The sequence below is a fragment of the Eulemur rufifrons genome, chromosome 2 (genome assembly GCF_041146395.1).
Source record: "Eulemur rufifrons isolate Redbay chromosome 2, OSU_ERuf_1, whole genome shotgun sequence".
In the NCBI taxonomy this organism is placed as follows: Eukaryota; Metazoa; Chordata; class Mammalia; order Primates; family Lemuridae; genus Eulemur; species Eulemur rufifrons.
The window spans coordinates 116,274,413-116,527,012 of NC_090984.1; the positions used below are offsets into that span (position 1 = coordinate 116,274,413).

The 252,600-nt window shown below is 39.5% G+C and overlaps 1 protein-coding gene across 3 annotated transcripts; it reads left to right on the forward strand.

The window, feature by feature from the left end:
* The first annotated feature begins 20,548 nt into the window (after positions 1-20,548).
* On the forward strand, positions 20,549-242,490 carry UNC79 (unc-79 homolog, NALCN channel complex subunit). 3 transcript variants are annotated; one of them, XM_069465253.1, is made up of 52 exons: positions 20,549-20,661; positions 53,663-53,783; positions 60,386-60,690; positions 63,912-64,082; positions 72,566-72,658; positions 80,288-80,343; positions 81,021-81,150; positions 105,402-105,466; positions 109,663-109,751; positions 110,331-110,371; positions 112,669-112,697; positions 118,481-118,710; positions 120,443-120,614; positions 122,222-122,452; positions 127,502-127,692; positions 128,269-128,392; positions 130,369-130,509; positions 132,617-132,838; positions 134,833-135,060; positions 136,614-136,755; positions 138,776-138,855; positions 138,940-139,088; positions 144,221-144,378; positions 147,368-147,549; positions 149,737-149,938; positions 150,568-150,747; positions 152,213-152,278; positions 160,237-160,523; positions 162,637-162,819; positions 163,404-163,566; positions 166,107-166,256; positions 166,835-168,052; positions 174,680-174,787; positions 178,084-178,200; positions 181,078-181,161; positions 184,477-184,579; positions 186,556-186,696; positions 189,553-189,591; positions 195,788-195,900; positions 195,989-196,074; positions 197,031-197,204; positions 200,001-200,069; positions 203,182-203,292; positions 212,579-212,683; positions 219,521-219,598; positions 223,777-223,866; positions 225,848-226,023; positions 226,977-227,163; positions 228,583-228,780; positions 230,841-230,918; positions 239,559-239,600; positions 241,314-242,490. In XM_069465253.1, the coding sequence occupies exons 1-52, from the start codon at positions 20,640-20,642 to the stop codon at positions 241,512-241,514; spliced, it is 8,121 nt and encodes a 2,706-aa protein (XP_069321354.1). In that variant the 5' UTR covers positions 20,549-20,639; the 3' UTR covers positions 241,515-242,490. The 3 variants fall into 3 exon arrangements, with proteins under 3 accessions (XP_069321354.1, XP_069321355.1, XP_069321356.1); XM_069465254.1 differs by lacking the exon at positions 152,213-152,278; XM_069465255.1 differs by lacking the exons at positions 20,549-20,661; positions 53,663-53,783; positions 60,386-60,690; positions 152,213-152,278; positions 166,107-166,256 and having other exon boundaries at positions 63,995-64,082; positions 241,314-241,514.
* Positions 242,491-252,600: the final 10,110 nt, after the last annotated feature.

Genomic DNA, 252,600 nt, shown 5'->3' on the forward strand with positions numbered 1-252,600 from the left:
ATGGAATTTATTCCTTCTATCTAACTGTACGTTTGTACCCTTTAATTCCTTCTCTCTGTCCTCCGCAGGCCCCCACTCACCCTTCCCAGTCTGGTTCTCTATCTTTCCACTCCCTCAGACACTTGCATTGACTTCTTCTTGAGGATTGGTATTCTCCCCCATCTTTAGGGGGCTGTAAGAATTTTCAGGTCAGGAAGAGAAGATTGTAGATTTTAATCTTTAGAGAACTTCTTCGTTGGGATTAGAGAATATAAAATGATACAGCCTTGTTAGAGGTATGGGTTTAGTATTCCTTATCTAAAATGCTTGGGATAAGACATAGTTTATGATTTTGGATTTTTTTTGGATTTTGGAATATTTGCATGTACATAATGAGATATGGGACCGAAGTCTAAACATGAAATTTATTTGTGTTTTATCTATACCTTATTCATATGGGCTGAATGTGACAATTTTTATTTTTAGTTTTTTAGAGGTAGGGTCTCGCCCTGTTGCCCAGGTCGAAGTGGAGTGACCCAGTCATAGTTCATTGTAGTCTCAAACTCTCCGGCTTAAACAATGTTCCTGCCTCTGTCTCCAGAGGAATTACAGGAATGAGCCACTGTGCAAAGCTCCCCTGAGGGCAGTTTTATACAACATTTTAAATAATTTTGTGCATAAAACAAAGTTTTGACTGCATTTTGACTGTGACTGACACATGAGGTCAGGTGTGGAATTTTTTGCTTGTGGTGTCGTATTGGCGCTCAAAAAGTTTTAGATTTTGGAGCATTTCAGATTAGTGATGCTCAAACTATAGCAGCATATGCTACTCATAAAATCAATGTGGTTACCAGAATTATGTCTCTTCTTTCAGTGTAATATATTCGAGAAGAAGAGAAAACTTAGATACATGGGCAGCATTATATAACAAACAGTGGGAGGTGAATCTCAAAGGCCAGAATGTGGAGTAGCTGGAGAGGCTGCAAGAGGCCCCATGAAAGCCAACTCTAGACAGAGCGGACACTATGAGAAAGCAGAAAATTCTGCAGCAGGAGGAGCAAAAGAGTGTGGGAGCATCATGTTAGCAGCAGAGCAAGAGTGCTAGTTCATGAACTTCCACTGCTTTAAATTTAGACTTCTTCCAGCCCACACCTGTACTTGGGCTTCTGTTTATGAACATCTACGATATTCTTCCTATTACTCGAGGTATAACCTTTATAAATATCTTTTACATGAACTAGGTGGAATGTGTTTTTGTTAGTTTCCCAAAGAGCCAAACTAAAGCTGGTAGACTTGTAAGTTTGTGAAGGTTAAGAGTTTACACAGGTTATAGATATCCGAAACAGCCATCTCTACTTAAACAGGATTTGGTAAATATTAATATAAACAGGCTAGTAAACTTTTCTGAGGTTGGTGAATTATGGAGATTTCTGTAGTTGGCCATAAATGATAAAGGTTTCATGCCTTATTTATTTATTTATTTATTTTGTTGAGACAGAGTCTCACTCTGTTTTCTGGGCTAGAGTGCTGTGGCATCAGCTTAGCTCACAGCAACCTCAGATTCCTGGGCTCAAGTGATCCTACTGCCTCAGCCTCCCGAGTAGCTGGGACTACGGCATGCGCCACCATGCCCTATATATATTTTTAGTTGGCCAGATAATTTCTTTCTATTTTTAGTAGAGACGAGGTCTTGCTCTTGCTCAGGCTGGTCTCGAACTCCGGACCTTGAGCGATCCACCCACCTCAGCCTCCCAGAGTGCTAGGATTACAGGCATGAGCCATTGCACCCTGCCTATTTATTCATTTTTGAGACAGAGTCTTGCTCTGTTGCCCAGGCTGGAGTGCAGTGGTGTGATCATAGCTCACTGTAGCCTCCAACACCTGGGCTCATGCAATCCTCCTGTCTCAGTTTTCCAAGTAGCTGGGACTACAGCTGTGTGCCACCATGCCCAGCTAATTTTTCAATTATTTTTATTTTTATTTATTTATTTATTTTTTTAGAAATGGGGTCTTTCCTCACGCCTGTAATCCTAGCACTCTGGGAGGTGAAGGCGGGAGGATCGCTTGAGCTCAGGAGTTCGAGACCAGCCTGAACAAGAGTGAGACTCTGTCTCTACTTAAAATAGAAAGAAATTAGCTAGACAACTAAAAATATATATAGAAAAAATTAGCTGGGCATGGTGGCGCATGCCTGTAGTCCCAGCTACTTGGGAGGCTGAGGCAGAAGGATTGCTTGAGCCCAGGAGTCTGAGGTTGCTGTGAGCTAAGCTGACGCCATGGCACTCTAGCCCAGGCAACAGAGTGAGACTCTGTCTCGAAAAAAAAAAAAAAGAAATGGGGTCTCTCTATGTTGCCCAGGCTGGTCTCAGATTCCTGGGCTCACGTGATCCTCCTGCCTTGGCCTCCTAAAGTGCTGGGATTGCAGGCTTGAGCCACTGTGCCTGGCTATGACTTTGAAGCCCAAATATTACCTTATATCCTGCAGACATTTATGATGTACATCATTTGGTATATTTCAGACTTTAATAAATTGAAAAATTTCTTCACTGTCATCCCTACGTACTTGAAAATAAAACTTGTATTTAAAATCACCCATTAAACCAATTGTTGTGGCTGCTTAGGATTCTAATTTGCAGAGGCAGATTTTAGAAATTTAAATGCAAGATGTCAGACTTCCTATCGGTGATTCAGGGCTTCTCAAATATTGACATTACTTCACATTTTAAATCTCATGATGCAAGAGTTTATACGGAACAGAATTTCAGTCTCAGTTCTGCCACTTCTTAGCATTGTGAGTTTGGGCAAATTACTTCACTTCTCTCTTCCTCAATTTAACTTCACAGGGTTGGTTCGAGGATTAAAGATATAACATAGGTAAGGAGCCCAGCACATTGTAGATGCATGTGTTAGGTTTGTTCTCCTTGTTGGGTGGGGTCGGCATGACAGGTTTTCTATCTCCAGGTTCAGGAAAAATTAGAACCAAGATATAATATCCAATTCCAAATCAAAGCAAACATTTAAAAATTATGAAATGGTACATGAATAGCTTTTTGTTTAAAAAATGAAGATTAGAAATGTAGTAAAAAGCATGAAGACCTCCTCCCCCCATCTCTTATCGCACTTCTGCCCCCGACCCAGACTAAGGGCCATCCCAGAGGCTTGGCTTCTGCTCTGACTCTTCTCCTCTCCCCTCCCCTGCTGCTTCTCTTCAGGGTTCAGTTTGAATGTTATTTGCTCAGAGAAGCCCTCCTTGACTACTCTATTTAAGTAGGTCTCCCTGCTTCCTTCTGTTATGTTTGATCAATACACTTTGTGCATTTTCTTCACCATATTTATGCAAAATTGAAATTTTGTAGTAAGTATTTTCGTATGCCTCCCCTGTTGGACTATAAGCTCCATGAAGGCCAGTTTTGGGCTGTTTTGTTCGTCACTATATGCCAATACCAAGCACAGCACTTGGCATATAGAAGGTACTCAATAAATATTTGTTGGATTGAACAAAAGGTGCTTGTTTAATGTTTTACTTTACATTATATTCAGTATATAGATTTTTCTAGTGAATCTCATACTCATGTTTTTGCCAACATTTTAATATAGCCGTACTGCAGAGATATTCTGGAGGAGTCTGAAAATAGCACACAAATGTGAAAAATTAATATAGTTTCTGGGGTTCTTGAGAGTTAGGAAGGTTTGTTGATTTGTTAGTATTTATTGCCTGTCATTTAAACAAAACAAATGTGGTCCCTGCCCGTATGACATTATATTCTTAATACAAGAAACAGAATAATTTTGTACAAAGAAATATATGTAATAGAATGTTAAAATTGAGTTATTTTGCCTCAGTTTTGGCCCCAACTCCAAGATAAAGGTGCTAACCGGTTTCAATTCTAAAGTGAGTTCCAAGAGCATGAAGCAAGATTTGCCAAGGGAAACTGGTTTTGCAACCTTTAGCAGACAAACTACCTCTGCACTATAAAAGAAATTAGAGAGGCCCAGAGGTATTGTTGGAAATGTGAAGGGACTATTTGGAGACAGATGTTGGGGTGGTGAGTCCTCCACTCCGCGGGGACAGGGTGTGGGCACTTGCTTAAAGGCCAGTAAAAGGAGCTTTAATGGAATCACTCAGGGAGCCTCATGTGTGTATTCTGGAGCTTGGGGTTTCTGCACCTAAATCACCTGAAGGATGACAGGCTGTGTGTGGAGCTGCCTGCCAGGGGCTTTCAGTGAGAAGAGAGGTGGGCTTAGCAAGTACCGAGCTTCTCCCAATAGTGCGGTGAGGGGCGTGTTACTGTAGACTGGATGAGTGCTTCTGGAGGGAGAGCGAGGGACACCTGGCATTGTCTTAAGAGTCTGCCTAAAAATAGTCATCTGGAGAACTGAAGAGACCTCAGTAGGAAGAAGAGGAGGTATCCTCCCAGATGCCATTAGGGAGGAATTTTGTATGAGAACATTCCCGAAGAGATACATTTACATGTGTCAAGGGAACTGCTGGTGAGTGAACGTCAAAGACAGACATAGAGAAAGTGTTAGCCTTAGGCTCTTGCCATACTCAGAGAGCATTAGAGGGAGATTTCCAAAAGACCTTTCTTTCACCTTAACTCTTTTCAGCCTGGCCTTGCCTCCCCCTTTCAATCTTGGAGGAGCCGAGTGTGACCTGGTAAGTAAGGGGTGAAAAATGGACACGCTAGGCTGCAAACTGAAAAGGCCAACATGCTGCCTTTCTGGAGGAAGGGAAAACTTTAACTTTAGATGAAGTTAATATATTTTTAAAATTCCCCTGGACTGGACATATTAATATTAATTTCTGAATTTGGAATTCAGTGTCTGTGTCTATATCTATTTATCTTCTGCCCCTTAATAATACAAGGTATGTAATAGATGTGTCTCTGACAGGGAGGTTCATTACTGGCCAAATGTCACACACATATCCCAGGAGGTTGCAAAGTGCCTGAGATGTTTCCACCCACCCTGTTCTATGCCTTAGTTTTAAAAATGAACTTCAGAGCAGCTTTGGGAAGAAAAGAACACTATCTCTCTACTCTGAATGTGTAAGGGTATGTGGTAGACAGAATAATGCCCACCCTCTCACTCCAAAAAGATGTCCGGGTCCTAATTCCCCAGACCTGTGAAATGTCACCTTACATGGCAAAAGAGACTATTTATATTCCCAAGGAAGATTTTTTACTATATTCTTTTCCTTCCTTCATATGTGTGTGTGTGTGTGTGTGTTTATGTACACACACACACATAGATACATATATAATAGGGCTTAACAGTTTGCATGTCATTTTCACATACATTTTTTATTTACTTGTGTGCTTAATTCAGTATTTCTAAGCGTCTAGCACCTGAGGAGATAAAAATGAATAAGATGTGCAGATGAAGAGACTAAAGCTCTGAGAGGTTCAGTGACTTGCCCAAGGTCCGTATTCAGTGAGTGGTAGAGCCAGTCCTGGAATCCATGTCTTCTGACTCCAAATTCCATCCACTTATTTTCCTCCTCATCAGTTAATGAAAAGAGCTACCACTGATACGTGTCTATACTGTGTTGAGTGAGCTCCTGCTGTGTGTATCACAAGGCATGACACTCCATGAGGATACAAAGATGTATGTCAGAGTGTGTTATTAACCTAAAATAAAATGGGAGACTAGATGAGGTAGAATGTCCAATCTCTCATTTTTAATTTTAGAATAAAAGGTAAAATATAAGAAATAATCCAAGATAAAATATGATAAATATTATAAAAGAACAAGGAATAAAATGGCTTATTATATAAAAGGCTGAAGAAAGACTATTTAGCTGGGAGCTGGGATAGAAAATCAAGCAGAACATCTTCCTTTATGGAGACGTGACATTTGGACTGGTCTTGAAAGAGGTCTTAGAAGAATTATCTCCTGTATGCTGGGACGGTTTTGGATCTTTCTCATGGCCATATAGTTTTTGTGAGAGAGAGATTGTAGGTTATTTATTTATTTATTTATTTTAGAGACAGGGTCTTGCTCTGTCACCCAGGCTGGAGTGCAGTGCTCTGATCATAGCTCACTGCAGCCTCCAACTCCTGGGTTCAAGCAATCCTCCTGCCTCAGCCTCCTGAATAGCTGGGACTACAGGCACATGCTACCATGGCTGGCTAATTTTTTGTAGAGACAGGGTCTTGCTCTGCTGCCCAGGCTGGTCTCTAACTCCGGAACTCCATATTTCAGTTTAGTACATACTCAGGAGAGAAATTGCTGGTCACAAGGATGCCTCATCTTCAACTCTACTGCATCGTACTACACTGTTTGCCAAATTGTTGTGGCAATTTACACTTCCACCAATCGTTCCACATCCTTGCTCATATTTGATGTGACACTCCTTTTTCTATGCTTCCGTGTCTAACTAACCGTTTCTCCAGATCATGATGTGTGGATATGACTCGTCTGCATTTTTTTCCTCCTTTTAAAAATTGTGGTAAAAAACAGATTTCTCTCCTGAGTATGTACTAAACTGAAATATATCCACAGATGTGTTGGGCGACATGAGTATTAATGCACATAGTAGCATTATATTTGATAGTTTTATATTGAAATAACTCAAACATCTATCACCAAGAATTGAGAAATAAGTTTTGGTATATTTGTATAATGGAATACTATACAGTAATGAAAAATAACAAATGACAGCTACATGCGATAACATGAAAGAATTTCAGAAACAATGTTGAAGGATAGAGCAAGACTAAAAGAATATATACTACATGCTTTTATTTATATGAGGTTAAAAAAATAAGAAAAAAACTAAAGTATAGTGTTTAGGGATACATGCTTAATGAGAATGGTACAGGGTGATTAAAAAACAAGAGAACACTTCAAAATTTATTGCATAGTAACTATATTACATATATGGATATGTAGTATGCATCAAATTATAGATTTATCCTCATATTTGTTAATATTCACACAATGAGTCTTTGGTTCATTCCCTTTTCATGGAAAACATAATGACAGGGATCACCTATTCAAACAAGCTAAGCAAGTAATTTTTTTCCTACCTATAGCCACAGGAGGTCTCAAATAACTTCATTTTCTACCTCATTTCCATCACATTTCCAGTGGTTCCTTAATAAGCACCTTACATGGAACAGGAGTGGGAATTCTATTTGAAATATTGACCGTGGATGAATGATCACTCAAATCTCTGGAGATACATTGAGAATTCTGTGTTTATAACACCTAATACATTCTTGAAGAAATGAAGGACTGCATCTGGCCACAGTTTCATCATTGGTGACAAGAAGAGGTTTGGGATAAATTAGACCTCAGGATTGATACATTTTATGGGACTAATTTGGAACATTAGTATAATTATTAAAAATCATGATAATTCCTTTAAAAATTGGTTTTAACTATGTATCCAGATATAGTCTAGTGACTAATACATTTTTGATAATTTTATGTTCTTTTAAAATCACTCCTTCAGAACATGTGGAAAAAGGCAAAAAAATAAATAAATAAATAAATAAAAATAAAAAATAAAATAAAATCACCCTTGTATAAGAAGAATCATGAAGGCAATTACCTTCAAAGTCAGGTAATTGTTACCTTTGGGGTGAGGACGAGAGTTTTAGTTAGGAAGGGCAAATTGAAGGCTTTTGTAGTGTTAGCAATGTGCCACTTCTTTATTTTTTTTTTATTTCAGCATATTATGGGGGTACAAAATTTAGGTTACGTATATTGCCCTTCCTCCCTGCCCCCCAATCAGAGCTTGAAGCGTGTAAATGCTCTATTTCTTGACTTGGGTGGTGCTTACATGGGTGTCTGCTTAAATAATAGTTCATTAAACTGCACATTTATATTTTATATATGTTCCTGTATGTGCTATATTTCACAATATAAATGGCTTTAAAGAACCTGGGAGAAAATAATTGTAATTTATGTGTTTTGTATGTATCTTTTAAAAAAAGAGAAAATGTTGGAATATTCCCCCAGACCTTTGGTAAATTTGATTTGTTAGAATCAGTTTCATTGAGGATTAAGAGGCCAAATGTTGGTTTTCTTGAAATATGAGCATTCTCTGAAGAAAAATAGATAATAAGCAGCATGCCAGCTTATGGTTAGGTTTATACGTACAGGGTAGCAGAAAGAAACTCTGATGTTCCAGAGAATGGGTTCTAGAATCTATTGTACATAGTAAGTGCCTTAGGCCATTTTCTGCTGCTATAACAGAACACCACACCACAGACTAGGTAATTTATAAACAACAGAAGTGTATTTTGTTCACTGTTCTGGAGATTGGGAATTGTGAGGTTGCGGGTCTGCATCTGGTAAGTGCCTCCTTGCTGCATTAATAACATGGCAGAAGGTATCACATGGCAAGAGAGCACTTGTGAAAGAGGGCAAAAGCGAGAGAAACAAATGGGGGCTGCACTTATCCTTTTAGCAGGAGCCCACTCCTGCGATATTAATAACTAGCCCATTCCCACGATAACAGCATTAATCCATTCCCTAATCACCTCTTGAAGGTCTGCCTCTCAACATTGTTACATTTTTTTTAATTCTTATTTATTTATTTATTTGTTTTTGAGACAGAGTCTCACTTTGTCACCTGGGCTAGATGCCGTGGTGTCAGCCTACCTCACGGCAATCTCAAATTCCTGGGCTGAAGTGATCCTCCTGCCTCAGCCTCCTGAGTACCTGGGACTACAGGCATGGGCCATCATGCTTGGCTAATTTTTTCTATTTTTAGTAGAGACAGGGTCTCCCTCTTGCTCAGGCTGGTCTTGAACTCCTGACCTCAAATGATCCTCCTGCCTTGGCTCCCTAGACTGCTAGGATTATGGGCCTGAGCTACCATGCCCAGCCAACATTGTTACATTGGCAATTAAATTTCAACATGAGTTTTGGAGGGGATGTTCAACCCATAGTAATAGGAATCAGTAAATGTTTCTTGAATTAATCTAAGACTCAGTCATTAAACAGGTCTCATTTCAGAAATTGGTCCTTGTATTTGATGACTTCCGTTAATATTTTATTGAGAATAAAGGTTACAGTTCTCCATAATTAACATAGGAAATGGGATTCCCTTCTTTATCAAACTGAACCAAATGATATAGGCTTATTTCCAAAATTTTTAGCTGTCAAGAGTAATTTAGAGATAAAGATATTAAAGCATTACTTAAGTATTCTTGCCATTTTTCTAGGTGAAATTATATCTCAGGAGCACAGTCAAGTAACGAATATATGTGGAAACTCCTGTAGGTAGACTGGGTAGCATCTTCTATTTTAGCTTTTTCCTTAGAAGTTTTTAATAGGAATAATTAAATTGAAACAATATTTTAAAAGCCACATCACTATTGGAAGTTCAACTATTCTTTTTCTTCTGGTGTGTGATTTTCTCCTTAGAAAATATTTATGCTTTTGCTTTTTGGCTTTCTCCAATTCTTGTTTCTTTAAAGTCTCAATCCTTGGTACTCTGCTATTCTCTATGAATTCTATTTTATTTAGGGAGTTACTATTATCCCTTTATTTCAGCCATCACTCTTATGATGATGATTTTGAGGTTTTTACCTCCTATTTAAGCTCCAGTCCAATTTTGTCATATTTCTTTAGGACATCTGGATATTCCACCATCCATTCAAGGTTGGGGTCTTCTAAACAGATTTCCTAGGACCCATGACTAACTTCTCTCAAACTCTCAGTTTCTGCCAACAGTCTTACCATGTTCTGGGGTGGAAATGAAAGCTATTTGGCTGTGAAATCTATTATCACATTGATTATCAGGTTTGATTTGCCTTATTTAGCCAAGCTGTTATGCCTACTGACTATAGTTAAAAATACACACACTATAGTTAAAAATAATAATGATACTTAACAATATTAAGTAATTACCATGTGACAGGTACTTTTCCAAGAGCTTTACAGTATTAACTCATTTTATCCTCATGTCAACACAGATTTACAATTTTTGCTTTATGCAGTTGTCTTTTAAATTATATAGGAAAAAAAGAGTTACAAACAAAAACCACATTTTTACTTTCTTTTATACTTATCTATGTAATTACCTTTCTGTGCTTTTTATTTCTTGTTGTGGATTGAGTTACTCTCTAGGGTTCTTTCTTTTAATTCTGAAGGACTCCTATCAATATTTACTTTAGGATGGTCTTAGGAATTCTTCAGATTTTTGTTTATCTGGAAATGTCTTAATTTTGCTTTCATTTTTGAAGATAGTTTTGCTGGATATAGAATTCATCAGGTTTTTTTTTTTTTTTTTTTTCTTTTAGTACTTTGAATATGTCATTCCAGCATTTCTGGTCTCTGTGGTTTCTGATGAAAAATCAGCTGTTGGTTTTGTTGAGCATCATATGTACGCGATGAGTTGCTTCTTTCTGTCTGCTTTCAAAATTCTTTTTGTCTTTGGCTTTTGGCAGTTTGATTATGATATGTCTAGACATGGATCTTTTTGAATTTATTCTACTTGGGGTTTGTTGACCTTGGATGTAAATATTTTGCATCCAATGTGGGAAGTTTTTGGTCAATGTTATTTCAAATATTCTTTCTGTACCTTTCTCACCTCCCTTTCTAGGACTCCCATTATGCATATGTTGGTATGCTTTAAGGTGTCCCACATGTCTCTAAGTCTCTGTTCATTTTTCTTCATTTTTTTCCCTCTTCCTCAGACTGGACACTCTCAATTGACCTGTATTCAAGTTCATTCACTGATGTTTTCTTCCGTCTGAACAAATATTCTGTTGGGATTTTCTTGTGAATTTTTCATTTCAGTTATTGTCATTTTCATCTATACAGAATTTCTCTTTGGTTCTTTAAAAAATTTTAATCTCTATACTTATATTTTCTATTTAGTGAGGTATTGTTATACTTTCGCTTAGTCCTTTAGATATGGTTTCTTTTAGTGCTTTGAACATATTTGAAATAGCTGGTTGAAGTCTTTGTCTAGTAAGTCCAATGATTTCTTAAAGCCAGTTTCTATTCATTGTTTTTTTCCATTCTATGGCTCATACTTTGTTTCTTTGAGTCTCTGCTTGCTTAGCTTAGTTATCAGCTAATTATTGGATGGAGATTTTCTTAACTGCCTAGAGCCAATAAATCTTCCTGTCTTTGCCAAGGATTTGTGTGTCTGTGTATATGTGTTGGGGCATGCCTTTAAATCTCAGCCCGGCAATTGACAACTCTGTCTTAGCCCTCACTTCCTGCTAATGCAATGCCTCAAGGTCAGCCAGAGGGGAGAACTTAGGCCTTCTCAGGTTTTCCTAGCATGTGGTCATCTCTGGGAATGGGAACAGCCCTATATAAGTAAGTGGTCTTCTAGATTCCTAGGCATATATTAGAACTTTTCAAAAACCCTAGGACATCTCATTTTTCATTTTTTCCCTTTAAGCTTTTTGGTTAGTCTATTGTTTGCCCCAACTACCCCATCAGGCAGTTGTAAAGTTAATCACTTGCCTTAATTGTTTTTGACAAATGCCTTGGGAAAAGCCTTTTTGAATTTGCACTTGGGCAAACTTGAAGTCAGGTAAAATACAGATTACCTTGAAAGTAGGATTTTCCAGGAAACATCAGACAGATTGAATAATGGCAATCCTTTGGGAACGGGGCTGTAAAGAAGCCCCAGCCTGGTTCTGCCCCCTCCAGTGGCTGCCAGCTGCCAGTTTTCACTGCAAATGCAGTCTGTTAGTTGTCAAGGCTACAGTAGACCTGAAGAGTGTGGAATGGGAGTAGGACAAATTGAAACATCACAAAATTCTGTTCTTCCCAAGATTTAGCCATTTTTCTTGACTAAATAAATGCTGCCTGGATTGCTGCAAGCCCTTAGTTAATTTCCAGAGTTCTGAAACAGTTGATTTTGACAAGTTTTTTTTTTTTTTTTTTTTTTTTTGCCATTTTTCTCTTTGCTTTAATGGAGGAGAATTTTCAGAGGTCTTTACTCCACTGTTTTCAGTGATGTCTTCTCAGTAACAATTAAGAGCCTGGCTGCTGTGTTTTGCATGATGTGGGTATATAGAAGCATAAGATTTTGTGTGTGTGTGTGTGTGTGTGTGTGTGTGTGTGTGTCACAAGAGTCTTGTGATTTGGTGCTACCTACAGGATAGGGATAAGCCAACCAGGTGGGATGTTACCCTGGGTAAAAGACTGAGTGCAACCACGGGGCGAGTAAGCCAAGCAAAGTTGAAGTCAGGCATTCAGGCTAGAGGAGTGGCAACACTGGGAGAGGCAAGGTTGGAACCTTGTTTACAATATGGTACATAAATATGGAAGGGCATGATGTGGGCAGGAATAGAAGAATATATAGAGGAATTGGAGAGCTTAATCATATGAGCAGGCCCAGGTGATTGGCTCAAGACTGAGGAGCACACTGGAGTAGAGAGCTCTATTTGCCTGATTTCCATGACATGTTCCCAGGGCAGTGTGGGGCAGGCACTGCAGCTTATCAGATTTGCTTCAGGGTAACCACTTGTAGTTTGATTGTCAAGGCATACAGCATAGTGAAGCATTGAATAATACCAAGACAGTTGAGGATTTTTCTGAATTTTGTAGTCTATAAACACTGAATGGTTAGAGGAGAGGGAAATCATTAACAGCTGCAGTAGCCAGGCATGTTTCCATGTAGGAGGGAAAAGTGCTCTTTTTGAATAATAGATAGGATTTGGATAGGCAAGAGGTTAAAGGATCATAGCATGTACCCACAGACATGAGGGCAGAAATGAATATGAAACAGAGAGGTGTGTGTTGGGCTAAATGTGGGAACTCATTTTGGGTCACATCTCATTTCTTGGTGAAATACAATTTGAGAGTAAGAAAATTTTTAAATAGGAAATTGTCCAGAACACCATGATGTAAGACCACTAGGGAATCAAAAAGAAATACGTGAAATGATTTCTGGGCACTGTTCAAGATAGACAGCATGAATTAATGGTATGTCAGTTCTGCACATTCTTTTTTTTCCCCACCCATTGTGCTTCTATTCTTATCTTACTATATTTAGGGAGAAAAGAGGCCTAATTTTATTAGACCCTTACTATGTGCCAGGCACCATGCTAAGCACTTTCTATGTGGATTTCATTTAATCTTCACATCTCACCTTTTTAGCTAGTCACCATTAAACCCATTTGATGGATACAAGAGATATGGGAGTTTTAGCTGGGCCCTTTTGTGGTCATGAAAACAAAATTCATCACTAGGAGTGGAGGGTTTATTGTGAGGGCAGTCCAGATGTTAGTTGTGGTCTCTCTTTGCATTGCAGATCTTCTGTGTGTAGATTTCCTACATATATATGTGTGTGTGTGTGTGTGTGTCTAGGATACAGGGATCTTAGTTAAGCAGCTGTCCTTAGTGGTTATCTGGGAAAGGTTTAGTTACTGGGCCTCAGGAAGAATGGGAACCATGACAGGCTGAGACAGGCCTGAAATGGGAAGGTCATTCATAGTCCTCAGAGTTTTAGGGACCTAAGAAACAGTCTATGGATCTCTATGTGGTGATCATTGACTCAACTCAGGTATCCCCATTTGCCTTCTGTGTGTCTGTACTCTTCTCTTCCTAGGACTAGCCAGCTGACTTTTCTACTTTTTTGTTTATATTTGTGAGTGAGAATATTTTTTGGGAGGAACATTTTATGATCCTTCAGCAAGGACTGTTTTGGGACAATTTACAAGAGAAGAAACTGAGGGAATATCAGGCAAGTATTTGACAGGTTTAATAGTTAGATAAATTTAATATGTTCAAAGTCAATCAATGGCAGAGCCAGGAGTTAAATGACAGTTTATCTTAAAGTTTATATTATTTTTGCTGTTCTTGTGGGCATGACTTTGTTTTAAGCTTATGTGGGTAAGTAAATAACCCCTGTCCCCAAGGAGGCTAACAGTAGGTAGATAAATATGATATAAGTTAGTAGACAAGTGTCATATGAATGGTTCAGGCAGAGCATGCTGAGAGTTCAGATGAAGGAGAAATTTCTCCTGAGTGAATTTATTAGAGAAGGATTCATGGCTGAGGTAGTAATTGAGCAGAATAAAGGTAAGCTTTAAAGGTAGAAATGTAGGGAGGGAATGGCATAAATAAAGACTTAGTGATGAGGAAGGCACAATGATAAATCTGACTACAGCACAGGGCACTAGAATCTATGGTACATATTGCTTTAGGATGCCTAATCTAAATCATACTTGGAGCAGCATGAAGAATAGATTAGAGTGGAGTAGAGTAGCATCCAGGGAACCACCAAGGAAGGGATTTCAATAATTCAGATATGAGATCAAGAAGAAATGAATTAGTGTTATGGCAAAAAATATGGAAAGAAAGAAATGAATTCAGGGGTGAATCTGAAAGAGGAAAAACAGGACTTGAAGCCTGATTAGATTATATGGATGAGGCATAGGGGAAAATAAGACAACATTGAGATTTGAAGTCTGGATAACAGTGACAGTGAGAATGATAGCTTCATTATAAGAAATAAAATCAGGAAGAAGAGTTGGTGGGGGAAGGAAAATAATGCATGGCTTATGTGTGCTGAGTTTAAGGTATTAATAGGGCATCTAGACATAAACATCTATCAGACAGTTACAAATGTGAGCTTGAACTTTGGCTGAGGGGCTGGTATAAAAAACAATTTAAAGATTTGAGAATCTTCAACATGTAAGTTGTAGCTGAAGCATAGGAGTGGATAAGATATCCAAAGGAGAGACAAACCTTAGAGAAAGATAAGAATTCCAAGGGCAAACCTTTGATAAACAACTCACATTTTTTTTGGGATAGAATGCAGAAGATTAAGGAATCATAAGATGCTACATGTCCAAGATGCATTGAGCCTTGAACTCAGCACTGATAGATAAAACATTGCTGAACTCAAAACAAGATAAATATTAATTTGTACCAGAAACTTGAACAGAAATGCAAGTTTGTGAGTAGAGCTGATGCCCAAAGTTTCTGGACTCCAGGCTGAAAGCAGACAATGGCATTTTGGATTTGGTTTCTGTGATGGGGATTAAAATGCTTCATATAAGAAAAGAGCTAGAGCAACACTTATTGCTTGAAGTCTCCTACTAGCCCCAGCCCCACTCCACTTCAAGAAAAGAGTCTGAAAAATATTATTATTGGCTACTTCTTGGGATACATACAGCTTCATAACACTGTAATCCGAGAGATTCAGGAAGATATAGCTATAGCTTTCAGATTCAGAATGAATCAAGTTGCCCAAGAACTATTTAACACCCATACCTGCTAGTATATACGATTTGAATCTGGACTGGTTGTTCAGGGAGTTAGGTGGAAACCAACAAACCACAAACTGCTAGATAGGGAAGGGTGAGCACAGAGGAACAGAAGAGAGAGAAAATAAAATAAGAACAAAAGACTGTCACACAAGATATATCCAAACCAAGATCCCAAAAATTAATCTAATGGTAAGAAACTGAAAAAAAAAAACAAAAAAAAAAACAAACTATGAGAATGTGAGTTCACTATTAATAAAATTGTTTTTATGGAGCAAGCTGTCAACCTTAAATCAAGTATGTCTGGTATTAAATGAAGGAATAAACTCCATAAAGAGGAACAAAAATTATGAACAAAAATGAAGAAGATATGAAATGAAGATGGCTAGATATAAAAAATACAATTAGATATGTGAAAATGAATATATACATCATTGAAATAAAAAATTAAATAGTTGGGATACATACCAGATTGGACACAAACAGAATCAGTGAATTGAGAGAGAGAGAGCTCTGAGGAATTCACTCAGAATGTGTCATGATAGGTAAAAAGATAAGGAACATGAACAAGCAATTAAGAGTATGGACAGAATTAGAGGTTCTGAAATATTAAAGAGGAGTTCTAGAACAGGAAAAGGGAGAGGAGGGTAAAGAAGGAAATATAAAAGAGGTAATGACAGGCAGTTTTTCAGAATTAAAAAAGGCACGAGTTCTCAAGTAGAAAGTACATTTTCAGGCCAATAAACATGAAAAAAATGTTCAACATTACTAATCATCAGGGAAATGCAAATGAAAACCACAATGAGATACCACCTTACTCCTGTCAGAATGTTCATTATTAAAAAGTCAAAAAACAATAAATGTTGGCATGGATTTGATGAAAAGGGTCACATTTTCTTGTTTCTTTATATGTCAGGTAAGTTTGGATTGTATCCTGGACATTGTGAAGACTCTGCATTCTGTTATTTTCCTCTGAAGAGTGTTGATTTATTTAAAAGCAGGTAAATAATTTAATGGGATATAAACTATTAACTAACTCTTGGGTGACAGCTCAAATCTCAGTTTAGTTCTTTTACACCTAGTTATCTGCTTGTTGTTTGCACGTAGCCCTGTGCATGTGTGGTTCAGAGATCCACTGGAGATTTGGGCAGAGATACATAGTTAATATCTTCTCCACTGTGGCTCTTTCTTTCTCATAGTTCCCGCTCACTTTCTAGCAGCTATGATTATTTTTAACTATGTACTTTGGTGGTATTTCAGGTCAAAAAGGCTGTGAATATGCTATTGGAATCTTTAGCCACTATGTGTCATCTCTCACAAATAGTGTTTAATCAATATGATTAAGCCAAAATGTGATGTTGAGCAAAAAGCATAAGTTGTTGGCCGGGCGCGGTGGCTCACGCCTGTAATCCTAGCACTCTGGGAGGCCGAGGTGGGCGGATCGTTTGAGCTCAGGAGTTCGAGACCAGCCTGAGCAAGAGCGAGACCCCATCTCTACTAAAAAAATAGAAAGAAATTATATGGACAGCTAAAATATATATATATAGAAAAAATTAGCCGGGCATGGTGGTGCATGCCTGTAGTCCCAGCTACTCGGGAGGCTGAGGCAGTAGGATCGCTTGAGCCCAGGAGTTTGAGGTTGCTGTGAGCTAGGCTGACGCCACGGCACTCACTCTAGCCGGGGCAACAGAGTGAGACTCTGTCTCAAAAAAAAAAAAAAAAAAAAAAAAAAAGCATAAGTTGTAGAAAGATATAGACAGTATGGTATTAATTATATAAAGTTAAAAAACATGTGAAACAATATATATTGCTTATGGAAATAGACATATATAATGTGTATCTAGCTACCCTATCTAATATTTTACCTCATCCAAAATTTCAAACCCTTCAATAAAAACTATTTCTTTTCCTTAGTTTAATATTTTTATTTTTAGTACTTATCAGTACTTAATGTACTGTACATTTTACTTACATAACTTTCTTTTGTCTTCCCACTTGAACATTAGCCCCCTGAAGCAGAGATTTTTGTCTTTTCTGTTCACTACATTGTCCTTGTGCCTAGAAGAGTGTTTGACTTATAATAGGTACTCAATAAGCAGTTGCTGAACAAACAAATAGTATAAAATATAAGGAAATAACCACAGATTAAGAATAATGTCCTATGTGGGCTTCAAGTGTCTCTAAAATGTTTTATTTGTGAAAAGTAAAATATCTAATGCAATATCACAAAATGTTAAGATCTGATGGGATTGGGTAGTGGTAACATCAGTGTTCATGATATTATTTTTGTATTTCTATGTTGGAAGTACTTCATTAAACCATAGAAAGAGCAAAATGTTTGGAGAAGATTTTGAAGATATAGAAGTCCAGAGAAGAGGGAGTTTCAAAAAGGAATAGGGAGAGATTTCAAATGTTGGCATTAGTCATCAAGAAATAAAGCAATTGTATTTTACTATTAGGAAATTATTATTGACTGTTGAAAAAACCTGTTTCATCCAGGATTTGATAGTAGGTAGGGTGGTGAGGATAAGGAGGCAGTAGGTAGAAAAATGGAGGCCACTTATTCAATAAGACAATAGGTACAGCTTTTCCAGAATGGCAAATATATCCATGTTTGTTAGAAAAATCCATTGAAAAGATAGAGACTTAAAATGCCAGGAAGAAAGAAGATAATTAAGAGAGCAAATTTTAAAATAAACGGGAGTGTTTATAATTAGAGGCATAATTTAAGAAGAATAAAGCATTCCATTTGGCACTGAGAAGAGGCATTATCTCTGCAATAGAAGAAAGAGCATGAAAGGTTGAGACGAATAGGTGGAGACAGAAGCAAAGGTAAGAGAGTTCATATTTGTTTCACTGAAGTAGTTAAGTCAGGCCATATATTGGAGTGGAGAAACCTGGTAACGGATATGGTGTAGGTTACTGAATTAACCCAATGGGCACATCAGAAGGTTGAAGTTGTGAGAGCCCAGGCTGATGATTAGGGTATCAATTATATGAATGCTTTCAGGCTTTGAAGGGACTAGAACAGTTAGAGAGCTAACTTTACTGGATTGGGTGCATTTGAGCAGCTTGAGCAGTAATGCTAACAGCAGCAGTCATTCAACATGTGTCAGGGATTGTTCTAGATTCTCATATGTATACTCCTGACAACAATCTTTAATGTGACTATGATATGGCTATTTTGCAGGTGAGCAAATCGAGGCATAGAGAATTTAAGTAATTTGCGTGAGGTCACACAGCTCATAAGAGGCAAAGCTGGAATTCAAACCCAGGCTGTCTAACTAGCAAGTCCATGACTTTAGCAACATTATACTCTCTCTTAATAGGGTAATGGGAGGTTTAATTGATGACAAACAGCAGGATTAGTAAGCAGATGAAGGGAGAATAGTTTTCTAACACAAATTTTGTCCTTTGTTTCTTGGTATGTTACCCAAGACACCTTTTTTTGGGGAGGGGGGGAGGGCTAATTTTCAAATACTGTTTTCTTTATCAAAGCCCCAAGCTTCCTGGAAATTTCTGAATAAATCATTGAGCTTTCTTTTAATCACACAAAATGTTTGTCATCTTCTCAGAAATGCTCATTGTATTGATATTTTCTTTAGAATGATTCTGATTTATTTTTACCCAAAATGAACTCTGCAGCACCATTCTTCACATAATCATTTATCTTTGACAAAAGAATGGAGCTTCTCTTTGGGATGTGGTTTTGGCAGTGAACAATGGCATAGGATGATGGCCTGATCAGCCAGACCTACCTGCCAATTAGCAGGTGACATAGCCCAATCATATATGCATCCCGAAGAGCCAAATCACTAGTACTTCAGGAACATTTTTGCAAACATCATGAAACTTGACCACTGTGTGTGCATCATAACGGGCAGCTTCCCTGTTATTTGTAGACTTTTTTTTTCTGCTCAGAAACATCTTTTCTTGATATTTGTTCACAATGTTTTTTCTTAATTGTCAAAGATTTATTTTGAATACTTTGTGTATGTCATACAGAATTTAATATTATTTTCCCTACACAGGGATCATTCTTTTTTAGTGAGAAGGAAAAACATTGATTTAGTCACCATGGTTATCTGCATTAAAAATCATAGGTTGACACTTACAGTTCTGTTCCTGTAGCTTTTGCTAAATCAACCTGCTATGACCATTGTCCTTCAGCGATCACAAATTAAACTATCTGAATGAAGAATGGTCATAATGGTTGGCAATTGTACAGAACTTCTATTTTAAAGGGATTTTCACATCCCTTATACCATTTGATCTGCTCAGTAACTCTTCAGGTGGCAGAGCAGGTGTTAATTGTTCCCATGTTGCAGATAAAGAACCTGAGGCTAGGAATACTAAAAGATCGGTCCTTGAGTAAGTGGTAAAACTGGGTCTTGAATCTGCTTCTTCCCGACTTCAAGTCCAAGCTCAGAATCTCTCTCCACTCTGTGTCCATTCTTTGGGCATTTTCCTGTGAATGTGCACGATGCCTTTTCTACCGCGTTCCTTTTCCACTGGCTTCGGTTTCCCAGTGAAGGGGCTCCCTAACGTGCCCATGTCCAGCCTGCACGGTTGCAAGGGAGCACACCTGGGTTCTTCCTGTCTCCAGTGTTTCATCTTCCTTTTCTGTGGCCTTTCCAGATTCACCACCCGTGGAAATCTCCTCCTTCCTCTAGCTCCAACTTCCAAAGTCTGCTCACAGCCCCCTGGCAGTGGGACCTCCCATCCCTCACCCCCCGCAGGAGAGCCCATCCAGAGGGGAGGCGCAGGGCAGGACCGCAGCACGCCGGGAAGCCATGCTGAGGTTACTTGTGCGTTTCCTTCCTCGCGGTCCTCGGGAGCATCCTCTCGCCCTCCGGCCCCGGCTCTCTCCAGCCCGCCCCGGATCCGCCTCCCTCTCCTTCCTCCCGGAGGTTGAGACGAAGCGTGGACGCACCTGTGTCCCTCTCCGGTCACCCCGCTGAGGCGCTGGGGGCTGCTCCGGGAGCAGGATTTACAGGCCCGGAGAACGCCAATGGGAGATCCAAATGGTCGGGGACTCCGGCACTTTAAGAGGCTTTTCTCTGGGAAACACCCGTCCCCTCCGTGCGCCTTATGAATGGAAATACTCCTCCCCCGGTCGAGCCCATTTTCCCATTTCACCAGGAGCCGCAGCCCGCTCTCTCCTTTCGGTCTCCCCGCCCACATCAGCGCGGGCAGCTCCAGGAGGGGACGGACAGGAAGCCTTTGGCCGCCTATTAAATCCCACCCATTTCTCCGGGGGCGATTTCCTAACCTTCCGGGACCGAATTCTGCAATTTGATGTGCGTTTTGTCCGAATGGTAGCGACACGGGCCTAAGGGAGGGGGAAAGCGAGGGGGTGGGGGGTGGGGGGTATGCGCTCTTTTCCTCGCAACATCGCTGGCGGAGCGAGGGAGCTCACACGACACAGATTTTGGGGCAAAGCCTTTCCATCTGGACAGCACCATGTCCACCAAAGCGGAGCAGTGTAAGTAGCAGCCGGCCCGGCATCCGGCCCGGCCTCGGCTGGGAGCTATTGCAGTTGCGGCGTTTGCGGCTGCTGGGAGACCTTGGCATTGTGCTGGTGCGGGGGTGGGGGCTGAGGTTGGGGCGGGTGGGGGGGTGGAGGGTGGAGGAGAAGGTGGGGGAGGGTGGACGTTAATGGCAACGCGGCGCTGTCCCCGGTGCTGAGAAATAATGCGGTCTTCCTTCGGCTGGTGGTGGGGTTTCGCAAGACTGCAAGACCCTGCGAAATGAAATGAAAATGGGGTCATTCTCGGGAAAAAGAGGCCTCGTATCTTTCAGATAAACATTTCAGTATCTCTTGTCGGAGTGGGGGAAGGGGGGCAGCGGCAAATCAGGGGCGGGGAACTGTCAGTTGCAACCAAAGCCTGCCCGGTCTTCTGCGCATGCCCAGTTCATGGTGCTGGAGCCATAGGGGAGTTCGAGTCTGCAGTTTCCACTTCGGGTTGAAGAGGCCAAAAGGGAGGCCAGGGGGAGGGAGCAGGGAGCCAGGCAGAATTCTGGAGCCAGTAGGAGGAAAATTAACTCACTGATGCCAACACTGATGCTAAAACTAACCACAGCCATGCAGAGCTTACAAGAAAGTGAAAGGGGCTGTGGGAAAATGACCTAATTGATCTAATCGTTCTTCCCAAGAGCAGACTTCCTTGTAGGGCACCTCGCACAAACTATGGCAAATAGCACGAGAGGATTTGGGTTGTCCCTGTAATGATTGCCTGTGTGCTTGGTTGGAAACAACCTGCTAACTCCTTGTGGACGGAGGAAGTTTCTAACGTGGTCCCTATAGCCTGTCTTGGTGCGGTGTGCACTAGGAGGCCTTCAGTATGTGCTTGGTAGGTTGATTAATGTGGAACCTTTTTCTGAGTGCACTTGAAGGGCTTGAGGGATCCAGCAGTTTAAACTTTTGATTGTAAATAAATGATGTTTTTGTTAAGCAATGAGTTTGAATTTGTAACAAATATACCAGCACTTATTCATCGAAATGACTTGGATCTTCCAAAGCAGTACATACTTATATTAATAATGTTGCCTTTCTAATTCTTTTTTGGAATGGCTGTTAAAGCCATTTATGAGACACACAAAGCAGTTATTTGTTGGCAGTATCCTGTATATAAAATGCAGTATGTCACTTACTCACTGGATAGATTGAATAAACTGAAGACTCACAGAATTCCCAGACTGATGGTTCATTAGAGACTGTGTATGCTCACCTACCCTCCAGTGCTTGTACTTCTTTACAATGTTTTATGGATTCTGGAAGATCTGAGTTGGAATCCAAGTTCTGCCACTGTTTGACCTTGAGCAAGATAATTGACCTCTTTGAACTTTATTTCCTCATCTGTAAACCTGGGTTAATAATGCTGATGGGGTTGTTGTGACTATAAATGAAAGAACACACATGAAAAGGTTTAGCAGTGAGCCTAGCACATAGAATTTACTCAATAAATGTGATACTGACAAGTATTTCCTACTTAAATAGTCCATCTTATCTAAATAGTTAGAAAGCTCTCTTGTGATTTTTTTGCATGTTTCCAAAATTTAAATATACCCTTAAGATTAAATTTTGCTTCTACAGAGCCTTTCAGAAAAATTGGATGCATTCTATTCTGAGTAATGGTAATAAAGTTGGAATCAGTGTAGAACTTCCCACTTGAGGATGTCACACCCTGACATTACAATAAAATCAAGTGGTTTTTGTTACAGTATGGTTGTTAAAGAAAAGACACCACCTGTCATTTGATTTTATAGTTACATATTACGTAAGTAATTTCAGGTTAAAGCCAATGAGTATTACAGTCCTCTTCCTGTGTTCTCTCTTTCTTGTTACATTTTGAGATGCACCGGATGCTTTGTCTTGTCTCTTTCCTGGGCAGTGAATGCCAGGATGAATAAAATCTAGATGTGGACTTGGTGGTGTAGTGCTATTTTAGACTTGTTTGTACAACAATTTTATTTTGTCTATAGAGGATGGAAAGGACACCATCTTTGGAGGTAGAACATGTGGACTTGAGCTTTGTATGCCCTTCTGATTAACTGTGAGACATTGGGCAATTAACTTAATAGTTTTGTGCCTCAGAGTTTCCATCCATAAAATAAGGAATAACAGTAGTAGCTGTCTTTGTTTAGTCCTAAGGGTTTTGGAGGGCAAAGGAGGTAAATAGGAGCAGGCTGTGAAAAGGATAAGGATGCTTTGAGTGTTTTCAGGTATCTTTTTTTAGACTGAAGGTAAGTTAGGAATCTCTTTTCTTTTTCTCTTAGATGCACTAACATGAGAAGACTGCCACTCTAGTGCACATTATGTACTGAAAATAGAGCAAAACATGAAAGGCTGCATAGTTGAAGTTTGTGAAGGATAAATACTTTGTAATAAAGAGATGTTGCAGATTGGTGGTATTTTATCCTTGGACTTTGTAGGAATGTGGCTAGGAGAAAGGAGCACAAGAAGGGAGGGCCAGGGGATTTTTTTTCTCTTCTACTGAATGTGAAGACTATGAAGTAAGAAGAGGACAGGAAAGTTCATTTCTCCTCTGCATTCAGGAGTGTGCACGGTACCACTTTCCAAAGGACCCAAGGGGGAGAATTAAGCTTAATATAATGTCAAAATGTTATTTTTATTACTCTTTTTCTTGGAGTTTCTTGATGTAGGTAAAGGTTTCACTGGTAAAGGAGGTGGACAAAGTTTGGTTGAACCAGCAAGAGAAAGTACTCGCATTTTAACCCAAACAGGTTATGTGACTTACCTTTGAAGTGTTATATATCATAGAGATAAGAAAAATGATTTTAATTTTTAGGTAGTGGCTTTTTCTTTCGTGACATAAGTAATAGTGATGAGAGAGAGGCTAGTTTTAGCAAAAATGCAGTTTGGAGCCCGTTTTAAAGTATTCAGTCTGGTTTTTTTTTGTGCTACCTGCAGGGCCTCATAACAGGAGGTGAAAGCTTCCTAGCAATTTCTCAGGTGATTGCATAAGAGTTAATTTTTTTTTCCTCCAAATGCTTCTTTTTCTCATAAAGTTCACTGTAGTGAAAATGTTTATGTAGCTGATATAGAAGCAAGAATGATAAAAGTAAGAATTTACAGTTTTTTAAAATTTGGAATTCTAAAGAGGCGTTCAACTCCCCCACGCCAAACTTTCTCTGTCTTCTAAGTGTTAAAATTGAACAATCGGAGTACTTTGGGTGTGTTCTTTCAAAATAAGCTCTGCTTTTGGTAACAGCAGACGTTAAGAGTTGGGGTTCTAGAATTAGACTGCTGCCTGGGTTTGAATCCTGGCTGTGCTCCCTGTGAGCTCTGTGACCTTGGATAAGTTAACTTCACTTCTCTAAGCCCTGACTGCATCATCTATAAAATGGGAATAGTAATATTTGTTGTGAAGATTAAATGAGGTGATCCATGAAAAGTGCTTAGCACAGAATCCTGGCACATAATGAGGAGTCAATAAATGTTAGCTATTATTATCATCATCATCATCAAATATGAAACCTTGTGCTTGCTGCCAAAATGAGGATAATTATATAGTTGGATCTAGTTTCCCTGAGTGTAGCCAGAAAAAAAAGGAGCCTTGATATTATTTAAATGGGGCATGGGCTATTGGACTAGTTTTTATTCTCCTTCCCTCGTCTCCAGGCCTCCTCTACTGCAATCAGCTTAACCCATTTTGGGTGGGAGGGGATTCCAGCACGGCCTCTCTTTGACTTGGTATGGCCAGCAAGGCACTGACTGATCACCTAAACAGAACATTTCTAAGGCATGAACTGCCTATCCATCACCTTTTGTATTATGATGACAGTGCAGCAGCTGATAAACATAAATCCCTGACATAAATATCTATAAAAATGGTTGTCAAATTTGGAAATTAACCTGTTGATAATTTGAATATAAGCTCAAAATAGCTAAGTGTAGCAATGTGAATGTATACTATTTTTAACGTATTTACCCTACTCAAGATCTTTATCTCAGTAACTAAAAATCTTTATGATTACATCAGAGGCAAACACTTTTAAGAGTATAGCTAGGGCGGGTGAGGTGGCTCACACTTGTAATCCTAGCACTCTGGGAGGCCGAGGCGGGAGGATAGCTCGAGGTCAGGAGTTCAAGACCACCCTGAACAAGAGCGAGGCCCCATCTCTACTAAAAATAGAAAGAAATTAGCTGGACAACTAAAAATATATATAGAAAAAATTAGCCGGGCATGGTGGCGCATACCTGTAGTCCCAGCTACCCGGGAGGCTGAGGCAGTAGGATTGCTTAAGCCCAGGAGTTTGAGGTTGCTGCGAGCTAGGCTGACGCCACGGCACTCACTTTAGCCGGGGCAAAGAGTATAGCTAGGGCGGGCGCGGTGGCTCATGCCTGTAATCCTAGCACTCTGGGAGGCCGAGGCTGGAGGATCGCTCGAGGTCAGGAGTTGAGACCAGCCTGAGCAAGAGTGAGACCCCGTCTCTACTAAAAATAGAAAGAAATTAGCTGGACAACTAAAAAAAAATATATGTACATATATAGAAAAAATTAGCCGGGCTTGGTGGTGCATGCCTACAGGAGTTAATTTGAACTCCCAGCTACTCGGGAGGCTGAGACAGAAGGATCGCTTGAGCCCAAGAATTTGAGGTTGCTGTGAGCTAGGCTAATGCCATGGCACTCTAGCCCGGGCAACAGAGTGAGACTCTCTCTCAAAAAAAAAAAATAAAAGAGTATAGCTAATTAGCACTGTGATTTGAAGTTGAATTTGCCCCCTCCCATGCATATTTAAGGGCCATGTTTGAAGAGATCAGTAGATAGTTTTCTTTATTTTTTTACATTATATGGTAACATTACTAAATTGGAAAATTACTTCTTCTTTCAATAACTCTGAAATCTGCAGTCACTTAGAAATCTTTGCAGAACAGTATTGCTAACTTCTTACAGAGAAAACTCTTATTTTACTCATATGTGCAAAAATTAGAACGTTGTTGTTAACCATATTCGTGGTTGCAAAAAGAGCAATGGTTTTTCGCCTTTGTTTTATGTGACTTCTCCATATCATCTGACACTAGTTGCAGCATTTCTAATTTAAAACTCTTATTTCCTTCTTTCTTTTCTGGCTGTTCCCGCTCAGATTTTTTCTTAGGGCTGTCTTCTTCTTCTGCTCTTTAAATATTAGGTTTACATAGGATTCTGTCATTTGTCATCTTCTTTTTTTTAATCCAACAGACTCTTGACCATATTTACTCGCATAATATTATTTATCACCTCTCTGTGGATGACTCCCACATACAGTTTGCCAGACCAGATATGTTCTGGAACTACAGGCTTCTATCTCTATCCAGGCATCTTGTTTGTACCATAAACGCAGACTCATTGTCTTCTGTCCCAAACTTGTACTTATTTTCATATTAGTCATTTCAGTGAATGGTACCACCATTTCTCCATTACCCGAAGTCAAAAAATTGGGAGTCTTCCTAAACTTCTCCTACTCTCTGTCAGAACTATTCAACATATCACCAAGCCCTGCTGATTCTAGCCCATCACCTCAACCTCTGCTCTATTTCTTTGATCTAGTTTCAATGGACTATTTTTTCAGTTCCTCCAATGCACCATGTTCTTTTCACCTGAAATGCTTTCTTTCCTTCCATGCCTCCCTTCTTTGCCTGTCTAATGCCTACTTATCTATCGCTCCATGTTTAGCCTGGAAGCCCTGCCTGATTGCCAGTTTTCCCCCTGTATGTCCTACTTGTATGCTTACATTATATTTCAATAATGTCAATAATTTCTGTTAATTGCCCTAATTTACTTTGTGTGTGGATTGTATCGTGTTCATCTCTGTGTCTCCAGCATGCAACCCATTGTCTAGTGCACACTGTTTGCACAAAAATAGTTTTTTGAATAAGTAAAAATGATTGAAGGTGGATGAAATGTCTTATAAGAAAGGATTATATAAAATGTCTTATAAGAAAGGATTACATAATCAAGTGTTTGGATATCTGTTAATTTGAAGATATTATACTTTTGTTAATGTCAAGTTCTGCATTCTATACAATGTAAACATTGCACAAAATGCATGCTTTTAAAATGGATTTACAGGTAAATAATACTACAGTTGTCAAAAGTACTTAAAATATACTTGCTAAATCAAATGTTATAATATTTATATAACAAGTTATGCATTTTCCGAACATTCTTTGTGGTTTTGGTTCTCTCTAAATTTTCCTTTTACTGTATTTGGCACAATAATTATGACTGCTAATTGGTAGGCAATTTCAGCACACAGCCAATGGTTTTTTTTTAAAAGATAAAGTGGCAATAAATCTGAAGCTAGGGACTCTTCAGGCTGTGGTTTTACTTGGATCCTGTTCAAGTTTTATGTATTGATTACTCAACCAATAAATAAGCTTTAAGTTGGGAGTCTTGTTTTGCAGTATTACTATGTTGGAAATTCATATGCATTTATTTATTATATTTTGAAAAGATATGGGTAGCTCTGCATAAATGAATACATATATTGGCTTAGAAATGAAATGTTTCCTGCATTAAAAACTACATTAAGCAAAAATGTATTCTTAATCAATAAGCTAGCTTTCTGTACCATGGAAAACTCAACCATTTCATTTAGAACTTTTAGCTACTTTCAATCCATATATTCTATTTCTGTCTTATTTTTTTGTCCTTCTGGACTTTTTAAGAACAATGTTCTAAAACAGCATATAGTTTATCATCTGAGTTTCATTTAATATTCGATGAGGGATAGAAATTGGAGAGAGTGTTCAGCATTTCAGGATATCTTTACTTTTCTTAAGTCTCAGAGCTTTGGTCTGACACTAGAATAAAATTAAAAGGATGTATATGTGTATACATAACATTGATGTATATATACATGCACATGTGTGTATATGCATGTATATTTATGTATATGTAATTTTATTTTTATTTTAAGAATAAATGAGCTTGCCTCAGAAGTGGAAATCATAAACAGTTTAGAATGTTAGTTATATATATTTGAATCTTAAGCTCTCCAGGAAGGAGAGTTTAGATATTTACTATTTGTGCCTTCTGTGTGCTAGGCACTTTGGTATATATTAGCTTAGTACGTTCTCATAATAGCTTTGAGAGACAATTGTTATATTAGTACTCTGGTTTTATCTCTTAAATGTTCCTCAAATATCTCACTTCTTGTTTCTTCTTCTTCTTTTTTTTTTTAATGCAGAATGCTTCACGAATTTTGTGTCACCCTTGCGTAGGGTTCATGCTATCTGTGTATCATTTCAATGTTTTTAGCGTATGTGCTGCTGAAGCCAGAACTGCTTATTCTTACCGTCACAATCCTAATTAGGGGCCTTACCCTCTCTCTATCATAGCAGCCTTTTAATTTACCTCCGTGTTTGCTTTTGTCTCCATCAGATCTATCCTCCTGTAGCTGCCTGAAAGATCTATCTAAAATACCAGACAGTCATGACATTCTCCTCTTTAAAACACTTCAGTAACTTCCCATTACCTTTGACCCATATTAGAGCTTTACCTCTTTGGGAGTAGAGTGAGCTCTTCTTCCTAGATGTTAAAATGTATACCATATATGTAGAGTAATTGCTCAAAAATGTTCAATGATAATATGACTAAATTTCCATCTACTTTCTATTTTACATCACCATTTTATTTTATTTTTATTTACTTATTATTTTAGAGACAGGATCTTGCTCTGTCGCCCAGGCTGGAGTGCAGTGGCACCGTCATAGTGCACTGTCGCCTTGAACTCCTGGGCTCAAGGGATCCTCCTTCCTCAGCCTCACAGGTAGCTGGGACTACAGATCACAGGTATGCACCACCATACCCAGCTGGTTTTTTTTTTTTTTTGAAACAGAGTTTCACTCTGTTGCCCAGGCTAGAGTGCTGTGGCGTCAGCCTAGCTCACAGCGACCTCAAACTCCTGGGCTCCTGCCTCAGCCTTCCGAGTAGCTGGGACTACAGGCATTCGCCACCATGCCCAGCTAATTTTTTCTGTATATTTTTAGTTGTCCAGCTAATTTCTTTCTATTTTTTTAGTAGAGACGGGGTCTTGCTATTGCTCAGGCTGGTCTCGAACTTCTGAGCTCAAACGATCCACCTGCCTCGGCCTCCCGGAGTGCTAGGATTACAGACATCAGCCACCCCAGCTAGGTTTAAAATTTTTTTGTAGAGGTGAGCTCTTGCTATGTTGCCCAGGCTGGTGTTGAACTCCTGGCCTCAAGAGATCCTCCTCCCACCTTGGCCTCCCATAGTGCTGGAATTATAGGTGTGAGCCACCAGGCCCAGCCTATCTCACCATTTAAAAATGCATTCCAGCTCTTCCTTAGGTCTTCCTTAAAATGTAGTACTCGCAAAAGGACTCAATACCTCCTATGTACCCTCTCTAATGCAGAGTACAGGAATCTGTTTCAAGATGTAAATATATAATATCTTTGTATAACATCAACCTGCTGGCCTCCTAAAATGGCCAGATCTTTTCCATAGGAATAGCTGTAAGCCTGTTTTCCTTCATCCTCTATCTGTGCAGTTGAAAGATGTAGGACTTTGTTTAACCCTGTAATAGTTTTCTAGGGCGGTTGCGGCAAACTACTGCAAACTGGGTGGCTTAAAACAATGGGAGTTTATTCTCACGATTCCAGATGCTAGAAGTCTGAAATCAAGATGTTGGCAGAGCCATGCTCTCTTTGCAGGCTCTAGGAAAGAATCCTTCCTTGCTTCTCTCCTAGCTTCTGTTAGTGGCCGGCAATCCTTGGCATGTCTTGGCTTGTAGCTGTATCACTCCCGTCTCTGCTTCTATCTATACAGAGCCTGTGTCTCTGTATCCAAACCTCCCTCTCCTCTCTCTTATAAACACCAGTCATTGAATTTAGAGCCCACCTTAATACAGTATGACCTCATAAATTTTTTGCCTCTATGAAAACCCTATTTCCAAATAAGGTCACATTTGCAACTAAGGGGTTATGACTTGAACACATCTTTTTGGGGGACAAAGTTCAACCCACTACAAACCTTATTAAATTTTATCTTTTAACCTGAATGAGTATTGAGCCATGCTCATTATCTGCATCTGTGGAGACCATATAGCTTCTTCTATTAGCTTTATTAATATGCTGAATTAGATTTTCTCATGTTTTACTTACAAATTTTTTTTAAAGGTGAAGAAGACTTTATTCAGTATTATTGCAATAGGTGTCAAAGTTTTTACATTGATATTGATAAGTTAGATTGGCCTATAGGTTTTTTGGTGGGGGTGGGTAGAGTTGGGAGTAATTCTAACCAGGATCTGGAACAAGGTTATACTCACTATGTAAAGTGAGTTTGGAAGTTTTCCTTCTTTTTCTATGCTCTGGAATAATTAATGTAGCACTGGAGTTATCTGATCTTTAAAATTTTGTTAGAGATCCCCTGTGAAACTATCTGGCCTGGTGCTGGTTTTTTTTTTTGTTTTTTTTTTTGGTAGTGGTACTGTTTGTTTGTTCTATGACACTTATTCTATTTAGACTTTCTGTTTCTACTGGGGTCAATTTGGTAAGTTTTATTTCTCTAAAAAATTATGCATTTCATCTAAGTTTTCAGATTGTTTGCATATAATTATATAAAGGAGTCTTTTAGAAATTTAAAAAATTCCTCTGTTTTGATGTTTATTTTCTGCTTGTCATTTCAGACATTATGTAAAGTCAACCCTCTGTATCTGTGGCATCTGCATTCACATATTGAACTAACCACAGATCAAAAATATTTGTAAAAAGACCTAATAAAAAACAATATAACATAAAAATAATAGAAATAAAAATAAAAATACAATATAGTATAACAACTATTTACATAGCATTTGCATTGTATTAGGTATTATAAGTAGTCTAGAGATAATTTAAAGTATATGGGAGGGTGTGTAGGTTATATGTAAATACCATATCATTTTATATAAGGGACTTGAGTGTCTGAGGATTTTAGTACCTGCAGGGATGGGGTATCTTGGGACCAATCCTCCATGGATACGAAGGATGACTATATTTAATGTTGTATATTTGTGTTTTCTCCCTCTCCCCCTTTAAAAAAATTGCGTTAGCTAGTGGTTTGTCTATTTTGTTAATTTCTTTTCCAAGGAACTAGTTTTTAGATTTATTTATTAATTCTATTTCTGGGGGGTTCTAAATTAATTTCAGTTTTCATTGTTAATTCCTGATTATATTTTTCTTTGACATTTCCTTTAGTTGTAGCCTACAGATTCTGATAGTATCAGGCTTTATTATTATTTTCAAGAACTTCTATAATTGAATTTTTTTTTGCCTTTGACCTAAGAGTTGTTTAAAAGTGTGTAAATTTCCATGTGGAAGGGCATCTTTGTTTTTTTTATTTTGTTATTGATTTCTTATTTTATTGCATTATGGTTTGAGGATGCTATTTATATTATTTCTATTCTTTAGCACTTCGAGGTTTTCTCTGTGTCCTAAGATGTAGTCAGTTTTTGTGAATTTTCTGTGTGTACTTGAAAGAAGTTATTGATAAAATAATATCGGAGTTTGATGTATAAGATCTACCTTATTTATGTTGTTTAGGTGTTCTATGTCTTTATTAATCTTTAGTATACTTGATCTTGGATTGTGAGAAGTATGTTAAAGTCTCCTATTATTAGTGTGTTTCTATTTCTCCTTATATCTTCTGTAGGTTGCTGCTTAATAGATGTTATTACTGTTACTGGATGCATAAATATTAATAACTAATACCTTCATTGTGAGTTGGAGCTTGCAGCTTTATAAATTTAACTATTTTAATGCTTTTTGGTCTGAATTCCACCTTGTCAGCTATCAAGATTATGACTCCTGTTTTCTTTTTATTTGTGTTTGCCTGATATATCTTTTTCCATCCTTTTATTTTTAATTCTTTTGAATCTCTTTGTTTTAGGTGTATCTCTTGTATTCTGCATAGTGTTGGATTTTGCTTTATTAGCCAATCTGAAAATCCTTTTCTTTCAATAGGTGAGTTAAGCCCATTTACATCTATTGATATGATTAATATGTTTGGCCTCAGTTCAATCATATTGTTTTATTTTTATGCCTTTTATATCTGAGTTCTTTCATTATGCAATGGGTTTTATTTGCTCATTTGTTCTATTGGTTAACTTTATACTAATACCTCTATATAATACCACTAGTCCACTTTTTTTTTGAACTAATTGGTTCCCTACATTGAACAATATTGGAATTAGTTTATAAGCCCTTTTTCTCCCTCCTCCCCTTCTATCCCAGTATCTAATATAAAATAATATCATTTTATTTACAATTAATACCTATTAGTCAATCATATCCATATGCACTCCTTACTTCCCATGCCCCTCGATTATTTTTTTTTAATTTTTTATTTATTTTTATTTTTAGTAGAGACGGGGTCTTGCTCTTGCTCGGGCTGGTCTCGAACTCCTGACCTTGAGCGATCCACCCGCCTCGGCCTCCCAGAGTGCTTAGGATTACAGGTGTGAGCCACTGCGCCCGGCCGCCCCTCAATTTTTGATAATTATACTACATCTACTATTAATATTTTCTGTCCCTTATAAACATGGTGCAGCTTTGTTCTACAGGTACCTTTATATTTAATACTCATCACTCATTCTTATCTTGCTGTCTCTCCATCTCTTTGGTTGTCTGAATCTCCTGTTTTAATAGATGCATTAGGAAGGACTCACAGGATCAATATTCCCTGAGTTTTGGCAAGTTTATAATAGTTTGTTTGCAGCTTTGAACTTGAAGGTCAATTTAGGTAGATGTAAAATCCTTGGCTTGTATTTCCCTTACTTGGGTATGCATCTTAAATTTGTTATATCATTTTCTTTTGGCATTAAAAATTGGTGGAAAGTCTGATGACAGTCTTGTTTTCTTTCTCTTATCAGTGGTTTAGTCTTTTTGCCTGGTTGCCCAAATGAATTTTTATTTTTCTTTAAAGTATTTTTAATTACAATATGATTCTGTTTGGCCATGCTGAAATGATTGCAGTGTGTCCTTTCAATATGTTATTTCAAGATATCTTTTATTTTAGGAAATATAGTTTCTGGAAATAGAGTTTTAATATTTGTTTTGTTCCATTATTTGGCATTTTTCCTTGAAATTCCTATCATACATATGGTGGGTCTTTTTTGCTAGTCTTCTGTATAGATCACTTTCCATTAAATGTTTTAAAAATCTCTTTCTTCATTTCTTTTGAATTTTTTTAGTGTTATCCACACAATATACCTTTGTTAGTCTACATGTGAACTAGCCTATTCATGGTGATTCTGCATGTATATAGAAATATATTTATTTGCCCTTAATTTGAAATGTCAAATATAAATAAAAAGTCAACAGCATTCAGTTAAATATTACCTTATTTTTCATGAATTTAATTTACTCGTTATAAATAAGTACAAGTACCTGACTACATCATTATGTTTGCTAATGTAGACATGCCCAAGTACCTACATATTAGAATACATGTTATTTTGTCCACTTTTTGTTTTTTATGGAAATAGTTACATATAATAAAATTCACTTATTTTTAAAGCACAGATTGATGAATTTTGCTAGGTATATATATACACACATATGTAACTACTACCACAGTAAAGATAAAGAACAGTATCTTTACATTAATTCCTTTTGCCCTTTGTGCTTGGTCTCTTCTTCTACCCCTAGCCGCAGGCAGACATTGATCTTCTTTTCATTATTATAGTGTTGGCTTTTATAGAATTTCAAATAAATGGAATCATTCGGTATATGGTCTTTTCTGTTTGGCTTCTTTTATTTAGCATAATATTTTTGAGAGTCATTCATGTTGTTTGGTTTATTAATATTTTGTTTCTTTTTATTACTCTGTAATAGTCCCCATCATGTGTATCTTACAATTTGTTTATGATAGACATTTGGATTATTTCCAGTTTTGGCCATTCTGAATAACACTGATGAATATTTGCATACATGTTTTCATGTGGACTTATGTTTTTATTTCTCGAGGTTGAATACTTAGGAGTGGAATTGCTTGATAGTATAGTAAATGAATATGTAATGTTATAAGGTATTGCCGTACTGGCTTGCAAAGCGGCTGTAAAATTTTACATTCCCACCAGCAGTGTAGGAGAGAGTTGTAATTGATTCACATCCTCACCAACACTTGGTATTGACAGTCTGTTTAACTTTAGTCACTCAATCAGGGTGGTGGTATCTTGTGGTTTTAGTCAGCATTTTTCTGAGGACTAGTGATGCTGAACATCTTTTCATGTGCTTGTTGACCATTTGTATATCTTCTTTTGGGAAATGTCTGTTCCAATCTTTTGTCTATTTTTACTGGATTTTTTTGTCTTGTTTTTATTGAGTTGTAAGAATTCTTTATGTATTCTGATATATCACTGCTTTGTCTCGAAAAATTTTACTTCCAACCTGTGGCTTATCTTTGTTTTTTTCTCAACTGCGATTTTTGAGAAGCAAAACTTTTCAATCACGAAGTCCATTTTATCAATATTTTCTTGTATCATTTGTGTTTTTGGCATCTTGTTTAAGAAATCTTTGTTTAACCCAATGTCACAAAGGTTTTCTTCAATGCTTTCTTCTAGACGTTTAATAGTTTTATCTCTATTTACATCTATGAACATTTTTGAGTTAATTTTTATGTATGGTGTGAGGTAAGATTTGAGGTTCATTATTTCCATATATAATATCAAGTTGTTCCAGCACCATTTGTTGTAAAAGCTGTCTTGTCTCTATTGAATTATCTTGGTACCCATGTTGAAAATCAGTCACCCATATATGTGTGGGTCTATTGGTGGACTCTATCGTGTTTATTCATCTGTCCTTATGTCAGTGACATACTGTCTTTATTACTGTAAGTCTTTTTACAGTTAGTAAGAAGTTAGTTCTTATTTTTTGAAATCGTTTCATCTATTTTAAGTCCTTTGCTCTCCATATAAGTTTTAAAATCTTGTCATTTTTTACCAAGATACATACCATTTCTGATGTGCTTCATTTTTTTCCTGAGGATTCAAATTTCTATTCTGTTCAGCCTAAAATGCTTCCTCTAGCCTTTTTTTTTGTAGTGTAGCCCCTGCTTGTGACCAAATTTTCTAGATTTCTTTTGTCTGAAAGTGTCTTTATTTTGCTTTTATTCTTGAATAATATTTTTGCTGAATATATGATTCTGATTTTTCTTTGACTATTTTAAAGATGTAATTCCATCTGGCCCTCATGATATCAGAGAGAATTTCAGCCATTAATTGTCATGTGTTCAGAAAATGTATATAAATTATTATTTTGCTGGTCTCAAGATATACTCTTTTCCTTTGGCTTTCAACAGTTTGAGTATTGTGTGGGCTTCTATTGGCATGGATTCTGGGTATTCTGCTCAGTGTTTGTCATTTTGGGTCTGAAAATTTACTTCTGCTTTTTGCCAAATCTGAGTGATCTTTGGCTATTATTTCTTCAAATATTTTTTTCTGCCCTATTCTTTCTGTCTTTTCCTTCTGGTATTCTTCTTACATATACATCATACTGTTTGATATAATTTAACAGACCTCTGAAGCTCTATTCATTTTTTTTTTTTTTTTTTTGAGACAGTCTTGCTCTGTCACCTGGGCTAGATAGAGTGCAGTGGCATCAGCATAGCTCACTGCAACCTCAAACTCCTGGGCTCGAGAGATCCTCCTGCCTCAGCCTCCCAAGTAGCTGAGACTACAGGCACACGCCATCATGCCTGGCTAATTTTTCTATTGTTTGAAGATACGGGGTCTCGCTCTTGCACCTGAACTGGTCTTGAACTCTTGGCCTCCCAGAGTGCTAGGTTTACAGGTGTGAGCCACTGTGCCCAGCCTGTTCATATTTTTTTCAATCTTTTTTTCTCTCTGTTCTTCACCTTGGATACTTTCTATTGATTTATTTCCAAGGTCACATACTCTTTCCTCTGTCACGTCCATTTGGCTGTTAAGCTCAACAAGTGAATTTTTTATTTCAAAATTGTATTTTTCAGTTCTAGAATTTTCATCTTATTCTCATTGTATTATTATATTTCTGCTGAGACTTCCCATTTTTCTGATGAGAATTTCGTGCATTGAAAGCATGTTTTGTTTTTATTTCATTGAGGATAGTTTTAGTGATTGTATTAAAATCCTTGTCTGTTAGTTCCAACATCTGTGTCATTTCAGGTTCAGACTACACAGACTTTTTTTCTGAGAATGTATTGCATTTCTTGGATCTTCTTATGTTGGATAAGTTTGAGATGTATCCTGGACATCATGAATGTTAAGTTATGAAGACTTTGGATTCTGTTATTTCCTACTGATGAATATATTGTTTCCTTTATTTTGGTAGGTCATTTCCTTGACTGGGCTTGAACTGCAAACTCTGTTGCTCATGCAATGTTTCCTTACTCTGTTCAGATCTTTCACCCTTGGCTGGGCTGCTCTGAGTCTATTTTGTACTTGTGTGGTTCAAAGGTCAGTCAGAGATGTGGATATTCAGAGTTTCCATTTTTTTCCCTTGTGGAATTCCTTTATTGATTTCAGGAAGATAGCCTTTGTCCTGTTAGTTTTTACAACCTGCTCCATCACTGTTGGATCATATCACCTGAAGAACCACCTCTTGCTATTTTCAGACTAGGCCACCACAGTTTCAGTGAGCACCCCTGGATGTTTTGGGAGTTCTGTCCTGAGGACTGTCAGAGACTCAACTGCCTTCCTTTGTGTCTTCCCGCATGGATGCTCACACCACATGGGTGTGTAGCTGTCAGCAGTTTATCCCTGTCCTCTCCCATTTGGTCCATGGGGTTACCTTGTCACCTAGTTTTGTTGTAAAGATTGTCAGTGGGTCTTTGGTTTTGTTCTCCTCATTGATCTATCTATTTTGGATCTATCTATCTTGGATTGACTTAGGAACTATGCTGCTGCCATTACCCTCTTCCCAGCACCCTTCTCTTTTAGCATAGGTAAGCTGGCTATTTTGGGGTGCTTAAACCCTACTCTTTAGTATTTAAGATCCCTTTCTTTCTTTCATTTCTTTTTTTTTTTTTGAGACAAGGTCTCACCCTATCTCCCCAGCTAGAGTGTGGTGGCGTCATCACGGCTCGATGCAACCTGCAACTCTTGCACTCAAGTGACCCTTCCAGCTCAGCCTCCAAAGTGCTGGGATTATAGGCATGAGCCACCATGGCTGGCCAAGATCCTTTTCTTGAATAAATGTCTGCTGCCTTTAGAACCAGACTTGTGACTATCCACCCACTCTCTGTTTCTGGGTGAAAATGAAGTCATGGCAGCCCCTTTCTTCCTTAATAAAGGAGTGATGATCAAAACTTGTAAATATGGGAACCTTCTCAATAACGGCAATATGTATTGTGTTTTCCTTACACCACTGGGTTTATACTTGCTCTTCAGTTTTTTGAAATTAAATAACATAGTGATTGGGTAATACGTATTCAGTGGATGAAACTATAAAGAAAATCAAGGGAATGATAAATGGAAAAGTTAGAAAAATATTTATGTCTGTGGTTAGTGAGGGGGATAAAGTCAGAGATAGGTACAGAAAAGATACAGCAAATGTTCTATTGTTTAATCTGAGTGGTGAGTAAACGGTTAAATCTGAGTGGTGTACATTTATTATTATTATTTTTGAAAGTATATACATAATTGTATGCCTTCTTTCATATCGTGAAGATGCACTAAACAGAGTTTCTGGGACACAGTCTGAGTTCAACTTCCTTGAGAGCCCCTCCTTGGGAGGTCACTGAGCCTGAGTCCTAGGAAAGAAGGGTTCTTCCCCAGGGAGGGGAAGTGCTTGGGGTGGAAGCCAGGGGATCTCTGGCAAAAATGTGGTTGGGGAGTGGGTTACTCTGCATTTTCTGCTACAACACAACATGACCTACCTTTCGCTCTTAGAAGCAGGTCAAAGCAGAATACTTCTGTAGGGGCACCATGAGTGTCTTTAGCTGCTCAAGGACGGTGTGGAGGAGAGTAGGCATTTTATTGGCTCAAAAACAACTGAGAATGTGGCACACACACTGGCGCAGGTATTCTGCCTTGGGTCAAAAGCACAGTAGGGGGCCCTTGGTGATGACAACTTCCAGCAGTCTGTCTCTTGCACCACACCGCTCTCATCTCCGCTGGTTGCCTTCTGTGCCTGAGGCACCACTGGGTCTTCCTTCTCCCGGGAGAAAGGACTTATCCATGAATGTCCAGACATGCCTTCACCCCTGATTTGTGGTTTGCCTGAATATAGAATTCTACTTTGGGGATACCTTATTTCAGGCGTTTGAAAGCATTGCTTCATCATTGTCTTGCTTCCAGTATTGCTTTGGTGAAATCCAAAGCCGTTTTGATTCTTAATCTTTCCTAAGTGATATGAAATTTTAAAAAATCTCCAGAAGCATATAAAATCTTTTCTTTGTCCCCAGTTTCTGACATTTCACAATGACGTGCATTGTTATGTGTCTATTTTTACTCATTGCGGTGGGTCCTTTCAATTTGCCGTTATCTAAAATTTTCTTAACTCATTTTGTTAATGATTTTAACTCCTCTGGTTTTGCCATTGCCTTTTTCTGGAACTCCTTATAGTCAGACATTGTTTCTCTTTGATTTTGTCTCTGTCTTTTTGCTGTACTTTGGGGAATTTTCCTCAACTGTATCTTCTAGCCCTTGTATTGATTATTTCTGGGATTACATTTTTAATATGCAAGAACTCTTTCTATTTTTTTTAAAGATAGTACATCAACATTACATTCATTCATGGTGTACAGTATCCTATCTTTCTTGTATTAATAATAGGTTTTTTTTTTTTTTTAAGACAGGGTCTCGTTTTGTTGCCCAGGCTGGAATGCAGTGGTACAATCATGGCTCACTAATAAACAGTTAACAAAAAAAAAAAACAACTAAGGTTTTCTTCTATATAGATTCTTTTTCCCAAGTTGATTTTCTGTTCCTTTTGCTTTGTCTTACACGGTAGAGGCTTTCTTTAGAGAGCTGACCTTCCTTTGCTGTCTACTTGTGATTAAGTTGCAAGTAAGAAACTAACCTGGGCAGGTTGGAGGGCCATTTAATGGGCAATCCCTGGTGTCACTGTCTTCAGACCTTTCCTCTTTGGTCAGATTCACAAAAGGAAGTCGAGAAAAAGAGGCTTCCAATCTCCACCCTGAAAGGCAAGGGTCTGGCTGCTGGGTGTTGAGGGGGCAGGGGTTGGCTTAGCTCGGTATTCAGCATTTACACTTCATATAGCCAGCAAATTCCCTTGGTTCAGGTATGTTACCCCTGTCTTCAACTGCATTTCGTGTCTACCGCTCCAGAGATCCTCTAACGAATAGTCTCTCTAGCCCATGAACTTTCGCTTTGATGACGTGGGGAGAGGTGCTCTCTCAGAGAGGTGAGGTAGGGGAGATAACTTAGGGTTTCAATTGCTCTTAAACAGTTTTCAGCCAATCCCTGCTTTTTAGGCCTCCCCGCTTCTGCCTGTCACCTCTAGTTCCAGAGGTATCTGGTGCTGCCAGTTCTGTGCCTTTTGAGAGTCCTACGATGCTCTTCAGTTGGTTCTTAGCTTCCCTGCCGCTGGCCTGGGATCTGACTTTCTCCGATCTGCCAAGTCAACTTGTCTATTGGCTTTCAAGATTCTAAAATTATGTTGCTTCGTGTCTTCTTGCCTATTCTTTCTTTCTTCTTGTCTTTAAAAAATTCTTTTACTGTAGTTTAGTGACATTTCAGGGGTGTATGATTTAGATGACCATCTTTAGATGACTTACTTTTTAGTCTGGATCCAGAACTTCTTTCTCCTGCTTTTTCATGTCTGGCATCTTCTCATCCTTAATTAAATATCATCTCTTCTGAGAGGCCTTCGACCATCCTATGAACAAAAGGTATTCCCTAACTGCTTCTATATTCTATACTTTAGCCCCTATATATATCTTTATGGGTCTTTAAAAAATATGTGTTGTCCTTTTTGTTTACTTTTCATCCTTTCCCGTGTGGTCCATGGGATCAGGGGCTGTGGCCATCTTGGGCACTGTTCTATGCTAAGTATTTGGCACATAGTTTACCCTTGATAAACGTTTGCTGAATGTGCGAAAGAACAAATTATACATGGACTGCATGAATTTTTTAAATTGATAACAATTTTCTCAGTGTTCTCATTTATAAAAAAAATAAGGGCAGGGGAATGAAAATAGCACCTACCTCGTCAGATTGTTTTGAGGCTTATCCGAGTTAAAGGGGTAAAGTGCTTAGAACAGTGCCTGGCACATGGTAACTACTATAAAAATACTAGTTATTGTATTTTTAAGAGTCTTGAAAACAGTCCTCAAAGACTGTTGATATTTAATTGTTCAGTTTTGATCAAGTTAAAGAAAATTTTGTTGTTTGATGGACTGAGTTGTTTTTAAGTATTGTCTAGTATGTTCTGAATCGAACTACATCTGACTTTTAACACCAGGTCAATCACGAATCTCAACTTGAATTTTAGCACTGTCATGGAAGCCAATGCACTTCCACAAGAAAGTAGGATTCCAGATATTTCCCGGAGGTTGTCCACATCACCACACATTTAAGGACAGTGCTGGCTACAATTCATCTTCTTATTTAAGCAGCTCTGGGATATCTGTGTCTTCTTAGGAAGTAGAATTTATTTCCAGCACTATCATTTTCTTTTGGAACTTAGCCACATCGATGGGCTAGATGGTTGATAATTCGGATATGTCTTCAGTATTACACTTAATTGTAGAAACTTAAAGAATGATTTGTGGTCATCAGCTTCTGTATATCTCTGAAATTATTTAATTTCTACCAAATAGCTCCTCAATTCTTAAAAAAATCGATGCTTTTTTAATAGAGTGCTCAGTGAAGTTTAGCAACGAGAGATTAAAGCGTTCTCTACTTTTCACTTTCTAAATCCGTGTATCTGGATTTAGACTTTCTTGAAAAGATCAGTAATGCTCTTGTTTCTTTCCTCCCCTTGCAGTTTCAAGTGCAGTATTCAGATATCTTGTCCCATCCGTTAGTATAAGCTTGTGAATCACTCTTTTGATGGGGCGGGAGGTGCTTAAAATTTGACCTTTTAGATTCTTTAATTTCAAAATCTTGATCTGAGGAAGCTGTTCAGGAAGCTTAAAAACAAGCTTCTATAACCTAACCTGGTTGTATCACAATAGAATACAGCTCCATATTCCATTTCAAAGTTATTACTAATATCCAGCAAATATGCAACTTGAAGAAAATTCACTGCCTTTATCATTTTCTCCATCATACCGTGAAATGAATTTGACCTTCAAAGTTCCTAGCACAAGCTCTCCTGACCGATAGTACAGTAGAAATCAGAATGGCAACTGCTTTTGACTTAAATAAATTGTTTCCCCTCTTTTCTTTATTAAAAGTGCCCCATCTCTGGAAGATGAAGTATTTCCATGTTTAGACCTTTTCAAATTGGCAAGTGGCTAGGTCTTACTAATTAATGCATGAAAGCTAACTGGATGACTTTATGTATTTTTAAAAGGTGCTAAAAATGTGCAATGGACCACAACTAGTTCAAGTGTCTCTCTTTATAGTTGACATATCAGAAACTGGCTCTATAATTTACCTCCTACGTGATCTTGGGCAAGTTACTTAACCTCTTTTAGCCTTGGTTTTCTCATCTGTAACATGGGAATAATAACAATACAGCTATTATTTTTATGTTTACTAGCACACAGTAAACACTCAGAATTTAGAATTTTTATATTGTGATTATTGTGACTTAGAGGATGAGGATTATGTCTTCTTTATTGTTGATTTATCAGCATCTCAAAGAGCCTAGTCAATCAATGGCTGATGAATGAATAAGAACACTGATATCTTTCCCTTCACCTTTACTGCTTAACTTATTGCTGAATGTCTAAAATTCCCTAGAATCCCTGACTTACTGCCTTTCACAAGTTAAATGCTCAAAAACTTGATTGAATAATGTATGCAGAAATACTTTGAAAAATGTAAAGGGCAATACAAATGTGATGTATGATGATATGATGATGATGATAATCATAGTGTTGGAGTCACTTGCCAAAGGGTGAGAGTGTTCTTTGCTGGCCTCTCCTGTCTGCTGGAAGTGCCTGGTAAAGTTTGCTACCTGGAACTAAAACTGACTGAAGACTATGTACGTAAGTATACAAATGTTTGGAAGAGCTTAATAATGCCATTTGGTATCTGACATCCTTTGGACTGTGTTGGTTCTCTACCTATGTGTATCCTTTTCCACCACTCTTCGTTTGTATCTTTTATGTGGCTTTTGCTTTCAGTTAAAGAGGATGACCTTGCTCAAAGGAGAAGTATCATTCTTTGATCAAGGATTTGCAAAGAACTTGGCTTCTGCACTAGAACTCCCCGAACAATGCGTTGTTGCTTTGTTCTCCCCACATCTGCATTTCTGAATATCTTTATTGCTAGCTGCATTTATTTATTATTCTTAAAAAGATGAGTCTCTGAAGATAGAACTGAATTTTAGTACCAGATGCAGTAGTAGAGTGCACACGTGTGTGTGTGTGTGTGTGTGCACACATGCACACACATGCAGGGGTTATTATTAATTTTACTGATGCAAGATCACTGGTGTGTCTTCCTTACTCTACAGGTTACTCCATTTTAAGGGACAATGTAGTGGCGTAGGAAAGGGGAAGGAGAGGCACTCACACGTAATGGCTAATTACAGGAGTAATTTATCATCTACTCTGTGCCAGTCATTGTGCTCTGTAGTTTATATGTAATATTTTAAAATCCTTACAGCAGCCCCATAAGATAGATATTATCACCCCCATCTTACAGGTTAAGAAATTGAGACTCAGAGAAGTTCAGTTTAAGCAAGTTCTCATAGCTAGTAAGTAGAGGAGCCAGAATTCAAATGACACCTGTGGTTTCAGTTTTGGTTGTGACTCTAATTTTCTGTGTGACTCGGACTCTTGGTTCCTCCATTTTTCCATCTCTAAAACAGATTTTGTGTGTGTGTAAAAAGCTCTAATAGTTGGAGGTGGGGTGAGAAAGAGGGTCGAGGTGATTCTTGTAGTAGCCGCAGCACATTACAGGTGTATAATGAAGGGAATGGTGAAAGGCTTGGGGAAGCTGGAACATGGGGCTAGAAAGGAAAATAAAGAAACCCTGAGGCCCGTTTCACCATGTGCTCATGGTCTTCCCTAGCACGGTGAGTGCAAGTGATAGCTGTGACTCTGGAAGGGAATGAGGTGGGGGTGCCTACGGAATTTAGAAAATACCCCTCAAATCTTGTTTGACTCCTGATATTAAGGGACTTACTTGTTAATGTTGCTGAGTGTGATAATATGATAGTACTGTGATTATGTTATAAATGTCTTTATTGGTCGGAGATTATACTAAAATATTTACAAGTGAAATAATATGATGAATAGGATTTGCTTTAAATACTCAAGCAAAGAAAGAGAGAGTGCAAGAAGACAGATGGTGACTGTTGAAGCTGGGTGATGTGTGTCCTGCACTGGGGTAGCCTGGGCACCTTCTGAACTCAGGGGCTCTTCTCTGTGGTCCTTACCCAACGGAGGATGGGAGCCTAATTCTCTGCAAATAGACTAAGGCCAATGTTAGCTGAGCTAAGCCCTGTGTTTTTTTATACTCCCAAATTATTTTTCTCAAAAGCTTCTTCCCAAGGGTTGCCTCTGTGAAGGGCACCTAGAGGTACATAACTCTGATCCTCAGTCAAGACTGATTCAGAGAAGGAAGAATGTTTGTATGCCTCTGCTCTGACTGTTCTCTGAGCTGGTCAGGGTGAGAGTGGGGTGCATATCATCCTGTAGTCACATCCTGTAGCCACACTGTAAGGCCACGCGTAGCTTCTCACACTGTTAGTTCCTTAGAGGCTGTCTGCTTTTTCCTTTGACTCTTGGAATCGGTATCTTTGCTCTTGCACTGTCCTTGCAAATGCAATTCCATCCTCATCTCTTTAGTCAGCCAGACCTGCTCCATACTCCAATATGGACAGTGGTGGAATTGGGGGATTTGGGAAGAAATTGATACAGGTAGTTCTTGCAATAAAAAGCGTTCTTTCTACAAGTGGTAGGAAGAGGAGGTAGAGGAAACTTTAGTGTCATATCCAAGATCCAGAACCTCCATGAAAGGAATTTAAATTTGAAATGACTTTATTGTACCAAGAGTCATGTGACACGTTCATTCATCCATTCATTTATTCATTCATTCATTTAAAAAAAATTTTTTTAATTTCAATATATTACAGGGGTACAAATGTTTAAGTTACATTTATTGCCCTTGCCCCACCCGAGTCAGAGCTTGAAGCATGTCCATCCCCCAGATGGTGCGCACCACACCCATTAGGTGTGTACATACGTTCATTCATTCAACAAACATTTATTTAGGACCAGACACTTATTAAATGCTGGGTGTACAAAAATGAAAGAGATCATTTCTGATCTCAAGGTTCTGATAGCCTAGACAGCCATTGAGTTCATGATTCTAGCATGCAGAATAAGTGCCATCCGTGATGGGGAGAAGCCCTGTGTGCTATGAAAGTGCTGAGGAGACGCATCTACTGCAGCTTGTGGTGGGAAAGGTTAGTCATCTACAGTCAAAGTGGGCACAGCTGAGCTTTGAAGCATTCTTAGGCATTGGCCAGGCAGAGAAGTATGGATTGCATTCCCGTAGTAGAGAATGTGTACAAAGGCATGGAGAAAGAAGAGCATCATGAGTTGAGTTTCTGCAAGTCAGTGTGGCTGACATGTGGTGCAGAAGGAAAAGAGGCAGAAGATGAAGCCTGACAGGAGAGCAGGGAGCTGATCATGCTGGGCTTGGTATGCTAACTTGACTGCTTGGATTGCAACCAGCAGAAAATGAGGAAGATTTGAATTTTAGAAACGCTACTCTGGATGTCATGTGGCCATCAGTCTGGATATCACAGCAGTTAATCTAGGAAAGAGATTGCACACGCTTGAATTGAAGTGATGCCAGTGTGGATGGAGAAGAGATTAGATCCTAGAGATGATTTCTAGACAGAACCAATAGGACCAAGACTTCTTGGGATCTATCGAACATAAGAGACACAAAAGTAGTGAATAAAGACAGATGTGCAGTGGTAATTAAGAAGGATATTTGATTCCCTCCTGATCTGCTAATCAAGAAAAGAAATTAAAAAGGTATCAGGCATGATTTTTACCTAAACCATTGTGGTGAATAGTTATATAAATATGTCCAAAGCCTCTTTATTTATATCTATTATTTCTCAATGAAAGATTAGACTGAAAAGAAGATGAATAGTTTAAAAGGGGGCAATGAGAGCAAATCCATAAAGTCTCAGACGTTATGCAGTACAAGAAGAAACCAATAAAAAATAAGATGGAATTAGGACATACACTATCAAATCTACAACACTAATCACCAACATTTGCAAAGGGTGTGGGGGAAGTATTACTTAACTTCTCATTTGGCAAAAACAGAACAGAACAAAACAAACAAACCAGAACCCCTGAGGCTCAGAGATATTAAATGATTCGCTTGAGGTCACACATAGCGGTAGGTGGGAACTCACACTCCCTCCCAGGGCCCTCTGCAGGGCGTCATGACAACTCCATGACACGTACCCAGCGTGTTTGGGGGTCCAAGTCATGAAAAGTAAAATCAGAGTGGCCGATATTTTCAGAAAAAAAAATAAGTGCTGCAGATGATAATGAAGAACCTATAAAAATTTTTTTGCAGTTTTATTGGAATAACAGATGGAAGTAAATATAACTAAATCATGAAAAAGAGTACTATAGTATTTACACGTGATACAAGGAAATTTTATCCGGAAATTACTTATTTGTTTAAATGATATTAGAATCTTAAAGAATTTCTCTGGAGAATATCAATAGGACGTAAGATGGTTGACATTCAAACTTTCAATTCATTTTGTTGCTGTGTCCCTAGCATGTGACAAGTCCTAAGGGAGGAGTTACAAATAAAATATAAGGTAGTTCTATCTTCAAGGATCTTAAAGTGTTGTTAGGGAACCTAGATTTGCAAACATGAAACTAATTTAAAACCATCCAGAATAGTTTACAATCAGTGACATTTATATAATGAAGAGACAAAATTTGGAAGCAGATAATAAGTGCTCTGGGTAGTCAGAAAGGGAGCTATTGATAATGTCTAAAGTCAATTAGCAGCCTTCGTGAATGATGTGACTCTTAAGATGGATCCTTGAAGGATGAAAGGGAGCTGATTTTTCAAGAAGAAAAGGGTGGGACTAGTAAAGTAAACATGTTTTGGTTTGTGTTTTCTGAAAAAACAAACAACAAACAAACAGATTTCGTCTAATATTTCATCTGTCCACTGCACTGTTACTTAATGAAATATTGGAAACAACCTAAATGTCAAATAATAGAACAGGGGAAGTATTAATATTTCATACTGTCTCCAAATGATTGAATATTATTAACTCAGTAAAAATAATTAAAGAGCAATGTAGCCTGGTGGAAAGCATGGCCTACAGCCAGTTAAGCTAGCTAGCTGTTCTACCACTTAATATCTTTGTGCCGTTGGGCAAGTCACTTACTGTGTTTGAGCTTTGGTTTATTCAACTTTAAATGGGACCGATAATAAACACTTTGCAAAGCTGTTGTGAGGATTAAAAATAACGTATATAGAGTACCTAATACATAGTGGAATGTTATCATTGATGTTTAATGATATATATACTGGGCTGGTATGTAAACAGGTACTTTCAGAAGGGTTATTTCTCAATTCTTACCAAAAGCCTTAAAATGAGTGTTTCCTGTTTGATTCAGCTTTTCCACAACTAAAAATTTATTCTAAGGAAATAATTAAAGATGTGTGCATATATGGTATCTAGAAGGATATTCTTTGCAGCGTTGAATAGAATAGTGGAAAATTAACCCAAAATCTCACAAATAGCTGATTGGTGAAATAAATTATGATTCTCTTACATAAAGGAAATTATAAGCCCATTAAAATAATCATATAGAAATGTATTTTTGATATGGAAAATGAGAAAAACAGATTCTAAAACTGTACACAGTTTAATCCCATTTTTGTAAATGTATGTTTATGCAGAGAAAATTTTCTAGAAGGATAATACACCAAAATGTTAACACAATTGCCCCTGAGTGGTGAGCCTTTAGGTGATTTTTATATTCTTCATTGTGCTTACCTGAAGTTTTTGCTCTTTTAAAAAATTTCTTTTGAGAAACGGTTTTGCTTTGTTGCCCAGGCTAGAGAGTAGTGATGCAATCACAGTTCACTCCAGCCTCGAACTCCTGGGCTCAAGTGATCCTCCCACCTCAGCATCCTGAGTAGTTGAGACTACAGGTGCGTGCCACCATGCCCAGCTAGTTTTTCTATATTTGTATAGAGACAGGGTCTTGCTTTTTGTTCAGACTGGTCTTAAACTCCTGAGCTCAAGTGATCCTCTTGCCTCAGCCTCCCAAAGTGCTGGGATTACAGGTGCAAGCCACCGTGCTCTGCTCAATTTTTTGCTTTTATGGTAGCATAGATAATTACATTTTTTAAAAATAGGAATGGATCACTATTAAAAATATTTAGTGACATAGGAAAATGCCTAAGATTTAAAGAAAAAGGATTTAAAACTTAACATATCATATCCCAATTTTGTTAAAGTTTTGTAACAAAACTTTAGTAGATACAATATTATTGATTTTTGCTTTGGTGGCTCTTTCTCTCAAAATGCAGCAAAGCTTCTAAGAAATGGTGGGAGTAAGACAGGTAGTAAAATAGCAGAGAACAGAGATTAGAGTTGTGTGTGCACAAGTAAAACTCATCACTTCCCTAGACCCTTTTGTTTTTCTTTCATTTTCATTACTGCTTTAACAGTTGATTTTCTTGGTTATTTTCATAAACAAACAAAGTTTAACTGCTGCATAAAGCCACTCTCTCCTGCCTGCCTCTTCTGCTTTTATCCTCACTAGGAACTCGGCAGATGCAGTACTTTCTAGGCACTGGGCGTATACATGGTGGCCAAGAGACATGGGTCTTGGAGCTCACTGTCCACTTGTAAGAGATAGTAAAGTCACCCAAATAAACACATAATTAAATTGTGCTTACTACAGTCTAGGACATTGGACAGAAAACAATGGGGGTAGGGACCAGGGAATCCATTCAGGCAGGGAAGTCGGCAAAGACCTCCACAAGGAAGTGACATTTACGGTCAGCTTTGAAGTATGAGTAGGAGTTAGTCAGAACATACGTGGAGGGCAAAGCACTCTGAAGAGGGACAAGCACATATAACGGTTTTCAGGCAAAACATTGCTTTGTGAGTTAGAGTAAGACTGGGCAAGAGCCGGCATGGCTGGCTCTTGTGGTATGACGTTAGGTTGGAAGACAGGCAGGGACCTTGAATCCTACGTAAAGGATTTGGGATTTTATTCCGAGGGCAAGGAGCAGTCACTGAAGGATTGTAAGCAGGGGGTTACATGAAGCAGTTTATAATTTAAAAAGATCTTTTCGGCTGCTCTGAGGAGGAAGAACTGGAGAGAGGCAAGAGAGAATCCGGAAGCTGAGTTAAGAGAATCAATCAGGAGACGGTGATGCTGAGTAATGACAGTGACGATAAAGAACAGGGGACCATTTGGAGATGGGTTTTGGTGGCAGCGTCGGTGGGACTCAGGGATGGGACTTAGTGATGGCTTGGATTAGGGGAGTGAGGAAGAGGAAACGGGGACTGTCAAGGATAATTTCCAGAACACTGTGCCCGAGTGACTTGGTGGAGTAGGTTTCTTTTAGACAAGAGTTCACTGTTAGATATGTTTACTTTGAGATTATAAGTTTTCTAAGTGGAGGAATTGAATAGAGGAGGTCTGTTATTCAAACAAGATACCCATCTGGGACGGAGATATACATTTAGGAGCAGATGGCCCATAGACTGTGCTGACAGCCCTATGGATGGATGGGATTGGTTTGGAGAGAATAGTGAGAGAGAGGAACTGAGAGCCTAGGACAGAGCCCTGACAAATTCCTACATTTAAACCTCAAGGAGGTGGCAAAGCACTTTGAGAAGGATTCATTCCAGAGGAGGAAGACCAGGCGGATGTGATGTCAGAGAAGTCAAAGGAAGAGAGTTTCAAGAAGTAGGGAGGGATCAATTGTATGGTAGTGCCTGAAAGGTCTAGTAAAGTGATTACCGGAAAGTGCCCATTGGCTCTGGCCATCTGGAAGCTCCAGGTGATCATGGATAAAGCAGACTCAGTGCAGTGGTGGAAGTGGGAGCCAGACCAGAGTGAGTGGAAGGAAGAATAGGAAGTGATGGGTGGTGAGAATGTGTGTGCAACTCTTAGTAATCATGGCTCTGAAGGCAGAGGCCAGTGGCTAGAGGGGAATGGAAAGTTAGGGGGAAGGTTTTTGTTTTCCTTTGACAAGGGAGACTCTAGAGTTTGTTTGAATGCTGGTGGGAATGATTTAGTAAAGAGGGAGAGATAACTGATGGATGGAGGGCCCACGTGGTAGAATTGGCGTTTGAAAGGAAAAGGAAAGGAGACGCAAGTAGGTGTTTGATATCGACTATATGTTGAGTATGTACTAGGCACTGTGCTAAGTGATTTGCACAGTAGCTGATTTATTATTCACAGTAGCCCTATGAAATTGATATAATTATCCCCATTTTACCAATGAGGAAACTGGGGTTAAGCAGAGATAGAGCTGTTAGAATACGAGACTAGGAGATAGGGCTGAGGCCACATGCAGGGGCTTGCAGATTGGGTGCAGCTGTTAAAGGAAACAACCCTCAGGGAGAAGCTAACTAGGGGGTCCACAGGCAAGAACCAGTTTTGACCAGCTTGTCGGCTATCTCCCCACCTTACCTGAACTTTGGCTAATGATATTATCATTTACATTGTGGTTTTAAAATTTCTCTGCCCTTGAAATCCCCATGACAGTTCCAAGACAACAATAAAAAGTATGAAAAAGGGAGGGAACCCAATTCTAGGAATTACTACCCAAACTCTTAGAACAGCCAACGCCTTGACCTTGAATATTCCTCCCCTCAATTAGTCAAATTACAAAAGATCTAAAACCGTTACCTCCCAGTGCAGCTGCTGTCTTTTGGCTCTCTTTCCTGAGAGTGTACTTTCACTTTCAATGAAAAGCTGTTGCTTGCTTGGCTTACATGGTATGTCCTGAAATTCTTTTCCTAACTACGATCCACCAAGAACGTGGAAAAACCTCCCCTTGGAGGCTGGTAACAGAGCCAAGGTCTTAATTCAGAACTGCTTGATTGCAGAGCTCACACTCTTAACTCTTACAGGATTTCCTCTATGATGGTGTATTAGTTTGCTCGGGCTGCCATAAAAGTACTGCAGACTGGGTGGCTTAAACAACAGAAATTTATTGTCTCACAGTTCTGGAGGCTTGAAGTCCAAGTTCAAGGTGTTGGCAGGTTTGGCTTCTCCTGAGGCCTCTCTTGTCTTGCAGATGGCTGCCTTCTCTCTGTGTCCTCGCATGGCCTCTTCTCTGTGTTCCCACATTGCTGGTGTCTCTTATGTGTCCTAATCTCTTCTTAAAAGGACACAAGTCAGATTGGATTAGGGCACACCACCGAAATGGCCTCATTTTAACTTAATCATCCTTTAAAGGGCCTTATCTCCAGGGACAGTTGGATTTTGAGGTTAAGTTTTCCACATATGAATTTTGAGGGAGATGAAATTCAGTCCGTAACAGATGGCTTCTTAAGGTATCAGGAAGGGGTGAGCGTGTGGGGCGTTTGGAAGAGCATGTAACTGTAATTGAAGAGAGTAGAAGAAGAGCTTACTAGAGAAATGTAGCCTTAGGATCAGTTGAGGTTGGAGACCATTCATTTATATCCATCCTGCTCAATTATCTGAGTCGCTGCAGCAACAGTCAGGTGTATGTGTGAAATAAAGAACGAGACCTCTGTGCTTTGATGAGGCTTCCGGGGGCTCACGTGGGCTTATTAACCAGCCAAATGACCATCTCTCCTGTACAAGTTTGAAATGTAAATGGGGTTTATTCACATCCTTGGCATAATTACAGATGACTATTTGTCAGGGAACTTTCTGGCTGTTCTCAAATAGTTGAAAACATGAAAGTTAAATCTACGACTGCTAAGATTTTGTTGTATTCAGCAACGCACAAATAGGCTCAAACATTTTTTCCAATCTGTTCTATATGTTGTCTTTCATGATTACTTACCACTTTCTTCCTCTTTCTCTCCCCGATTTTCTTCCTTTTATCCATCTTTGCTCATTAATAATTTATTGAGTCCCTCCTAGGTGTCTGGTTCTAGAGATAAAGAGTCCACAATTTATGGTACATATATAATACAGATATATTTGTGAATAGTGTACATATGTACAGATATGTATACTGTGTATACATATATGCAAAAACCCAAATGATAAGTGCTAGTTCTAAAGTTTTAATTCATTTGTTCATTTAATCCTACAAATATATCAAGTCCCTACTAAGTGCCAGGCAGTGTGTTAGGCTTGGGATAGGGACCTGAGTTAAGATATAGCTTCTGCCTTTAAGAAATTTACAACCTGGTATAAAAAATAAACAGTTAAGTAAATAAAGACAATGCAATGTGACTTTAGTAAAATATTAAAAGATCTCAAAGCAGGAAGTGACTTTGGTCTCTGCTGTCCCATGCATGTTTGGATACCTGTTGAAAGGAGCCATTGCTGCATTTCAACGAAAGGAACTATAAAAAGAACATCCATTCATTTCACAAGCATTTTTGAATGCTTGTAATTATTGTGTGGTGACAGTTTTATAGCTCTTGAGTTATGAGCAAGCCATCAAGTTGCGGGATCTGTGACTTATGTTTCCTCATTTGAACTTATTGTCCATACCCTGTAGTATCATCAACTCCCTTTTTAGGTGGTGGAGTGATTAATGATATTCCTGAAATACTCTACAGCAGCAGTCCCCAACCTTTCTGGGCACCAGGAACTGGTTTCGTGGAAGACAATTTTTCCATGGACCGGGGGAGGGGTGTTAGATTCTCATAAGGAGTGCGCAACCTGAATCCCTCACATGTGCGGTTTACAGTAGGGTTCATGGTCCTGTGAGAATCTAATGCCAGCGCTGATCTGACGGGAGGTGGAGATCAGGTGGTGATGCGAGCGGTGGGGAGCGGCTGTAAATGCAGATGCAGCTTCCCTGGCTGGCCTCCTGCTGCAGCTCTACAGCAACCTGCTGAATTTTAAAACTTGAGAAAAGTCCCAGTCACAAAGCATTACTCTGATGGTGGGTGAGCAGAAACCACATGCTGGCCTAGAGTTCAGATGTTTGGAACTCGGAACTGTGTGTTAATGTGGGGGTTCCTTGTAAAGTGATTTAGGAAATATGAACAGCAGATCAAAAACACCGAGAAGGAAATGGATTTTTATAGATTATGTCGTTGAAACATTTTCAATATCATCTATTTACACCTTATCTGAGGAAAATAGTTATTTATAACTGAATGCTTACGGAGTTAATGGAGATAATGGTTATAAACCTGCTGATTTCTTGGGAGCTGACATGCTAGACGAACTCAAGGTGGTATTATCTACAATCTAGAATTATTTCTTTGGGAAAATGCTAACCGTATTATGGAAATAGTTCAAGTGGTAGAAGAGAGAAAAGGCAAATCTGATAAATGGAATAGGTAGGATTTAGAATCAATAATTAACCTAATAACTGCTGAAACTTGCTTTGATGCCATGCAATGAACATTCACTATCTGCACGTTGGCTTCATTTCAGAACTGTATTCTAGAGAATGTCATAGTGGAAAGAGCACTGGATTGGGAGTCAGGAAATCTAAATGCTAGTCTAGCTCTGACATTGACCACCTGTGTGCCTCATTTTCCCCATCTTTAAAATGGAGTGGTTATGGGAAAAGGTCTCTAAGACCCTTCCAGTTCTGCTATTTTATTGTTCTGTGATTCTATGTCCCACACCTGTGAAGAGCATTTCGATTTTCTTTAAGTTGCTTGCACCGGCCTTTCAGTTAGAATGCATCCAGGAGCTTATGTCCTTGGGCTATTGGGAACAGTAAGGCCTTGCTTCTCCAGGACTTGATATGTCTTCTGTTAACTGCTGACAGTGAGCCATACCACCTAAAAGGCTCCCTTGGGAGCCTTAAAGATTGAAAGGACAAATGGACAGTATTGAGAACTCTGTGGAAGAGGAGACCAGAGAGACGTTGATCATCATGGCTCCTTGGGATTTGCAAAGAGGAATGACTAGAACGGGGCCCTTCACTACAGCCAGGTCAAAGGTCAGGTCAGGAATGTGGACAATGCTGGTGACTCCAGGTAGGTCCAGGAGGGTAAATAAACCTCTTTAGTCCCTCCTGAATCTTGACAAGATCTGGGCAGCCATGCTCAGAAAGCAATTAGAAGTCTCCTAATTTATGAAATTTTTTGGAAGAAAAATGTAACATTTAAAAAAAGATGTTTTTATCACCACACAATCATTGTATTCTTAATACTCACCATATTAATCTACTCTTAATATATTCTCACAGTTCAAGCATTAACTAAATGTGCTTTCGTGATCACATGTTGAATTAAAAATCTGGTTTCAGTTGATGCCATTGTGCAATGGACTCCCTATATTTTAGGATTTTTAGAGTGGTGTTGGAAGATCTTTAAGTTTTTGCCTTCAATTTTAGTTAAGCAATATTAAATATAATTCTCCGGCAGCAGAGATTTATATCTATTATTATTTTGCTAATAATAAGCTAACTTGGGGTGATTAGAAAATGATTTGGAGTACTGCTTTTCTTAGTGATTAAAAAAAAGCAATGGATAATTTGTGAATAGGCTATTAAGCCAGATAACTAATAATAATTCTGTGTGCCGAATACAATTAGGAATTAAAAGGTTTTTTGTAATTGTTTTTATCACGGAATTCCATTAAAAATTTACATATGTTCCTTAAAATGCTGATTAAGAATCATTTTTAAAAATAAGTGTATGCCTAATACATATTACAAGATGATTTTTCCTCTTTTTTTTTGTTTTTGTTTTTTTTTGCTTTTATCTAGTTGCTTCCAAGATCCGGTACTTGCAGGAATATCATAACCGGGTTCTTCACAACATTTATCCTGTACCATCAGGAACAGATATTGCAAACACCTTGAAATACTTTTCTCAGACCTTGTTAAGGTAAGCTTTAAAATATCCTCTACTTTGAGAGAATTATTAGGTAGTACTGCTGAATTTTTTGGGATTTTCTTTATTGAATTGAAAGTTTTTAAGGGCCTTATGTTTTCTAGTGCTCTGCCAGAAGAGTCTGGACTCAAGTTCTCTGGGTGTATATAGCAGATCAGATCCCAGGCCTAACTGAAAAAAATGAGTCACATGGCCTCTGCCTGCTTTCCTCAGTTGAACGCCTTTTCAAGAGATCTATAAAATGATAAAAGTTCTATGTTTGGCACTAATCTAGCATGAGATTAAAAGGAGAGCCTATATTGCTTAAAATTAAGAATAGAGAACATTTTTCATGTAAAAGAAAACCAGAATTATGTGGCATTTTAGGTTCATCATTAGTATTTCCTATTTCCCTAAGTGTAATACATGGTAATAGCAGTTATTTTTAAACTGTGTAATACTTCAAGTGTTCAACATGCTTTGCAACTGGTGTTGAAATTCTATGGAGGACAAGGAAATAAAACATTGGAATTCTTTTTCTACTGTCTAGTTTCACCATGAGGTAAAGACAGGAGATCTACTTCACACATCTCATTTGGGAAACTGAGCAAACAAAGATGATCTTTTCAAGGAAAGGCTCCATTGTTTGGAGAAATAACATTGAAGAAGTCAGAAGAACATTTTGCTTTCCATTAAATTCTAAGGCTTGGCCTCTTGCATTACCGCGATCTTCTCACTTCAAATCTGATTTTGGATACACATAAATCGCCTTGCTACTGTTTCTGTTAGCTATATAGGGGCACAAGCTTTGTAAGATAGGTTTTAGGAGAAGAATGCAAATTCGGAATGACTAGTGGCGTTCAAGTTTCCAGCCGTCTAAGGCTTTGCCATGGCCAGACTGAATGCTTTGTAGAAAGAAGCTTTATGTGATCAAGTCAGCTACTAATCTTTTGCAGTTCTCCTATCTCTTTGTCCTCCTTATTTTTTGAAAAATCTTTTCTCCTTTAGAATCCTTAGTGTCTCTGTTCTATATTGAAGGAATTCCGCTCAGCAGATTCATAGATGTTATACTTGCATCGTAAGGTTATGACCCTGTTATAGGATATTTCCCTTCTTTTCGAATTGCAGTACACTAGTCCAATTTTGAAAATAACAATCAGATAAATTTATGAGCCAAGCCATCTGATTCTATTCTCTTGGATTCTCCTTTTGTGATTGAGGTTGGGGTTCTCAATGGGAAATTCTTTCCTTTATCACAAATTCTGAAAGTTCTCAAAGTCAGAGTCACTTTTCGGTAGGAAGTTCTGAATTCTGTTTGCAAAGAAGCTGTCACATCCTGGTTGGCACTTCAGAGCTTGCTGCTTAGATCTTAGTAACTGTGCCAAAAAGTTAAGAAATTTAGGGTATTGAAGTCATGTTTGCAAGACGTGAAGATTCCATTTTCTTGAGCAGTGGATTATTAGGGTATGATCATGGGTGATAGCATTTTAATGGTAAAAATAGTGTTAAGGTACTTTGTTCAAGTGGCCTGTTGGAAAAGATTTTATATGAATGAGCCAAGTTCATTTTCAAAGGGAGGCAACATCAGCAACTACTACTAATGGTAATAGCAATGGTAGCTATCATTATCATAGCAATATTGTATTACAATAATAGTAATTATATATATCAAACACTGTTCTAAGCACTTTAAATGTCATCTCATGTAATCCTTCGTAATAGTTCTATGAGACAGTGTATTGTTGTACCCATTTTGCAGATAATGAAACTAAGTCACAGAAGATGTTAAATAAGTTGCGCAAAGTTACTTATCTAATAAATGTTGGAACCAGGATTTGACCCTAATTGTCCTAGTTCATAGTACATCCTCTCAACAATTATGCTACACTGCTTTTTCTTAGTACTACTATTTATCATATTCCAAGGATACTTCTTTTAGTAAAAGTTTGGTTTGGCCTTAGGGAATGCCAGTGCCCATTATGAGTAGTTTTGGCTCCCTTTGAGATGAAAGGAAGAAAGGGAATTCTTAGCACAAAGATTTGTCATCTCTTTGGAAGCAAAATTGAGCTGTGCTGAGGTGATGTGCACAGCATTTCAATTCCCAGATGTCTTCCACCCAGCAATTAATTGCGGACAGTGGGTCAGAGTGGAGTTGATAGATTATAGTGAACAAGACACACATACAAGAAATGAGTGAGAAAGAAAACACTGAGGAAATTCACACATCAGAGCTTGGACTTTAATATTTACAGGTTCAACTGCTGTGCTGAACCCCATTCATTTTCTTCTTTTCACCTGCCCAGCTTTTTTTAAGCCAGAAATATAGAACTGTTGATATATACATCCATAATAATTGTCTTTGTACTTCTTCATTTTATTTATGTTTTTAGAAAATTCAAGACAAATAAGACAGTCTAAGTATTTGATGTCCAAGATTATTGACAGTAAGATCTATTACAAACAAGATTTTTCTACTAAAAATTATTATATTGTTTAATATTGTTACTAAACAATATATAACTATATTAAATGCTTCACATTTAATATAATTTTTATATTCCAAAGCACTTTTTGCTTTCAGAACTCCAGTTCTTAGAAAGAAGCAAGAAGAATTAGAGATGAATTCTCACAAAGTAACCCTTTTTCTTTCTATTTGGATATTTTCAATGAAGTTAAAATGATTTTTTTTGATTAAAATTAGCAACTTGAAATTCCAGCAGCTTCATCTGAGACAGAATTGCAGTTTTAGAGCAATAGTCCTCTGGTATTCATGTCTGTACAACTCTCACTAATTTCAGTCAGGTCTTGTACCTATTTTGAAAGGCAGAAATTAGCCTAGATGTTTAACTTTAATTAATTTAATCCACAGGAGGGGAGAGATTATGTTACTATAGTTGACAATAAAATCAGTTGGAGAGTCCATATATGTCCACTTAGCTCATAATTAGACTCTCATTAGAGTTCACGGAGGTTCCTTAAACTCTAGTAGTGGAAGGTGAGTTGTGGGTGTCGTTCAGCTTGCTAGTCCTTGTGCCTAGAGTAGTATTAGGCCCACAGAGGGATCAATAAATATTCATTGAACTGAATTGACTGTAGTCTAAATTTTATCCAATGTAGGAACCCTTCTAGAGCATTAACTTAATCTCATAGTAATCTAGGGTCTTGGGTAAAATTACATATGAGTGCTGAGTTGTACTGATTTTAATGTAGCAGGTGCCTAAGTTTGGCAATGAACACATGGTTTTCACACAACTTCAGAGTTTAGCTTTTTGTTTGGTTTTAGCATTAGAAGTAACTACCAAGATTATCTAGTTTAATCCCCCCTTCACTGCTACCGGGAGGCTGTTCATCTTATATTGGTAGCCTTCTTTGGCTACATTTTAAACATCTAAGGTCTTTAAGGATCTTGCCTTTAACTTGGCAGAACATTTGAGGGTTCAGTCTTCTTCCTAGGTCCAACATTCTTTTGGAATTCCTTCCCCCAGATTTCTCTTCTGGTGCCATTCAGGCTGTTAGCATGCAAAATTAGAAAACAAACAAACATTACATTTGGGGAAAGCTGCTTACTGATAACTCTTTAGAAAATGTTTAATATGTTTTTAAAAGGGATTCTAGTCTCAGCCCAATAATCTTAATTGAATTGCAATTTCTCATTGCTTAGGAAGAAATATATGTATATACATATATCTCCAAATTATTAATTTGAAGTCCATGGAGTAGCTTTAGAGCATAGCATAATCGAGTAAATTTTGTTTAATGCATAGATTCAGTTCAAATTTCAAAATTCCTCGTTTTATAGAAAGTTTATTTGACATTACTTTTTGTGCTATAAATACCTCAGGGGGCAACTTCTCATCTTTCCCACACCTGCGGAGGTCTTCCTCCCTTGCCTCATCTTGACGATGGAAGGCAATGCTTCATAAAGATGATCTCAGGAGGGTAAAAGGAAAGGTGAAAAGCTGGCTGCTGGGTCGAACTCTTCTGAGCAGGGCATTCTTAGTATTCTTTTTTGTTGGGTTTCCAGGGCTCTGGGAAAGAATTTCAGATGGGGAAAATGGTTTTATCATTCCCAAGTTAGACAGTTTGGTTGGGGAAATAAATTTGTTTTTTTTTCTGAATAAACTTCACAAAACATCATAAAATCACAATGCATTGTACATTTATTCATGAGCCCTTCTTAAGTTTTTCCACAAATAAAAACATTTCCTTACATTGAGACATGAATGGTAATTTAAAACTGGTTTCATGGATAACTCATTTTCAGCCATTTTTCCCCTCAACTTCACCTAATTATTAAATCTAAAGGCAGTGAGAGAGAAGTTTTACTGTTTTGATGCTGACATTCTTCCCTTTCTGCATGTATGAAGCTGTTGTTGCTATCATTTGGGAACCCCATGTATACAGGAAGGGAAAAATATCAAATGTAGAGTCTCCAAAGTTGATTTGAATAGCGTTTATTAAATTATATCAAACTAATGTATATTTGAAAAGATAATGTGTTATATTTCCCCCACCAAGAAGTTTGATGAGAATATTGCACTTAAAGGATAGCATTAATTTACGATATTCAGATATTTTTATTCTCTAAGGCAAAATATTGCTCTTCTTATATCACTTCTATAAGATCTACATCTTGTAATTTTGAAACAATGCTGGTAGTAGGCTAATTCAGGGCTGAAGTTTGGGAAATAATATATCAGACTAATATCCATTGTGATTCTAAAGGAATTTTCAGTGTGATTAGAATACTATAGGATTAAAGTAGATTTTTGGTGACTGGGTTTATCAAAGATATAACATTTAAAGGTGGTACTCTAAGGAGTAATTGAGTTATATGAGAAAAATATAAAGTCTGATGGAAAATCTGATGACATTTATAATAGATGTAGACAGGCAGGGGTAACTGGAATGTTGATATTATCCCATTGTAAAGTATAAGCTTACAAAGTCAAATACATCACACACAAAAAAGGTAAATTAAATCCCTTTAAAGTAAAAAAGAATACACTAAATATTAAGTTATTTATTGCTAAGAAATATTACATAACTATTCTGAAATTATTTTTATTATTATCAATTGTTTTTCCCCGGACATTGGGTAACAGAAGACAAAGGAAATCGAGGTAAATTAGGCACATGGAAAATAAAAAGCATGTAGTCATTTTTCTTACATTGTAACATATTTTGCACTAAGAGTAAATAAAAATAAATGTAAACCTGACATAGCAAGCATGCTTGACACTAACAAATTCTTCACTTCACTGTAAAATTGTAAGTGTAATATCATTAACTAAGAACTTAGTAATGTTTGATGCACATAGAATAAGTGTAAAACAAGGTTATTTTTATGTAATGAAACATTTATAAACTGTTATCTATTTGGACTAACATATAAGTGTACTACATAAAAGCACTTTGTAAGTGCAGCAGATATTATCATTATAATGTATAGTTATTGTATTTAGTGATAAATAGTATAACCTAATTTTAAAAAACCTAAACATTTGGCTAAGCAGTAGTTTATTCTATTTTTAAATTAACAACTTTTCTGCTTTATTGCTTTTACTAAAAGGTTTTTATTTTTAAATTAAGGCTAAAAGAAAACCAATTTATTTTTAGAATTTATTTTTATTCCCTTTAAACTTTTTTAACTTTCTAAATTATCTTTCCTTTAGTTTTTAGTGAGTTTTGTTGAATAATAACGTAAGTAGCAGTAGTAATATATGAGATCTTACTGTTATGATGTGCAGCTATATGACAGATACTGCTTGCTTAGTCTTTAGAATTTTGAAGGTAACTATTTAATAAACCACTGTTTGTATTCATAAAATAAAATGTTTCCTCCCCAACATGCAAAATTAAAAAAACACACATAAATAACCATTATCATTAGTTCACAAACATATGCTATGGACCATCTACTATATATTATTTTATAGCTTTTCTAATGTAGTTTAGCTAACATTTTAGAAATATGTATTATTTCTAAATTCATATGCCTGTTTAAACTTCATTATCTCAAATGATACTGACAGAATGTCATGAAACAGTATCATAATATACATATAGACATTATTTTGATGCAATAAACATGTGATTTTTAAGACTATCTTAATAAACACACATGTTTATTCTTTGCTGAAACATGTTTCTGCAAGTGCCATACCTATATTTTGCAAGTTTCTATTTACCTGATGAAGCCAGTCTCGCCAAAACCATCTTTTCCTTTGAAAGTTCCTTGTAATTAGGAACAAGAGCCCTTACTCATTAGATAAAGCCATTGTTTTTCCTTCCAGGAAACCTCTCCTTCACCAAATTGCTAAACTGCAAAACATGGGTTTGGCACTGAAACATGCATTTTTATATTTTTGCTCCTTACTAACCAGATAACACATGAGATGCAATGAAACTCCCACAAAGTAAACCTTGTGTTATTGGTATCTCTGAGCACGAAGCTATGTGACCAGTACTAGATTGGTAGATCCTGCTGGCGTAGCAATTGCATCTTATGTGGGATGTATCTGGTGTTTTATTATTTGTTTTAGAGTGTCATTTCAATGTAATGTGCTGTTCTTTGTGTCTTTGTTGTCTCTTTTTTTTCTTTGTCCCCCCAACAGCATTTTGTCCCGCACAGGGAAGAAGGAAAACCAAGATGCCTCCAATTTGACAGTGCCCATGACCATGTGTCTTTTTCCTGTGCCATTCCCACTCACCCCATCTCTAAGACCGCAGGTCAGTTCCATCAACCCTACTGTTACTCGCTCCCTCCTTTACAGCGTCCTGCGAGATGCTCCCTCAGAACGCGGCCCGCAAAGTCGTGATGCTCAGTTGTCAGACTACCCTTCTTTGGACTACCAAGGCCTCTACGTGACTTTGGTGACTCTCCTGGATCTAGTTCCTTTACTACAGCATGGCCAACACGGTGAGCACTTCCCTGAAACCTTCGGGAATACATACGGATGTTTGTGAATATGTATGATGCTGAGCAAGGGGCTTGGGGACTGTTATTGTAATAAATTGCTTGTAAGGGCTTTGTGTGGTTAAAGCCTTTCTTACACTGAAACTTGATTATGGTGTTTCCCATACTACCATTTTCCACTGTTGTATTGCCAGCGGGATGCTAGCCAAGTGGGTCGGTACTGGGGAGAATGGACTGCAGAAAGGAGGAAGAATATAACAAGAAATTCTGTTCTCTCCGCTGATTGGCTTATCATGGGGACTATTGTTGAAATTATGATTGGGGAGCTGAGATTTAAAAATTTGCACCCAGAACATGTAAGAAGTGGAGATTGAAAAGCAGGTTCTAATTTACCGACTGATTCTGTGATTTTGAGGGACAAATCACAGAAATGCTCTGGGACTTATTTTTCCTGACTTTAAAGTCAGAAGGTTGTATGAATCTCCAAGAACTCTTCCCAATGTAACTAACCATCAGTAGTTGTAACAAAATGTTGGCACAGTATATGGTGGTGCTATGTGCCGTGTACAGTCTGTAGTATCAGTGGTGTACATGTGTATGCATTATGTATGCAGGATACAGTATTAGTGGTGCTTAGAGTAGAAGCCTAAGAGCAGGCTTCTTTTCTCAACTCTTCCCTCTTTCTACTGTGTGTTCTAAGTCAATTTCATTATCTTGCTTCCTTACCAAATTCTTCCAGTCGGTAAAAAGGATTACAGTAATACCTACTGCTTAACTATCAATATATATTTGGGAGAATCAAATGGAAAACTATGCAAGAAGAAAAGGGATTTTTGCAGAAAATTCACATTGGTTGTCTTAATTTTAAAGCACCGATAATTTGTTCCCTGGAAGTACGGTAACCAAAGTTTCACTGTACAGAAAAATTGGAATTTTAGAAAATGGGTGGGTGGTTGGGGTTATTTTGCCTTTTAGTTATGTTTAACTCCCCTAAGAGAATGCTTAATGGTTTATTTAGTAAGATGTGTTCCTAATTTAAAAATTTTAAAAAAAATCTACTTAGATAAAATTGGTGAAATAATGAGTATTGAATTTGTTTTTTTAATATATTTACAGTTCTGTATTATAGTGAATATAAAAAGTGTAGAAATTTGTAAAGTTGCTTATTGTATAATTCTGTAGCCATCTTAAGCCTAGCCACTTTTACTGTGATCCTCTGCCAGCTCAGAACTTGAACGAGAGCATTCTGAACATAAGACTGCAGAGCTTACTTTGGCAGTGAACTTGTCAGTGCCTTTCCTTTGTGACTAACAGTTCTGAGCTCACTGGAGACCTGCCTGGTCCTGGGTTGGTCCTCTGTGTTAGGGCAACTGCCCTTTATCTTCAAAGGCCGTTGATTAAGATAAAGACATTTGATCTGGTAAATTACAACCTGTGTAATTGGAATTAATGTGTAAATTGTGACAATTTCAGGGAAGAAGATTTGTATTTTTGCTGTTATACCTACAGCTGTTTTGTGACTTTATTCTTCATTGTTATTATATTTAGCTCTTGTGTTTTTGTTCTGCATAATAGAGCTTAGAAGATAAGGAAAAACTCACTAGACCATTTTAGTGAATGGTTTAGAGAAACATGCAGTATTGTTTCTCTGAGAGTGGTCTGAAGAACCTCTGAATCACTTAGGGAGTTTGGAAGATGGAATTGTGGGTCCCATCCTGGGATTTGAATAAGAATCACTGAAAGGGTGGGTCCTGAGGATCTGGAATTTTAGCAAGCTCTCTGTGGACACACTGAATTTGAGAACCACTGTACTATGGCTACAGGCTGTGTCCTCCCACTGGGCCGGGTGTTGCACGGGGAGAGCCTTAGGCAGCCTTTTTGTCTCAGCTCAACCACTAACTCTCAGGTGATCTTGAGCAATCACTACGCATCTTTGGACCTCAGTTTCCTTGTAAGAAAAATACTCAGGCCCCTTTCAGTGCTAATGTTCTGTAATTAAGCTAAAAATCTCAGTGAAAACAGCCTCACTTAATTCTTAGTAAAACACCTGTGGATTTTCCATTTCATCGATTTGAGCCCAAGGTTGACTGACTCTGGCTCCCCAGTGTGCAATGTGGCCAGACCTTCTCTGTTGTCAGTTGATGTGCATGTTAAGTTGGCATGTTAATTCTAATGATAATCAGAAATAGCATTAGGAATCAAAATAACGCTAAGAAGGTAACTCTGCGGCACGGCAAACAAGAGTCTAATCCTTTTCTATAGTAATGAATATGAAGATGGTCGAAGTTGAGTCTTAGCCGATGGCCTATATTTTGGGAGGTCCATGAAAATCACAATGTACCTTCAATGTAATGAGCTTCGGTCTATATGCATTCTAAAGCTAAAGAGTTATGGTTTTTTGAATGTCCTCTATTTTTACTCCTTGTGCAGGTAATAGTAACTATTAATATTAATAATAGCGGCTAATATTTGTGGAGCACATATTATGTGCTATGCTAAGCACTTTGCATTTATCTCATTTAAATCTCCTAACAGTCCTCCTAATGAAGTGAGGTAGGTATTGTTATTATCCCCATTTAAAAATGTTGACAGAAAGATTATCATTAGGTAGCACTTCCATGACAGCTAATGACGAAATGCCCGGGTCATGGAATACCGGCTTATGGCTTCCTTTCTTAGGCACTTGCCGAATTGCTGCATTGCTAGAGGTTGCAAATGATCTCATTGCCCAGGACTCAGATGCAGGACCGTCGCAATTTGGTTCATAGAGCAGAAATAGCCTGTTTTATTTCTAGTCCTGCCCTTCACTTTTCTAAAACTTCCATTGGGCAAATAATCTAACTTCTTTGTGCCTCAGTTGTCTTGTGTAAAATGTAATACAGGTAAAAATGCTGGAAGGATTTCAGAATTCATTTTCACATGGGAGGTGCTTTAAATTTATGAGATCAAGGAGTAATACGAATACCAAGTATTACTGAAAATTGATAAGACATGGATGAAAAGCTCGTGTAATAGATATTTATATTTCTTAATATAAATATTTATTGACCAGCTCCTGTATACATAGCACACTATTCTAAGTAGTATGTTTCAGAACACTTAATAGGAAGGAAGCAATAGTTGCTTATAATTTAAACCAGTTCATTAAAACTTAAAATATAAAATTAGCATATTTTGTTGATTGCAAAATATTCAGTGACTGATTACTCAATTTTGTTTTGTAGATCTTGGACAGTCGATATTTTATACAACTACATGTTTGCTACCCTTTCTCAATGATGATATTCTGAGTACTTTGCCCTACACGATGATATCAACATTAGCTACCTTTCCTCCATTTCTGCACAAGGATATTATTGAATATCTTAGCACATCTTTTCTACCAATGGCTATATGTAAGTTCATTCTCACCTAATACTAGACTATTTTTGTGTATTATGTGAATGGAAATTGCTTTTGCTCTTTTGGAGTTTCAAGATTATAATGGATTCATTTACTGTATATGTGTGCTATGATTTAAAGTTGTCATTTCAGCATGAATATTATGGTGAAAATCAAAGAAATGAAAGACCATTATACCTTAGAATTGTTTTATTCACATAGTTTGATCTTACAAAATAGGAAGAAAGGACATATCAAGGTGGTCTACATTTCCTATGTATAAATTACAGTATCTTTTGCCACTTTAGAAAAAAGTCGGAGTTAGTGTTGTCTCAGATGTAGAAATTCTTATCTTTTGCATCTGAAGGCAGTAAAGTGTGACAGAAAGAGCAAGACACAGTCACAATGTGTAGAGTCTCGTCCCAGCTCTGTCCCTAATTTGCTGTGAGATGCTGGGCAACTCACATAGTTGAAACCTCATCTGCAGAATGACAGTCCCATCAGCATTCCCTTGCAGGGGTGTTGTGATGATAAAATGAGTCAAAATTTATGAAAACACTTTGAAAAAACCTAAAGCCTGCAACTCATGTCAAGGGACAGTTATAAACATAGAACTGATTTGAATTCATTTTACTTTTATAGACTTAATTCTGTAGGCTTTCTCAACATGAGAGCAAAGAGAAAAAGAAAAGTAGTGGTTTTATGACCAAATCCTTCTAAAGTATTTTTTAAAGAAAGGGATTGCGGATCAATCTATGTTCCAGTGGATGTGAATCAATCTATGTTCCAGTGGATAATCTGAAAAGATTGTGGGTTTAGGAGTCAAACGGATCTAGATTCGTATCACAGCTCAGCCACCAGCTAGCTATGTGATTGTAGGCAAGTTATTTAATTTTCTGTTTCTTACCTGTTCAGTGAGAATGACAAGTAATAATAGCTACTTCACGGGGTTGCTGTGATAATTAAGATGATTAACCTGGAACACTGGTAAAGTGCTAGCGCAATGCCTAGTATGTGATGTGTTAGTTTCTTTCTCTCTTTCCCTCAACTCTTATTCCAGAAAAATACCTTTATTGGTTGCATTCAACTCCTAGAGATCATTGTTCACCATTTTAATTTTATGTACTTATTTTATTAAAGTTGTTGCTCTGAACTACATTTGCTTATTTTATGCTCAAGTTTAATTTTAGCTTTGGGATTGTAATTTTTTAAATTTTCTTGTCTTTCCAGCAAAGAGTCTGACTTCTGCCTAAATTATATAGCAATTTGAAAAAATTAGCAGACTGATCATACCATTCAAGTTATGGAATATTTGATCATTCTCTTTTAATTGTTCTGTGTAACCTTACTGACAAGTACTTATTTATGGATGTAGTCTTAGAATTACATAGTAATATTTTTAAAAGTAACTAATGTTAACTGTTAAACTTAGGCATAGAAATTTTTGTTTTTTTGAAGAATGGCAGGTGAGGCTGTATGTTTCTAATAATTAATCTAATTCACTAAATTCCTACTTCTTAGGAATAAGTTAATGATTTTGGGAGAGGCATTGAAAATATCAGGCCTCTGAAGTTTATTTAAGATCGATAAGTATTGTGACATCTGGCAATTTGTTTCTTTACACTTGATTATTAATTTCTACTTAATTAGAAACACAGACCCCAAAACACAACTGGTAATCACGTTAGAATCCTTACTTATGTAAAGGTACAAACCTTGGCAACTGAGGAGAATAATGAAATAACTTGATGTTCATTTAAAGGTATCAACAAGTCGCTTCATGTCCCTGAGACACCATTTTTTTCAACCATAAAGGAGGGGTTTGAAAAAAATATTCACTCTCCAAGATTATTTCTGGCCTAGTAAATTCTAGTTTAAATAACATCAATCTTATTTTATATAAGAGGCATATTATCTTCCTCTAATCCAATGATTGCTCTGGTTCATGTGTTTATTTTGTTGCCCTAGTTTTAGTTTCTTAGTTTTGACTTTCTTTTCTTATCCCCATTCGAGTGGTTCAATAGTAGCCAATCTTTGTCATCTTCAAATCTCTGAAAATAAATTGTAGTGCCAACCTTTACAGCAAATTCTATTGCCATTCAGGCGTTCCCTTGGCAGTTGTTATTGCACAAGGTAGATAGATACAAAGACACATCCACAGATAGAAGGGATCTGGTTCCAGAGAAATCAGATTAAAAGGGATCGATGTGACAATGTGTGTCTGTTTATTTTATCCACGTTGTTTCTTTTTTTGGTAGTTGTTTCAGTGTCTAGAAATTCTGACCAAAACAAGACAGGAGCATTTAACTTCTCCCAGAATATTTTTATTTCAGGACCGAATTGTTAGGATGATGGATGGTGCATTTTCTGAGCGCCTGATAAAGTCTTTAAGACAAAAAGGCTTTTATCTCTTTGATGTGGTATTCATGAGGTCAAACGTAAAACATGGATGGTTTTCTGGTGTTAAATGATTCGATTATTTAGGATCTTGAAGATGAAGTTCTGGGCCTAATGAGGTGTTGCAGTTCCTGCAGAGTAAGAGGCCCGCGTGTGTATCGGATACGTCCTCCTTGCCGTCTTTGTCAATAAACCAAGCACTGGGCTTTTACTTTTAAATAACTCTTTTGAGGTTCTGCAGAGCAAACTTTAATTTATTTATTATAAAATTTTCCTTTGACACAGCTTTTCTTTTTAACTCCTTCCATAAATAAAATATATTTCTCTTTATTCCAAATGTGTGCAGTATGCTTTATGCTTGTTTATAAAAAATACATTAAGGGAGTTACTAAGAATTGAAAAAGTCATTTGCATGTCACCATAGAAACCCCTCTTTTTCCAATAGAGAATCTGTGATTTATGGAACGAATTGAAAGTAGATGTTTTGCAGATGATGCTTTGGCAGAGAAGAGAAAAAGCTGATTCTAAATAGACGTTAATTGGTGTATTACTTAAAGATAATAACAAAGCTGAACAATTATATCAGTTCAAGATGTTTCTAGGGTATCCTCGTATCCTGGACTGCACAGTCGCATCTGCTTTCTTTTCCAACTTAGATTTTCTCAAAAAGTCACTTCTCCTCAGGAAAAATAAAGGTTCACTCAAATCTTTGCATTGATTTAAAAGCAATTGTATAACTTCACTGTGTATCCGGTTCCAGATCATTGGCCCTGGATCATTTTTTTGTTCTGTTGCTACTACTATAGAGTATGTGTGTTATGTTTCTATAATCTTCCAAAGACTAATACATAGAAAAAAAGACAGTAAAAAAATGAAAAATATTAGTCATGCTTAAATAATCTTTAATATGTTCAATCTATTTTATTAGCTAGTGATTGTTTTTATAAGGTAGGTCTTGCTATACTTTAAGAGATTTATACAGGAGTCCAGAAGAGCCGAGATGTAGTTCCTCGACTGTTGGCAAGTCTCTTAACCTCTTCCATCTTTAGTTTCCTTAGCTGTAAAATGGTGAATAATCCTAACTTCCCCTGTCTACATCCCATATTTGTTGTGAACACCATAAGGTAACATATGGAAATACCCTTTGAATACTGTTTGCAAGTGTATAACAGACCAAGTGCACAGTCAAATATAGACATTGTCAAATCACGTTGCAACTAATTCCAATGTTCTGTCGAAGTTCACACGTTGTCTTGAAATTTGGTCATCTTATATGTTGCTTGAGGTAAGAGGCCATGTGCTGGGGCTCAAGATTTTCTTCTTCTAGCATTTGTTGTAGAATAGCAATAATTACTATAGCACGTTTTAAACTCATAGAGACTTGACAGAAGACTTCTGTATTGTTGATGGGCATTCTGTCTCTGATTTTTCACTCATCTACCAATCTGCAAATACTTAGTGCTGCATAGACTTTGAGGTCATGTTGTCTTAGTCTTCCTTTTATGTTTAACTCATATGCCCTCTTGAAGGCACAGATATCTTATGCTCAAACCTGGTTTCATGGAACACAATTCCCTCTGCTCACATAGACAGAAGGCCTGAGTAGAGGAGAGACCACTTGTTAAGCCAGGCAATGCAGTCTGGCAAATCACAGGAAATGGTTCTGTCATATGGTAAAACTGGCACCAGAGCATGTTTCTGCTTCCCAGATGACTTCCTTTACCTACACCCTTTAGAAAAATATAAGGCCAGTGGAGTTTATTTCATTATATACCAATTCAGACCACTTCTTACCAACCAGCTGTCATCTATACCTGTGGTCCCCAACCCCTGGGCTGTGGCCTGTACCAGTCCATGGCCTGTTAGGAACTAGGCCACCTGAGCTCTGCCCCAACCCCCCTCCCCCCCCATCCTGTGGAAAAATTGTCTTCCATGAAACCAGTTCCTGGTGCCAAAGAGGTTGGGGACCACTGATCCAGACCAGTCCAGCAGCTTCTGCACTGGTCTCCCTCTTTCCCCTCTTAGGCCTCCTACTGTCTGGCCAGGTGCAGTGGTGCATGCCTGTGGTCCTAGCTACTTGGGAGGCTGAGGCAGGAGGATCTTGTGAGCCCAGGAATTGAAGATCAGCCTGATCAACATAAGGAGACCCCCATCTCTAAAAAAAAATTTAAAAAGTTAGCCAGGTGTGGTGGCATATGCCTGTAGTTCCAGTTACTTGGAAGGCTGAGGTGGGAGGATCACTTGAGCCCAGGAGTTCAAGGTTGCAGTGAGCTATGATCACTGCACTCCAGCCTGGGTGACAGAGCGAGACCTTGCTTCTGAAAAAAATAAAAAAATTAAAATAAATAAATAAAATAAAGACAATAAAGAAAACCAGAGCTATCCTTTGAACATGTTAATCAGATCGTGCCACTTTCTTCAGCAAAGCCACCTAGCTCCCCATCACTCTTACAAATCAAATTGAGCATCCTTACTTGGTTGGCCCACAGGGTCCTCTGTGATCTGGCCCCTGCCTACCTTCCTGCTTTTATCACCATCTCCTTGTGTTCACTCTGCTCTAGGAGCCTCAGCCTCAGCATTCTACATTTTCATAAAGGTACTAAGATTTTGCCCCTCACTCTTTGCTTTATCCTCTGTCTCAGATGTCCTTCTCCTCAGTGATCCCATGATTTGCTTCCTTACTTTCTTTAGGTCTCACCTCATGCACCAGCCACATCTTTCGAGATGCCCTTCCTTACTCTCGGGCTAAAATGAGACCTCCCATCACTTTCTGTCTGTCCCCTTGCTCTGCTTTCTGTTTCGCCACAGGTATCTGTTTGCCCTTTCCTGTAGAGCAGCACTGTCCACAGAACTTCCTACCATGATGCAAATGTTCTCGAAAAACATTTAAGATTCTGTGCTGCCCAATATAGGAGCCACTAGCCCTGTGTGGCTCCTGAGCACCTGAAATGCATCTAGTGAGACTGAGGAACTGAATTTTTAACTTTATCTGATTTTAATGAATTTAAATTTAAATAGTGACTGTGACCACCATACTGGATAACACAGCTCTAACATCTAAAGTCCCTAAGGACAGAGACTCATCTGTCTTTACCACTGTAGCCCCCAGGGCCTGGTACATGGGAGGTACTGAAAAACAAACACTCTGGATGAGTGACCAGAGCATTCATTACTTATGAGGTCGAGTGACTTGGACTGTAGTCCTAATAATCAGATTGGTGCTTTCGTGCAAATGATCTCTCTTTTATAAAATGGCTTTTTTTCCCATATGCTTCCTTTTTTGGGGGTGAGAATAATATAAGAGCTGTGCATGATAATACATTAGGAACTATAAAATGCAGGAACATATTAAAGTATTGTTATTATTCATGGAGGGAAGCGATGATGGTAATGATTGTTCTGGTGGTGCTGGGAGAATAGGGAATAGGCCCGAAGACTTTTAATTGTATTTCCTGAGCACAATATTAAACGTAAAGTTTTCTTATTTTGATTAATTATCTTCTCCCTTGTAGTGTGTGTAGTTTTGGCTTTTTACACCCTCATGGGGACAAGCTGTACATCTGTTGACATCATGCCTTTTTAACAAGATTCAATAAATGATGTGTGCCTGTGCATGTTTATTAAATGAGAATTGTGGTGATTTTATTCAGTCTGTTAGAAGGCTAGGAAATTACAAAGCACCGTCTGTTTATATAAGTATTGGAGCCAATTTCCCAGGGCTTGAGCTAGGGGGATGATTTTGGCTTTATGGCTGGTCATACTTGAAGGAGAGCATGGATTTGTAGGGGTCACAGGGACAGCCAAAGGTGGCTGAGCCATTCGGGCCATTCTCCAAATAGACTTCACCTAAATCATCTGAGACATTTGGGCATCTCTCCCATTTTTAAAGGCCTCCAGGTACAGTGGCTCTCAGCCTCCCTTAATAGTAGTTTTCATTGCTGAGAAATGCTTACTACTAAAAAATTTGATTCCCTAGGAAGAAAGAAAAAAATTTTGAGATGAATTTAAACAAAGGTGAAAGGACTTGTCCCAAAAAGAATGTATATGTGTGTGTGTGTGTGTGTGTGTATGTTATATATATATAATTTTTTTTCTGGAATATATCTGAGACAAGACTTTATTTTTTCTTTTCTAAACAAAAGGCACAAGGGCATGCAACTATTCCTCCCACCCCTGGACACCTTACTGGGCATTTCATTTCTTACCTCTCATCCCTCTAATAGTACTCTTCAAAAGGAGATCCAATACCACCTTGCATCAGAATCATGTAGTGTGTTTATTAATTAAACCCATAGTTTCCTGCTTCCAAAACTGACCGAAATAGCATCTCCAGATATGGGCCCTCAAGAAGCTGGCTTTGGACAAGCTCCCTGGCTGAAGTGTGAGAGCAACTGCATCCTGTTCTCTAGCATTTGGCACAAAGTTCTTTTTCCTTGAGTAATCATATTTTATGAATTAACTTAACCATCTAAGAGCAGAGAACTGATCTCCACATCTTTGTCTAATTCCCAATACTTGTTTATATTGCATAGCCAAACTAATCCATCCACCTGAATGTCACCTGCTTGGTGGAGCAGCAGCCCAGCTGCAAGTGATTAATACAAGCCACGTTGGGTAAATAGAGCTTAATTATAGATGCATTTTGTTTGTTTGTTTGTTTCTGTAAAGTTGTTATAAAGGTCACTGTCCTCTATGGTGCTCAAAGTTCTTTATGTTAAAAAAAAAATCGTGTTAAATTTTCTTTGTCTCCTCTATTATATGACAAATCTTTTAATGACTCTATTATACGTGTGTTTTATTTTAAGTTGTCTTATCCCTTTTGGATGTAGGTGAGATACTGTACTTTAACATAAAACAAAATAAAGCAGATTTTGAGGTTATCTGCTTTTTTCTTATTGCGCATGTCGGTGGTCCTCTCCATTATGGTAGGAATTGAGAGCTGATTTTCGAGGGTGTTATACTCTCTGCACACTCTTCTGTTCATGCTTGACAGTGTGTCACACAAGCCGAAGTACAAGAGTACTTCTGCAATTGTCCCTGAGAAAAGAGGAATTTACTTGATATTTGAGTGAGTCCTAATAAAGTTTCTCTTACTGTGGATCCTCTCTCAGTCATTGTCTTGGAAATAAGAAAGTCCTCTTGGGAGACGGCATATTACCCCAAATGACTTCCATCACCGCTAGTTTTGAATACTTAAAGGAGTTACCTGATACACTCTATTTAAAAAAAAGAGACAAATTTAATATAATGTTTGATGTCATACACAAGCCACTTAAAGATGTCTTAAACTCAGTTTGTAAGTGCAGACCGTGATTATACAGCTGTAAGATGGATTTTGAAGGAACCGACTTGTTTTGTGCTTGAATATTTGTTGGCATAGAGTGAAATGTTCAGCGGCAGCGCTATTCACAGATTCAAAAAGTGCTTTTGTTCAAACAACTCAGATGGATACGAAGATGGTAAGCTCTGGAAAACTAAGAAAGTGGTTCTCATGGTAGTGAGGACACTGGTGATGAAGTTACACACATGTGAAGGTTCGCATAAAACTGTTTAATGACGTGAGAGTTGAAATAACTTTTAAATTAATGTATTTTAATAATATACATAATTTAAAATTTGTGTTGTTACTAAACTAATAAGATATATATTATAAGTAGACTATTATTTCATCTGCGTCTCTAAAAGTTAATATATTCAAGTTGGGTTTAAAAACCTTCTATTTTTACTTTGTTATTGGAATACCCTGCAGCATGTCTTTATATCTGGGTACGTAGAGGATTCTGTTTTTTCTTTCTTTTCTGTCTAGATATAAACATCTTAGGAGTAGAAATCATGTTTAAGTACAACTCTGAGAAAGCCATGACATCACATTCTGGCATTGTTCCTTCGTCTTGTAGATTCTCACTAAATTTTACTGTAGATAATGACAACAATGCTAATCGTATGCTAGGACAAATTTTATGGTTTTATTTGTATAAAACTTCCATTGACTCGATTGGAACTTTTTAAAAAAGTTCCTTCTTAGCATTCATGCTCTATGCCAAGTATCAAGTATTTATAAAGATTAAATTGTGTCTAATCAAAAACCTTTTGGTTTCAGTGGGTTCCTCAAGGAGAGAAGGTGTACCTGCCCATGTTAATCTCTCTGCATCATCCATGCTAATGATTGCAATGCAGTACACATCCAACCCAGGTAAGTGGAAACTTGAGTGGCTTCACTAATTCTAAAACCAATAATTAAACAAGACATCAAACAAGCAGGCTAGATGTTCTAATGTAAGAACTTTTCTTGGTAGAATAGACAATTGGAGATGTGTTAGAAAACAGGCTTTTGAGTTGAAATAAATTTCCCTTGCTTTTGGCTATTAGCAGTGATCTTGCTGGTTAGTGATATTTTTAGAATATCTGAGGACACGATTTTAGAACACTGATTGGAAATTGGTTGATATAAGTATACAGAAATAGTTAAATTAGAAATATAAAAATCACCTACAATTCTAAGAACTAAAGATAACCATTATTAATATTTTGGTAAATTTACTACTCTGTGGCCACATAAATATCCTTTTTTTTTTTTTTTTTTTGAGACAGAGTCTCCCTCTGTTGCCCAGGCTAGAGTGAGTGCCGTGGCGTCAGCCTAGCTCACAGCAACCTCAAACTCCTGGGCTTAAGCAATCCTACTGCCTCAGACTCCCGAGTAGCTGGGACTACAGGCATGCGCCACCATGCCCGGCTAATTTTTTCTATATATATTTTAGTTGGCCAGATAATTTCTTTCTATTTTTAGTAGAGACGGGGTCTCGCTCTTGCTCAGGCTGGTCTCGAACTCCTGACCTTGAGCGATCCACCCGCCTCGGCCTCCCAGAGTGCTAGGATTACAGGCGTGAGCCACCGCGCCCGGCCTACATAAATATCCTTAAGCATAAACCTTTCACTAATTCTGATTTCCTTGGAATAAATTAACAAAAGAGGGATTAATGAGTTAAAGGGCTTGAGAAATTTTCAATATTTCCACTAGTCTATGAAAGTACTTATCTTATTGTGACCTGCCGTTGAGTACTATCATAAAATGTGTACAGAGTTGGACAGATGAAAATTAATGTTTCATAGTTTTGACTTGTAGTTCTTTGATTACTTGTGATTTTGGACAGGTTTTCGTGTGATTCACTCTGTTTGATTCCCATTCATCAGGATAATTGCAGATGAACTTTGGCAAACTGACCTAAAAGGGCTGTTAGTCACGTGTTAAGATATGAACTCAGTTTTTATTTTCATGTTCAAATTTGGAAAGTGAACAAATTTGGTGGCACCGTTTTTAATCTTCTACTTAATTGCATAATAAATAATTGAGCTTTTGACACAGAATAAAGAAAAAAATTTTTTTTTTCTTTTAAAAATCTTAATGCTTCTTAGTCTGGAGTGTCATCTTTTGTCTTGGTCTGTTTGGGATGCCTTAACAAAAATACCATAAACTGGGTGGCTTATAAACAGCAAACTTTTATTTCTCACAGTTCTGAAGGCCAGGAAGTCCAAGATCAAGGTGCCAGCAGATCTGGTTCCTGGTGCATGGATGGCATCTTTGTGCTGTGTCCTTATGTAGTGGGAGGGCAAGGAAGTTCTCTGGGGCCTTTTATATAAAGGCAGTGATTCCATTCATAAGTGCTCTGCCCTCATGACCTAATTACTTCCTAAAGGCTCTACCTCCAAATATCATCACATTGGGGATTAGGATTGAACATATGAATTTTGAGGGCACACAAACATTCAGTCTATAACATTCCACCCCTGGCCCTCAAAAAATTCATGTCTTTCTCATATTCAAAATACATTCATCCCATCCCAATAGCCCCAAAAGTCTTGCCTCACTCCAGCATCAACTCAAAAGTTCAAAGTCCAGCGGCTCATTGAAATATCATCTAAGTCAGATACAGATGAGGCTCAAGGTCTGATTCATTCTGAGGCAAGTTCCTATGAGCCTCTGGAATCAAGTTGTATGTTTTCAAAATACAATGGTGGGACTGGTGTAGCATAGACATTCCCATCCAAAGGGGAGAAATGGGAAAGAAAAAAGGGGTAACAGGTCCCAAGTAAGTCCCAAACCCAACAGCATTAAACCTTAAGCCTTGAGAATAATCTTCCTTGACTTGATACTCTGCCTTCCAAACCCACTGGGGCAGAGATCCTGTCTTCTGGACCCACTGGGGTGGTGGTCCTGCCCCCACAGCTTTTCTGGGTAGGGGCTGGGCCCCCAAGGCCCTGCTTCTATGGTTTTGGGTGGCCCTTCCTATGTGACCCCACTGGGCATTGCCCTAGTGGGGGCTGTCTCTGGTGAACCAGCCCCTATGGTGGTTCTCTGTCTGGGCCCCTCCCCAACAGACTGGGGTCCTGTGCCCGTGGCTCTCCCAGGATGAGGTACTGGCTTTCCCAGGTATCCTTTGAAATCCAGGTGGAGGCAACTACACCTCCTTAGCTTTGTTGGGTGCACTGGACCAGAGGACTTGAGCCCAGGGCAGCTGAGGAGTGAGGCAGTGGAGTGCAGAAACTGGGGCCCACAATGTGAAGTGGTGCTGGGTGGCATGCCCTGAGGTCCCAAAAGTGCCAGTGGCCTCTCCTTTGAAACTGTTTTGCCCCCAGGGCCCTTCCAATCTGGGCCCAGTGGGTGGGGCAGCACTGATGATTTCTGAATTACCATCGTGGTTGGGGACGGACAATGGCTCCTGGCTTCTGTTGAGATGGTGACTAATCTCTCCTTATTAAATGGTCACTTGGCTATTAGAACATCCTACTGTTCTCTCTCTAACAAGCTTTTTCATCCTTTCAATAAAGATAGGCTTAGAATTTTCCAAATCTTTAAGTTCTACCTCCTCTTTGATTAACAATTCTGTCTTTAAATCATTTCTCTCCTCCCACATTTTACTGCAGTATAAGCAGTCAGAAGAAACCAGGCTGCTCCTGCAACACTTTGCTAAGAAATTTCCACAGCCAAATATCCAGTTTGATCACTCACAAGTTCTATCTTCCTGAAAACACTAGGACATGAACACGATTCAGCCGAATTCTTTGCTACTTTATAACAAGGATGGCTTTTCCTCCAGCATCCAATAACATGTCCCTCATTTCTGTCTGAGACCACAGCAGAATTGTCTTCACTGTCCATGTTTCCACTGACGTTCTGTTCCGGATGGCTTAGGTGCTCTCTAGGAAGATTGAGGCTTTTTCTACAGCTTTTCTCATTTCTTTCTGAGCCCCCCTAGAATTGCTTTTGAACGTTCACTCACAGCAATGTAAGCGTTTCCCAGCATGCATCTCGAAGCTCTTCCAGCCCCCACCTGTTATCCTGTTCCAAAGCTGCTGCCACAGTTTCAGGTATTTGTCACAGCAGCACCCCACTTCTTGGTACCAATTTTCTTAGTCCATTTGAAATACCAGAACAAAAATGCCATAAACTGGGCAGCTTACAAGCAATGTACATTTATTTCTCACAGTTCTGGAGGCTGGGAAGTCTAAGATCAAGGTGCTAATAGATTCGATGGTCTATCTTGATTGATTCTACCTGCTTCCTTGTTCCTGAATGGCTGTCATTTTGCTGTGTCCTCACATGGCCGAAAGGGCAAGGGAGTTCTCAGGGGCCTCTTTGCTAAGGACATTATTCCCACTCATGAGGTCTCTGCCCTCCAATCACCTCCTAAAGGCCCTACCTCCTAATACCATCACATTGGGGGGCTTGAATTTAACATATGAATTTTAAGGTGGCATAAATATTCAGTCTATAGCATTAAGTATGAAACCTCTTATGATTATTATATGAATTATATAATAAAATGTATATTTTGGGGGAAGTTATATCTTGTTTATCTGTCTGGCTTAAAGGACCATCAAAATATCATTGTATTTATTATATATTATGTTTGGAAAAAATCCTTTATTTGGAATTCAATTAATTAAAGTCTCATCATGAGGCTTTGGTCCTTGCTTTTTTTTTGAGACAGGGTCTCACTTTGTTGCCCAGGCTAGAGTGAGTGCTGTGGTGTCAGCCTAGCTCATAGCACTCCTGGGCTCTAGCGACCCTCCTGCCTCAGCCTCCCGAGTAGCTGGGACTACAGGCGCGAGCCACCATGCCTGGCTAATTTTTTGTTTCTACTTTTAGTTGACTGGCTAATTTTTTCTATTTTTAGTAGAGTCGGGGTCTCTCTCTTGCTCAGGTTGGTTTCCAACTCCTGACCTCGAGCGATCCTCCCGCCTCAGCCTCCCAGAGTGCTAGGATTACAACCATGAGCCACTGCACCTGGCCGAGGCTTTGGTCCTAATTTCTAAATTATGTGGGCAGAAAAGCAGGGTGCTTTGAGATTAGATGGATTCACATCTGAGCTTACCTACAAATTGACAGTGTAACCTTGAGCAAGTTCTTTAATCTCCCTAAGACCAAGTTTCCTCATCTATAAAATGAGAATGATTCTTCCTGAAGAACTTTAAAATGTTGATGTGAAAGTGTAATGAGTTAAGTACATGTAAAGTGCTTACTTAGCACAGTGGCTGGCACGTTAAAAATGCTCAGTAAATAGCAATGCTAATCTTTCCAATTTGCCATTTTCTTCTTGGAGTTGAATGTTGAGTTGAATGTGTCGCTGGAAAACTACTGTGATCAGATAAAAGTTACTTCTGTTATTTCAAAATGTATATCTTCATTTATTTGGGGGGAATCTTTATAACCAGCTACTCTATACTAGGAATTACATTTGGGACCCCAAACTGGTCCTGTGATGTGGGGAACGTGAAGTGAGGCCACATCTAACAGGGGCTCTCTGGGACCAAATGGCGGGGCATCATTCTATTGTTTGAATTTTTATTGGGAGAAGCAGCAGGTGGCAGCTTGGTTCTTGAAACTGACTGTGTGTCAAGGATACAGCATAATCCTTGCTCAAATAGTAGGCATTCATTGAGTGTCTCCTACACATGCTCTGTGCCAGGCATTGTGACAACCACGCCAAAATGTAAGATATGGGCTTGCTGTGGAGTTTAGATCTAACTGGGAAGATCAGGTATATTCACATAAATCATTAGTTAACAATGTAAAGCAGTACATGGAAAGTAGCAAATGAGAACTACAGACCGTGTTAGTTCATCAGAAGGAGAGCACTCTATGGGTTGAAATGACCAGAAAAGACTTCGTGCCACTTGAGCAAAGGATAGGTCTTAAAGAATGGACAGGCTTTGATTGACAGGGTAGACAGGGCATTGTGGGCGGGGGAAGCAGTTTAAACAAAGGGACCGTCCAGGTGTGTTTAGGTGGCAGTCAGAGGACTGCTCTGAGCAAGATTCATATAGAGACCCGTGTGTAAGAGAAAGTGCCCTGGACCATCTGTACTTGAGAACTCAATGATGGCTTAAGTACAAAATTCCAATTCTAGAGTGACTATTCAATAAAGTCACTAAGTGTCTATTACTATGTGCCAGGCATGGGGGCACCATGGTTAGTGAAACAGTTCTGACCCCTGCCCTCATGTCAGGAAGCTTATTATATGGGTGAGGGATGGGAGGAGACATTAATCAACTAGTTATCAAATTAAGCGTGAAGTTTCAGTTGTGACAAGTGCTTCAAGTACATTGTGCTACAAGGACTCTTTAAAAGAGGATTTTGCTCTTATGGGGGTGCGGGGGGCTTCTCTGAGGACCTAAACTTTGGTCTGAGGACTGAAGGATGAGTAGCGTTAACAAGGCATACAAGGTGGGGGTGTTTTGGGCAGAGGAATCGTGTGTCAGGAGGGGGTCTGGCGAGCGGGTGGGATTGCAGGATCAGTGCAGGTGGAACCCAGGGTGACAGCGCCGGTGTGAGATTAGACTTAGAGTTCCACAGGCCAGAACGTGCAGGATGTTATGGGCTCTGTTGGGGGCCTGTGTTTATCCCAAGTCTGATGGGAAGCCACTGAAAGGCTTTAAGTGGGATGTGTGTGTGTCCATTTGGTTGCTGTTGAGAACAGATTGAAAAGGAGCCAGACTGGATATAGATTGACCGAGGAGGTCACTGCATTTGTCTAGGCATATCAAAGGCAAGGGCAATTGAAAATGAGAAGAGTGGATCTATCTGAGAGCTGGTCAGGAGGTAAAATTGATAGCACTCGATGACATATTGCATATGGTGGCCTTCTGGATGCACCAACTGGATGCATGATGGTTCCACTCACTGATACAGGAGCCACTGGAAGAAGGTCAGGCTTCTGAGGGAGATCATGAGACCTATTTTGGACATGTCCTCCAAAGCGTTTTTGAGACATCTACGAGGAGATGGTAATTAGGTAGAACACAACTTTGGACTAGAGGTAATGAACTTTGGGCCTACATATAAATGTGCAGTAACCTTCACTGAATTGCATAGAGATGGTTACTGCGGTTGTACATGAGTGTGAGATTGCTTAGGAGAGAGCATAGAATGGAACATGGGGTGGTTCTATGGCCAGGCCTTCAGGAACTCCAAGAGAAAATGGCCCAGTGGAAGAGGATGAGCTTGCCAAAGGGATAGAGAGGTTGTATCTGTTAGAATATCTTGGACTGACTAACAGAGGCTGTAAACTACATGCACACTTGTTGTTTACTTAATAGGAAGTCTTAAAGGTAGCTCCACAACATCAGGGGGCTGAGATGACATCTTGTGTTTCTCTTGGACTTTCCCTCATGTTTGCAGGGTGGCTACCACAGTGGAGGTTATAGCCTCATACGACCACATCCAAAACCAGGTAATAAGATCAGGCAGTGTCATTAGAGAAAGGTCTCCTGGTGCACCTTTCTTTTTATCAGAGAGGAAAATGTATGTCTCAGGAGCTCTGCAGTAGATTGTCTCGTAGGTCTTACTCTCCAGCACCAAATCACATGCCCATCCCTCGCTGCCAAGGAGTCTGGGAAAGTGTCTTTCTTTTGTAGTCTGTGTATTGGCAGATGCACAAGGAAGAAAGGGTTGTTGATAGCAGTTGAGTAGCAATAATAATGCCCACCACAGGTGATAGGAGAGGGTCATGTCATGTCATGAAGCCAAGGGAAGAGAGTGTTTTAAAAAGGAGACGGTAGTCAGCAGTACTGAATGCTGCCGAAAAGTCGAGTAAGATGCAGTCTGAAAAATGTCCATGGGATTGAACAACATGGAGGTCACTGATGAATAAATTGAGGTTGCTTCAGTGTCATGATAGGCTTGGAATATAGATGAGGGAAGGTATCAAATAGGCATCTAACTAGGATGAAAGCATCTTTCTTCCCCAAGTGAAGATAGGCAAATCAAGGAAGCTTGCTGTTGTGTAGTTTTGAAAAATTCCTTTACAAGATAGAGTTGATGATCAAATGCTGAAACTTCCATTCTAATCCATCAGTCTGCCGCTTGCTATCCGTCTAACCTTGAGCAAGATAGGAAACTAAGCCTCAGTTTCCTAAGTATAACATGGTGGTTGTGAGATAGTAAGTATAAAGCTCTTAGTACAATACCTGGCACATAATGAATGCTTAATAAATGTGAGCTTTTATTATGATCCTGTTGGGTTAGTGTTTTTTTCCTATGTAGTTCTTGATTACATTGATACAAGAAGTATGATTACTAGGGGCTATAAAAAATATTTCCTTTGTTAATATGATACATGAATACTTCTCAAGGACATTGGAATAAAGCTTGATAAAGTTAAAGGCTTATATGATTTTTGAAAAGTATGAATATATGGAGATAAGTCATTTATAATTTAATGATTAGAGTGAAAAGTCATACCAAAGTAGTTTATCATATCTCAAAGGATATTTTGTCTGGGTATTTACATTTCATGTACAAATTATATTTTCTTTCTTACAGTGTATCATTGTCAGTTACTGGAATGCCTCATGAAATATAAACAAGAAGTCTGGAAAGTAAGTTTTGGGTCAAATTTAATCTATAGTCACAAACTTAATTTATATCATATAGCAAAAATCATTTGCGTATTAAAACTGTTGTTTAAACAAATTTGTTGATGTCTTATTATTTTGATGTGGCAGAACCTATAATTCTTTACTGGTTAATTATTTATCATTTAGAGCAGAAATGCTACTTTAAGAACACAGTGTCTTGGCAAATAAAGTAATTGGATATATCTTATTCTTGGGATTAAGTGAATATTATATTGCATGACAAATAATTTTATTTGATTTGAAAGGTCGCTTGAGAATCTGTCTTCTTTCAAATAGGAGATGTGAATTGTTAAGAAATGTGATCAGGAAATTATTTTTTAAAATGTAGTGTTGGCAACCTGTATTATTCTATTCTAAAATCTTTCTTTAACATTAATCTGGTTAATGAAGAGTTTGTTAAGAGATAGTATACTTTGAACTCCATTTGGGGGGCTCATTTATGGAAGGACCAGATAAATAAATGATAATAAATAATATTTTAATTTGCTCTAATCTATGAAGAGCACCTGGATGTGACTCCAGGGAAATTACCTACCTCATCCCTTCCATTGGAATTTTCACTGCTTTGGCAATATTAAATTAGCTACGTTTATTTTTATTTGACGATGCTAAGTTCAAATGTTTCCTGTTCCCTTTAGGATCTTTTGTATGTGATCGCCTATGGGCCTTCACAAGTGAAACCTCCAGCTGTGCAAATGCTTTTCCACTACTGGCCCAATTTAAAACCTCCTGGGGCAATAAGCGAGTACAGGGGGTTGCAGTACACAGGTAAGAAGAGAAGAGCCCTGTGACACCCCACCTTTATTTCTCTTCTGCCACATTTGCCTCACCTACTTATCTATGTATATTATCTTGCTGGATTATATTTACTGTGCTTTTAGATATGGTTGTAAATCCTTTCTAAAACCTAGGTGGTTTAAAAGTGAGTTAATTAAAATCAATTTCAAAAGCATTTATGACGTCAGAGCAAATTGCCTAAGTTCCAAGCCCACGTGCTATCCAGCTGGCCTGGGGTCTTCGGTCTTGCTGACATTAATCCCTGCAAAGGCAAGAGCAGTGAGAGTGATGCTGCAGATTTGCTCAGCATTTAGCAGAAAACCCGACTGGCTAATTCTGCTCTGATAAGAAGACTTACAGCACTTTCAACATTACCAGATTATGCACTAAATACAAATTATTAATAAAGGACTCTGATAGCCTGGTTGCTCAGCCAGAGTTAACAAGGGATGAATCTTGGTGTAATTAATAATGAGAAGTAAACATTAACCTTAAATATAATGACAGAGATCTGCCAAAAGGCCCTGCAAAACAAACAAACTTAGTTTTCTAGGGAATTTAATTGAATTCAGGTGTCTGATTTATGTTCCTGATGAAAGATTTCAGGTCTAGTGAAATCGTAGCTATTCATACCTGTTGTTTGGGCTTTTAGGCCCTTGGGATTATTCTATTCTAAACCTAGAATAAGTGGTAACAATAACATTTATAAGACAATGAAGGTAGATAGTAAGAAAATTTTTTAAAATTGGAAATTGATATCATTGGTGTTTTATACCATTGATAGTAGAGAATGTTTAAGTGTTGCTAATGAATAATTTGAATGTGAAAGCAGCAAAAAATTTGGAAGCATTAATAGAATAAAAGGTGAAACAACTAAAATATATGACACTAACCCTTTCTCATTAAATCCCTGAAATGAGCACTTAAATGAGATATGAATGGGTAATCAGTGTCAAATAAAACTTATTTATTTGATAAATATTTGATGAGCAACTACTATGTGCCAGGAACTGTACTTTTTGTTAATGATACAGGAACCAACACACAACCATACTTCATGGAGCTTACTACTGTACCGTAATCTAGATATGGAAATTCACTCATTTTATTCAACAAATATTTATGGGTGTCCGCTATTAGCCAGACATTATTCTAGGCACCGGTGGTAAAGCAGTGAACAAAACAGACTAAACTCTAATAACTTTGAGCTCACATTCTAGTTGTGGGGGAAAGACAGAAGGGAAGCGTGCCCTGAGTGGATAAGATATGAGTTTGAGGCAGAAGGAACCGCCTGGGTCCAGACTTGGAGGCAAAAGATAGCATGGTAGTATTTAGGACTGGAAAAAAGTCAAATGCAGCCAGACATTGGAGTGAGAGGAGAAGAGTAGCCAGAGGTGGACAGAAAGGCTGATAGAGCCTGTTAAAGAGTTTGGATTTTATCCTAAGAGCAAAGGGAAACAGGTTTTAAATGGAAAAGCCACTTGATGAAATTTGCCTTCAGAGAATCCCAGAAGCCCAGCAAACTGACCAGCTGCTTCCACTGACCCCTGTGGCCATAGCCTCTGGGAAGGGCCAGACTAACCTGTCTTTACTGAAATAGCTCAGCCTAAGGCCAGAGCAACTCTTCGATCTTCTCCTGGGCTGTCTGACCAAGATGTCTCTGTCTAAGGGCATTCCTTCTTCAGTCCATCCTTGTATCCTATGTCCATACTTATTCTTTCAGCAGTGTGTTATGACGCCTACCGCCTGCCAGGAACTGTCTTCGGCACTAGCTCTCTTGGAACTCCCCTTCTAGTAGACCATGGCATTCTGTGTAAGAAACAAAAGATTATGGAAAAAAATCATTCTGATTCATATTTACTATTTATCCAGTGCTAAGCTGCTTGTCAGACATTGTTTAGCTGCTTATCATCTAATTTTTTAGCTTTCTCCTAGTCGAACACAATTTATAGACCAGGTGCCATATTAGGTTTTATAGATATTTTCTCAGTTAATACTTATGAAAATCTTGGGAAATAGGTTTTCTTGTTTCAGTTCTATAGATGAGGGGTGAAACACAGAGTTTAAGTAACATGCCTAAATTCACACTGATAATTAAGGGGCACATCTTGAATTTGAAGCCCACATTTTTCTACTCTAATAGTGTTCCATCACTGTTGTCAATTCAGTTCTTTAATTAAACTTTAGCTAGAGCAGTAGAATTTTTCTGCAATGCCTGTCACAGTGAAAGATGTACCAAAGGGTGTGGGCCTGATCTATGTTTCTGATGAAAGATTTTAAGTCAAGTGTTAGAGATATTAATACCTGTTTTTTGGGCTTTGATGGCTCTTAGTGGGTTTATTAAGTGGTAACAATAACATTATTAAAACAATGAAAGCATCAGTATTTAGATGGCACCACAGCCCCAAATATCTGAATGATAAAAATTATATGGAGACAGGATTTTGTGGGCTTGGAAGCTCAAAATCAAATGCTTTCTTAGGGACCAACAACTTTTGTATGTTTTCACAGTTATTTATAGTCTTTCCTCTTTAAAAAGTAAATTTTTTTATAAAAGGAAAATTCGCTTATAGAAAAATTTTTGCAATATGTAAGGAGGAAAAAAACCCCACCACTCAGAAATGACCATTTTTAACATTTTGATATATTTCTCTCCAGTTTTTTGATACACATTTTAAAATAAAATTAAGATCATATTGTATATAATTATACAAGGCTCCCCTGCAACCTTTTATTATAAAAAATGTCAAACACAGAAATGTCTAAAGAATAGTACTATGAACACCCGTAGATTTAATAGGTGTTAGTAACTCACCATAATCTTAACTATACATATATGTATATATAAATTACATATTGCTTTTTAAACATAGCTACGATAGGAATATTTACAGCTCATATAAAGAAGATCAAATAACAAGGATTTGGTGATCTACAATGTTTGCCTCTTTTTGGTTTATTAGTACATATCAGCAACAACAGCTCCTCCAAATGTTTTGGTCATTAAGTATGCATCTTAAAGATGCAAATGATTGGAGTCTCATATTTTTGTGGGACTCCCATGCAAATGTACATACTTAAAATGGTTTTTCTCCCGTTAAAAAAAGATGGGAAAAAATTATAACTTAAGTTTCTTTCTTTTTTTTTTTTTTTGAGACAGAGTCTCACTTTGTTGCCCGGGCTAGAGTGAATGCCGTGGCGTCAACCTAGCTCACAGCAACCTCAAACTCCTGGGCTCAAGCGATCCTACTGTCTCAGCCTCCCGAGTAGCTGGGACTACAGGCACGTGCCACCATGCCCGGCTAATTTTTTCTATATATATTTTAGTTGTCCATATAATTTCTTTCTATTTTTAGTAGAGACGGGGGTCTCGCTCTTGCTCAGGCTGGTCTCGAACTCCTGACCTTGAGTGATCCACCCGCCTTGGCCTCCCAGAGTGCTAGGATTACAGGCGTGAGCCACCGCGCCCGGCCTAACTTAAGTTTCTTGACAATGAAAATAGCCATTATGTTGTTCTATGCAGCTCTGATTCTCTGGGGGAGAAAGAATTATTTAGCAATTTTCTTGTTACAGTGTCCCAATTAGTAAGTGATTTAGCCTTTGTTAGCAAAGAACAGCCCCAGTTATTGTTTAGTTTCCATTTGAACTATGGCAGAAAAGATGTGGCACAAGAGATATCTTTCCAAGATACAGATTTTTGCAAAAGTAGGTACGACTATCTCAAGATGGTACTGCAAGGTTAAACTTTGGTCTAGTGTACCAAATATCTAACCCCACATTAGTGCAGTTGGATTTTTGAGTTGTATACAAGTTAAGTACAAGAAAGTCTACCAGTCTTTTTGTTATAATTTCCCCAGTATTGAGTTCTTAGATGTCTTTTTATTGTCTTGATTTTATCTCTACATAATTAGAAATGTTTTAAAACTTTTTTTGCTAGAGCATTATATACATGCAGAAAAACACTAATTGTAAGTGTAGGTGGAACACCTCCACCATGTGCTCCCTCCTAAAGATTACCTCCTTCCTCTGCCCCAAAGGTAACCTGACTTCCAACACCAGAGATTAGTTTTGTCTGTTTTTGAATTTTCTAGAAGTAGAATCATCCATTATTTGTGTGTGTGTATGTGTGTGTGTGTGTGTGAGAGAGAGAGAGAGAGAGAGAGGGAGAGAGATTTGTTCCTGGTGTTGAGGATAATTGTACTTTATTTTTTTGCTGTATATATTCTACCGAATGAATGTACTATAGTTTACCTATCCATTCTGTTACTAATGGACATTTAGGTTGTCCCCACTTTTTGGCTATTATAAATAATGTTGCTATGAGCATCCTTCTATATGTCCTTTGGTGCACACATGCATGCATGTCTGTTAGGTATATGCCTAAGGTGAAATTGCTGGATCAGACGGTGTACATATATCCAACTTTAATAGATAATGGCAAACAGCTTTCCAAAATAGTTGTACTAGTTTGTACTCCCATCAGCAGTGTGTGAGAGTTCTTTTGTTTTATATTCCACATTTTTGGCAATACTTTGTTTTCTTAATTTTTAAAATTTTAGTCATTTTCAAGGATGTATAGAAGTATCTTATTGTGGTTATAAATTGTGTTTCCCTGATTACTAATGAAGTTGAACACTTTTTCATATATTTATTGGTCATTTGGGTTTCTTCTTTATATAATCTTTGTCAATTGCATATGTTGCAAATATCTCTTATTTTATACTCTCTTAATAATGTCTTTTGTTCAGCTGAAGTTCTTATTTTTAATGTAATAAGATTAGCAATCCTTTTATTTATCCTATGTATCCTAAGAAAATCCTTTCCTAATCCCAAATTATATATATATATTTTACCTTCTATAATCTTTGTTTATTATCTTTTAGATGCATCGGAAATTAATTTTTCTATGTGATGTGAGGTAATGGTCAATTTTTTTCTCTCATGGATAGCCAGTTGACTCAACATCATTTATTGATAATAGTCTTTCCTTGCTGCTCTGTAGTACCATTTAAGACCTAAATCAAGTGTCTATTTAAGGGTGGTTCTATTTCTGGATTCTTTATTTAGTTCAATCGGTGTATTTTTCCTTTCACCAATACCATGCTGTCTGGATTACTGTGGCTTAATAATAAAATTTGATATTCAGCAGTGCAAGTCCTTCCACTTTTCTGTTGTTGCTGCTCTTTCTTTTCCTTGTCCTCACATGCTTCCTCCTCTTTCTGTTCTTTCTCCTTCTCTTGCATTTCTTCCACCTCTTTCAATAATATCTTGCCTGTTCCTAGTCCTGGGCTAAGTTAAAGAGTTTGTTAAGCATACACAAACACATACCCAAATTGCTAGGATTCTGATTGGGATTGTCTTGAATCTATGTTGGGATAATCTTGGTCAATTTGGGGAAATGACATCTTTATAATATTGATTCTTCCAATGCATCAACATGATATATTTCTTCATCTATTTAGGCTTTTTTTTTTTAGTTGCCTTCAATGCTGTTTTATAGTTTTCTGTATGTCTTACATATGTCTCATCTAGTTTATTCCTAAGTATTTATTTTTTTATTCTATTGTCAATGATATATCTCTTGAAAATTATATTTTCTAACCCTTTGTTGCTAGTATGTAGATAAGCAATTAATTTTAGTATATTGGTCTTACATTCAGCAACCTTGCTAAATCATTTTTTAATTCTAATAAATTATTGCGGTAGTTTTATTTAAAAATTATTTTAATGTGCACAAAAATATTATTGTTGAGTAATAAAAATTTAATGTCTCCTTTTCAATCTGTAATGCTTTTATATCTCCTTGCCATATCACAATGGCTAAAACCTCCTTTGCTATGCTGATTTCTAAATTCCTTCATGGTTTCTTTGACTCATGGATCATGTAGATGAATGATTTATAGCTTGATTCCTCTGTGGTTAGATAACATTTTGTATTATTTTATTACTGTTGATATTTTTTACACTTTCTTTATGGTTATCTTTGTAAATGCTTACATGTACTTAAAAAGAAATTATATTTGGCAGTTGTTTGTACAGTCTCCTCTATATGTCAATTAAACCAAATTTGTTAATTGTGTAGTTCTAATCCTCTATATCCTCATTGCAGTTTTGTCTATTTCTTCTATCCATTACCAAGAGTGGAGTGTTAAAATCTTTTACTATGATTGTGAATTTGTCTAGTCTTACTTATAATTCTATCAACACTTGTTGTGTATATTTTGATACTGCATTATTAAGTGAATACAAATTTAGAATGCACCGTCTTCCGAGTAAATGATAATTTACCATTATGAAATGCGTCTCTTTATCTTTCATAATACTTTTTGTGTTAAAATCTACTTTATCTTAAACTAATATCGCTACACCAGCTTTCACAAGCGTTTGCATGGTATAACTTTTTCTATTTTTTATTTTCAACTTTTTTATATTCTTATATTTCATGTGTGTCTTGTAAGTGGCATATTGTTCATGCTGCTTTTTTAAGCTCAATGTTCATAATTTTTGCCTTTTAATTGGATCATTTTTAGCCCGTATACCTGTAATGTAATTACTGATATATTTGGTTTTAAATCCACAATTTTTTATTGTTTTCTATCTTTTCTATGTTTGTTTCTTTTTTCCTCTCCTTTTCGTCTCTTTTACACTAAGTATATTTAAATATTTCATTACCCCATCTTTGTACTAGTGAGTCATTCAGTCCTCTACTATATTTTTTATCATTACCTTAGAGACTATACCACGCATTCTTGACTTATCAGTGTCCAGTATAAAATAGCACTTTTACATTTTCCCATAAAATGACTAAAGATTTTAACTCCTTTTACTCCTTCCTGACTTTCATGCTATGCTTTATGATATATATAAATATTATTATACATATTAACATAATTATTATTATTGTTCTATGCAGTCAGTATTCATTAGATTTTCTTTTTTCTTGCTCTTTTTCCTTTTTTGTATCTCTAAGTTCCTATCTGGGATTGAAATTTTTTTCTTTAATAATATCCATTTGTATTTCCTTTAGTGCCATTCTGCTGGGGATAAATTTTCATAGTTAGTGTTTGTCTGAAAATGTCTGTTTTATCTTTATTTCTCAAGAATTTTTCTTGGTGTGTAAAATTCTTGACTGGAAATCATTTTATTTCCATACTTTGAAGTTATTTTATAATCTTTCCATTTTCTTGGTTCCTATTGGGAATTCAGTTGTCAGTTATTCCTCTGGTGAAGGTAAACTGCCTTTTTTCTTCATTTAAAAATTTTCTCTTTATTTCTGATTTTGGAAACTTTATTATGATATAACTAGTTATGATATTATTTATATTTCTCTTTTTGGGTGTTAATAGGATTTCTCGATCTTTGGCTTGATGTCTTTTGTTCAGTTTGGAAAATTGTCAGGCATTATCTCTCTTTAGTTAGTGATAACAGTGCTTTCTTAAAGTATATTTTGTATATAGTTAGATGCACAAGTATCAAGAGTACAGCTGGGTCAGTTATGACAAATGTATAATACTCATGTAATTATTATCCAGATAAAGGAAATAGAATGTTTCTATTACCTTGGAAAGTAATAGTACGCCTCTTCCAGTCAGCACTCCCTTCTCCCACCCTGAGGCAATCACTACTCTGGTTTCTACATAATTCATATATTCATCTAATTCAGGTATTCCTATAAATGCATATCAAACAGTATGTATATTTTCATGTCTGACTTCATTTAGTCAACATAATGTTACTGAGATTAATCCATGTTGTTGAGAATATTAGTTCTTCTTATTGCTAAGTAAATATTTGATTGCATGGGTATGCCACAGTTTGTTTATTGATGCTCCTATTGATGTATATTTGGGTTGTTTCCAGTTTTTGGCCAATATACATAAAATTTCTATGAATGTCTTACATGTCTTTGTGGACATATGCATTTATTTCTCTTTAGTATATACCTGCGAGTGGAACTGCTGGGTTGTAGAGTTTATAAGAAATTTTTAGACAATTCTCTGAAGTGTTTATGCCATTTAACATTTCATCCAACAATGTTATAAGAGTTTCAGTTGCTCTGCACTCTGACTAACACTTGCAATTATATCTGTTTTTAATTTTAACCATTCTGGCCAGGCCCAGTGGCTCACATCTGTAATCCTAGCACTCTGGGAGGCTGAGGTGGGAGGATCACTTGAGGTCAGGAGTTCGAGACCAGCCTGAGCGAGACACTGCCTCTACCAAAAATAGAAAAAAATTAGTTGATGTGGTGACATGTGCCTGTAGACCCAGCTACTTGGGAGGTTGAGACAGGAGGATCACTTGAGCCCAGGAGTTCAAGGTTGCAGTGAGCTGATGATGCCACTGCACTACCTAAGGCGACAGAATGAGACTGTGTCTCAAAGAAAAAAAAAAATTTAGCCATTCTGGTGGGTATGTATCTGATGGTTTTAATTTACATTTCTCTGATTACTTATGTTTAGCACATTTTTATGTACTTATTGGTCATTCAGCTATCTTATTTTGTAACATACCAGATAACGTTTTTCCCATTATTAATTGGGTTGTCTTTTTTTTTTTGTGATATGTAGTTGTTCTTTATTTAGTCTGATATGAGTCATTTGTCAGACTTATATGTTGCAAATAGTTTATTCCAGTTGGGGGGCTGCTGTTTTACTTTCTTGACAGTGTCTTTTGATGAGTATGAGTTTTTACTTTTGATAAAATCAAATTTATCATTTTTTTCTTCCTTTATAGTCAGTGCCTTTATTTTCCTGTCTGAGAAATCTTTGCCTTCTCCAAGGTTGTAAAGATATTCTCTTTCCAGAAGCTTTGTAGTTTTATCTTGCACATTTAGGTCTATGATCCTCCTTAAATTTAATTTTTGTGTATGGTGGGTTGGTTCATTCATCTCCTTATGGATTGTTCAGCACCCTTTGTTGAAAGGATGATCCTTTCCCCTTTGAATTGTCTTAGCCCCTTGGTCATATGTATGTGAGTATATATCTGGTCTCTGTTCCATTTCATCAATCTGTATCTCTATTTGCATACCAATAAAACTATGTTAAATACTTATACTTTAAAGTTTTGAAATCAGATAGTTCAAATCTCTAACTTTGTTCTTTTTCTTTGATCATCTTGGCTATTTTAGGTCCTTTGGATTTCCATAAAAATTTAGTATCAGCTTTCAACTTCTGCCACAAATAATCCTGCTAGGATTTTGATCTGGATTATGTTAAACCTATGGTTCCATGTAGCAAGAATTGATATCTTAACAATCTTAGCATTTTCTAATCCATGAATATGGTATATCTCTCCATTAGGTCTTTTATAATAAAATATCTCTCTGTAGTGCTCTGTACTTTTCAATGTAGATTTCTTGCATTTCTTTCATTAAATTAGTTCCTAGGTGTTTGAATTTGTTGATGCTATTGTAAATGGCATCATTTTAAAATTAAAATTTCAATTGTTTATTGCTAGCATAAAGAAATCCAATTGATTTTTACATATTGATATTTTATCCCATGCGTTTGCTAGATTCAATTATTAGTTCTAGTAGTTTGTTGATTAGTTGGATTATCTATATAGACAATAGTACCATCTGTGCTACTTCCTTTCCAATCTTTATACCATTTATTGCTGGGTTTTTTCTTTGTTTCACTGTCTGTTGACAGAACTGATAAGAATGAATATCATTGCTTTGTTCCTAAATTAAGTGAATATTTTGCCATTGAATATTAAGCTGTAGGGTATTGTAGATCTCCTTTCTATCAGTTTTATGAAGCTTCACTTATTTCCAGTTACCTTACAGCTTTTATCCTGAGTAGGTGCTAGATTTTATCAAATACTTAGGTAAACTAAAACAAACAAAAAAGAGAAAAAATAATACAAGTTTATATTCTTTATATATATCATTGCTTCCTGCCTTTATCTTTACTATTTTCATCCTTTAATTTTCTTGAGTTTAATTTCTCCTTTTTTTTTAGCTCCCTGTAGTGAAAGCTTAGACTGTTGATTTTCAACATTAAAAGTTTTCCAATTACCCATTTTAAATTACCAATTTCCCTCTAAGATCTATATTACCTCCATCCCATAAATTTTGATACATTGTGTTTTTACTAGCACTTATTTTATTTATTTATTTATTTATTTATTTATTTTTGAGACAGAGTCTCGCTTTGTTGCCCGGGCTAGAGTGAGTGCCGTGGCGTCAGCCTAGCTCACAGCAACCTCAAACTCCTGGGCTTAAGCGATCCTACTGCCTCAGCCTCCCGAGTAGCTGGGACTACAGGCATGCGCCACCATGCCCGGCTAATTTTTTCTCTATATATTTTAGTTGGCCAGATAATTTCTTTCTATTTTTAGTAGAGACGGGATCTCGCTCTTGCTCAGGCTGGTCTCAAACTCCTGACCTTGAGCGATCCACCTGCCTCGGCCTCCCAGAGTGTTAGGATTACAGGCGTGAGCCACCGCGCCTGGCCTTAGCACTTATTTTAAAATATTTAAACATTTCTATCACAATATCTTTCTTTGCCTGTGTTATTAAGGACAGTGTGGTTTAATTTTCAAATATTTGTGTTCTAGTTATCTTTTTCTTTTGCTATCTACTGTAATTCCATTGTAATTAGTGGAATATTACAAGGCTTTTGTCATGTAACTCTTTAAAGACGTCAGTTCATTATTTCTGATAGGAAATTATATATAATTCTTATGACTGCACCTCTGAATGTAACATTTTTTTCTGCCTCTTTTTAAGATTTTGTTCTTATGTTTATTTTCGTTAGGATCTACATAAGTTTGGTGGTTTTTGTATTCATTCTGCTTGGGATTTGCTGAACTTCTTAAATCTGTGGTTTCATGTTCTTCATTAGTTTTGGGAAAATTTGGGACATTATCCTCTCCAGATATTTATTACACCCCTTTCTTTTTCTCTTTCTCATTCTGGGACTTTAAAAAATATTTGATACTTTCCCAGAAGTCTCAGATACTCCATTCTTTTTAATAAAAAAAGTTTATCTGTGCTTTAGTTTGGATTAATACTAATTTGTCTTCAAGTTCACTGATCCTGCTGTTGTGTCTAACTTTTTAAAAAAGATCATCCAATGAATTATTAACTTTAAGAATTCTATTTTTTAGTTCTAGAATTTTCTTTTTATTCTTTTTTAGCGTTTTCATTTCTCTCTTGGAATTTTTGTTTTAATGATTTATTTCTCTGTATTGTTTAACACATTTTAAAATCCTTATTCCTAATTTCAAATGAGTCTAGGTCATCTTCTTTTGACTCTCTTTCTCTTCATTATGGGGCACATTTTCTAGCCCTTTCACATGTCTTGTAAATTTTTTATTGTATGATGGGAATTGTAAAGAATATATTGTAGAGACTCTGGACTATTTCATTTCTTCTAAAAAGTATTGCATTTGTATTTTGTATTTGCTGGAATGAAGTTACTGGTGGATCACCTTCTTCTGTCAAGGCTTAGTTTCATTATTTATTTATTTATATTTTAACATTTCAGATTTCATGAAAAATGAAATTTTCTTGGCTTCTGGTGTTTTAAAAATTTTTTATTTGTACACATTTATGGACTACATATGATATTTTGTTACATGCATAGACTGTGTAATGATCAATTCATGGTATTTGGGGTGTCCACCTCAAGTATTTATAATTTTTATGTGTTGGGGACATTTCAAGTCCTCTCTTCTGGCTATGTTGAAATATAAAATACATTGCTTTTAACTATAGTCACCATACCCTGCTATTAAACATTATGAACTTATTCCTTCTATTTAATTGTATGTTTGTACCTATTAACCCACTTCTGTTTATTACCCCTCCCACCTACACATCCTTCTCAAGGGCTTAGTTTTACAATTTGTTAGGCCAGGTATATTTCAGTTTTGACTTTAGTCCTAGTGCATAACTATTACTCCTATAGCATTATCTCCAAAATTTGTGGTATATAGTGATAGCAGTGTTTAGAGGGATATTTATAGCATTAAAGAAATAGATTAGAAAGAAGGAATGTCTAAAATCACTAAGTTATACTTCTACCTTAGGAGACCAGAGAAGGAAGAACAATATAAGCCTAAAGCAAGCATAAGAAAAGAAATAATAAAAATTAGAAAAAAATTCAGTAAAATTTTAAACAGGAAAATAATAGAGAAAATCAACAAAACCAAAAACTGTTTTTTGAAAATATCAATACAACTGATAAACTTCTAGCCAGGCTAACCTAAAAAAAAGAGAAACAGAGAGAAGGCACAAATGTGTAGTATCAGAAAGGAAATAGAGGCCAGGTGCAGTGGCTCATGCCTGTAATCCTAACACTCTGGGAGGCCGAGGCAGGAGGATCACTTGCTTGAGGTCAGGAGTTCTAGACCAGCCTGAGCAAGAGCAAGACCCCCATCTCTATAAAAAATAGAAAAGTTAGCCCGGCATGGTGGTGCACTCCTGTAGTCCCAGCTACTCGGGAGGCTGAGGCAGGAGGATCGCTTGAGCCCAGGAGTTCAAGGTTGCAGTGAACTATGATGACGCCGCTGCACTCCAGCTTGGGTGGCAGAGCGAGATCCTGTCTCAAAAAGAAAAAAAAAAGGGAAATAGAGGTCATCATTATTGATCCCATGGACATTAAAAGGGTAATAAAGGAATACTATGAACAACTCTATGCCCACAAATTTGTTAACCTAGGCCTAGAGCACGGTCTTCATTCCTAAGGTGTGACTTATCTATTATCTCCTGAATTCCTGGTGTGTTCTCCAAAGTTCTTCACTTTGGCAGCATTGGAAATACAATGTATCCCTAGCACAGTGTGACCTCTAAAAATCTGTTCAGCTTTCAACCACTGAGCAGCTGTTTTCTGCAGTCCTTGCAGAATTTTTCTCTGAGCACATGCAGTTTAGGATTAGGCCAGGACCTGAGGGACACCCTTGCACAGATTTGTGACACCTCTTCTCTGCAGCTTCCCTCTGTTCTGCACATTTACTTACCAATTTCATCTGCTTTAGCATTACTTTATTCTGATTTCTCTGCCCACTGGAAATCTGTTTCGTTTACCCATCAAAAATGCTTATTTCTTATGGAGCTCCATTTCCCTTTGCTGCAGTTTGAAAATGTCACCAGGCAGAAAGCCAAGGTGAACGTAGAACTTAACTTGTATGCTTTACTTTTTCAAAAGTAAAAGGATTGCAGCCCTATGTTAAAATCTATGCCCAATGTCTGACACCAGTTGCTTTATACATTTTTTTCCAGTGGAAGGATAAGTCCAATACAAGGTTTTCTATCAATGGCTGTAACTGGGAGTTCCTTTATCTCTTCAAAAGTAGCTTCTGCTATATTCTCATCCCTCTTTCTGGAATTTCAATGACACATGTTAGACCTTTCCCTCATGTATCCTGTGCATATTTTTTGTATTCCCCTCCCCCATTTCATCTTTCTGTGTTTCATGATGAATCTTTTTTCTGTCTTAGCTTCTTATTCACAAATTCTTAGTTTCCCAATTATATTCTTAATTTCGGTTATTATATACCTTTTTCCCCTCAAATTTTGTATCTTTGGACCAACATCCCCCTAATCCCATCCCCCATATTATATTTTTTAGTTCTAGAATTTCCATTTGAGATATATATATATATGTATATATTCCAGTTTTTGATGGTGTTCTCTAACTTTTACTTTATTTTTTTTTTTTTTTTTTTTTTTTTTTTTTTTTTTTGAGACAGAGTCTCACTCTGTTGCCCAGGCTAGAGTGAGTGCCGTGGCGTCAGCCTAGCTCACAGCAACCTCAAACTCCTGGGCTCAAGCGATCCTCCTGTCTCAGCCTCCCGAGTAGCTGGGACTACAGGCATGCACCACCATGCCCGGCTAATTTTTTCTGTATATATTTTTAGCTGTCCATATAATTTCTTTCTATTTTTAGTAGAGATGGGGTCTCGCTCTTGCTCAGGCTGGTCTCGAACTCCTGAGCTCAAACGATCCGCCCACCTCGGCCTCCCAGAGAGCTAGGATTACAGGCGTGAGCCACCGCGCCCGGCCTCTAACTTTTACTTTATAGAACATATTAAGCATAGTTATTTTAAAATCTGTTTCTGATAACTCAATATTCTGGATCCCTAGAAATTCTGATTCTATTGTCTATTGTTTCTTTTGTTTTCTTGTCTTCTTGTATGTATGGTTATTTTTTAATGTGTGCAAGACGTTAGATATAAAAACTATAGAGCTAATCTGAGGTTCAGAGAGGATTTGCTGTTGCTTCTGGTGAGGGGCTATGGACACTAGCAATCCAGGTCACCTTAATGCAGCTCAGAGATGATTTGAGGCTGACCTTCAGCCCTGTGAGGGTCGGTGTACTTCTGGTTCACCTTTTCTCCTAGGTTATGCCCTTTTGGGACCCCCCGACCCACAGTCTCAGGTGATTTTCAGATCTCCCACTTCTTGGTGGTCCTTGAATTCCAATTTTTATTTTCCTAGTTCCTAGACTAGTTCCTAGTCTGTTGAAACTTGCTCATCTCGTAGAATTGACAGAAAGAAAAATAGGCAAAGGAGGAAGAGTCTACCTCCCAATGTTTACTCCTTTTTTTGGAGCATGGCCCCATGATTCTCCCATAAAGCTCTCTGGTTTTTGTTGTTTTGTTTTTGATCTTGTCCAATTTTCCTAGTTGTCTTGAGTAGGAGAATCAGCTTGGATGATCTTGTCTGTCATTTCTGGAAATGAAACCCAGATTTTCTTCTGTAATATTTTCAACAGTGGAATATACATTATTAGTTTATTTTTGTGAATGCAAGCATACTTTAAAAAGTCTTTCTATTGCTTTACATGTGAAAGAAAACTGCTTCACTGTGAAAAATGTGTAAATATTGCTTCCTTGCTTTCTGGCATTTAGAGTTATGAAGAGAAATTTCAGACCTGTGTGATTCTGTCTTTTATAAGAATCTCTTTGTTTTTCTTGATTCTTGGAGACATTTATTTTATTTAAAAATAATTTGTCCTAAATATTTCTAGATATGAATTTCTTCTCCTTAATTTTTGCCTGTAATGTGAAGAGCACATTGAATCTGCACATTCAGATCCTTTTTTAATCTTTTTCAGGAAATTTCTCACTAATGAAATTTTCAATTATTATTTAAATTATTATTATATATTGCTTTTCTTCTGATTGTTTTGGTATATTCCTCAGGAATATCTATAATTGTTAGGTCAGATTTTCGTTTTCTGTGCTTTGTAGCTATTATAACCACTATTTTCATATATTTCTCTTTCTCTTTATATTCTTAGCTTCTCAGGTTGGCTTGCCCATAACATACTTGGTATCTCCACCCCCCAATCAGTTGCTTTCCATGAGGGTTTCTAATTTTGCTATTTTATTTTTAGTTTGCTAACACTTATTACATATCTTATTCAAATCTGTTTTTATCTCATGACATTAGTTTCCTATTTTACACTGAATTTCTATGACTTTCTACTCCTGCTTTTGTCAAGGCTGTATGTTCTCGCATCATGTTGCAGACGCCACATGCTTTCCTAAAATCAACTGATTCATAGACTAGATCATTTTCAGACATGTGTTTCCTCTCAGTCTTCAGTATGTTTCCTTTCCTTAAAAGTATATATTTGGGTGGTCCTTCAGTTTTTTCCTTTTAAAATCAATTGTATTGAGGTATAATTTTTATGCAATAAAATGACCCATTTTAAGCACATAGTTTGATAACTTTTGACAGATGCATGCACTAACATATAACACTATAATCAAAATATAGAACATCTCCTTCATTCTACAACGATCTCTTATTTCTCTTTTCAATCAATCCACCACACTTCCCCCTGCAAGCATCTACTAATCTGGTTTTTGTGATTATAGATTAGTTTTGCCTGTTCTAGGATTTCATATGAATGGAATCATATGATGTGTACCATTTTTGTATTTGTTTCTTTGATTCAGCGTAATGTTTTTGAGATTTATCCATGTTGGCACATCAGTAGTTCATTTCTTCTTATTGTTGCATAGTATGGACATATCACAGTTTATTCATTCACCTCTTGATGAGCATTTTTGGTTATTAGGACTGAAACTACAAACATTCATGTAAAAATGTTTTTGTGATGATATGTATTTATTTCTCTTGGTAAATACCTAGCAGTGAAAATGGTGGATCACAAGGTAAGTATGTGTTTAATTTTATAAGTAGTTCTTCAAAAGTGGTTGTACTATTTTACGCTTCCTCCAGCAATGTATGGGAGCTGTTCTACATTATTGTCAACAATTGGGGTCATCAGTTTTTTAATGTTAGACATTTTGATGGCCATGAAGTAGTGTTATGTTGTTTAATTTGCATTTCTCTGATGAATAATGATAGTGAGCATCTTTTTGGGTGCTTATTGGTCACTTGGATATCTTTTTTTGTGTGTATTGTTATCAAAGAATTTTTTGCCCATTTTTAAATTGGGATGCTTATCTTATTGTCTTACTATATGTTCAAAATAGAAGACTTTTGTCAACATGTTGTGAATATGTTCTCTCAGCCAGGGGCTTTCCTTTTTAGGTATTTCACAGAGCAGGAGTTTTAAATTTTGATAAATTTATCATTTTTTTCTCTTATGGTTCTTTCTTTAGTTTCTCCTAAGATTGTAAATTCAGGTAAAGGAATCCTCCTATGTTTCTAAAAGTTTTATAGTTTGAGAATTTGCATTTAAGTTTCTAATACATTTGGAATTAATTTTTGCATATGGTGGGAAGTAAGGGTTGAATTTTTTCCCCATAAGGATATCTAGTTGTTTCTGTTCAATTTGTTGAAATGAGTACCCTTTCCACATTGAATTCATTTTACTCTTTTGTTGAAAAGTAATTGGCCACGTATGTATGGCTTTCCAAACTCTATATTTTGTCTCATTGTCTGTCCTTACAGCAGTATCTCATGATCTTGACTACTGTAGCTTTATATTTTGAAATCGTGTGGTATAAATCCTCCAGAGTTATTATTTTTAAAAATTTGGCTATTTTAGCACCTTTTCACTTTCATATAAATTTTACTATCAACTTGTCATTTCTACAAAACAATTTGCTTGGATTTTGAATGGAATTACATTGAATATATAGTTTAATTTGGGGAGAATTGACATCTTAACAATATTGAATATTCTCATCCATGATCATGGCATATCTATCCATTTATTTAGGTCTTCTTTAGTTTCTCTGAGCAATAGTTGCTAGTTTTCAGTGTACAGATCTTTCAAATATTTTGTTAAAGATATTTCTAAATATTTCATGATTTTGGATGCTATTATAAATAATGTTTAAAAATTTTTAATATTTTACTTGTTTGTTGATACTATATACAAATGCAATTGATTTTTGTATATTGACTTTGTATCCTGAAACCTTCCTAAATTCACATATTAATTTTTGTAGATTTTTGTAAGTTTCTTAAGATTTTCCATATATTAATACATGATTATGCTCTCTGCAAATAATTTTTAATTTTTCTTCTTCCTTTCTAATTTGTATGCCTCTCTCTCTTCCTTCCCTTTTTCTCTTTCTACCTGTGTCCTTCCCTCCTTCCCTCCCTCCCTTCTTCCTTCCTTTTCCTTCCCTCCTTTCTTCCTTCCTTCCTTCCTTCTTTCTCTCCTTTCCTTCTTTCTTTCCATCCTTCTTTTTTCATTGCATTTCTTCATGTCTCCAGTTTAATGTTGAATAGAAGTTCTGAGAGTAGATCCTTGTTTTTTTGCCCAGTTTGTGGGGGAAAGTATTTTGACCTTCACCATTAAACATGATGTTACCTGTAGGTTTTTAATACATGCTTTTTTGTCAGACAGAGGAAGTTACTGTCTGTTGTTAGTTTGCTGGGAGTTTTACTCATGAATGAATGTCAATTTTGGTCAAATGCATTTTCTATTTCTATTGAGATGATTGTAAGATTTTCTCCTATTATTCTGTTAATATGGTAAATTACATTGATTTGCTTTGCAATGTTAAACCAACCTTGCATTCCTGGAATAAATTCCATGTTGTCATACTGTATTATATTGCCAGAATTAATTTTCTAAGTTTTTGTTAAGTGTTCTGGCTCCTACATTTATGAGAGATATTGATCTAGTTTTCTTTAATTGTGATGTCTTCATCTGGTTCTATTTACAAAGTAATGCTGACCTCATAAAATGAGTTGGGAAGTATTTCTTTCTCTTCTAGTTTCTGGAAGAGTTTATATAGGATTTATATTATTTTTTCTTTAAATGGTTAGTAGAATTCACTGGTGAAGCCATCTGGATGTGGGGTTTTCTTTGAGGGATAGTTTTATGTTATGAATTTATGAAGGTTTTATATTATGAATATAATTTCTTTCATAGTTATGGGGCTATTATCTGTACTGTCTATTGAGTCACATTTTGTAATCTGTGTCTTTTGGCGAATGTGAACATTTCCTTCAAGTTATCAGATTTCTTCTCATGTCTGTAGGATCTGTAGTGATGTCGTACCTTCCATTCCTGACATTGGTAATTTGTGATTTTTCTTCATCAGGATGGCTAGGGGGCTTATCAGTTTCATTGAATTTTCTAAGGAACCACTTTTTGGTTTTATTGATTTTTCTCTATTGATTTCTGGTTTCAATTTCATTGATTTCTGCTTCTATGTTTATTATTTCCTTCTTTCTACTAACATTGAGTTTTGTTCTTTTTCTTTCTTTCTTTTTTTTTTTGAGACAGAGTCTCACTCTGTTGCCTGGACTAGAGTGCCGTGGCGTCAGCCTAGCTCACAGCAACCTCAAACTCCTGGGGTCAAGCGATCCTCCTGCCTCAGCCTCCCAAGTAGCTGTGACTACAGGCATTCGCCACCATGCCTGGCTAATTTTTTCTATTTTTAGTTGTTTGGCTAATTTCTTTCTATTTTTAGTAGAGATGGGGTCTCGCTCTTGCTCAGGCTGGTCTCGAACTCCTGAGCTCAAGCAATCCTCCCGCCTCAGCCTCCCAGAGTGCTAAGATTACAGGCGTGAGCCACCGCGCCCGGCCGAGTTTTGTTCTTTTTCTATCTTCTTAAGGTAGAAGCATAAATCATTTATTTTTGAGCTTTATATTTTTTAATATAAGAGCTTAAAGCTATAAATTTCCCTTTAAGCATTGCTTTGGTTTCTTCTCAGAAATTTGTCATGTATGTTATGTTTTCATTCAGTATAGGATATTTTCTAATATTCCTTTGATTTATGGATTGTTTAGAAGTATTTTTTTGATATACAAATATTTGGTGATTTTCCAAAATATTTTTGTGTTATTGATTTCTAGCTTAATTACATTGTGGCCAGAGAGCATACTGTATGATGCAGCAGCATCTAAATTTTTCATACTTATTATATGGACCAGAATATTATCTATTTTAGTGAATGTTTTATATGTACTTGAAAACAATGTGTATTCCACAGTGGTTGAGTGGAGATTTCTAGCATTATCAATTAGTTTAAGTTGTTTGACAGTGTTGTTCAAGTCTTATATTTTTACTAATTTTGTGCCTGCTTGTTTTATCAATTGCTGAGAGAGGATTATTGAAATTTACAACTCTAATTATGGAATTATTTCTCCTTTTTGTTCTGTCATCTTAATATAAGCATGCATATTTATGATTATGTTTTATGAATTAATTGACCCTTTCATCATTGTGAAAGATCCTTCTTTATTTCTGGCAATATTTTTTATTCTGGAATCTACTTTTCTGATATTTATATAGACACTCCAACTTTCTTATAATTAGTATTTGCATGGTATAACTTTTTCTGTTTATTTTTAACTTAGCTATGTCTTCATATTTCAAGAGTATTTTTCACAGGTAGCATATACTGTAGTCACGGTTTTTTAAAACTTAAATCCTATTTGACAATCTCTGCCTTTTAGACTATTTACATTAGTGTAATTATTGTTTAGACCATTTGCATTTAATGTAATTATTGATATGATTGGACTTTAGTCTATCATTTTGTACCTGTTTTCTATTTGTCCCATCTATTCTTTTTCCTTTTCTTTTTGATATCTTGCCTTCTTTTGGATTAAATATTTATAGTATTCCATTTTATTTATGTATTGGATTGTTATATGTACACCACTTTTTTTTTTAAAAAAAAAAATTGCCCTAGGGTTTACAATATATATCTCTAACATTGCAATCTACCTTCAAATAACATTATACTAGTTTACATGTACTATAAGAACCTTATGTATTTTTATTTTCCATCTTATATCCTTTTTGTTCTGGTTATCAAACATTTTACTTCTGTATATGTTATTTGCCGCTATTGATTACTATTGTTTTTTGTTTTAAATAGTCAATCATCTTTTAACAACATGTTTTTATGAGTAAAAAAAGTCTTTTATAGTTATTCACCACATGTACCATGTCCAGCACTCTTTATGCCTTTGTGTAAGTATGAGCTTCTATCTGATATAATTTACCTTCAGCCTGAAGAAATTCCCTTAACATTTCTTGTAGTGGAGCTCAGCTGGCAATTAATTCTCTTATTTCATCTAGTGTTTGTCTTCAAATAGTCTTTATTTCATATTCATTTTTGAAGGATATTTTCACTGGGTATATAGAATTCTAGGTTGACAGTTTTTTTCTTTCAGCCTTTTAAAGATGTCGTTCCATTGTCTTCTGGCTTGCATTGTTTCTGACGAGAAATCAGCGATCATTCTTATCTTTGTTCCCCTGTAAGTAATGTGTCTATTTTTTTTCTTGGCTGTTTTTAAGATTTTCTCCTTATCATTGGTTTTCATCAATTTGATTATAATGAATTTTGGTGTGATTTTCTTTGCTTTTTATCTTGCCTAGGATTCATTGAGCTTCTTAGATCTGTGGGTTGATAGTTTTCATCAAACTTGAAAAATTTTGCTCATTGTTTCTTCAAATATTTCCCCTTTCTGCTTCTTTTATGCTTTAAATCACATGTATTTTATACTGCCTGAAATTTTTCCACAGTTCACTGAAGCTCTGTTTATTTTTCTTCCAGTAGTTCAGTTTGGGTAGTTTCTGTTGCTATATCTACTAATTCACTGATCTTTTAATTTGCATTGTCTATTGTGCTATTAAGCCCACTCAGTGAGTTTTTATTCCAAATATTGTATTTTTCATTTTTGGAAGTCTCATTTCATTTTTAATTATATTTTCCATTCCTATCCTCATTATGCTTATGTTTATGTTTTCCTTTGAATATGTTTTAAAGTATTGTTTGCTAACTACCTCATCTCTGTAATTTCTCGGTTTGTTTCTGTTGATCAGTGTTTCCTCTGGTTATTAGTAACATTTTCCTCCCTTTTCAAATATCAAGTAATTTTTGACTGGATGCTGGATTTCATGAATATTACATTATTGAATGCCTGGATTCTGTTGTCTTCCGTTACAGTGTGTTGAAGTTTGTTTTGTCAGTCAAGTTAGTTGTGGATCAGCTTGACCTTTTCAAGGCTTGTTTTTAAGCTTTATTAGGATGAGATTAGGGTAGCTTTTTCTCTAATGTCAGTTTAGCCCTATTACTAAGTTATGACTCTCCTAGTATCTCTATTGATTGCTCCAAGTGTTCACTGAATATCCTCTACTCTGGCTGGTTGAAACTTGAATATCTTTCAGCTGTATATGAGCTCTAGGAATTGTATAGCTTACAGAACTCCCACAGTTTTTCTCTATCCAGCCTCATGGAGTTTTAGCTTACACATGTTTCACTTAGTATAAAGCTGAAGTCCCAAAAGGACTCCTACTTGGATTTCTGGGGCTCTTTCTTTGCATAGCCTCTTCCTCAATATTGTCTTCGCAAATTCCAATGACGATGCCTCTGCAAACTCCAGTTTATGTCTCCTCAACTCAACAAAACCACCCTACTCTGCTTATCTTTCCCCTTGTATGGCCAAGGTCTGGAAATTGCTTCCAGGAAGAAAGTCAGAGTGATTGTGGGGCTCACTGCATTATTTCTGTTCTCTCAAGGATCAATGTCCTGTACTACCTGTAGTCCAATTTCTGAAAGTAGTGTTTCATACATATTTTTCAGTTTTCTAGCTGTTTATGGTGGGAGGGCAAGTCTAATACTGATTATTCCATCATAGTTGAAAGGATAATTCTTGTATGCTGTGTTTTATGCTATGTTTTAAAAATTATTTTTGAATGGTGATGTAACTATAGTTGCCACAAAATAAGGTATGTTGATTGTCCTTATATCAAAATCAATTGTAGTACTTTTCCCAATTCCAAGTACCTGTTTTCTATCCTCAGACATTTGATTCAGAAGATCTAACATAACGTTCCAGGCATCATATTTTAAAAACCTTGACAGGTGATTTTTGATATACAGCAAAAGCTAAGAATCACTGTTCTAGTAAGCTTAAATCCAGTGTGGCTTTGATGAACTTAAATGGATTATCCTACAACTTGTCCTTAATTCAGTGACATTCAGTAAAAATAGAATGAAAAATGAAGACCTCCTGGATATCTCCACTATCCACATGAAAAACAATTTCTGACAGAACAGGAGTCTTTAGAGCTCTGATCAAGTACTGTGGCTTGTATGCATTCTGATTTGTTTTGCCTGTGCCATAGCAGTTGTTATGTATTTTGAATATTACTTCTGCGTGTAAGTGTCAACAACTTCTTTATACTTATAAAGCAATCTGCAAACGTTCTTATAATGTATTAATTCAGAGATGGTTAGCAGATTTCATCTCGTGTGTCAATTCTGTTTTGGTTAGTGGTGACTGCTTGGAGCATGATAGTAAGAAGGATTCTAAGGCCAATTCTAGACTCAACAGGAAGGAATGCTGTAATGGATTAGCGATGTCTGTCATGAGTTTGGGATTAGAAGAATGGGGCAGATGTCCCATGCATTTGCAATTCATGTACTGGTTAAAGGGAGTCTTTTTCTCTAAGTGTCTCTAATTGCACAAGAAAACTTGTTGCCGCTCTTTATATTCATCTTGACTTTACCACATATAGGAAACAGATCTAGTAGTTATAAAGTGCCTGTGCCCAAATTGTGTCTTCATTCATTCTTTCGCTTACTCATTCATTTCTTCTTTCCTCTCTCTCTAACAATATAATCAATATGATACTGTGTTATTAGTGTAGTGGTCTCTGGTGTGTACTTTTTAAAAGAAATAGACCTATTGTATATTTTTAAAGGTCAATAGCTCTGGTAATTGTATTTTCCTGAATCCCCAACCAGACACATAATGTTATACATGGTCTAACAATCGGATAGAAGATTTAAAGTTGGGACACTCCTAGATAGAAAATTTTCTAGAATGTTTGGAGCATAAATTAACTGTCAATCATTAATGATAAATATTTTTGAATTATAGTTGAATATGTAACTAAGAATATCCTCTCATCTGAAAATTCCTATGTTTTAAGAACAGGCCAATCACAGTCATATAAGTTGGGAATATGGCATGTTAGAAAATTACTTTTAAGCATATAAACCTTTTATATAATTTTTATGATGGAATATTGTTAGCTAAGTGCTTTGGGCTACAGAATCATCTGGATGATGATAATTCTCATTGTGATTCTAGATCTGACTTATTCCAGGTTGTTTGGTTCTTGTCCTCATTCTGTGTTTATACTGAATTAAAGAGTTGGATATTAGCGAACTAGCAGAGATTTAGTATGTGGGTCATGTGTGTGAGAGACATGCATTTCACGTGGACAAGAAAGTCATCTTTCCCTTCTCTACATTTGATGGGAATGGGGTAGGAGATGGGAGGATACCTGACCATTCATTTCAGGTACCAATTTGAAAGGCTTCCTGGAGCCAAAAGATGTTTAGCATTGTATACTATCATGGAAAGAGTAGAGTGTCGGGAACCAAGAGATGTGGTTCTAGTCCTAGCTTATCATTTACTAACTCTGTGATCATATGAAGCTACTTAACCTTTTTTAACTTTAATTTATCCTAATATGAAATGAGATTAATAATCTGCTGTACCTGCCCCACAGAGTTGTTGGAGGATCGAGTGAAACCATGGTTGTAAAAACCTTTGAGAACTTGTTAATGGTATACCATTGTGAGGTAATATGGTACTGTGTATGGCACCTTACACTGGCTTGTCTCTCCCCTGGGAAAATGGATGGAGCTGTGATAGCTTTGCCTGATTTTTAAAAATTTTTCATAGATTAGAAAATGATTCTGTTAGGATGCTTTCTGATGATGGTTCTATTTAGAAAAAAGAAAATAGAGAAGTATCTGTTTTTACTGGGCATGAAGAATTTCAATGAAAAGTATTCATCAGCTGTGCTTTGCTTTACAGCTTGGAATCCCATCCACTGCCAGCACATCGAATGCCACAACGCAATCAACAAACCAGCTGTGAAGGTACAGTTTTATTAGGTCTGGTGCCATACTGAATTGTCAGTGGTCAAATTACCAGGAGCAAATTGCTGAATGAAGTGGAGCAGATTGCATCCTCCTCCGTAAAGCAGAGGCCTGTGGTCCGTAGTAATCTCAAACACCTCCATGTTCAATCTGACTGTACTTTGGCAGACTGGTCAGGAGAGAGCAATGAATAGTGGTGTCTGCAGGTTCTGGCTGTAAGTTCAAAGCCGAGTGCTATGTGGCACTGAGATAAATATCAGAGGAATCCTGGTTAAACACTTACATAGTCCTTAGCTAGCTTCTGTCTCAGCTAATGAACTCAGGGAGGTGTATCTTCCTTCTGTTTTCATGGGTATGCTACCAATCAGGAGTGCTGACGCAAATTCAAGACAAAAATAGATGAAATTGTTAATTCTTTGGTCATACCACAAATATGACTTAGTTGACAAGACTGAGAGGTATTTGGACAGCATACACCTGGAAAGTTACATTAGAGGTAAGGAAACAGGGGTTCAGAGAGTCAAGTCACTTTCCTAAGTTTGCACACAGCCAGTTAGCATCAGCTCTGGAAACACAATCAGGTATTCTGACTTGCAGCCTTATTCTCTTTCTGCCACATCAAATTGGTTCTGTCCTGCAACCCTGAATCTTGGAAGTTGAATGTTAAGAATAATCACACCTTTTAACAAAATTGCTTATGGTATATATGTTGGATATAAAACACTTGGCTAGATGGACCTGTGTCTAGGTTGAGAGGGTTACTTTTTTTATATTATGAAGAGTGGGAATTAGATGAAGTTAGTAGAGTTTACAGTTACTTTTATGAACCTGGTGTCATGGAAGTTTGCTTCCCTTGTTCTAGAGAGAGACAGACTGTACAGGTTACCCAATAATAGAAAACAAACACTATCACTTTATAGAAACAAAATAAAAGAGGTAAAATGTGATCTAATAAATGTAAAAGAAACCAAAAATGTGTTTCATATGCCAAACGTGGCAGAGGAGTGCCAATAGTAACATTATCATCTAGATATATCATACTAACAAAGGGCATCCTTGTATTACTATATTCAGTCTCTGCTTCTATAAAGGCAAATCGAATGAATTTAACTTGAGAAATAGCAGGTGGCGGTCACCCACATGGAAGCACAGGCCCCTCCCATTCTGAAAGTCAGTAGACATTTGGGGTTCCATGGTACTTTTCTTTGGTGTTAGGATATTTTGAGCTATACACATGAGTTCAGATATTATTCACACAGTTCAGCTTGACTCTTTACAGAGATGAGAGTTTTCATGGTTTCTGCTTACTTTTGTTTCTACGTCCTTCCTTTGTCTTTCCTCCCTAAGTTATGGCTCCCTTTTTTGGTTGACCCAGATTTCAACAGGAAGGAGGTCCTTTCTCCCTGGTTTCTCCATTTATTATTATTATTTTTGAATTTTATTTTCGGCTGCATTCTCAGGAGTCCTCTGCCATCCTGGTTAGTTAGTACTGCTTTCTGGCCTGCTACTCATAGAAGTCATCATGAAATAGATTTTCTGTTTCTATTCTAGGCAAACAGCCCAGACCACTCCTCTGGGTTTGGCCTCAATTTCCCCCAATAGCCAGCCTTCCTAGATAGGCCAAAGCATCCTACTTTCTGTCATTTTTTAAATTTATTGAGGGAAAATTCACATAACATAAAATTGACCAATTTAAAGTGAACGAATCAGTGGCATTTAGTACATTCACGGTATTTGCCAACACCACCTCTATCAAGTTCCAAGACATTTTCATCGCCCCCGAAATCTTACTTTCTGAGCTCCAGTTTTCCTACAGAGTTTCCTTTTCTATTTTCAATCTACACTTTCTAGAAAGATAGCGTTCTTGCCCATGCTTCCTGTGCTGGGGCTGTTTTTGAGCTGCAACAGGTCTGGCTCAGTAGTGTTCTTTCTTTACAATGTGAGGGCTTCCAAACCCATACCCATCACCCTGAGGCATGCGAACCAAGGGTATCCAACACCCAAAGCTTACAGAACAATGTTAAGTGAAAAGCAAAGTTATGAAATCATATGGTATAATGCTAATTTAGTTTAAAAATTACTTATATTTGTATTTATAGTGAAAAACAACCAGTGATACTCATCAGAATGCTACCAGGGATTGCTTTGAGATGAAGGGTTAATAAGTTATTTGAATTTTCTTCTTTCCCATTCTCTGTTTTTCTAAGCCTCTACATGAGGCATATGTTATATTTATAAACAGAAAAATAATGATTTTTAATGTGACAGTCAGATATGAACACATTAGTGTGGGTGTAAACTGACCTGTTCAGAGTAGAACAGAGTTGACTGGACTAGCAACAAATCTGACAGGTTATGTTAATTAAGTCATTTAACAGGTCAGAGGTCAAATAGCAAATCTCTAACGACTGTTTATAGTTCTAACATTCTAAGAGTTTCTCCTTTTGAGTGGAGTGAAAAGATATTGTTACCTGGGAGAGATATCAATCACTCATTAGAAAAGAGGGTAAAGCAATGATACTGAGAGGAGATTATTATACACTGGGTGCATGGGAAAGACTGAGGGGAAGTGGATTAGTCCTCACCAAAAGCTTAATATCTCCAGAATGGTGAGCTATACCACCAGGCACTAGCGATTTGTCAAGTAGAAAAATATTATCTATTTGTGTTGCAGTAGGCTGTAAAAAAGTACATTTTAAACAAGAGCCAGGAGTTGTGATAGGATTAAAGATGAAAATATGTTGGAACTTATAGTTTATTATATCACACTCTGCTTTTAGTTTTACTTGGTTCTATTTGAAGTCCACTATATGAAATACTTCAAAGCCTAGATAATTATCTAAGACAGGGTTTGGCAAACTATGGACCATAGCCAAATCTGGCCTGCTGCCTGTTTTTGTAAATAAAGTTTTATTGGAACACAACTATGCTCATTTACTTACATATTGTCTATGGCTGCTTTCAGGCTAAAATAGTGGAGTTGAGTAGTTGTGACAGAGACCTTGTGGCCCACGAAGCCCAAAGTATTTATAGAAAAAGTTTGCTAATCCCTGATTTAACACACCAAAAAGTAGTTATTCATTGCATCTTAGGAAGCATGAAACTTACACAAGGAAAACTTTCACTCTGGGCGTTTAGCCTCAGGAGATATATAATTTACAAATTTTGATGATGTAATTATTTAAACTTAGCAATTCTAACACTTATTCCCCAATCACTGAAACTCCTCAGGGTTTTAACTTTGAATTATAGGCTATTTGAGTTGTAAGTTTGGGTCATTTCCCCACTTCAAATTAGTGAAAACAACTGAAGAAAAGACAGAGTAAAGTTCCAGAAGAATTTATATATTAGGCATATTAACCATATACTCAGCTATAGCGTGGTTGATTACTTTTTCCAGGGCAGAACAGAATTCAAAATGGCTTCAATAAATCATAGAAACGTAAACTTATGCAAAGTACAAAGTGCAGTTAGTTATCTGAATGTTTTGTTCATTTGATTTAAAGCATCCAGATATTTGAAATATCCTGATGATCATCTATGAAATTAATACTTTTCATCTTTGTACTAGTGAAGTCCAGCCATAAACAAGGGACAGCGGGGGGTAGACAACTGTAGGTCACATGTAGGAAAAAAAACATGAAAATGAAAGGTGATGGATATAGAACTAAGATTTCAGAGTAAGAAAAGTGAAGCACTCAGTGTTAGATTTAATCCTAACTTTTCTGAATGAGGTACGTCTTAAGAAGGAAAATTCTCTACTGCCAGCATTTTGGTATCAGTTATGAGTCTGAAATCTTATTATAATAATATATTTCCATTTTCCTAAAGAGAGATTACTGTGTTTACCACTTTAGAGAAAGAATTACTATAATTTATAGGCAACTTGAGCAGCTATTGAACAAGATGACTTTTTTGATCTTTATGGAACTAGGGGGAATTTCTTGACACTTGTTTGTTACTTGAATTGCAAATAACAGGAGAAATGAAAAACCACAGCAGCCACATTTAAATCCCCAGTGTGGAGTCATCAGCCAGTTCAGGAAAAACTGTTCTAGGTTGAAAGGGTTTTACTAAAAATATTTATTCCACTTTGTTTTTCAAAATCTGTCATTACAGAAGCATTTGTGCTTAGAATATAGGGAACGTGATAAACAGGAACAAGAGGGTTCATTCTATCTTTTCATGTGTTTCAGATGTGTATAGACCCTTCCCTGTCAGTAGCTTTGGGGGATAAACCACCCCCATTGTATCTCTGTGAAGAATGCAGCGAGAGGATTGCAGGGTAGGTATGAGTCCTCGAGGAAAAGGAAATAGGGCAACAGTGAGAAAATAAGAAAAATAATTTGGACTTAAATTGGTTACATTACCCAAGTCTGATATTTAACATTTGGAAGATTTCAGCTTTGAAAAGTTGCAATATTTCTCTCTATGTGACATGAGAAAGCATTTCCACTTCATAAAGCAGCTCTAATTTTGAAGTAACCCTGTTAAAAAGGCCACAGAGAAAAATAGATGTAAAAGAAAACTGTGGTTTCCAAACATGACGTATAAATCATATAGGTTCTCTTTGCTTGTTAGTGACACAGAATCGCACTCAGTTTTATGCACATCGTGCTGTATTTTGGTTGGCTTAATTAACATCTGGAAAGTATTGTTTAAAGATAACTGAATATGATGAAGTGCCTATAATTTATAATTTAGCTGGAATGCATTAGACATTTTAAGAGTTTATTATGATAGTGCTCTTAATTATACTTCTTTTCTATTAAAAGCCTTTCAGCAATAGTATGCAGCTTATAAACATTCATGTGGAAGGGTAACATTTCAATGAAGCTCAAAAATCAATTTTTTTTTTTTATAGGGACCACAGTGAGTGGCTGATTGATGTTCTTCTGCCGCAAGGTATGGCTTACTTCTGAGAGGATGAATAATGAGTAACCATGACTAATGACACGGTTGATTTATTTCCTTTTGTACTATTTTATTTTATAAAGATAGTAACCAAAGTATTATAGTCTATGAGCATTCATTGATATGAAGCATTATATCCATGTCTTGCTTATAATATACCTACACATTTAATAATGAAGGAAGTGGTATCTTCTCTACCAAAATTAAGGGTAGATGTTGGAATTAATGATTTCGTGCCACTAAAGCCCTGCTGCATTACGTCTTAGGGGATTTTCTGTACATATAACAGGTATTACCAGTGATATGTTGCTGTGGCAGGTCAGAAAGGAAATAAGGAACACTAACTGGAAGAGAATTGAATACCAGGCCTTTTCCCTGCCACTATTCTAGCTCTGTGTTTTGGGGGGGGGAATCATTTAGTTACTCTGAGACTCAGTCTCTTGATCAGTAAGGTGGGGATAAAGTATAACTAACCCATCTCAATGGAAAGATGAGGTTGCAATGCTTCTTGAGGTCTGTTAGCGTTCTGAAAACTATGCCCTGTAAGTCGGTAGGTCCCAGACAGAGGATTCCCAGCACATGGGAGAGGCAGGTATTCCAGCCATGTAATTGGAGGCTGAAGCGAGAAGGAAAAGCAGAGGAAAGACAAAAGGTGGAAAAAGCTGCGGGCACACTGAGTTTGAGTACAGATCAGGGACACGGGAAGAACTTGATACATGGCTTCAGATGTAGATAATAAAAGGATTGATACAAGAGGCTCATTTAAAAGGAAATGTAATAAAACCTTATGTTAACTAAATTCTGTGAATTTTTGTTTTAAACTGAAGACCTTCGCTTGATGATAATTACACTATTTCTTTGTAGTCTCACTTTTCATATTAGGTTATCTCAACCTTAAGATAGAAATTAATTCAGTGAGTTCTCTCTATCTGTAAAATGGAGCAATAATGTCAGTCTCTGTATACTTCAGAGGGACATTTTGGAAATTTATGTAAGAATATCTGTAAAAAGATTTGGGCTTGTATGGGTAAAGGTAACTTTTTTCCTTTAAATTAGGCTACTTTATTTGTGAACTTCCAGTGTTCTGAGGTAAAGCCCATGGTCACATTCTAAAATACACTTTAAATATCAGATATGTTGCTGAATTCTGGTCTTCACGTCCAGTGATATTCATCTCTGGGAAAAAATTGGTAACAACTTTTCCTCATTTATCTAGAAACATGACACTAACCTCAGAATATTTAAGATAAACTCTAGGATATTAAACTGTTAAATAACCTTTAATTATACAAAAGGAGTTTTTAAAACTGAGCTGTAAATTTCATTGATTTGGCATCCACTAATTCATAATTTCTGGATAGGGTTTGGGAGACATTTACTTTGATCTTTTAAATAAATTGTAACATAGACTATACTATAAATAAAGTGTCAGTCTATTTTTTTGAGCACTTACTATTTAGGAGACATGATTCTTGGAAAAGTTATTTTCGAGTACCCTTAAGTATCAATTTTTATGAAAATAATTGATGTGCCCACTAAATAAAATTCTTATCCATTCATTTAAGTCAATCCTGTAAATAGATAGTAGCTTGATAGTCTTGCTCCAACTGTTCTACCCAAGGGTTTGAAAATTACTGTCTTTTCGATAATCCTACCACTGATTTTACACTACTCAAGACTGGTATAAATTGATAATTCAACTCTCATTAGTCCAAGTGAGTAAGTTTTCCCTAAAATTTTGATATAGCAAACCATCCCATGGTGATGCTCTAAGTATGTCGTATCAACCCAGTGTCATAATATAATGGAAAGAGCAGCAAACAAGGAGTCCAGAGACTTGAGCTCTAGTTGAGCCTCTAGCATTGATAGCCCTTGTGATCGTAAAGAACTCATCTAACCATAGTGGCCCCCCATTTTGTCCTCTGTAAAATAAGGAGGTAAGATTACAATTGTTTGGCTTTAACGTGATCTGATTTCTAAGTCATGTCTGAAAAGGTCGAATCACTTGTGAGAATAGGTGAAATATTTGCAGCATGCAGGTGTTTTAAACTCCTTTAAACATAAACTCTAAAATCACCACCAGATGAAAAAGAAATATATTTCATGCTTTCTGAGGAAACTAGAAGCCAATAAAAGTAGTTGACAATTTATGAGACAAGTTAAAAGCTGTTTTGGCATGTCCCGAGGTTGTGTTACTATGATTTTTTTTTTCATTCCCCTTCATGGCTGCCCTTATTTAAAATAGGCTCTCTTTCTTTGTTGATATTTTGTGTACCTTCCCCTTACAGCTGAAATATCTGCTATATGTCAGAAAAAGGTAAGAGCAAACCATTTGTGTGGTGGGGCATGATTTGTTGTGTTTGTATGTAAATTCATTCATCGACATCTGCCTCATTTCTGCACCATGGTTTCCCACTATGTATATGTCACCGTGTTTGTGAAGGGGGAAAGGAAATAATTTAGCATGCAAGATTGCTATGTCCAAATGGTCTCTATTTCCATTTCTGCTTTTGCTCACTCATCTAATGCACAGTGTTTTTGTTAAGTAATCTGAAATAAAAGCCCATGTGTAATTCTGGGATAGGAATCTAATTACAAAAAGGTTTGAAGGATAGTGCAATTCATGGGACTTAGCTTTACTAAGGTATATATCTTATATGCTAAAAATCTTTATTGTTTTGAAGTGGAGTGCAAATAGTCCAATTTATATGTGTGAAAAACATACCCAGATCGACTATATATGGCAAATATTCATTTATATGTGAGTTGAAGGATATATCTAGCTAAGGATTCCTTCTTTAAAATTTCCATTTGCCACTTTTTATAAGTTTCTCTAAACCACTTCCATCTTCTTTTCTTGTTTTAGTAGTTGAAAAGTACAAGAGAAGGTAGTGTGGTGTCATATACAGAGCTTTGGCTAATTGGTTGAGATACTTGGGTTCTGGCCAGCTCAGTTTCCTCTTATCTATGTAGTCTTTACACAAGTCATTTAAGCTTTTTGGGAGATTGATCATGAGTGGGTACATTTGGAGGGCTGTCTCAGTTATCTATTGATGCATAACAAACCACCCTAAAACATAGTAGCTAATAACAACAACCAATTATTTGATCATAATTCTGTGGATTGGCAATTTGTCCTATGTCCTGTGCTCGGTTAGGCAGTTCTTTTGATAAACTACTCTAGGCTCGCTCATGTATTTGCAGTCAGTTGGTGGGACTGGCTGGTCCCAGATGGTCTCATTCCCATATCTGGGGCCTCAGCTGTGATGACCGCAATGGTTGGGATGATGGGGGTGTCAGGGCCACCTTCTTTCCACAAGGTGTTAATATCTCATCCTCTAGGAGGCCAGGCTGGACCTGTTCACAAGGCAGCAGTGTTTTGAGAGAGCAAGAGAGGAGGTCGCAAGGCCCCTTGAGACTGAAGCTCAGAAGTCACACAGCATCACTTCTGATGCTTTCCATTGGTCAAAGCAGGTCCCAAGGCCAGCCCAGATTCAAAGAGTAGAGAAATAGGATCCTCCTGGTTATAGAAGGAGTGGCAAGAATTTTGTGGTCATGTTTAATCTTCCCAAATCCACACTTTGGGCATAATTTTTTTACATTCTTTCCACATGCAAAATATGCTCGCCACTTTATAAGACCTCCAAAAGTCTTACTCACTTATGGCTTTAGGCTTAAAGTCTAATATCTCGTGATTTGCAATCTGGTATCTCACTCATTAAACTTCTCAGGTACAAATTCTCTTGATTCAGAGACCTGTTAACTAAAAAGGAAAGTTATCTGCTTCTTATGCACCCAAGACACAATGGTGAGATAGGGAGGGGGTAACAGCAAAAGACCTCTGTTCCAAAAGAGGAAGAGGAAGCAGATAGCGGTCATTGGTCTGTAGCAGCACCAGGCATGAGCAAGTCAACAGGTGCTCCATTTCCAGGGATAACAAATGTGCCTTGATTAGGGTCTGGTTTGCTTCCTAGGAGTAGTTCCCTAATTCATTATTGTCCCACTGAGCTTTTGTCTCCACTCTCTGAGACCTCTTTCCATTTCAATAAGAAATAGCCCTTAGCCTGAGCGAGAGCCAGACCCCATCTCTAAAAAAAATAGAAAAATTAGCTAGGTGTGGTGGTACATGCCTGTAGTCCCAGCTACTCCGGAGGCTGAGGTGGGAGATTTGCTTCAGCCCAGGAGTTTGAGGTTGCTGTGAGCTATGATGACACCATTGCACTCCAGTCTGGGCAACAGAGCGAGACCTTGTCTTAAAAAAGAAAAAGAAAAAAGAAATGGCCCGTATTGCAGCTGAGTGACTTTATCAATCTGCTTCCTGCATATGGAAGTTGGAGACCCACAGACCTCTTTTCATTGTGAACTGTGTCTATCCGCTTTAGTTTTAGCTGGTGGTGCATTTGCTAGTAAGACTTTGCTAAAAACTTTGTGGATTTTCAGTGACTCTCATTGGGGTTCTGTGCCCTCAAAGCCAAATCTATAATTATTTTTGAGGACGTCCTTTCTATACTTTGGGCATTTCAGTCTGCCCTTAAAATTATTAGAAGCCCTGTTCTACCTAAGAGGCTTAATCAGGCACCACCGTATATCTTTCTAAAATCTTATCAAAGGAGCTTACAGTCATGCAACATATTCTTCATTTGATCTTTATCCTATTTCTTACTTTGAGAATCTTTTACAAGCTTGAGAGCCTAGGATTTGAAACATTTTTATTTTCTAACTCAGCATGTCCTGGCTCTGGTGACAAACCTAACATATTTGACACTCTGAGATTAGATTGTTTTTTAACACTTCTGTCCTCTATATGACAAAATTATCTTCAGTAGTAAGCTTCAAATTAGCACATTTTTATTGCTCATCTTTAGTAAACATTGTATGCAGGTTAATTTGGAGAATTTCCATTAAGTTCATAACAGTTCAGAATTGTTTGAACTTGTTCTGGGCAGTTAGTGTCTCTACCTTTTTTGGTACTATGTTCCTACATTTGAACAGTAGGTTTGAAATAAGCAATGACAGCATCATGATTGAGATGAAGAGACAGACTTTGATTTATTTCAATTCTGTCCTTCTATGAAGCTCCTTGGAATTACTTACATGTGTTTAAAATTCAAAGCAGTGTAACAGTGGCTGGAGTGAGCATTTGAAAACCATGCCCAGCTGAATCTGAATCAAAGGGAAATCTCTCTAGTTTACTTTGGAAATGAATACATATAGCTGAGTCCACCCAGGTCGAGGACTTTGAAATATATTATTAAAACTCAGTAGGAACCATAGCAATTATCTAGAACTTTGACCAACCAAAGATCATGTTTTTGGGAAATTATTTTATTGCTGATATTGTTTAGAATTGATGACACATGGTAATAAAGCAGGTTGACTTATAGTTGGTATTCCAGATAATATTACATGCAGCATATCCAGATAGTCCGTAAGAAATTACTCAAAACATAGATTTATAAAACAACTACCATTTAATTATGTTCACAGATTCTGTGGATCAGAGATTTGGACAGGGCATAGGGGAGATAGCTTGTCTCTACTTGATGATGTTTGGGATCTCATCTGGGAAGACTTGAATGGCTGGGGGCTGATCTAGAGGCTTCTAGATCATATATTTGGGCTCTGAGATGGGGTGACTTGAAGAATAGGCTTAGTTGGTACTGTTGACTAGAGACCCGAACGTGGCCTCCCCATGTGGCTTGGCCTGCTCATGACATCATGGCAGAGTTCTGGGAGGAGTATCTGATGAGGAAGTTTCTGAAGAGAGAACATTCCAAGACAGCCAGGTGGAAGCTGCATGTCCTTCTATAAGCATCACTTCTGCCATACTCTATTGGTTGAAGCCCATCCAGGTTCAAGGGGAGGGAAACTAAACCCTATTTCTTGATGGGAGGAGTATGGAGGACCCTGCTCTAGTCAAAAATCATTTACATTCTTCCCACATGCAAAATCCTGGCTACAGGTGCAAGTCTCATTGAAATCAGGTCCAGGCCATCTACGGCCATACCACCCTGAATGCGCCCGATCTTGTCTGAAATCAGGTCCAGGTGTAGATGAGGCTCTTTGGGTTTGGCTCCTTAGGTATTTTCTCTTGCTGTGAGTGCCTGTGAATGAAAGAGATAAGTTATCTGCCTCCCACACAGCCAACATCCAATGGTGATACAGGGATAGGATTACTGCAGTAGGCACGCCTGTAAAAAGTGAGGGAATGAGAGGCACGAAGTCATTGATCCATAGAAATCTGGAATTCAGCAGGGCACATGTCACTTGTTCCTTAGTTAGCTGTCAGTTCTGAGTCCTGGGAGTGGATCTTTTTGGCTCCTGGTTCCATCCTCTGGGAGATGCTCATCTTTTCTTTCTCATACAAAATAGCCTGTTGTTTATAGCTTTGTAGTTTTATGAGCTTACTTTTTGTTCATAGAAGTTTGGAAGTCCAAGAGCATCTTCTTTTTGGGCTATCTCTGTCTCTTTCAATTCACATTGGTATAATTCCATTAAAAATATTGTGGGCTTTTATATATCAATTTATAAACCTGCGTCATTAAACACAAGTCAAATGCTCAAACTTCTTTGAGATAAGTCTTTCCATACCTCGTGTTCTCTCTCAGGCTGCTGGGAATATTGCCTTTAAGATTTTTAGAACCCTTGATGTTTAATGAAGAGGATGTTGAAGCATGCTCTTAAGATCTTTAGAAGGCCTTTTGTGTGTCTAAAGGAACCTATGGCATACCATATTAAAATTCTGAGTTCTTAACAAAATGTTTTATATTCAAGTCCTTGTTGTCATTTTCCTCCCTGAAACCACATTTTCTTGATAAGGCCCCAGATTTAATGTTTGCCCTGAAACTTTTTTTTACCTTGAGAACTCTGTGCTGGCTAGAAACACTGTCCTGAGCTCAATATTTTCCCCTTTAAATTCTAGTTGAAGATAGATGAATTCATTCTTCTGTTTCTCTCTCTCTCACAGGAGAGAGAGAACTCTCTCTGAGTTCATAAAGGCTCACGCAGGGGTGGGGAACCTGCGGCCTTCTATTTTAACAAGATCCTTTTATTTTTATTAATACATTTTTGTCTTTTATGTTTTTAGTTTATTTTTAAAACAAATCTACGATTTGTTCTGTAAAATTTGGATTCAGTCAAAAGGCTGCACTTAAGGACCTAGAAGGTCACGTGTGACCATAAGGCCGCTGGTTTTCCACCCAGTGGGGGGGTGTTCACCTCTGTACAAGCGCTATTGAAAAACTCGGAAAGTGCTTTGGACACAGACATTAAATATGTGGTGGTGGCATCTCTGACAGGCTTGGGGCACTTTTTTTTTTTTTTTTGCAGCTGTCAGGGTGTTCTGACAGGGCCTCAGATTGCTTCAGAAGGATGCTGACTCACTCCCCTGCCTCTTGGCAGGTCAGCTTGAACAACAGCCCCCCTGAACCTTGGAGCCTCTCTGGTGTCACACCACTTTTCTCATTGCCATCGCTTCATTTGTTGTTCCCTTCCTGTAGCTGGTGCGCACAGCGGGTTCTGTGAACGGTTCTGGCTGTGTTTGGCACACCCCCTGCTGGAGGCCGTCACCTCGGCACTGCACAATGCCTACCTGTCCTTGGATGCAGCAAGGACAGATGAGCTGCAGTGGAGATGCGCTCTCCGAGTGGTGGATAAAATCATTTTGAGAGTTTATTGCGGGAGTTAAAGTTACTCCTTTCCCACTCTGATGTGCTGTGATGTGCGCTCTCTCTGGACCACAGCTCTCATTTTCCTTTCTTTATGTTTCTGCTGAAAACTCTCAAAACATTAACTCAGAATAATCCAGAAAGTGTCCCCGCTTCCATGCCCCGGTGGCTGAGGCAGCTTTACAGAGGGCTTCCGGGCACAGTTCCACCGACCCTTAGAACCTTTCTACTAACAGAAAACACCTCGCACCCTTATTTTTACCTGTGACTGAAATCTAACTTGTTAGAGGATAACTTGCACTTTGGAAACTAGTGGCACTTTCGGCATGTGCTGTCACTTCTGGTGGCCCCTCAAGTTTCCATTTATTCCGATTCTTAGCCAGGTTCACCTCAGCGGTCAATTTTAATTGATTGCCTTTTTTTCTTCTTCTAGAACTGCAGTTCGCATGTTAGAAGAGCAGTTGTCACCTGCTTTTCAGCCGGGTGCTGCGGTCGTCACGGAAACAGGCCTGTTCGGTACTGTAAAAGGTGTCACTCGAATCATCACAGTAGTGAAGTGGGGGCCTCCGCGGAGACCCACCTCTACCAGACCTCCCCTCCCCCCATCAACACGCGGGAATGTGGCGCAGAGGAGCTGGTCTGCGCCGTGGAGGCCGTGATCAGGTAACGCGCAGTCTGTTAGCAGCTTCCGCCGAAAACACCGCCTTCACCTTGAGCAGACCTTAGCACCGTGTGCATATTTAATGCAACTTCAAATGCCCTTAGCCCAGCAGCTCGCTTCCCACAGTGTTGCAGTGATGCTATTTTAATTCATGAATTCGGTGACTAGTTTTGCTAATGCCATTTAGGTACCAGGCACTGTGCTAGGCACTCGGATGATACAAGGGAATAAAATGCAGTTTCTGCCCTCGAGTTACTCACATCCGGACTAGAAAAACGTAAGCATGTCACTGAGGTCCAGTTTGGTGAGCGCAGTGATGGAGCAGGGAGTCTTTGGGAAATGAGGTGAAGGAGCCCATCGAAGTTAGGGGTGGGGGAAGCCTGGCTTGACTGACAGCAGCATTAGCCAGTCAGGAAGGGGAAACGGCAGCATAAAGGAATCACCTGCCTCCCACAAGGTGCCATGAACTCCAGGTAATGCGGCCTGGGGTAAACCATGAGCCTGTGGAGTCAGACAGACACTGATGGTGCGGGCTGCTGGGTTTTTCTCCTTCTATCACATGACAGAGAAAGTAGCATTTGACATGATAACCTCTAGACTTGCTCTCTTTTTGTTTAGTATTCATTGAGGCAAGAATTTTTTAAATTAAAGAAATAATATTAGAATGTAAGTTTTAAAGGATAGAGACCAAGTCTTTTCAGTTTCTCTTAGCCCAGTGGTTGACACATAGTAGAAATGCAATAAATGTTTGTTAAATCAGCCATATCAAACATTATGGAAAGTTTGGAAATAAAAAACTACCAATCATCCATACTGTTACCATCATCATCAATTTTGCATATATTTTAGGTTTATTCATATGCATGTTTTATTTATATAACTGTAATCACAATGTAGCTATAATTTTTTCAATATAACACTGCACTATTACTCTTTTCCATGTTGTGCAGTTTCCATATTTATCATTTTTAGTGGATATTTAATATTCATCTATATATAATTTTTTTCCTGCATTATATATTTATATTGCTTCCAGTTTTTTAATTTTATGACTAACTCTTTGATAAATATTTTTGTGCATAGTGTTGTTCCTATATTTTTTATTTTCTTAGGGTAGATTGCCAGATGTGGGCTGACTGGTTCAAAGGGTATGAATATTTTAATATTCTTGACACATTACCAAATTCCTTTTCAAAGCGTGCATATGAATTTACAATGCCAACGACGCATATAAAGTTGCTAGTTTTTGCTTCACCCTTGCCAACATTGGGTAGTATTTTTTAAAATTGTTGCTTGTTTAGCAAATTGAAAAAGGAGTTGTCATTGCTTCACTTCCATGTCTTTGAATTCCAGTTATTGAATATTTTGACATTTGGGTACAAGTTCCGCAATCTTTCCTTGGATCATACATTTGCTGTTCACATAGCTTCATGGTAGATATAGGGGAAGCACTGACTTATAGTGGGATTGTTGGTGAACCAGGAGTCAGAAGGATCAGTTCTGCTTGATTCTACTTGATTGGAGGAGGTAGCCTCTTTGTGCCTCAGTTTGTTTATCTTTGAAATGGGAATGGAGTATAAAATGGAAGTGGTATGAAGCTTCCTGGAGTAACTCCTACCAGTTGAAAGGAGAGCAATCGGGATGCGTGAGTACTCATGAGGTACTGGCTCTCTGCGGGTCATGATCTAGAATCTGTTTGCCCGTAGTCTAACTTGACATCTCTCTCTTTGGCAGCTTGTTGAAGGAAGCCGAGTTCCACGCTGAGCAGCGGGAGTATGAGCTGAATCGGCGGCGGCAGCTGGGCCTCTCCTCTTCCCACCATTCCCTGGATAACGCTGACTTTGATAACAAGGACGATGATAAACATGACCAGAGGCTGCTCAGCCAATTTGGAATATGGTTCTTAGTAAGAAAAAGAAGTTCACTATTCTCCATCTTCTGATTTCTCATTCCAAAATTGCACTGATGAGGAATTTCTCCTATGCTTTTGAAAGGAATAAAATAGTAAATAATGAAAAGTTACCTGAGCAATGGACTGTCTCCAGTAGGGCAGTAGCTCTCACTCTGGCCTGTACATTAGATTTGCCTAAGAAAGGTTTTAACAAATAATAGTGTTCAGATTCCACCCTAAAATCTTGGGAATTTTTAAAAAGAGCTCCTGGTTGTTGATTTTCATGAACAGGCAGGTGTCGAAACATACAGTGCTGGGGCCTAGAATGGTTGAAACGCACCTTTTTCACGGGAAACAGGAAAGTTGCTAGTGTACGTTGTCAAATACTAGATTCAGTATAATTTATGGGTAATTCATGTCCCATCATCTACATACACAAATGTCTTGCTTGAGAGTTCACTGTCTGCGGAGCTTTCTGTGTGTTTATGGCAAGTCTGTGTACACGAGAGAAATCACAGCCTAACACAAGGAATGTGATTGCTATTGACTGACTCGACCGAAACATCCATTCAGGAGAGATCAGACACACAGATCTAAAGTCCCAGGCGAGCTTCATTCACCAGTTCTGCAGAGAAGCAGGCTTTTGTTTTTGCCCATTGGAGACACGTATTAAGTCTCCATAGTGATGAACCTCTTTTATGGTCGCAGGTAGTTTCCTGAAAAAGTCTTTACCAAATTGGAATTTAATTGTCAATTTTTCATGTCTTGCTTCCTAGAGCTCATTATCTAATGACACAACGGCTACTGCTGTGAATTTCTTGAAGGCAGGGATTGTTTTCTATTTATTTTTTGTATTCCCGGACCCTGCTATAGTGCTCAATAAAAGATTATTTCTGAATGAATGATGTTTTAAAAAGTCTATTTATAACACCGAATTGGAGGGCTCCAAGGTGTCAAGAATTATTACCGATTCAAAATTCTTAGCTAAATATAATCATTTTAGAACTAAAATACATACAGACTATTTTTCACTGACGATGTTGATGAAATATCACTTCATAGACCTAACTTTTAAAAAGCATTTATCCAGTGTAGTTTATGTAATCGATTCCCTATGAAAGAAAATGTTTATTGGAAGGTGAAATCCTGAGGAAAAATTGTTGTTGCAATCCATCCATCCCTGTAGAGAGGAACAGTTTCTGGATAAGTAATCATTTATAAAACTGCCTGTTTCAAATGGATTATCTGGGACTTTTTTTTTTTTTTTTTTTGCCTTTAAATGTACGTATAATAATTTTTTCCCCCAATAAATCTTTTTAATATCCCAATACAAAGTCCTGATGCAAAAAGACAATGAGAAAACCCTGGGAAGTTGTTGGGGGAGGGGTTTTATAAATAATCTCTTCTCCCTCCCTCCCCCACCCAGCAGCTTTTCAGAGGCAGAGAGGGGCAGAGGAGCGAAGAGAAGCAGCAGTCCCAAGTGAGGAAGGGACTGTGTGGTTCCTGGGACCTGCCCCTTGTCCCCTCACTCCCAGCTGTGCCTCAATCCCCGTTTAAGAAGGGCTGCACATATAATAGTTTTGAATGGAGGCTGAACAAGGGTCTCGTCTGCCTTCCTCCAGGTGAGCCTCTGCACACCCAGCGAGAACACGCCTACGGAAAGCTTGGCCCGCCTGGTGGCCATGGTGTTTCAGTGGTTTCACTCCACAGCATATATGATGGATGATGAAGTTGGAAGTTTGGTGGAAAAACTAAAGCCACAGTTTGTCACCAAGTGGTTGAAGACAGTATGCGATGTTCGTTTTGATGTCATGGTCATGTGCCTTCTTCCCAAACCCATGGAATTTGCCAGGGTAAGTGGAGGTCCACAGCTTGAGTCTTGCTGGAGAGCAAGACCTGGGAAGAAGCATTATCGTGTCTGTAGAAGAGGAGCATTTCTGACTATTTTAGTTGACATACCTAAGTGAATTTAGTATAGTAACAACATTCTGGGTGATGTGCTGCTTTGATGTTGATTTGGGATGGGGAAGAATGGCAAGATGGATTTGTGAGTTATCTAAGAATTTAAGGAAATATTCTTTCTTGACATTGCTGCTTTTTTTTTTTTTTATTTTGGAGATGGGGTCTTGCTACATTGCCCGGGCTGGCCTCAAACTCCTGGGCTCAAGCAATCTTCATGTGTTAGCCTTCTGAATAGCTGCAAAGCTGAATATTTTTATTAAGAAGCAATGACCAAAAAAAGTACCTTTCTATGAGGTTGCTAGAGCTCAGTCCTTTTTTTATCTTATAATCTGTGGAGAGGCTACCATTCAACTAGGGGAAATGTATGTGTTTTTTGCATAAATTTTGAGAGATGAACGTTAAATGCTTCTGGCCTGTCATTTAAAATGCTAAAAAGGTTCAGGGACTGCCAAAATGCTCCTATTCCTCTGGCTTATAGAACGGATTTCTCTGTGTTTATCCTCTTGCTTCTGCCTCAGTGGTTTGTAGCTGGAAAGACCCCATCTTTCTTGAATATGATATATTATAATTTGTGCCTCATCCAGAAAGGTGGATGTCCAGAATCAGTTTTTGGCAGCAATATGTGAAATTTTTTTCAAAGTACTTTCTAAGTTTTATTTTTATTTGTGATATTTTATTTCCTTTCAAAGAGGTCTTGAGGCAGTTTTCAGTTTAAAACTGTGCTAAAATAGGACATTTAAGGATAAAACAGAACACAGATCATCGGGAGGAGGAGCTTTTGTTGGATTTCCAGGACTCAGAGTGATCTGAGTGTTTATCAAGATATATTTCTTTCTTCTTTGGTGCCACCTACTGACTAACTAATAAAATGGATTTTTTTGCATAATGGAAAATTCCCAATTCCTGGCATTCTTTGACTGTGTTGATATGTTTTCTATTGTCATTTCTCTTGGAATAGTAAAGAATTGGTGTGATCTGATTCTGGAAGATGAGAAGAAATGATTGTGTTGGGAGGAAAACTTTTCCTTTTCCAACTTAGGTCTGGTGTTTGGGGGCCTGCAAATTAACTGATAATAGATGGATTAACAGGAGAGAAGACAAAGTTTAGTTATGAGTACACGTGGGAGATCTCAGTGATGAATTACTTCCTGAACAGCCAGAGATAAAAGACTTAGATATTGAACTTGACAAAGGGTTTTTTTTTTTTTTTTAAAGAGCTTCAGGGAGAAGATATGGAAGGTTCTATTGGGCTTTTTGATACTGGAGTGGGGCAGGAACTATCTCCATGGCAGTTGAATTATGGAGGTGTGTTTTCCGGAGGCTCTGCTTTAGTCAGATAACGGAAGTTCAGATCAGATCTCTTTCTGCATCTTCTTTAGCTCAAATGTTTTCCCTTTAAAATAATCTTTATACCAATTCTGAGGGTTTGAACAGATTCCAACATTTCTCCCATTTGAAACTTCTTTGGAAGTTTCACACATAGAAAAAAGAAGCAAGGTTGATTACTATGGAGAGAAGATTTAGGTTAGAAATTGTGAGGTAAGAGATCAGCCAATGGGAAAAGCAGCATAGATTAGAATGAGGAAACAAAAGGAAAAGCGAAGATTAATGGTTGGGGCAGATTATAAACCTACTTTCTGGGTCCAGAAGACGGCAAGTTGAGAAGGTTTCTAGATGTTGGGCTCGAGGTGTGCTCAGTTGGTAGAGTGAGAACATCATTGTCACAGTCGTGTTTATTTCCCAGAGCAGAGCATGGAAGATGTGGGTGTTTGGTGAACTTTCTGAGTGACCCAACCTGTTGCAGTAATAAGTCTTTTGAAATTTATATCAAATTGTCTGGCTTCAGCTTGTAGGACTTTGGGACAAGGCAACCTAGAGTCTTAATAATGATCTGGACATTAGAATGACCTAACTGGTTTTAGTTTCTCAGTGAAACCACATCAGGAGGGTGGGTGAAAAATTGGAAATGTTAATTATTGACAAAATGTGCTAGTGGCAGAACCCAGTTTACAAAGAGGTGAAAAATACCTCAAAAGTGATTCTATCTCAAAAAATCTGTAAGTGGAGAAGCAGGTGGATTCCTAAAACTGCTAACTCAATCAAGTAGAACAAGATTGAATTACATAGGACTGTTAAAGAATAATTATAATCTTTATGGGTTTTTGTTTGGAATATTGCTGGTTGTTTAATGTTTTATTTTCTGACTATAAGGAACCCCTTTCTCTTTTCTCCTAAGCTATCTATAACTCACGACAATTTGGTAGATTATACCTTTTTAAACAAAAATGAAACATATATCTTTTCTCTCCCTTCCTGATTCCTCCAGAATTCAGAAACTCTTATTGAATATTCTTATTTTCATAGCACTATAGTTATTTGCGTAAGTTCACTAAGAACCTGTTCTCTTTGTAACGGGAAATAATTGGGAAATTTTGGTTATATTACCAAGACTTTGTGGAATGTCATATCTGGGAATGTGTATAGGATCAGATATGACCAGAGTGTTTTAAGGAACTAAGATTAACTTTATAGGGCCAGTGCTTCCAAAGCCCTCTTGGAAAATCTGCCCTGGAACCCAGCACACGGAGTTCACAGCCTTACAGATGAGTAAGGAGGGTCATTTCCTGTCAGGCCCAGGAATCCTAGAATATTTTGGGGACCTCAAGAAGAAAGGAATTAACCCAAACCTATACATATTATAGACAAAGTCTGATGAACAGTTCTTAGCTTGGCTTTTAGCATCAAGAGACTTCTAAAAGTACAATGTAAGATTCCTTATGAAAGTTCTGGCAACGCAAACTTTAAAAAGCCCTAAGTGATCAATTACCATTTTTACTGCACTTGTGTAAATCATCAGACAAATTTAATGAGTCTGATTTTGTAAAGAAAAGTAATTTTACTTTAATTATCTTTGATCAAAATGCAGGTGATTGTAGAGAGAAAAGCTTTTTGGTTTTGAAACACATTTGGAACAAGTATGCCTTTGGAAACCTTAAATTTATGTTTCAGTGGAAAACTATAACCCACGCTTATAAGTTATCAGATTCTTTGAATCGTAATTGGTTAAAGAAATGAAGCTTTGCTTAAAGGCTTGGAATGTTTTAACTTAAGATAAAAGATGTCTGTTAATCAGAGACCAGCCACCGAGCAGTTAGGAAACTCAAGTGATCTGTTGAGTATATTGATGGGCTGCAGGTGTGGTTTGAGTTTTGTCTTAAGCCGTAAGCGTGTTACAAAGGATTTCATCTCCAAGAAGAGAGAGGGGCATGACGAGGCATGTCTGACCTAGCTTCTCATAGCCAGCAACTCAGCTTTAGGGTTTCTGGGGTCTCCTTTGCCAAGAGGGGGTCCATTCAGTCAGCTGGGGAGGTTAAGATTTTGTATTTAGTTCACAATACATTTCAGGATCTCAACTTTACCAATGTTGGTTCTTCTCTTCCTGTAACTAACAACAAGAATCCCAGAAATATAGTGACTTCCTCAACTATATTTAGTCAATCATCTAGGATTTTGTTCAATATGGCACCAAATAGATATTCAAGCTTTGAAATAGAATTGAGTGATTTTTTTTGCATCATCTGAAATTCTAGATGTAATAAACATTTAAAATTGAATTCATTTAAAATAAGGTAGTTTTCCATAAATCTTGTGTTAAATGGTCAAGACTCAGGACCAGTGAACCCTTTGTTACTGCTAGGTCCAAGGGAAAACTTCCTCTTTACTTGCTGAAGTTTTACTGAAAAATCAATTCAAAAAGGGCAGATTAATTGGAGAAAAGGCATACAAAATTTATTAATTTGTGCATGGAGAGAACCACAGAGTGATTGCCCAACCCCCAACAGGGTGCAGAAGCTTTTATAGCATCTTGAGATTCTAGAAAGAATAGGGGCTCAGAGCGTGGCCAAAAACATGTTACGGTGATAAGTCAGGTTATAGTGGCAAGACACTCTGTGGTTATGGGAGGGAGAGAAGAGGAGGCTTGGCTGGCAGAGGTGGTCTTGTTATGTAGCTGAAACCGCACAGATGGTAGCTTCAGAGAGAATAGATGACAAATTATTTCTTTCAGACCTTTAAGGGTGTCAGACTCAGTTAATCCTGCCTAGATCTGGAGAAGGAAAGGCCTGGCTGCATCATGTATATTCTCTACGAATGCAAATCCCCACCGCAAAAGGCAACTTTGCAGGGCTACTTCTGTTTGCTGGCTCTCTGATGGCCATCCAAAAATATGTCAAAGAAATATATTTTAGGGTTAAATATTTTGATTTCCTTCATTACTTTGACGATTACAATAAGAATATAGGATCTTTAACATCAGGATTATAAACAACCTAAATTTTTAAATTTTTTCCTGCTCCAGAAAATTAATGTATTATCTTAATTAGTAAAACAGCTAATCTTTTTTATTCATAGATCCAACCAGCTTTAGAACATTCTTAGGAAGAAAAATTATGGCAGAATATACAGCATAGGGACAAATCATTCTCTGCACTACTATATTTTTTGTAATGAAAAATCTGCAATACAAAGTGTACAGTAGCAGAAAACTGTTCTTCTGAAGGACAGGTATAACTGCATGTAGTATAATGAGTTTATCACACTTTAGGAATAATAATGCTCCAATAATATGCTCATCTTGTTAGTAATAAATTTTTGGAATTTTAATTCATGTGCAATTTGGAAAGTCTGCAGTAAAAGTTCAATTTCAATCTGCGATCAATATTTGGACGTATTTGTAACTATATTTTCCTTTTTGTAAGTGATGGATGCTGGTGGTTTGTAGATTCTTACAAATAAATCTCACTCTGAAGATTCTTGACCCAGGACTCAGATGTAACGGATTGTGGCCTTTCTTGGGACCCATTTCTTTTAGGAAGTCCTTGAGTATAATGTTAACAAGTGTGTTTCATTCATTTTCCCTGTGGCTGTGGAAACCCCGTCAGGTTGGTGGCTACTGGGATAAGTCCTGCAGCACAGTGACTCAGCTGAAGGAAGGTCTCAATCGAATCCTCTGCCTGATCCCCTACAATGTGATCAGTCAATCTGTGTGGGAGTGTATCATGCCGGAGTGGCTGGAAGCCATCAGAACAGAAGTCCCAGATAATCAGTTAAAAGAATTCAGGGAAGTATTAAGGTGGGTAAGTAGTTGAATGAAGTCACTGTAATTATAATATCTAACATTTGTTGAGAATGTACTGCGTGCTAGGCACTCTGCTAAGCATTTTATACAATCTCATTTACTTTTTTAACAATCCTGTGGAGAAATTTGAAGCCTCAAAGTGAAATAACTGTCATAAATTGAGCTAAGATGATTTGGCATTGTCCAGAAAAGATTTTATTCTTGTGGAATAATAGATATACCATATTGTTTGCTTATTTTCAAATATAATTGTGATTGGGGGGTTATGGTGGGAAAGTGCAAAGGGGAAATGGTTTTAGGTGCTGGGGGGCAACTCCAATTCCTTAGAAATGCAATTCCTTCTGTTAAACCTAACAGGAGGCTGAATACTAATTATTTATAAAATACCTATTTCAATGACATAAACTACTCTCTTACAGTAAAATGAGATATGCTAATAACAGTTCAGAACACAAACTAATCTAAAGGGTTTGACTCCCTAAACAGGGCATAGTTAGAGATACTTTGGTGGCATCAGTAAATCCTAATCTATGCACATTGGTCATTTACTGTTATTGCTCTGCTTTCTAGCAAAATGTTTGACATTGAGCTCTGTCCTCTGCCTTTCTCAATGGAAGAGATGTTTGGCTTTATTAGTTGTCGGTTTACAGGATACCCCTCCTCTGTACAGGAGCAAGCTTTACTATGGCTTCATGTAAGTGAATGATACTTTTGATCATTTTGGACAATAGTTCTTAGCCTATGAGTTTAGATCCCTGGGTAGAGTGGGAGGAAGTTATTGCAAAGAGTCTGTAAGTCCCTGTGTTTGCTGAGGACTGTCTGTAGACTAATGTCTCCTATACACAGATAAATGACTCAATTTCAGGTATATGTAGTTCTAGTTGTGGTTAACAGAATACAAATTTGTGCAATAGTAGTACTGAATTCATAGTAGCTTTTGGTCCTTATGTAGTTTTCCATCAGTGGATACTAGAAGGATGATATAATAGCTGTTTTGTGGGATAACTCTTTGATATGAAACAGCCCCTTCACTTGGAAAGGTTGGGAACTGCTAATTTAGGGAGTAGTTCATGCTATTCCCTCAGCTGAGATTGACTTTCTATCCTGTCTCCATTTGTGAACTCCCAACCTACCGTTTAAAGCCCAACTCCAAAATCATCTCCTCTGTGAAGCTTTCTGCTACTTTACACTCCCATCTTCCCATTAGGGTTCCTTCCTCCAGGATTTATTCAGGTTCTCTGTGTGAATTCTGTTCTATTTCTGTCTTATAGTTAGTTTTGTCTGTTCTTTCCCTGATTATAAGGTTCTTGAATGCAGGGGCCAGGCCTCATTTTTGAGTTTACAGCCCTCTTCATCCTTCCTCCAGCATCTGGCACATGCTTTGGATTTAATGGATGTTCAATAAAAGTTTTTAAAACTGAGTTGAGTACCTGATATAAAATTTGGGCAGTTTCAGAAAATGCAGACAGAATCAATGTTTAGAGCAGCTGTGGGTACAACTACATTTCTGTGTCATGCAAGGATGGGATCCCATAAGCTCTTCACCTTGAGAAGATGCCTTTCTGGGTTCAAAACTAAGGAACAATATTTTTCACAATTGACAAAGTGAAAAGGGACTGTTTCTTTTAAAAGTTACTTTTGGGATCCAGAATTTTAATTTTGTAAATCGCAAAATAGATCTCAATAAGATAGTTCTCATTTTCGGAAAGCCAGTCTTTCTAGAGATGGCTAGACGTTGCCCAAGTTACACGCCCCTTTGCTGTGCCACCTGGGGGTGAACGAGCAGGGCTGTAAAACTCTGTCTCTCCCGTCCGTAGCCAGAGCAGTTGCAGTTTACACATTTACACACCAGGCTTCGATGTAGCTTTGGTTTGTAAGACAGAGTGCTGCAGTTGAAGGAGGTTTTAAAGCCCTGGCCTAACCATGTGGGGGCTAGAGTGGACTCTGCAGTGGTTGGAGTTGACTTATTTGTTAATTAATTGTGGAAACATGTACAGAGCTCCTTCCTATGTGGCCAGGAACTGGACTAAAAATGGGATCGGAAACGGTCCTTGCCTCATACTTCCTTTCTTCAAGCAGCTCACAGTGGGAAGAATAGTGTTAGATAATTAAATATAACAAAAAGTGATAATTGTTCTAAGAAAGGTATGCATTAAAATGACCAGAAAGCAGAGAAGAGGGATGCATTAATTATGTTCTGAAGGAAGGAGGCATCTATTTCCAGAAAATTCATTACAGATAAGATGGCTTGTTTTGACCCAGAAGGATATTCAGCTTATACCTGAGGGCAAGATGGGATGGGGCGTTCAGATCAGAGTGCGAATGGACTGGAGGAAGGTTGCTCACAGATTGTGCTAATCCAGGAGAAAGGTGGTGAACTGAGGCGCTAGCAGTGGGTGTGGAGAGGAGACAGCATCAAGAGAAACTCACAAGTTTTCATAGAAAGGACATGGTGGCCTACTGGATATTGGGGGTGGGGAAAAGGGAAGGTTCAATGATAAATTTGATTTTGTTAGTACAAAAATTTGAAGATGATTGTGCTGATAGAATATGTGTAGGGCTAAATGTCCTTGTGTTCAGTAGTTTGCTTTGGGAAAAAATATAGTTTTTTTTGAGTTTTAAAGTTTACGTGTTTTTTTGGGGGGGGGATATGTGCCTCTTTTTCCCTAGGTATTATCGGAGTTAGATATCATGGTTCCGCTTCAACTATTAATAAGCATGTTTTCTGATGGAGTTAATTCTGTCAAAGAACTGGCAAATCAAAGAAAATCAAGAGTCAGTGAACTGGCAGGGAACCTTGCATCTCGAAGGGTAATTATTGCCACACTGTTCCTGTCTTCCTGGTTAAGATTTTGAAAACCCTTGTCAGTTGCACCAGGCCTTAAAGTAGTATCATAAGAAGCTTCTCTAAAAATGCTCTTGCATCTTATCTCACACCGAACAAGAACACATTTACCTAGGATATGTTTGTTATAGTCTGTAATCAGCAAGTTACCGAGTTTTCATTTCCTTTTAAGCTGTTTGAATTTTAGCTCTCTCTCACCCTTAATGAAAGGAAAAACAGTAGTTTTTTGGGGTAACATTTCATTTTTTTGGTCTCCTAGTGAATAGAATTCTTTACCAGCTACTGGGCAGATCAGTGCTTCACTTTGGGGGTGAGGAGTTTGGATGATTTTTTTTTTTTTTTTGCCATTGAGTTTTGGGAAGACATGATCAACTAATGGTGACTATAAATGATGGTGTCACTGTGAACAAACTAAGCTCACTTTGTGGATCCCTTTGCACCTTTGTAGAGGAGAAAAGTCTGTATAGTCTGGTCTGAAGTATATAAAACGTGTTGGTTTTGCTAATTTTCCTGTGGAGGACCTGATAGAGTTTCTGCTGATGTACTGACATTCTCAGACCATGATCAGTTTTGGAAAGGTTGACTCTTATGTGATGGTTGGCAAAAAATGTTCTCAATTCTCTACAAAATTTTCCTCACTATATCCCACTTGATACCTAAGAATTAGAAAATATGACATGATCATGGGATCATAGTTTATATTTAGCATTTTTAAAAATATATCACTACTTCTTTTCTCTTCTGCCTGATAGGAACCGGTTGCCAACCATTTGTATTTTATTTTTTTCTTCTATAACCTTTAAAATGACATTACTTTGTGTAGCACTGTATTCTATATGATGTGTCCACAATGAGCAATATCACAGAATTGTGTGAGGCAGTCGGGGAAGAACCCATTACCCCCACTTTGCAACTGCCTAACCTGATGTTCAGTGAAGTGAAGTGACTTCCCCTGGATAACACTATCAGTGGCTAGGTATTCAGATCTTAATGGGGTACTTTTCCTCTTTACCTTAAATGGTGTTGGAGTAGTTTTCTATTTATTAGAAAGATCTTTAAGAGAGAAAAATATGATTTAAGAGTGATGTACAGATATGTCAATCAGTGTCCTGATTCAGAATTTATCCCAGATGGTTAAAATGAAGAGACTTTAATGGAGAGGCTGCCTATAGGGTGATGGGGAAGGTTAAGGGGGCAGTAGGCGTTGGTGAGGCACCCAGGGACCGGCAAGAGTCCAGTAGGAAGCCACTCCACCCCTAGGGCTGAAGGCACAAGAAAAAGAGCTCTTGGAGCCATTTGGGAGCTGAAACTACGAGAAAGGGCTGGCAAGAGACGCTGTATGTGGAGTGATGGGGATAATCCCAGAGATGTAGCCCCAAAGCAGGCAGGGCGGGGAGAAATGTTTCTGCCTCTCTCGGCTCCAGCTTCAGCTCTTCTGCTGGTGCTTCCCGCTGACGGGCCCCAGCTGGAAGCCAGGCAGCAGCGGAGCCAGAGGAGACTCTCCACAGCATCCTTGGGCATAGAGCAGGGCAGAGAAGGGCAGTCAGGGCCTGGGGTGGGGTTGGGGCCAGCAAATGGAGAATAACCAGTACAACAGGTTTGACGTGTATTGTTTTCCCACAGTATTTTAATAATTATAATCCCCAGAGGCCATTCTTTAATCAATCATGTCAATCTGAGATTCTGTGCTTAGGATTCTAAAAATTTATCTTGCAGTATTTTACCTTTTTACATCTGCATTTTTCAGGTTATGGTTTTCAGTAGATTCAGACAATGTGGTCTAATTGGAAATGTTTGATGGGATGAAAAATGTAACCGGCAAATGCCTTCATTCTTCAGGGTGAACATCCCTGATGTTTCATTCCCTGTCGATTAGTCAAAAATGTGGGTGGTTTTATTTCTTATTTTTATATTTTGAGAGGATCCATAGTATTTGGAGGTATTAATGCTATTGACTAAGGAAGGAAATCCATGTGACAGCTGGAAATACTTCCCATAGAGTCCCCAGCTATTTTATACAGCCATTTGAGCTTCTGTGAGTTCACGTGTATGTGTCGACATTCTTTCTTGTAGGTGAGTGTTGCCTCTGATCCTGGCCGACGAGTTCAGCACAATATGCTCAGTCCATTTCATAGTCCTTTCCAGAGTCCATTTCGGAGTCCTATGCGTAGTCCATTTCGTAGCCCTTTCAAGAATTTTGGACACCCAGGAGGAAGGACTATTGACTTTGATTGTGAAGATGATGAAATGAATCTAAATTGTTTCATCCTCATGTTTGATCTTCTCCTGAAGCAGGTAGCTGAAGCATGAGCTTCCTTTAGTTCAGAAGTGAAGATTGAGGGAAAGCATTGTGTAGTAATTCTTTCCGTGTGTTGGGTATCTTCATACTTACTGAAATGATGCAACATCTCTCAAGACCTTTTGCAAACTCGTTTGGGGATTTCCTAAAGAGTCTGAAAACTACTTGTGTGAATATCTGCAATGATGTTGACATATGAGAATGGATCTGAATTTTAAAAACACCCTAGCATCATTAGAATTGATTCTGTTGAATAAATTGGATGAACAAACTGGATAATGCTATTGTTTGGAAGAGCAAGGTACAACTCTATAGTGATAGGGCTAATTTTACTGTCTTTTATAAATTAATTTTAGAAGGTAATTTAAAAACATTTTGATTAGGAGAACATTTCTTCTTAACTTTTTATTTTGAAATAGTTTCAGATTTGCAGAAAAGTTACAAGAATAGTACAAAGAACTCCTCCCCCAAATTCTCCAGATGCTAACATTTACCATACGTACTTCTCTCTCTCTCTGTGTTTATGCATGAATTTTTTAATAAATCATTTGAGAGTAAGTTGCAGACACGATGCCCCTTTATCTCTAAATACCTCAGAGTGTATTTTCTGAAAAATAAGGACATTCTCTTACATAATTACAGTATGTTATCAAAATCAGGAAATTAGTATTGTTATAATACTATTATCTAACTTACAGAAATTATTCATTTTTTAAAATAGGTATAATAATAATATCACCATTATAGCAAGAGAACAAAAACTCGTTTTGATCTAGGCGTGATCTAGGACCACTCACTGCAATTATTTTCCCTGTCTCCTTAGTCTTCTTTAATTCAAGATAATTTCTTAGTCTTTTATCTTTCATGTCCTTGACATTTTTGAAGAATATGGTCAGTCCAGTTATTTTGTAGAATGTCCCTCCATGTGAGTTCCTCAATCTGATATCTCCTTATGAATTAGTTTGGGTCATGCCTTTTTGACAGGAAGACCGCAAACATAATGTTATGTCCTTTGTAGTGGATCGTATTGGGAGGGACAAGATATGATAATGTCCCATTACTGGTGATGATAACTTTGGTGACATGGTTAAGGTGATTTCTGGCAGGTTTCTCTACTGTAAGGTCACTATTTTCCCTTTTGTAGTTAATAAGTGACTTGTAGGGAAATACTTTCAGGCTATGAGCTTTCCTGTTTCTTATCAGACTTTCATTCACTAGTTTTAGCATCAATGGATGATTCATGCCTGAGTCAGCGATTGCTCTGATGGCTGATAATTTTCTAATTCCATCATTTCTTCTAAATTTATTAGCTGGTATTCTACTGATGGAACAGTTTTCCCTTCTCTCCCATTCATGTATTTATTTATTTATCTACTTATTCCCATGTGTACCCATGGTTTTTAATTTTATTCAGTGGGTTATAATCTGTTACTATGATTATGTATTTTGATGCTCATATTTTCCATATATGGCCAGTGGGAGTCCCTTCAGCTGGCTCCTATGTTCTTTTGACATGTCTGCATTATTCTTTGAACACTTCCTTAATTTCTGGCATGACGAGATGTTCCAGGCTCATCTTATATTTTCCTAGCCCCAACCCTGGAGGCAGCCATTTCTCCAAGGAGCCCTGGTTCCTTTTAGTGGAAAATGGTATTTAGAAACCAAGATCCGGATACTAGGTGAGGAGCAGCGTTTTAAAAATGTGTAAAATCTAACAAAATGATGAGTTTAAAAAAAAACTCTTTTAAATGTCCTACATGATTTTTAAAATAATTCCCATGACTTTGTCTTGTGTTTATATTCTTTTTAGAAGAATCCATAGAAAGCAATGTATATTCATGGTCTTGAAGCCTAAATTGTCTTTAAATAATTTAATATTGCTGTCAGTTAGTAAAAATTATCCCCAAAGAGTATGTCAATGGAATATTGGACAAAAGGATCAAATTCCTTCTTCTATTTTTTTTTCTGTCCTTTTTTTGGTGTCTTTCAGATGGAGTTACAAGATGATGGGATCACGATGGGTTTAGAGCACAGCTTGTCAAAGGACATTATTTCTATTATAAACAATGTCTTCCAAGCCCCCTGGGGGGGATCCCATACCTGCCAGAAGGAAGAAAAAGCAATCGAGTGTAACTTATGTCAGTCTAGCATTCTCTGCTATCAGCTTGCTTGTGAACTCCTGGAGAGACTAGCTCCCAAAGAAGAAAGCCGGCTGGTGGTAAGCAGTTGAAGAACGGAGATGACTCATGGATAATAGTAATAAAGATGGCAGTAGCTGGTGTAATGGAGTCTTCCTCTATTATTATTTTATGCTGCATGCTGGGTTATGTGTGAGACTGTGTTAAGAGAAAATTTTCCTATTGCCTCTGCCAACTCAGGTTCCTGGAAAGGGCTATGAGATAGAGCCACACCACAAAAAATCCAGAGTGGCTTGATTAGGGCTGTGGTACCTCCATTCGTACAGTTTCATGAACATAAAGCATTACTGGTGTTCTTGAAAGAAGTTTCATCACAAAGTTATATCATAAAGTTTATATAACAAGGAATACTACAGAGTATACATATGAGATATTAAGCAAGTAGATTGTACGTGGACAACTAGAATGACTAGGTAACCTCACTTTGTAAAACCCGTTGACTTCATGAGCAATCAATAAAACCTTCATTTCTTTTTCTGGTTACTTTCATTTTCTGCTTTCCAGAATTGTCTAAAGAGAGAACAGCTACTATATGCCATTCTCTGGCTCCTCCATACATTAGCTATCCCCTGTTTAGCCTGTTTTTAAATCTAAGGTATACACATCACAAACTACCCTCATACCACCATAGATAGTTGAACCTGGATTATTTGAGCCAGTATTTGCCACCTTTCCTTTTCCTTAATGTTTGTCTTGGTAGAAAGTGACTTATTTAAAAAAAATGTTTTGAAGTATAATATAGAAAAAGCAATGAAGCATTTCTTCTGTTTCAGCCTGTTTAATTCGTTAGTCCTACCACTCACCATAACATCCCTGTAGAGTGGTCTTTTAATGTAATCGTTGGTTACTTTAATATAAAACAGTCACATCTCTCCATTCCCCTCACTTCCCAGGCTCCAGTAACCACCATTCTACTTTCTACTACTCCGAATTCGATGGTTGTAGAGTCCACATACAACTGAGAATATGCAGTATTTGTCTTTCTATGCCTGGCTTATTTCACTTAGCATAATGTCCTCAAGGCTCACGTAGCATGTGTGAGAATCGCCTTCCTTTTCAAGGCTGAGTAATACTCTGTTGTGTGTATATGCTACATTTTGTTTATTCCTCCATCTGTGGATGGACACTTGAGTTGCCACACTTTGCCCTCTTTAACTCACACATTACAGCAGTTTCTTGCTCCTAAAAATTTGACTTCCCTGGACAAACAGTATTTGCACCTTAATAGATCTCTGTGAACACCTTGTTATTCCTTCCTAATTAAGTTCTGTTATTGAGCAAAACGTGCATGGGTGGGAGACGCTTGGTGAGCAGGACACTGATCTTGGGGATGAAAGCGGAGAAGGGTGAGCAGGCCCAGGAAGATCTGACAATGTTTTTGATATTTTTCCGTATTTATTTCAAGTGAAAGTGACAGCTGGTATATTTCCTTTCACTGTTCTGGAAACAAGCTGCAGGCTCTTGTGGGGCACGGGGAGCAGTGGCCATGCCGTCCAGCTGTGCTGGGCTGAGCCCAGCTCTTGCTTCACCCCTCCAGTGCTGCTCAACCAGCTCCTCGTCCCGTCTGTTCTAGGAGCCCACAGACAGCCTCGAGGATAGCCTGCTTTCTTCCAGACCGGAGTTCATCATAGGCCTTGAGGGAGAGGAGGAGGAGAACCCAGCTGCCAAGCAAGGGGAGAACCCAGGCAACCGCGCTGAGCCCGTGGAACATGCTGGTAGGTGGATGCTGACAGCAGGCAGGGAAGGGCCCCGTGAGCACAGGACCTAAGGTTCAGATCCTTGTTTTCTTAGCTTAGTGTCGACTTGGGCAAGCTCAGACGTGACTTCTAGTATAGATTTGTGCAGAAGAACTATTTCCTACCAGATTATGAAGTGAGCAGATCCATTATGGTTCTAGTAGAACACAATTTGCTGAGCATCTTTCTGGCAGCAGGACCTTGTTTTCAATAAACACATCACCTTCCTTCTCACTGTGCATGGTGTTCCCTGTGGACAAGTCTGAGAACTGAGGCTGGGTGCTGACAATCTCAACTCAGGGCATTTGGCCAAAGTGGTGTTTCTGGGATGGGTTCAATGATATGCCCGTGGTCACGTAGCTCATATTATACACTCACAATTGATGCTGTTTGCCCTGATTACGAAGCCATAAAGGAATATCAGAATCATCTGAGGAGGTGAAACATAAAATAAATGCGCTCCACTCTCCCACCCACTACACTGGGTATCTCTGGGGTGGGAACCTAGGAACTGGAAATCCAAATGTTGCACAACTAGCCAGTGGCAGGATTGGGACTAGACCCCACATCTTCTGGTTTACTTAGGATTGACTAACTTGCTTTAGGTGCTGCACTGGCCCCCGCCCAGGCACACGGTTGTGTTTTATCTGGCATTGATGCCTAAGAGAAGCACGAACTTCACTTATAATCCAACAACCTGTATTCTTTCCATGCAAATGGATTTTTTAGACCTAAGATAGCACACAAATCAATTAACTGCCACTTTTATTTGTATGTAACATTTTATTTGAATAATGGCTAACATTAAGCAGTTTCTTTTTATACATTACTCTTCCTCTTGCTGGATTGTGGTAAACTCCATTTGCTCTGTTCTTCTCCAAACACTCCTTCAGGCTCTTGCCATGGCTCCAGCCTGTCTTCCTGCTCTGGTCTCCGCTGTCTTGCAGGACATGGTTATGACTTGTTTTCTGAGGGAGCCCTGGTAACTTTCTTCCCAGACCAGTGTTCCCTGCCGCTCACAGCCTGGGTCCTGCCTCTGCTCTGTGAGCTTCAGGCGGGGCTCCTGCAGCTCCCCCCTCCTAGAACTAAGGGGTGCTCTGTCGACACATGTTTGGGGATTTCTCCTTCCTTCTAGAGCATTTCCTTTTTCTGTATTTTGGGGCCTGTCCCCTATTTCCTATAGCAGTCAGGTATGTCTGCTACTAAAAATATATTTAAAATTTTCATGTTAAACGAAACACAATCAAGTGCTAAGAAGTGTTTAAAATACGTTCAAGTGGGAAGATTCATAGTGAACTGTCTGCTATATAGGCCAGGAGGGTTCAACTTCCATTGGCTCTGATCCTAGGAATGACCAAAACTTTAAACGGTGATTTTTACATATTTTACACTAGTTTCTGCATCTGGCTAACTTACGAATTCTTTTCTCTAGCTTTCCTCATCTACGATATACTGCTGCCCCCACTATGGGGGCAGAGGCTTTAGAGATCCTTACAAGAAGATGAAACTATGAGTAGTCATTCTCATCTGAATCTGCTCAGCTTCTTCAAAACACCCCCCTTTCTGAGAGTCCATGGGCTAAACGTCTTTAGGTGCTAATACGACTTGAATATCTCTCTTTCATATCAGGTATCTTCCTTGCAGTTAGGGAGGCACGCCCAGCCAGGCGCCAGGTCCCTCCGGGAGCTGCAGAATTAGGAGCCCACGTAGCCCAGGACTGGGCTGGGCCAGCTCTGGGGCTCCAGAGACATCTGAACACATGCAGATTTCACAGTGGAAAACGGAAGCTGAGAATCCCAGATTTAGAAACTTCCCTGCATTTGCACCGTAGAAGGGATATATTGCTAATTTGGAGAACAAATAAAAACATTACACAAACACTTTTAAATGCATTCTGTATCTATTTTTAACTCTTGTTGATTTTATAATCTTGATCAACGGATGAATGGTGAGGGAAAGAAGGAGTTAGCCTAAGCTTTGTCTAATTATTTCTTCACAGCAATAAAGAATGATACCGAAAGAAAATTTTGCTACCAACAGCTTCCAGTGACGTTAAGACTAATATATACCATTTTCCAGGTATATTTTCAGAAATCTTTGAATGTTTGGTTTGGGAGCATTGCTCTTTTGGGTAACTCATTGACCGTGTGGTTCTTTGCATAGGAAATGGCTAAGTTTGAAGAGCCAGACATTCTTTTTAATATGCTCAATTGCCTGAAGATTCTCTGTCTGCATGGAGAGTGTTTATACATCGCTAGAAAAGATCACCCTCAATTTCTAGCCTACATTCAGGATCACATGTTGATTGCAAGGTATGTCTGCCTAGTGGTTTATTGCCTTTGTTTATATGTCAGGCTTTACTTGTGAACATTAAAATTAGGCTAAAACTTATTAGCTCATGTGGGTTATTTTTCTTAGCCAGGACATCCTGATTGCCTGTGGGAACCAGTTTTATTTCTTTTATTTAGTCTGATTTTTAAGTATGTCAATACAAGGCATAGTAATTTTCATTTGCCATATACTGTAGAAATATAAAAGGTGAAATAAAAATTATTTTATGTCTTTCACTTGTTAGAGAGTATAAGAATATAGATAATATAGAAAAATGTTAGCAGACAATAAGTTAATATTTACTAGTGTAAGTAAGTAAGGACCTACCTGCTTTCTTACTTGAAATAAACTGCTAATAGATGTCTAAAATCTCTCTCTATATTATCTGATAAGTTATTTTTTAGAAACTGCTGAGGCACTTTGAGAATAATAATAAAACATTACTCTATAGATTTACAGTGTTTTTTTCCTTCCTGAGGACAACCTTAAAATAACTCTTGCAGTCTTCCTGGAAGTAAATCAGAGAAATATTATCCTTATTTTATGTTAAGAGAATGAGTTGGTAAAAAGGGAAAAGACTGGTTCAGGTTTACTTGGTGACACAATCAAGCGAGGCTCTATATGTCTTTACTCATTTTGTTCATTTATTTATTCATTCATTCAACAAATATTATGAGGACTTACAATCTCCATTATTGTTCTAGGTACTTAGGGAATTTGCAACCTAGTTTGGAAGGGGTGCTTATATACAGAAGGTGACATATAATTTATTATTCAAATTGGTCTATGTCTAAGAGTGAAGAGAGGTGGTCTTCATAATATTAGTAGCCCCAAAACAATAAGTGCAAAATGACCAGTTGTGGGTAAACTAAGATTTATGGTCAGTCTATGCATATAGGAGTCACTGCCCGTCCAAGGGAACGTGATAAAGGACTGTGTGAACAGCTCAGAGGTGGGAGAGATCATTCCTGGATGAGTGACAAATAATGAAGGGTCAGGAGCAGATTCCATTTGAACAGGCATTAAAAGAATGGTGGAATTTTGATGGGTAGAGATTTGGGATGGGTAGGGGATACAGTGGAAAGCAGAAATGTCAAGAGCAAACACATGGCAGAGTTGGAAAGAAGGGATGAGAAATGAGCAGGGCATACTTAGGTAACACCAAGGCTTTATGTTTTGCTGAGGGTGTGGATTTAGGGGACTGATGGAATATGAGGCTGGAGAAATAGGTTGGGACCCAAGTCTGAAGGGGCTTGACGATAGGGACTTTATTTAATGATGTTTGGAGATCCATGGAAAAATCTTAAAACAGTGGACAGAGTCAAAGTTGTGCTTTAATAGAACGGAGAATAGAGAGGTCCTAGGAAACGACCCAAGTTCAAGGGAGTGCAAGGAACGTGTTGCAAGGGCTTAAGGAATGTAAAGATGTAACACAGAACTTTCTTCTGAAAAGTGTGTTAGAAAAGGATACTCAGAGGGGAAAGGGAGTGGATGTAAAGGATTTTTAGGGTAAAGAAAATCTGAATGTATCTGTGGTCAGTGGGAAAGGACCTTTAGAAAGGGCCAGAAAAAGGGAACAGTTAGTGGAGCCGGGTTCTGGAAGGCAGGAGAGTGTGCAATCAAGGACAAAGCCTTGGGTGGGAAACAAGAGGGATGCTCTTTCCTTTGAAAGGAGATAAATTTTGAGGAAAAGAGAAAGAAAGTGTTAAGGGAAGTTCATAACAGGTGACTTAAACCTTCGTAGGTGTTGATGTCTTCTCCTGATAGAGGGGAGGTCAGAGACTGGGTAGGGAGCTTCGGGAACATGGAAAAAAGTATGGGACCGCCCGGAAGGAAGCAGCAGGGAGTTAACAAGGAATAATCAAAGGATTGCCAGCGCCAGGGCCCAGCTGGCGTTAGCCAGCACCAGCTTGCAGTGGACCAAGTTAGTAGAAGCTGAGGTTTCTTTTCCTCCAGTGCTCAGGGGCCTGGGAGTGGATGAGAGAAAATGGGCAAGAGGTTTATTTTGGGTTGGGGACAAGCAATTTGGTTTTGGTGGAAGGTCAGAGGGACGAGGAATTCCAGAGTGATGAAACAGTGGACTCTGGGATCCAGTCTATGACTGGAGAAAGATGAAGCCAGAAGAAGAATTGATATTTGGAGAAGGGGAGAGAAAAAAGGGCAAAGTAGTGTCAGTCAGGGTCAGAGGGGGGAGCTGAGGCTGCCAGTCTTAGAGTGAGGGCAGCGGCTCATCCAGCCGAGCAGAGGCCACCTTGTGTGTAGAGGTGGGAGGTCTATGGGACCAGGGCTTGGCCCCTGCGGGTGTTGGCAGAGGCTGGGTGAGGAGCGAGACTGAGCCGGGTGCCCGGTTCCCCAAGGAATGGGGAGAGGGCCCTATGCGTAGATGTCACGGGCTTCAAAAGAAAGGTTAGTAAGAGGAGACCTGGAGGAAGTGGTGGGAAGCAAGGACTGTCTGGGGCCTGCGAAGACTCACTGTCAGGGTTGAGGGGAAAGTGTGTTACCAGGAAATATCAGGTTTCGGCTCAGGGCGGAAGGGGAAGCTGTAGTGGTTCCCTAGGCCGCTGGAACAAACTGCTGCAAACTGAGGGGCTTAAAATACCAGAAGTTTATTCTCTCCCGGTTCTAGAGGCCAGAAGTCTGAAATCAAGGTGCTGGCCGGGCGGTGCTCCCTCTGCAGGCTCTAGGGGAGGAGGCTTCTGTGCCTGTCTCCCAGATTCTTGGTGTTCCTTGGCGTGTAGCTGTGTCACTCCAGTCTCTGCCACGTGGCCTTCTTCCCTGTGTATCTTTGTGTGTCCCCTCCTCTTCCTCTAAGGGCACCCCTCATTCTGTTTAGGGCCCACACTAATCCAATATGAACTCATCTTAACTAATTACATCTACAAAGACTCTATTTCCAAATAAGGTGACATGCTGAGGTTCTGGGTAGACATGAGTTTTGGGGGACACTATCGAACCCACTACAGAAGCAAACCATGAGAAAGATGGGGGCTGCAGGAGTCTTTTCATAATAGGACAGGGATTCCACAGGTGTGGTGGGAGGAAGGAGCTGGTAGAAGGTAGGCATGGCTGACCTGGATGTGGGGAAGAGCAGGAATGATCTGGAAGGACCAGTGTGAGGGATGAGCCAAGCAGCAAATCCCAGCAGAAGCATGCACAGGGACAGGAGTTAGGCAGACGCTCCATTAATTCAGTGTGGGCGCGCTAAATGGGCATTTTTGTTGTTGTTAATGCAACCGCCACCAAAATGTGCCCACGCCAAACGGATGACTAGTGCCATGGGACTGCCATCTCGGCCATGGGGGCACATAACCAAAGTTTTCTCCGTAAAGGACCAGGTTTTCTTCTCAAAGCACCACCCTGACACAGAAACCATGATGGACCGTGCAGGGTCTCTTTCTCTTTTCAAACAGAGCCGCCTTGGAGAACCGGGACAGTCCCAATCCAGGGTTTTTGTCACTGAGATGGTTTTCTAGCAGTGTCACACATGGTTTGCTTCCTTCAACTAAATTGACAGTTCCTTGAGGCACAAATCGTGTCTTCTTTTTCCTTCGCATTCTTCCAAGGGGCTACTGTTGTGCTGTGGAAACGTCACCGCTTCTATCCTGGTGGGGATGATAGTAGCTCAGGGTTTCCGAACACCCACCGTGTGCCAAGTGCTCTGTGTCATCTCGTTTGACACAGCCCACATAGGAGGAAACGCAAGTTCAGGGCGGTTGAGAACTTTGCGCATGGTCTCGCAGCTCATTCATGGCGGGGCTGGGGTTAGATCCGTATTTGTCTGACTTGCACTGTTCAGACTAAGCATATGGTGTTGGAAAATTGCTCCTTTTCATTCTGTAGCCCTGGTATGTCTTCTGAGAAACAACCAACTCTACTGACTTGAACCTCAACACGCTCTCTGTAAAACGGAGATGGTGTGTGTCACTCATCTCTTAGTGGTGTGTTATGAGTGTTTCAAAGACACAAATAGTTTGGCTCTGATAGTAACTCTGGAGCCAAATAGAAAACAAAACAAAACAACAAGAACAGCCAAAAGGCATACTTTAAATAATTGAATAACAACTTTCAAACCAATAATATATTGCTACTAAAAATATATTCAGAATTATTCTGGTAGAACTTGACAGGGCCTTAGCTTAAACTTGCTAAGGTGCAAGCTGTCGTCAAGGATGACAGCTCTGTCTGTCTTTGCCTCCTCCCCCTTCTCCTCCCTCCCCATCTCTTAGCCCAATTCTCTCTTGGCTTCTTAGATGGACCTGAGTATTGACTTCTTGGTTGAGCGCAGGCTGTCCCTGTGCAGCGGAAAACAGCGTCACCTGCAGCCCTAGACCGATATTGCCCTTCTTTCCTGAGACTTCAGAAGGGGAGAGAACCTTCCCTCTACAGTCTGTATCAGTCCCTGCAAAAAGGGTTCTCGCATTCCCATGCTTGGGTCGCACGCCCCCTCCTAGACTAATCACTCTATTCAGGGTGCTGGAGTTCTTTGATCAGCTTATGTTTCGTGTCCACTTTTGGGATAGGGAAAGTCAGCCAGCTTGACTGACAGCCTGCCAGTTCTTGCAGGGGCTGTTATTAACAGAAAAAGAGTTGTTCTTTGCCATAATAAGGGGAAAGGGCTGCTGGGCAGGCAGAACCAACACAACTTCCCAGATGGGCCACTGTAAGACAATTTTAACAGCCTGGGCGACAGAATGAGACCCTGTCTCTAAAAACAAAATAAAATGAGCATAAATTTAAAAATGAAAACTTTTAAAAATCATATATCACCCCCATCATGTTAACAAAGCTAATATCAGCTTTGTCTGTAATTTAACAGTCATTGTTCATTTTTATAGCTAAATTTATATTACGGGTTTATTTTTAATTTTTATGTTAAAGAGTGCAATGTCAAGTGGAAAGTGTTTTTCTATAGTGTTACATGAAAGTATTTTCTCTAAAGCATTAGCAGGACAGAGCACAGGAAAAGTTTATCAAAGGATTATGGTGAGTGGAATTTCACCAAAAGCATCACTACCAGCCGTCTGTTAACTACGTTCCCATAAATTAAGAGCACAGGATTTTTTTTCTGGAAAGGCTGTGATGCCGTAACCGCTCTGCTTCTCCTTGGTTCCAGCCTGTGGAGAGTCGTCAAGTCCGAGTTCTCCCAGCTGTCTTCGCTGGCCGTCCCTCTCCTGCTCCACGCCCTGTCACTTCCTCATGGTGCTGACATCTTCTGGACAATCATCAACGGCAACTTCAACAGCAAAGACTGGAAGATGCGGTTTGAAGCAGGTACCTCTGTGTTAGCTTAAAAATTCTGTCTGGGTCGCAAGGTGAGTCAGGTCCAGCCGTGACATCTGTTTTTGGACCTCCTTTCTCTTCTCTTCTTTCTAAAGGGCATTCTCCTACTTGCAGGTGTTCTTTGGGGGTTCTACGTAGCTGAGCTTCCTCTCTAGAGCGGAAGCATTTCGTAGAGTGGTCCTTAGGTGGAGCCCCCCTGTCCAGGTTTGCCTTGGGTAGACCCAGTACACGCCTGTTATCCAGGTGTCATTATTAACTGCCGCCTTGTTTACCACCAGATGTATCCCAGCTTGGATGATAAATCATGTGCTCAACCTATTAGGTTATTTGCATCAGAGTTACTGGGAGTATTTGTTAAAATGTAGATTATCAGGGTACACCCTAGACCTACCGAGTCAGACTCTTGGTGGGGTTGGGGGTGAGCCAGGCATCTAGATTCTTAACGAGAGAGGTGAGAATTTCTGCTGTGTACTCTTGGGGCATCAGGGACTAGGCTGGTGCAGTGACGGGTGTAATTTCCTAGTGTGTAGAATGGCCATGCTCAGAGCAGCGTGGTAAGAAAGGAAGCCGGATGTCTTCCCTTAGCCTGCCCTCTGCGGGCACACTGCCACCCCAACCTGCTAGTACCGCCATTCTCGGGGTAGCAAGCAGGGTTGGCATGCCTTAGCCTGGCTCATCTGAACAGTCCGTACATTTTAGTGTCTCAAAAGTTTGGCACAGAAATGGAAGTTCCATCAGGTAAGTTAACTATTAAACTTTAAAGGATTCAGTTTCGTAATATATCTGGCCACTTCAAAGAGGTCTCGCTTTTTAATGCCCATGTAAATCCCAGGGGCTAGTTTATTTTTATGATAGCACACGATGTTGTAGGGAATTAGATTAGAGTAAAATTTTCTAGCAAAAATCTACATTGGATAGCAACATTTTATAGGTATTTAAATACAAATAAAGCAGATAAATATTTAACTGTGCTCTTTCATTCAAATTTGAGGATTAGATTGTTGCCAGATTAATCTTCTGAATTACAGCTCTGATTTATGTTGCTTTTCGACTCAAAAAATTTTCATGAGTTTTCAGTGCCTAGAGGATGAAGTTCATATTCCATAAACTGACATTCAAAGCTTCCCGCAGGCTACCTGCAGGTGTTGGCAGCCTCATTTCCTGCTCTCCGTTCCACACATACCGTTGCTGTTTTCCCGCCGCTTCCCACTCCCCGTCACCCACGCGTCAGCCGTGCTGTGCTCTCCATCTTTCATCCTCCTCCCTTCAAGGCCCTACTCAAAGGCCACCTCCATCCAGTCCACCTTCAGCGCCACCGTTGAGTTCCACCTTCTATGTCCCCTCGGTGGAAAGTGGTTTCTTTGTCTCCTGACCTCCCATGGCATCTTGTTTGTACCTCATTAGAGGCATTTCTAGCTTTTTGTATTACATTTCAGTTATAGTTGTACCTATCTTATCTCTTTCAGTCAACTTGACTTTGAAGTCAAATTATGAATGAGTCATCTTTTCATTTACTTCCATCTCCCCCCAAGTGCCTAAGATAGCTTTTTAGTTTATATATATCTGCTTAATATGTATTTTTTAAATAAGTGAATCAGTGAATTTGTTGAATAAATACCATATGTACTAGGCACTATGGCAGCAATAGAAAGAAGTATAGGCTGGGAGCGGTGGCTCACACCTCTAATCCTAGTACTCTGGGAGGCCGAGGCGGGAGGATCACTTGAGGTCAGGAGTTTGAGACCAGCCTGAGCAAGAGCGAGACCCCGTCTCTACTAAAAATAGAAAGAAATGATTTGGACAGCCAAAAATCTAAATACAAAAAATTAGCCGGGCATGGTGGCGCATGCCTGTAGTCCCAGCTACTCGGAAGGCTGAGGCAGGAGGATTGCTTGAGCCCAGGAGTCTGAGGTTGCTGTGAGCTAGGCTGATGCCACGGTGGCACTCTAGCCCAGGCAACAGAGTGAGACTCTGTCTCAAAAAAAAAAAAAAAAAAAAAAAAAAAAGAGCAGATTGCTTGCTGCTCTCAAGAGACCCCAATTTAATTGATGAAAGCAAATATAAACAGGTAAGAGGCTAACACACTATGAAAGGCATAAATATATTTTAAGGCCACAAAACAAAATATGTCATATAGCTACATATAAGCACACAATTAAATTAACAGTGTGTAAATGAGTGATGGAAAGGTCACTCTAGGAGGTCAGAGTGGACTCTACAGAATAGGTAGAATTTCAGCTGTAGATCCTACAAGGATGAGAGAATGCAATAAGCAAAAAAGAGTAGAAAGAATATTCTAGGCTGCTGGAACAACTTAAGCAAAGTACTGAAACATCTTAATTTGCATCATACTACATTGCTTTACTAGCTATTACAACTCTCTATAAAGCTTTGCTTTAAGAGTAGCTGGAATCATTTAACATAGATTTGCAGAATAATTAGAAATCTGTTAAGTAAGGGTGTATTTATAACATGAAAGAAATACATGGCTTCTGTAGCCCCAGGAAGTGCCTGTTTGATCTGTCATTTTGCATCATGACCTACTAAGAGCAGAGTAAGGGCCCCAGAACCTAGAGCCAGGCCTTGTGGGCACCTCTCACCTCTCTGCAGTAGGCAGAGCTTCAGCAGAATGGCCACAGAAGTTAGCAGAGAGGCATTTCGAATAGTTTGCAATGTAGCTGACAGTTAAACAAAGAGAAAGATCATTCAAAAAATATAAAAGACAACCCAGAGCTCAATCAAGGCTGCCTGGCAAAAAAGGATTGTCCTGAGCGGGAACAGTTTCTGGTGCACAGATGAAATGGAACGCTCAAGAAGCTGGCGTTGGAATCTCCTTTTGGTATTTAAAATACATCAAGTGGGGGACCCAGAGTTAACTTTTTCTCTGTGAGTTCAGTTCTCAGACTATGTGAATAAATGTGTGTGTGTATGTGCGTGTGTATACATAGTAATATTTTGTCCTCTGTATTTTACATTGCAGTGGAAAAAGTGGCTGTCATTTGTAGATTTCTGGATATTCACTCAGTGACCAAAAACCACCTGCTGAAGTACTCCCTGGCGCATGCCTTCTGCTGCTTTCTGACAGCTGTGGAGGATGTCAACCCAGCAGTGGCTACCAGGGCTGGTCTCCTGCTTGACACCATAAAGAGGCCAGCATTGCAGGTGATGTGTGATGCGTGTTATCTGCTCTGCAGATGGTCTGAATCGGCACTACTAGATCATTGAGTTATTTGTCACATATCTTAGTCTGTTTGGTCTGCTGTAACAAAATATCATAAACTGTGTAGCTTATGAACAATACAAATTTGTGTGTCACAGTTTTGGAGGCTGGAAAGTCCAAGATCAAGTTACCAGCAGATTCAGTGTCTGGTAATGGCCTGTTTTCTGGATTGTAGATGATGATTTTTGCTGTGTCTGGGACCTCTTTTATAAGGGCAATAATCCCATTCAATAGGGCTCTGCCCACGTGACCTAACCATCTCTCAGAGTTCCACCTCCTCATACTATCACAGTCATGATTAAATATCACCATATGAATTTTTTTGGGTGAAGGCACAAACATTCAGTCCATAGCGTCACATAAACACATATTATAATGATGATGATGATGAAAATTTTTAAGTTGGAATATACATATAGGAACCACATCTTATTAAAAGAGCTCTTGTTTTTATTTGTTGATACTTTTTTTTAAAGTCTTTGTCCATATGCTGAAATCACTTTTGGACAGATGTAATTATCGTGTAACTTGTGTATGTGCAGGGGCAGACTTTTAAACTAGGCTGATTTATCTTCTACCGTTCAGCTGGCTCCTGGGCTGGAAGCCCCTGTTGTTAGTGGTGAGATGCTAAGAGAAATCAGATGAATTATAATATCAATCAAAGTAAAACACGAGAAGGGAAATATGCTACCAAAAGGAAACGTCACAAATTAAAGCCAAAGAGACATGGAACATGAGACCTGGAGAGAGCTGTCTATGTATCTCGCTTGGTATCTTATTTTCAGTCTCCCATCCAAGTACGAACCGGGCCCGACCATGCTTGAGATTGGGTGTGTTCAGGGTGGTGTGGGCTGCAGATAGTACCTGATTTTGTAGCTGAGAAACCAAGTGTCAGAGAGAGAACTTGACCTATCAAGGGCACAAAGCGAATTAGTGAGAGAACCAAGACCAGAACCTCCCAAATTCTGCTCTACTTTTCCCATATTGACACCTGATTTATTATTTTCTTGTTATTATTAAACTAAAAATAATAGCAAGAGCTCACATTTGCCAGATACTGTGTTGTCAGAACAGTGTATTAAAAGTGACCCACTGATGCATCATCTCAATCCTCAGATAACCTTTTGTGTGTGGCCATTTTACAGAGAGAGAAGCTGAGGGTTAGAAAGGTTAAGTTACTTTTTCAAAGTCACATAGCTAGTGAGCAGCATAGGAAACTCAAGACTGACTCATAATAAAGTCTGTGTGCTTAACTGTGTGTGTGTGTGTGTGTGTGTGTGTGCGCGCGCATGTGCACTGCCTCCCAATCCAGTGTGAGAGTTCTTCCTGCATTTTAAGACCACAAAGCAAGGGCAAATTGTGCAGGATCTGAAAAATCACAGGGTTATGCTGCCTGTGGCGCATCCTCCCTTGTAAAATCCTCAGTTCTCTTCTAGATAGTCCTTCTCTCTTGGTGTTACGAGGTAGTTGTGTCCTCCTACCGCTGCTCAGAGCCTGGAACACAGGACACACTCAATAGATGACAGGTGAATGAATGAATGGGATGGTTGGATGAATTACAATCTTTAAATTTCATTCAGTTAAAAAGAGGGGGCATGGTAAGTTCATATACTAGAGAAATGGATGCTCAATCCATGCCAACTTTGATTTTTAACATTCTATATTTCACTCACATTCCAAGAAGACCCGGTGAGTACTTTCTTTTAGAATCACAAAATATAGGATTGAATGGAAATTAGAAATTCCACAATCTTTTGGTATATTCTAAAATGTAGCTCTGAAAGTCTGTTTCTCAATGAACACTACAGACACTGAAAAAAGATACATTGATTTGAGGGTATTTGGATTAATTGGTTATGATTTAATGCATTAGAAAGTCAATAACATACATTTAGTTCAGATTTCTCAATCAAAATTTAAGAGATATTCTACAATTCGGAGAAGCTCCTCTTCTACATGTTTCTTTCCTACCCGAATTTCCAATCAAAAAAGATTTCAGTGGGGTCATTCTACGTTGTAAGTATGGGTTGAGGAGATTGTTTTACTTTATCGACTTAGCCTAGTATTAAAAATATTGGCTTTGAAGTAATTTATGTTTATATCTGACTTTTTTTCTTCCTCTTTCTCAGGGTCTGTGTCTTTGTCTTGACTTCCAGTTTGACACTGTGGTGAAGGACCGACCCACAATTTTGAGCAAGCTATTGCTCTTGCACTTTCTTAAGCAGGATATTCCTGCTTTGAGCTGGGAGTTCTTTGTCAATAGATTTGAGACGCTTTCTTTGGAAGCTCAGCTGCATTTGGATTGTAACAAAGAATTTCCTTTTCCTACAAGTAAGTAAAACAAAAAACTTGCTGTAACAGTCACAGTTTCTATTGTGCTTGTTTAAATAAACCAAAGTACTTGGCATGTGGTTTAATTTCTCATATGAAGGATGCCTTGACTTTATCTGCTCAATTCATCAAACATTTATTGAATATTTACTGTAGTAATGCACAGATTTAAGTATATTCTGATGTTCCAAAATCAGAATTCTTCTCATTTCCTTGAGGATCTATGATAATCATTTGTGACTGTGTGTTCCCTAAATACTATTCAATCATTATGTTTATAACATTCATGAGCAATTTTATGAAATATATTTGCACCTTGCAAACTCACTCTTGCATGCTTATTAATCCATTACCTACAGCCCTAAAGCGAGGAGGAAAAGACTTTCTCACACAACTACTCAGTTAACAAAATTAGATAATTTAAATCTTATGGTCTCAACAGAAAAATAATTGGTGATAGTCATGATAGGCAATAGTCATGATTTTTAAATATAACACTCATCATGGAGGGAGATATGCATCCATGAAAGATGTATTTTAATACTGAAACAAAGATGGATTGTTTCAAACTAGCTGTATTACATAGCCAGTAAAGGAAAATGATAACCTCCTTAATTCCTTTTGCAAAGCCATCACTGCTGTGAGGACCAATGTTGCTAACCTCAGCGACGCAGCCTTGTGGAAGATCAAGAGGGCTCGCTTTGCAAGAAACCGCCAGAAGAGTGTGCGCTCCCTGAGGGACAGTGTGAAAGGGCCTGTGGAATCCAAGAGGGCGCTCTCCCTCCCTGAAACCCTGACCTCCAAAATTCGTTGAGTATCTTCTTCCATCCTTCCATTAAGTCTGTTTAATGTCTTTCATAGGTTGACTTGTCTTGTTGAATGTTCACAGAGAGTAGCATATTTAGCAAACTGAGCTTGTTCAACAAGTTTGGCTTTCGGATTCCCTAGGGAATCACCCCAGGGGTGTAAATCACCCCAGGGAATAAAAGCTCCTTGGGTAGCTTTTTCTAGTTTGCAGGCACAGCAAAGCCCTGATCCAGCAGTAGACTGTTTTGAAATGGAGAAGGCAACAAATCCATTGAGGCATGGCATGAAACTTAAAAGAAGCATTTGCTTCTACGTCCTAGAACCTGAAGGTTTGCATCACCAGCCTTATAACCTAAGTTTCTGAATTAAGACTTAGACAACAAGACCCATGGCAGCTAAGGAGGTAGAGTTGAAATGTGGAATGCATTTTCTATTCATGCTTGCTAGAAGCAGCCACACAAGCCCCCAGGTTGCTTTTGAAAAAGAAAAATCAGGCTGAGAAGTTGAATTTCTGCCCAACTTCACCAGATAATTTATAAATAAAAGCAAGCTTCATGGCCAATTAAAAAAAAAGACCATATGTATTTGTTTTAGAAAGGTCTTTATATTGCACTTTTGCAGAGAATAAAAGTTTCCTTAAATTATCACACGACTAGATAAACTCTAATGATTAGCAATGGCTCATGAATGATAATTAAAAATTCATAACTAAATCACCATATTAGTGGAGTATATTTAAATATATTACTAACTTGTAAAATTTACTAAATGATTTAATCTTTACATAACTGCTATGAAGTTAATAAAATAACACCCTAAAACATATTTCTTGTCCTGTCAGAAGCTGAATGGTTTGCTTTTCCATTGGCATCTATTAGAATACAGCCTTATATAACATAACCATTTTTAATCATAAATATGATTTGATTTTATTTATTACATTTTCCTCTATTTTATGACAAGCTATGGAATTAATGGTATGTTGAACTTTGGAAGAGTCAATGAAAGCCCTTCAAGTAATCCATAACCCCGTTTTTCAGGGAGCAAAGATAATCTCAGGTGATCATTTAAGAATGACCTACAGTAGTGCCAGGTGCCAGGTGAAAGTGTTTCAGATCCTAGAAACCAATACCTAGATTAAATAAATTACACTTTTTATGATTGTCCCAGCTCTTTTATAGCCTAACTGATCAGTTTGGGATATAAAGTTTATTCATTGTTATTTCTTGTTAATTGATTCACATTACAATTTTGAAGATTAAGAATTGAAGTAACATTGAAAGATGTTCTTAAGATTCAAATGCGACCACAAAGCTTTTGTTACATAAACAACTTTTATGTGATGTTAATTACCAATAGGAAAACTAAACTTATCCCTACTATCCAATGCAGTTAGCATTGAGAATATTTTCTAGGCTCAAGTTGTCTGTAATGCTTATTTAAATAGAGTTGTTGTTGATTTTTAAGCTATGAGGTTGACCAGGCATGAGCAGTCTGCTCCAGCTCTCGGTGGGACACCCGAACAGACGCCAGGTGGGTACTTCTGACGTTGAAGGGCTGTGGGCAAGTGTGTATCACAGGTGGACAAGGTAAAGAATGCGGTGTCTCTAACTGGACCAGAGTGATTTACTTAGGATCTGTAAGCTCAAAAGGGTCTTCCCCCAGATGCTTGAGCCCTCAGCGTGGCAATTCTTTCCATCTTAATGTTAGCACATGACTTTTGATCCCATTAACTTTTGGTCCAGTAAGAAGCATCGTAGTACCCGAGTATGCATCTTTCCCCAGAGAGCCAATATGACTAGAACTATACATAGTACTTATATTTGTATGTGTATTCACACATACAAATATTATGTTCATCTATATCTGCTATAGGAAAAACATACATTTCATTTACATTTTAAAAGGTTATACATTTGAACCACCATCATCTACTCATCCCTTTAGCCATTCCTGATTTTTTGCAACTCTACGTGCATTTCTGTTTCTCAGAGAAAGGAAGATTTCCGTTGTTTGGAGGACCATAGGGTCATATTCAGCATGACACAGCGTGACTACCAATGTTCCACGATATATTACAAATTAGCATGAAGCATCCTAAGGGTTGAAGGGACATTGGCAAGGCGATTACAGCCTGTTATCCACACGAACGGTGCCATGACTCACTGGGAAGATCGTGCAGGTTCTGAACACCTGCTTTTTTGTCAAAAACAAACTTAGTGCCTACTACCTATGTATCATGCTATAGAACATTTAGTCTTTCATCTAAGCCTGGTTTTAAGATAAACTTTTCAGAATGGTACTGACACTCTCAAAAGGAAAAAAGTAAGAAGACTTTCAAGATCGTGTGTGTTACATGTTATAAAAAGGATATTCGAAAGAGAGAGTGAGGAGTGGGAGGGAAGAAGAGAGAGCCCCAAAGATCATGAATGCAGTTGGCAGATGGTGGCCAAGGTGTATTTTCTCCTTTAGATTTGATGAGATAAAAGGAATAGCAAACATTTGGCAGGGTCCCTCTACCTTGTCCTACACATCCCTCATGCTTCTATTGTGCTGTGATTTTTTTTAAAAAAGAATAAAAATAAGAACTTCTGATCCTGAGCTTCATTAGAAATGTGAAATCCATCCAGTTCCCCTTCAGTTAGGCCTTTTTGAGATTGTTCTTTTGCAATTTTGTAAATTATCTTTGTTTTACTCCAGCTTCTCTTTTTATCTTAAGACTTAACTGAAAAGCTAGCCTTTAATTATTATTTTCCATTTTAACAATCCAATCAAGAAGTCCCCTCACATCTCTGTGGGAAAACATGTACATATGTTTGTTGCAGTTAAAAAAAAACTCTTCAGGCATCTAATTATTCCACCAAAAGTGACCAGATGAAAAGGGGGCAGATAACAGTATTGTTCAAATTATATATGAAGCTAAAACTTCTAGAAAGACAATTTACACGATACCACCATTACTTAGATTTGAAAACAGCTGGCTCAGCTTACAGGGCAATTTCAGATTATTATAGTGTTCCATTTTTGCATTGTTATTTATTGGACACTGAATACTTGGAAGCACAGTCATGCCAGAATAATCATAAGACTGTGCAGAATGGTTTAAGCTATTAACTAAGTGGAAATTGAAGAACTTGTTACTTAATGAACATACTTTTGTTTGGCCCAAGAAATGAGCTCTTCTGTGCAGGCCTCCTATTGATTAGGCCTGAAACAAAGCAGATGTCCTTTACTCACGCAACAAGACTTAATTTTTGTTGCTCTTTGGGCTGAACTTTTTGGCATTGGATTTACAATTTATGACTCTCTGATCTTAGTCTTTACATAGTACTCACAGCAAATGGAATAGGAAATTCTGTTTTCTATAGCAGGTGTACTCTGCAAGGCTTGTAGAGTGCTGCATTCCTCCGTGACTTTTATGAGTCAAATCAAAGGCCTTTGTGCATATAAATAAAATTCATAGAATGTTATCACTAAACATCATACATATGTTAACATTCTCATTTTACAGAAGAAGAAACTGAAATTCAAGAAACACATGTCACAAAGCTTATGGGTGACAGATCCAGGTCTCAAGCCCAGTGGTCCTGAGCTCTGTTACAGGCATGGAAGTGCTAAGAGGAGCTCAGCACCTTCATTGCATCACTAATGAAATATACAACTTCTTAAAATGCTAATTTGAAATTTGTATAATTAGATATAGGCATATTTTCAGTGATGCTGTAAGAACCAGGAATTCTTTGTCTTCAGGTATTTAGAATACCTGGTGAAGATTAATTGAAGATAATGCAGCAGTTATGTTATATCATCCCAATACTGAACAAATGGTATCAACCCCATAGGAACACAGGGTGCTTAATGATATCTTGTTTCTCATCCCTTGGATGAATGACTAAACAATAGTAGATATATAATAATAATAATATTTCATATGTGTTTAGTATCTCTTTAGCTATGAAGAGTGTTTTTGTGAAAATCATCTAATTTTGATGTTAAAACAACTCTGGATGTATGCAGAGTATTTTTTTTCCACTTTACATACACACTGGAAAATTGATGTATGGAGGGTTTAAGTAATTCTGCTTAAGTGACTTGTTTAAGATCACATATGATTAACTGGTTAGAGACAGAACTGATGCTTGCATCCAGGAGACTCGACTTGCTTTTTTCCAACTACAATTACCTCTTGATGTGCTAGTCTTAGGATATTTTTGCCTGTGGGACATGAGGACACTAGTCTGGTTGTAGAGTTGACCTGGGCATTCAGGCCTGCTACAGTGTGCCTTAAAGCCATGGGTGTCCAGACCAGAAGACCTTCCCAGTTAGGAACCCCGATTGGTCCAGAGGGATTACCCCAATCCCTCATGGAACTTGCAGACTCAAGTTCTACTTCAGCCTGCAGAAAAACCTGGAGGTCTCTTGGCCTGCATTTATATATCTACAGAGAAGGTGCCCCATGCTATTTAGCACTGGTAAGCTCTCTTGTATCTACCCTTCCTGCCTCCTCCTTTGTGTCCCAGCCTAGAATTCCAAATAACTTTTCTTTGGGCTCTCTCTTCCTTTCTACAGATGGTTTACAATTCACTTCCTCACTAACTTGCAAAATGCCTATTAATCATTAAAATATAATAAATCAAAGAGTACAGTTGTTTTTATAGGAATGCTCTTGTCTGAAGTTATATTTGGGGAAACGACAGTTTTTATTCAGCAAACATGTATTGCACACCTGCTGTACTAGGAACTGTGCAAAGATGCATCTGAAATTTTTATACTCTTAATCTTCCTGTGGTCAAGTAAGGGAGATAAAGCATGAATATCAGTGAACTCTCATCTTGAGTGAAAGTGACAGTACATAGGATGGTTAATGTCAAGTGCAATGGGAAGAGCTTTCCACCAGCTGGAGGCATCAGGGAAGGTCTCCTGGGCAAGTGGCTTTTCAGCCAGGCCTTGATTGGCAGGTAGGATGTAAACACATGATGACAGGATGTGGGACAGGAAGGGGCAAAGCAGGGATGGAGAACGCATGAGGATATGAAGTTAGCCACTGCCCAGCTTTCCAGCCCTCCTGCGCCTGTGTGCACGCACAGCAGAATTGCTGTGAGCAAGCTTCAAATTGAGGAGAGGAGCTAGGAGGTCAGTGAGGCCATACAGTGAAAACCACCAACAGAATGCAGCCTCGTTTATAGTGCTTGGTCAATGGCTTCTCTGGACGAAATGCAGAGTAAGCTTGGGGAAGGATCCTGTCTTCTCCTACCTGATTGTCACTTGTTGGTTTGACAGAGGGGTCAGTGAGCCAGTTCACACAGAGAAATGTTCCTGTTTCTCTGCTGTTTTGGGAACTTCATCAATTCTTCTCTGACATAGAATATGAGATCTGAAATATTTATTTGAATTTGGTGCACTTAAACAGACTTTTATGAATAAAAAAGCACCTACTATATGTGAAACACAAAAAATGGAGAAGATATAGTACTTGCCTTCAAGGAGTCTACATTCTTATCTGGAAAATAAGGCAAATGAATGCATTAAGAAGTTCTGCGTTTTGTAATAGTTATTTGCCACATGAGAGTTAGGAAATGCTAGAGGAATTTTTCCTCCATTCTTTCCTTTCTCCCTCCCATCTTCCCTCCCTTCTTGTCTTTGAAAATTCACAGAATTTAGGGATCACATCCAATTGCTGAGAGGAGGGTGGGCATATGTAATAAGAATGGCTTTGGGACCCATAGCATGAAATAGGGGTGGAGTGCAGGGGACCACCTTGCAGGGTTGAATGAGCAAAGGCTCAAAGATGGGGAGGGTTGGCTCCATTCTGAGATCCATGAGTAGCCCAGCTTAAGTGAAGTATCCCAAGAATGGAAAAATAAGCACCACATGTACTCACCAGCAAACTGGTTTCCCTGATCATCACCTAAGTGCACATTTGGGAATAACACCAATTGGGTATCGGACAGAGGTGGGGGCTGGGGGGAAGGGATGGGTGTATACCTACATGATGAGTGTGATGTGCACTGCCTGGGGAATGGACACGCTTGAAGTTCTGACTGGGGGGGATGGGGGTGGGGGGAGGGGATGGGTGCATACCTACATGATGAGTGCGATGTGCACTGTCTAGGGAATGGACATGCTTGAAGCTCAGACTCGGGGGGATGGAGGGGCATGGGCAATATATATAACCTGAACTTTTGTACCCCCATAATGAACTGAAATAAAAAAAAAGAAAAGAAAAGAAAAAAAAAAAAAAAAAGAATGTCCAACATTCTGGGTGGAATAATAGGAGATAAGTCTGGAAAAGCAGATCCTGATCCTGCCTGGTTTCAAATCATCTGAATAAATAACACTGTATTATACTTTGGAGTTTTAATCAGTTGTGCAGCTCTGTGGACATACTGTGATGGACTCAGTCCACATTAAAGTTATGGAAGGAATAATTCTGCCTCCATGATTATAAAGATGCTTACATTTTTCTTTATAGAAATAATAAAATCAGACCTCTTACCATGCTAAATTTCTATGGTTAAGACAGATATAGGAATTTCATAGACTAGAATTCAAAACTGTAAGTGTTTTAAGTGTCATACCTCAGAGAAAATATTATAAGCATTTAGTTTCAAAGTGGAAATTTCATACCTTTTATAGATAACTAAAACATTAATATTGTCTTTATCAATAAAGAACATTTCAGCTTGTCTATAGGCTCATTTTTCTTAGGGAGTTGATTAAGGCAATTTGTTTTTATGAAGAGTGTACAAGTCACAGTCTTATTCTATTTTAAAGACAGATCATAAACAAAGTGCAGACTTGCAAAGCCCACAACTGGAGGAGTAAATTATTGGAATGAAAATAGATTTTTTTTTTCATTTTATGCAAAAGTTCCATTAACTAGTTCTTTTTCCGGTACATTTAATGGTTTGATCACTTATTACTGGCTCTTCAGAGAAAGCAAAGTAAGAGCAGCCAACTTAAAGCCAAAACACTGAAGATCAGTGAAGATGAATCTACAGTGAGACTAGGGCAGTATGAAATGATACCTGACAGTCATCAGGAAAATATGATTTGATGGGAAAACTTAAGGTTACACATTTCAAAAAAAACCACGCCCATTTGCAGTGGAAAGAAGAGTTTTGACATATTTAAGCTGGTCTGTTTTCTAGACTTGAAATTGAGATGGAAGGAAATGGGGGTGGGGTCCTAGTTGGGCCTTGTCGGGAGCTCCCTTTCCTCTGTATTGAGGTTATAAATTCTCGAGGCTATAAACCAAAGGTGCAACTTCCTCCCGAACACTCCCAGTTCCATTTTTTAGCTTTGGGACTTTGAAGTTGAACTAGTCTGGACATGGAGGTGGCTGAGCAGGACTGAGTGATACATGCTCTCTTAAACCTTGCACCCCAGAGCTAAAAGGAATTGAGGAATGAAGCTATATTGTAACAGCCATCATGTGCTGCTGCAATAACACTGGACCCTGCAGGGAACCTGTATTCCCACACTTGTCACATTTTTGGCCCAGACTTGCCCAGAGCAGTAATGTCTTTTAGTTGTAAAATAATACTCTGGAAGAAACAAAAAAAACTAAGAGCAAATATTTTTCAATGCTGAAAAGATAGTTCTCTAAGCTTTTTCTATTTTGTGTTACAAGGATTCACATAGGTATTGCTTTTGGCCAAATCCTATATTACAAACATTTAGTTTAACTATAAGGTATAGTGATGCTTCACATTTCCAGCCTCTAGTTGAAATAGCGTGTTCCACAAAATTGATTTTTTCTGATGCATGCCTAATAATGATGTTAACAATTTATTGATTACTTCCTGCACATGAAGCACTGTAATAAATCCGTAGGTTTTATTTGAATAATTTTTGATAAAAATTCTCTAAAGTACATTGCACATATTCATTCCTTCATGGGCAGACTAAGAGATAGAAAATGTTAATGTCCTAGAATCATATTGAAATGTCAGATGGTTTCCTCTTTATTAGAGGCTCTTAGACTAAGTTGGTTCTGCCACCTTGTGACTTATTGTCAACTATCCCTCTTTAGTACATCACTTTTGAACAGACCAACATTCTTCTGATTGTCTGGGGAAACTAGACAACCAAGCTTGTTACCTTATGTATAGGTCTAAACTAGTAAATTCTGAATTTGACCTTCATGCTACTGTCCCAGAGGAAAAAAATGTTTGCGCTTGAGACAGCTAATTTCTGCAGTCTCCAGAAACATTTCTTATATCTTGCTCCTCTTGGCTGTATCCTGGAAGATTGGGAGATTTTTCCAAATAAACTGATGAGTTAATGGGTATAAATTACTACTTAGCTCTTTGCTGCATCCCTTATACCATAATGATAATGGATGTAACTAAGGCTTGGTTTGTAATGGGTTGTAACCAAAGCTTGTCATCATTTAGTAGAACTTTTCCTTGCAGGATGAGAAATGAGAATGCCAGTGTGCTGATCTAACCTGCCAGCTAAAAAACTCTGTTTTCAATTTAGAAATTCTCATGTTGCTCATCAAAAGAAGGACGAGAATGCAAGAGTATTTTGGATACTTCCCAAAGCATCATTGTAGAAGAGCAAATATCACTCTTCCTTCCCAAAAGTCCTAAACCAAACCTGATCAGAAGGGACAGAAGAGCAAAGGGAGACAGGTTATCATTTCTGACTTCAGAAAAACAAACAAACAAACAAACAAACAAACAAACAAACAGAGAAAGTCAATGTCAGGGAGCTATTCAGATACAATTATTTATTAGGTTAATAGGAAGCCAAGGGCTAAGGTATTTTTTCTTTCCATGTGAACTTTCAGCTCACCTTCATGTGTTTTTCTGTTTTTAAAAGTTCATGCTTCTCTCTTTCTGTCTGTGTCTCCCCCTATCCCTTGTATGTTTCTTATTACTTAAAGCAGGGCTTATAATTTGCTATTTATAATTTTGACTATTTCATTCAAAGACTACACGTTGCTAATATCTCAGGATTTGGAAAAGAAAACTTTTTTTGCACCAGCTGATTCATGAACATAACTGAATTGAGGTAATAATTTAAACAAAAGAACTTAATGGATGGTTTTGTCCTCAGTGGATTTTAGACTATTATTTTTGTGGTTATTCTTACACGCTTATTTTACAAAACTGGAAGGGAAACTTTTTCTCTGTCACTGAGGATAAAACTTTGCCAAGATCTTAAAAGTTTTGCTAAATGCAAAGTTTATTTAAGTATTTGCCTTTTTTGAGGATAATATTGCTTTATAGTGCTCTATTTTTATTTCCATCCCCTAATCCTTCCAAATTACTTGGTTGTTGATGAACACAATATCTTCCACCGCTGGACTAATGCTTTGCTTAGTAGGCCATATTGTGTCTTTAAGTTTCTTGTCTGGAACAGAAGTTTTAAATATTTGGTAGAAACAGAAAGAATGGGGATTTATCAATATCTAAGTGAGATTTTTATGTAAACTCACTTGTTGGGGGAGCCTCCTCTGACAGCCTTTCTTGTACCGACAGGACAACAATCTCCTGAGAATGACAACACCATCAAGGACCTGCTCCCGGAAGATGCTGGGATCGACCACCAGACAGTTCACCAGCTGATTACAGTGCTCATGAAGTTCATGGCCAAGGATGAGAGCAGCGCCGAGTCGGACATCAGCAGCGCAAAGGCCTTCAACACGGTTAAGCGGCACCTGTATGTCTTACTCGGCTATGACCAACAGGAAGGTTGCTTCATGATTGCGCCTCAAAAAATGCGCCTGTCAACTTGCTTTAATGCATTTATTGCAGGAATTGCCCAAGTAAGTGTAGTAACAGCTTTCAGAAGTCACACCGTTAAGCTTTTAGTAGAAGCAAGGCGTTAAATTCCATTTAGCCAACATGGGTTGAGTGCAAAGGTTTGTATGAATTATTTGATATCAGGCAGGGGTCTCTGAAGGGAATATGAAGACAGGTAGGGATCGGTAGCCTAAGTATCTTGAAGATTACTAGTGTGGGAGGTTTTTTCCTTCTGTAAAATATACATAACATAAACTTACCATTTTAACTATTCTTAAGTGTACAGTTCAGTGGCATTAAGTACATTTACATTGTTACGCAACAGTCACTGCTATCCATCCCCAAACTTTTCCATCATAATAAACTGAAACTCTGCACCCATGAAACAGTAAGGGAGTATAGGATTTTTTGTTTGTGTAGTTTGTCACATCCTTTCCATTTTTGGCTTTAACTGGAGAGAGTTGAGTTAATCATATAGTTTACTTTGTGCCCTACTGTCATCATTGGCTTTTCCATGTTTGTCTGCTTCTAATTGCCATTTCATGTGCCCTGGTGTACAGCCACCATACATTGCTTACCTGTTTCCTGGTGATGGGTACTCATATTGCTACCAACTCCTCACTGCCGAATAGTCCAGCAATAGGCATCCTCATACGTGTGCCTTATCCCTTTGAGATACGGATCCAGGAGAAGAATTGCTGGACCATGGGGTACGTGTAGGCCTAATTTCACCAGTGCTATGAATCTCACTCTCCAGTCTGCAAAGGTGTAAGATGTGGGGCTAGAGAAACATAGATACGAATTTCAGCCCTGCTGCGGTTATTAGCTATTATGGCTTAGGCATCCTCTGCTTGCTTGCTCATTGGTAACATAAATTTTTCTTGCGAGATTAGAGGCAGCATGTTGGAAAGCACCATAATCAGTGCCTGCCTCATGGTAGGAACTCAGTAGATGGTAGCTGTTATTATCAGTTAACTCAAATAGATTATAATTAACACAGATAGGCAAAGTGAGAGCAATATGCATGTAGTCATCTCTTGCTGAGGCTGACCACTGGTGGATGGATCACCACTGACTCTCATCTGTCTGATGAAGAGAGGATGTGCCATTTCAGATATAAAGCCCTCCCTCCTTCCCTTCTCCCTCTCTCAATCCACATTACGCATGATTACTTTAGAAATATAAGCTAAAAATCAAAAACTTTTATACAGAGTTTTTATAGCTCCAGAAAACCCACAGAAATAACTTACTGACATTCTGTTATATATTGCTGCCTCCAAATTTTCATATATACATACACATATAATCACATACATACATACTCTATGTGTACATGTGAATATACACACTTTTTATAATAATAGGATCATATTATACATAGTGATATATCTGTAACCTTTTGAAACCTAAAATTTATTATGAAGTTCATATCACATAAATAAGTTTGTATAATATCATGTTTAAGGGCTACATAGTATTCTGTTGCTGTACAAACAATATTTTATTAAACTAATGCTATATTGTTGAATATGGTGGTTGTTTTCAGTTTAGGGTGACTATAAGAAAAGCCATGCTTAAATTCTTTGTACATACATTTTGGAACACTTATCTGATTATTTCCTTAGGATATATTTAATTGCTGTATTGGAGGGTATGTGTTTTTTTCTTACTTCTGAACACATACTGCTAAATTGCTCTCCTGAAAGATTGTACTGAGTTACACTCTTGCCAGTGGCGTCCAAAAATGCCCATTTCCCCACACGGTTACCAATACTAGGGTTTTTTCATTGCCTCTTAATTCTATTAAACTCGATTACATTTTAATAGATAAAATTGTAATAGATAATAGATAATAGATAATAGATACAGTTTAATAGATAAAATTTTATTTCCAATAGATAATGAAATAGATAAATATATAATTAATTAAGTAGATTAAAACTATTATCACTTACATATTTTTAAAATTTCTTGTGACGTCGGACTTTCCTACCTTCCCCATGGCTATGAATATTTTGTGAGATGTCTGTTAAATATTTTGCCCATGTTTTTGTTGGGATGGTTCAAAGTTTTCCTTTTACCTTCTGAATATTCTTTGTAGTTTTCCTTCAGCTATTAATATTTTTTCTATTTCAGGTTATGGACTATAACATTAACTTGGGAAAACACCTTCTCCCCTTGGTGGTTCAGGTGCTCAAATACTGTTCTTGTCCTCAACTGCGACATTATTTCCAACAGCCACCTCGTTGTTCCCTCTGGTCCCTAAAACCTCACATCCGGCAGATGTGGTTGAAGGCCTTGCTTGTCATCCTTTATAAGGTGAGCGGTGGGAGTCACTGCTGTTTTGGGTGGAATGGTTCTCTTAGAGAGTATGGCATTAGGAGAACTCCCAAATCCTAATTTGAGAATTTTGTAGGATAAATATTTGACCTTCAGAAGGAGAATCATGATGTGCAATTAGCGTGGAGAAGCAAAGAGCTATTGGGATGAAAATAGAAATGGGAGGTGCTGTCAACATATGCTCTAACAGTGTTTAAAACAAAAAATGATGAATGGTAGGACATTGGTCAACAACTTCTGTTTATGTGCAGAATCCCAAACAAATCAAAAGACAAAGAAGATATTTGAAATTGTATTCATCCACCAAATGTTTATGCCAGATACTTTTCTTGAAAGGAATTGTAACTATTAACTGGCATGTGTTGCCATCAGTGGTTTGGTGTAAGAGGAAAGGAATATGGTCCCTTGTAAAAATAAGGCCATGATCAGAATCTGGTTTACTTTTCTGTATATTTCTTTTTATCCCTAAGAGATACTGAGAAGACTATCTGGCAAGATCAAGTGGAAAAACTTACCCTTTAAAATAACCATTTATATTTTCCCCCTTCCATTTTATTGAGCAGTATCCGTACCGAGACTGTGAAATCAGCAAGATCCTGCTGCATCTGATTCACATAACGGTCAATACCCTCAATGCGCAGTATCATAGCTGCAAGCCCCATGCCACGGCAGGACCTTTGTACAGTGACAACAGTAACATAAGCAGATACAGTGAAAAAGAAAAAGGTACTTTCCATATCTGAATTCTATCCCAAACTTATAATACATTTCTGGACAATATGTTTCTTAGGAGATAGAGGAGCGCCCCCAGATAACATTTTGGAGTAAAAAAAAAAAAATCACTTACTACTTTGTTAATTTTCCAATCTTCCCATGAATGTTGCTGCTTTAACGTTTTAACTGAGCATTCAAGAGAAATAATTGATACGTTTCTAAGCTTATATCCTAAGAAATAATGTTTTATAAAATATTTTCTGCTGTTTGATTGAGGAGCCTTTGTAAGTGAGCCTTTTCTTATGTGTTGGAAACATCTTGCTTTTGGCTTGTAAAGTAAATCTTGGCTGGTACTCAGTGGAGCCATCATTCATTCATAGGTCTGTAGTTTGGCAGTGAACTTTGTGCTCAAAGCATTTGAATGGAGTCTAAATTAGCCAAAGTACTTTTTCCTAGCCTTTTAATTCAATATGAAGTCATTCAAGGCAAGGGAAATGAAACATTTTTTTGTTGCATAGGTTTAAGTGATCTCAAATATCAACACTTTTTCTATTGATAGCTTTTCCTCAAAGGGGGCAGTAGAATGAAACTTTAAATAGAGTAAGTACAGCCCAGATGTTTTTAGGTGAGAGATCAGGAACCAAAGTGTGTATCTTTAGTACATGTCACTAGTGACTAGACTTGTAAAGGTGATGTCATCTAATCAAATCCTGGAAGACTGCCAAGGATCCAAGGACCCTTTGTGATGCTAATACAGTCTGATTTGCTAGGGCTGCTCTAGAACTATCTCAGTAGGATAAACTGTAGCCATTGTTTGTTTATTGCTGAAAGGTCCAAGATTCTAGATTGGCTACAAACAAAACTCTAAGAACTAGTTTCTTTAAGTTCTGGTACCATTCAGATCCTGCCTGAAGAATATTTTCTCTACCACTTTAGGTCTTAGTCTCTGGGAAATTGAGTAGATTCCCTTCATCTATAGATGTTCTCAATGTGGGGTTAGTATTTGGGTCAATCCCAGTTGGACCTTTCTGAATGGGAGGCGCCATCTTGTGGTCGCTCAGTCTAGATAGTTGAGGACATTTTGAGAATTATTTCAAAGTTACGTAATGGAAGTCATATAGCTATTTGCATGAAAAACTACATTTTCAAAGGATTTTTTTAAAAAAAGGAAATAAAGAAGACAGATCATTATTATATATCCCCGGAAACATGGGAATTTGATAGGCTTTCTTGTCTTTGTGGAAGTTCACTGGGTTGTTTTTCTTTTTAATCCATTTTGATCGTTAATGTTTATTTTTTATTTGATTAAAAGGATCAGTATGGTTATTTCATCTAAAATTTACTGCTTCAAGTTTCATTTACTTGTAGAATCTTCTGCATTACGACAGAATGGGTCCTTAAAACTTAATGCATATACTGCCCTTAAACTCAAGAAATCTTGAATAATCATAATCACATCTGAGCCTCATTTTGTCATATAGGTAGACATAAATATAGACAAAATATTACGATTTCAGTGATATTCAACTCAAATAGTAGGTTAACTCCATTTATTGTGGTATCACATGCATTTTAGTAGCCTTTTCTTTTGTCACTTTGTACATGGCTTTGGCCTTTCAAAAGGATGAAAGAAGAAAATGTAAGTGAACTTTGTGGGTTGCGACACAGCAACTCTTTCCTCATTAATGCGTTTTTGCATTTATCTTTGATTTACAAGTGGCCAAATGGGAATAGAAGGGAAGATATAAAAACGGGCTCAGTAGGCACTCCAAGTGAATGATTTGTTTACGGAGCTTTGGGAATATAAGCGTCAAGGGTTCTTTCTGGGATTCATGAGATCTATAACAATTACACGTGGTGAACTCCTTAGAGAAGAGTCTGACTTTAATAGGAGGAAATGTTATTTTCTGTTTTCTTTTTCCTTTGTTTACTCTTTCAGTCCATAATCATTTGTGGAGCTTTTGAGATGACAAGTGGCTTTTCTAAGCTTTTTCTGTGTGTTGTGTGTCTCATTACCAAATGTAGAGTACAGTATTTTGCATTCACACACTATAAGGTGCATGTACTGTTAGGCTGTGTCTATGCCAGTTTCCAAATCTCAGGAAGGCAGATAGTTTTTGGAAAGGGCAAGAGCCGCTCATTTTGTCTAATTCCCTTTTGCCAAATTAGCCTGAAAATCCGTGCAAAACAGACAAGTTCAAGCAGTGTCACTGACTACTGGAAAAAGTAGCTAACATATGTGTGTCATCTGGTTTTAAGTGCACTGGAATGGTTTTCCCAAGAAAGGCTCTATTGGAATCCTGAGATACTTCTCTTAAAAATGCTGCCAATTGTCACATGGAAAATGATGGGCAATCTTGTAACAAGTTGCTCTGTTCAACGCATGGATAATTTGATGCCCGGATGAAATACCAACCCATGGCTAGACTTGGGCTGGTGCACAAACCACGCCAGACCTTGTTCCTTAATGCTTTTGTTGAAATGCTTGTGTAGACACAGCCTAAGAGAGAATAACCTCTTAAGTGTAATTTTGACTTTCTCTCCCCAATTAGAAGAAGATAGTGTTTTTGATGAATCTGATATTCATGATACACCTACTGGACCCTGCAATAAAGAGTCTCAAACTTTTTTTGCAAGATTGAAAAGAATAGGCGGCAGCAAAATGGTGAAATATCAGCCGGTTGAGATGAATGTTCAGAGAAGTATGAATTTTTTCTCTCAGTAATTTTATGCAGAAATGTTGTACTCTACCGTTTGTTTGGGGTGAAATCTTAATTTTATTACGTTACTACACATTTTAATACCGTTGATTTTTATATATATGTATGCACAAACAGTATATATATACACATTTATATATATACGTGAACTGACAGATACATCATTAACGTCATAATTGTCTTCGAGGGCCATTGCTTGATTTGATTTGTTGCCAAATGTTTGCTTCTCTTCCACACGATTTGAATACAGTTTCCTAGATATGCCTCAGCCAAAAAATGATCCCCTCTCCTGTGCACAAATAAATAGAGCTGAGGAATTTTCCCGAAGCCTGATTTTGGAAATCAGATCTTAAGCTTCCATATTGGGTTCTTTCAGTCCAAAGTTTTCCAGTTTTTGAAATTAGAATGAGCCTTACAAAAACTTGGCCAGAAAGTTCTTCTTCCCTTCTGGTGGAGCTGGGATTGTGGTTATGATTTATGCCAATTGTATGCCCAAGGATGAGGGGAAAAATGGTGCAATCGCCAAGTAAAATAGTACTAGCTTTTTCTGTTTCAATCAGGTGAAATAGAACTGGCTGAATATAGAGAAACGGGTGCGTTACAAGACAGCCTTCTGCACTGTGTGAGAGAAGAAAGCATTCAGAAAAAAAAGCTGCGCTCTTTTAAACAAAAATCTCTTGATATAGGGAATGCAGACTCCCTCTTGTTTACATTAGACGAGCATCGCAGGAAGTCTTGCATAGACCGGTGTGACGTAGAGAAGCCTCCTGCCCAAGCTGCTTACATGGCGCAAAGACAAAATGACCCCGGGCGCTCTAGACAGAATTCTGCTACGAGGCCCGAGACTCTCGAGATCCCTGGGAACCCGGCCCTGGAGGGTTTTCAGGACGCTCGGAGGCCGGTCATACCAGAAGTTAGGTTAAACTGCATGGAGACGTTCGAGGTGAAAATCGACTCTCCCGTACAGCCCGCTCCTAAGGAGGATTTAGATCTGATAGATCTGTCTTCAGATTCAACATCTGGGCCTGAAAAACACTCCATCCTCTCCACGTCTGACAGCGACTCTCTTGTATTTGAGCCTCTTCCACCTCTCAGAATCGTAGAGAGCGACGAAGAGGAGGAGACGATGAACCAAGGCAACGGTGGCACCTCTGGTCAAACCGCCGCCCCCTCGCCCCCCGCTCCCGGCCAGCCCCCCGTCCTCAGCCTGGGCGCAACTCCGCTTGTGCAAGTCAGCGTGGAGGATTGTTCCAAAGACTTTTCCACCAAGGACTCAGGGAACAGCCAGTCGGCGGGTGACAGTGGCTCCGCTCTCATAGCGCTGGAAGACCCCGCAGACGCCGAGGAGCCATCCAGGCCGGAGGGGGCGCCCGAGTTCTCCTGCGGCAGCCCGCTAACCCTGAAACAGAAACGAGACCTCCTTCAGAAGTCGTCCGCTCTGCCCGAGATGTCGCTGGATAACCCCGACACCAGCACGGAGGAGGAGAAGCCCGATGGGCCGACGCCAAGTTCAGGGGCGAAAACCGTCCTCCTCAAAGTTCCCGAAGATGCGGAGAATCCAGCGGAAAGTGAGAAGCCCGATACGAGTGCCGAATCCGACAGCGAACAGAATCCTGAAAGGAAGGTGGACGAGGATGGAGCCGAGGAATCGGAATTTAAGATTCAGATTGTTCCCAGGCAGAGGAAACAGAGAAAGATTGCTGTCAGTGCTATCCAGAGGGAGTACCTCGACATTTCCTTCAACATTCTAGACAAGTTGGGAGAACAGAAGGACCCAGGTAAGCTCGTCTCTCTTCTCTCTCTTGGCCTCACCTTCAAGTTTGTGCATCTTACTTGGTAGGGTATTGGCACCGAATATGCATCAAACTCAAAATCTTATAATGTCAGGGTGTGACATTATAATCGCTTCTCAATCACTCTGAATCCTTCCTGCTCCCTGGACTGTGTTGGATTCAGATGTGGTCCTACTGGCTCCATTAATGTTTCTGTATTTGTTGTTTCTAAACTTTACAGTCAATTCTTGACCACCCTCAGCAATACGAGGCAATGGTTAATTCACATCAGGATATTCCAAATATCTTCCGAGCCTTCCTCAAACAGCAAAACGCATTAACTTGAATTCTTTGCTTTCTCTTTTTTTCCTGCTGTATTTTAGTGAGTTATAGTCCAAAGAAGGAACAAAAGTGAAGGGCTAAAACAAAGCAGAGAGTGCTTGGAATGATTAAGAATTGACTGTAGAATCACTTAGCATTTACAGCTGATTGTAGATACTCACCAAATATCAGAAACCAAAAAATACCGGTTACGTTATGCCCTAGGCCCTAATCCAGGGACACCACCTGACGATGAAGTTGTCAGAGCACGTGGGTTTCCTGCCACAAGTGCTCTTTCTCGTGTTTCCTTAGAGGCGCTGTTTCTAAGCAAGATAACTTGAGAGAAGTGGCAAGCTGGTGGTGTATCGCATCCTAAAACGCAGTTTTCTGTGATGTTACTACAATGCTGATCAGAGCGCCTCTTCATTTCTTACTTCAGATATTTAAAAAAAATTAATGTGACTCTTCGGAAAAAAATGTAATTGTCCAGGGACGATTATTTTAGAGTATGAAACACTGAGAACCGGCAAAGACCTGAGAAACCTCTAGCATAGCCCCTCACTTCACACAAGAGGATTCTGAGGCTTAGCGGAGTGACACACCTTGTTCCAGGTCACACGGTCGGGCAGAAGCAGTGCCTGAGTCTAGTCCTGCTTTCTCTGCTATTCCACACGAAAACCACTTCTAAGAGAATGCACTCGGCTCCTTTATTTGCCCCAGGCATTTCCAGAGGTTTCTAGCTGTTCTCTAGCTCAGAGGACAAAGCTGTGTACCTCAAAGATGCTCTGTAAAAAAGTCTGTTGAATGAACGTTAGTGTATTTGGAAAGGGTCATGCTCCAGCCAGGCAGGGGGGAAAAGATCCTGTTAATAACAAGAGAGTTTAAGAAGTTAAGGAGACTTTTAGGGAAACTGGGACACCTTTCTATTATTTGGAGCCAGGAAACTTGCTGCATAGGGACGGGCGACAGCGTTGGCCTAGAAACTATGGCGGTCTATAGGGTGGGTAGATGAGACACCGTATCAGAACTACGGAGTGGGTGTGTGTGACCTTAGGTTGCACATAGGTTGTAGTGTGTATGTTTGTGTGTACACATGTGTTGCCTTCTTTATTTGTCCTTACATCAGGCTACCGGGGAGGAAGTTAGTTTTGTTTTTTTTTTTTTGAAGTTAGTTTTGTATTCATACATTTGTTACCAGAGCAAGAGAAAAATACCTGACATTATGATAATACACCTTTTAAATATTTATACTATGTATTATATTGTCATCATAATTTTATATCTCTCTAGTGCCCTGTCCCCCACAGACACACTAATTTCTCCTGAAACCCTTCCCCTGTGCTCTCAGAAAGTCATGGTCCTTCATGAGCAAAATCCCCTACGTGCCTTCTTTCTCCTGTTTCCTTTGTCTTCTTGGTCTGATGGAGCCCAGCTCTCCCCAAGGACGTCGCTTTCCCTGCAGTCCTTGTGCCTTTGGGCTTGGGTCAGGGCAGGCCTCCTCCTCGCTGGCCGTTGCCCCCGTTCCAGCCTTCCCTCCTTGCCTCTAACTCTCCCCGCCCTGAGTCTCCCGTCGTCTGACCCCACCACCCACCTCACCCTCATCGCTGCCTCATCACTAACCCCTGACTCCTTCTCATTTGTTGACAGACTTGACTCTGGGCTCTTCTTACTCTTCCCTAAATTATTCCTGTCTTGATTCTTGTCGATTTCAATATTAGTGTGGTTGACTCTTCTGACACCTGGCTTCTCCAGAGATTGCTTTTTTATCCTCCACCTTGGCTCAGCTGCTCGTTCCCATGGTGCCATCACAGACCGTGTCATTGCCAATAACTGCGACCCTTCCATGGTCTCAACTTCATGTCTACCCATCTCTGATTGCCATTTCCCTCTCTGGACAGCACTGTATTGATCCTATATCTTCCCCATCCCTCCCCTACTTCATGTCTTCTCCCCTTGCTCAACTTGAATTCACGGCTACCGGTGTAATCCCTCCCTGCCACTCCTCTCCGGCCTTTGCTGTTTTAGACTTGCAATGGCTGAACACAGCCCTTGTTAAATCACCTCCTTGTCTACCGGTACCTGCACCTGTCAGATGAATGTGAATGGATGAAAACACATAATGTTGACCGGACTCATTTTAAATTCATGGCCATGAACCTGAGCTGGGTCCTTAAAGCTACCTGGCGATTATATCATATTTTCTTGGTCCATTCACATTTCCATTCTCCTAAATGACTAATTCATAGCTACTTTTCTCCCTAAACTTTTAATAACTCTCCCAGCTGACATCATCAGAAGGAATTTCCACAGCCTCCTACCACTTCATCTGCCTACCTTCCAGCATCTGTACTTACACACCCAGCCTTCCTGTTCACCTGGGGCTACAGGTAACAGCCTGTGTTCCTGTCTATAGCCAGCCTTTCCACAAGTGGACAAGATACCAAAAATTCTTCCCTCTGCCTCCTCCCTTAGATTTTTTTTCTTTTTTCCTAAAGGTCCTTTAACTTGAGCATACAAACATAATCTTATTTCTCCCTCTTAAAAAAAAAAAAAAAAGCTCTTGATCCCAATTCTCCTAACTATAATATCATCACATTTTACTCCTCCCCTTATAGCAAAACCTTTTGAAAGAGTTGCCTATACTATCACTATCTCCAATTTTCTCTTAATCTATTCTTTCTAAAAGTCATTCCTAAGCCGTGTGTGGTGGCACGTACCCATTGTCTCAGCTACTTGGGAGGCTGAGGCAGGAGTATCACTTGAACCCAGGAATGGCAGGCTGCAGTGAGCTATGATTGCACCCGTGAATCATCACTGCACTCCAGCCTGGGCAACATAGTGAGACCCCATCTCTAAAAAATAAAAAATAAAAGAACATTTCTATGAAGGTTTTATTCCCACTACTTCACCAAAACTGCACTTGTCAAGGTCACCAGTGGCCTTTGCTGCTAAATCTGTCAGCTCTTGGGTCTCATCTTGTGACATATCTACAGTATCTGGCACAGTTGATCACTCCCACTGCACTTGGCTTCCAGGGTACCACACTCTCTTGATCTCCCTCTTATTCAATGGTCACTCCTCTCAGTTTCTTTTGTTGGTTCCTCCTTGTCTCCCTAATGAGGGAGTGCCCTGGGTCTCTGTCCTCAATCCTTTCCTCTTCTTTATGGACACTCACTCTCTTGGTGGTCTCATCTGGTCTTACAGCTTTACGTATTGTCTGTATCCTGAGATAGCTCTCAGTTACCTATTGCTGGAGTAATGCTGTGTCACAAAAATCTCAGCAGCATACAGCAATAAGCATTTATTTAGTTCGAGAATCTATGGGTCATCTGGGGATTGGCTACTTTGGGCTGGGCGGCCAGGCTCTGCTCCTCATGCCTGCCGACCTCAGCTGCAACCGTGAAGCCTGGGGACGTTCTTCTCATGGTGATGGTAGAGCCACACGAGCCCAGTTGTACAAACATTTTTCAAGCCTTTGGTCAAGCGAATTACATGGCTGGATCGAAGTCCAGAGGGGAAATTCATTCTGCCTCTTTGGTGGGAGGAACTTCAAAGTCACATGGTAAAAGACATGGACTCAGGGAAGAATGGAGAGTTGGGACCACATCTCTCAAATATTGCATGGGATGTACTCATACTAAAAAATTATTTTGTTTACCTGAAAGTGAAAATTGAACAGAGTGTCCTCTATTTTATCTGGCAACCTTAACCTACCTTCAAAACATATCAGGAGTGTGGCACCTTCTCATCTCTACCGTTTCCACTCCGGTCTGAGCCACTGACATCTCTCACCTGGAGGAACTGCTAGAGCCTCCTAACTGGTGTCCCACCTTCTGCCCTTATCACTTTCATGTCCTCGCAACACCACAGCCAGAGTGATCCTTCGAGACATGGGATTATACCGTTTCTCTGCTTAAAACCTTCTAGTGGCTCTCTGTTTCTTTCACAGCCAAAACTCAAGTTCTTTAAACGCCTAGAAAGCTGTATGTGGTCCTGGTCCTCACTGGCTCTGTGACTTCATTTGGGCTGCGCTCTCCACGCTTCTACTCAGCCACAGTGGCCTCTTGCCGTTTCCTGACCACTCCCTACATACTCCTACCTTAGCGTCTTTACGCTGGCTGCTCCCTCAGCCTGGAGCTGTCAGGCATCTGTCTGGCTCATTCCCTCACTTCTTTTTATTCTTTGATTAAACAGCAGGTTCCCAGTGAAGCCTGCCCTGGACTATAGCCCACCCTCCAACCCAACCTGGCATCCTGGTGTTTCTTTCTTTTCTGCAAAGAATCGATCTTCTAACATACAATAGTTTATTTAATTTTATGCATATTATTTTCTGTCTCTCCCCACAAAAATGAAAGGTCCCAAAGGCAAGGAGTTTTGTCTGGTTTGTTCGCTGATTGTATCCCAAATGACTAGTAGAGAGCCGGCAAATGTTTGATGAATGAATCAAAGGACAGTATGACATCTTCTGCGCATCACTTTAAAAAAACACAAATATTTTAAGCTAAGTGGATAGCTTTATTCAGATGTTTGTCTTAAACTGTATACAAATAAAAGGTTTCATAAAATGATGGAGGACTGAGAAAAAATTGCTTGGCTTACAGAATCTTGGAACACTAATGATTATTAACTATCTTAATATTAATAACTATACTTAAAAATAATGACATTTCTTTACAATTAAAGACACACCAAGGGTTTTAACAAGCATACTAAAACTCCAAAAGTCTCAACAATCTTTCAAAAAATTCTTGAAAACTAGCTTTAAGCTTCCTCACTGACATTGCTGGTGAGACCCTGACGCTATAGTTGCAGCACACACAGAAGGGAGGCAGATGAGGGCAAGAGAGATAATTGTGCATGTTTTTCACTCGTGGTTTGGGGAGGATACCTGAGAGAAAAATAACTCCTAATCTTTAATGCCTTGATGACTAAAGTCATTTAAAATCAGTCATTATTTTATGCTTTATTAAGAGAGTTTGGAAAACTTTACAACAGTTATACCTTATTTTGTTCTCAAGAAGTTATTAATCTGGCAACCATATTTACTCAGAAAGACCTCTGAGAATCAAAAATAGGTGCTCTAACTCAAAAGGTCAACATTCAAAAACTTTTCTCCCAGGCCCTTACCTAGGATCTATTTTACTTTTATTTCTGACAGTTTATCAAGATCATCAGTTTAACAAGATCATCAAATAGTAGAACAGCATCTGTATAATTAAATTGTGTGTTCGTATGAATGTGTGGTGGATTTCTCTGTGGCAAGAAAAAACTATGGAAAGGATGAGACAGAAACATTATTATGCTTAAGAACTCAAAGCCATGTAGGGTGGGCATCCCTGGATTATAGCACAGTGTAGTCATGGAAGCCCACGTGGTCACTTGAAACCATCAAGATGTTCCACGTGCACATTGCATAGTGCTGCTTAAGATGGCAAGAAGTTTTGTAAAGAATTTTAGGCAGCTTGCTATGGCAAACCATTAAACTCTTCAGAAAGTCCTAAAAAATAATTTGCAGTTACCTGCAGTAATGTGGGGCAGCTGATTCTCATTATTGATAGATTAATAAGACAATATTACATGTAGAAAATATTTCTTCTTAGACTCAACAGCTGTCAAGTAGGAGAACAAATAATATAGTCCTTTTTTTGCTGAAATAATAAAATATAAAATCTGAGTTAATTATGCATATTTATTCCAAGTTAAGTACAGTCCCTTCTCTTAAATTACTTATGGTTTAGTGAAGGTTATAGACAAGTAAATAGCCAATTACATTATGGTGTGATAAGTTTGGAAAGATTAAAGACAAGGTGATCTGTGATTACATAAAAGGAACACCTGAACCCCGTGTTTTTATTTGCATATTTTTAGGGAGGGAGGTCCTGGAAGCCTCCCTGGAGGAGGAATTTTTGCTATAAATTGAGGTGTAAATAATGAGTAGGAAGTTGCCAGACAAAGGTGGAGATAGATGGAATGAATTATTAGGCACCTTTAGGTATTAAATGAAAAGAAATTCAGTATGGAAAAGTTAAGTGATTTGTTCGAGGATATGCATTGTGAGCATGCTGAGCTTTTGCTCCTCATTGGGCTATCATTGAGTTCTAAGAGGCATATCCATAGAAGCAGAATGTAACGTATAATCAGCTCTCCATTGAAACCAGTGTCTACATAATTCAATGAAAGTAATTATTAGAGCCAGAAAATGCATAAAGATTTCAATGGGTATAGTAGGCAAGAGGGAAAAAGATATGGAAAAGGTTCTTGAACTTGTTTTTAATCAATGTCCTGAGTTTTCAATAATATTTCTGTTTGTAGATGCCTCTACTAAAGGGCTTTCAACTTTGGAAATGCCACGAGAATCCTCATCTGCGCCTACGTTAGAAGCAGGTGTGCCAGAAACAAGCAGCCATTCCTCAATATCAAGTAAGGTTCCCTCTGGTGATCACGGCACCTGTACCTTGATTTTGGAACACTCTCTGCTGCCTTGTTTTTAATTTTCACAATCTTGGTTTGCTTTCTTTAATGTTGTGTTAGCTTCCTGGGTGACATTATGTTGTATGCTCTCAGAGACCCTGAGGTGTAGTATGGCCCACTTTTGTTCATATCTCAAATGTTTGATAAATCACTATGGTTACTGATTGGCCAAGGATCCTAATTTGTTAAGGAACAGTCACTGAATTTTATCATTCAATAAAATAAAAATTATATGTTACCAGCCTGAAAATAAAACACGGAACTGGTTTTGGGACACGTGAAAAGCATTGTTTATGGCAGAGTTTTACATAGAGCACCCTTATGTAATTTGAATCACCTCTATCATTGATAAAATTTGTTCTAGGTTATCATAAAATAAATGTTATCATATATCATGACTGGATCTAGCCCTTTTGCATTGGAAAATAAAAATGGCATGACATTTTACAGGACCTATAGGAGGCAAGTATTTTGCAACTGCCTTCTGTTTCTGGGTCTGAGATTTTTGTCCACGAGTAGCTTGGGTTCCACTGAAGTTCCAAAAGGGTGTCCACTTGGCTCTGGGGTCAATTAAGAGACTTAGCTTGGGACATTCTTAACAGGAATCAGAGATACAGAGGTGAAACTTCTGTGAACCTTTGTCACGTGTGCTGACACATTTTGTGTTCCATGGGGACAATACCGGAAAAGCTATTTAATTTTCATTTGACCACCTTTTGAAATGAGGATGATCCTGAAAAACCAGATAAAGATTTTAACTTAAATGCTGGACTGGTAGTATGGAACACCATCATCTTCATCATTCATTCATGCATTCATTCATTTAGCAACCATTTATGAAGTGTCTGCTGGATGCCAGGCACTGTGCTTGGCACTGGGGATCAAAGAGGAATAAACACCCCTGTTCTCCATGAGTTTGCAATCATAATAGTAATTATAGCTGCCATTTATTTGACACCTACCATGTGTCAGGCACTGTGCTAAGTGGCTCACACACATTGTTATCTGATTCAGTCCTTCCATCAGCACTGCATGGCAGATACTGTTGACCCCATTTCATAGACTGGGAAGCTGAGGTTCAGAGAGGCTGAGTGACTTGCCTAAAGTCATATGGCTACTCAGTGACAGAGACAGGAAACCATGCTAGGTCTGTTAGACTTTCGAGCCCTTGTTCTTTTTTAATGTGCCACACTGCCTCAGAATAATTCAAATTCAATTGTAATAAAGATTATGGAGATTCTAAGAAATAGCTTCCAAGTGACCGTTATATGTGGTAGCAAAGAAAAGCAGCTAGTTCTGAATCTAACTGTTCTTCTTTTATCATAAAAATCTCTTTGATAACATGATCAAATGCCCATTTTTAAGTCTACATACTAAAATCATGAAAGTGTATCTTTTCTTCATAATTTGCATGAGTCATCTAAAAAAACGATAATGAATTAGGGTATAATTTGAGATAGGATGATTAAGTTGGCGGGACTCTAGTGCTAATTAAATGTACCATAAAGTAAATTGATCAAGTGTATCATGATCCCAACATCATGACTAAATCTTAGCCTTTCTGCATTTAGTTTAGCATGTCATTAGGTTTCCATTTTTCTCTTCCTTGCCGTTAAAAGCATGCGTTCTATAGCTCTTGGTGGTGTGCTCTTGGAAGCATAATGCCAGGTGCCTTACACACTGAGCTAAACATTAAGAGTTTTTACTCTCAGGGAATTCTGTTGTCTTTAAAAACAACTGAGAATTGAAGAAACTATTGAAACACTAGAGGTTTTAAATCCTTCTTTGAGTCCGCTAGATGCTGCTAATTTTTAAATTTGTCAAATCTTTTAAAAAATTTCTGCTCTTGAATTTTACTTGAAGCTGCACTTTTCAAGTGAGTCATAAAATTGTAAATTTTACCAATTGGCAACAAAAATCAGAGCTGACTAATAACAGGTTGAATTGTCATTTCTATGAATTACGTTAATATGCGCTCCAAGACACAGGAATTCCCATCACAGTCTTCTCTTTTGATCAGTTTATCAGCTGATTATTTTGTGGCTAAACATGCCTTGACCGCCATTAATCAAACAGCATGCTAATTACATTAAAAATGATGTTATAATTGATTTCACATCACGCCAGGTTGCTGCCTTGGTACCATGATTGTGAAACCTGTGCATAACATTGAAGGGTTTCGAGGGGCCATACAGTCACTCCGGTTTCTACCATCCCCTTCTAGGGCATGTAGTTCGTAGCTTTGGTTTCTGAAATTGTCCTTACAAGAGAGTGAAAACCACAAGTGGTCAAGTATCCAGGTGTTTGGGGTCATGTAGAAAAGCTGCATCAGTGATGTTGGGCTCTCACATTGGGCTGGTGGGTAGGGTTGGGTAGAGCACTCACAGCAGAATAGGAGCAGAGAAGGTGAGCTGCTTCTAACTCAGCCATCTACTGGCAGAAGCGCTTCTCATTGTTTTCTGGTTTGGAACTACTGATAACTCGACATTTCACTGGTGGGATATTTGTCAATGCTTAATTGTAGGATAGAAATGTTACCACTGTTTTCTAAAACAAGGACATGCACTAGAGTATCCTTGTGGAATGTAATTTGATCCACAGTTTTCAAACAGTAGGCAGAGGCTCATATAGAGATTGAAAACAGCCTTGACTTTGGAGTTGCTATGTTTTGGTTTTAGGAACCAACCACCTCAGTTGCTGGTTGGTTCCAAGTAACATAATTTCATTTGCCTCAGTTTCTCTGTCTGAAAATTGGGGTTGATATATGTCATCCTACTCTAAACTACACGAGCACACATACACACGCACATCATACACACATATGCGGGGACCTCATGGGGATATGACGAAAACTGAAACTATGTACGCACAAGCTCCATTAAAGAAAGTTAAGCTATTACATAAACTCAAAATAGCATTATCTGTCTTAAATCCTTTTTGGAACACAGCAGAGTATATAAGATAAAAAGTAAATGAAAATAATATTTTATTTAGTTGGAACTGGGAAAAATATTTCCGGACTACAGATCAGTGCTAATGGGCACTGTTATTGCCCTCGCTGTGCGAACGAGGCCCCGGGACAGCAGAGCGCGTTAGTTTTTCATGTGGACAGGAGCGTACGATGTACCGAAAATTATGACTAGCCAATGAGGGTTCGATTAAGATTCTGTATGGATGTGTGGAGCCTTTGTGTGCTGTGGACATTTATTTCCCCTAGTAATCATCTCCTAATTTCCTCCATATAGCTCAGTATAGGCAGATGAAAAGGGGATCCCTGGGAGTTCTGACAATGGGCCAGTTAATGAAGCGCCAGCTGGAACATCAGTCTAGCGCCCCCCATAACATCAGCAACTGGGACACTGGTGGGTCGAGTTTTTCTTCTTGTTTTATCTCTCAGATTAGCTAATGCCACTTTCTCTGTGTCCACTCTGCTCCCTTGTTAAGGAATAGATGTCCTCTCCTGTTCCTTGGTTCAAATAATTAAAAAAAAAAAAAAAACAAAAAACAAGGCAATTAATAAGTCTATTTAAACTTTCCAAGTGTTCTAGAGTGACACATTCTTCCACCTAGGCTGGCCCAACTCTTTTTCTCTCCAAGACCCAGATTCCAGGTATGAGGCTATCAATCTGGGGAGGAGGGAATGGAACTATGATTTCATGGTGCAAATTAAAAAAAAAGATTACCAATATTCTCTGTTTTATAAACTCTAAAGTACCCCCAAAATAAGGGAATATTAATAGTAATAACAATAGTAATAGTAAATGTCAGCTTAGTGATGTTGTGATCTGCCAGCAGGTTTGGGAATAGGGGTTCTGGGTTTTAGCCAGCAGGGTTCCCAGGTAGCAGCGGTGCACCCCGATGCTCGTAAGGTGGAACTGCACCTAACCTCAGCTTCAAAGTAAGAATCAACTGCCCTGCCTTGACGTGTCTATTTTAAACACTACCACTGTGCATTTTGTAAACTCTGCTATTACCACGTTCTGCACACGTACTACCTTCTCAAGCCTGTAGTACTGCCGCAATCCTCTTTTAAGTGCCTGCCTTTCCTTTTTGTTCTTCTTTAATTAAATGGGTCATTTGAGTTATGAGATTATATATGTGAAAGCACTTTGAAACATCCTTGCACTATGAAAATACAAGAGTTTATTATTGTGATAGGCTCTGGGGGCCAACACTTGGATCAGGCTCTTAGTATTTGGATTAGCACTTTCTGGCTACCGTTATATGAGATTATTTTAATATTCTTCCTTATGATTATGAATTACAATGTCCACCAAACCAAAATCCTGTGATACTGTTATTTTTTTCAGAGCCATAGTATGTCAGCTTATGTGTTCTCATTATTCTTAAAGAGAGAGAGAGAGAGAGAGAGAGAGCACGCGCCTAGATAACTAAATCTCACACTCCACACCCAATCTCATATTTAACAGATAGTTTCAACTCTCCTGGACTTTATAAGGGTTCTTAACATTTTAAAGGTTTAGTGTTTTCTGTTCATTTTAGTGATGTATAGTAGTGAGCAGTGAAGAACCAAAAACCAACAGGCAAAAAAAGAGGAGAAAGACACTAGATACTAATAGCTAACCTCAAGAGTTTATAGGGCTTGAGCAAAGTTTTTCTGTCCGCACCCAAGAGGACCGTGCTTCTCTCTTTACTGAGATGAAGCTACATGAGGAACCAAGAATGGCAGCTTTTGTTTGGTGAGGTCTCTGATAATTAAATGCCCAGCTTCTGTTAGGCTGATCTGGGGCTCTGAAGATTATTTTACCATACTATTGTTTTCTGCAGCAAATAGCTCAGCCTAAGTTAACCATTTGAGATTGTGACTATAATTACAATCTAGTTTGATTAACTCAGTAGTTATAAAAAGGCAAATTGATCTCAATTTCCAATCCAAATTAGAATCTGAAAAAAATCTACACGATGCCAAATACTGAATTTTTCACTTTTCAACCAAACTTCAACCTTATTCATGTCACCCTAGTTTTGTTTCTTTTCTTTTCTTTTCTTTCTTTTCTTTTTTTTTTTTGAGACAGAGTCTTTCTCTGTCACCCTGGCTAGAGTGCAGTGGGGTCATCGTAGCTTACTACAACCTCAAACATCTGAGCTTAAGAGATCTTCCTGCCTCAGCCTCTCAAGTAGCTGGGACTACAGGTGCATACCACCACGCCCAGCTAAGTTTTTCTATTTTTAGTAGTGACAGGGGTCTTGCTCTTGCTCAGGCTGGTCTCGAACTACTGACCTCCAGTGATTCTCCCGCCTCGGCCTCCCAGAGTGCTAGGATTACAAGCGTGAAATACCTCGCCTGGCCCTGGTTTCTCATTTAATACTTCCCACTTACGTGCTGTCTGAATTTCTTCCCACCTGAGTTTTTCTGGGCTTGTTTTCCATCCTCCAAGTTGGTCCTCTAGTCCCCAAGTCCTATTAGAAGTTCATCTCAATATTCTCATTTTTATTAGTGCCATGAAAAAAGGACTCCCCAAATCCAAGCCCAGAGGAGAGCCTATGACTGTGCAGCACAGTGTCAGGTGGCATGTCACTCTAAACCACACGTTGGTGCAGGGACTCGCTCGTCTCCACAAGAACAAATCTGGCCACGCAGGCACACTGAGAAAGGCAGCCCAAAACACGGGTCATGGTCTGTCCACCTCCGCGTGCACCAGCTCACTCATAGCGTGCCTGCCTCTCCTCCATCCGTGCGCATCGGGATGACTTGCTCCTCTGCCTCATCTTTCGTGTGAGCACGTGGTTTTGAAGCACCACTCCTCCATTTCTACCCCGCCCCTCACCCCCATCCCGCAGTCCGACGCCTGCCATTTCCTTCTACCAGTCCCACATGTTTTCTCTGTGACCTTTTCTGGCCATTTCCCCAAATGATCACTTATGTATTTACTGATTTGCATAAAACATTTCTTTCATGGCCATGACATTAGCCTTTCATTTTCTGTCAGGAGATATGAGATTTTTGGGGGGGGTTGGGGGGTGGTCTGGACTTTTTGGGGGATGGTTTTAGATGCTCTCCTGCTTTTAGTTGCATTTCATAGAATTGAACCTCAGGTTGGTAGCGAAACCCCAAGCAACCCTACCCTAAAATCTAGAAAGTGTCCTGTAAATGTTAATAATCAATAGTAACAATGACCCCCCAACATGGCCCTCAGAGATGACTGGTTAAATTCTTTGTATTCTGAATTGTGTTGAGCTGATCACACTGAAGACTGAAATGCTCTGTTTATCCACAGAACAGATACAGCCTGGGAAACGTCAATGTAATGTGTCAACGTGCCTAAACCCTGACCTGGAGGGACAGCCGTTGAGAATGAGAGGTTAGTTGAGTCACAGAGTCTCAGACTGTAAGAGCTGAAAGAGACCAGACATGGCCACCATCTGGTCACCCAGCAGCTGCTACAGCCTCTTCTTTAGCAGCTCCGTGAGTGGGGCCAACCTTCGCTCAAACACTCCAGGGACTGGGAACTCATGACATCTCATCTTTGAACATGACCGACAGTTCTTCCTTACAGTGACATTCTAACCCTTGGAGCCAAACGAAATAAGTCTAATCTCTCTCACATAATTTTTTGGACATTTGAAAATAGCCACCCATTGCTTAATTCCCTCAGTCTTTTGTAGCCCAGACACTCCTGGGTCCTTTAGTATTCCCCCTCATACGTATCAGTTTCCATGTCATCCTGTACCTACTTTTCTGGGCTTGGTCCAACTTATCTGTATGTCTTCTAGAATGTTGAGGTCATGGGTGAAGAGCCTCTTTTCAGCTATCTGAAGTGAACATTGCCAATATCCACTTGACCTTATGCTGCTCATGAAAGCAAGCTGAGCATAAATCTGCTCTAAGAGCAGAATATTTATTTTCAGAATTCGTCCCATGAATTTTAACTACCAAACTAGTTAATCATTATTTTTGTTCTTTTGTAATTCAGAAGGCAAGTTAACCTATCATTGGTTAAAAAAAAAAAAAAAAGAATTATGATCACATCTCATAACTAGTCTCTTAAATCAAGCAGACCTATTTTTCTAGACCACATCAGTCTTCTAATTTTCCCAAGGAATGAGGAGATATTTATCTCCAGCTTTTACTGACACTTCTTTGGTAATGAGTGGCAGTTTTTAGTCCCTGTATCAGATGAGGTAAGACTCTTCTCATCTTTGGGGCTAGGAAAAGCTTTGATGAGTAGAAGTCAGGGTAGTCCAACAGATCTTGGGTGCTTGTTCATGATCTAGTGACACAGTAGCAGCAAAAGTGGAGTGAGGTTATGGGAACAAAGGTGGGAAGTTGGTCTCTCTCACGGTAAACTGAAGAGTCCGTTGGTGCAGGTGGGGACTGATGCAAACACCTTTATAGTTCTTCTATCTCCAAGGCTCCCAAAGGGGATTTTGTCAAGATCTCCAGCTTCGAAGTGGAGCTTTGGATGTGGGCCCTTCCTTATGCACGTTCCAGAAGACCCTCTGTTTCTGCTTCTAGTTCCGTACAAGGTGCACACTGGGCATTCCAAAGGGGAACCAGTAGCAGTGGCATCAGAAGTGTTGGCAACAACTGGGGGATGTTGGGGACTCCCTTTGACGTTGTAGACTTATGATTCTGCTGTAACAGAAGGTGGCTGAGGTCTGTGGCTTCCTTTTTGCATTTCCCACCTTCTCCTTGTACCTATTCTGTGCTCCCACGTCAGCAGCAGTATTTAGGAATCCATTGACTGAGCTAATGTTGCCCTGTGGGGGCCAATGCCCGAAACATCACCCATCTCCCTTCACAGATGACCGCCATCAATATTGCGTCATGCATTCCATGTTGTCACACAGAAAAACAACTTCACAATGCTCTTGTCAAAAATACTTCTTTCTTGGCATTCGTATTAGGTAATAATTGGTTTGAAACCATTAAACTGACTTTGAATCCCTCCCTTTCCTTGACCTTGTGATTAGTATATAAGCGTAAGTGGCAATAATCTTCTGAAACCCTTGACTCAGAGTCGTTGTTTTTTTTTTAAATCAAATTTCTTGTGTTTCTAGTAAGTCTGTGTACATATCACCATATATCTTATGGGTTTAATTTTTCCACTTTTAGCACAGGCATTTTGACATCTAGTTGATGTGGTCTGTCGATGCTCAAAAACATATGGAGTACTGGATTTAAACTGTGTTTTGGTTTCTGGAAGCAACTTCATGGTGCTTATCATACTATTTAATAATCAATTGTGTTTTCATTTATCTTGGCCCAGTTCTTGCTTTTTCTACTACTAATAATTTTACACCTATGTTTGTAATACTGTTGCTTCCATTCAAAACAATATTTCTATGAAACAATCGGGGATCTTTGTCAATGACATCCTTAGGTATGCTCAGGAATGTTATCTCAGATACAGCTGACAGATATAGTAGGACAATTTGGATTCCCTTTTGGGAGTTTAGGAAATGACATAAAGATATTTTCAGATATTTTCCTTTGCCAGTTGGGTTTGCAGGTCTTCTGCTTCTTAGAAATACATTTTGTAACCTTTGAACCAGGCAAGGGAGTCTGCAGTATTAGAAGCATCTTGACTTTTCAAAGACATAATACAATTTTTCCTCTCAGATTGAAACACAGTGCCCACTTGGCTAGGTTTCTAAATATTTTATCTCGGTTCCTTTAGAAACGAATTCTCTGAACCATTTTCCATCTATTTAAGGAAAGATCATACAGGCTTTTCTTCCCCCAGCACCACGTTACCAGTTCCTTGCTGAGAAACAGATTATTTAATGACCACTGAGTTCTTCTGCCTTCCTTCCTATTTGAGGAACTCGGAGTTTGTTATTGCTTTGTAGAACATGGCATTATTCTGGATTGTAACTCTGGGATTCTTCTTGGAGTGCCTCATTTCCGTAGTTCCCAGGGAATCTGTCCAGCACTGGAGGCCGTCCTAATGGAGAACAGCCCTCCTGACTCTCCAGACTGATTTACTCACCACTGGAGCGTGTTTGAAGACATCAAAACCCAAAGTTTTAAACACTGTGGTGTCAACTGGCTAAAGCAGAATGAGTCACTGGTTGGTGCTTTCAAAACACTTGATATTTCATTCATAAAGACTTCAATTTGAAAGATGAAGTCTTTTTGTTTTGGTAATTCTGATATTGATTTTCAGGGTAGAAAAATGGCACTGATATTTCTTAACTCAAATATTTACCCTTGCGTAAGTGTGTGGAGTTCTGGGATCTTATTCCCTTCCCCAATTAGCAATACTTTAAATATTGAGATGCATCTGTGATTTTGGAAATGCATATTGTATGGGCAGCTTCTGTTTGTGCCTAGAAAATAAGGGTTGTAGCTCACTTAGGGTACCCTTGAGTAGATCTCCCCCTTTGTTTTTCATCTTTGTCCTTGTACCCTGTTGGCACACCTGAACTCTTTTTTCCAGAGTCAGGAAGCAAAGCGACAGATAGAATTCTAGCTCTTAAAAGCATATAAACAGAAACTAATCACAATCTTTCTTGACTTCATTTTGCTATTGAGGGTTTTTCACAATACAATTGGGATGTCAAGTCGCGTTCCTGGAAATGTGATCTTTGGAGGGTTTGTAAGAGAACGGGGCCTTTCCGGCCCCCCAGAAGCTGGTATTTATTCACTGGTTGTCCCTTGGCTGCTTACCTAGGTGCCACCAAATCCAGCCTGCTGTCAGCACCCAGCATAGTCAGTATGTTTGTGCCTGCACCCGAAGAATTCACTGACGAACAGCCCACGGTGATGACGGACAAGTAAGCTCTCACGGGTTATTTTCTTTACTGTGTTTACAGAATTAGAGTTTGGTCCTATGGTAGCCATAGTGTTGGTGTGCACAATGCCGTATTGTATGAACAGCTTCCATTTATGCTTAGGCGTTTTCCTTTTTTAATTTGAACAAATGCAAACAATATCACTGACTCATTATCCCTAGCAGTAATTTCGCACCAATAAAATCCCTCAACCAGAAGCTTCAAACTGTTAGGATGGGAAGAAGGATGAGCCTCAATTCTTATTCCATCCTGCCAGCAGAATCTGCTCTCTGAATCTCAAATTGGGTATGTCACCTCTCAGCCTGGCAGCCTTCAAGATCTCCAGCTTTCTTCTAGGATAAAGTCCAAATACCTTAGCTTATTAGATAAGGCCTTTTACGTTATGAAGGTCTGGCCTTACCACTCCTCACCAGGGGCTCTTTCCCCAGCTCCCCTACCTTTTCCAGAGCATGCCTATGTATTCTCTTTACTGTGATTTCATATGTACCCTTCTCTTTGTACTTTCTCTGCTTGGTGAACTCCAATTCATGCCTCAAGACCCGGCTTAAGGCAGAGTTTCCCTGATTTCACTAGGCAGAATTAGTCATGCCATTGTTCAAGTTTCCATAGCATTTGGTACATCTCCCTATTCTAGGGCTTACCACATTGTATTTTAATTATTTGTTTATACTTACATGTTCTGTAACAGTTTGTGAGCTTCTTAGGAACTAGGGCCATTTCTTCTGTATTTTATGCTCTAAGCTTCTAGTATATTGTCTGGCACATAGATACTTATTCAGTGAATATGATAAAGAATAAGACATTGTAGGATGTCAAGTTTGGAGAGATCCCCTTGGACTAGGAAGGTTTCCTGGTAAAGGTGACCAAATTGACAAACTGGGTGAGGAGGGTGAGGTGGAAGGGGCTGGTGTGGGTGTCCATGCAGCTGGCCCTCACTCCTCATTCAGTGAGGAGCTGACAGTCGTGACTACAGAAGGGAAGGTGGCTGTCCTGCACGGCTGCCTTGCAGTGTGCACATGGGACACACTGAGCTGCCTGTGGGAGGCTCTCCCTGGCTCCTCTTTTGGTGTAATTCCCACCTGCACCCAACCAAGAGTCTTTCCGGTTGCCTGTGTGGGCATTCTATTTCCTTTCTTTTATGATTTCAAATGTGAACCCTATATTTTAAAATGTCAACTTGTAAGAAATTTATCTTTTTTTTTTGCTTATATTTAGGAAGTTTCAGATGGAAAGGTCACAGCAGCAATTGTAGTAGTTGTTTCCCTTGCCATGCCCAGTAGACTTCCCCTTTTCTTTATAAAGCTGCTCGCTTTATAAAGCTGGCTTTGGTTGAGTTGAAGTAAATGGATCCAAATTAGGACACTACAAAGAGCAATAAGTTGTAAGTTACTTAAGAGCAGGTGCCATTGTTTGTGTGTAGGAAGGCCTGGTGAGTTCACAAAAAAGATCTAAAATAGTGATAGAGAGGAGACTCCACCCAGACTCCCCAGGCTTTCTAGATTGTTCTGTTGACTTGACTACCCTGTCTCTTACCCACAAATAGAGCATTTTATTGAAAGCTTCCATTTGCATCTAGGCAGTTTTCATTTCTAATTTTGACAAATGAAAAAAATCTAGTTACTGACTATCCCTAGCAATAATTTCTGATGTATAAAATCCATCAACCATAGTCCATAGTCAATCCAACTGGCACTCATTCTAAAAGGGAGCAAGAACTCAGGCGTAGGCCAGGTGCTTGTGAACTGAAGACTGTTTTCAGTAGGCAAAGAAACTCCGTGATCCCAGACTATCTCTGTGTCTATGGCGATGGTGGCATTGGAGTCTCCCACTTATTGTCAGAATGGGGCCACTCATCTCCTTCTGAAGCCTTTCCCAAGACTCACTAGAAATGGCTGTGTCTGTTATGTCTTGAAACTGTGGTTTCTTTCATGGAACCCATTGCTCTGTTTCCTCTGCAGATGCCATGACTGTGGGGCCATTCTTGAAGAATATGATGAAGAAACACTCGGGCTGGCCATCGTGGTCCTCTCCACGTTCATCCACTTGAGCCCGGACTTGGCAGCCCCGTTGCTGCTGGATATCATGCAGTCTGTGGGGCGGTGAGTGTGGCTTCTGTTTTGTTTGGAAGGAAGGTTCCTTGTTCAATCTACATCTCAAAGTAACAATGGCCAGTTCAAAAGTGAAACCTTCAGTCACCTTGTAGATGCTTGTTATATATAGGATCAACTCAGATTAGCTTTGAAAACCAACTGGACTGAGCTTTCGATTGAGTTCTCCAGCTGTGCAGGGCCATGAGTCATAATGCCAGAGCGAAGCCAGGGGAAACCGCACTAAGAAAACTCTACTGTTGTTCTGTTACTATATGAGCTAAAGTCTGTACCAGTGCTCAGAACTGTCAGTCACTCATAGTAAGCAATTAGTAAGTATTAGCTATTATTATTATGTCTCTTTATCTATTTTGAGATGGATTCTCTAGGCATTTTGTAATTTCAAGGGCACCTTGATTGACTGTGAAACTTGAGACATTGTCATCTGAGGGGGACATGGTAGTATAGCAGATTTACATTTCTGACTCAGATAAAGGAAGGATGTACACATTTGGGGAACAGGACCCTTCAGCCGGACTGAGGGGAGATTAAGCTTAGCTGCTTTGAGGGTGTTCATGTTAAGAAAATTCTATTTAGTAGGTAGGACATTAGAAGAAAAATGATGTATTTCATGGATGTGAATAAACTTCACATTCAGTAACAAACTGTAGTCCTAGCATGCACAATTTATAAGGGAGGATTGAATTAAATGACACATAAATTTATTAAGTTTACAGTCTGTGCTAACATAGCATTGGGTCCTTTAAGCTGCAGGCATTTGACCACGCTCTTGCCCTCCTGTACTCTGTGGCTTAGTTGCCAAAGAAGAAAGTTACTGTAGGGAATCACTGCATAGCCGTGCAAGACGGGGCACAATTAAGTGCCGTAATGAGTGGTAGGAGTGCTAAGTCTCATACACAAGTTTAGGATGGCAAAGATTTCTTAGGAAAGGTCTATAAGGAGGAGATAGGACATGAACTGGATTCTGTAAATTCCTGGCATCTGAGGGAGGGAAAGAGAATGAATCTTAATGGAGCTAAAATTTAATATAAACTCCTTCATCCCCAAAGTATATGACTCCCTTATCCCTCCCAGTTTTTTTGTAGTATCCTTAGGAGTCATATCGTCAGAGATGGTATAAAGGCACGTCTAACCATTCCACCTTTAAACTTTGAAGTTGCCAATGTGCAAAGTAAGTGAAGAATATGGGGAGGTGGAGAGATAAGAAAAGATGAATTATTTCATTTAAGCCCTTGATTTTGACCTAATCATAATTGTGGAATAAAGGTTGTATCCGCTATCAGCAATACTTGGGGAGCTGAGGGTTTTGTTGACGCAAGGTCACAATTCTTACCCTCATACTTTTTAGTTTAGGAACAGATGGAGTTATTGTTCTGATCTGTTACTATCTCTTTGAAACAGCTGACCTAAGTTGTTATAGATATATAGAGGAATTTGTTTTAGTTTTTTGTTTGTTTTAACATAAGCAAGAGTAATCCATGTTCAAGCATTATCAACTATTAGGATGGAAACAGATGAGCTTTGAAGAAAAGCAAGGGAAAAATGTAGCAGATACATTTCTGTGTAATTACCTACACATGTATTTAAATCTCTACCTCCTTTGGGAAGACTAGAAAGAGACAGGTAGTGCATTTAATGCAAGCTGCCTCAATTCTAAGCAACTTCAGCCTAATCACCAAAGCACCAAGAAAACAGAGTGAACAGTCACCTAATTCAGGGCTTCCTTGCATGCTTCAATTCCACCACAAAGAACAGATGAGGTGATGTGGATTTACAAACATTTAGTTTATTTATGTTAGTTATGACCACAGGAACCATTCCCAGGGTGTTCTAGGAGTTTGTAAGCTCAGCATAACCCTTTCATTCATCACCCATGCTTTTTCATGTGATCTCGCACTTTCCTGTCTAACTGGATTCCTCTTAAACTTTACCTATCCCTTTTTCAAGGTGCGGCCTTTAAGATCACATTTGCTGCACCCTTGATTACTGTTTGTTCATTCGCCAATGCTTATCTACTCGTTTTAGTGTCATTGGATTGAGAGGGCCCATAAACAAAGCACCTGGGAATGGTGTCTGATGTTAGTGGTTGCCAGACCCTCTATTTCTCTCCAAATGGGTTCTTGGCTCAGTTCACTCTTATGCTTGTAGTCTTAATAAAGTAAATAAATGTGCAGCATTCTCCTTATTTGCTTCTTCAGCATCTTACTGATCAAGACATGTTCTTCTAAACCAACCAATTTAGTACATTCTCTTTCTACATGGTAATATAGAATATTTCCATGGATACAGAACTGTATAATTATACTTTTCAGAAATTACATATTTTATATTGATTACTTAACCAATAGATTTCTCAATATAAAAGATTTCCCTTTCCTCATTTCAACCCAACAGTTAGCTGACAAATATTCCTGTTATCAATTTTACCATCTTATAGAGGCTTTTATAATTTGCCGTTTGTTTGTAGTTAGCTTTCGGAGGTTGTATACAAGGAAACAAATTCTGACTTGAATTACTATGGAGATGGGCTGGGTCAAATGTTGCTCTGATAATTGTCTAACCTGGCTGCAGATGCCGTGATGTAGATTGGCCGTGTGGCAGAAAACCAACTTTATCTGCGTGCCTCTCCCTGAAAATACCTGACTTGACACAGACAGGTCTCAGGGAGTAAGTTCACCCTGGGGACTGACTACTTCATGGGCCCTCTGTCCCTGGTCAAGGGAATTGTCAACGGTTGTACATGTCTCCCCATCTAAACCTGAGCTGCAACAGGTCCCACTGCAACACTAATGCATTTCATCATGAAAACCTAAGATATTTATGTGACTCTGTTTACTTTATTTCTAGATTGGCTTCCAGCACTACTTTTTCTAATCAAGCAGAAAGGTAAGGTCCTAAAGTGAGCCCAAATCTCACTTTCTTTTTGTCCCCTGTGCATGTTCGTCCGTGGAAGTATTATATTGTTAGGTTCCAGTTGTAGCTCCAGAGAGCACTACTTGTTCCTTTGCTGTTCATGCCTTCATTCATCCGTTCACTCATTTTAGCTAACAAATAATTTTAAGCCCACTCTGTGGCTAGATATTTAGGCCTTAACTGGTGGCAAAATTTCTGCCCTTATGGGGCTTACAGTCTATCGGGGAGGCCAACATGAATAAGAAATTTGTAATTGTAAACTGCTAAGTGCTATGAAGAAAAAGTACAGAGAGACTTATATAACATTCATTCATACAACAAATACTTGTAGAGTGATTACTAGGTACTGAGAATACAGTGGTTAACAAAACAGCAAATCCTGCCACTCATGGAACTTACGTTCTCCTTGAGGACGGAGAAAATAAGCAAATTAACCAATAAGAAAACTGATGATGTAATTTAATATCACTTAGTTCTAAATGCTATGAGAATTAATCAAGTAGTCAAGGAGATAGAGAGTGACTGGAGGTGGTATTTTAGATAGCACAGGCAAGGACAGCATTTCTGAGGAAGTAATATTTGAACAAAACCTGAACAGAGTGAGAGAGTGATCCAAGCAGCAATTTATGGAAAGAACATTCCAGGCAGAGGGAGCAGCCAATGCAAAGTCTCTAAGTCAGGAAAATGCCTCGTGTATTTGGGGAACAGACTAATGGGGCTGGAGCAGAATGAGCAGGGAAAAGAGGGGTAGGAGGGAGACGGAAGAGGCAGCGGGAGCCAGGCTGGGTGGAGCCCTGTGGGTCATCGTAAGAGTTTGGCTTTTATGAATGAAACAAGGCGCCACTGGAGCGAGGAGCAACACGCTTTAACTTGTGCTTGAAAGGATCGCTCTCCAGTCCTATCACAGAATCAGAGTGCACTGGGAAGTGGGCAGTTCCTACTCAATGGGCATAAAGTTTCAGTTAAGAAAGATGAATAAGGCTTAGAGATCTGCTGTACATTGTGCCTACAGTCAGCAGTAATGCATTGTGCACCAAAATGTAAGAGGGTAGATCTCATGTTAGGTGTTCTTTCTAACATAAAATAATTTTTAATAAAAAATAAAGGATTTTTAAAAAAGGAACACTCTGGTCTCTGTGTTGAAAGTAGGTCATGGGAGGTAAGAATGGAAGCAGGGGACTAGTTTGGAGACCAGGTAAGTGGTTCAGGTGAGGAGATAGTGGTCTAAGGTAGTGAGGATATAGGATATAGTCAGAGAATTTTTGAAAGTAGAGACAACGTAATTTGCTGATATATTAGATGTTGGGTGCAAGAGAAAGAGAGGAGGCAAGAGTGACTCCCAGGTTTCCACCTGAACAACTGGATGGATGGCTGTGCCATCTGCTGAGATGAGCAAGCCTAGATGGGAGCTGGTGCCACGAGTGGGTAAAACAGGCAGTCCTGATCTGGCCTGAGAAGTGGTAGGGGAGGGGAGAAGGAGGGAAGGGCTTCTCTTAAGAAGTGATGTTTAAGCTAAGACCTGAAGAAAAAAAGGGTTTAACTTAATTGTGGAAATTGTTATAGAAAGAGCATATGCAAAGGTCCTGAGGTGGTAAAGAACCTAGTGTGCAGGAGGAACTATGAAAAAGCCAGTATGATCACAGCACAGAGATGCAAGCTCTTGCTGAGACTGGCTTGCCAGATTGTGCAGGGCTTATAAATCACATTAAATATTTTGGGCTTTCTTCTAGCAGCAGTGGGAAGCCATTGAAGGATTTTTAAGCAATGATATGCATATGTGTAGCAGGTAGAAAGGGTACTTTGGCTGCAATGGGGAGAAAGGCCAGAGGAGGGCAGGAATGGATACTGTGTTTGACTTTGAGCACATTGATCTCTTTGCCTTAGCTTTTTCATCTGTAAAAAGAGAGATGCTAATATATGCCTTTCTTGTGCTAAAGGGGTATATTCTGTGGGTCCACGGTAGAGTATGTGTGATAGCATAACTGTAGCAGGTCCTACAAACATCAGATATTATTGTTGACATGGCACTTAGGTAACTTATGGTTTTAGGGATGTTTTCTTTTTTTTTCTCATCCTCTACTCAATGAAAGATTTTTTTTAAACTTTTTTTCTTAACATCTTTTATGAAAAATTTTAAATATACTACAAAGTTGAAAGAATTTTACAGTGAACACTCATATTCTTGTCACCTAGATTCTAAACAAACATTTTATTTGCTTTATCATGTATCCAACCATCTATCCATCCATTACTCCATTTTATTTTCGGATGCATTTCAAAGTAAATTTCAGACATTAGTGTACTTTTCCCCTACATCAGCAAAGTTAGCATTAACTAAAGTTCAATTTTATATATGGTTGTTTCTTCCCCACCCCCCAGCTTTACTGAGGTACTATTGATAAATAAAAATGTTATATATTTAAGGTGTACAACATGATGTTTTGATATATGCATACATTGTGAAATGATTACCACAGTCAAGCTAATTAAAATATTCATCACCTCATATTGTTACTTTTTTATTTTTTGGTAAGAACACTTGAAATCTACTCTCCTAGCAAATTTCAAGTATATGTTATTTTTCACTATAGTCACCGTGCTGTACATTGAGTGTGGTTGTTTCATAACATTTACATACAGGAAAGTACACAAATCTTAAATGTCCATTCAATGAGTTCTGACAAATGCATATGCCTGTGTAACCCAACCCCTGTCAAGATATAGAACATCACCATCACTCCCAGAAAGTTTCCTCATGTACTTTTCCAACTAATTTCCACCCCCACAGGGGCAAACACTGTGGTGATGTTTTTTCCATCGTAGGTTAATTTTGCCTGTTCTAGACCTTCATATAAATGGAATCATACTGTTTATGCTCTCTTGTGTCTAACTTCTTTTACACAGCGTAACATTTTTGAGAATTATCCATATTGTTGCTTGTGTCAGTAGTTTATTTCTTTTTCAGGGCTGAATAGTATCCCATAGTTTCTTTGTTTATTTTCCTCTTGAAGGACTTCTGGGTTATTTCCAGTTTGGATCTATTATAGCTGTAATGAACATTCTTATACAAGCCTTTTTGTAAACGAATGTTATTCCTCTTGGGTAAACACCTGGGAATGAAACTGTTGGGCCACAGGATAGGTGTATGTTTAATTTTATAAGACATCACCAGAACTTCTCTTAAAGTGGTTATGCCATTTTATATTCCCATGATCGATGTATGAGACTTCTGGTTGTTCTACATCCTTGCCAAATTTTGGTGGTGTTTTTTAAATTTTAGCCATTCTGGTGGGTATGTAATGGGTATCTCATTGTAGTTTTAATTTGAATTTCTCTGATGAGATTTTTTTTCAAGTGTTCATTGACCCTTTGTATATATTCTTTTGTATAGTGTCTGCTCAAATCTTTTGTATATTTTAAATTGGGTTGTTATCTCTTTATTACTGAGTTGTAGGACTTCTTTATCCTGAATATCAGCCCTTTGTTAAATATGTTTTGAGAATATTTTCACCCCATCTGGGGCTTGCCTATTCCTTTTCTTAATGGTATCTTTTGTTGAGAAGTTTTTAATTTAGATCAGTTCTAATTTATTAAAACTTAAAAATAGATATAATTATTGCTTCCTGTTGTTTGTCTAAGAAATGTTTGTCTACTTCCAAGTTATGCAAATATTCTCCACTGTTTTCTTCTAAAAGCCTTGTGGTTTTAGTATTTATATTTAGCATTTATATGATCCAAATTAATTTTTATGTATGGTGTGAGGTAAAGGTAAGGGTTCCTTTTTATCCACGGGGATATTTGGTTATTTCAGCCCCATTTTTTAAAAAAGATGTTTGGTTTCCTTACTGGATCAGTATGATGTCTGTTAAACTAAAAAAAACTATATAAGAGTGGGTCTATTTCTGGGTCCCCTATCCTGTTCCATTGATCTATATGTTGATCCTTAAATTCGTACCACACTGACTTGATTACAGTAGCCTTATAGCAAGTCTCTAAGTCAGGTAGCGTGAATCCTCCAATTTTAGTCATCTTTTTCAATATTGGTTTGGATATCAAGATTCTTTATATTTTCATGTAAATTCTTAAATAAGCTTCTCATTTTTTATCAAAAAAACATGCTGGGATTGTATTGAAAGCATAAATTGATGTGTGCATAATTGACATCATAAAAAATACTGAATCTTCCAATTTGTGAACGCGGTATATATCTCCATTTCATTGGGCCATCTTTACTTTCTCTCAATAATGTTTTTTGGTTTTCAGTGTAGAAGTCTTGCACATCTTTCGTTAAATTAATTCCCAAGAATTTTATGTTTTTTGATACTAATATAAATGGAATTTTTAAAAATTTCATTTTTAACTTTTTGCTGCTGTATATTAAAAAATTCATTTTTATATATTAACATTTTACCCTAGCTAAATTCACTTATTAGTTCTAGTAGTTGCTTTGTAGATTCCTTAGGATTTTATTTGGTATGGAAAAAAATATCTGTGAACAGTGACAGTTTTACTACTTCTTTTCTGATCTTTATGCCTTTTGTTTTTTTTATTGCCTTATTGCAATGGCTAGGACTGCCAGTACAAAAACAGAGGTGCAAGAGTGGGCATCCTTGCTTTGTTTCCTATCTTACAGGGAAAGTATTCAATATTCACTGTTAACTACATTAGCTATGGGTTTTTTTTTTCATAGATGCCCTTTAGCAAATTGAGATACTTCTTTTTTAGTTAGAACTTCTGTTGAGAATGTGTGTTGACTTTTGTGAGATGTATTTGCTGCATCTATTGAAATAATCAGAAGGTTTTTGTCCTTCTTTAATATATTGAATTACATTGACTGATTTTTGAATATTAAACTATTCTTACACTTTTTGTATAAACTCTACTTGGTCATGATGTATCATTCTTTTAATCTACAGCTGGACTCAGATGTTCAATGTCCATGAGGACTATTGGTCTGTGTCTGTTTTTTTTCTCTTTCCATTTCTGTTTGTTTCCTTCTTTGTGTTTTTTAAGAGATGGGGTGACATCCTGTCACCAAGGCTGGAGTACATTGGTGTCATCATAGCTCATTGGAGCCCTGAACTCCTGGGCTCAGGTGATCCTCTTACTTCAGCCTCCTGAGTAGCTAGGACTACAGACACATGCCACCATGCCTGGCTAATTTTTAAAATTTTTTGTAGAGACAGGGTTTTGCTATGCTGCCCAGGATGGTCTTGAACTCCTGGCCTGAAGTGATCCTCCTGCCACAGCCTCCCAAAGTGCTGGAATTACAGGTGTGAGTCATTGTGCCAGGCCCTATTCTTTGTTTTTATTTATTTTGATAATGGCTTTATCAATAGAGGATCCCTCCTCTATTTTCTGAAGTTATTGTAAATTTGGTGTTATTTTTTTCCCTGAAGAACATTTTGACCTAAAAGTTTGAACTAGCATTCCAGTGGAGACATGGCACAATGAGGCAATAACTGGCATAATTAGGTAACAGGACTTTTCACCCTTTATCCATTTGGGTTCTTGGATTTCCTCTTTCTTCCTTCTGGTAACTTACCCCATAACCACCTCAGGAAATATCCTTTTTGATACCTTGGTTTAAGGAGCAGGGCCACAAATAGATCTTTTGGCTCTCCTTTTTGACATGCAGAGGTACACAATGGGTGAAGGAAAAGTTGCACCTAACAAAGTCCTATCCCTTTTACAAGTACCAGCTCAGATGCTCAAAGAAAACGTCCCAGATGTCCCAGTGAGAATGAACATCTCCCTCACTGCATTTTTTTCTCAGAGCAGCTCTCTCTTAGTCAATGACACTTTCCTTGGGAGGCTCTTGCTGATAACCCTTATCTAGGGTTCTAGTCCTGACTCTGCCATTCACTGGACATGTGACCTTTCTTTGCAGATCACCTTTTCTCCCTTGGCTTCAAAACTGTCATCAGTATATTGGGGGCCTGGAATAAGTCTGGGACTGCTCTGTCATTTCGTGGTTCTCGGTTTCTAGAAACATATTGTTAACAGGGATTAGGTTTGACCAGAATATTTCTTCTCATTGATGAAAATGACAATGAGATATTCTATGGGAGGGCTCCTGTGTAAATGCCTGACTCTAAATAAATAAATGCCTGAACCCATGATCATTGGCCCATGATTTCTTGGCTTTTCTCTCCCTGTTCAACCCCAGCATGATGGTTCCCGGCAATGCAGCAGGGGTGGCCAAGCAGTTCCTGCGCTGTATCTTCCATCAACTGGCCCCCAACGGCATCTTCCCGCAGCTGTTCCAAAGTACCATCAAAGGTAATTCATCCGTTGAGGATCCAGACACCACAAATTTGGCTAGTCCCTGAAACCCAAACACTACTAAATCCGACTATTGACTTTCCAGATGGGACTTTTTTACGGACCTTAGCCACGTCTCTGATGGACTTCAATGAGCTGAGCTCTATTGCTGCCCTCAGTCAGCTCTTGGAGGTAGGTTTGTTGTAATGATACCCCAAGTCCCAGCCGAAATCGCATGCCATGTTTCTTTAAGTCACTCCATAGAGTGCTGCTGAGGAAGAAAGTCAAGGTCATTTAATTTAAAAATTAAATCTAAAATTTTTATAATTAAAATTTCAATTTTAAATGCTAAAATTTAAACAATTTAAATTTTAAAAATTAATTTAAAAAGTTTTCAAGGCATAGGAAAGTGCCAGACATTGCTGTTTTGTGTGGATTCACTATTTATTTAAAGCTTCTAAACATTCTCACTAAGCCACGGATTCCAGCGTTGTGCACACACCTCCGCGGAACTACCCGGTTTTCCAAATGCAGAGTGGGTAGAGCCCTGTGCATTGTATCTCGAGACTTGGAGTCCCGTCCCGGAGCTACTGCTTATTCGCTGTATCGTGAGACTTGGGTTCTAGGCTGCGCGCCATTTATTGCCTGTATCGCGAGACTTGGAGTCCAAGGTCAGCTCCACTGCTTATTTGTAGTGGGGTGTTGTATCGCGAGACTTGGATTCAAATCTCAGGGTCACAGCTTGTCAGTGAGCTTGGGTTTGAATGCTGATTGCTGGAAGAGAGCTGCTGCTCCTGTAATTCTTACTCCCAGTCTTTGTCCCGGGGAATTCTTTGCCTCAAATGTCATTCATTGTCTTCTTAGCACCCAACCACACCAACTGTAGATCCTCAGATGTTTCCTGTTTCTTGCTCTTATTTCACCTCTCACTGAGCGAGAGATCACCAATTTTCCCCCTTAGCCCGTCCGAACTGGTGGATTTTTCTGTGTATGACTCCAGTTCTATTACGGTGATGGGTCTGTATAGTAGGCATTCAACACACGTTTATAGCGTGAATGTGTGATTTCTTAAACTGATCTTCACCAGACAGCTGTGTGAGTTCCCGCGCTGTTTCAGCAGTTGATTGCCTATGCTTTTGTGTTTTTAGGGTCTAAATAACAAAAAGAATTTACCAGCAGGGGGTGCTATGATACGCTGTTTGGAAAACATTGCTACCTTCATGGAAGCTTTGCCCATGGATTCTCCCAGCAGCCTCTGGACCACCATCAGCAACCAGTTTCAGACATTTTTTGCCAAGCTGCCTTGTGTTTTACCTCTGAAGGTAAGCCGAGTTTAGGATCTCGTTTTAAATGACTTTCTTACCGTTTTCAGACCATTTGTTTACAGAGAACAAGACAAGAAGCAGTGTCTTGGGTGATTTAATGTATTCCAAAGGACTATAAGGAATCTGTCAGCCATGGAGTGAAGGGAATTATTTAGGTTGTTCTCGCCAATATTAGAATGACAGCAATATGGAGTGGGCATTTTGCTCGCTATGAATATGATCAGTGATTGCGTGTCTCCAGGTAATTTAAGAAGGATCAGGAAGACATTAGTAGCTTGTGTTTATCTAGAAATTTTTCTCAGGTGGATATTAAGTAAATAAGGAAATAAATAGTTTTGTCCAAAAGGAATCCAGACATATAAAGTTTCAATTTTAGATAATTATATAGAGAGAAATGCTTGCTTGTGTGTTTGTCAGTAAAGTCCTTGCAAGACCAAGATGATGTTTCTGTTTGTCTGCTTGCCCCCCACACCATACCATCCCCCAAGAATCAACACACAGTTACCTAGCTGGAAATTTGGTGGCCCAAGGGTCATTACCAACATGAACCCAGTAAATGCAAATAAGAAGCCTATACTGATGAAGCTGGGAGAGACCTGCAAGAATCATACTTTCCGATGCACCCATTTTCCAAACAGGGGACTGCAAATTCAGAGAGATGATGTGACTTGCTGAAACAGCTTGGTGGTGGTAATGCAGGGATTAGAACTCAAGTCTCCTGACTCACAGTCCAGTGCTCTTTCCACTAACAGACTCCTAGTGCCCCTTTAAAGGGACGAATTGAAGGCATTTACGTCTCGAGCAGAGAGAGAGATGGCTGGCAGTGGCACTGCTGGCTTTGAACCTCACCTTCTCCTTGAGGTTTTTTGTGCTTTCTCTGTGCAGATCACTGATAGAAATATTTAACTCACAACAAGATAAATCACTTGTTGATCTGACAAGTGATGTTACATGTTGGTAGCTCCACTTCTGAAATGAGTATTATATGTATGTAAAAATCCTTGATAAAGATAAACCACCTGTGATAATACCTTTTTCCAAATCAGCAGATACTACTCATAGGATCTGTAAGGGGGGATAACTCAGGGACCCTTAGCTTGGTGTGTACTGCTTTGAGTTTGATGTTACTAGGAGCAGCAGGGGTTCACAGGAGGGATCTTACTACCTCTCACATTCTGAGATCCTTGTTTGCCCACAAAGCTGGAGTAGCTGAATAAATCCAAGCAAGGAAGATTAGCCCTTTGAAACCGTGTATGTGTATAGCTACTATACATGTACACACATAGGAAATCAAGTCCACATTTAACGTGGACACACAGAGACTACCTCGAACCAGAAAGCCAATCAGGGCCAGAGTCACACACTCTAGAGAAGGGGTGGGGCAGGTATGGCAAAGTCCAAAGCCTATATGCAGATGATAATCAAAATATTTAACTAGAACACTGAGAGTGGAAAGTGTTGCCAGCTGTAAACAACTGGTTTACCTAATTTGTGACAATCAACCCTGCCCATAGGGACCTGCCTGCAAGGTTAATAAGTGAAGTGGAGTGAGACAAGGTAATAAATTGAGACTCTTGAGAACTGGAATGCACTGGTCCTTCTACCGGAGTCAGCTGCTGCTCTTCTCCTGCCGCCTGTTGTCATGAGGGAACGCAGGCCTCATGTTGTCGATCTCCCTATTTTTTCCAGGATGACATTTCCTGATTTTTAAATCACTGTGGGGGCCTGATGAGCAGCCAGTTTTCAGCCTCTGGTTTAAAGTAATGTAAATATCACATCTACTCCGACGAGTATTGAGCAGATTAAATAGACCAGTGGTTCCTTGAAAAGGTACTTGTGAAATATTTTCAGGATTTGTGTAAGAATTTGCCCTGCTAGGGCAGATCCAGGCACATCTGGGCACTGCCTCTGATCATCTTATGCCTTTGTTTTTAATCTCTGGGAAAAATAATAAGCCATTGAAAAACATCTAATCTGATGGGTATTGGGCAGAACCAGGTAATAGAGACGCCGCTGGCCCAGGGATTCCACTTGGAAAACCACTGGCTTAATCTTGAAGAGGTTAATATACACAGCTGCAGAAATTTAACTATAGCCTGCTATTGTGATATATTTACAATGTTAAATAACATCATTGTGTATTCATGCTGTAACATTTTCCCCCCAATCCCAGCAAACTCAATTTAAAAAATACATTTTGGTGTGGAATCTTGCCAAAGTAAAACTCTATTAAATATGTAAGGCATGACTTTCTCTTATAGAAATTTTACTGCTTTTTCCCAGGTTTTTGTCATGGCTTTTTGTAGCAGAGAAAGGGCAGGTGAAACTGGTTCTTATTTGGACTAATGGTTTTTGAATAGAGCGAAGTATTAGTACTCATAAATACTCATATTTTCCTAATATGGCCTTTCACAAATTTGTGTACCTCTTTAAAGTTGAATACATGTAATATCTACCTGTCACCTGTGTATCTGTCCCTCATGTATCCATGCATCCATCCATCTCTTTATTCAACTTTCGTTCTGATTTAATTTTAGTGCTGTATCTTTGAAGGATAGTTTAGGAACTATGTTTATTTAATTGTTTAGCATTGTTTAATTGTTTAATTAAAATTGTTTTGGCCTGAGAATGATTTTTTTTCAACATTAACATATGGTACAGGAAACTGTAGAGAGGTGTCATATTTCAGATTTTTCCTTTTTGCTAAAATAAATGCTCTCAGGAAATATTTGAAGCAAAAATATTTGTGTTAGGAAAGGAACTGACATTAAATTTTTTCATGTTTATTCACAGTGTTCTTTAGATTCCAGTTTGAGAATTATGATTTGCCTCTTGAAGATCCCCTCTACCAATGCCACAAGGGTATGTATGTTTCAGAGAAACATAACCACTTGGTCAGTCAATTATTTTTTCACCTAAAAAGACGGACATGTAGCAATACTAAAGAAATAGTTACGCTCCTTACCACTCATGCTACTTCAGTGTCGAGTATGAAGAGCTCTAACACGTGGCAATATCATTGTTTATAATTGGTCCTCCTGGTCCTGGGCGATGCCTACCAATCCGTCCCCCATGCTATTAACTAGGTGATCTTTCTAAACACAGATCTCATTGTGTTGGTCCCTTGCCTAAAAATCTTTGATAATGTTTCATGTCTTTTGGGATAGTATCCAAATTCTTTAACATGACATACAAGAAGCTACTTTATAACTTGCCAGCCTGCCTTTCCAGTTTAAGTTTTGGCTACTTGTCCCATCCCTCATGCCCCTTCTCCTAGAATCAGCATTATTACCCTCATCAAAACAACCACCACCATTTGTTGAGCACAGCGTATAGCAAGCATCGTGCTTAGTGCTTTACATATATAAACTTATTTAATTTCATAGCTCCTTGCCTCTGCCAAGGCCATTTCCTTTGTCTGAAATGCCTGTGGTGAACGCCTCCTCATTCTTCAAGGTTCCATTTAAAGAAAAATGCTTATATTATCTCTAGCAACTTCCTTCTGTAACAGCTCCCACAATACTTGATAGAGCTCCCTATCCGAGCACTTACATTGTCCTGAAGTCTCCCCGATGAGACTATGAGCTTCATGAAGTTCACTACTGTGTCTCATTCATTTTTGTATTCCTACCTTCATTTCTGGGCTGCATTATATATATGTAGTGGTGCAATAGTTTGTATCACAATAGCTTGTAATTACTAGTTAATATACCAACAATGCCCATCTCATGCAGTTATTTAACTTGACTGTGCTTTCATAGACTCATAGTTTATGCTAGAAAGTTATAAAGAGATTATTTGGTTCAATCTGCTCTTTAATAGATGAGGAAACAGGCCAAGAAAGATGAAGTGTCTTGGCCAAAGTCATATAGCTCATTAGTAGAAGATCTGAGACTTGAACATAGGTCATTTGTGTCCAAGTTCCTTAGTTTTTCTTTTGTACCATAGTGCTCCCTCACCATGCTGCTGGTAGTCAATAGTATAGAAAGCATATGGAACCAAAACTAACCCTTATGGATGGGATTTAGATGGAGAAACCAAAATAGGCAATGATTTCCTGATAAACATCAGCAGGAGGTTATGTCGTGATGAATTTTATCTAAGCTGTAGTCTTTTGGTACCTACACACAGGGATGGTGTGCATTACTTATAGATATAAGAGCAAGATTCTATATAGGCTTGAATCCAGGTATCTCTTTTTGACCAATAAGGATGCATTATGTGTCATCTTGAGACATTCCTGTCCCTACTCATCCATTGTTGGTGTTTCAAGACAACAACAGTTACACAGAGCAAAGAATACTGAATCAACCATGCTGTTTCAAAGAGTTTGTTTCAGATGTTTCCATGTGGAAAGATGTTTTTCTGTGGGGCACACAAACAAGTAAAAGACAAAATTCCTACCCTCAGGGGCCACAAATATGTAATGAGTTCATTTTTGTATCAATAAGGAAAAAGAACCTCAAAAATGATTATATCCTTTCATTTAGTCATTCCTTTTCTGGGAATCTATTCTAAGAAAATGAAAATGCAATTTCATGCAAAAATGAGTTCATTAGGGTGTTACTTATAGTAAATTTGACTTTTGTGGCCATTAAAATGGATGAGTATGAAGAATTAAATGGCACTAGAAATTTGTTATATTAAGTTAATAAAAGCCAAAATATAGGATTGTATATGTGTAAGATTTCAACTAAGTAAACTTGTATACAGTGAAGAAGGGAAATATAGCAAAATGTTATCACTATACAAAATGTGATCTGTACTTTCCTAAATATCCTGAGTTTGCATGTTGAGGGTGTGTTACTTTTACAATCCAGACAGTAAGCACTATAGAGGTTGAGAAGTAGTAGAAATCAGGGTGTGGAAATCTTTTGGAATCCAATTAGAATCCTATCTCCTCTACAGAGCAATTCTACTTCTGGAAAATTGCCCCAGAACTTGGGTTTGAATTGCACTCAATAGCTCTATGGCCTTAGGCAAGTTACTTGTCTACTTAACTGCCTCAGCTGCAGAGTAGGGAGGGACACTAAAGCTTCAGAGGGTTAATAATGAAGATCGTAGCTGACGTTGATGGAGAGCTTACTGCTGCCAAGTACTTTACTACATTTTCTCCTTTAATTCCTACAACAACCCTAATGACGTGGAAGCCATTATTATCCCTCTTTTACAGAGGAGAAAACTAAGTCCCAGGGTGGTTAAATCTCTTACTCAAGGTCATAGAGAGCTAGAGTTTGAAAACACTTGTGTCAGGTTCTAGCACTTGTGTCATGACCTATATTATAACATGCTGTCTCTCAGGATAATTATAAGAAATTTCAATGAGATAAACTATATGAAAGCATCTAACTCTGCCTCTCACTCATTAGGTGCTCAATATATATTTCTAAATAAGAAAGCATGTGGAACTGAAACTGACCCTTTATGGGTGAGATTCACATGGAGAGACCAAAGCAGGACGATGCCTTTCTGATAAACATTGGCAGGAGGCTGCATCGTGATGAATTTTATTTAAGCTGTAGTCTTTTGGCACTTACACACAAGGGTGGTTTGTGTTACTTCACTGAGAAGACAGGTTTCAAGAAGAGCTGAATCTGATGAACCCATCCATAGATACCTAAAGGTTCTGAGAAAAAGAATAGAAGATCCTAATGCAAACCTCATAGAGTCCTAATTGCTCAGGGTGGACATGAAGACAGCATCGTAGTTAGATAGGTTTGTAAATGTATGCCTCATGGAAAAATGAATTCTCTTTGAGCAACGAAATGATTTAATCATGTTCTTTGAGCTATTGATTGAAGGTGCAGTTCTGTTTTTATTAGACCAACAAGGTTACTACAGTAGCCACCTGGCAACAGATTTTAAATAAAAAAAGAATAGAATGATTTCATTAAAGTATCATAAGATTTTAATGCTTTTTTTTTTTAAAGAAAGAATCAGCAGTTGACTTTATTTGGTGCCAATCTCGTTGCAGAGTTTGTTGGAACCATTTTCAAAACTGCTCAGCTTTGTAATTCAGAATGCTGTCTTCACCCTGGCCTACCTGGTAGAGCTGTGTGGCTTGTGTTACCGAGCTTTCACTAAGGTAAGGTTCCACAGGTGTGGTCTCGTGAAACTGAAACCTGGCAGAAATATTTTCTTTCTAATCAGTGTCAAATCCCTTTTAGGTCATTTGCTTCAATATAGTTAAAAATGAGTCATTCTGTTGGGCTTGGTGGCTCACACCTGTAATCCCAGCAACCCAGGAGGCTGAGGCAGGAGAATTGTGTGTTCAAGTCCAGCCTGGGCAATATAACAAGACCTTGTCTCTAAAAAAAAAATAATAAGAAAAATTAGCTGGGTGTGGTGGTGTGTGCCTGTAGTCCTAGCTATTCCAGAGACTGAGGCAAGAGGTCACTTGAGCCCAGGAGTTTGAGGCTGCAGTGAGCTATGATCATGCCACTGCACTCCAGCCTGGACAACAGAGTGAGACATTGTCCCTAAAAAAAAAAAAAAAAGAGTAATTCTATTGGGATCTAGTAAATATCTTAAGAAGGAAACACTTTACACATAATATACATAAGCTGCTTCTAAGATGTGCAGATTTGGAGAATTGAGGGTTGTGTGCTTTAGAAGAGAAGAGGTATTTTGAATGAGATGAGATAATGGTCTCAATGACCTCCTAAGGTCCTTTTCAAGTTCACCATCCGTGATTAGTAGGCACGCCATCACTACATATCATTTTTATACCCAAAGTAGAAAAATATCACCTTGTCATTTATAAGGCCTGTAGATAGCTCCTTCATTCTCATCATTTGTCTGTCTCCCCAGTTCTGAGTCCTTGGCCTCTGAGATTGTAATCTCATCTTTTGTCATCTTGCCTTAATAATGGTTTCTCTATTGCATTATCTTTAGCACCCCCGGCCCCCTACTGAGAAAGAGGAAAAGTACTGCATGCCCAGTGGAGACAGCAGCCTTGCTGGAGCTGGTAGATTCTGTCCTAATGGAAAATCAGAAGGCAGGACAAATTGGGAGCATTTCTGTCCTTAAGAACAATGTACAAATGTTACCCCTCCAATGTCCAAATTTTCCAAGTTTATTTTCAATAGGGTCTCTGTTTCTATTTTCTCTCTTGAACATTCAGAATGTGCCGTTATTCATATCCACTTCTATAAACCTTTCTTTTCCTCATAAAAATCTAATTTTACACTAAGGCTTTATTCTGTTTAAAATGCCCTTGTCTCCTTTCTTACCGACTTGTGTCCATTCTGCCATGTTAAGTGTTCCATGGTAATATTTTTTTTTGGTTTTTCTGATTATAAACTATTTATTACCCTGCCTGAAACAATATGTTTTCAAACTACCAAGATAATCAGCATTTTTTTCCTCTTTTCAAATCCTTCTTGAAAGATAATGTCTTTTTTTTTCCCTTAAAAAGTAGATCTATAAAGTACATCACCAAATACAATAAAAAGATATTGTATTTTTAGAAGTCATTTTATTTCTTTATTGTCTTTACATTTGATTTGTTTAAATTATATCTTTTTTTAGGAGAAGAATCATAATAATTTTATACTGTTTATGTTGTGCACTATAGATACTGATTATAGGGGACCTTCCAGCATTCTGAATTCAAGCTATTCTTGGTTTGAATGTTCGTTGTACATGGTGTCCCCTCACAATCCATCATAACTGTAGTGGCCTCTCCCTTCATACTGTCATGTACACTTTCTCATTCCAACACAAAATGATTATTACTTGTAGAAAGCTTCAATCCAGGGTGTTCCCACCTTTCTCATAGATAATGATAAACTATAAGAAATAGTTAAAAGAATAGCTATATCTGATTGGGACTTCTTCATTATATAATTAAAAGAAAAGTCATGGAAAGGTAAGAGCTTTGGAGACTTCCCCTTTTGGAAATTATGGTAGTCTAGATAACCTGAAAACCATCCCACTTAACATACTATAAGGGTGGGATAAAATGCAATAAACAAGATTTTAAATGTGTAGCTAATTTTGTAAGAATGAAAGGGGCGAAAATGAAGAAAGAATTGAGAACCAGAGTGGTAAATGTATAAGTATTCCTGGGTGGGGGGGTGGGGGGGGAGGTTTGCTTGTCTTGGTAACTTAGTGGCTTGAGTTTTAAAAGTCCACACAAGGAAAGGAGATAAAGTCTTGGGACTAATCCAGGCTGGCAGTTGGAGCTGACTTACCCCAGCAGAAGCTCAAAACCGTTGAAGGGTTATATACTAGGTAAAAGGGTGGTTTGGAAAGAATATATTCTTATATGGAAGTGGCAAAGAATGGTATCTGTTTCAGCCTGGGAATTGGGAGAAAGATTTGTTGTCTCTCTTGAGAATTAGTAAGCATGGGCCTATCTTTGAACAGGTTTAGAGTTTGAATTTATAATACCTGCATGCTCTGGGAATCCCCAAGTTGAAAAGTCAAGTAATATTAGTGCTGAGCAAGTACTAGCTTTGGAGTCTCTGTGAGAAGCAAGCTCAAAAGCAAGCCTCAAACCTTTCTGGAAGGATATGCCTTCAACCTAGGCCCAACAGGATTCCCATAGTTAAAATCTTGATGAACATAAACCCACAATCTAAAATTACAAAACCAATGAAGAAATAACCTACCTTGAGCTAAATTAGCAAAATCAACAACAGCAAGATTATTTCCCCCAAGGACTTCCAGTATTAAAACTATGCAATAGGGACTATAAAAACATACTTTACATGATAAACATATAAAGGATAAATAAAAATCACAAGAACAGATCTAGTCACTTTCAAAAGAAAGAAAGAAAGAAAGAAAGAAAGAAGAACAACCAGACCCAGACAGACAGACCAGATAGATTTGAACATAGTAGAAATCCTAGCAATGAAAAATAGTTACTGACATAAAAAAAAAAAAAAATCCTACATGAACAGGTTAAACAGCAAATTAGACACAGCCAAAGAGAAAATTGATGAAATGGAAAATAGATCTGAAGAAATTACCTCGAGTACAGCAAAACGAGATAAAGAAATAAAGGATATAAAGAGAAGGCCTAACATATTATATGTTAGATCTAGATGTTGTATATCTAATAAGTATTTCAGAGAAGGAAAATAGGCTTTTTATCAATTAATTAATTTTTAATTCTTTGATTCAGGAAGTACTATGAGACCTAAAAGTTTTACAAATGAAGTTTGTTTTTTTTTTGTTTTTTTTTTTTGAGATAGAGTCTCACTCTGTTGCCCAGGCTAGAGTGCCGTAGTGTTAGCTTAGCTCACAGCAACCTCAAACTCCTGGGCTCAAGTGATCCTTCTGCCTCAGCCTCCCGAGTAGCTGGGACCACAGGCATGTGCCACCATGCCTGGCTAATTTTTTTTTCTATATATTTTTAATTGTCCATATAATTTCTTTCCATTTTTAGTAGAGACAGGGTCTCGCTCTTGCTCAGACTGGTCTCGAACTCCTGAGCTCAAACGATCCATCCGCCTCGGCCTCCCAGAGTGTTAGCACTACAAGTGTGAGACACCGCGCCTGGCCTACAAATAAAGTTTTACCGTCTCATGTCATAGTCTACTTGAGTAGGTACAACTTGACAGAACAGCTGAGACAAAGAAAATATTTTGAGAACAACTAAGAGAAAAGACACTCTAGACTGACAACAAGCTTCCCAATAGCACAATGGAAGCCAGAAGACAATGGGAAAAAATGTCTTTAAAATGATAAGGAAAAAGAATTGTCTACCTGGAATTCTCTACCAGCTATGTTATCCTTCAAGAGTGAAGGTGAAATAAATACCCTATCAGGAAAATAAGAAATTTTCTAACATCTTCTTACTGAAACAACTACTAAAAGATACATTATGGTAAGAAGGAAATTGAGCCACGAAGGAAGGAGTGAAATATAGGAAGGAACAGTGCTCAAAGAAATTGGTAAAGTGTGGAAATTTAGGGGATCATTGACAATATAAGGCAGTAATAATAATAATGTTAATCACATGGGTATAAAGACAAAATGGCACTAAAATAGTGGATAATAATAACCTGTAAGATGAGAGTGTGTGTGTTGGGGGGTGGAGATTGGAATTACGGCATTCTATATATTATTTATAAGAAGGATAGAGATAATGAGTAACTTTAAACTGTTAAGGATACATGTAAATGTTTTAAATGTAAACTCCAAAGACAAGAAATACAGTGTATGAGTCCCAAATAAGTAGAGAATAAAAGAAAAGTAAAATTTCAATTAAGACAAAAAGAATCATAGAACAAGTGGTAATAAGCCCAAGTAAGATGATAAAAGTAAATTTGAAATATTCCGGTAATTTAAAGAATTATAAGTTTGTTAGATTTGCTACAGATTGTCAGGTTGGATTTTAAAAATCAAGCTACATATTATTTATGAGACCCATCTAAAACATGCCTAAAATACTGAGAAAATTTGAAAGAAAAAGGTTGAAAAAAGATATACCAGGTAAATACTAATTAAAAGAAAGTTGAAGTCAGTAAACTGATTTTAATTGAAAAGCATTGTTATAAAGTAAGTCACCATATATTGATAAAAGGAGCAATGCACTAGGAAAATGTGATAATTCTAAACTCCTTAGAGCTAATAATAAAGCCTCCAAATATATAAAACAAATATTAGTAGGATTAAAAGGAGGAATTAGAAAATTCACAATCATAGTGGGAGATTTTAATGACTCTCTTTCAGTAATTGATAGATCAAGCAGATGAAAAATGAGTAAGACCATGGTGTGTTTGAACAATACAATGAGCAAATTAGATCCAATGGACATAAAAAGAATCTTGAATCCACCAGTTGAGAACATATTGAAAAATATGAAACATTTTAAAGCATAGAGCATGCAATCAGCCACAAATTAAGTCTTAACACATACTGGAGAGTTAGTTTCAAGGAGACCAAGTTCTCTAATCACAATGCAACTAAATTGTAAATCCATAGCAAAACCATTACTGCATATAGGTGTTCAGGGGTGGCCTAAACAAGAGCTCACATCTAAGTGGACACCATTCACATGTTAGACATATTAAATTTTATTGAGTATTGAGGCAGGTGTAGAGATACGGGGCTTCCTGGTTAAGTCCCAGAACAGCTGGAAGAGGCTCTCCACACATAAAGCCACACCAGGTCGTAGGGCCCTGCAAACATGGAGAAGAGTATACATGTACACATCACTGGTACACACAGGTGTACATGGCTATGCCCTGACCCAACTATACCCCAGGAGCCTTTGAGATTCTTTTTTTTTTTTTTTGAGACAGAGTCTCGCTCTGTTGCCCAGGCTAGAGTGCCGTGGCATCAGCCTAGCTCACAGCAACCTCAAACTCCTGGGCTCAAGCAATCCTCCTGCCTCAGCCTCCCGAGTAGCTGGGACTACAGGCATGTGCCACCATGCCCGGCTAATTTTTTCTATATATATATTTTTAGTTGGCCAGATAATTTCTTTCTAGTTTTAGTAGAGACGGGGTCTCGCTCTTGCTCAGGCTGGTCTCGAACTCCTGACCTCGAGCGATCCACCCACCTTGGCCTCCCAGAGTGCTAGGATTACAGGTGTGAGCCACCGCGCCCGACCTGAGATTCTTTTCTTGACTGTCCCTTATTCTCAGATGTCTGAATCCAGTCCCCCTGGCAGATTCTGACCCAGTCACTTTACCTGCACAGTGGTGTGTGTGTGTCGAGTGTGTGAATGTGTGGCAGTGTGGGTGGGTGTGAGTGGCTGAGATTGCACACGTACTCACGCAGCCAGGGCTGTTGACTGCTGGGGCTCTGAAAACTCATAACGTTGTTCAGGTTTTGCAATTGTATATTTGTGTGTGTCTGTGTCTGTGTCTGTACTTTTTCCCATTCATACAAGGTGCTATGGGCTAATGGTGTCTGGGAACTGCTATATTTGGAAATTAAAAAAATATTTTTAAATAATTTATAGGTCAAAGGAAATATTATAAGAGAATTTAGAAAAATATTTAGAACTAAACAATTATGAAAATACTACATTCCAAAATGTGAGAGGTATAGCCCACAGAGATATTTAGAAGAAATTCTGTTGTCTTAAATACTTTTATTGGAAAAGAAGAAAAACTAAATGAGCTAAACAAGTCAATTTATGTTAAAATAAGAATAACAGGATAAACACAAAAAAATTTAAAGGAAGGAAGTAGTAAATATAAGAGCAGAAATTGATGAAATAGAAAACATAGGTACCATAGAGGATCAATAAAACCAAAAGGTGGCTCTTTGACTGGACTAATAAAATAGAGAAACCTTTGGCAAGACTGATAAAGAAAAGCAGATAAAAAGCACAGATAAAGAATATCAGCAGTGAAAAGGGAACATAAATGCAGACACAATAGAGATTTAAAAATGAGCTACTTGATACCATCTTGGACAATAGGGATAATTTTCTAGAAAAATGTAATACGTAACAATCAGAAAAAAAAATCTGGCTAGACTTAAATGATGAAAAAATGGAATCAGTAGTTAAAAATCTACCCGTAACAACCATTCCAGCTTTAGAGACAAATTCTACTAAACATTTAGGAAGAGTTTGATCTGTACTTCATACAAATTAATGAGATGGAAAGAAGGGAACACTTCCCAACACATTTTATGAGGCCACTAGAATCTTGATACCAACCAGACAAGGGCAATAGGGGAAAGGGAAATCATAGGTCAGTATTCTTCATAGATGCACAAATTCTGAATGAATAATAGCAAATCAATGCATTAAAAATAGAGCCTCATGACTCAGTTGGAATTTTCTTGAAATATGTAAATGGTTTAAATATTAAAAGATCTATAAATGTCACCATTTTACCAGATTAAAGGAGAAAACTTTTAATGTTATCTCATCAGATGCAAGAAAAGCATTCTTTATAAGTTGACATTCATTTATCAAAACTCTTCTCAAACTAGGAACAGAAGGGAACTTCCTTAACTTGATGAAGGGGTCTTCCAGAAACCTCTAGCAATCATGATATGAATGGTGAAATGCCACGAACAATCCCTTTAAAATCATAAATAAGACAAGGATGCCTATTATCACTTGTTCTATTCATTGTGGTGCTGGAGGTCCTATTCAGTTCAGCAAGACAGGAAGAAGAAATCAAAGGTATAAGGATTATAAAAGAAAAACAAACTCTCGTTTTCCATAGATGATGTGATTACAAATGAACCAAAGAGAATCTATACACACCTTTTGAGAACTTACAAGAAACCTCAGCAAGGATGCTGGACACAAATAAATACCCAGAAATCACCTATTTTAATATTCAGCTACAAATGATTATAAAATGTACTTTAAAATAAAAATTTCATTTATTGTAATGACAAAAAATAAATCTGACAAGAATGTGCAATAACTTTTTGGAGATAACCAGAAAATTTTATTGAAGAACATTAAAGAATGTTAGATAAATGGAGACAGCTCTCATGTTCGTGGATGAGGACCCAGTATAATAAAGATATCTAATTCTCACAGAATAACCTATAAATTTACTATAATTCCAATAAAAATTCCTGACTTTCTCTTCTGATATTGGCAGACTAGATAATTTGAACCCACCCTCCCATTATCCTAAAAAGGAAAAAAAAAAAGTGAACAAAATATTTTCTGAAAACTTCTTGCTTTTAGTATCAAAATGCAAATCCAATATAGAATTATGAGGCTAAGAGCTGGGAGAGCCCAGAAATGCAGAGTTGTGAGCCTAGCACTGACGGACATTTTTGCCCTGGGAGGATTTGTCAGTCTGGAAGATGTGACTGAGAGGCTGAGCTGCAATTTTGGAAGCCCTATGAGGCTAGGGGGACAAAAGTCATAATCCAGACCCTACCAAGGGTGGGGACCCTGACACTGCATCCTCCAACCATACATGTTTGGCTGGGACCACAAAGTAAAGAAAACCGAGAAGTAAACTTGCCTTCCCATGGACACAGCTCAGTGTCAAGCCCTGTGCTGGCCCAAGGTGAGATATTACAAGGCTTGCATGTGTATTAAGGTAACCCTGGTCTGCTACTGCCTCCAGACACCTGGCAAAAAACAAACAGAAAGCTCTTTGAAGGTAGATAACATTTCAGACAATTTATTTCTGCAATTTAAAAAAATAAAATAAAATAAAGCATCCAGCACACAAAGATAACCAGACATATGAGCAGGCAGGATACAATGAGTGAAAATGAGTAGGAAAAAAAGACAATGGCTACAGACCAACAGGGACTCCAGTTACTTGATTATGAAAGAATCAAGAAAAGATACACAGGTCCTCTAAGGTGCTCGCAATGTGCTGTTTGTCCTGGGTTACATGAGTGTTCAATGCACCTTGAGCCATTTAACTGTACACTTACATTTTATGTACTTTATTGCATGTGTGTTATATTTGACACAAGGAAACGCTTACAAAATTGAAACCAATCCAACATTTCATCAATAGGAGGACTGATCAATGAATTTTGGTATGTACATATAATAAAATGTTAAGTTGTTGAGTTGAAAGAACTAGAGCTACATGTATCAATAGGGGTTAGTTTCAAAAGTATAATGTGAATAATTATAAGTTGCAGAACAATATGCACAGTGTATCATTATATAACAGAAAATGTAAAAAACATGCAAAACGACATTGCATATTAATGGAGGCATAGTATGCAGTCAAAGTATAAGAACATACATGAAATAATAAACACCAGATTCCAAACAGTGGCTACTTCAAGGAAGGGAGGAAGGAAGGAAGAAAAGAGAGCACTATATATGTAGCTTCAACTGTTTCTGTAATGTTTTATTTATTTAAAAAGATGAATCAAATAAAGCAAAATGATACTCTTTGACAAAGATAGATGGTAGGTACATAATATATGTCATTCTCTCTATTTTTCTGTATGCTTGAAATAGTCTATTTTAAAAATAAGTTCCTTGGAGAGAACATGGAACACTTTAAGCAGTTGTACGTGTTTCTCTCTAAGTCATTTTATATTAAAAATTTCTAAGTCATTTTATATTAAAATTTCTTTTAGATTTGTTTAATTGCGGCAGTTCTTGGAACCTGTTTTCTGTAAATAAGAACCAAATCCTGTGGTTTCAGTATTTAATAGATAGCCTGTTTTTTTCTTATCCACTAAATTACATGTTCTCAGTGGTTCAGTAAATTTATAACACACATAAAAATGCTTTTTTTCTTTTAATTTTATTTCTTAAGGACAGTTCACTATACACTTTTAAGTACTGTTTTTTTGTTGTTTTTTTTTCTGATCTGTGAATCTTTTAGGAGCGCTTTTTTTTTTTTTTGCCTCCTGTCTCCTCCCTTGGGAGCTCTTTTGACATAGATCTACTCTAACTGAATTTTTAAAATCACTTACCTTCTCTTCTACTTTGTTTTATTTAGGAGCGGGATAAATTCTACTTGTCTCGTAGCGTTGTTCTAGAACTTCTGCAGGCCCTGAAGCTCAAATCTCCTTTACCAGATACAAACCTCCTTCTGCTTGTCCAGGTAGGCTTATACCTTATTCATACAACTTCTTATGAGATCCATGTGGGTTTGGAAAAAGTAAGAGAGGTGTGGAGCATATGCCTAAAACCAAATGTGTTCACCCAGAGGTAAGAAATAATATATCTTCTTAGGGTCATGATCTAACTAATAGTATGTACTTGGCACGTCTATTGGCTGAGAAAGACACAAAAGGAGTATTTCTTTTGTTCCTATCGTGGAACCAGTTCTGCAAGGGACAGTAAGAAGACTGAAACAGTAATTTCTGTCCTCAAGAAATTTGTAATTCTAGTAGGTCGAGGGAGGCTCACTCGGCACAGCTGAGACAGGACTACTGACGCCAGACACGGGGAAGCAGGCCGAGGTCTGACTGCAGAGCTGGATGAGTATGGGGAGGTCACCAACTCTCTGTGAAGCAGGGGTGAAGGTGAGGCTGAGCCACGCCAGATATGGTCAAATGACAGGGAGCACTGAGTCAACGAGGGTCGGGGTACCCTGTGAATCAGCTCGCGTGGGACCAGGAAGGCAGGGAACCTTGAACTCATACAAAGCAGGCTCTGGAGAACGGGCAGCGATTCTCCCTTTGGTTGCAGGGCTGCTCGTGAAGGCCTGCAGCCCTGCATCCCCCGTGTCGTTAACTCAGCATCGTAGGCAAACATGCAGGTTTTGGTGACCCAAGATGGGCTATGAGTAGTGCCATGAGAGAGAGAGGGGTAAACAGAGCCCTAGGGGAGAGTTGAGAGCAGGAGGGATACCAGCCTGCATGGCATGAAATCAGGGAAGACTTCATGAAGGAAGTGGCGATGGAGCTGAGTCACAAAGGCCTGGTGGGTGCAGGCAAATGTCTTTGCCTAGGATTGAGATTCAGCCCAGAGGTTGACTGGCTTCAAGCGATGTGGAGGCTTAGGGAGGACAGTGGAGTAAATTTAGGGATATTGACATGAGGGTGAGGTTGAGGAGGAGCAGGCTGGGGATGGAAGAAGGCTCATGAAGCATCAGGAGCCCTAACATGGCCTAGTTGCTGTGCAGGATGCTAAGGAAACAGAAACGAATAAACCATGGTCCTGTCCTTCCAGGACTTCACAGTGTAGTAGGTGAAGTTGACATGTAAACAAAACGTTCCCACACGCTGTAGAGGGTGCAGGAGTAGAGATGCGTACTCAGCTGGGGAGTGGTGTAGAAAAGGGCCCACGTGGACCTCGAAGGATGCACAGGGGTTGAGGAGTTTACCCAAAGAGCAGAGGGGGAAAGCACTTGTTATTTGCCATTTAACGTCCGCTGCCTGGTCTCCCTCCTCCCCCACCGATCATTAGGACCAGCATTGAGTTTCTCTCAAAGGCTTGCGATTTAATAAAAAGTTGGTGTGAGTTCCGTGAAGACTTGTCTGAGTGGTCTGTGAAGAGCTTTCCAGGGCACACTGGGCTCTCCGGTGATTGCTGGAACATGGCGGCAGTGGCCGTTGGGCGCGACGCTGTCAGAATGAAATGGCCCCATTGCACCAGGGTGCTAGACAGCCCAAGGGAGACAGAAGCAAAGTCACAACCAGAAAGCATCTGTGCTCCCAAGGAGAGGCAAACTGAATTCCTCCCAGTGCGTCGCCACACATCAGCGGCCACACTGCCTTCAGTACAAGCAGCGCCGACACACAGACCTTGGAGATGAACGGGCTCTGCGCTGGTTTGGAGGAGAGAGCAGGTGAACAGAGTTTAGTGAAAGAGACCAGCAGGGATTTAAGGTCAGCAGGTTGAGAGTGTCTGGAGGTCACTTGCTTCTGATAGTGCTTCAGCTGGGGATGCGCCGCCGCAAAGCAATCTAGATTTCAGGGCCCCGAAGGTGCTTTCCTGTGGGCATTGGACGGTGTTCTCCTAATTGCCCTTGGTCTTGAGCAGAGCAGGCCTGTGCGGCTGATCTTCTTGGGGTCTGGCACCCCCTGCTCTGACGGCCGGGGGCTGCTTTTCTATGAAGTACATTAGTCAACCATAATAAGCACTTGTCACCAATCCGCAAAGGAACACTGACAGTTTAAATTACCCAGTGCTTAAGGAAACCATGAAAACAGTGATTACTGCCTCACAGTTAGGTGAATAAATAACAAAACAAATTAGTTTTAGGAAGAAAGAAGGCAAAAAGATACTTCTAAATGTGTTTTATGGATTTTCATCTGCCACTCCAAATGTATAACATTTTCATCTTTTTAAAACCAAAACATATTTGTCATTGAATCATTAAGTTGAAAAAAGTCAAGTTGTAAAATTGCTCAGGTTGGAGAAGTGTTTTGGAGCCATTCTGGGCTCGTGCCCGGGAGAAACAACTTTATGGATGTTTCAACCTTCCCCAACATAAGATGTTAAATGTCATGTCATTGTGAAGTAACATCCTTATTCTACAAACCCTTAGGGTAAACCATTTTCATTACTAATGAGAGAAATAAAAGTGAGGCTTACCTTAAAAAACAGAGCAGTTTCCTTTTCTGCCCTGCGTCCTGCCTAAGTCGTGGAGAGAAGTCCTCCATGGACCACATGTAGGACGAGGGAGAAGCATTTTTGTTTCTCTTCATGAACGGTGCATCTTTCTGTAGGGTTTCTCTGGTCCTTCTCTCTTGCCTTTGGCTGCCTGGGCCCTCCAGGTGTTCTCTGGAGAACAGCAGACATGATCGTCTGTGCTCTGGCAGCTTCTCTTAGGCCAGAGGATCTAGGCTGGCGTCAGAGGGAAGCTTTCCCCTTTGCTGACTGGCAGTGTCAGCTCCTGGCACCTGTGCAGCCAGGCTCACAGTGTGGACAGACGATGTGTCTGGGGCAGACAGTGACTTTCTTCATGGATGTCAGTGACCGTCATCTGAAAGCAGTGGGGTGGGTCTGTTTAACTGAAAATGCAACTTGGAAACATAAAAGACCGTAGTAATTGGGAGAAAATCCACCCCTAGGCGATCCATTGTAAATGACTCTGGCCCCATTAGTGAAAAGAAAGAGAGTCAGTTGCTGCAATGTTGGGTTTCCCATTCATTCTTTCACCCCATAAGGAACCACCGGTATTTCATCTACTACTTATTTAATAACTCACTCAGTGGATAGATGAGCTCACCGAGATGGAACCATTTATATTCTTCTCATCTTCTCATCGACAGACCATACCTTTGCTGTTTACCAAATACTCTAGAGGCCCCTGAAAGGACAATGGAACAGTTGCTCAAGGAATGTGGGGTCACCCCAGTTCTAAACATGCCAAGGCAGTCACAGGAACCAATCCGTTCTTTAATTCCTAGAAATTCTCCCTGGAGGCCTGGCGTCACGGGGAATCTCCCAGCCTGCCATGCTGTGGTTGTCCAGCCATGACGGCTATTATTTGTTTTTACTGTTGTATGAAGTCAGGTGGCCTTAAATGTCCAATTGTATTTTTTTTTCCCCCAAGGAAAAAGAGGCATGGAGTCAGGAAAGAATTTGCCAAATGGAAAAAATAATTATGTTCTTCAGAATCTAAATTCTTGACCACCAGGACATAGATGGCCTTCTGCACTTTAGACAGATAACTATCATGTTATATTAATTTGGATCTATGGACATTTTTGCTTTTGCTTCCAACATTTTCTCTTCTGCTGGCTTGCTGTAGATAATTTTATGTGTAACAGGTTATTATAATTGTGCTGGAGGTGGGTTAAAGGAGAGTTTTCATAAGGCAGTGATAACTCATTAAAAGCCACCATAAAGACTATTTAAGTTCAAATCAAAAAGAATTTCCTCAGCTCCTATTACGTGTCAGGAGTAGATATTCTGCTAATTTGCATGTACCGCTCCCACTCTGTGGGGTATACCCACCTATTCAAAGTGTGAGAAATCGTGTGGTGAAAGGTTTTCTTTTAAAGATAGGTTAGTTGTGGGCTGGAGGGCAAAGAAATGGTAGAAGTATGGCTGTTGTTTTTAATTCATGGAGACACTGTTGAGTGGGGTTATTGATATTAGTTGAGTTAGTAATAATCTGATCACTCTGAGATGAGAGGTGGAGACACTATTTTGGGTAACATTTTGATAATGAATTTAGTAATGACGCTTAATGGATATCTCGTTTCTTTTGTATTCTTTTGTATTCATGGGGGAGTGCATATTTCAAGGCATGCCTCTCTCTGAAAGTATGGAGCTCTTCCTTCTATAGCAGTCATCACTTCCCTCTCCAAATTCAGTTATACCTTTACACTTTGAGCAGCTTTATAAAATTGTGATGGATATTTTTTTTTTTTTTCAGTTCATGGTTGGCAGCCATAAGAAACAAAGCCAGAAAGGCTTATTAACTTCTAGGGTGATTTCTGATTAATTCTGAATTGTAAGAGTTATCACAAATCAGACATTTGAATTTGACCTCAGATCTTGATGGGGTGAGGCTTCCGAACGTGCTGACAATGCGCTTATGTTTCGCTACTCGTTCCACTTTGCTGAGTGTGGTAGGTTGGAAAGGCAACTGCCGCAGGGAGATACAGACATCTGAAGTTTTGCTTCTTCACAAATCTTATCTTGCCCTCGAGGGCCCCTGCGGGCCATGCCAGCACACTTGAAGGTGTCCAGGACTGTAACCCATCCTTAAAGAAGCAGCTCTCTGCGCTCCTCTCGGCTCACCAGTAGATGTGGCTCTATTGTCCTGTGGCCTCTCTTAGCTGTGCAGTCTCATTTCCGTTGTAAAGAAATTATTAATAATTAAAATTAACGCTGGTGTCGTAACAGATTTTGGAACTTAGTTATAAGTTTTTTATCTTAAACTGCACAATTAGCTTTTGAAAAAAATTTTGTTTTTGAGACTCTATCCTGGGTAGAGTGTGGTGGCGTCATCATAGCTCACAGCAAACTCAAACTCCTGGGCTCAAGTGATCCTCCTGCCTCAGCCTCCCGAATAGCTGGGACTACAGGTGCTTGCCACCACGCCCAACTAATTTTTTCCTATTTTTAGTAGTGATGGGGTCTCGCTCTTGCTCAGGCTGGCCTCAAACACCTGACGTCAAATGATCCTCCTGTCTCTGCTTCCCAGAGTCCTAGGATTACAGGCATGAGCCACCACACCCGGCCTGAAAAGAAATTTTAAGGGAAAACATACAAATCTCTACCAGGAGGTTGGGCTGGAAGTGTTCCTTCTTTTCACTATGTACTTCTGTCAAATATTTCAGATTTTACTTTTTTGATGTACGAGTTTTGGCCAAAGTTAAAAGCATTACATTTTTCTTTAAAAAAAAAACAAAAAACCCAATGTATTTACTTTTCCTTATGTTAGAAATAAGTCCAAGTTAGGTGAGCAGATGTGAGCTTACCTAAATGAAATAGTGGAAAATTTTAGGTGTTCTCAGGATGTTCCCAACAGCTACTTTCTTTGCCAGATTCTGAGTTAATGGCCAAATAGATTCTTCAGCTTTCTGTAACTGTATTTGAGGCAAATGGGGTGACAGAAGGTTAATGTGGAGATGGAATGTCACCCGCAGCTCGGTTACCTACAGTGCAATGCCTTTCACGAAGGACCACACCTCCTGCACCTGAAGACCAGCTCTTGGCCCTGAACTAGAATTCTACGGGCAACTTGGCCTCAGAAGGCCCTTGGCTTAGAGCTCCACTCCGTTAGCCAGAACCTGCTGCCCATTAATAAAACTTAGGTTCAGACTCCTGGTTGGCCTGACGATGTGCTGGTTTCTGCTCCTTTCTTCCATAGCTCCTCAGCAGGCCTCCCTGAGATTTTCTCTACAACCCCAATTCCTGTTACTTCTCCCCAGTATGACAGGGACCAAGCCTGCCCAGCTGAACTTGTGATCTCGATCCACCTGGCTTCCCTGTGCCTTCCGGGATGTGTGGAATGAGTGGGAAGGTGGAACTATCGGTGGTGAAACTTCTTTGGAGTCTCTGAACTCTGTACAGCAGCCGTTTCGGATGCCAGGGTTGTTAGGGCCACTGACCAGAGGCCAGGAAAGAGAAATCAAACAGGAGCTAATTGCTCATAGCAAGCCCTACGTCATGTTTAACTTTTTTCCTAAAACAATTAATAAATAGTTGAATATTGCATTAAATGGAAAACACCTGTCAAAAATCTGTAACGAGGCAAATTAAATTATAATCTGGCAAACCCATCCTTTATCATGATCTCAAATCATAATTGGTAAATCCATTTATTTCACAAAGTCTTGCTGAGCCCATCTGAGATGCCAGGCACTAAGCTAGTGCTGAGAATGAGGTGCCTCAGCTCTGTGCTCTTAAAGACCTCGTAGCAGGTTGAGAAATAGACTCATAGGTCGCTGCCGTCTACTGTGATGACTGTCACAGTGGAAATGTGAAAAGTCCTGTGGGGGCGCAAAGCAGGAGTGGGTGTCATCACCAGCACACAGTGTAGGTGTGGATGAAGTGGGAGGGAGGGAGGGGACATGCTGAGGGTCCTTGGAGGGGAATAAACAGGTAGAATACCCACTCTGTGGTTGACTGTTTTTCTGTTTTCTTTCTAAATTTATGATATAATGATAGGAATCATGAAAATCTATGAATATATGCTTAGATTAACTGTCAAAAAGTGCTAAAGAATAAATAGAATGACTTCAGAATAAATCTGACAATGCTGACATCTTTTATTTGTTCCTTGATTGAATGGATCAGTTCAGTGCCACTTAACTGTCTGGGTAAAGTAAGAATCTGCACATTAATATCGGTTCTGTGATTGTGAGTTTCAGATAGGAATGAACTATCATGATTAGCAAGGCTGATATATCCAGGGCAGATCGTCATGAATGTAAACACTAATGAATTTAAGCCAAGTTAATAAAATTATAAATTACTTATTACTGTCCAAGTACTCTTAAAAATAATTGTGCTTTCAATTTTTTATTAGTTTATTTGTGCAGATGCTGGAACCAAACTAGCTGAGTCCACAATCCTGAGCAAGCAGATGATAGCCTCTGTGCCTGGAGTAAGTCCTGACCAAATGAATTGTCTACATTTTTATATTTCCTGCAATATAAAGAGTGTAGAGTGGTAAGAGCACAGGCCTTAGACTCGCACCAGGGTTTGAGACCTGCCGTGTACCAGCTGTGTGGTTTTATGAAAGTTTTTTAACCTATGATTCTTTGATTTGTATCATCCATTGAATGGGGTATAACAGGGCTTAGTGTATAGGTTGAGGGTCGAGGGAGATAATGCATGTAAAGCATGTTAGTGTGGTGCCAGACATGCAGACACATAGTAAGTGCTGAGTAAACGTTATCTGTTAAAAATAATATTAACAAATGTTACCGTTTGTTGGATATTTTAATTTTTAATATTCTGCCATTGTAATTAATATACAATGAACATCTTTGTGCTTAAACCTTTGTCCATATTTTAGACTATTTATTTATAATAGATTTCTGGGAGGAGAATTACTAGACTATGGGTTTTTTTTTTAAGGGTTCTTGATAGTGTAATGCAAGGTGCTATGAGATAAAATCCCAATTCTCAGTGATTTAACACAAAAGTTTATTATTTGCTCATGTGAAGTTTAAAAACGGGTACCCTGATTAGTAAGGGAAGGAGAACTTCCACATGGATGCTCAGGGATCAGGTTTCTTCCATCATGTGCACCCCTCTGCAATCAGCTGGTGGCTGGAGAAAGAGAAGAGAGTGTGACACATGGGGTTTTCATGGGCCAGGTCTAGAAGTCCATATTTCTTCTACTGACATTCCACTGGTTAGGACTCAGTCACATGACCACACCTGACTGCAAGGGATGATGGGAAATGTGTTCTGGCTGTGTGCTAGGGAAAAAGACAAATGAGCCTGGGGGAGTAGCTAGCCAGTCTCTGCAGCACACACACTGTTTCCTTACTGTTTAATTCTTTAAAACTCAGTATTTGCTACTTATGTGATAGCTAAAAAATAACATCCCTAATATATAAAAGGGTTATATTGAAATCAGTAAGTAAAATATGAACATTCCAACAACAATAAAAAGCAACACTTACAGGGATCACATATAGAGCCCTTTCCAATGACCAGTAAGCCATTCAAAATAATCCTTTTAACTTTCACAAGCAATCAATGAATTGTAAATTAATAAGAAATATAAAAATTAAAGTTGGCTGGCAAATTAGCAGATTTTTTTTCTTTTTTTAAAAAAAATCACTTTATTGAGGTATGAATGACATACAGAAAGCTGCATATCTTTAATGTATGTGACTTGATGAATTTGGAGATGAGTATACACACGTGAAACCAGCACCATAATCTGTGCCATGAGCATATCTATCATCTCCAAAGGCTTCCTCCCAACCTATTTATTTATTAGTTATAATTATTAGTGATAAGAACACTTTACATAAAAATCTACGCTTTTAGCAAATTTTCAAGTATATAATACAGTATTGCTAACTACAGACACTATGCTGCACAGTAGATCTCTAGGACTTACTCATCTTGCATAACTGAAACTTTTGTACCCTTTGACCAGTACCTCCCTATCTCTCCCTCCCCCAGCAGATTTTTCTTGACAATTGAACTTATTGCTGGTAAAGCGAAGCAAGCATTCTTATACGCTACTAGTGGGCCGATCACAGTGGCTCATACCTATAACTCCAGCACTTTGGAAGGCTGAGGCAGGATGATTGCTTAAGCCCAGGAGTTTGAGACCAGCCTGGGCAATAGCAAGACAAAAAAATTTAAAAATTAGCAGAGTGTGGTAGCACATGCCTGTAGTCCCAGCTACTTGGGAGGCTGAGCAGGAGGATTGCTTGAGCCAGGAGTTTGAGATTGCAGTGAGTTATGATAATGCCACTGCACTCTAGCCAGGTGACAGAGTGAGACTGTGTACCCCTCCCCCCCACCCCGCAAAAAAAGCTACTAGTGGTAGTGAAACCGACCTTGCTGGACTGCAGTTTGACAATCTCCTTTTAGGAATATGTTTGAGAAAATAAATATGCTCATATTTATATACAAGTATATTTATTAAAGCATCATTTAAAATAACATAAATATGGAAACAAATTAAATGTCCAACATTGGGGTATTATTTAAATAAAATAAGGTGCATACATAAGGTAGACTATTATGTAGCTGCCAAATCAAGGCTTCAAAGAATATTTAATAAATTGGAAAATGCCAATGATAGATTTAATTAAAAAGCATGGTAGAAAAAAGTTATCTAAATTTATAAAAAATTATATGTATATGTGTATGTTATTTGCATCCAAAAAAAAAAACCTGAAAGAAAATATTAACAGTGGTTTTCCTAGAGGTGGAGGACAAGAATTAGGATTATGATGATTTTAATTTTTCTTTTTAGTAATTTATATTTTCCAAATTTTCTACATTGAACATGTGTTACTTTTGTAATCTGAGAAATGTAGCTTTACAATCAGATATAAATTTGGGGGAAGAGTTGGATGTGATTTGCTTCAATTCATGTGTTTGAGGTTAGAGTATATTTTCAACTCCTTTATCATCAGTTTTCCTATTAAAACAAATATATGCCTTCTGAAACAAATAGGGCTTGACTCTTTTTTTTTTTTTTTTAATAACATACCTAAGGTTACACTTATGCTTTGCAAAATGAAAAAAAAAAAAAAGCAGGGGGTGGGGGGAAGGATTGGAAATTCTCTACTTTGTTTCCTAAGTATAGGTGGCTCACTAAGCTTCTCCTGGCCAGACAGTGGATTTTAAGGCTTTTATTCGACGTAGTTTCTGTCTCTAGGACAAAAGTAACTAGGTAATAGTAAGTTCTTTGCTCTCATTTTTTGAGATTCCAACTTAAAAGACAAATATTGAATAATGCTCCTAGTAATTATTTTCGGTGACATTTGCCTAGTTGAAAGGGTATAAAATATTGCCTATGAAAGCAACAAATCCCTTTCACGAAATTCAGGAACAGAGTCTCTGCTCCTATTTGCATGATGTGTGAAAGGTCAGAGAAAATGGAATAAATCGGGGGGAAATCCTTTCTTGCACCAAAGGATTAATATTTCAAAAGCAGAAACACAATAACCTTTTATAATTCCTTCACTTAATTTAAATTAAAAGGAAAAAAACCTTAGAACGTATGAAATGCTTGGAAAACACTCTGACAGACTGCCAATGACCTTATTTTACTGTTTGTTATCCTGTCAGAAGAACTGACAAGCGTAACATTCTAGAAGAGAGAGAAGGTGATATAGTTCAGTGCTGTGCAGATTTACATGAATATGGGAAAATGAGAGCCACTGGGTGAGCTAGTTAAGTATATAATGTTCCAGATTTTCCTAAAGAAAGCCAAGAAAGGCCTTTCACATAGTAGTCACATGGCTTCAAAGACTGCCTGCTTTTGATCCACATTATGTCCTGCCTGATGTGTGGGTTCCCTCATACAGCTTTGATGTAGCAGCCTGTTTGTTCATTTTCCTCTGCTTTGCTTATAATCCTAAATTTGCTGCCTTGCCCCGAGAGAGCAGGTTCATGCCATTTAATAACCTAAAACACAAGGTTGCTTTCTTTTCCTTTAAAACTTCCCAAACACACTTTGAGTACGTGGGGATGATGACCATTTCATGTCTTTCTTTTATTTATCCCTAGCAAGAACTTGACAATAACACATTGATCTATTTCGTAGTGTACCTGCTATGTATAAGAAGTTAATTTGCAAGTGACTTGACTTGAATGAGAACTTTTTACTCTTTCGGCAAACACGATGTTTGTTTGTGTACCTTTTGATAGAAAAAGATTCAAGATTCAGGTGGTAGAATTTGGTGGCACTTATTTTATGTGTATCTAAGACTTCCCTAGAGTGATAAATGTGTTACTGTTGCTTTGGGGTGATTTATGTCGTAAAGACTCATACTAATGGCATTACAGAGGCTGCATCTGTATACAAACCAGCTTGAAAACAAGCAAACAAAAATCACTTCAATTACCCAGTGGATAAAAGCATTTAACCCTGTTTCGTTGCCCTCCACCACTAACCTTCCATCAATTTTTGTCCACACTGTGGGCAGACAACCACAGACTATGCTGAGAGTAATGGAGTGAGTCAGAAATTCAGAAAACGAAACAACTCATTAGTAAGCAGCATGAAACCAGAGTGAGGCAATCATTGCAGTCAGGGCAAAAATGAAGCTGTGACCCCGCTGTGTCCTTTTGTTTCAGTGCGGGACCGCAGCAATGGAGTGTGTACGGCAATACATCAATGAAGTGCTGGATTTCATGGCAGACATGCACACGCTGACCAAACTGAAGGTAGGATGGTTTCCATCTGCTCCTCCATCTATCCACAAAACACAGGCGTTTTTAGAGAATTAAGCAGACCATACGGGAATTTATTGCTACCTGGGGAGACAGCTGTGGTCCTGTTGAATGAGCCCATGTCTTGGGGGTCTGAAGAACCAGGAGCCACCTCTGCAAAGAGGGAAAGAAGAAAGGAAAGGATACTCACATGGTATCAGCTGTGTGCATAGCTTCACTTTTGCCATTTATTAAATTCTCACAATGCCCCAATTATTATCTGCATTTTACAAATGTAGAAACTAAGGGCTTGGCATAGTGTAGTACTTTGCTTAAGGTCACAGTACTCCTAAGTGGGAAATCAAGGTTGAACCTTGTGTTGTGACTCCCAGTTCATTCTCTTTTCTCCATACCACATAGCAAGGTTTAATTACGTTGAGCCTCAGTTTCCTCATTTGAAGAACAAGTCTAATACTACTCACCTTGCCTGACTTTTACAAAGTTTGATATAAAATAATGTGTGTGAAGACACTTTCATAAACTGTAGCACATTATGCAAACATAACCCATTTATTATTTTTTCCTGCATTGAAGCTATCTTCTTCAAGAAAATAATTAAATAAAAGACGATAGAAAAAAATTTAATTTGTGTATGGACAAAATCCCAGTGAAGTTGTTGAGTTTACTGATTATTTTGCAGGGTGGAATGAATTGCTGATGCAGGTCCCTGCCATGATTTGACTAGAGAGCTAAAAAATTAATCGTTTGAGAGATGTGAGGAAGGCCCTGGACAGAGGGTAGAAGAGAATCCAAACGTGGTCCATGAAACAGCCACATTGCTCTCTGGCACTAAAGGATTCCTTCTTGATAAACAGAAACCTGGTGATCTCGAAGTCCATCAGTTAAGAATACGGTCCCCTCATCACCAAAATGTTTCCAGACTCTGCTCAGATGATGAAAGTGTTTTTCGGTGGAAAGTAGAATCAAAATTTATACTGATAATATCTTGCAATGTCGAAACCCAGTCATTTCTAATTAAGCTCCCTTTTATTTGCTCGTATGCTGGTTACTGGTTGCCAAATCTGGTTGCCCACACTTAAATGACTTTGATGTATGAGGAGAGGAAACAGTTATTACCTAAACATTTTTAGCTTGTTTTGCAGATACTTTAAAAAAAAATAAGAAGAAGATCCATGATGATCAAAAGATTGGGAACTACAGACATAATCTAACCCTCTGATTTTACGTATTAGGAAACAGATCAGAAAGGTCAAATGACAGGTAGCTTATCCAAGGCCATGTGACTGAGTAGGGCAGAACATGGTGTAAAACCTAGGTCTGAATTCCTAGTTCGATGCTCTTGCCACCCTGAACAAAGAAATCTTTACAAATTAATTCAACAGATATCTACTGAGGACTTATAATGTGCCTGGCTCTGTTCTGGGCATTAGGGTTGCTGTGATGAACATAAACAGACACAGCAGCTGCCCTTATTTAATTTACAGTGTGGTAGTGGAGGCCAAATTTAGTGAACATTTCACACAAACTGGAGTAAAAATGTGTCTCAAAATTGCTGCAAAGAAGGGGTAGACAGCAGCATGGACCTAGCCAGGGAAGTCAGGTAAGGCTTTCTGGAGGAAGTGACACTTGAGCTAAAATCTGAACAATTAGACGAAGAGAGGAAGGAACAATATTTGAGGCAGAGGGAACAGCAGTGGAAGGGAACACAGAGCCAGCAAGGCTGGAGCCACAGGACAAAGGCGTAAGATGCAGAGGTCTGCAGTGGCTAGATCATTCCTGGCTTTGTCAGTTATGCTAGGGAAATATCCCCCCCTTTATCCTAAGAACAATGGGAAGCCACTGAAGAAGTTTAAGCGGGTTGTGTGCTCGGAATGGTGATAGGAGGGGTGGAAATGACAACCTGATTTTTTTCAAGAGTAGCCTGGAATGTCTCCAGGTATCTGCCAAAGTTTCAAAATACCATTTGGTTTTGTAGAGCCACATGAAGACATGTTCCCAGCCTCTGCATGAAGACACCTTTGGTGGACATCTCAAAGTTGGGCTGGCTCAGATTGCAGCCATGGAAATCTCACGGGGCAACCACAGAGATAACAAAGCTGTGATCCGCTATCTGCCTTGGCTCTATCATCCCCCTTCTGCGATGCAGCAAGGGTAAGACCCCTCTTATTCCAGGAATGAGGCTAAATAAGGCAGAAGACATCCCTGAGTTTCCTGGGGCTCAGCTAGACCTAGTGAGTGCATTGACAGTTTATGAGAGTGGAAGATGATTAGTTCCAGGAAGATGGAAATCGAGGCCCATCTCCATAGGTTCTTGCTGACCCGGAGGGCTCCGTGTCCTGCTGCTGGTAAAACAAACTTGCCCTCCTATGAAACCCTCAATGGTCCTAATGGATGATGAAAACTTGGAGCTTAGAACTGCCACTTTAACTGTTGATTTCAGATAAATCAGTAGGTATGTATTGAGCACTTACACGGCCACTGCCTTCAAACAGCTTAGATTGTAGCTGGAACTAAAGCTATAGCGGGAGTGGAATAGAACACAAGGAGGTGCAAGCCCTGATCCTGCTGCTTAGGGAGGCTAAAGAAGAGAGAGGCACATGGGGGCTTGTTCTCTTGGGAACTCAGGGCTGGCCTGAGCCCCACCCTTGGGCACAGTCGGCCTTCCTGGGCGGAGGAAAGGTGGGCAGTGGGGGTTGAGAGCAGGAGGAGAGAATGGGGAGCAGGAGAATGGACAGCTGTTCTGTGTCTCCTCCTCTCCTCCCTCCCCTCCAGTGGGGATATCAGAGAAGAACTTACTAGTGACAGGAAAGGAAAGAGTTTAGGAAAAGAAGCCAGTCGGAGAGGCAGCCAGGTTTTTGGAAGAATGCTATTTAATCCTGTGTCACCAAAGGCTGCTCTTTGCTCAAGAAGCTTAAGATCCAGGATTAGAGAGGAAAACAAGAAAAACAGATACATCACTTGGTTGACATTCTATTGCCTTGTGTTTTATTTTATGTGATTGCCTGCAAAACCACCCTTTTAATCCCTTCCTTCAAAAAGCATTTGTTGTGCACCCAATGAAACAGGAAGCATAAAATCATCTTTATCACTTCCTTCTCTACCAGACCTAAAGAATTCATCGAGTGTGTCTCCCACATCCGTCTGTTGTCGTGGCTGCTTCTGGGTTCCCTCACTCATAATGCGGTGTGTCCAAATGCCTCCTCTCCCTGCCTGCCCATACCTCTGGACGCAGGTTCCCATATTGCAGATCATCTTATTGTTATCCTGATTGGATTTCCAGAGCAATCAAAGGTAAGTGATTTCTGCAAGATTAAGACCATATGCATCGAAATTGCTAATGGAAACCCTTATCAGCCAATTTTATTTCTTCTGAGAAGAAAATGCATCTTATCACTTGCCCTCCTGTGGATGTTAGAAAAGCAACTTTGTACTAATGCCTCATTTAAAGTTGTTTAAATTCCCAGACTGTCTTTTTTTCCCCCTCCAAATTGTTTTTTGGCTTACTTTTATGAAGATAAATTATGGAGGCAAGCAAGAGTTGGCTTTGTAGGCATTTCTCTCTCAAAATAATGAAGAGAAATAAAAGGCTGGAAACATAATCAAAATTCTGTGATCAGTCTTTAGAACCAAAGACAAAATGGAGGAAAGTTTATTCTCTATCTAATTCTTCATGCACTATCTTTTTAACTCAAGTCTCTAGAGAAGCATGAAGATACAAAATGAAAATAAGAAGCCCAGCTGGGAACTCACTAAAGCACACACTGGAATCACCTACACAGGAGAACTTTGTAAATTGTAGAGACAGGTGCTGTACTTAAGGGAATAAAGTGAACCCAGGGCAGGCATCGGTCACCAGCCTGTGCAAGCAGACCAGACACATTGGTACTAACCAGCTCCGAGGAGCCCAGGGCCCTTCACAGAGCTTAGGCAGATTCTGGGAGGTCACAATGGATTTGGGGACAGCTGAGAGTTAGGCCAGGGCTGGGTGACTATGTGATACAATAGAGCACCCGTGTAAATGACCTGAATGATGTTGGCAAAAGGAATTAGGTGGTCAGTTCCTAATATTTCAACCCAGATCTGTGTTTGATTGCTAACTACGGTACTTGGGATCCTGGGAGCTTGGCAAAGTTACTTAACCTCTCTGAGCTTCAGATTTTCATCTAGAAAACAGAGGAGGGGATGATTTGAGAATTGTGGAGGTGATCTATGAGAAGTCTTTGGCATGTCCTGGCATGTTGTAGGTGCTCACTGCACACGTGCTTGACACTAGAAGGAGGACTGTCACTGCTGCTTCCGCTGTCACTGTTAAGTGCTGGGCAGTGTGTTCATGTATATCACCTCATTTACTCCTTACTCAACTCTTTGAAGATGCTACAATTATCCCCAATTTGTGGTAGAATAATTATTCTCCCTAATCTAGTTTAGGGATGAGAATGTCAGTTTCCTTAAAGGGCAAGGGGGTGGGTAGATTTATTCTACAAATTAAGGTGTCCTCTCTTCGAAAAGAGGCTTTGTTCTCCCAGCGCACTCCCACTGACTGCATGAAGAGCAGATTGTTGTAAGGTGATGAGTCACAAGTTTGTAGCTCTGAGATAACTCCTTTGTGCTTTCGCTGTGCTCCGTGGCAAGGCCCAAGCCACATGGGGCAGGCTCTGTGTAGGGCCACAGCCCCCTAGGACGCAACAACGCTGTCTTCCTCCCTTCCAGACCTCCGTGCTGCATATGTGCTCCCTCTTCCACGCATTCGTCTTTGCTCAGCTCTGGACGGTGTATTGCGAGCAAAGCGCCGTCGCCACGAATGTCCAAAATCAGAATGAATTCAGCTTCACGGCGATACTGACAGCACTAGAATTTTGGAGTAGGGTGACACCCAGCATCCTTCAGCTAATGGCCCACAACAAAGTGGTGAGTTCACGGAGAGTTTGCCCCTCTGGGATTCTGGGATGGAATCTCAAAATGTCTAGACCCCTCCTAGTCCTCACACTACCTGTTCTTACAGGTCTCAGTTGTAAGATTATAGCAACGGATTGGAGATTTCTTAAGTTATAAACTACACGTTCTACTTGCATAAGAATTTTGATTAGCAACAAAGCAAATCATAGTTCAAGAGATCTATTGTATATCATAGTGGCTACAGTTAATAACAATGTACTGTGTACTTGAAAATTGCTGGGAGTAGATTTTAAATGTTCTCACCACACACACAAAATAAGGTAATAAATATATTAAATAGCTTGATTTAGCCATTCCATGATGTAGACATATATCAGAATATTATGTTGTATATCATACCTGTAAAAAAACTCAAAGCAAACAAGTAAATTTAGTAAAAACAATTTTTATTTTTTCTGCTTAATGCCAGAAGAGTTTTATGTGAAAAGTACCTTTAAGTGCTGTTTCAGTGCTATAAAGTCAGAAGGTTAGGAATGAGGTTCCTATTATTTTTGGATTCCAAAGCAACTTGGGAAAACCTTAGCCACTTAGGTCATCTATTTGAGGTGGTTTAAGAGCAGTCTGACCACAGGTGTTCATTCCACTCAGGGCTCAATGCCTAAAAAGAGCCTCACTTTTTTGAGTTGCCTAATGAGGACCTAAGCACCCCAATCATGAAATCCAGCTCCATTGTAATGTAGATGGCTCACCAAGACAGGGGCCGATCAAACCTCACTGGAGGCTGTGTTAGCCTGAGCCCACTTCATTGAACAAGCTTGGATTGCTCCTCCTGGAGTCAAGATTCGGGGGTGTATGGAAGAAATTTACAAGGGAGTCCTTTGGTTCTATTTGCTCTATTGGAGGAGGTTCTCTGCTGGGGAAGCTGCAGCCAGTGTCTTGGTTGTGGGGGCATCATCAGAGTTCTTGTAGAGCTCTTGTCCGTGATTCCAGTGTGCCCAGAAGCCCAGCACTGCACTGTCCACAAAAGGCATTCGGGAAATAGTTTTTTAATTGATTGAATATTAGTCTAAGAAATATTTTCTTTTAGCTCTAACTGGAAAGGTGATTATATATTTCCTTTAGTGAAGCACTTCCTTTTCCTTAGAGAAGCAGATGTTATAAGGCAATTCTATATGTAGAGAGTTGTTTTAGTTCAATTTAAGGGAAATTTATGTGAAAATTTTAGGGTTTGCAAATAGTTCTGACTGCTATGGAAATAATTGCATTTATTGGGTCACAAATTCTAGGACTGAAGAACTCGGGGATCAAGCATTCTATTCTGTTATTTTATAGGGAATGCCTTCAACTCACACTGAAGATTAAAATTTCCATTCTGTCATCATTCGTTTTTTGATACCAGTAATATTTCTCCTCCAAATCACTCTTGATATTACAATGTTACAAATGAGTTTGGTACAAATGATGTTACCAGTGAATTTGAATTAATTCTATTCCGAAAATTTTGTTAAACCATATAAGCCTGTCTGATACAATCCCCCTGGAGTGCTTAAAATCCAGCCTTAGGAATTTCTAACGAGGAATGTCATCTCTACTGTACTTTTGAACTGTCATAAGCATGGCTACTTTGTTCCTTAGGGAATAAAGCCTCAGAGGCAGGTCTGCAGTAAATTTAAACAGCCATTCCCAGTGAAGACACTGTGGAGAAAGGATCAAGACAGAGAAAAAGGACCTAAGCCCAAACAGTTCTGTAGTTGGAAATGCAGGAAGCAGAAGCCATTTATCCTCTTGTGTGAGTCACAGTGCAGAGCAGATTAGTGAGATCAATGCCTGAGTTCCTTTGCAGCCTGGAGCTGAGGGAGGAAAGCATGACGATTACAAAACCTCTGGAGCTTTCTAAAATTCTGTTTCTGGTTTGAAGTTTTAGAGGTGAATGAACACCACTCCCTGTGGTCCCCTATGGCCATTATGCAGAAAGACCTCATGGACACGGGACATCAGTCCTCTGTGATGACTAGTTTGCAGGGTTTCCGTATCACTGAGAATGGAATTGACTTTCGTGTTTGTTGTTTCAGATGGTAGAAATGGTGTGTCTCCATGTGATTAGTTTAATGGAGGCATTGCAAGAATGCAATTCAACCATTTTTGTCAAGGTAGGAAAATCTTATGATTTTTATGGACCATTTATTTCTTACTGCTAAAAACAAATGTGGATTTATTTTGAATGCACTTTGTAAAGAGGAAAATAAAATGATTCAGTTTTAACATTCAGAGTTCGGGCTGGAGGATTCAGGCTCCCATGACAACCCTTTACCAGATGGTTATTGTGTTAATGTTGCTCTTACTCTCCTGCTGTGACCAACTCTACCTGGGTTAACCATGTTAGACCATGATTGCAGGTAACTCAAGAAATTAAAATATTCCTGGGAAACACTGCTGTGGAAACAACCCAATAGTAATATACTTTGGTTGGTGGTACCTCACCCTGCAAAAGATATCCAGAAAACCAAGGGAAATAGTCTGTCATTGTTTGACTTGGTATCAGGTGCTTTTATCTAAGATAAATTAATTTGCTTTCAAATAATATTATTTTAAATCATTATACAGTGTATGAAAGTAATTCAAGCATTTTTCATCTGCCCAGGGACATCAGAAACAGACTAGGGTGATGACAAACAGCAGGGCAGAGGAGGACTTGATTCCTCGCTCCCTTTATCTTTCTGCCTCCCCTCTTTTTCCTTTCTTTCTTGTCATTCCACTTCCTTGTCCCACTGATCCTTTTTCTTTCCTCTTCTTGTACCTCTTCCTTCTTTACCTTTCACTCCTGTCTTCTATCATCCTGAACTGTGTCACCACCACCTCCCACCAGAGTGTATCCATTTGGAGCCTGATAACTTACTCTTTCACTCCTTGGTTGACTCCACTCTTCAGTAAAGGACACCTGCCACATTAACTCACACTATGCTGAAGAAAAGCAACCCATTTTCAGGGAAAACCTGACTTAGAACAGTGCAGGATCATTGGTTCGAATGGGATGGATGTATCATTCATTACTTAGCTTGGTAGAGCAAAAGACAACACTATGAGGGAAATGTTATGACTGAGAATCAGATGATTGATTATACTTGATTTTATTTTTTATGGCTTTATTGAAGTATAATTTGCATATGGTAAACTATCATATTTAAAATGTAGAGTTTGATACGTCTTGACTTATATTACACCCACGAAACCATGATCACAATCAAGATAATGAACATATCCATCACCTCCAGAAGTTTTCTTGTACCCATCTATAATCCTTCTACTGCACCATTTCCTGTACCCAACTCCCTGTCCCCAGGCAACTACTGATCAGCTTTCTGTCACTACAGGTTAGTTTGCACTTTCCAGAATTTTCTACAAATGAATTCACACATACATACTTTTTTTTTTTGCCTTCTTTCACTCATAATAATGATACTGAGATTAATCCATGTTGTTGCATGTGTAAGTAGACCATTGCTTTTTATTTCTGAGTAGGATTCTATTGTACAAATATGCCACATTATGTTTATCCATTTATCAGTTAATGGACGTTTGGGGTGTTTCTAGTTTGAGGCTATTACAAATAAAGCTCCTATGAATACTCATGAACGTGAAGTCTTTGTGCATGTATATATTTTCATGTATGTTGAGTTAATACCTAGGAGTGGAAAGTCTGGACCATAGGTATATATTCACCTTTTTGAAAAATTGGCAAATCATTTTCTAAAGTGGTTGTACCCTGTTACATCCACACTAGCAGAGTATGAGCGCTCTAGTTCTTCCACATCTTTGTCAACACTTGATGTAGTCAGTCTTTAATAGTAATTTTTCTGAGAGTTGTATACTGGTATTTCATTGTGGTTTTAAATTGTGTTTTCCTGTTTGCAAATGATGTTAAGCATCTTTTCATGTGCTTATTTGCTATTATCCATATATCTGGTGGGTGGAGTGTCTGTTAAAATTATTTTTCCATTTTTTATTGTGTTGGTTTTTTCCCCTGATTATTGAATTTTGAGATACAAGTCCTTTATCAGCTATGTGATTTGCAAAGATTTTCTCTGTGGTTTGTCTTTTCATTGTCTTCAGGGAGTCTTGTGAAGGGCACAAGACTGTTCTTAATTTTGATGAAGTACCATTTACCAAATTTTTCTTTTAAGGATCATGCATTTTGTGTTGTATTTTTAAAAATTCTTTGCCTAAGTTTGGCATGGTGGCACATGCCTGTAGTTCCAGCTAGTCTTGGGAGGCTGAGGCGGTGGATTGCTTGAACCTAGGAGTTTAAGATCAGCCTGGACAAAATAGTGAGACCCCGTCTCTTAAAAAAAACTTTGCCTAATCCAAGCTCATAAAGAATTTTCTTTTTGTTTTATTCTAGGTGCTACCTGTGTTTTCTATGTTCATCTGGGTATTAGTTTATGTCTGTAATCCATTTGAGTTAAATTTTGTATATGGCATGAGGTATGGATATCCAGTTAATACAGCATCATTGTTAAAAATACTATCCTTTCTCCATCAAATTGCCTTTGCACTTTTGTCAAAAATCAATTGACCATGTATGTATGGTTCTATGTCTAGATTCTCAACTCTGTTCCATTGATCTCTTTGTCTATCTTTATACCGTGCTGTCTGGATTACTATAGTCTTATAATCTGCTTTGAAATCAGGTAGTGTTAGTCTTAGAAATTCATTCATCTTTTTCAAACTTGTTTTGGCTATTCTAAGTCCTTTGCATTTCTAGATAAATTTTAAAATCAGCTTGCCAATTTCTACAAAAAGATTGCTGGGAATTTTACTGAGATTTTACTGGGATTTTGCATTAAATCTGTAGATGAGTTTAAGGAGAATTGAAATCTTAACAATATTGAGTCTTCTGATTCATGGATACAGATCTCTCCACTTATTTCTTATTTATGTCTTCTTTAAGTTTTCTCAGCAATATTTTATAGTTTGCCATATACAGGCCTAGTATAATTGTGTCATATTTATTACCCTAAGAATATAATATTTTTATGCTATTGTAAATGGTATATGTTTTACATTTCTATTTCTGATTGTTCATTAATAATATTTAGGAATACAACTGATTTTTGTAGTGCTCTTCTACCCTGCAATCTTTTAAACTCCCTTATTTGTTCTAGTAGCCTTCTTGTCGACTTCATTAGATTTTCTATGTGGATTATCACATCATGTGCAAATAAGGGCATTTTTATCTCTTCTTTTCAATCTCTGTGCCTTTTATTTCCTTTTCTTATTTCATTACTCTGGATAGATCCTCCAGTACAAACTGAATAGGAATGGCCAGAGCAGGAAACTGCCTTGTTCCTGATCCTAGGAAGAAAGCATTCGGTCTTTCATTGTTAAATATAAATGTCAGCTATTAGTTTTTCACAGATAACCTTTATCAGATTGAGTAGGGTTCTCTTCCATTCTTAGTCTGCTAGGAATTTTTGTTACAAGTGGATGTTGGATTTTCAAATGCTTTTTCTACACCCATTAAGGTAGTCGTGTGACTTTTCTTTTTTGACTGTTAATATGGTGAGTTCCATTAACTGATTTTTGAATGTTAAACCAACCTATATTCCCAAGACAAATCATACTTGGCCAAGTATTATCCTTTTTATATCTTTGTATCTTGCTGAATTCAATTTGCTAACCTTTTTTTTTTTTTTTTTTTTTTGAGATGAGGTCCTGCTCTGTTGCCCAGGCTGGTGTGCAGCGGCATGATCATGGCTCACTGCAGCCTCAAACTCCTGGGCTTATGTGATCCTCCTGCCTCAGCCTTCCAAGTAGCTGGGACTACAGGTGCATGCCACCATGCCTGATTAATTTTTTTTTTTTTTGTAGAGACAGATCCTCACTATGTTGCCCAGGCTGGTCTTGAACTCCTGGCCTCATGAAATCTTCCTCCCCTAATCTCCCAAAGAGCTAGGATCATAGGCGGGAGCCACCACACCTGACATACTTCTCTATATATTATAGAGCAAACCATATATTGTTATTGTTTTTGCTTTAAACAGTCAATTATCTCTTAAAGGGATTTTAAACATGTTTTCTATTCATTTATATTTGCTATTATTGCCGTATTTATATTTGCCATTTTCAGTGCTCTTCATCCCATTCTGTAGCTCTAAACTTCCATCTTTTATCTTTCCTTTCTTCTGCCCAAAGGACTTGCTTTAACATTTCCTGTGTAGGTCTGCTGGTAATTAATCGTTTTAGATTTTGTATGTCTCAGAAGGACTTTATTTTGCTTTCCTTTGTGAAGGATAATTTCACTAGATATTGAATTCTAGATGGACAGTTTGGGTTTTCCTCCCAGAACTGTGAAAGTGTTGCTCCTCCACTGTCTTTTTGCTTACATTGTTTCCAACAAGAAATCTCCATCGTTCTTATCTTTTCTCATCTGTATATAATATATCTTTTTCTTTGGCTGCTTTGAAGATTTTGTCTTTGGCACATTGTTAAGCAACTTGATGATTGATACACCCTGAGATAGTTTTCTTCATATTTCTTGTGCTGAGGTTTGGTGAGCTTCTTGGCTTTTTGGATTTATAGTTTTCATTAGATTTGGAAAAGTAAAACAAATCCATTGTTTATTCAAATATTTTCTTTAGTGCCTCTACTCAACATGCTCAATCTTTCTTTTACCTCCTTGACTATATTGAATATAATTAGAATAACTCTTTTAATGTCCTTGTCTACTAATTTTGTTATCTGTGTCATTTTTTTCCCCTATTGATTGATTTTTCTCTTCATTTATGGCTCACATTTTTCTGTTTCTTTGCGTGCTTGGTAATTTTTTATTGGACATTGTGAATCCGACTTTCTTGGGTGCTGAATATTTTTGTACTCATATTCAGCTGATTCAGCTGAATACTCATATTCTTGAGCTGTATTCTGTGATATAATTACATTACTTACAAATATTTTTGTCCTTTTGAGGCTAGCACTTAAGCTTTGTTAGGTGGGATTGGAGCAGCATTTTTTTCTAGGACTAATATTACTACTCCTACGGTACCACCGTCCTTTATGAATATTCTCATGCGTTTTATGAATCACAAGATCTTTCTTCTCTGACTAGTAGGAACATAAACTATTCTTGACCCTATGTGATCACCAGGGATTTTTCCTTCTAACATTTTTGAGTTGTTCTTTTCTTCAATGTTAGGGAGCTTCTTGTTTTGTTTTGTTTTACCTGTGTGTGGTCAGTATTCAGCTGAAGACTCAAGGGGAAACCCTTGCAGATCTTTGGAGTTCTCTCTGTCTGCAGCTCTCTCCTGTCCAGTATTCTACCTTGCAGTAGGCACCTTGGCCTCCCTGGACTCCTACCTACATCTCCTCCACTCAGGAAGACTGCAGGGCTCCACCTGGGGTCCTCTTCCCTGTGCCTAGAATAGTTGGGGGGCTCACCTTGTTTTTTTCCTCCCCCTCAGTGATCTCTGTCCTGCACTGCCTGACGTTCAGTATCTGAAAATCATTGTTGCGAATAGTTTGTCTGGATTTTTAGTTGTTCCAGGCAGGAGGGTAAACCTGGTCTTTGTTACCCCATCTTGGCTGAAAGAGAAAATTTCACCACCAATTTTAATTTTGAGGGCTGGAACAGGAAGGGGTGACATGAATATATGCCAACCAAGCAGGAAGTCTTCCATTTATTCTGTAGCATAAACCAAGATACGAGGAAGGGTATCCCTTTTATTTTGGTGAAAAACAACCTATTTTTAAAAATGTCCTTGAGTTTTCTGGAGATTGTTTCTGGAGAGGGCAGGAAAAAAGCCCAACCAACTTTACTCTGTTATAACAATACAGAGCCTGAAATAGATGACATCTAATTCTTACTGACAGCTTTGTAGGAGCCACTAGCAAAAGGGAACTAAAATGGATGTTATTCAATAAGTCAAATTAGCATTCCTGAAGTAGGATGACTGCTGGGTTATATAATGCCACCCGTAATAATGAGCTTTAACTCGATGCCGTCAGTCTTGTGATTCGTAAACCACATACCTGAAGGTCCCTTGCAGGTATATTTTAGAATCATATGGTTACATGTTACATCAATGGGGACATAACAAAAACCCTTTTTGAACCAACATTACTGTGCTCTTTGCTTGCCTCACACACACGGGCCCTTGGCCCAGTGACTGTCCCTCCAGGGTCAGTGCTCTCAGCGGTCCCTTCCCAAATCCCTCCAAATTCTTAACAGGAGGTTAGTTCAGGTGTTTCCCAAGTGTGAAGAGGCATACAAGGCCCACTTCCAGATTAAATAGTCAAAGATCAACAAAGTTTGTAGGCATTAAGGCCTCCAGGGCTTGCTTTTTGCTGTACAGACATTGTCGGGGGAGACAGTGAGACTAGTTACTTCTCCTCATTCAGAATATCTATTAACAGACGAGCCAGTCCCGGTAAGGGCCAGAGGGCGTAGCCTTATCTGGCACCAACTTTGTCATCCCACAGTTTTCGTTATGAGAGTTGGGGGGCTGAGGAGGCGTGGAAAGGGTGGCATTTTCTGATATTTTGAGTTTTAGACTTATTACGTCTTCTGGTGCACACTACACTCCGTTTCTGAACACGATACCATGGTAGAGACAGAGCGTTAGCTGGTGGCAGTGTGAACGCCTTGCTTAGCAGTGGTTAGGAGTAAACATCAATGGAAGTCAAGGGAGCAAATTGTGTACATCGACAGAATGCTCAAAGTAAAACAACGGCCGGATTTAGCCTTGGGAACCAAAACGGTGAGAGAAACACAATTTATCACTTCCCCAAGTTTATTTTTAAGAAAATGTTGTGATGAACTCAGTGAGACCAGCAGCCTCTGGGTGTGGCTAACCGTGAACCGCAAGGCCACGTCCTCGCTGCCCCTGTCCCGAAAGGCTCTCTCCTCTGGCTCTGCTCGTTTCTGTGTGTCCCCCAGTTCGCCCAGGCTGGAAGCCTCGGCCTTTTCTCTGACCTTCCCCTCACCCGGAAGAGCAAACTCGTGCTCATACTGTCACAGGTTGTCTCTCCATCCCCAGCACCTGTCCCTGGTCTTACCTGGGCCATCGAGGCAACCTCCACGCGGGGCCCCTGCCTCCATTCTTGTGTCCTTCCTCACCCTGCTCTGCAGACTGTGCCACGTCATCTCTCTGGAGCACAGTTCTGCTCATGGTGAATGGAGCGCCCCCTTTGGAGTGGTACTGAATTCGGAATAAAATCCAAAGGCCCTAATTTGGCAGTCAGGGCATCTGCGGGCTGGTGATGAGAGGCCCGGGCCTCTGCTTTTCTGCACTCGGTTTCCATGAGCCTCCCCTAAGGACCTCACACCCCAGCCTCACGTGAGTCCTCCCGCCCCTCAACTCTCTGCACACTCCCACCTCTGAGCCTTCATACTCTCTCTGCATCTGAGAATGCCTGTACTAGTTTCCTAGGACTGCCATGACAAAGTATTACGATCTGGAGGGCTTAGACAACAGAAATTTATTCTCGAGGTTCTGAAGGCCAGAAGTTTGAGATCCAGGTGTCAGTGGGGTTGGTTCCTTCTGAGGCTGTGAGGGAGGGTCTGTCCCATCCCTCTCTCCCGGCTGCTGGCTTGCTGGCAGTCTTGGGTGTTCCTTGGCGTAGATCTCTGCCTTCATCTTCACGTGGTGTTCTCCCTGTGTGTGTGTGTCTGTGTCCAAATGCCCCTTTTTATAAGGACGTGTGTTATATTGGATTAGGGCAGGGCCCCCCTTACCCCAGTGTGTCCCCATCTTGACTAATTACATTGTCAACAACCCCATTTCCAAATAAGGTCACATTCTGAGGCAGTGCAGGTTAGGACTACAACATAGATTTTTAGGGGACACAACTCAATCCATGGCAACGCTACTCCTGGATCGGAGTGGAGGGTTGGAAGGAACATGGAGTGAAATGACAGGATGTTTATTAGCACGTTAAAGATCTGAGAAGGACTGAACTAAAGAAACCAGCATTTCCAAACTTATTGGATCATCCCCCACCCCCCATTTAAAATCTCACCAGACAAGAATTCTGTGGAACATGCTTTGGAAAACGCCATATTCTGTTTCCAACTTCTGGTTTTACAAGGCCATAAACATCTGCTTATATTCTAAAGGACTGAAACGTGGCCGAGAGACCAAAGCAGAGTGAGGGGAGCTGCTTCTGGAGGCACCGAGCGAGGCCCCCTGTGAGCTCCAGGGAAGGGCCCATCGGAGAGCTCGGGGGCACTGAGAGAGGCGGCAGAGGGCCAGGTCACCCGGCAGGGACTGGCACCCACATGCTACAAATGCCTGGCCCCGCCTGCTGTACTTCACCTTCTGTATCACAGCCAGGCAACCCTAGGGGTGGTCTTTTGCAATCACTGAAGTGTTGTGACCGCTGCCCAGTGATATTTTCTTAATGACTGCAGGCAAATAGAGTCACCGCTCCACTCGGAGACTCAGTTCTGAAGCTCCCGCAGAGGAAATTCTATTTCAAGAAAGTGAGGATTTAATTAAATAAATACACATTTAATTTCCCGTGCTTGGTGGCTTTCAAGAGACAATCAGTCATTTACTCTAAAGTGTGTATTTCAGGGACTCATGGGGCGCTTATTAACCTCCAAATGCCGCCAGCTCAGCAGGGTCTGGCCTCAGAAAGACATTCCGCTGATAACAGGTAGCTCTGCAGCCGGGGCCCACATCCGTCCGTGATGCGAAAGGGACTCAGCGTGGCCTGTGTCCCTCGTGGGAGTCGAAGCTTTCGTGGGGGCATGGAGAACAGTAATAACAAGGCTTCTGTCTTTCTCCACACAGCTGATACCTATGTGGTTGCCAATGATTCAGTCAAATATCAAGGTAAGTCACCCCCGGGCTGACGGGGAGCTCAGTTTCCTCCAGGGAAGATCATGACATTCATAGGCCTTGCTGATGTTCCCTTACTATGGAGCAGGATGAATTCATCCTGCTCCTGGCCTTAGAGGGCCGATAATGCAGGAGACCCTGTGGGCCGGGGAAGGGCCCTACAGGCAGAGGGTGGCACAGGAGCCACTGTCCTGCTCACTGTTGACAAGGATGCAGGTGGAGGGGGCATCCCAGAGTCCATGCCAGGCTCAGTCCACTGATTAGAATACAGGCCAAAAAGCTACCCTATCTTTGGAAGATACCCGTGGAATCTGGTCCCAGGCACATCCAGTGAGATACTGCCACTGAGATTGCTTTTCTGTCATGGGAAGAATTCTATTAAAAAAGGCTAACATTGAGTGAATGGCAGAAGTGGGCACTAGAAGGGACCTCCCCCCTCATTTCACACATGAAGAAATGTCGGACCCGTGGGAAAAGTGACTTGGACAGGATCCCACAGCCCGGAGGGGAAAGACCCTGCCTGAATGTATTTCCCAATCCCAGGCCTTTCCTGAGTGGCGCTTTGTCATTGCAGGCGCAAACACAGTCCATGACTAGCAAGCACAGTTCCTGGGCTTGACATTACGAGGGCCAAGCCAGCTACCTGCCCCGTCCCAAACTGGTCCTGTCCACGGCGCTGGGAGTGCTGGGGGGACGGCGGGGAGAGGACGGAAACTTTCTTGCTGGATCTCCTGTCTGAGTTGGGGAGGGATTTCCTGGGGGAGGGATGCTAGTGGAAGGAGGAGAGTGTGGACTCGGGGTACCCGGACACCAAAATAGAAAGGCGGGGCTGTCTGCAGTGACTGACGGCAGCCTGTGAGTCCTGATGACTGCGTTGGTGCTACTTGTGGCCACCGCGGGGGACACAGGCACTGCCGAGACCCTTCTCTCAGTATTGGCTTTTCCTGTGGACAGTGAGCTGCCTGCACTCCCGCCTGGAAGCGTCCCACATTGCCTCTCCCACCCCTTTCCTGGCTTTATGGCAATCTGGGGCGACTTCACATTGCCCAGAGTGCTACGAGCAGGCCGACGGGACTCAATAAGAAGCTTGGAAATAGGAGAGGAGCTTTCAACCTGACCCCGCACACACACTGGCATGAGAACAGAGAGATCGAGTAATCATTGGAATGTAATAAGCAGTAAGCACTCACTATGTGCTGAGTTCTGTTCTGAGCACTCTATGAATGTCCTGACAACCCCCCTACCCCCAGCCCCGAGGGTTACTATTATGAGAAAACCTAACACAGACCAAAACACCTTGTTGCCAAAGTCGGTCATAGAGGAGCCAGGACTTGAACCCGGGGAGCCTGAGGGCAGAGCCCGGGCACTATACCGCCTCACCCAGCCCGTGGCGTGGACAGCTCCTGGGGGACAAGTTTGTGTGTCATCCCAGCTGCTGCTGTGTCAGCTTTCCATTCCCGCTGCAGTGAGTCAGTCGTGATGGGCGCGTCGTTATTCAGACGGATTGGGGCCAGGGTGACTCTAGAAACGCGATGCAGGCCCCTGCCCTGAGCGTTGCCAAATTTGAGAGTGTGTCTTCTTCAGGCCAGACAGCCCCTGAGCCAAGCTAAGTTCTGCCTGCAGAAGCAGCCCGGGTCCACACTCCCTGGGTTGCCCATGAACAGCCCGCGGGGAAGGAAACTAAACCGTCTTGCCCTTTCTCAACAGCACTTATCTGCGGGACTCCAGCTTCGCCTGCAGGCCATTCAGAACAACGTGAACCACCACAGCCTAAGGACGCTGCCGGGCTCGGGCCAGAGCGGTGCTGGCCTGGTGGCCCTCCGCAAGTGGCTGCAGTGCACCCAGTTCAAAATGGCCCAGGTGGAAATCCAGTCCTCGGAAGCCGCCTCTCAATTTTATCCTCTATGAGTGGACTCCTCGGCGCTCAGTGTCAACACTCTGGTTTAGCAATAATGGGTTTAAAAACAAAACAATTTGATCCGAGCAGGTTGGGGAACATATTGGTACTGTACATTCTCTTTCTAGTTTAGTAACAGACGTGCAAAGGCCGGAGAGGGCCAAGCAATGAAGCTTTCTTGCTACACATATTTCTGATGACTCCTTGGGCTATCTGATTAAGTGTTTCCTTACATTATTTTTTAAAAACCAAATCATTTTTCTTTAACTAACTTCTATTTTTTTTAAGAAAAAAAAAATAGACTGGTGGGTACTCACAGAAAAGTTGTATAAGTCCCCCTGTTGCTATTTTTGATGATAGAGAATAAATAGGGTTTTTGAAACCTTTGTAGTGTTTTTTCTTAAAATCCACTCTTGGCAATGCAATAAAAAAACCCGTCACCATAAGCCAGTGACACCTGACTGGAGCTTTTTGTCATTATCCTGGGAAAAGTGGCAGCTTGCAAGGAACATTACAAAGTGCACTTAGAAATTAGGTGGTTAAACTGTGCCAATTGTTTTCTTTGTTTTATAATATCATTTTCCAAAACTTGTCCAGTAAGTTTTATTATTTTTAAAAGTAGTTTTTCAACTCATTAGTTCCAGGCTGTACTTTCTTGTAAGCTTTCTGATAACCCCTTTAGTTTTGTGAATAATAAATTTTATCCTTTTGTTAATACTTGTATACAATTCAATTTAAAGCCGTAGCTTGCATACTGGACCGGATGAACCCCACACTGGCACAGGGCACTGCACCCGGAGAGATGTTTCATAAAACGGGATTTTAACAGTGTACAAGCACCCAGATTTACTGGCACTCACACCTAGCGTTGGACTGCACATTCCAAATGAAATCTCTCTTCTTTATCCCTGTAATGCACTGACTAAGAGAAGACTTAATACACATTTAAGCTGTATATTGACATGCTATTAAATGCATTTTTTATTATCTTTGTGAGCCTGGGGTTTTTTAAAAATCAGTTTCTAGAGCTAGAGTTTAGTTCCTGACAACCATTTCTTCTAAACTTGTACAACTTCTAACTTCCCTTAAAACTGCAATTATAAAGAGGAAAAGGCTTTCTTTAAGGTCATCTGGTGAGAGGAAGACGTGACTCACTTGAAGTCCATTCTCTAGGAAGGACTGTGAGACGTGAGACCATTCATTTTTTTTTTTTTTTTCATGTTGGTTTTAAGAAGCTTCCCTTTTCTTCTGGGACGTCTGATATCTTAGTGCTTCTCAGGGGAGAGCAAGTCCTCGAAGGGTTAAGGGTTTCACATGAGTCCTAGAAAGGCAGAGTGGCAGATCTTCATTCTTCTGAAAACTTGCAGGGAACCAATCCGGCTCTATATTAAAAGTATAGAAGTGATCGTTCTTCGTATCTTACCAACAGACTCTTCTGAAAGGCCTTTCCCCAGTCAGCACTCTGCTCGGTCCCCATTCATGCTTGGCTATGCTTCCGTGAACATTTTGTCTTGTATTATAGTGAAGCTGTACGTATATTTATCTCACTTGTAAACTGTGACAGCTTTGAGGGTGTGCACGATTTGTGTGTCCCTGGGGTTTGGCACGTAGTACGTGTTTAATTAATGTCTATTGAATTGAATGGATTCAGTGAAGCAACACGTCTTTCCTGAGCTACCCAGTGGGCTCGGCGAGAGCTGAATTATGACATTGTCTTTTTGTGCAGGGGGTAGGGGGGTTCCTGGAGGAGGTGGCCCTGGCTGCTTCCCCTGTGACTTCCCCATCCGGGTTCAGCTGTGGGCCTGGCTCTTGGCTGGTCCTGAGCCCAGCCTGCCCCAGGCAGCCAGGATCTTGGTGGCCGCATCCTACCAGCAGACAAGGTCCAAAGTTATCCATGGTTCTTCTCTAGCCCCATCTTCTTTGCCTGGTTCTTCGAATGGACGTCTCGACTTCCTTTTGTGTTTGCATTCCCCGCAAGGCCTGGAAACAAGCCCTTATCACGGTGCTCTTGGCCGGGCCTCCATGTATTGCTTCCCGCTGTCTGGACCCATTTCTTTTCCCTGGGGGTCTTGGTCCTACCCAGGCAAATCTCTCTCCTCGCTCTTGAGAACTGGGACCCTTTTTCCTGCCAACCTGACCCAAATACTCTCCCTGCTGGCACCCTGCTGATTCACGGGCTGATAGAGACCAGCGAGCTTCCCCCGCCTAGACTGCACCCACAATTTCCAGTGTCCTCATCTTCTTTTCTACCTATGTCAGCCCTCTAGCCAGTAGGGCTCGGGCACTTAGAAGAAAAAAGACAGGAGGAGAGGGAGCGTATAGAAGTTTAGCAGGATTGGCTCTAACAGGTAGAGGGAGAAGCCATTCACCTAGGTCAGGAGTCCGCAAACTGTAGCCCACAAGCCAAATTGGGCCTGCTGCCTACTTTTGTAAAGTTTTATTGGAAACAACCCCACTCGCCATTTACATATTGTCTGTGGCTGCTTTTGTGCTATGACGGCAGACAGAGCTGAAGAGTTGCCACAGAGATTACATGGCCTGGAAAAGCCTAAAGTATTTACCCTCTGCCCCTTACGGAAACGGCGTGCTGACCCCTGGGGCAGGTGGAGACCACTGAGCAGCCCTGAGCTGGGGCCCTTCCAGGGATGCATGTTCCCTGCCTCTGTGTGGGGTTGGGATTTCGTTAGTGGTGTTTCCTCATCTGTAAAATGGGGACAATGACACGTCCTACCTCATAGGGTTGTTGAGATGATAAAAGAGTGCAAGACAAGAGCTGAGGGCAACAGCCAACACGTGGTAAGCGCTCGATAAGTTACCAGCTATGATTTTTATTCTTGTGTTTAAGCCTAGAGAAGTAAAGCTACTTGCCCAAGGTCGTACCGCTGGTAAGGGGCAGAGAGCCGGGACATGACCCCCACGATCATGCTCCCAGCTGCTGTCCTGTTAACCCTTGCTGCACCTCACGGCGGCCCAGGTGACAGCGGTGAATGTGGAGCAGAAGGCAGAGAGATCCCGACAAAATTTGACCTGGTCCAGATTTGACCAGAACTAATTATTATCTTGGAGAAGGGCCAAGGGATAGACTCACTTTTCCTTCCCTCATGGAATATTACTGGTTTCAGAGTGTCAACAGAACACACTTCCACGGGTGGGACTGCCCAAGTCTCCAAGTGTGTAGATTGCATTCTTGATGAATTTGCATGATGGGTGTGCCTCTTACTAGTTGGGTGACCTTGGGCAGGTTATTAAACCCCTCTGGACCTCTGTTTTTCCTTATCTGTAAAGTGAAGCTGTCCACAGGGATGGACAGCTCAAATGGGCAGAGGACTATGGTGGTGCTTGGGAGACTGTACTGGAATCTACGGACCTCTGGGAAGACTTGCTACCTTACGAAGACCCCTCAAAGGGACAACTCACAGCTGCAGGCTCATTTGGTTTTTCCTTCAGCCAATGCCTCAGAACCAAGACCTCCAAGACCCATGGCCTCCAGAACATGGTCATTAGCCAGGAAGGTCCAGTCTCCACTGTGTACCATCTCTTTGCAAGTGTGTCATTCTGCCCGACATTGGGATGTTTCCAGCAAATCTCTTCCCTACGAATCTCATCTGAGGCCAGGTGGTTGCAGCAACTTCATCTCCATTTGCAAGCTTCGATAGGCCAAATAAGGTTGGATTAAATCAGAGAAGATGAGTTGTCCACCAAGACTCTCATGAGCTGGGATGGAAGGGCCTCTGGCATTAATTGGACAATGCAGATAATCTCTTATACTTTTTAATAGAATTAATTTGCAAATATGTATGTTGGGCAAATTGAGTGTAATGGTGGGTTCTTAAGAAGAATGAAGGGAGTGGTTGGAACTCAATGGAACAGTACCAAACCGTGTTTTTATGAAAGTGGAACTCTTTGGGAGACGGCTGATGTGTTATTAGTGAGAGGCCAGGAGCAGGCGGGAAGCCTCTTGTGACGGGGCTCCCAGAGAAACCACGGTAGCCAGCACTTACTGAGCATGCGCCAGGTACCAAGCACTTTACATACCCCTCGGCTCCCCCCCTGCGTGAGAGTTATTATTCCCGTTTTGCCGGTGAGGTGATGGGGGCCCAAAGGTTAAGGTCCTTACCCAAGGTCATGCACGGGCAGTAGTAGCGTTAGAGTAGAGGACATCTGACTCCAAGTCAGAGCAGCACTCAGTAGGTGTTATTTTCTCCTCCCTTGTTTGGTTCTAGGCTCTCTTGGCTAACACGTGCCAGCAGCGTGGCACGAGAAATCGTACTTGGAAGCGCCTCCATCTTACTGACATCTCTGTTTATTGATTATCTATCAAAGCTTCAATCAAGCCAGAGTCACTTCACCTGACAAAGGAGTTTTCCCCTTGCTTTGGGAATTCATTTATATGAAACAAATCTGGGATCACAAACTAAATCACATGTAGTTTCCCACTTAATATGACAGTTTTAGGAAACAAGAATAGAACCGTATGAATTGAAGGTTGTGATGGTGAACTCTGTTGAGAGTTCACTCCGCCCTCGGGAGACCAGACCCTAAGTAATTGTAATCTTAGCTACTGTATTCGAGGGCTTACTGCATGTCAGGTGCTTTCGATATAAATAATCTCATTTAATCTTCACAACAACAGTGTAAGGTACACACTTCTGTTAGTAACCCCACGTTAGAGATGTTCAGAGAGATTAAATATTTGCAGGAGTCGCTCACTAGGTGGTAGAGCAAACTCTGAATGTGGCTGTGTGCCGCCACAGCCCAGGCTCTGTGTCACCTAACACTGATGGTTCAATGATAGGAGTCCTTCGCCACTCATCTGGCCGACACGGTAGCCCAGAATCATTTACTCCAGAAGTGACCAGCTGGCAGCCTGCTGGCTGAACATGGTCCACAGCATATTTGATTTGAAGAGCTTGAATTTTTAACTTCTTCTTTTGGTTTGAATACCTCCGGTGGAGCATGCGGGCTCCAGTTTTGTTCAGTTCCTGCCACTGACCTCAGCCTCCTAATCAAGAAGAACCAACCTAACAACCCCGGAGTAGAAATTCCGGGCTGGTTTACAAGGCCCAGCGTGCTTTGCTCACTCGGCTGCCCGGCCCTGCAGACCTGTGGTCTTGCTCCTCCGGTTAGGCTGGCCCTCTCATTTTATGGGCCAAGGGAGGGTGGGATTTGCCCAGCGTCACGCAGCAAGCAAGCCACTGACTGGCAAAGCAGGACGTGGGACCGTGCTCTCAGCCCCACACTGGCCCTCCTTTCCCTGGCTTCGCTCCTCTGCCCCACCTGCCCCCCCGCACGCCCACCTGTCAGCCGCGACCCCGTGGCAGGCCAGGGCTGTATTCTCAGCCCACAAGCCCTCAGCCACCCGACCACTGGCTTCTTCCCACTCAGGGAAGCTGGGGTCGGGGTGGGGCAAGATGAGCCCTTGGCACCAGCTCTTCCCTGCACGGTGCACAGGACCTTTGGGGACACCACGGATTTGGATTTGGCTGTTTGGGGAACAAAGAGCTGGCTTTTTAATTATGCAGCCCAGACAGGCCCCTGCAGGCCAGTGGAGAAGGGAGCCTCCCTCCCGGGGTTGCCTGGCAGAGTTCCTGATTTCCGCTCCTTGAAGTGGCCACTTGGAGAAGAAAGGAACCGGCAAGTAATCAAGCGTGAAGGACAGAAACACTCTCCAGGTGAGGACAATCACACTGCCCAGCGGGTGCAGCTGGGAGGGAGGCCGGGCAGGCAGCAGGGTGTCTGCAGACAGCTCCTGCCCTGGGGCTGGGCTGAGGCAGGTGGAGGGGAGGGGACAGGGATTTGTGGCCAGGTGGGTTCTCAGGGGTGGTGGGTTCGGGACTTTCTCGCTGACCTGCTCTCTGACCACGGGCAAGTCACTTAACCTCACTAAGCCTCAGTTTCATCAACTGCAGAATGGAGGTGGTAACTCCTCTCTCCTTGAAACTAAAGGAAAGGACGTCTGTCGGGGACTTGGCACAGACAGGGAATCCCAGACAGGAGCGAGAGCAGAGCTGCGGCGCTCCCTGCTCTGTGTGCCGGCTCTGCCTCGCACACCTTGCGTGCACGCCGCCATTGAGTCTGCAGATTGTAGCGCCCCGTGACAGCTGGTGTTTTGCTGCAATGAGATCGCAGCTTGCGCTGGGCATTTGGCTCCGATTCTCTCGAGCGTGGCACTCCCACGCTGCCGTGCGTCGCGTGGTGACTCAAGGCTCCCCCGCATTTCCGTGTGTGAATGAGCAACCGGGGAATCCTCCTCCTCTTGGCGCGTTCTGTCGGCACCGGGACTTCACGTGGTGTGAGCACACCGTTGGGTTTAGAACGGGGATAATATTTTGCAAATAATAAATGGATATGTTCTTTATTCTTCTCCAGGAAACCACGTGCCCTGGTCTAGTTCCATGGACGGCGTGGGGCAGGAGGAGTTTAGTGTGTAGGGAAAGTTCTGGTCAGACAGGATGAGGGAGCCGAGAACCCACCTCTTTTGGACCCCAGGGGATTACTGGCAAAAGAAAAGGAGATAAATGTAGGGTGGGGTTGGGAGACAAGGTGGTCCTGTCTTCACCCTTGTGAAGGGTGAGGACGTTGAGGACGTTGTAGAGATGCCCCGTTGGAATGCACTGGGGAGCCCCGGAAGATGGCGGCACATAAACCTCTAGACGCGTCTGCAGCCCTTCCCCCTCCTCTGTGAGTGCTCAGAGTTCAGAAGTCCTCACTGGTCTGGTGCCGAGACAGCAGGCACGTGGGCAGAGGCTGCCGTCAGGAGGATGGGACTGTGACAGCCTGGATGTTTGCACCTGGAGTGGTGGGGGCCAGCTGGTCACCCTAAAAGGCGAGAAGGGCCCAGGCACAGCCCCACAGTCAGCTGTCCGGGAAGCAGCCCAGGCCAGCCCCTCTGCAGCGGAGATCTGTGAGAACCCAGAAGACACCAGGTGGTCCAGCCCAGCTCTCCTGCCCCAGGCCACAGACATCTGCTCAGGGTACACGTAGGTGCCTTCTAGAGAGAGCAGGCACAGGGGAGATGCGGCAAAGGCCAGGCACCTATCCACAAGGAGCTGAGCCAGCCAAGAGACACTCGCGAAACCAGAAGAGGCCGAAATACCATCAACTTGCAAATTCAGGGTTTTTTCCCTCCCCACTCCCTGCCACACCCAGTGGGGTGAGGACTCCAAACAGTTATATGAAATAAAATGCTATAGTCTTTTCTTTCTGCCTCTGTGTATTGTGCTAAATTTGTCACCCACTGTTAATTAACTCAGCAAATATTTCCTGTGCCAAGCATGTTGGGATGTTCGGAGGGCTGGAGATTTGGTCACGAATAAGACCACCACGTGCCAGGGAAGGTCCCTGCGCCCACACCCTGGTGCTCTAATGGGAGGAGACAGACAGACGTGCGCACACGTCAGCAGTTGTTCTTAGGTGGTGAGAAGAGCTCTATGGAAAATAAACCAAGGTGGTAGAGAATGATGAAGGGTGCTCAAAGAAAGGCACAAGGAGGTAATCGGGGAAAGAGCCGCCGGCAATTATCTCCCATTTTACAGATGAGAAAACTGAGGCTCTGAGGGGGGAAGAGCCAGAAGTCGCATATTAAGTGATCCGTGCTAGGTCCGTGAACCCCTGACTGCAGCTCCTGTGTGCTTCCTAGGGGCTGGGAAGATAGTTGCATTAAATCTGGCTGGGATGGAGCGTTTGAAATCTGAGGGCCTGTCTGGGTCGGAAAGACCTAGAACTTGTAGCCACACAGAGCTGGGTCTGTATTGCAGCTCTGCCACTTACTGCATTTTTGACCCTTGATAAGCTCCTTGACCTCTCTGAGCCTCAGTTTACTCATCTGTAAACTGGGGGTGATCTCTGTGCCTCCTAGGTTGAGGGAAGGGTTAAAAGCGGTAAGGTATATGAAGTCCCTTCATCTCCACACTGGTGTCACCATCTCTGTGCACACTGTGGGCCCATGTCACCCTGGAGGGCAGGGGCCCTGTCTGGTTTCTCTCCATATCCCCGGGACAGAGCACGAGCTCCCAGTCAGCCCTGACGGGATGGGTGGGCAAAGGCTCCAAGGACTGTCCCGCTTGGGCAGCAGAGGATGACAGGCAGGACATATCCCCAGGAGAGGCAGGAAGTGAGAGTTAGGGGTGCAGGGCTATCTGTGCCTCCCAGAAAAGTGGGGACATTACTCTGGCCCTCGGGTGGGGGAAGCCGGAGCCAGTGTTTGGCAGGGACCTGGCAGGTAGCGGAATCTCTGTCAGCATCTGGGGACTGACTGGTCAGAGAATGAACAGACGATGGAGAGCTGGAGCCAGGAGCCTGGGGTCACATGTCCAGGACAGCCCAGGGGCGGGGCGAGGACGGGCCTGGGGGAGGGGGCGGGGGCGCTGCTCCACCAGCGGGGGCTGCGGCCTCGCAGAGTGGGCGCTCCCAGAAAAAAGGCAGACAATGGCGCCTGGAGCCCAGGCTGGGGGCGCCGCTGGGCTGGGGGTGGAGACGGGGCGTCCAACATGTTACTAAGGCAGAGGTAGGGCGGGGGTGGCAGAGGAGGGGGAGGTGGGGGGTCCAGTGGGACGGTCCCTAGCCGGGTGGGGTGGGGGAGTGTTCCCAAGGGTGAGGCCACATTAGTGAGCCAGCTGCCACTGGGAGCCACTGCGACAGCCGGCTCAGCCTCACAGGACCGTCTTCCCTGATGTGGCGCCTCAGTGCGTGTCATGCTGTGTTTCAGGGAAGGACGGAGGGAAAGTGTTCCTCCCACTGCCACTCCCGTGGGTCCAAGACAGTAATTCTGCCACCCCTGTGGGTGCCAGGCGGGGGTGCCCTGTAGGTCCCACTGTGTCTCACGCCTCGCCAGCAGCAGCGGTTCCCCAGAGCGGGACATGAGGCTCTCAGGTGGCCAGAGCGCAGTTTGCTGTGTTGGTTTGGGGAGATGCAGGAGGCACCTAGGAGGGCTCTGGCCCTGCAGCTCCGTGACGACAGCTCCCCAGCACCTGTACGCTTGGCTGGTCCCCTCCTCCCTCTCCCAGGCTGGCCCCCGATCCCCGTGCTGGGCGCCTGCACAAATGGGCAGAGCCTGGCACACAGGCCTGCTGCTCCTGGCTGAGTCCCCTGCTGACCTCCGGGCTTGCTGCTGAGGACACCCAGGCTGGGGTGCACAGGGGTGTGTAGGAGGTCGGAGGGGTCCCTCCGACTCCTCACCAGCTCCAAGGCAGGACCCATGTGGGTGGCCAGTGGGCAGAGGAGCCCTCACTGTCACCCAGATGGCACAGGCTGCTTTCATTAACAATGGCAGTGACAATAACTGTAATGACAGCTGCCTTCTACTGAATGCCTACTGTATGCTTGCAAATGGCGGTTCTCCATAAATGGCCGCTCATAGTATCCAGTGGGGGATTAGAGGAGGGACTCCTGGCTCTCGGCGAGAACGTCCATGGTTCCCCTCCACTTCCCTGATGCCTGGGACACAGGCCCTTCCCTGAGTCCCAGCACCTAGCTGACCCTCCCGTGGGCTGTGGGCTAGGATGGGGGCAATACCTGCCCTAGCGCCTGGCACACAGGGCCCTCTTAGTCGCCCCTCACTAAGTCTGAAGCCACGGGGACCCAGGCAGGGCCGGTGGGCCAGGCAACACACCAACAGTGGGAGCATCTGGGCTGGGATCCCCTCGATCGTGACCAGTGACTGGGCGCTGAAGTCCCCAGGTCTGCGTTCAAACCCCAGCCCCACCCCCATCTCCTGGTACCTGCTTGACCTTGGCTGTCGCAGTCCAGCCCTGGCCTGTCTCCTCATTCCAAAGATGAGGACGACAATTCCACAAGGGCAACTGTCCCTCTCTTCCTCCACCCGCCCAGCCTGCCGGCCAGGAAGCTTTTGCCCCAGAAGCGCTGGGGGTTGGTTGCTTCGGTGGAGCTTACCTGAGGGTGAGGCCGGAGGGCGGAACGGCCTCGCAGGTTGCCCACGTGCCACTGCCTTCGGCAAGCAGGTGAGCCTGGGGCGGGCCCTGTGCCCTCTGGGCCCTCTGCTTGTGGGTGCAGGGCAGCCTCGACTCTCCACGCAGCTGGCCGGGTACGGGGGTGCTGCCCGCCCACATGTGGGTGCCGACTCTACCCGTAGGGGTGGACAGTCTAGGAGGCCGACCCCGGCCACCTTCTCCCCTCCAGCGTGGCCAGCTGACTCTTGCTTCCCAGGATTCCTATAAGCACTTGTCACATTAGGGTGACCTGCTTGTCCCATTTGCCTGGGACATTTCTGGTTTTATCTCTGAAAGTCCCAGGTTCGGGAAAATCTCTCAGTCCCAGGCAAACTGGGAAGGTTGTTTGCCCTATTTCCAATTACGTCAAGGCTCAAGGTGGTGGGTGGGGTGATGAGGGCCAGGATTGCACTCAGAAATCCCCATAAATACTGACCTTGAGGTGCTGGGAGAAAACAATACAGAAGTAAGGTACACGAGGTACCCAGCCCAGCCCAGGGACCCCCTCCCAACACACACGCCCCAGCCTGCCCTGTGCTTCCCACCCCGCACCCAGGGCCCAGCACCCACCACAAACAACAGCTGACAGCCATCTTTATAAGTATAGTTTTACTGAAAATAAAAAACTCCTGGTGCTTTCTTCCTCGTAAGTAGCATACAGCCCACCCCTAATGCTGCCGGTACAACGCTTCCTGTGCAAAGTCTCAGCACAAAGTCAACGCTCACGGCTAGCTGGCGGACAAGACTGCGTCGACTCGTGCATTTGCCCGTTGACAGAACTCCCAGGAACGAGCGTCATCTCCCTGCACACACGGCGAAGGAGGCAGACGTCGGGGTATTTACACTCATGCATTACACGTCTCGCACTACCTGGGCGGCTGGACTCACACTTGGTACAGATGCAGAGAGTACGGTGATTATACATATAGATATCTCTTTAAATATATATAACTATATATAATATATATGTTTATGTTTTTACACCTATTAGTCTTTCTTCCAACACTTCCCTTAGAAGCTTCTCAGGAACACCTGAAACCCCTGGGAGATCCTACATCTCACCGAGTTCCAAAGTTGGGCTCAACTATGAGAAGGCTGGAAAATATCTATCTGAGAGAACGAGGAGGAAGGTGCACTTCATTCTCAACCT

Coding starts and splice junctions, on each gene's coding strand:
- UNC79 (XM_069465253.1), top strand. CDS start 20,640: ATGTCCACCAAAGCGGAGCAGT. Junction 72,659..80,287: donor GCAGTACACATCCAACCCAG/GTAAGTGGAAAC, acceptor TCTTTCTTACAG/TGTATCATTGTCAGTTACTG. Junction 130,510..132,616: donor GGAACCTTGCATCTCGAAGG/GTAATTATTGCC, acceptor TCTTTCTTGTAG/GTGAGTGTTGCCTCTGATCC.